This window comes from Acomys minous (assembly GCF_964271855.1).
Source record: "Acomys minous genome assembly, chromosome: 1".
Classification (NCBI taxonomy): domain Eukaryota; kingdom Metazoa; phylum Chordata; class Mammalia; order Rodentia; family Muridae; genus Acomys; species Acomys minous.
The window spans coordinates 82180386-82468743 of NC_140483.1; the positions used below are offsets into that span (position 1 = coordinate 82180386).

General features: G+C 42.8%; 2 protein-coding genes and 1 pseudogene across 3 annotated transcripts; 2 read left to right on the forward strand and 1 right to left on the reverse strand.

Annotated features, from left to right (window-relative positions):
• Window positions 1-14231: 14231 nt before the first annotated feature.
• On the forward strand, window positions 14232-221376 carry PHLPP1 (PH domain and leucine rich repeat protein phosphatase 1). Its single transcript, XM_084787940.1, has 17 exons — window positions 14232-15858; window positions 110218-110414; window positions 116432-116557; window positions 143195-143361; window positions 163549-163695; window positions 164239-164469; window positions 169798-170000; window positions 171265-171325; window positions 173787-173882; window positions 177620-177775; window positions 191147-191347; window positions 195649-195811; window positions 199491-199621; window positions 205867-205971; window positions 214085-214279; window positions 216974-217202; window positions 219284-221376. The coding sequence occupies exons 1-17, from the start codon at window positions 14379-14381 to the stop codon at window positions 220475-220477; spliced, it is 5082 nt and encodes a 1693-aa protein (XP_084644066.1). The 5' UTR covers window positions 14232-14378; the 3' UTR covers window positions 220478-221376.
• On the forward strand, window positions 74734-76989 carry LOC311600906 (nucleophosmin-like; annotated as a pseudogene). The gene is made up of 2 exons: window positions 74734-75598; window positions 75760-76989. The product of its transcript is annotated as a nucleophosmin-like (transcript).
• A 25851-nt stretch (window positions 221377-247227) lies between the features above and the next one.
• On the reverse strand, window positions 247228-247695 carry LOC311607018 (RING-box protein 2-like; the record flags this gene model as incomplete). Its single annotated transcript, XM_084798525.1, has 1 exon — window positions 247228-247695. The coding sequence occupies one exon, from the start codon at window positions 247693-247695 to the stop codon at window positions 247354-247356; it is 342 nt and encodes a 113-aa protein (XP_084654651.1). The 3' UTR covers window positions 247228-247353.
• Between the last annotated feature and the right edge of the window lie 40663 nt (window positions 247696-288358).

Here is a 288358-nt window from a genome sequence, read left to right on the forward strand (position 1 = left end):
TGGATATGTTTATGTATCTACAGGGAATGAAAAAAAAAAGGTCACAACAAGTGGTATAAAAATTAGATTTGACAAAGGAAGACTTCCTGCTAGCTAAGACATGAATGTCTTCACATGAAAAAAGAATCTTATTGGCTACCTGGTACTTAAAAATTAGCCTTATTTTTTTTTTTTTTTCAGAGCAAAAGACCAGGTAACAATGAAGACAAAGCAAGCAGCCCAGGTGATTCAGCCTCACAGACTGCCTCAGTTACAGTTTCTTTAAGAATCTACATCCAGTTCAAATTCAACAGGGCTAGCCCAAATGTTTGATCTCACAAAGACTGGACAGAAAAAAACAGAGGCTGGACAAATAACACAGATACTGGACAAAAAAAACAAAACAAAACAAAACACAGAGCCTGGACAAAGACTGGACAGAAAAAGATACAGCTAGCTTTTCCAGTAAGTTACAAGTGCAGATGGGAAATCAGCATCAAAATGTGAAGGTAAGCTTTCAAAAAAAAAGTAAGAGCCAGACTGTTCTGTTCATCTTGCATCTGTTGGGAGGGTGGGAGCAAGTATAGCACAAGCCATGTTAAGATGCAATACAGAAAAGAGTGGGGGTGGGGTGGGGAGAGGGAGTGACATTCGCCACCAATTATGCTTTTACTCTCAAAGCCAAGTCTTGAATTCGCATCAGCAAAATGAATAAGGTGTCTTCCAGAAAGTTCGCTTTCATCTCAAGATGAAATGTAATATAACATTTAGTAGTTTGAGTGTAGCCTTTGAGTCATCGGCAAGAAAAAGCATCTCAGCATTGTTTGTTTGCCTGTGCTTGCATCTTGTTTGCTGTGTCAGTGGTGCAGGACCTGTGACAGGCAGCTGATCTCTGGAGAAACGCAGCCAACAGGAAGATCCCAGCCAAGCCAGGAACTTTAGTTCAAACACTCATCTTAGACGGACAATGCCACCCATTATGTGGCTAAAGAACAGGGACAGAGCTTTGTACCAGGGCAGGAATGACAATATGACCTAAGATTCACTTTCTTATTAATGCTGGGTTTGTGTTTCTGTCCCATGAAAGACAACTTGTGTATCCACTGAAAATAGGATCATATTTGTGTGGTGTGTTGGGAGAATACACAATCATTCTAAAACCACAAATATTTTTTTTAAAGATGCGAGGCTCGTTAAAGGATGTTAACTTAATTCTTATGTCCCAGCACTCTGTTTAGACAAGTTTGTAACTAGTATCCTAATGATATGGGCCCTCGGCTGACTCCTCCCTCTCATCATTTGACCTTGATTGCCGTCTCAGTCCAATTACCGGGATTTCTTGACGGTTCTTTTAACAGAGTGTCTCTCCTGACACTCCAGATGACACTTGTGAAAAGTCTGTCTCCAAGCCTTCTTCCATGATTTCTCAGTGCCGTTTTTTTTTTCCTGCAGAGCTAATAACCTCCCCACTTGAGTAACTGTAAAATCGTCACAGCCAAGCTTGTGCCCTCCTGCCTGAGTGCTGTTTCCCTGATTGGATCGCATCAATATCTTGCTTCTGTAAATGAAATGTTGTTTTATAGACTGATCCTGCATCTCTTCTCTCTAACCAACTTAAAAAAACGTGTTCCTCCTGATTTTAAAATTATAGGTTTGTAGCTGGTGGCACAAGCTTGTAATCTCAGTACTTAGTAGGGCAGAGGCTGGGGGAATTGAAGCAAATTCAAGGCAGCCTGGGTTACAGTGAGTTGCAGAGAAGCCAGCACTACAGTGAGACCCTGACTCACAGACACAAAAATAGAAAACTTTACATTTTTTTGTGAACACTTCACATCTGCTTTAAATGTGTAAGGGTTGATGCAATCATCAATACACATTAAAATAACCAGTAGAGCGGTCTTAATTCCTAATGCCAGTGGTCTGCTCTCCTGCTTCCTTCTCCCTAAAGTCTTTTTGGTTTTTGAGGTATTTCCTCCACATCACAAAGACCTTCCCTTCACCACTGTGGGCACTCTCCGTCTCCCCACCCAGGCTCTTCGGGGCTCTGTGTCTTCTGAATTAGTGATGTAACAAATTTGGTTAGATCAAATTTCAGCCAATATACCACTAAATCATATATATTTTTATTATTAACTTTCCTTTCTTGTAAACTTTTTTTCTCCTGCAGTTCACAGTTGCGGTGTGTTTTCACATGCTAGTCTCTTTTCTGTACTGCTGAGGAAGGCCCAGGCTCTTCACTGTTTGTCAGCGTGTATTCAGAATGCACAGGTCCCAGGAGTTTTGTCCGTGTGTCTGTGGAGTCTCTCTGTCCTTCTAGGTGCACCTTCTGTTTGAAGATCTCCGCTCTTGACTTGGGGACTCTCTTTCCTATTCTTGAGCTGGAAAGTGCTTCTTGGCTCTTACCTTCCATTTCGTGGCATATCCTTCACTTCTCTGGAAAGTCTTTCTCCAGCAGCCTCCTAGATGCAGAATTCATTCAACAGAAAGGCTGGGGGAGTTGGTGAATCCAAAAAAGTATCTTCAAACTATCAAAAGTCCTTTTGATTTGTCTTTATTTGTTCATTTCTTCTCTAATGAGTGACTAGTGTTCGGAGGAAGTGTCTAATTCTACTACATTGAGGGTCCTTTCCTTTTCTCAGCGGTGTGAAGTCATGGCCGTTGTCTGTGGGGCTTGAAAACTCTGAGTAAATTCTGAGTCCTCAAATTTTGAATAGAACTAATTTTTTTTGCTCCATGGAAGCTTTGTGATTTTCCCCCTGACTTCATTATTTAGAATTTTGTGATGGTATACCTTGATGACATTTACTTTTTTAAAAAAATCTCCTATGCTGGCTACTTTATATTTTAAATTCCCAACAACCTAGAGACACATCATGCCTTTTAATTTGTGAAAATGATCTTTCTTGATTTCTATTTCTGTTATTTGAGATGTCAACCATTTTCTAATTGTTTTCTTTATACTTTTCCCATTTCCTCAAGTTTCAATTTCTAAAAGCTCTCTCCTTCCTTCCTCCCTCTCTCCATCCCTCCCTTCTTCTTTTCTTTCTTCTTTCCATCCATCTGTCCTTCCATTCTTTTCTCTCTCCATTGTTTCATAGCCTCTCCTCCTGAGACATTGGCTGGTAACTTACAAAGCTCTTTCCATGGAGGCTGTCCTCAGATTGTCAGCTGTCTGCCCATGATTAGTGCTGCAGTCAATGTGGCAGAGTCACCCAGGTGGGCTGTTATGGATTTCGTCACAGCAGCTTGTGGGGAACCTCTGAGTCTTTCCTGCAGATTCTGGGTTTGACTGTCCATGTCATGCATTGTGAACACCAGGAATAGACTTTCTCTTGTGGAGGAGGCACCACAGCAGGCTCGGTCTCACATTCTGCCTTTGGCTGTGGATCTGATGTAAGCTTTCGGTTACTGCTCCAGCACCATGCCTACTGACCACCACACTCCTGCCCTGAAGATCATGGACTCACCCCAGAAACTATAAGCAAACCTCCAAATAAATGCTGTCTTTTAGCTGTTGCCTTGGCCATAGTGTCTCTTCACAGCAATACAACAGTGACTAAGACAGAATGACATAGCTATCCATATTTAATGTAAATTTAAATGGTAAGCTTACAGATGAGTATAGAATTGTGAAACTATCCCACTGTAAAGGCATATATGCCCATCACTTTCAAAACATTCTCTCACCCTGGTTATATATGCATATGGGAATTTAATTTTTGTGATTAAAAATACTAAGCAAAAGACCTACTGTCTTGTGCTGGAGAGGTGGCTCAGGAATCAAGATGGCGTGCTGCTCATGCAGAAGTTCCAAGTTCAATTCCCGGCATTCACTTGGGTGACCGTAACTCTCTCCAGAGGATCTGACCCCTCAGGTCTCCAACAGCACGACACAAAGAGACAGATACATAATCCAAAACCTGGATCTACCATCTTAGAGAATGTGTAGTGTACAACACACTGTTGTTGACCTACTGGTGTTGTGTACCCTCTGAACACTGCCTGCCCTTAATCTCCCCGACCCCAGCCCTGGGAGTGTCCACTGTGTCCTCTGTCCTTGTTTGACTATTTCAGATTCACACAATGGTGTCAATTTGCTTATTTCATTTTATACCTTCTTCTTTAGGACCATCTCTATGCTCTTTTAAATGGCAGGATTTCCTTCTGTTTTTCCCTTCTCCTTTCCTTTATATGTGTGTTGGGTGCATATGTGTGGGTACACGTGTGTGTGTGTGTGTGTGTGTGTGTGTAGTGAACATGAACCTATGTATGTGTGCTTGTGGGAGGCCGTGTTTGACAATGGGCATCTTTCATGGTTCACTGGGGCAGGGTTTCTCCATTGAACTAGATAGTATAGGGATTAGGTGTAGAATGTGTGACCTGAGCTCTGCCAAAGGAAGAAGAAGGGCTGCCATGAAGAAGCAGAAAAGGACCAGGGATGTTAGGCCATATGTGTTACCCCATTTTTTCCAAGAGGAAAACAAGCCCCTTGTATCTTTAAAATGGAACAGCCACTGCAGTGAGGCTCCTGTGGTCCTGTGGAACTGGGGTTTAGGTGTGCTATCTTCTTCTTTGATCACATTTAAAAGGTGTGGTTCCCAGGCTGGAACACAAAGCTTGCCAGAACCTTAAAAAAGTTGTATATATATATATATATATAAAACCCAAAGGGGAGGATAGTGAAGAAAATGTTCCAAGACAAGATGAGGCTGCGGGCTGCGAACAGGACAAGTTCTCAACTCACTCCCATGGAGGGGAGCGGCAGCCGTGCTGTTTTATTTCTAAGAGGAAGTGAAGATGTCCTCAGTACTTGAGTCACCAACCCCAGGCCAGTGGCTAACCTAACAGGAATCTGCTCCTGTGAGGAAGGGAGGCAGAAAGGTTGGAAGAGATCTGTCAGTAAGGGGGGGCAGGAGAGACAGTTCTGCTGGTTCAGGAGCTAGGCTCCTTCACCTGGGCATAGGACTCCCCCTCCATCCCTCAGGACTTATTTTATACATAACAGTTGAAATGAGCCATGGACAGTTTTTTAAAGAAACAAAACAACAGATGGAAACCCTAAATGTGCAATTTCCCAGGCAGTTCGACCTGTATTACCCAAGCATGACCCAGGGAGGAGTTAAAGGACAAAAATTGGAGCTCTAATAGTGGTGTCGCAAGGCTTCTGTCTGAGGTGGTGACTCAGTGGCTAAAAGCACGTGCATGGCAGTGAGCTGAGTTTGATTTCTGGTACCCAAATAAGAAGCTAGGCATGGCCACAAGCTCCTCTAACCTCAGCATTGGAGGGCTGAGACAGGTGGGTCCCAAGAGCTCACTGGCCAGCCAGCCTAGTGAAATGGAGACACGACATCTCAAGGCAATGAGACAGAGACGGAGCATAACATGTGATATCCTGCTCCAGAGGTATCAGATATCCTGCCTCTATATGGGTGTGCACGAACACACAAACCTGAATGTTCACATGCATGAACAAGCATTACACACACACACACACACACACACACACACACACACACTTGCCTTTGTTCCTTTCTAGATGTGTGATCTTAGAAAAAGACACTGGACTTTTCTGAGCTCTCTTCCCAGTAGGGACACCTTGACATTCAGAAGGGTCAAAGAGATTAAGTGAGAAAATATGCCTACTTGTCCTGGCAGGGCTCTGGCATAAAGTGGCTAGATAAATCACAGCATGCCCCCCAAAATTAAAATTCAGACCAACAACAAACACTATTACAAAAACTAAGTGGCCTCCATGTTAAAGATTCACGTTTCTTTTTAATAATGCACGTGTGTGTGTGTGTGTGTGTGCATGTGCGTGTGTGTTCTGTGTGAGGGTTTGCCCATGAGTGTGCAGTTGCCTATAGAGTCCAGAGACATCAGATCCCAGTGGGGCGGGAGCTCTAGGCAGTTGTGAGCCTCCCTGTGTAGGTAGTAAAAACTGAAATTGGTTCTTTGGTGAGAAAAGGATGCATTCTTAATCACCAAGCCAGGCCCCTTGAGCTCCTGTTTGTTGTTGTTTTTGTTTCTTTGTTTGTTTGTCTGGGGTGTTTTTGTATCCTACCCTCGCATGTTATAGGTACATGACATGTTTCCTCATTTTCACTTCCTCATAAACTCATCTAAAACGAGCTCCAGACAGTGCCTTATTTAAATGTGGTTTCAATGATGGGGAGACACAGAGATGGCAAAGCATACTGTACCCTAAGTCTTATTGTTACAAGTAAAAAGGAATAAAAACCTAAAAAAAAAAAAAAAAGAAGCCCAGCTGTGGTGGTGCACACCTTTAATCTCAGCACCTGGAAGGCAGAGGCAGGTGGATGTCTGAGTTGGAGGCCAGCCTGGGCTATAGAGACACTTCCAAAACAGTCAGGACTACACAGAGAAACCCTGGCTCAGAAACAAAAAGCATTAAGCATTCCTGTCTTCTTATTTAAGGTCGACGGTCTGGCATGGAGCTCAGTGGTAGAGCACCACATGCATATGTGGGGTAGTGTGAGGCTCACCAAGCACAAAATACAAAACCAAACACAAACCAAGCAACAAGTTTACATCTGGGATAGCTAATAGCAGTGCTGAAAAGTCTTTTTTGGTAGAGTTTTATGTGAGAGAAGCAGGCTAGGAAAACACAGCTCCCTTAGGACGAAGGAGGAGCTGTGAGCACGCTGATCACCTTTGTTTACACCTTCTGTGATGAAAATGATCGGTCTTACAATGAAAAGGATTTCTAAAGTTCTCTCTAACATTGTGTCATATTCATAATCCATCAGCCATCTTAGATTACTGTTAAAATTATCTGACTCTAGCAACTTAGGGGTACTACTGTGTGACTTTTCCAGGGAAGCCATGAATAAGTGTGTACTTCCAGACAACAGGCCCAAAGTCACACGTACCGTTTAGCACACTGAACCGAGGAGGTTCCTGGTCTTACAGGAACATGAGTGACTCAAAGCAGCTGTATTGCTGCAGAGTGTACACAGCACAGTGATGACTTATGAAAGCCACATCGGAGGTGATGGTATATTTCCTTAGGTTCTTGGATCTTATGAGCTGCCTTCTCTCCAAGAGACAATATTTGAACATGGAAGTTTTATATAACATGGGACAATATAACTTTTAAACACTCAGAAGTAGACAAAACACAGACACTCAAACAGAAAACCATACAGTTAATCTTTTTAAGTATGTTTGTTATGAAAAGACACACATCTGGAAGGATGTAGGACAAGAATGCCCAGCCAAACACACCTAATTAAAACAAAGACTCCAGTACACTGAAGTCAAGACGTGGGTACTGGGGAGGTGCCTGGGCTGCAGGCTCTCTCCACTCTCCGACTACTCCATTTGTGTTACTTCTTTTCCTGACACTTCAGCTCCACTCTCTCCACTGTCAATAAGGATGAGTTTAATTTGCTATAGAGTTGTGTGGTGTCTTGGCTCTATTGCTGTCAACAGACACCGTGATCACATTAACTCTTATAAAGAAAAGCATTTAACTGGTGTTTCCTTACAGTTTCAAAGGTTTAATCCATTGTCATCATGGTGGGGAGAATGACAGCACAAAGGCCCACCTCCAGTGTCACACTTCTTCCAACAAGGACATACCTCTTAGTCCTTTCGAATAGTGCCACTCCCTAAGCATTCACATATATGAACCTGTTGAGGCCATTCTTATTCAAACTACCACATGGGGCAAATACATACACTTCTAGGGGCATGATAGAATCTTATCCTAATAAACCCATTGTAAGTTGAAAATGTGTTTAATCACTTCATTGCCCGTGTGTCTTTGGGAGCACAGACTATTGTAGAGCAGGGGTTTTCAGCCTTCCTAATGCTGTGACCCACATGTTGTTGTGGTCCCTAACCATAAAATAGTTTCTGTTGCTACTTTGTAATTCTAATTTGGCTACAGTTATGAGTTGTGTTGTAAATAGTTTTGGAGATAGAGGTTTATAAAAGGGGTGTCGACCACAGGTGAGAACCTCTGCTGTACAATGTTGGCTGTGGACTGTGGAGGTCATACGACTGGGAGGTGTGGTTTGTTGCCTCTGCCAACATCTCAGGATGTATGGTACATGAATCACTAGGGGGAGGGGAAAGACCCAAATCCAAGATCAAAGGCACAGTTTTTCCTGAAGATGCACACAGCTGTTCCACCACCACACACCCCTACCATCTCCTCACAAGAGCAGAGGATTTCGCCTTTGTGAGCTTGCTGGACTATGAATGAGATCCCCACTCATCCAGGGTCACCAAACTGGTGAATGCCCTGGAGTTGGGGATCAAAAGCCGGGGGAACTCCTGCCTTGGTTCTTACTCATGACAGATCCATGAACACCCAGCAGTTGTCTTAAATGTCAAACAAATCTGCTGTTACTCTCAGTGCATGAAAAATCTTTTAAATGGCAAGAATCAGTATTAGCATTCTCTTTTGTTTCAAATTAATAGCATCTAAATGTGAAGGTCTCTGCTTTGTGACTCACAGAAACACTTGCCAATATTCCAAATTAGATAATTTTGCTTTTAAAGGCAGAACCAGAGATTTATCGTTTGTGGTATAAGGCATTTTAGAGACACTCCTCGGTTCAACTCTGTTTACATCTTAAGGCAGTAACTGAACCAGCCATCATGAGGTCAGATGTCTCCTCAAGGTCATACTTTACCACTGTAGAACTGAACATATGGTTCCCAACCTTGAACCTCAAATATTGCTTCAGTTTAAAACTACAGCTTGTGGGCTGGAGAGATGGCTCGGAGGTTAAGAGCACTGACTGCTATTCCAGAGGTCTTGAGTTCAATTCCCAGCAGCCCACGTGGTGGCTCACATCCATCTGTAACGTGATCTAATGCAGACAGAGCACTGTATACATAATAATACATAAATAAATCTTAAAACCTCAGCTTGTGTAGGATATGGGCAATGTCAGTTTTGTTGTTTTCACCGTCAATCTGTTGCCTTATTAATATGGTCACTAGGCACAGATCCCTGCATGATTCTCCTGGCGCCTCATTTTCCAACAGAGATGTGGCGAGGTCACATGATATAGCACTGGTGCAGTGGCCACGGTCCATAACAAGGTGATACTTATGACAACAGAGTGCTGGAATCTTTTTTTTGAAGCCACATTCTTGTTTTACTGTAACTGTCTGTTCCTAGCTATAAAAGGCAGTCTGAGATTTGGTAATGAACTATTGTAATACCAAAGGGGGGAGTTACTTATGATGTTAGCTAAATTTGATTTTAAAGGAGCCCCTTTGTGCTGAGATTTGCCTCTCTTTTGTGTTTGTTTTCCAAAGAGCTCTTTTAAACGTGGCGTGTTTGGATCTATTTGAAATATCTGGAGGATAACAGTGGGACCTTGTTTACCATTATATACCCAATTCCTTATATCACACCTGGCTTGTGACAGAGAAACAGTATTTAAATGAACAGTAAGCATAGTAATCCTAGCTTAGTTATGGAGGATGCCTGCATTCTCAAAGTCAGAGGGTTGGGAAGGTGGCTCAGCCGGAAAAGGCACCTGCTTCCAAGCCTAATGATCTGAGTTCAATCCCCTAAACCATATGGTAGGGGAGAGCCAACTCCTTCCTACAAGTTGTGCCAGGTGCATGCCCACCTACCCTCACTCACTGCTGAGACTGAGCTAACTGGGATGAGGGGGTTGAAGAAACCACAGAGGTACATACAAAAAGCTGGGCTGAGGTGGGCTGTGTGCTTTGATGAAGATACATCACTTGGCACATTTATTTTCCACATCAAGTGTAGGAGGGAGATTGATTGTATACAGTTGAAGGAGAAGGGGGCAGCAACTCTTGGTAGGAGGCTTCAATAGGGCAGCAGTCTCAGGCTGTAAACACCTGGGAGGAGGAAGCTGTGGCCCTCCACAGAAGGACTGGGGATGGCTTGGCCATTCCCCATGGATCTAGGTATTGGTCCTGGATGGCCACACTCATGCCAGCAACACACATCCACTTAGAACTTCATCTGCTACCACAACGCAAACACTAAATCTGCATAATAAAATATTAAAGTTTTTATTCAGATTGATGTTCCTGAGGAGCGGCCCATCAGTGTTTCTCCCTAATTCACGTCTACACAGAACTTCAGGAGTCAGGGTCTTTGTAGGATAATGTAGCTGGGATGAAGTGAGAAAGGATTAGGGTGGGCCCTAACACAGTGACTACTGTCCTTCAAGACTCCATGTGTCTTGAGTGAGTCATGGGGAAGGCTTCAAGATGACAGATGCAGAAGGGAGAAGTGGAAATGATGGGGCTACAATGCTGACAACCACCAGAAACTAAAGAGAGCAAGCAAGAATCTCACTGTCTGCGCCTTGACTTTGGACTTGTAATCTGCAGATTCCAGAAGGGATGCATTTTGTCATCTAGAGCACTCAGCTCAAGGGACTTTATCCTTAACAGGAAGGAGGCTAAGGTACTAGGTGTGGTAGGAGGCAGAAGGAAGAGGGTAAGATTTACAGGACTAATGGCATCTCATCTAATCTGTGCCCTGTGTATGGAAAAAAGAACACCTGGCTGCTTCAGAGTAGAACTGAAGACTCTGAGGAGTTATTATCTAGAGAACTTTTCCTATTGCAGTCTCCAACAAACCAGGAAATGCTTTCGTATGCTGTAGAAAGGACATCGGCGTCACTCCCCACTCAAAAACAATAGATTAATTATGGGGTTAAAAAGATTCACTAAAACCTGAAAAGCTATCAAACCATATCTGTAAAATGGACTATGAAGTGTGACCTGCAATCTCAGATCCTAACAGAATTCACACTGGAGTTTATGAGGGAGGGTATGACTTCAGAGAGACCAGACGGTCTCCTCCTGCCACTGAGCAGAGAATATATTAATTCAGTTTGGCCACCTGGGGCCCATTTAGTGCACTGGAGCAGTAATTTGCTAAATGGGTCCCTCATAGTAAAAGAGAATGAGTAAACACTAAGCAATTTAGGATGGTAAACCACTAGTAGCTCAAGGGATATACAAATGTGAAGCCATAATTAGATCCCTTGTTCATAATGTACAAACTAAATGCATTACATGGTATATTGTGTCTTTCTGAGTTTATTTCTGGACTCAGCTGAGCCCTGAACAGTTCAGATTGAAGCTATCCCAGCAATCAATTCATGTTTCCATTAAAATTCCAACTGCTTATATTAGAAACAATTTCAAAGATGGTTTCTTTTATCTTAGATCTAAGGCTGTACCCAGGATTAACCTAGAAGCAGAACAGAAAAAGTCACTTATAAATCACACAGCAGAAAGTAATAATATTCTCTCTGCATAGATTTAGCTGTGAAAATACTTTAGCAAGTTGACATCAGGGTTTATGTTTGTCTTCAGGATTATCTTTCAGCATTTTAAGATGTGGTTCTAAGAGGCTGGTGAGATGGTTCAACAGGCAAAGGCACTTAACTATAAGTCTGACAACCTGAGTTCAGTTCCTGGGACCCACATGGTAGATGATTATTGACACCTGTGGTTTGTCCTGGACTTCTGTATGTCCACCAGGGCACAGATGTACATACACTCGCGCGCACACCCATGCACGCGCATACACACACACACACACACACACACACACACACAGACACACACACACACACAGAGACAGAGAATGATAGATAGATAGATAGATAGATAGATAGATAGATAGATGACAAGGGTTTAAAAGAAAGATGCCATCCTTTGTGCATCAGGAGGATCTTGGTTCAAGCCCCAGTACCACAACAAAGTGATTTCTGAGGAGGTGTGGCTAGGCGGGAACACACAGAGGATTGCATTCCCCTGTAATGCTTCAAAGGGAGAGGTGTTGTGTGATGTGCTGGGTTAGTATGATGCATTTCCCACCCCCAACTATTCGAAGCTGCCTGGAAAAGCTTTTATGATTTTTAAATGGAAACTCTTCTCTTGTTCACTGCAATGGTATCGGGTGGGTTGGTGCAGAGGGTCTCCATTCTTACACTTCTTTGCTCTTTACCAATTTGCTATTTTAACTACAGGGCTCTGTTCTACCTGGTGTTACGAGGACAGTCTCCTCTTCCAGAAATTCTCATTTCCTTTCTTTCCTTTCATATCCCTGTTTAGTCACTTCCTGAAGGTTTTGAATCACATGTGGGCCTTCCTTGCCATTCTGCTACTCCCAATGGTGGGATTCCTTCCCACCTTGTTCCTTCTCCTCTTCCTCCCTCATCTCCTTCCCAAGGTCCTCTTCTGTTGTCTCCCCACTTCCCCTCTCAAGACGCTCTCTGCCCCACAAGCCTGCGGACCTAAGCCATGCTCATCCCATTAGCCTTGCCCGGGCGTGTTGGCTTTTTATTGGTCAAACAGGAGTAAGTTTTTAGGCAGCGTTACAAACATTTTTGGGAACGTGAGTCTGCGCATTTGGGCAGCAACCAGACTAACCCAACAATAGATGGTGTTGCTCACTTTCAGCTTAGGTCTGAAAACACCCTCATAGACATACCCAAAGTGTTTCCACGGTGATTGTAAACCCAATCAAGTTGGAGTTAATCAACTGTCTGAGTTAATTCATTTCTATAAAAGCATCTGGTAACAATAACTATAACTTTTTTTTTTTTGAGACAGGGTGTTAACATGTAGACCAGGTTAGCCTCAAACTCACAGAGGTCTCCCATTTTCTGTCTCCTGAGTGCTAGGATTAAGGACACTACCACTAGGGCTTATAACTATATATACATTTTATATTTATATATAGATGTGTTTGCATAATATTACTATAATAAATAATAGTTTTCCCAAATCAAAGGGTAAGGTATAGGATATTATTATTATTGGCTCTTTTGAGATAGTCTCACTATGTAGCCTTGGCTGGCCTGGAGCTTCCGATGAAGAACAAGTTAGTTTTGAACTCATAAAATTCTGCCTGTCTCAGCCTTCCAAGTGCCAGGAAGGACTTAGTCTTTTAAAAACATTTATTATTATGCGTATGAGTGATGTGTTTGAAGTTTATCTAGGCATCATATGGGCGCCCTGCCTTCAAGGTGAGCTATTACATAGGCCCTCCGCAATAGCAGCCCATGCTCTTAGCTTGAGCCATCTCTCTAAGCCTGGAAATAAGACTTTAAAAAAATAATATAGAAAAATTTTTTTTTAGGAATTTCAAAGAATGAAAAATTATTTTTGTCTTGGCTGCTTTCTCTATCCTTCTTCAATGAAACTGTAGATAACCTAAAAACAAGGTTCTTTGACAGGAGTTTCAGTTAGTTCTCTCTCTCTCCTTAGCCAAAGTTTCTTGAAATGAAGCAGGTCCTGGATAGTATGTAATTAAAAGTCTCAAAAGTGAATATCCCGTCTGTCTCCTATCCCACTGTGTCTCCGTTCTAATATTTCTTCCCTTGTCCACTGCTTTCTGTGTCATTACTTTTAAACTTAAAACCGACCGGATACAAGTCCCAAACCAAGTCATTAGCTATTTTTGTCCCAATAGGGGAGAAAGAAGACAGGCTTAATTTGAGTGGTTTTCACGAAGCATGATCAACGTTGTTAGTCTTCATGTGCCTTGAAAAAATAGTCAGAAAGTCCGGGCCAGCGATCCTGTGGCCTGTATATCTGTGTATCACACAAAGACCTTACCTAAAGTTTAGAGTCCCTGAAAGCCCTAACTCTGAATTAGCCTGGAAATTAAAACTCATCTAGCAAGACGGTGAGGAGCAAGTTAATGAAAAACGTTCACGAGGAACGGGTTCAACAGCAGAGGGCACAATATGCCCTGGCTTAGACCAGGAGCAGGCAGTGAGGGTGGGCAGAACCTGACCGTATCTGGGTCTTGTAGTTCGCTATTGGTCTCTCCTGCATGCTCGCCCCTCGGCCGAACTACAACCCCCACAGTGCAACGCGAGCCCCTCTAGCCACCTCTCGCCTGGTCTGCGGAGAAACCTCCTGGGAGACAGCCCCGCCCCCACCCCCGTACGCTCGCGTCACGTTTGTTTACCCTGAGGCCCCGCCCCTAGTCTCCGGCTCTCCCTACTCCGCCCAGGAATGTCGTCATGCTGTGATGCATATTCATGAGCAACTCCGCCCTGCCCGCCTTCCCGCGCTTCATTAATATTCATGACCGAGCTTGGGCAGCAGATCCCGGGAGCAGAGGCTGTCCGGCGGCGGGCGGGGCCTGGCGCTGGGGAGCCGGGGGCCCGCGGGGAGGGCGTGTGGGGGGGCGGTGGCGGCGAAACGGGCGGGCGCGCGGGATGGAACACCGAGACACCGACGGAGTACTCCGGATCGCCACATAATCCCCTGGAACGGCCGTGCCGAACGCCATCGGCGTCTCGCCGCCGCCGCCGTCTCCCACCTTCGCCTCGCCGCCCTCTCCGCCGCTGCCTCCGGAGCTGGGGGGTGGGGGGGCGACGACGCGAAGTCCCGCTACGATGGAGCCGGCCGCCGCAGCCCCTGCACAGCGACTCGCGGACCCCGCGGGTGAGGACCGAGCCCCGGCGGCGGCGGCGGCGGCGGCCGAGGGCGGTCGGAGTCCGGATCGCGCGCTGAGCTCGGCGGCCGCGGGCGGCGGGAACGGCGGCGCGGCGCGAGAGGAGGCCCCCTGCGAGGCGCCGCCGGGGCCGCTGCCCGGCCGCGCGGGAGGCACCGGGCGCAGGCGGCGGCGCGGGGCTCCTCAGCCGGCCGCCCCGGTGCAGGCAGCCGGCGCCGCCGCCAATTCGCTGCTGCTGAGGAGAGGGCGGCTGAAGAGGAATCTGTCGGCCGCCGCCGCCGCCGCCTCGTCGTCCTCGTCGCTGTCCTCGTCGTCCTCGGCCGCTGGCGGCCTCCCGGCCTCCTGCTCGGCCTCGGCGTCGCTGTGCACCCGGAGCCTGGACAGGAAGACGCTGCTCCTGAAGCACCGGCAGATGCTGCAGCTGCAGCCGTCGGACAGGGACTGGGTGAGGCACCAGCTCCAGCGGGGCTGTGTGCACGTCTCTGATCGCCACATGGCCTCGTCCTACCTGCGCCCGGTGCTCTGCACACTGGACACCACGGCCGCCGAGGTGGCTGCACGGCTCCTGCAGCTGGGCCACAAAGGCGGCGGGGTGGTGAAGGTGCTGCGCCCGGGGCCGTCCCCGGCCGCCGCCGCCCCTGCCCCTGCGGCCGGCGATCAGACCCCCGACGCCGAGTTCCGGAGGGACCTGGAGCCACCGCCCTCGGGCAGCAGCACTCCCGGTGTCGTCGGGGCCCCCGCGCGCGCGCCTCCCGCCGACCTGCCGCTGCCCCGGGACGCCTGGATGCGCTGCGCACCCCGGCTCAGCCCCGCGCCCTCGGACTCCAGTCCCGGGGAGCTGTTGGCGGGTGGCCCCGGTTCCCCGCCCCGCGCCCCGCGCCCGGCCTCGGACACCGAGAGCTTCAGCCTGAGCCCCAGCGCCGAAAGCGCGTCAGACCGACTGGACCCGTACAGCAGCGGCGGCGGCGGCTCCTCATCGTCGTCGGAGGAACTAGAGGGCGACCCGGCCTTGGCCTTGACGGGGCCCCCCGGGCCGCCCCACCGCCCTGGCCGACCGGCGCAGCCTAGGCCGCCTTCCCCGAAGACCTCGCCTTCACTGCAGCCGAAAGCTCCGAGGGGCGTCGATGGCCCTGGCGGGATAGCCGCCGAGAGTCCCCGAGAGGAGAAGGCAGTGGCAGCCGCAGCTCCGGGAGGTCCTCTGTCGACCCCGGGGAGGATCCGGGAGACCGCGCAAAAGACGTCTTCGCCGCCCTCCCTGTATGTACAGCTCCATGGAGAGACTACTCGGCGCCTGGAGGCGGACGAGAAGCCATTGCAGATCCAAAATGACTACCTCTTCCAACTGGGATTTGGGGAGCTGTGGAGGGTGCAGGAGGAAGGCATGGACTCAGAGATCGGCTGCCTCATCCGATTCTATGCAGGTAAGGAAGTTGTCTGCACGTTGATGTGTGGCTTCCAGTCTTGGTAGGGACCGCTAAAGGATTCAAGGGGCCTGTCTGATATCGCTGTTTTAGGGATATTGTTCCTAATGTCGGTAGATAGATTGTTCGCATGCCGTCTGTGCAAGCCCTAAACTGAGCATTCTTTAAATCTCCAAGTTTTAGTCGAATGTCCGGGGCTCAGGTTGAAAAGCCAGGTGGACGAGGTGACAGTCACCTGGCAATACAGGAAACAGGTAACACCTGAGAGAGGTACCAGGCCTCTGCTCTGGGGCTTTGAGTTGCTCTCTGGTGGGCAGCTGGGGATTTCAGGTAACTCTCCGACGATTTAAGATGGCTACAGGATAATGACCAACAGCAATCTCTCGGTGATGCCTTCCCTATCTCTACTGCCTACAGTTTTACTACTTACAGGCAGTAAGTGTAGTGTGGGCCCCTGGGAGCTTTGCTCTTGTCAACTGATGCCCTTGTTTGTTCCACTGTCTGCCACGCTTATTAACTCACTAACTCTTCTTAGACATCCGGTAAGTGTGTGTTCCTTGTTTGGAGTGTTGCTTACCCTAGGTACTTTTTAGCTGTGTTATTTCAGTCTCCTCTCCAAGTTTGAATCTTGCATTAAAAAACGAGTTGGCCTGTTTCTGTCGTAGAGCCTGTATTGTCAGAACTGCGGTGGCACTTGAAACAGGCCGGAGTTGTTAATGTCGGTGGTTACTGCCTCTCTGACATGACTTGAACTCTTCTCTAGCGTTTTCAGTATCTGTTCAAGAGCTTGTCCCGGTGTGACCACTGTCCTGCTTCTCCTTTGCCTGGAGGCTTCGGGACTTACATGGGTAGTGGTTATTGTATCTGAGCTTTGTAAGCCACTAGTTAGAAGAGTTCTTAGTGGTCAGAGCTCTTGTTTAGCATAGTTAGCATTGGAGAATGAAAACTTCTGATGTTATATCGTAGGTGTGTATGAAAAGGAATGCTAACAATCCCATGATCCATAGCGGTTCTTCCACAGTCAGTGTTTTTTTTTTTTCCAACATGTGTCTGAGATGCAGTTTAGTTTTGAATGAATTAAGTCTTTAACACCCATATTAAATATGCCAGACAGTGTCCCTGGAGGAAATAAATGTTCCTCTAAGTTTTATTGAAGTTTTTCTGAACTTAAGTGAATATTTTGATTAATATTTGCCTTAAGAAGAAAATTGAATTATAATACAATAGCATTTTCCTGGCGCTAGTATCTTAATGGATAGTGTGCCTTTTAATGTTTTTTTTTCCCCTCACAAAAGTGTAGGAGAAATAACTGTATTTTTTTTTTCCTTTCATGGCTCCTGTAACTTGTGAAATATTTCTTTGCAAAGGCATGAAATAGTAAGCTTGGAAGGGAGAGTATTTTAAGATGAGAATAACAGTCTTTCTTAATCACATAGAGGGCAATGGGTATAAAACAAGGTGTAAGAAATGGATACTATTTGAACATGCTTTTATATATGGAAGGAGCTTTTCTCTCCACTTTGCTCATGACTGGATATGTTGATCAGGATAAATATCTGTGGGGAAGGTTGGGATGTCATAGTTCTGAAATTTAAGTCTTGCATTCTTTTTGGTTGTCTTTTCAGAAATGCTTAAAATATTCTGAGTGGGCCACAAGCAGTTTTTGGTTTATTTGTTTGTTTTTCCTTTCTAACCCATCTCAGTTTAAAAATGATCTGATTTCTAGTTAAATCTTAAATTTCTGGTGTGGTTATTTTTAATCTTTTTGTTTGTTTACGAAAAAGTAGTAATTGTTACCTCCTTCTGAATTTACTGCTGCGTTTCTATGAGCACAACATGTATAGATGCAGGCGTCTGTGTATATGCTCATAAAAGTAACTAATAAAGTGAGCATGCCCTGCACCAATTACCCAGCCTCCTCTTCGGTCTGAAGCCTGGGTAGGCGTGTTCCAGAAGGAAGGGGTCTGACTGTTGCAGAGTGCCTGTTTTGCCACTTGAACAAAGTTGTACTTAATATACTAAGCCACTCTGTACTGATGATGTTTGTCATAGAGCAAAGCTCAGCATCATTGGATGCTATTTCAGTTTTCCCAAGGATCTTTGTTACTAACAGAAGGGCGCGGTGGAAAGGTGATCCCACATATCTGAACGGTGTCAGGACATATGGTAAAGGCTTACCCCAGGCTGAGGAGATTCCTAGAAATTGCTTCTGTGCTCCAGTGGAATATAGGGCAGCCAAAAAGAGGGTGTTGTATTTTGGTTGTTTATGCTTTTGTGTAGGGAGAAGGTAATTCATGTTTTGAATGATCTCCTTTAAGAAGGCACTAGAAAATTGTGTGTTATTGATTTGCTTTGGTAAGTTAAGTGTATTCTTGAATTTATCATTGCATGTCTTTTCTAGTCGAGTTAGGTGGAGTTAAAGATAGCTAGGAGGTTTGAGACCACCTGAAAATATTTTCCTATATTTAAATTGAGCATACTATTACTCTCTGTGTTCTTCCCCTCAGCCACCTTGTTTCTTATTTTCACAAAGCTCTTGTCCAGCAGAGAACTTCATTCTCTTGAAGGTCACTGTTCAGTTAAATTTCAGTATTTATATTCTTTCTCAGATTGTTTAAGGGCCTTTAAAGCTATTTACAGTTCCTTTGAATGGTTAAGTGTTTATTTGGGTAAAGTAAAATCGAAGTCTTTAATGAAGTCGGTTTTGGATGAGAAGTGCTACCTAATTACAGTTACCAAAACCTTAGTTTGAAAATTGTTACTGCACCTATCACAAAAGCATTCTTTGAGTTTTAAAATAGTAAGGAATTCAGTTGGGTTTGTCTAATGTTCATTAAGTCTGCTAATTATGCTAATGTTTACTTTCCCTTAAAAAATCTTAAGTTTTACTTGAAAGAGTAGTTTTAAGTTTAAAAACAAAACAAAACAAAAAAAAACAAAACTCCAGGAATCCAGTTACCTGATCTAAGATAGGAATCCCTAAGCATGAATGAGCTGTTTTGTTTAGGACTCCCTGGGGCATCGATGTCACAGAGCAGTAGTAAAGTCCTATTTAAATTTTTTTTCATCACCTTTTATTTTAGCTCTAGTTGTTTGCTTGGTTCAAACTGTAGCAACAGGAAAGGTTGTTGGAGAACACACAGTGCACCTAGTGGTTCTCGGAAGATGCGTTTCTGTGGGCTTCCTTGGTAGTCAACCTGTTCCTCTTCTCCTGTTTCTGCTCTTCCTCTCTTCTGGAAATGCTCAGTCCTTCCATGATTTCCCACATGGAAGCCAAGACGAGGCTGTTAGCATCGCAGTGTATTGACAGGCAGGTTCTTATTACTGTAATCACAGCAGTACTGAGTAGTGTGGTTTGGACATGTGACTGCAGTGTGTGCTTCAATAGAGCTTTCAAAGTACAAAGAGGTTTCATCTATTTTGTTGTTTTGGTGCTTAACACTTTGTTATGTTCACTTATTTGTTATTTTTTATTTGAAGTATGTGAGATCTTTTAACTATAGTTTGATAAAAACCATACATTGCATTGTTATTGTCTTCAAAAATACAAAAGGGCTTTTACCTAAATGATCTCATTTGTCTTTTCAAGAAGGATTGGGGAGGTGTCCTTGGTGTCAGTCTTCTCAGATTGATGATCTGAGGCGCTGGCAGAGCTGAGGTGAGGGAGCAAAGATCCTCTGTTTTGTAATTCAAGTCACTTTCTATGAATTGGTACTGAATTTCATTTACACTTAAGTTTTCACTAAAAGCTTTGGGAAAACATGCTATGTTTATAATGAGGTGCTACTTATTATGGGCTAGTCCTGTATGGGGTTCCTTGTAAAGTGCAAATGATTGTATTTTTATCACATGGCCTTAAAAAATGTAAAGAACTGCAATTGACAAGTAAAAATAGTACATAAAGCATGATACTCAACGCTGATAAGGTTTACATAGTGATTAATATTTTATCCAAGTATTTGTTTGTTAAATCTCCATTGGGAATTTATCTGAACAGGTAACTTGAGAGTAGGGTTTATATTTCTTCTTGCAAATCAATGAAAATACCCATCAATAAAGAGCGTATCTATTTGAAATTAGAATTACCAATATTTAAACAATAAATTGTGTGTTTTTCACAATTTCTTGTATCATTTCTTAGGTTCTTAGGTTGTGTAAGAGTTACAGAGCAAGCCTTCTCTGGATTTCACTCTAGTATTTTGAAAGTAGTGGTGGCTTTGTACTCATAAAAATGGCTGTTGAGAGAAGAAAGGTGTAAGCCAGTCTGTGTGAAGTCTCCAGTTACAAGTTTTAGCTTTTCCGGGAGCTAAGATTTACCATGAGTGCAGACCTAGCATGTGTGAGGCTCAGAGGTCGGTCTGTGCTACCACCACCAAACCAAGTGGACTGTTAAAATCAGCTGCTTTAAATGGTGGTGTAAGACCTGTTTGTTCTTGTCTTCTTATGAAATTGAATTTCGCTTTGATTTATTAGGAAGGTTACATTTCCTGACGTCATATAGGATCCGTGCCTTGTATAAATCTTGGTATTTTTGCTTAATGTTTGCTACATTGAATTTGTGTAGTTCTGTTCAGCCGCTAGTGGACTGTGTCCTGATTCCTTTGACTGCCGTCCTGTTTGGGTCCCCAGGGATGTGTTAAACACACATGCACACAGAGGCATTTCTCCCATGGCAGGAGATTTCTGATGTGCCACATACTATTAATATCTTCTTTTTCACGTGACTGAGCTCTGCGGACTTTGGGAGAAAAATTTTCCCTGAAAGTTCCCCTAGAGTTAACAGCTCCCTTTTTCCAAAGGCGTCTCATACCTCAACACTGAGATTAATTTAATGAGACATCTGTCAAATGAAGCATCGTACACTTAATGATTTTGTTCTGTGTCACATTTCATGCAGTCCAGTCTGGCTGGACAGGAGAAGGCTTAATTATAAACTCTGAAAGTCCACTCAGTGGGAAATCTGATTCTTTAAAAACACTTGGCATCTGTGAAAATTGAGGAAGCGGTCTTATCAAAATGTTTCAACAGCCTGGGCTGATACGGCTCCCTCCAGACCACCTCTGAAACCCTCTCCATTTCAGTCACACCTGCCGAGAGGACCAGTGGCACTGAGGGCTTGGGTCTGGCCTAGTGTCCTGGACTTCTAAGGCAGAGTCTGTATTTACTGTTGGCTTTCTAAAGACAGGATAATAAACAAACCAAACCAAACACCTGCCCTGGCCATTTTTAGTTTTTTGTTTTTGTTTTTTTTTTAAACAAACTAAGGCCATGTGACTGTTTAAATTTACATGATGCCTCAATTAAGAATTTAGAAAATTCTAGTAAGCCAAAAACTTAAGGATCTGGAAAGCATGGATTTTAATGGTACTTTGATTAAAGAACATTAGGATCTTTGTTTAGCCATGACGTAGCTCTCTCAAGTTGTGTGGTATAGTAATTTTTATCATGCATGATAGTCACCGATTGATGACATTGACATGAAGTATTTTGGTTGTCATGGTTTTCTTGTTGTCATGAGTGATTCTGGAGCAGTTTTTAGTATGTTGGTGGAAATAAACCATAGCTGTCCCACATGATTGTGCTGAAATATTTTCTCCCTGTGTTTTCATATTTGAGGCTTTTTATTCATTATAAAACACTGAATGGTAAAGTCTTGTTGAATGGAGTGTGTATCTATTGGGTGCTACAGTTGAAGTGTTGTGTTAAAAGTGAGAAAATGCTTTGTTTGTATGTAGTATATACTTAGTGTTTGAAAACATAAATATTTTAGCAAAAGGAAAGACATTTCCAGAGTTTTTGGCATATACTTTTCTCTTTCTTTTCTTTTCTTTTTTTTTGCATATACTTTTCTAAATGAAGCCTGACTTAAAATAAATTAGTCTCATTTCTAGTTATATAAATGCATTTAATTGAAGATTGAATATGTTTTGAAATAATTTAGTTGTGAACTATTTCAATAGTAAGTGAAAAAAGTCTATTTAGAAATTTAAAGTACAAATGAATTGGAATGAGTGGTTTTGTTTGTTTGCTTGGTTTTTCTCTTTTTTTCCAAGCAGGAAGAGACTATTTTGTCAGTCTTTCTTGTGACTCACATATGTGGTGGAGAACCCTTGGAGAATGGGTCTTTTCATATCCCTGCCTCAGTTAATAATATGTTGCAGCATTCGGACTGTTCTGTCAAGGACTGGGCATATTTTAAAATGTAGCAACAGTAAGCATGAGCTGTACTGGTTTTCATTACATGTTTAATAATTTTGGGGTTTTATATTCAATGACATTCTGAAACATTGGTCCATATTTTGAGAATTTTATACATCGATTGAGTTTTGAGCATTGCTATGAGAAATGTATCCTATGGGAGAGCGTTCTTTTTTCTTATCCTTGTATGTTGAAGGTGTGGCTAGCTGCATGCAGCCTTATCATTGAAACTACATCTTTTGGTTTTTGTATTTGGCTGATGCTTTGTGTATGTTTTGGAGGACAGGGAGTAAATACAAAGTTTGGGGGATGACAGTCCTCTCTTACTTCATAGTCTGATTGGGAGGAAACGGTACTGTGTTTTGGAGAAACCAGCCTGAGAGTTGGTAAACTCGATATTATTTTGGACATTTATATTTTTCCCTGGTATGTACTACATCCTGAGCCACATGCTCAGCCCTTGTTTTGGTGAGACAGGTGTTATGTAGCCTAGTATGGCTTTGAGCATGAGATCTTTCTGTCCTGACCCTGTTAGGGTCACAGGTGTGAGCTAGCGGATCTACCTGGGTATTCATTTTAACCTATACTGGGCTTTGATTTCCTCATCTGTAAAACGATGAGCTTGGAAGTAGGACAAGTATAAGATCTCTACAGACTCTTATTCTGAGATGCTATTAGAAAGCCTAATTTTTTAGGTGGAATTTGGAAGTTGCAGTTGTCTTGATTCCGGGATTGTTGACTCAAACTGCCAAATCACCTAGAAAGGGCTTACGTCTAATATGTTAAGTGTTGCAACCAAAACAGACTTCTGCTCGGATAGAATAAAGAAGATAAACAGTGCTTTGTTTAGTCTCTTCAGCACTGATACTTCCCAAAGTAAAATCTGGCATGCTAGAGATTAATTGAAGTTAAATTCTTTTCTTAATTGATTCATAAAGTTCCCTTTCACAGTCTGGTTTATATAGCTTGCTGGAATAACATGTAGAGCAACCTCATTGCTCAGAACCTGCTGTTGGAGTTTTTTTTTTTTTTTTAAGGTTTATGTGTATGTATGTGTGTATACGTGTGTGTGTGTGTGTGTGTGTGTGTGTGTGTGTGTGTGTGTGTGTGTGTGTGTTTATGTGTCTCTGTGTGTAGGATCCGTGAAAGCCAAAAGAGGACACCAGGCCCGAACTAGAGTTAATAGGTAGGCTCTGGGAACTGAGTCTGGGTCCTCCGCAAGAGCAGCAAGTGCTCTTACCCACTGAGCCACTCTCTGGTTGGTTAGTTTAAATTGGTGGTGAGCTATGTGCCCATGTTCGAGTACCTAGTGATGGCAGGAGGAGAAGCACTAAAAGGAATGAAAATTCCCACTACCTTTATCAGATTATGGAATTCAGAAAACTGAGATAACTTAGAACGGCTGTGTTTTACTAGATGAGAGAAGTAAACTCGCAGATCAAGTCCGTATCAGAATTCAGAGCGCACCCAGATTTTGATAGGCTCTCCAAGGTCCTTTGCCCCATGTTGTGAACTTGGAAGGAAGTTTACTATTTTTAGTGACTTTTCTTCACTATTTTTCGATATTTATGTTTTAGTTACTCAATGTCAAGGTTTAAAGACTTTTTTTTTTTTTTAACACACTTTATGGTGTGTTTATTACCTGTTTCTTTCTAATCAGTGCCTTTGAGAGGTAACTATCACTGGGACGGACTGTAAGGGGAGAACCTGTAACTGAGAAGCCGACAGCTGGGTCCTCACTTCACAGAGGGAAATTAGATTTCATCCTTGATGCTGCCTACCCTTTGGGAGATTTAGAATAGAGCTCATAATTGGCTGAGAAGAGGCCAAGTTTTAGAATATCAATGCTGGCTTGCTTCAACTTTGAAGTTGAAGTAGTTAGAAGAAGGAAAATGTTGGAAAAGGAAATAATTTAATTTAAAAAACCAGTAGAAAAAAATTACAGTACATTTGAAAAACAAATTTCTCTCCAAGCATATGTGTACTGAAAAATATTTTCTATTAATTGCTTCACATAAATTTACTATTGTATATGGAACATATAAATTGTTTCATATTTTAAAAACCTAAATATTCCATATAATTTAACTTAAAATTAATTGTGCAGTTCATTATTCCCGTACCTATGTTAAGTTGTACTGTAGGACCTGTTGATGTACGTTGTGTAGTGTGAACGGTTGGAAAAACTGTTCATTGGTCTTTATTCTTCTGTTGTATATTTTAAAAATCTGTTTCACAAAATACGTTTTGAGAGGTATCTATTATCATCTTCTATCTATCTATCTGTCTATCTACCTGTCTATCTCATCATCCATCTATCCATCTAATCTGTCTGTCATCTATGGTAGCAAAACATTTTGTGAGCTCTGGAAACAAATTCCCAGGTATTTTTAAGAGGGCATGAGAGAGATTTCCTGTTAATGTACCTATATTTTAATGTAATCATTTATTTAAGTAAACGTTCTAGCTTTCTGTATAGAAGTTCACTTCCTGAGTCGGTTGATTCCCCGAAGATTACTGTTCGTTTTCGGTGTGAGAGCAGAGAGCTTTTTCAAAGTGCAGAAGTCCAAAAGGGTCAAGTTACGGTGCATCTGGAAGATGCAGCATGAATGGCAGGTGCCACAGCTGAGCAGGGATCCCTCTCCATGGTTTCTTAGAAAGACAGAATGGCCGGGTTGTGCTGACATTCAGACTTAAATAACAAAGTACTTCTGTGCATAAATGCTGCTCTATATTCTGCCTTGAATTCATGTACACACGTGCACACACATGTTCCGCACTGTGCTTTTAGGTAGGCGACAGCAGGAGTTGGTGGTGGTTGTATTTGTGGGTGAAATGTATGTGTGGCCGTATTCTTGAGGAAGAAGAAACCTTAACACCTTTCTACCCATATTTCCTTGAATATTTTTCCACATTAGTGGCTCAGTGAGTGCCTGATATGTCACTAAACTGTTGTCTTGATAATTTATGAATCTCTTTGAGAGGTTCATTTAGGGAAGGGTTTTATCTACCAAGTCACTACTGTTTTTGTTATCTATTCACTTCTTAATGATCTTTTCCCTCTGAGTTCCTGGTTCTGTTGTACTTAAGAATGCCTTCCTCATCCCAAGGCTGAAGAACATTGCTATAATTCATCTCTCTGTTGTTTGATTAAGACACGAAGCAGGGAATTTAACTTGTCCCCATTTTTTAAAATTGAGTAACTGTCTTCTTCACATTCATTGAAAACACTTCTCTTTTCCTCAGAGAGTTTTGCTTTTTATTTGATGGGAAATTCAGATTTATGTTATGGAGTATTTTTGGTCCAGTAGCTTTTGAATTTGTTGAAGAAAAAAAAAAAAGAGAGCTCAAAGGCTATTTAGTCAGTTTACTGCTGTTTTTCTTATGCTTTGATATTCTCTATGGACATTACGTTTAAAGACTTTCTGTGCACATGAGTGTTCCTGACTGCATGGAGTGTATGTTCGTGCACTATATATGTGTAGTGCATACAGAGAGTTACAGGTGGTTGTGAGCTCACTAGACCTGTGTGCTGGGAACTCAACCCCAGCTTTGTAAGAGCAATGAGTGTTGCTTTTTCTTATTTCTTTTCTTTTCTTTCTTGGTTTTTGACAGGGTCTCTGTATGTATCCATGGCTGTCCTGGAAGTCCAAGCTAACCTTGACTTTGCAGAGAGTCGCCTGCCTTTGTCTCCCAAGTGCTGGGATCAAAGGTGTGCACCACCACACTGGCCTTGTGGTGAATGCTCTTAAACTACTGGGCCATCTCCCCAGCTTCTACACTGTTATCTAATGGGCTGCATGGCTGTCTGTTCTTCTGTATTCCATATTGACTAGGTGGTTGGTTTGGAGCTGGGTTGCAGCTAGAATGTAAATACTGTTTGGAGATGTATACACACACACACACACACACACACACACACACACACACACACATAGTTTTTAAAATGTATATGTCAAAGTAAAGTTGACATGTTTTTCATAGTATTTATCAAGGCACGTGTGGAGGTCAGAGGACAACTTGCAGAAGTCAAGTTTCTCCTTCTACCATCTGGGGCCCAGGATGGAGCTCTGGAGGGCAGGTGTGGTGGCAAATACCTTTGCTCACTGAGCCAACTTCCTGGCCCCAAAGCCATTTGAAAAAAATCATCCAGGAAAATGGGATAGTGGTGAGGACATCCTAAGGTGGGAGAAATATAGGAGATAGGGAAATAGATGGATCCAGAGGGTCCTAGAAACCTACAAGAAGAACACTATGATGGGAATATCTGGGCCCAGGGGTTCTGCTCAATCTGTGACACCAACCAAGGACAATATGTACAGTCATCATCAAACCCCTACCCAGACCTAGCCAAGGGACAGAGTATTCTCCCCAGTTAAGTGGAGACTGGGGACTGACTTTCACACGAACTCTGGTGCCCCTTATCTGGCCATGTCCCCTTGATGGGGAGGCCCGGAAGAAGGATAGCAGACTACCAAGAAGAAATTTGATAACCTAGCATCATATTCAAGGGAAGGAGGTCCCCGTCAGTCACAGTCATAGGGAAGGGGAATGGAGTGAGAGCAGGAGGGAGGGAGGAATGGGAGGATGCACGGGATGGGATAGCAATTGAGATGTAATATGAATGATTTTATTTTTCAATAAAAAAAAGAAAAACATCATTCAGGTCATATCCCTTCTTCCCTTAATCTAAGTAAAACTTAAAACACAATTCTATGTTTCAAATTTGAACTCTTGGAATAGTAATTTTCTTTTGATTATGCATTAATCTCACTTTCTTATTTAAAGTACAAAATCAGTCCTGTAATCCTTTTTTGGAGAAATCTGAATTGCCCTGACGGCTATTGTGTAATACAAGTGGTTTATCTTTGGAATTTAGAAAAAGGAAGGCTTAGGTGCCCTTTGAAGTCAGTAGGCCTGCCTGCCATTGGGGCTTTGAGGTTCTCTCTGGTTGGCCTGAGAAGCAGGTCCATGCAGAGTGACCATGAACCAATCATAATTACTGTTGCCGCTGTTTGGTACCAGGGGCTGATGTGTGTTAGGCGGTGTCTACGGCACTCTAAGCTATCATCCTTACCCCTGATGCTCAGGTCTGGGAGCTGGCCCGGTAGGCAGTAAAGTGCTCGGTTTGCTAGCAGGACCCAACCTAGATCATGAGAACCCTCAAATACTGGCTGAGGTAGTGTGTCAAGGGGAGACAGGTAGGTCCTTGTGGCTTCCTGTGCCAGGCTAGCTTAATCGGCATGCTGGGCCAATCAGAGACACTGTTTGAAAGGAGTTAGGTGGTGGTCTTGAGGATGACACCTGGGGTTTTCATCAGCCTCCATGTGCATTTGTACCCACACACACACACATACACTCACACACACATACACACATACACTCACACACACACACACCCATACACACTCATACACACACATGCACACACACACACACACACACACACACACACACACACACGCTTGCACGCGCTTGTGTGATTTGATAGAGCTTGTGTGATTTGATCGTAATATGGGATCAAGGTTCTCATGGAAACTGCCGTACATGAACTCTCAGAAATGATGAAGTGTTTTAGTGGGGATGGAGGAAGGGTGAAGCAATGATGTTAAATGTAGAAGATTCAAGTAGAGCGTCTGTCATCTTCGTTAAGCATCCTTTTATAATCTGGTGACCAGTTCTTAATTATCAAGTGTCCACAAGATATAAATTGTGCTGCTACTACTGGGCTTTTGGCCTTAGAAGATTTTACTTGCTAGAGAACTGGGTTTCTTTTCTGAAGGGTTATTTTATCCAAGGTCTTGCTGTGCAGCACAGGCTGACCTTGAACTTGCAGCAGCAATCCTCCAGCCTTAGCCTGCAAAGTGCTGTGATTCCAAATGGACACCACTATACTTGATCACGGGCTTTTAGTTGTACTGCCAAGGTTCCAAATCACCATTGCTGGAGAGTAGGCTTTAGATTTAAATATATTCATCTTAGAAGAGAATCAAACAGACTCATTGCTCTGAGACACGAAATGAAATAAAATTTTAGTTGACAAACTGATTTAAGTTATATGCAGGTGTCTTTGTTTGCTTTCTGTTGCTGTGATAACGACCATGACCAAAGCAGCTTGGGTAGGAAACGGTTTGTTTGACTTTGCAGCGCATAGTTTTTCATGTAGGGAAATCAGGAGTAGAAGCTGAGGCAGCAATATGGAGGCTGGAACTGAAACAGAGGCTAAGGAGGAATGCTGTTTACTGGTACAGAGTGGCACTGCCCACAGTGGGCTGAGCCCTCCGCTATCAGTCATTAGTCAAGAGAATGCCCCACAAACGTGCCCACAGGCCGCTGTCTCTACAGAGGCCTCCCTCTTCCCAGAGGACTCCAGCTTGTGTCAAGTTGACCAAAACAAACAAACAAACAAACAAACAAACAAAAAAACTAAAACCCAAAAAACTAACTTGCACGGGAAATAATATTTCTTTTTTCTCCATACTAACAAAGCAGAGATCACTGCCTCTGTATTGTTGTATGCCGCTGTATAATGTTTAAAAAAATGTATGGTAGTTTATTATTTAGGAAACACTACAGTTTGAGGCCTTATTTCAAGATCTTTATAAATATTAACTAATTTAATCCTTATCATAATCCCATGAGTAGATGGTGTTATCCCTCAGCATTACAGATACACAAACTGAACTACCGTTTGTAGTCTGTCTGGATTTGTATAGAGAGCAATGCAGAGACAAGATTTAGGTACCTGTTTCTGATGCCAGAGTTAACTAGTTCACTAGTAAGTGTCCTCTTTGACCAGACGTAGGTAGAAGACAGTGTGACCCCTAGGGTCAGATGGGGTGCCTTGGTATTGGGAAGCACACACTAGGAATGCTAGTGCTGTGGACTTGAGTTCTAACTGTGTCACCACCTCTACTTCGTTTACCCCCTACTGTGTAAGGTTGCTGTGGACCAACTGGGACATGAATGAAAGTGCCTGGGAACACAGTACTACAGAACATGGCTAGGTTTTCCTTTTTGGTGGGAATAGCATTGGCCGAGAAACTGAAGCCTGTGTTTGACCATGAGCCTCTCCACTTGATGCCTGTAAGAAGTCCTTTAACCCCCCTCAGCCTCCTTTGTCAGAGAGGGAGAAAAGGTGATTGAAAAGTCCACCTGAAAGAACTTCGTGGAAGTTGAGATGCGAGGATATATGGGGAAGTGCTTAGTAAACTGTGAATGTTAGATAAATGTAATGTGCTTCTGTTATTTTTAGCAAGAGTAAATTGCCACAGATGTTAATGAGTGTTAATTAGGCTTATTAAGGAAGAGGAGATAGATTGTTTTTGGCCCTGATGTTCAGTTACGGAGGACCACATTCTTGGTCCTTACTGTTGCTGTCTACGATGTCAAAGGTGCTTTTGATGCGAAGAGACTGATAGGATTTGCCTAAGATGCCTTGAGACACGTGTAGACTTGAGGGCACTTTTTGGAGACCTGGTAACATTTACAACAAAAAGGTGGTACTTTTAAAGGAAGCATGGTTCTCACAGGTTGCTCTAAAAGCAGAAAAAGAGGGAGACTCCTAACTACACAGAGTGCACTAGGGAAAGCTTGAGCCCTTGAAAGCCCAGGAGGAGTAATTGCTGCCTTACTTCTGGGATCTGACTTGTTCAGAGCAACCATAAGGCTTTAGTTCAAGGTCCTGTCGGATCGTTAGGGTTAGTCATTCCAATTTCATCTTTAACAATTGCCAAGCACTCCCCTGGGCACCCAAGCACTTTTATTTGTTTCAACTATTTGGGGCTTGCCTTTGTATCGTAGCTTGCTAGTATCTTGGTTCTGGCAAGCATCTATGAACGTTACCCTTTGCTTAGATGTGTGCGTGAGCATGTTGAGGTTGCCCGGAGCCTGCAGTGGCCCATGTTATGCAGAAAGACAGTCTCTTCTTTTTTAAAGACCTGTCAGGTTTTATTTTTAAGAGGACTTATGAATTTTATGGGAAATCCTATGTTTATCTTTTGAAAGAAGGTATTTTAGTCCCATGTGTTGACCTCATTAATGTAAAATATGAATAATAACAAACTGGTCATGACCTGGTGCTTTAAAAAAAAAGTCTTAGACTGTTGTCTGAAGCTTCTTAGACCATTTTGTATCCTTTAAACCACGTGTTAACGAGAAGGAAGTACAGCTTTTAGGTGTTCACATAAGCAAAACCAACTTACTGGCTTTTTCCCTCCTGGCTATAACACGGCCCACAGGTATGGCATTTAAACTTTTTGTTACATTTATTTGTATATGAATCTATGACTGTATATATGGATGTGTGTGTATGCATACAGATGTATGTATGAGTATATATTTATGTGTGTACAGTCCCTATGTGTATGTATGAAGATCTATGTAATTCTGTGTGTATATATGTGTGTATAGTGTGTATGTGTATATGTATGTATGTATATATGTATGTGTATATCTATATGTGTGTATATGTATGCATGTGTGCATTCCACAGCAGGTAGAGGACAACTTGCTGCTCTCATGGCTAAGCTGAAGCTTTTACTAATCTGGTCTTAGGAGTTACTTTCTCCTTGGCTGGCTCTGTGAAATACTGCCTTATGTATTAATGTGAATGACATCCCTGGAAGAAGTGCTTCGTTGTGCTGTAAGATTCTGACATATATCAAAAAAATATTTTTGATCCTGTCTGACAAAAATAAGTCATGCTTCTAAGTCAAATGAAAATACTTGTAATTCAGACTGTTCAGCATTGAGGCTAATTACCTGCCAATATGCATTTTCCACCACCATTAGCACCGCTTTGCCCTCTGGAAATGTTTACAGACTTTAGCTGACTCATTACCACAGTATCCATAGCTGACAGGCTGATTTCATGGGATGTATTGACGGCCATGCTATCAGCAGTGTGATCATGAGAGTAGTCACCGGCATGTGACCACAAGGCAGAAGCTCAATGAGCCCTTGTTCTCTTGACACAGGAGGACAAACGCGCTGCACGTGTGTATCTTGGAACTGCTTAAGAGGACAAGGTTGTCCTAAAGACACCACACAAAAGGCCATTTCAGAGAGCAGGGACTGTCTTGTATGGTCAGGATGTTTGTGTTCTACCCCGAGTCAGCGTGCAGCTAATAGAGAATGGAAGTTGTTGCTGCTCCTTCCTCCTTCAGAACAGACAAAGCAGAGCGGTTTTGAGGCTTGGTTAAGGAAATGACCAATTAGCCTCGCTGGCATCTACCGCCAGGTAATACTGCCAGACAAAGGCATAAATGGTGTCCATTTATCTTTAAGGGTCTTTATCTTTATCTTATGAAACCTTTTTTTTTTTTAAAAATAGATCAGCATTGTTTGTAGACAATTACTAAGTCAAAACTGGGTGAGCATGATGATCCAAGTGTGATGTTTACTCAGTTATAGTTTGCCAGGCTTTACTGGTGTAGATGGGTGACAGCCTTGGGGACATCCTAGAGGGTTTATACGCTTAGCACTGAAGAAGATCAGAGGGTCCCTCATTGCTTTTGATAGGTCTCATGAAACCCTGCTTGGCCTCAGAACTCTATCCTCCTGCCTCAGCCCCCCTAGTGCTAATGAATTACTGGTCTGTGCCACCCACTCATCACTAGTTCATTTTTTAAAATTCTCACAGAAACCTGAGCTTAGAAAATTCTTAACTGATGATCATCTAGCGTTTCCCTTGCCTGCAAGCTAGGAATGTAAGCACTTTACTCCAGGGCAGCATTTCTGGAGCTTTTGCTGTTTGGGCCAGCGGCTCCTGGGAGCTCCTTAGGGGTGCAGACTCCAGATGTCCCCAGGGATTTTCGTCAGCACTGTAGACTTTGAGGACTACTGCTGAATGGATTGAGAGTGGACAGAGTAGAAGTTGGGGGTGACTTGATTGTGCGAGATTCAGGAGGGACAGTGGGGCACAGAATGGGTCAGTGAGAGGGAGGAAAGGAGACTTAGATGGATCTCCTCCTGGGATTCACCAGCTAATTGACTGGTGGTAGAAATCATAAAATCAGTAAATCTGTGGTCTGGGTGATGGGAGCATTGTGGGTCAATTTATGAAAGCAGTAGGGGTGATGTAGCACTCACTTAGTAGAATGTATGGGCCAGCATTACTGTTGGAGGTTGGCGGCATGAGTGAGAATCTGCCTCTGGCTCTGTTTCACAAACTGCACATCGGAGGACTGACTTTGCTGAGCTATGGGTGAGCTGGCTGCAGCCCTCCCCTAGCTGGCAGCCATAGTTTACACCACTTTCCAAGTCTCAGTGCAGCTTTGTTGTTTTCCGCTGGCGAGTTAAGTGTAGACTCAGGAAGTCGACAGAAACTTTGCTTAGTTATCTTGTAAGAGTCCTTTTCTAAAAGTACAGAATAATTGTGAGTCCTGCATATGGCTAACGGGACACAAGTGAAGAGGTCTAAGAATGATTTTATTAAACTCAGAAAGTTCTGGCAGTCCTTTCCTGTCTAGTGGTGTGGGGACTTGTATAAGATTTACCATCCAACTTCCTCAAAGTAGAGCGCTTTCTGGAAAGACTGGATGTGAAAGGTACAAAAGTGTTGCAGCATGCAATTCTCATCAGAACAGCTCTCACTACTTGCAGGAGACCCTGGAGATTGGGCCTATTGACTATTGACCTTCCCTCACAGAAGGAGAGGGTGGGGAGAGTCCTTGGGTCATCCTTACTCTGGAGTCACTCCCTCTGGCACGCCTCACCTTAGTTGTATATAATTCTGCCACAACTGTACATGGCTTCTGGAGGTGCCAGAGTATACTGACGGTGGAAAGTCAATGGAAGAGAGGTTCCATCTGTTCAGCTGTGAGAAAGTCATCATCTATTCTGGAATGAAACCTTCCGGCTGCTTTGGGGTTGCCCATTTCTCTTTCATGTAATTCTCCATCCATGCCCTGTAGGTAACCCGGTAAACTCGGTGGTCCCCATAGTTGGTGGACTTGTACTGCGTTTTGTCAGCAGGGCCCTGTAAAGAGGAAGCAGATACGTGTCTTTCCTGGGAAAGACTTCCTGAAACAAAAAGTATGAATGATAGCTCAGGGTGGGTCAGGAATGGTAAATATCTTGGTCTGGTGAAGTGTGAGACAATTAGATTAACAGTGGTTAAAAAAAAAATGGGACTGAAAAGGAAGGCTAGGGTCACCTGATGAATAGCCTCATGTGCTAAGCAAGCAAGCAGGCAGGCGGGCAAACAGGTAAGCAAGCAAGTGGGCGGGTGGGCGGCGGGCTGGCAGGCAGGCAGGCAGGCAGGCAAGCAAGCAAAGGCTTAATAAACTAAATTGAAGAGTGCTGTGATTAGATTTGTGTTACAGCATATTAATTGGCAGTCAAGCTGGACAATGAGTCGGAGGAAGTTTCTCGAGGCTGGGAGGCTGCTTAGTGGAGCACTTAGTAAACACTTACTGGACTCATTTACACTAATGCTTTATGTTACCAACAAGAGACGCGACTTGCTGCCTTGCCTTAGGTTCAGCCTAATAGGAAAGAAGAAGATAAGTAACAGTGTGGTGCTTATGTTAAATAGGAACCTAACAACCTCTGCTTGGGTTATGGTAGCTCACAGAGGCTTTGAAGATCTGAAGCAGTAGACCAGGAAGTAAGAGTGTGTGGGAAATAGCGTGGTGTGGGGTGGTGGAAAGGCGTGTCCAACATGTCGGTGTCTGGACTTGCCTTTGCCTCCTATAGAGTTCATGATCAAGAATTGTACCATTTGAGTTACAAACAAAACAAAAGAACAACCACCCTTCCTGTTTTCAGTGAATTTATGATATGTTGGACCACATTCATAGCAGTGGTGGCCTCTGGGTAGTGGATTGAATTTTTTTGGACAGTGGTGAATAGATGAAAAACCGTGGACATAGAGGAATTATATAGAATATAGAATTGTTGGGGTTTAATATTTAGTGAAATGTATAATATATGTTTGTGTGTGAGGGGTGGAAAGTCAGGATTTAAAAAGAATTCATTTCTGCACTAATTTGAATATGTTTTCCATTTTGAAAATTAGAGATATACAGTGTCAAACAGTACTGACAGGGTTTTAGATGCCAGTTTTTCTTCGTGTTCAGTGTGATTGGCTGTGTTCCCATTAATTAACTCTTGAGGATTCTTTAACTGAGGGTGGAGATGAGTTAGAATTTGAATATGTTGAGTCTGGTGTACTGAAGGGCATCAGGTATGCCTGATAAGCTCAGAGGTCATTTATATTAAAGTTGTAGTGAAAGTTTGTGATGGAAATTGGCAATGTAATGTGCTCTAGTTTGCATCTCTGTAGCTCTAATGGAACATTGACCAAAAGAAGCTTGGAAAGGAAAGCGTTTATTTCGTTTACAGCTTATAGTTTGTCCTGAAGGAAGCTGAGGCAGGTACTGAAGTATAGAGTGGAGGAACACTGCTTACTGGCTTGTTCCCAATGGCTTGCACAGACTGCTTCCTTGGATAGCCCAGGATCTCCTGCCCACGGATGGTATTGCTCACAGTGGGCTGGGTCCTCGCACATCAACCATCCATCAAGGCCAAACTGAGGCAGTCAGTTCTTCACTTAAGGCTGCCTCTTGCCAGGTGATTCTAGTTAGGGTCAGGTTGACACAGAGCACCCGGCACAGAGTGTGAGGGTGAACATAGTTCTGAGGAAGCAGCTCTGAGGAACACTTTTATTTTAAAAGGGTTGGTGGGTTATTTTGAGTGAAAACACTTTCAGAAACAAAAGAGTCCATATGCTAGGCAGTTAGTGCCTAATTTTTGGTGTTGTGTCTTTCAGAGTTAGTGATGAGAAGGGACATGAGGAGCCATCGAGGCTTTGTATTGATCTCCTTTCGTTGCCTAGAGTCAAGATTTATCAAACTGTACTCTTCATTGATGGCGAGGTTGAGCACATACAGGACGTACCTCAATGGAAGAGTGGAAGGAAATGACCCTGAAGTGAATACTGTTTCTATTCTGAGGTGAAAGAAAGAGACTGAGGCAAAGGATGATGGAGGAATGGAGAAGAAAAATAAAGCAAGGAAGAAATAATTGGCAGAATTCACTTGGATCCTTGCAGTTAACCTTGAACCATCCAGTTATTTCCCTGAGACTGTAGAGCAGATGAGTGAAGAAAAAGGTCTGGAGAGAGGGCTGGACAATTAGGAACACTTACTGCTCACAGAGGGCCAGGGTGTGGTTCCCAGCACCCATACCGGGTGGCTCACAACTGGCGCTATTCCAGTTTCAGTGGACCATGACACCCTTTTCTGGCTTCTACCATCTATCTCCTCCTTGTACAGGTGGTGTATAAAAACTCAAGCAGGCTTACTTACATACCCACAAATTAAAATAAAATCAATCGTTTTTTAAAAGGAAAAGATTCTTTTCTAAGAGTTCAGAGTTGGGCCTTAGTTGGCGTCAGGCTTTTTAGTGACGTAGACGGGAATGGAGCCTTCATAGTTACTGTAGTATATACCTTTTCTTGAGTCTGTCAGTCAGCTATTAGTCTAACCTTAAATGTTGAGAATTCATGACTGTTTTCTTTTGTTGTTGTTTTTGTTTTTCCAGACAGGGTTTTTCTGTGTAGCCTTGGCTGTCCTGGATTTGCTTTGTAGACCATGCTGGCCTCGAACTCACAGAGATCTGCCTGGCTCTCTGGTGTGCACCACTGTGCCCAGCTTCATGACTGTTTTCAGTTACTGGTGAATTTTCTAAAGGGTGGACTTTCTTGGGCTTCTTTAGAGTGTGTGTGTCACAGTGCACTGGAATGAAGGGTGAGGATAAACAAGAGATTAGGAAAAGATTTCCAGGCATGGTTTGTAGATGTGGCTGGGCTTGCATTGGGCAGGCTGCTTTCATAGTAGTTTATGAGTCTCTTACTCTAAGAGTGTATGAGTGAGAGAGGCGGGGATAGAGAGGAGACAGATAGCGTGGTCAGATACTTTATAGCTCCTAGTCAATAACAAACTGGGATTATGTTCTCTCAATTGTTTCTTTTCTCTCTCTCTTTCTTTCTTTCTTTCGTTCTTTCCGTTTTCTTTTTTTTCTTCTTTTTTTTTTTTATCACTTTTGGATTACTTTTGAGAAAATTTTGGCTTATATTCTCAACTATGACTTGATTATGTTCGTAGATAAGAGCTGTTTGGTGATTTTTGTTTCTTTACATTTTCAGATTAATGAAGTGATTTAGAGTTTAACTCTGTTTATAAAATGAGTGTAAAGCCATGGTGAAGTTTAGCTGTGTGTGTGTGTGTGTGTGTGTGTGTGTGTGTATGTGTGTGTATACACACATATACATGTGCACACACGTATATATGCAAACCAGATGATATAGAAGACATTTACTGTATTCTACCTAATAAATACATTTTTCTAGCTTCAGGAGATGCCCACCTCTTTAGAGAAAGTCTCTCTCACTGGGGCTCCAGTCTGGCCTGGACTGACCAGCAAGCCCCAGGGAGACTGTGTCTGCCTCTCCAATGCTGGGTTCCAAGTGTGTCCCACCATGCTATTTACCTGGGTGTGGGGGATTGGACTCAGGCAGTCATGCTGCGTGATAAGCGCTTTACTGCCCTGGCCCCCACAGCTTTCTAATAGTAAACCTCTTAAGGGCCATGAAAGAAATTTTTGCATGTGACACCATGGTCAGCATGAGCTCCCTGTACCTCATTGCTAAGCACCAAACTTGTGTCCTTAACCTTGTGTGCAAACTTGACTGACTGACCCAGCTCCCTAATCCCAGTGTCCACAAATTTCTAGCTCATTGCTTAACCACTCGGTCACAGCTACAACTGTAGGTTTCTAAAACGGCCATTCAGAACCAGGAGAACTCTTGAGAAAGAAGAGTTCATGATTGTTAATTCTTCACATCAAACGTGGTAGATTGCCAGACAGACCAGCTGAGGAACCCTGACAGGACTGGTGGCATAGCTGCAGTTTTGCTGTTTTATTTACACAGGAACTTTGTATTTACAAGGGCAGCAGTTATTGGCATGAAGTTTTATTTGTGTTCAAAAGTCACTGATCAGCAGTAACAGAAACTTAAAAAAAAAAATTGAGCTACTATCTCCCCCAGCCCCCACTTCCACACTTAGTCAACTCGAACAGTTAATAGAGTGCTTGCCTTCCATTGTGGTATATAAAGTGTTTTGGAGTCTGAGGGAAAACATGAATCCACCAAAGCCCCTGCTTTTTCCAGAAGATAAACCAATTTGAACAAGGACACCTTTTACCACGGGAAAAGCACAAACAGTGTTCTCCCTTTTTCCTTTTTTATGATTTCTTGGACTTGGTGCTTATGAAAAATGTCAGTCTGTAACCAGACAGATAAGGTCCCAGTTCTCAGGACTTCAAAGTAAAGAGTAGCTTTACCAAATATTAAGCCAGATGTGGTGTCACCTTTATGCAATTTACCACTTAGGAAGCGAGGCATGAGGGTTGCTTCAGACTCACACACAGCAAGCCTGTTCTGAAGAGCAGCCAGCGCCTTGTTTCATCGCCCATACTCAAAACAATCACCCAGTTCTTATACAGTCAATTGTAATTGTGGTATGTGCCTCTAAGGGTATAGTATGTTGTGAATCCTTATTGTATATGCTGAGATTTGGATGGTATTTGGAATAAATAATACATGGAAGAAAGTTCCAGATAGAAGAAGAGCAGATGTCAGGGGCTGGAAGCTCAGCGTCTTTAAGGATCTAGAGGAAGGGTTTACCAGGAAGGAATTGGGACTATCTGAGACATTAGAAATCATAGTACAGGGACAACTTCTGCGTGTGTAACATTGTGTTCACAGCTCTACTCCTGCATCTTAGATATGATACAAAACAGGTCAATTTGCATTATTTGTTGTATCTGATGACATAGACCTTAGAGGCACAGTTAGTGTTTTGGAATTGATTTTAATAATGGTAAAAAATCATTTCACTGATTTTTAAAAAATGTTCTTTAAGGATATCCTTTTCAAGGTCAGTTGTGGTCATCATTAATCACCTATAATTCACTTTTTATCATCACAGTAGAGGGATTGGGAGGAAGATAAGCCCAGTGTACTAGCTTTCTTTTCATCTTTTCATCTTGCCCCAGACACCTACTGTTTCTCACCAGCCACACTGGATGCTTCCAAACTACACTAGCAGGCATGATCCAAGAGTAAAAACATGCTTTTTTTTTTTGGTTGTCCTAATCCTTCGAATTATTTCATACTTTTGAAGAAATCAAATTGTCAGGAACAAGAAAGAGGTAAAATTTTTTGTTTTTGTTTTTGTTCCTTAATGTACTTTTTTCAAATTTATTTATTTTAATGTACATTTGGTGTTTGGCATACATATATGTCTGTGTGAGAAGTTTGGATGCACTAGAGTTTGAGTTACCGACCAAACAGTTGTGAGCTGCCAGGTGGGTGCTGGGAATTGAGCCAGGGTCCTCTGGATGAGCACCCAATGCTCTTAACTGCTGAGCCATCTCTCTAGCCCTGAGGTTAAACAGTTTTAAGATTTATTATGGAAAAATTTAAATGTAAAACTTATTAGAAAAGTAAGCCCAACTCATGTGAATCTCTTGGAGGACTTAGGGCAACGTAGAGAACTGGTACCCTTGGGTGGCAAGTGGCACACATTACCTGCCTTATTTGGTGGACACAATTTGAAACCTTTCAAAATTAGTTGTCATTAGTTTCATTGTAAATTTCCCCTAAGAATTTGGATCCCTAAGCTCACATTCCAGTGCCCTGGGCTTGCGCAGTGTCACTCTGGCTGTAGCTGGTGAGTAGGATCCTGTTTCCCAGAATGTGTGCCTCTCTTGCTTGGTTCTGATGGACTGGCTGATGGTTTGTGAACCTTAGAGCAACCAAGGTTATTTTTTTTATGGTGCTTCTCATATGAGTGCATGATAACTTATTCTTGGTGCACATTTCCCTGTAAGATGGTACTTTGCTTTGTTTGAATTGATGTGTATTCAGATAGTAGTGGAAGGCCATCCGATGCTCTGTGCTTTATACATCTGTCATAAGCCTTACTCAGTGTCCTGTGTGGCTTTGTTCTCAGGGCCTCTCCACTTGACGATGGAAATTAGTATTTGTAGTTCTAATGCTTAGCAGAATGGTTCTTTTGTTAAGTACCCCAAATCTCGTTGAATGAGTAGAGAAAGAGCAAGCAAACAAGCTACCAGGAGAGAAATTAAAAGAGACATGGGACATACAACGTTTGAAATTTCAGCGGTTATTAACTCTGATTTTTCCATTGCTTTATCATACTCTGCTATTCTAATGCTATAGTAGAAATAATTTTTGTATAGATGCACAAATATTTAGTTCATAACATAAACAGCCGGCAAATTTGTGGGTAGATTTGTTTATTTTTTATCTTGCCTTGAGAAATTGGAGTTTAAATTCCTTATTTTGCTTTGTAGCCTGTGTTAACTGTGTTAACTGTGGTGTGAACAAGGAAGGACATGGACAGAGTTCACATTTGAACATAGACTGAGAAGTGTGCTTGATAAAATTTGATAGATACATATGTATGCATATACGGAGATGTGTGTGTGTGTGTGTGTGTGTGTGTGTGTGTGTGTGTGTGTGTGAGAGAGAGAGAGAGAGAGAGAGAGAGAGAGAGAGAGAGAGAGAGAGAGAGAGAGAGAGAGATGTATGTCTTTCTAAGCAGTGTATGCTGCAGTGTATGCTGGCTTAGAACTTGCTGTGTAGTCCAGTCTGGCTTCTAACTTGTGTTTTTCCTGTCTCAGCCTCCCTAGTGCTGTGGTCATTGATAACTATGCCCTACCACACCTGCCTTGGTGTTTTTAAACTTAGTATTTGAATATTATTGAAGACAGAAATTACATAAGAGTAGTATTTCTTGAGGAGGCAGTGGCAGGCAGATCTCTGTGAGTACGAGGCCAGCCTGGTCTACAAAGCGAGTCTAGGACATCCAAAGCTACACAGAGAAACCTTGTCTCAAATATTTATTTAAGCTTTAAATTTGAACTTGCTTTTGAGCTTTAAACATTTTTTTAAAAATTTTATTATTTTTTGAGTAGCTGTTAGATCTGCATGTCTTCTGACCTCCTTTAATAAAGAGTGGACCAGGTCAGGTTTTTACATATTGAATTCAGGAGAATATTTACTATGATGATTGAGAATAAGAAACAAAACATGCCACCTACCAGCATCATAGTCTGAGTTTCTATTGCCTAGTAGTAATATATGAAAATGTACTTTGAATGACTCCAGACTATTCATAAACTAACATTTCATAGAGGTGAGAGGCTGTTGTATGCTTGCTATTGTGAACTTTGCAAGTGGTGCTTTTGAAAAGTGTTTCCATTTTAGAGTCCCTGAGTGGCACGCATGCGTGTGAGGAAGTGTAAGCCACTAAGCATGTGATATCTTTATGTAGAGCTGGGGACTATTGCTGGGAGAAGCTATAATGCTGAAAGAAATTAAAGGGTATTTTGAGTAGGATTTTAATAATAGCATTAGTACTCAATAAAATGCTCCATTTTCAAAGCATTTTCAGTATTGAAGTGATAATCATTGGTCCATTAAATCTGTGTGGGATTTCTATTTGAAAGGGAAATTCTTAATGGTATAATTGCCCCCTTTTTGTGATCCTGTTCTTATTGTTTGCAGAGGGTCTCATGTATCCCAGGCAGGCCTTGAACTTAGTGTATAGTGGAAGATGCTCTTGAGCTTCTAATCCTGCCTCCACCATCTGAGTGGTGGGATTACGGGTGTGCACCGTGATGTGCAATGCTGAGGATGAAACTCAGGCCTTCATATATTCTAAGCCAACACTCAGCAATCTGAGCTGTGGTTCTAGCCCCTTGTGACTCTATTTTTAGAAAAACTAGTTGCAAGTAGTGAGTGTTGGTTAATCCTTCTTTCCTACATATCAGTGATGGACTTTCACAAATTGTAGAAAAATTATAGAACTGACTGCTGGATTTCTGAGTTCCCAAGAGGAAGTCAGAATTGCGTGGCTTAGGGATTACCTTATATAATGATTACTAGAGAAAGAGGAAAAGAAAAAAGAAAAAAATTATGGGAGCTTTCCTCAAATGTAAACATGTTTGTGATGGTTATTTTTGGCTGTAAACTTGACATTGTAGATGAACCACAATCTGTGAGAGATTTTTATTTGCTTGGTTTGAAGTGGGTGAATCCATTTCTAGTCAGAACACACATCTTTGATCTGGATCTTGTGGTAGGAAGACACTCTTTAATCCCGGGCGCACCTTCTCCTGGAAGCCTGTAACATGGAAGAAGGAGGCTTTTGCTCTTTGCCTGCATGCCCTCACCTTGTTAGTACATTCGTCCTTTACTGGCATTAGAACTACTTCTTGGGGAGTCCAGCATGTCCCTGAAGATCAGCTGAGACATCCAGCCTTGTGGACTGATAAACTACTGGATTCTTGGGCTTTCTGTCCACTGCCAGCCATTGTTTCATTAGCTGAGCTACAGTGTGTAAGTCATTTCAACAAATCCCCTTTGTGCGTGCGTGCGAGAGTGTGTGTGCGCGCGCGTGTGTGTGTTCTGTTACACTAGAGAACCCTAATGTGTTTCTGCTTTGTTAGTGTTGTGGTTTGAATATGAACATTTCCATGGGATCGTTGTTAGTTTACAAGCAGATCCACTAGCCTGCCTCTAGGTTGCTTAGCAACCGCTGACCTCATCACCTCCCTCCAGGTGTGTGGAAGACTACAAGGACCAACCTGCCACCTTGTGTCTCTCTCTTGCACTCTCACTTCCTCAGTTTCCCCCTCTTTGTCTGTCTTCCTAAGGGGCACCCTCTTTCTCTCTTTGTCTCTGTCTCTCTGTGTCTCTGTATCTCTGTCTTTGTCTTTCTCTACTCTCATGGTCTACTCAGGCCCTAATTCCTCTCTCCTTTCCTCTCCCCAAATCTCTTCATATATCTGTTGCATGCCATCTCATTCTTAATGATAACTATCATCTCTTGAATGTTGGTCTTTACCTGGTAGCAATATTTTGGGAGGTTCTGGAAACTTTTAGGGGATAGAGCCCAGTTGGGAAGTAGGGTCTCTGAGTACATGTCTTTGAAGTTTAGACCTGGTTGGTCCTCAGTCAGACTTCCTCACTGTTTCTTGCCTGTTGTGAGATGACCAGTGTCCTTCACATGCTCCCACTGTCATGGTGTTTCTGCTCTGCTAGAGGCTCAGTGCCGTAGAGATTGCCACTGAAGCTTTGAAATTGAAACTTTGTTCCGTATTTTCTGATAGCAATGGAAACAGGCTTAGTCCTAGCTTTAACTCTGCCATGTACTAAATTGCCATGTGTTTTTCCTTCAGTGATGGCCATAAAATTCATCCCATAACACTCGCTTTCCACCCTTTTTCTTCCGACAAATGGTGTTGCTTGTATCTGTGTATAGATGTGTGTGCCACAGACAGTGAATAGGAGTTTCTTACTGTTGTCATGAGGCTCATGGTTTTTCCACTGTAACTTCCCACTCTTTCTTTCTCTCACCTGCCTCCCACTTGCTCTGCTCCCTTATGTGTTACCGCCCAAGCACAACACACTTGCTGCACAAATATAAACACAACACACAAATTTGTGTGCACAAACACACAAATACAAAGAAAAGGAAAATGCCTTTATAGTCTTGAAAATATGGCACTTGCCATTTACAGTGTTTTAGAAAGTTTTGCTCCATTTCAGCTCGTTTCTAGATTCTTCTAAATTTTTGCCGTTTGTCTTTTTTAGTTTTCTTATGTTTCTAGCTAGTTGCATGACTTAACTGGAAAGATGCTATTCTGTTGTTCTAATTTAGAGGGATTTTAATAAGCTCCTCGCTTCCCTACTGTTTTCTGTAATTCATTAGTATATTTCATTTTTGCTATAACACACACACACACACACACACACACACACACACACACACACAAAGCTGAGTCTTTTAAAGCTTTAAATGTAAAATCAGTCCTTTTTTGAGGGGAAGGCCTTAGTATGAAAAAAAATGAATGAAAGTACAATAATGCAGGCAGACCATTTGTAGAGTTCATTTATAGATTTGTTCACTTTATTATTTTTTTGGCTTATTGTTTTGTTTTTCAGGCAGGGTTTCTTTGTGTAGCCGTGGCTATCCTGGAACTCACTCTGTAGACCAGGCTGGCCTTGAACTCAGAGATCTACCTGCCCCTGCCTCCTGAGTGCTGGGATTAAAGGTGGTGTTACCACTGTCCAATGTTTTATCATCATCATCATCACCATCAGTTTAAAAATTCCACTTGTCTATTTTCTGAGTGTGTGCATACATGTAGACCATGTTAGAGGTCAGTGGACAGCCTGCAGGAGTTGGCTCTGTGGCTTTATCCTTACTGTGGAACCATCTTGCTGGTCTTTGCTCAGGGCCATTTCTCAGATACCCAGAGAGACAGTTGTAGTTAACACAAAATGAAGGTAAGCAAGTAAAAACTGTGTCATCTGTCATTTGGGTTTTGAGTCATGACACTAATGTCAATGATCCAGAGTGAATTGTGGGTTGAGTGTTAAGGAAAGTTGCATATCTGAGAAGTCGGTAGATTTTATATAAGCCTTGTGGGCAGAATTCCTTGTAGCCTGTATTATGATTATTTGTAAAGTGAGTGTGAGGCATGCGCGGTGTTTGTGAGAGTAAGGAGGTAGCTTTGCCCTGCCTGAACAGGCTCTTAAAATAAATTGTGTGTAAGAACTTTTAAGGAATAAAGCTGGAGTGTGTAAAGATCGACTTATACTTCTTCAGATGGGTCGATTACATTATTTTAATCTGTTAACTTGTCTAAGAGTCTTACAGCATCAGCCCGGTGGGAGAAGGGCTAGGATGTAGAGGAGGCTCTGGCCTTGTTAGTTCAGTTCAGCTCCTTGGAAAAGCCTTTCATTTGAATGCTGCCTAATTATACTGTAAAATAAAGGACTGAATCCATTAACTAGCCGGGCCCTTTGTGTAGCTCCTGAATCCCTTCAGTTTCCCGGCTGCATAGAAGCCTTATTCAGAGCCCTCTGGGCCTGCAGTATCTTTCCTGTCTGCGTGCCAGACCCTATTCTTAGCGTTCTCACTTCAGGAAGTTCTCACAGTCATTTGGGGTAGTGTGGGGGAGGGGCAAGATGGGGAAGGCCGGGAGGATCGCTTTTCCCTTTTCTGTTTCCTGCTCTGTCCCTAAAAACAAAACCAAACTCCAGACAAAAAGCAAAGTCGGGAAGATAGCTCTAAAAGAGATTCTCAAGTGACCCAATGGATTGATAACTCCTGGTATATAACAGAAAATGTGTCTCCTTCTGGTCTCTAGTCACAAGCACTTAGAAAAAAAAAGAAAAAAAAAAGGACTAGAGGTCGGACGAGGGTAGCAGGATGTACTTACAGGACTGTTTCCTTTCTTAAGGTGGTATTAGCAGTGAAGGTGGGTGCCCACTAGGACAGGGGCTCAGGCAAGCCTCTTCAAATCCGAACGAGGAGAAAAGAGACTAAAGAATGCCCTTTCCCGTTGTTCCTTGCTCCTTTCACAATTTAAAAACAGTATTATCCTGGGTTTGGTTTAGGGTCTGCTATCTTCCACCAGTGGATGCTGAGCTGTGCTGTGTGAAGTGAGGAGGAGGGAAGGAATGATTTAAGGGTTTTTGCTTGCTTGTTTGTTCTGTTTTGCTTTTTGAGAAGCTGCTGGTAGTATGCACGCAGCCGCAGACAGACTCCCGAGAGCGAATGGATGGTGCATACTCTTGTTCTGAACCGCTAAGATGCAAATGAATGCATCTCAGCTACAGTATTGTAATGCTAGGGTAGTTGATCTAGTTGAGCTTTGCTTTTCCTTCGCTCTCCCCTTTCTCTCTCCCTCCCTTTCCCCTTCCTCTCTCCCTCCTTCCTGAACATCTTGCTAAGTAAAATGATGGATGGAGTGGGGTAGTCAACTTAGTTTTTTCCTTTTCATTTTTCTTTTCTTTTTCTGAGACAGGGTTCCTCTGTGTAGCCATGGCTGCCCTGGAACTTGCCCTGTAGACCAGGCTAGCCTTGAACTCCTGAGTGTTTTGTGGAGCGGGGGTGGTGGGGGATGGGACTTGGGCAAGTTCAAGTGTGATCATACTAACACTAGCTGTGCAGTTAAACAAAATGAGCTCCTTCAATCTGCGAAGTATTTGCTAGAAAGTAATGCCGCTGAATAATTGGATGCAAACGACGGTGACAAACACACTAGAGTACTCTAGTACTCTAGTACACATTTGTACTGTGAGAGATTTAAACTCTGGCATGGTGGTGCATGCCTTTAATCCCCGTACTCTGGAGGCAGAGGCAAGTGGATCACTGTGAGTTCAAGGCCAGCCTGGTCTACAAAGCGAATCCAGGACAGCCAAGGCTACACAGAGAAACCCTGTCTTGAAAAACCAACCAAACAACAAACAAACCCAAAAAAAACCCAACCAAACAAACAAACAAAAAAAAAAGATTTAAACTCTGAACATATAAAAACAGTGATCTAAGGATTATGATTGAAGGACTGGATGCATGAGAAAGCAGTAGGATAGGATTCAGATGGATGGCCAAACATTCACTGGTTCTTTTTGGGAAAAATAGTGCAGAATTTCTGTTTTTCATTTTTGTGGTGATTCAAGATATTGATAGTTATTGATTGAGGTATTTTATTATATTTAAGCCTGTAATTAAGTTTATTTTTTAAAAGTGTGTGTGTGTGTGTGTGTGTGTGTGTGTGTGTGTGTTTTGTTTATATGCTCACATGTTACCTGTGTGCCACAGTACACATGTAGAGGTCAGAGGATGACACTGGTCTCTGTTTTCACCTTGTTTGGGTTAGTTTCTTTGATGTTTCACTGTGTATTCTGGACCAGAAGGAGCACAAGCTTCCAACGACTCGCCTTGTCCTGCTCTGCTGTAGAGTGCTGGCATTAGTTACTTAACATCTTATTTTATGTGTGTATGAGTGTTTTGTCTGCGTGTAGGTATGTGCTCAGTGTGTACCTAGTGTCCACAGAGGTCAGAAAAGAGTGTTGGACCCTGGAACAGCAACTAACTCCAGCTGTCAGTGGCTGCAGTGGAACCTGGGTGCTCCGGAAGAACAGTGGGCTTTTAACCAGTGAGCCACCTCCCTAGCCCTCGTTACTTTCCTATGGCTGTGACAAAACAGCCTGACCAAGACAGCGTATGTAGTCTTGGTGTTAATATGGTGTGATGTTTTCCTTCTAGATCATGTCCTGAGGCAGGAAAGGCTGGGGATAAAGTTTAGCCCCCAAGGACAACACTCGTAGTAGACCTCGTCCATTCAGGTAGCCTAGCACACCCTAAGGCTGCTCTAGGCAGGGAACCGGGTTTTAACACAGAAGCCTATGAGAGATCCTTCACATTCAGCGCGATTCCTATGGCTTCCCGTGGGTGCCCTACCAAGTAGGGGGCCTTCAGCATGCCACTCATTACTGTTTCCTTCCAGCACCGGCATTGCTCGCATGCCCTCACCCAGGCTTCCAACTTGGGGTGACCTTACCTCTCCTAATGTGCATTATGGCTGGTACTGTGCTTGTTGACTTATTTCCTAACAAACTAGACTGATGGCAGTATGGTTTATGGTTTTTTTGTGTTTTGTTTTTTTTTGTCTCAAAGTTTAATTGGAAAACTTGGAGGTTTTAAAGATTTCTTATGGAGAAAGAGTCCACGGAAAGGTCTAATCCTGAAGCTGTTCCTCTTTCTTCAGAGTAACCCTTTTTGGAGGTGGCCTGGCTGTTTTTTTTTTTTTTTTTTTCTGGCTGCCACCTATTACAGATCTCAGTAAAGACTGTGATTAAAGCATTTGCTCCAAGTGATTAGCCCTGTGCCCGCACCGCCTTGTCCTCCACTGCAGCTGTCCTGAGCTGCTGTTCTTCCATCTTGCCTTCTGCAGAGTGCGGAGTGTGCCCGTTGTTCTTTGTCTTAGTCTGGCTCTTGCTTGTGCCTAGGATCCTGCTCAGCTGTTCCTGGTCTGCTGTGGAATGCCTTCAGCCTTGTAGAGCAGGCGTTCTCTGTCACCTGTCTCGTCACTCTGCCTGACTGGGTCGGTGTAAATGCTGAGACGCACTATTGTGTGTCCATCTGTGCACAGGCCTGTGTGTCACTCCGAAAGGTGTGGTGTCAGTGTCACACATGTATTTGGGTGTCACCAGAGACTTTTGGTAAGAGGATGATTGGGTGGCAGTCTGAGCAGTGCTGAGAGGTGCAGTGCTCAGAAAAGGATGATTAAATAGCCCAGAAGTGCTAAAGACCAGGCCTCCTGTCAGATGTGTCAGAGGGTGGGGCTGCTCAGCTGTCAGAGGGTCATGGAAACCATGTTGGCCATTCATTTTGATGTGATGGTAACAATAACATGTGAATGTACCCAATTCTACTTATAAATGAGAAGAAAACATATGGGTTTAAGTCAGTTTTACAATGTGTGGTGAAACACGTTTAAGTTGTTGTGTCTCCTTAAGATACCCTCAGGACCACATAGGTTTCAACAATTGACAGCTTTTGTTTTTGAGTTAGCTATCTAGAAAACAGCAATTTGAGATGAATTATGTGGTCAAATGAATACACACACACACACACACACACACACACATGAGCATATATAGGTGCACACAGACACACTCATTGTAATGTAGAGGTATAAGCCTTTGGTTTTTTCTTACGCACTGTATCACTCTGTAAATGTTCATAAGCAGTTCTGTAAACATATGCAAGCTTATAAGGAGTTCCTCCCATTTTCAGATGTTACTAATTAGAAATCCACACTAGTGCTTATTTCTTAAAAATGAAATGCCTTCTAAAAGACAAAAGTTATGCTAAACCAGCTAGTAACTCTCAAATGATTTTAATGTCTTAGTATGTATAATAAAGGTGTAATTCCTGTGAGTCTTGTAATACTTGTGGAGTAGGAGAGAGCTCTGTATTTGTTACTGCTGAAGAAGCCAATGGAGTGAGCGCTGCCTGGAGCTTAGTTGTGGAAAAGCTTCTGCTCTCACAGAGTTGTAATGGTCCTGCCCACCCCCATGGAGGAGCCTGCCATGTGCCCAGGTGAAGTGACACTGCAGTGTGGGTCATTTAGGATGTTTTGGCAACAAGTAATGGAGCCTGAATCAAGCAAAGTTCAACAATAAGGAGGCTGGATTCAGAAAGTATGGTGCCAGCAGGAACTCAGAGATGTCACTAAGGTTTTGGAATCCTGCAGAACTCTGCAGTCTTGGGGTGGATGTCCCTCTTGTTCCTAAGCTGCTCCAGCAATCACAGAAAAGCACTTCCAGAAAGATGATGGTTAGAGAGGGAGCTGTGCAGGAGGAAACTGCTTTTTTTTTCCCCCTTATGAAATCAGTCCTTGATACACCCAGTTAGGTTTCTTATGTTTCACTGAGAAGAACTTTCTTTTTAAACATTTTATTTTGCTTTATGTATATGAATGCTTTGCTTGTAGGTATGTATGTGCATCCCATGTTGCTTGTTGGATCCCATGTAACTGCGGTTAGGGATGGTTGTGAGCCATCATGTAGTTGCTAGGAATTGAACCTTGGTCATCTGAAACAGCAACAAGTACTCTTAACCGTTGAGCCGTCCCTGTAGCTCCCAGAAGAACTTCCACAGGGCCCTTCTAAACCAGGTACCGTGATTGGCTGAGAAATCAGAGCTGACTTGTTGAAGCTAGGGACAAGGTTGACTGACATTCTCCTGAAGCACATAGCTATACAGGGTAGACGGGGGATGGTCAACGAAAGTGGGTTTTAGTCAAAACAGGAATGTAGCATGAGCTACCAGTAGCACCTGCCGTACTCACTATGTGTGAGAACATATTCTCTTAGGTAGTTGTCTCTGATGGCGAGGAGATACGTAAGAAGGCAATGACAAGGGCAGCTTTAACCTAACCTTCAGACAGCTCAGCAGATGCAGGGAATGAACCATGTCACTTGTGCAGAATCACCATATGTATGATGCTGCAGAGGGTGCTGGATTGAGTATGACAGGAAAGACAAGGCCTGGGTTTCTCGCAAATATATCACTGTCATTTGTTACAAACTACAAAGACTAACTAACGTGCATGCAGCAAAACAGAGATTGGCTGTTGAATCTAGTGCCTCTTGGAATAGTTACCTTCTTATCTTGGGTAAGGTATAACTCAAATACAAGGTTAATTTCTATTTCATTTCTTATAAGAGAAGTATATTAGTAATGCTACACTGACTTCTTTTGCTGTGTTTCTTGTTTTTCCTTTGCAGTTTTGATTTCTCTTTACCTCTTTAATAGAGGCCAGACTGATGATGTGTGGTCTACCCATCTGTATTGGGTGACCCTGTTTTCCCTTTGTGGTACCCAGGAGGAGCGCTGCTTCCTAACACTGGCAATGGAGTCTATTTACGGTTTTTCTTCTTCCGGAATTCTTTAGCACAACCACCCTCTACCCCCATCATTCTCAGCTGGCAGGGAAATCTGAATTTCGTTGGTGTGCTGGCTTGCCTCAGACTGTATGAACAGGTCAGCAGAAATAAGCCTTCATGTAAAAACCTTGCGTATTGCCCTCCAGGCTCCGGGCCCTGAGGTGCTTATTAGCATCTGTGAAGCAAAGCTTTTTAATTTGTCCGTTTGTGATTTGAAAGAAATATGTTCTATTGCTTCTCATTTATGCAAAGTTCTAGGTTAGGGACATTTTTATGTAAATAACTATAGAGTTTTTATGAACGTAAAATGGTCTGTTCTCCAAGGGTTTGAAAAAAAAAATACCAGCAAAAAAGTCATCTTTGGGTTCCAGGGAGGAGTTGTAATTCCCCTTTCAGTCTGTGTGAGAACATATGTCAGAGCAAAGCAGACCATACCCCGGGCATCCAGTCATTAGTAACAGTTCTTAAAAAGGAAGTATACAGTGAAAGAAAGAGCTCCTCGATGACTACTAAAGTGACATTTACAGGATGAGGGGATGGTGGCGAATGTGAGCAAGGTCACTCTGCAGTGTGGGGGTGTTCTTTGTGCTTAGTGCCTGCAGTGTAATATCGTCCTCTTCCTTCCTCCTTTTCACTGCTTCTGCACTTTTTTCCTCATCATCTTTCATCTTTTGGTCTGTTGATGTAGTTTAGAAATGCAATGCCATTTTCTTAAATATATTTACAATGCATTCTACTGAAAGAGCTGTTTTCTTAAATATATTTACTTTTTTTTTTTTTAAATAAGACCTCTTCCCATCTCTTTGAAAATCTCTCTCTCTCTCTCCATTAAAGACAATGAACTGAATGCAGATGTACTTCTCTCCTGGTGACTCTACTGAGGGGAGTGGGTACAGTCAGGTCCTTGCTGATTCCTTTATAATGTCCGTCTGATGTTTGTGAGTCAAAATCAATATTCATATAGAAGTGTTCATTTGTTGTATTTGTGAGTACTTTGTGAGAAATATAGAAAAGTCTTTAACACTGTTTATAGCTGCATTTTTCTTTAAATTTAATTTAATATGTGTTAGTGTTTTGTCTGCATGTACACATATGTACGATATGTGTGCTTGGTGTCTACAGAAAAACGTGTCAGATCCCCTGGAATTAGGGTTATGGGTGGTTGTCAATCACCGTTTGGGCACTGTGAACAAACGCCTCCCTGTGTAAGAGCACAAAATTCTCTTAACCAGTGAGCCATCTCCGTAGCCTCTGAATTTAATTTTTTGAGACTGTTTAATGTATTCCAAGCTTGCCTTGAACCCTGTAAGCCAAGGATGGCCTATAATTTCTAAGGTCCCTGTGTACACATCCTGAGCATCACAGGTGTCTGCTGCCACTCCCTGCTCATCCTAGCCTTGTTTAAAACCAAAAACCAAAAACCAGTACCGCTGAATTTAATTTCAGAAAGTGACACGGAGAGAGTCACGCCCAAGAATATTCTGAGTCTGTGTGAGTGGCCATGCTGCCGACTGACAGAAGAGCAGAGGGAAAAGAGTTGTCTTGAGGCCTCAAGCAAAACATTTGCAAAAGCAGATATTTTGAAACATTAAAACAACTTTGCTCATCTGTAAAGTAAAAAACTGCTTTCCATCTTCGGTCAGCTTTTGCTCTCAGAGATGCTGCTGCGTTGCAGCTACAGTGCTTGGACTTTATTCATAAACATAGTAAACATGAAGTAGGTCAGCACCACAGGAGAGTTAGTGCTGGCCATAGTGGCTGTGTTCTTGGTTGAAACTTTGGTTTAAAGGTTAGCCATGTCAAATATTCATTTTAATTTCAAGATCTTGTTTTGCAATGTAATCCCACAGACATATTTGCTTTACTTTGGCTCTGTTTTGTTGGCTAAAATTAAGAGTTAATAAAAAATGGCTAATTTTATAATATAAAAATTAATCTTATTTAGGCATGGTGATGACGTAGAGGCTCTGTGGCTGGTATGCGAGGAATTCTGCTAAAAGTAGACTTTGCTCATAAAAGCCCTCTTATCCGTCCCTTTCCTCTTCTTTGTGTACCATTTGAGAAGTTAAAAAAACTAAGAATGAAGCATATAGCCAATAGCTAATTTCAACCTAGACCAAATAGGTATGTTGTATTGAGTCATTTAATTTTACACTTTGAGTTGTCTTGCCCCTTTGGGTGCCACACTGACTATTTCTGCTTGAATTAGGAACAGTGGTGGTGCTCTCAGCACACTGAAGTTGGGGGCTCCAAGCGCTGCAGTGTAGTGGGCAGTGCACATATAACACAGTGCAATATTTTATTGTAAGAAGTTTTTAATGTCTAACACTAGTAAGATTAGAAAGAGAAGAGTATGGTAAGCCCTGTCCACATTCAGGCTTGAAATGACACAGCGGCTGCCTCTTTAGTTACTGAGCGGTTTCCTCCTCCCACTCCATGGAACTCCTTGGCTATGTATGACTTCCTGCCTCTGAGTGCATTAACAGTTGCTGACAGTGCTTCAGACCTATCTTGTGTAGGTACCTTTCTCTCTTTCCCAGCTTTCTCACATAATATATTAAGATTACAGTTTCTCCTCCTTCTTGTCCTCCTAGTTCCTCTTCACCTACCCTCCCATCTGGATCCACTCCCTTCCTGTCTCTCATTAGAAGAGAACAGGCTTCTAAGAGCTAATATTCGAATATACAAATAAACTATAATGAGATCAAACAATAGCTATCACATTGAAGTTGGACAGGGGCCAGGCGTGGTGGCGCACGCCTTTAACCCCAGCACTCAGGCGGCAGAGGCAGGCGGGTCACTGTGAGTTTGAGGCCAGCCTGGTCTACAAAGTGAGTCCAAGACAACCAAGGCTACACAGAGAAACCCTGTCTTGAAAAAGAAACAAACAAACAAAACAACAGAAACTCCAAACAAACCCAAACAAACATTGAGGTTGAATAGGACAAACAGAAGGAAAAGGGCCCAAGAACAGGCACAAGAGTCAGAGACCCAATGATTTGCTGCTCAGGAATCCCATAAAAACACTAAACTGAAAGCCATAATATGTAATACATAGAGGACGTGGGGTAGACCTGTGCGGGCCCTGCGTCTGCTGCTTCGGTCTCTGTGAGTCCCTATGAGCCTTGCTCATACTGATTTAGAGGGCCTTGGTGGCAGAGTTCTGTGTAGTGACTGACTCTGGGAAGGGAGGAAACTAAACAGGGGCCCCTAAGGAAGCCCCCGCTGTGAAGGGTCTGAAGGAAAGGGCAGTGGTAGAGGCGCCTCAGGCTTCCTTCCCCCATGAGTCAGGACAGGCTGGGAAGAGGCTGGATCACACTCACGACTTCCAGGGCACCTGACAGAACACTGTGCACATAAAATAAAAATTAAGAAAGATTTAATTATGCTTGTGTGTGTGTGTGTGTGTGTGTGTGTGTGTGTGTGTGTGTGTGTGTGTTGTGCGCGCCTGCCTTGGAGTGTGGGCATGTGCATGTGAATGAAGGTACTTTGGAGGCTGGAGTCCTCTGGAGCTAGTTACAGATGGCTGTGAGGAGCCTGGCATGGCCCTCTGCAGGGCAGAGTCTCACTTTCACAGTGGCTACCTCTCCAGACTCTCTTTACTCACCTTGTGCTATCTCTGGATGTGAATGAGCTCCCAGGTGGCTTGTGGAAGCACAGCAGCCTTGCAGCAGTTTCAACCGTTCAGTGTAACAGCTCGCCTCCTCCATTCTTTGCTCCACATAGGTCTGTGCTTCTGAGATAATTACAGTGTAAAGACCCATAACTGTGCTCTTTGGTTTCTTCTAGAGTTTGAGGAGGACTAGGGTGCCACCTACAAGTGGGAGATCACCACATGCTTTTCCGACAGGTTGTGGCTCTGGACGTCTACTGCCCTTCAGTCTGGTTTGTACATCTCACGTGCAGGAAGTCGTGAGTGTGATCCAGCCTCTTCCCAGCCTGTCCTGACTCATGGGGGAAGGAAGCCTGAGACGCCTCTACCACTGCCCTTTCCTTCAGACCCTTCACAGCGGGGGCTTCCTTAGGGGTCCCTGCTTAGTTCCTCACTTTTCAGAGTCAGTCACTGTACAGAACCCCGCCACTGTTGATTGAGCCCCCACTGCGCGTGCATGGGCTTGCTATGCTGATACTATCACAGTCTAAATATCTGCTCATTTCCCTTCTCCATATTGTTGCCAGGGCTTTCTTTTGTCTCTCCTCCTCCTCCTCCTCCTCCTCCCTTTCCTTTTCCTCCTTTCTCTCCTCCTCCTCGTCTTCTAATTTTTTTTTTTTAAAGGCAGGGTCTCACTATGTATTCTTGATTGGGTTGTAACTCAGTAAGTAGACCAGACTGGCCTTGACCTCAGCATTACCTGCTTTACCTCCTGAGTGCTGGAATTGCCCTCCATCCCAGCCAGCTCTGGCCAGAGTTTTCTTGAAACTCAGCTCTGATAATCTCTTCCCCACTGCATGAAGTGGTGGTTTCCAAGAAAGATGTTTCGTGACATTATTCATGGAAGAGATGAGCACACCCTACTCACCCTAGATAGGACTGATGACAAAGAAAAGATGCCACCAACACTCAGTAAGCCAAGACACTCTGACAGACTTCAACCACTTTTCAACTTAGCTTTTATTTAATAAAAATTCATAATCTTATTCTTCAATTTAAATTTACCATTTTTCTCTAATTGGCTTGAATGTGTGCAGGGAAATAGAGGTGATAAGTATCAAATCTCTTTTAGTTTAACAGCAAGAAGCCCTTATCTCGAAAGTCAAACTTTCTAGCCTTAGCTCTTGGAGTGTAAAAGGAGATTTTTGCCCCCTTTGGGAACAGGGTCCTCTCCTCCTTGAACTTGTAATCTTTCTGTGTCCACTTTCTCAAATGGTACACATTTGGGATTAAAGGATGTCATGCATGTGTATATGTGAATGTAGGTACAACTAAAGAAAAATAGCACATGCCTGGGCATGAGGCATGAGTCTCAGAACTGTAAGTCAAACAAAGGCAAAGCTCACTTTGAATATGAACTTGGCATCAGGCTCTGAAATATACTGTTACAGCATCCTCAAAGATTGTACAAATGAGGAAATACCAGCTCAATAAATTAACTTTCCAAAAGGAATGGCAAAAGTTTAAGTAAGATGCTTATGTTAAATGAGGGAACCAGGCAATCACAGTTCCTCCTGACACTTGACAAGGCACAAAGCTCCCAATCTGCAAGAGTACATTCATTATGTATAAACTAGAAGGAAGAACATTATCTGCATTTTTTGTTGGAGTTTTACCTTTCCTTTATGTATGAAAAGATGGAGCATACAGTTGGCAACAGCCAGTTCCATTTATGAGATTTGGATGGAATGTGATAATGGTTTGGAGCATGACATGTGAGGTGTAGGCTTGAACTCTGAGGTAAAGGACTCACAGGAATGACTGTGGCCACAGAACTTTAGACAGTAGAGATTGAATCCCTTCTCCCCCCACCCCCATATTTGTATTTAATTGCATTTCCGAATAGGTGAGTAGGTAACAGCTGTTTGGGAAAAGACAGAGTGTTCTGTTTTTACATTACAGGAATTGTTTCCCCACCCTGTTTAGTCTACTGGAACACCATAGCAAAAACAATAACAACACCCTTAACCCCATCACTTTAGGGAGTAGTCTGTTCCACTTCTGCTTTTATCCACAAAATGGTCTGGAACAAAAGGTGCTAATATGCAGTGTTTAGCTGGTTGCTTAACCACCTCAGACATTAAGGAGTGGATATGAGGCTTAAGTCGTCTTAGGTTCCTAGGCGAATATGAAAAATCCGGTAAGTGCCTCTATACGTGGGAAAAGGGAGTGTTGCAAGGATCTCTAGTTTGTACATTTGCTTTCATTGATATTCAGATCTATCCATCCATCCATCCATCCATCCATCCATCCATCCATCAGTTTGGTTTTTTGAGACAAGGTTTTTTTGTGTAGCCTTGGCTGTCCTGGACTTTGTAGACCAGGCTGGCCTCGAACTCAGAGATCCACCTGCCTCTGCTTCCCTGAGTGTTGTTCAGTTTTAATTTTTATCTGAGGAACTATCCAAGGAAATGTGAGTTTAAAAGTCTTGAAAGGTACAATGAGGTGAAGAAGCCACAGCCTGAGAAAAATGTTTCAGTGGCTAATGAAGAAAGAAAAACAAAACCCAACTCGTAAAACTCTTTCCCAAACTTTAAGCCCAAGAACAGAGATTAGGTACCTTGAGCATGAAAGGGACCAGCTGTGTGGAGAAGATCTGCAAGCGCCCTGTGAGGCAAGAAGCAAGGCATCAGTTTCCAGTGCCACTGGCCAGGCAGAGAGCAGTATGGCGCAGATGAGCTAATCTGTGTATAAGAGCAGTACTGCAAAACAGTCTGGAACAACTGCATCTTTTGGGGATAAGAAAAAAACGCCACAAAATTCCCTGAGTATCCCAAGTTACTGTCAGCAAAGCTTACCTAGCTCTGACTTCCTTGTCTGCACGGAATCCTGCCTAGTTTGGTTGTGGTTAAACCAAACTAGGTTTCTTTATTCTGCAAACATGCAGCTTGGAAAAAGGCTGCTGAAGGCATGTACGGGTGACGGTATTAGGAAATCATGTGGGTGGGGATGACAGCGAGGTGGTGACCCCACAGAAATTCATACCTGTTTACGTCTTTAGGTATTGCTTTATTATGATTATTTTGTAGACATGCAAATTGGTTTATAGCTATGTTCTGTGGAGTGTTGCGGATGGTAACTTCTCAGTGGTCACTGCTGCTCTCCTCATTGGTCAGACTTGGATAGGAAATACACTTTTGAAAGTGTAATGCATCATTGCATAAACTGAATAAAACTAAGATTCTGATAGATTGAGCTCTTAGAAACAGCTCACATCTAGAAGCTGTTAAGTGTTCATGCAGCATTCTTTGTACAGACTTCAGAAACTGCAAATCGAAACAAAGTTATAGAATCAGAAATACTTATTTTTAGTGGCGCACTGGATATAAATCTTCACTAGACTTTGCAGTATCCTGGAATCAGAAGCCCAGCACTGAGTGCCATCATAAAGAGGATCGCATATTGTCCCTGCTTAATGTCTGGCTGTTTATGTTTTTGAAGTATATCATTGTAGAGGAAACATCATTGACCAAAGTTGAAATTATTTCTGACTTTCAAATGCGTAAAATGACTAAATATGATTGCTGTGATGAAGAAAGTGAATTTGAAACACAAATTTAGATATTTTATTTTTTAAAAATGTATCTTTAAAACATTCATAGAAATATCTGCTATTTTATTTTCTCCAAGCCAAGAAAAATACTCTATGACATTACTTATTTTGGGGGACCAGTATCTTCTTTTTATTTTTAAGCAAGAGGTTACATTTATCGTGTTCATGCCTGTGTGCACGCATGCCATAGCGGAAGTGCAGAGGCCGGAGAACAGTTTGTAGGAGTTCACTGTGCAGGTCATAGGATTGAGCTCTGCTATGAGGCTTGGTGGCAAAGCACCTTTATCCACAGAGCCACCTCACCAGCCCCAAAGGGCTCTTTTAACTTGATCCATATTTTACATGTAATTTATAGGGTAACAAAGGCATAGTTAAAAACAACTGTTAGAAATTTTAATAACATTTTAACTTAGCAAACCCAAATTCTTATTCATAATTTTCTAAGCTTTGAAGAGACTTAGGTAAAAAAAATCAGTTAACATTATTTGCATGCAGATGACTGTTCATTATGTTAATGGTTGAATCTAAGGCTTGTTCATCTTGTTACCATTGGTTTCAGATTTTAAACATGTCTCTACCATTGCTTCACCGTTTTGTAATTGATCAAATGCTACACTTAAATTAATTTTTCAAAATCACAGACAACTCAGTTTTATTATGAAAGTAGTGACATTATCTTTGCTTTGTAATTGCAACAGAGTCCTGTTCCTTGGTTTGTAAAAACAAATTGTCAATTAAATGAGTATTTTTTGTTCCCATGTCATGAATTTCTTTAGTCTTCTGCCTTCAATTTATGCTAATTAGTGATCCATCACTGACCCATATGAAGCAAATTTTGACATACCATCACCCCAATATATGACTGACTGACTGGTCAGGTCTTTTTTTGGCAAAATGGTACATTTCAAGTTGTTGAGAAACTAAGATGATCTTATCAAATGAGAATATTATAGTGTAATTTGTGTACTTAGAAATGTATGGGTCACACCAGCTTTAAATTGACAAAAAATCTAGTCATTTGAAGACTCATAGTTAGATTGACCAGTATCATCATTAAAATCTACAGTATAGTCATTTCCACTTTAGTTGTGACACATTTCTTATTCAGGTTTCTTTGTTATAATGGACAGAAAATGAGAAGAAAATTTAAAAAATTCTCTAGTATGTTCAATGAAATCTAAAAGTTTATATCATGTTTTTAGCCTAAAATTGTCTTCTAATACTTTGAGCAATGTAGCAGAAATCTGCAATATTAGCAGATCACTGTTACATCATTGTTTTAATTTCTTTGTTTTCTTATTATAGTCAATTTTTATTTTATTTTATTTATATATTTATTTTTTTGGTTTTTTGAGACAAGGTTTCTCTGTGTAGCCTTGGCTGCCCTGGACTCACTTTGTAGACCAGGCTGGACTCGAACTCACAGCGATCCACCTGCCTCTGCCTCCCGAGTGCTGGGATTAAAGGCGTGCGCCACCACGCCCAGCTTCATAGTCAATTTTTAAAAGAGCATAATGGGTAATATTTCTTTTTCCTAAGACTGGGCTTCTCTGTGTAGCTTTGGCTGTCCTGGAGTTGCTTTGTAGATCTGGCTAGCCTTGAACTCAGAGAGATCTACCTGCCTCTGTTTCCGTGAGTGTGGGGATTACAGGCGTGCTCTACTGTGCCTAGCTAATGGGTAATAATTTATTGGCTGATTAAATATTTCTTATGGGATTAAAAAATAGCAAAGAATTTTAAGTTATAAGCAAAGTAAGATCGCTAAGATTCCAAATGCTTTGAATATTCACAAAATGCTATAGCGTATCCATTGGGCAGCTGAAAGTGGTGAATGTCTTTCTGTATAAAAATGAGATGCTTTCTTTGTTTTTCAAATCTTTAAGAGGAAAAAGAAACACGACAGATAGTCCCTGCAAATGGGAAATTTTCAGAAAGGAGGGGGCAGTAAAAATACTGAAGTGGAGTTTCATGGACATTGGTAGCACACTGATAACCAGTCAAGAGCATGTACAGTTTGTGACGCCTTTGCCTCCCCTTACGCCTTGTCTGCTGTAGCTGACAAGTCTTTCTTGTAGCCCTATGAGACACCCACTTTTATAGGCATGTGGCTTAGGGAACTGCAAAGGCTTGCTGTTAGGTCAATTTAACTTTGAGGCTTACTCCACTGGTGACGGTTTTTCACCCTGGGAAAGTAATTTAACGTGAGAGCTTTTCACTGGATTGAAAGTTGTGGTCTCTAAATGCGATGATGCATGAGAAAGGTTTTGGCTGAACGTACTTCTTAAGGTAAGTATTGTTTCAGTTGTACTAAATTTCAGAGTTACTTTATAGAATTTGATTATTCAAGGTAACAGCAACTGCACCTTGCTTTTGATTTTTCCATCTAGAAAACCAGCCTTTCTTCATCAAGTGATCAACACTGTGGGATAATTTTATCAAGCTATAAAAGTGAATGTTTATCTCTGCACAAATAAACAAACTAAAATATCAGATCATATGAATAGTAAGATGAAATGCAAACAAACAAAAATATTTTTTCATTGAAACCTAATTAAGAAAAAAAATCTGTCTTGGGGGCTGGGCTCAGTCAATGTTTGCCATGCATGCATGATGATCTCGGCTTGGATCTGCAGGACCCATGCTTAAAAAGATGACAGCAACAGAAGTCAGGTTTGTGCTGGTCCTGTCCTCCTGAGAGACAGGAGGACCTCCTTCCAGCCAGGTCACAGTCAGTGAGCTCCAGGTTCCCTGAGAGTCCCTGTCAAAAAAAACAAGGTGTGATAGAGGATATCTGCCCCATCACAAACATAGAGGATATCTGCCCCTCCCCCCCCCCCACAGACACACACACAGACACACACACACACACACACACACACACACACACACATGTCTATGTATAACACAAATCCATCTTGGTTTTCATTCCTATTTTCAGCCTCCCTTTCTCTTCCTTTTATAGGTAGCCTTTTTAATCCCTGCAGCATCTGAGGTATGGCTCAGAGGTGCAGAGGACCCAGGCTTGGTTCCCAGCAGGCATGTCAGGAAACTCATGTTGCCTGTTCCTCTAGGTCCAAGAAAGCTAGGAGCCTCTCGCCTACAGGGGTGCCTACATTCACATGCACATACTCACACGCTGACAGACATCATATGTATGCATAATTAACAGTAATAAAAATGAATTAAACATATAATCCATTAAATAATCTTCAAAACACCCCTCACTATTGTCACATTTTCCTTTCTAAAACTGATCTAACCCAATTTTCAGCCTTACATGTCTATTAAAACTGTTCCTTAAGGTCACAAAAGACCCTGTAATCTGAGAAGCCGTGGGGCATTTGTTTTCTTTACTTTTTAGCTTGTTGTCATCAAATCTAGCCCTAGCCATGCAGTTAATATTTTGTAAACAATTCTGAAAGCTACATTAATTGTAGACTAATTGTAGATTTGGAAGCCTGGTCTCATATTCATTAGCTCCAACAGAGCTACCGTGTGACGTGCTAGAAGTGACTCTGCTTTGGTATGTACATTTTCTTTTTTTCTTTTTTTTAAGTCTACTAATAGCACCATGATTCAACTAGTTGCCTGTGTTAGCTATAATTCATTAAGGTATGATTTACTATACAATAAACTTTGCCTATTAAATGTATATAATATGTGGTGGTGTCTTGACTAGTCAAGATGTAAAATATACCCATTACTCAAACATTTTCTCATGGTACCTTGTAATTCATTTTTTTTCTACCTTGAGATTTAGGGAACCAGTGAATTGCTTTCAGTCATAGATTACTCTGCATTTTCTATAATTTTATACAAATACCCTATAAAGCACCAGATTTATCTAAGTTTTAATTTCCTGTATGTTTATGTCGGTATAAGTGAGTCAGGTACTTCTAAAGAAACTTTATGATATTCTATTTATGTCTATTGTATTAACTTGTTCTATCTTGTGTTAGCCAGTTTTCTATTGCTGTGATCATACGTGACCAAGGCAGTTTACACAAGAGTTTGTTTGGATTTATGGCCCCAGAGGCATGGTATGCATGATGGCAGAGTCGGGGGAGGGTGGCTGGAGTTGGAAGCTGAGAGCTTACATCTGGAACTGGAAGAAGGAAACAGTGAAGTAAGAATGGCAAGAGGACCCTAACCCTCAAAGCCTGCCCTCAGTGACACAATTCCTCCAGTACACCTGTACCCCCAAACCTACCCACACAGCAACACCAACTGGAGTCTAAAACTTAAAAATTCCAAACCTGTGAGGGACATTCTTAGTCACCCTCCATCATAAATATATTCCCTAGATAGAGAACTGCCTCCTTTTTGAGGACTGGCAAGTCCAAAGCTTTTAGGACACACTGAGAAGATAGAAACTTATTTGTACAAGATTAAATTTATAGTTAGGTGGCAAGGTAAGAAGCTCATATAGGAGCTGATGTAGCCTTGCGTCTACAACCTATAAGGCAGTATGGGAATTTAGGTAGAATTTCTACGTTAGAGTCATAAATGGTCTGAGAAATCTGTTTCTATCCTACTGGCCTAAAACTGGCTGGATCAGGCTTCCCCACGTTATTCAGGAAAGTCTGCTTAAGTCAACAGTTGGAGATGTCGATCCCATGCACATAATATGAGAACAGAAACACCTAGACTAATGTTTGGCCAAAAAGTTAAGCCTCATTGCACAGCCATACTGTATACTTTGTTTTTTTAAAAAAATATTCATTTATTATGTATAGAGTGTTCTGCTTGTATGTACACATGCAGGCCAGAAGAGGGGACCAGATCTCATTGTGGATGGTTGTGAGCCACCATGTGGTTGCTAGGGATTGAACTCAGGACCTCTGCAAGAGCAGTCAGTGCTCTTAACTGCTGAGCCATCTCTCCAGCCCCCCATGAGCTGTGTACTCATTTTTAAAAAGTCCTTAGCGTGTGTGTGTGTGTGTGTGTGTGTGTGTGTGTGTGTGTGTGTGTGGTGTGCTCATGCAGGTGTACCTGTGTACTTGTCCTGCATGTGGAGGACTGTGGGAGTTTTCTATTGGAGCACCTTTCAGACAGTCTTGGCTGTGTTCTCTGCTTTGCTTGTATTCAGTGTGACAGATTTGAGCTTCATCTACAACATATTCAGTGGCTCTTTTTCTTCTGATGGAAGTTAACAATTTCCAGTTCTTCCTGATGTAAATAATACTGTATGAATATTTGTATATGAAACTTACTCTGAATGTATTACTTCTTTTGGGTAAATGCTTAGCAGCATCCCAGTAGCTGCTTGTTTAATTCTGTAAGAGGCTGCCAAGCAAATTCAGTGGTGGGTACCATTTTCCATCCTCATTACCAGTATTTCAAGAGTTCCAGTTATCCATGTCCTCTTTAGAGTGTGGTATCAGTCTTTTAAATTTAGCCATTCTGATGGGTGTCCAAGGCACCTTTCTGCTTACGTTTGCATTTCCTGATGAACAATTTTTGAGTTTCTTTTTTGTTGGTTTTTGGATTTTTTGAGTCATGTTCTTCCTATGTAGCCCAGGGTGGCCTCCATCTTGGGATCTTCCCACTTCAGCTTCCTGAGTGCTGGGATTACTGGTGGAAGCCACCAGACCTGGCTCTTGACTTCATCTCCTCTTACTTGCTACCCTCATCGACTTCATGTATGATGCGTATGTATAGAGATTTTTGCCCATCTTTTCCCCATTGGGTTGTTACTGAGTTTAAGTGAATTTGTGTATTGCAAGTATCTTGTCGTGTTCTTTGGCTTTTTATGCATGTTCTTTAAGTATTATTTATTATTATTGTGTGTGTGAGTGCAGGTGTGCTTGGGACGCAGCACTCACATATTATTGTGTGTGTGGGATCAGTTCTCTCCTTCTCCCTTCATGTGCCTCCCTCCCAGGACCCTCTCTCAACTCACCAGGGTTGTGCTGCCAATGCCTTTACTTGCTGAGAGGTGTTAGCTTATGATTCTCTTTGTATGCTCTGTATTCCGGCATTCCCCAGGTTGCCCAACATGTGCTACAGATTACTCAAGTCATGACAGATTTGTTTCCTCCTGCTAAAGGATTCTTTTAGACTCCAGTTTTTCTTTAAGCCTTCATTGGTTTTGGACATAACATGAAAACATCTTGTTGGTGCCCTATGCTTGGCATTTTCCTTCTCTAACCTATTTTCATAACGTCACGCGTTATTCTAAAACTCAGTCTGTTCATGTTACTACTCCCTTGCTGAAAAGTCCTCATTCCCATTTCCCAAGTAACCATTTCCCAAGAAATAACGTTAGCCCTAGGCAGTGTCCTCTTAATGGAATTTACGTGTTACAGGATACGGTGAGGAGAGAAGGAATCACTTTGTGTTCTTTGTAAAGCAGTAATCCCAAATTTGGAAGACTGAGACATGACTTTTATTAGTTATGACATTTTTATTACTCATATTATTTGTATGGTGCATTTTATATTAATCTTAAGCACCTAGCATACTGTTGTGACACAGTGCCTACTTCTTTTGGGGGAGTGGGTAGGAGGGGGAAGCTTTTAGGGTTAAAACAGATATTAGTACTAGAAATGATTTAGGAGTGTAGTAGAGAGCTTGTAAAATTGTGATGTAGTTTTTTAAAATAGTGTAATCTTTATATTTGTAACCTTTAACTTAAAGAGAATCTACAGGAGAAAATACAGTGGTCACTGTAGTTAGGAAGTAGCGTTTGAATTAGAACTTGAAGATGTCTTGAGAATGGAAAATGTATTTGTCAATTTGAATTTTCTCTGATGCTGTATGCTGTGACAGTTCTGTTAGGGTTTTGCTGCTGATTTGCTTTAAGAAACAGATTACTTAGGAACACAGCCTTAATATTCTATTGCTGTGAAGAGATACCATGACTGCAGCTCTTTTTTTTTTTTTAATAACATTTTAAAATTTCACTTATTTAATTACTTTTTAGCCTGATCCCAGCTCCGTCCCAGTACCACCCTCATGTACTCCTTCCCCCATTTCTGCCTCTCCTTCTCAGAGAAGGGGAGCCCCCCAAGGGGTAGCAACACACCCTGGCACCTCAAGTTGCAATAGGATTAAGTGCATCCTCTCCCACTCAGGCCTGACAGGCAGACCAGCTAGGGGGAGGGATCCAGAGGCAGGCATGAGTCAGAAGGGCCTCTGCTCCCATTGTTAGGGGACTCACATGTTGACCACACTGCATATCAGTACATATGTGTAGGGGGTTTAGGTCTAGTCCAAGCATGTTCCTTGATTGGTGGTTCAGTCTCTGTGAGCCCCCAGCTTGTTTACTCAGTAGGTCTTGTGGTTTCCTTGAAGTGTCCCTTTCCCTCTGTCCTTCCTCCCACTCTTCCACAGAACTCCTCAAGCTCTGCCTATTGTTCGGCTGTTGGCCTATGCATCTGTTTTCATCAGCTGTTGGACGAAGCCTCTCAGAAAACAGTTATGCTAGGATCCAGTCTGCAAGCATGGTAGGATCATTAATAGTGACAGCAGTTGGCTCGCTCTCATGGGTCTCAAGTTGGGCCAGTCATTGATTTGCCATTTCCCCAATCTCTGCTCCATCTTAGTCCCTACATTTGTAGGCAAGACAAATATTGGGTGGACTGGCGTCCCTTTCCCGTCACTGGAAGTTCCCTGTGGCTACAGGAGGTTGCAACTTTAAGCTCCCTAACCCCCATGCTAGGAATCTCAACTAAAGTTACCCTGTAGACATCCGGGAGCCTCCCCTGTCCAAGAGATGCCTCCTACCCCACCCTGATTTCCCTTCTCTCGGTTGGACTGCAGCTCTTATGAAAGAAAGCATTTAATTGAGGTTTGCTTACAGTTTCAGAAGTTGCCGCCTTTGCCGGCAGACATGGTTCTGGAGAAATTGAGAGTTCTGCATCTGGGTACATAGACAACTGCAAGAGAGAGAGCTACTGGGCCTGGCTTGGGCTTTTGAAAACCTCAAAGCCCTCCTCCAATGAAACACTTCCTCTAACAAGGCCACACCTCCTGATCCTTTCAAACAGTGCCACTCCCTGGAGACCAAAAATTCAAATCTATGGACCTATGGGGGCCATTCTTATCCAGACCACCTCAGTTGTGTATTCTTGGAAATGCATGTGTGTTTGTTCAGATTCAGGTTATTCTTTAGGGGCTCTTGGAGGTACCTAATTATCGATGTCATCCTAGTTAGTACAAAGAACAAGCATCCAGAAGACAGGGCAGTGCAGAGTGTGGGTTTTTCACTGACATAATGTCCAGAGCTTGATGGGTTTTGGTTTTGTCAGGTTTAGCACAGCATCTTAGCATTCTGCTCATACTGTGCAGTGGGAATACTTGAAAGAAATGTTCTCATTCCGAGTTACCAGGAAGTTAGTTGTGGCTTGTGCGTCTTTAGTTCAGGGGATGATTGTTGCTGGTGGTAAAAACTCAAAGGGGCGTTAGACTTTGTAATTACCTTGTTGCATTCATGTATAATTAGATCCTGTTGCCTTCTCCTGAAGACCTCCCAGGGTCTCCTGTTGTGCTGAGAATGAGATACAAACACCCCAGCTGGTCACCTGCTTCTGCTCTCATTCAGACTCAGCAGCCATGGTCTCCGGCCGCTAAGCTCACCCCCGCCCGGGCCTTTATACCTCTGCTCTTCTCATCCTCTTCTGCCACTTCTGTTTTTAATCCTCCTTCTTTAGACCTTTGTACCCTTTTCAGATATCAGATCATTGGTAACAGCCCGGAAGAGGCCTTTGTCAGTCTCTGCCCCCCACTGGTCACCTGTTCTGCTGGGCTGCTTTTATTGTTCTCTTAATGTACAAAACGCTCTCTCTGGTCAGTGGTCCTGTGGATAGCCTTTACCTGTCTGCTTGCTTATCCACGCACTGTGGTGCCCCCATGCAAGGTAACACGTGATGGCTGCTCCCTAAGTGTAGGAAGGGATGTCTGTCATCTTCATAATTATTCTCATTGAAATAAAGTGACGTGTCAAAGTCAGCTTGTGATTAAACAGGCACTAATTTATATAGTTGGCGTTTAGATTACTCAGTAATTGACCTCTTTTCATTATGCAGTCCAGAATTCAATTACTGTAGAAACAGATACTTTTGTGTCTGGAGCTGCTGTCCGTATATAAGGTCCTATCTTCCATTTGATTTGTTATGTTGTGATTTCACTTTCCTCCAGCTAGTTAAGACAGATGGCTGAATAGTAATTGCCTTTTAAAGACATTCATATTAATTCCAAGACATTGAAGACTTGCTGAGACATTAAGGTAACTCATGGTGATGCAGATTGAGAGTACTGGCACCAGAGTCCGGAAGCACAGGCTCCCCTTATGACTCTGCTGGTACCAGTTCCACATGGGAAGCTCCTGGCTCTCACTTCTCTACTTCATAGAATAGCAGGGTTGAATAAATTGATTGCAAATATCTGTCTTCTTTTAACAGTGTATAATTACGTAATTCTGGGCATAAGACAGCCATTTTTTTTTTCATGATATGTGGTATCTAAAATAGTTGTCCGGAGAGAATTGAGCTTTGCAATAATGAAAAGTCAAGTTGTTGCATTTAGCTGAACATACAGACACTGAGGAATTGAGGAATGGCTCCTTTGATGATTTCACTTCAGATATCTCTTGGTTTTGGCAGTGGCTGTGGTAAGGATACCATATATATGCAGCTTATGGGAGGTGTTGACTTGGGAATTAAAGTGGTGAGCGAGCGGTAACAGTCACCTTCGGGGTGCTCATTGGACTTGAGCCTTAGTTCAAGGACTCGAGGATTCTCACTGGGTTCTTCGTTGAAACTCATTAGGATATAACATTTGCAGTTGTTGCCTAAAGTGTCACCCCACCCCCCAAGCCAGGGTTTCTCCCTATAACTGCCCTGGCTGTCCTGAAACTCTCCTTGTAGACCAGACTAGCCTCGAACTCACAAAGATCCACCTATCTCTGACTTTCCGAGCCACCACATTTGGCTTCATATCAGTTTGAAACAAAACAAAACAAAACAAAAAACCAAAACCATCACAGATCTAGACCAACATAGCCATTCAAACGAGTGCTTGACCACCCAAAGTCTACATGTCTCAGGGAGACAGTTAGAACACCCTGCAGAAGCCATGGAGCTTCCCTTTGGATTTTATGCTTTCACTGACAGTTACCTTTCTACTCCACAAAAACAAAGCCGAACCAACATCAACAACAAACACTGAATGCCTGCAACAGCTAAAACTAGAAAAACAATTAGATTTACGTTGTCCTTCAGGACTCACATGCCCTGTACCTTCTTCCTTCTACCCTCATCACTGATATACTCTTTCTTTGTTCCCTAGTACATGTGATATTACTCCCATCTCTTTGCCTTTGCATATATACATGCATACATTATAGGTGAGGCTCCACATACGAGGGAAACCATGCATTTTTTTTTTTCTTTTAGACATTGGTGACTTTGCTTAATATTAAATAGTTCATTCACACTCTTACCAATTTAGTGATTTCATTTGTCTTTAGAGCAGAATAGTTTTCAGTATCCATTTATCTCTTGACAGACAACTAGGTGGGTTCCATATCCTTGCTATATTAAATAGGACGACAATAAATATGACAGTGCAAATATCTCTGTGGTGGGGTATGGAGTCCTCTGTGTATGTACCCAGGAGTAAAATAGCTGGGTCGTGTGGTAGTTCTGTTCTTAAGTTTTTGAGCAAGCGCCAAACTGAATTCTATAAGGGCTGCATTGACTTGCATCCCCACCAGCAGTGAATAATGTCTTTATAATTCTTTATAGTCATAAATACATACTTTTTTTGTATTGTTTTTTTTTGTTTGCTTCTGTTTTTCGAAACATGGTTTCTCTGTGTAGCTCTGGTTGGCTTGGAACTTGCTTTGTGTACCCGGCTGGCCTGAAAGTCATAGAGATCTTCCTGCCTCTGTCTCCTAGTTCTGTGATTAAAGCGCATGCCACCAGCTTAGTAACACACCAGCTTTAGGAAGTACTGCAGAATACTGTGTTCCATTCCTTGTTCTGTAGTGCAGTAGGCCTCCTGACCTGGTGGCTTTGTGATGTTTGGATTGATTCCTTCTTACCACATGATACGTGCTTTGCCAACCTCCTTATAGGGTGAGACACGGAATCCTCAGCAACAAGGTGCCAGTAACTTTAAATTATGGGGTTGTGTGACAAACACGCATGTAGCGGTGATAGGCACTTTATGCTTGTCAATTGAGAACCCCAGCTTTAGCACACAAATAGCCTTACTTGGAAGATTGGTTCTATCATTCATTGGTTATTTGCATTTGGGAAAACTAGGAAACTTAAAAAAACAAAACCAAAAACTTATGTTCTTTATAGTCAAAGTAAGCTTGATAATAATAGTTGCCTAATAGAATTTTGTGATGACTTCATTAGCTGTATAACTTCAACGTGGGCCAGAGGCGTGGCTCAGCACTGGCCTCTCTTGCAGAGGATGGGAGTTGGGGTCTAGTCTAGCACGCTCACCAGTGGACACAGAGTCACCTGTAACTCCAGCTTCATGGCATCTGACTCCCTCTTCTGAGGACACCCACACACGTGCACACATGCATACATGAATAAAAATAAATCTCTTTAGAAAGAGAAAAACTCAATGTTAGTTAAAGCGGTTATAACTTCCATGTTGTTTGGGGCAGTGTTCCATTTATTTATGTCTGACTCACTGTACTGGTTGGTTTTTGTCAGCTTGACACAAACTAGAATCATGTGAGAAGAGGGAACCTGAGGATTTGTCGCCGTCAGACTGATCTGTAGGTTGATCTGTGGGGCCTTTTTGGATTAATGATGGATGTGGGGTGATGAAATACTCGAATTGCGTTTGGCCAGTGTTTTATCACAGGAACAGAAGGAAAATGAGGATGTTCACCGAAGCTGCTTTCTGGGCAGCGGGCAGCTAGTGTTTACAGTGTTTGCACAGACTCCGCTCTTCCTTGCTTATTGGGAATGCCCAGCCCGGCTCTGTGTCCTGGGGATTTGCTCCTAGCTCGGCATCAGGCCCTTCTTGCTCTGATGATGTGCTGTGTGTGGTCGGTTCCTGACTGCAGTCTGAACTGCTGCAGTGTGATTTTGAGATCCGCTTCTGGTTTCTCATGAAAACCAGTGTAGCCAGAGATATGTAAATATATGGAAACAGTTTTGTTAGATCCAAGACAAACCTTTCTTATGAATATTCAGCTCAGGTTTCAAACTTGAATGTTCATGAAAACAATCTCATGAAGAAAAAGTGATTTGTTCTTGAAAACCTACAGGCAGAGATCTTAGTTAGCTTGGGATATGCTTGAGAATTGGTCAGTTGTGAGTTCCGATACTTGGATTTTCTGTGAAGCTGAGCTGCACAACAGTGGGGTAAAAGGTGCCAGTTGCTCCTGTCACAGATGCCTGGGCCAGTGTTGGAGGGACAGTGATCTGCCATTGTTAGGACACTCTCTTTCTGTTTCTTTTGTGACCATGGACTTTCTCCGTTGTTTTAAGGCCCCCTTTAATGGTGTATTTTCAGCCACACTTATGATTTCGTGCTTTTCAGACACTGAAGGGTTCGGTTTGTGCCAAACATTTAAACAACATGTTTTCTCTTTCTATTTTCTTCACCAGAACCCATCTGTTCAGACCCTCTTGTCTGTGGTTTTTGTTTACATTTGCAAGGGAAGATATAAGCCCCAGATTATTGATTATCATTTACATTTGGGGTCCCCAAAATTATGAAGGACAAAGGGATGAGATGTGGTTTCACTTGATTGAATTTTGATATTTGAATGTGGTAGAATATTAAAGTTGGCATACAGTGTTGTCATCTGAAACTATTAAAAAGATGTGACTACTTATGAATGCTTGACTGTTGTTGTCCCTTGCTAGCCACAGGTTATTGGAATAAGGCCACATTCCCTTCCCCAAGTAAAATCTGAGGATGGGTAAGCTGCACGCATAAATTTAGATATATGACTTCCATCTTTCCCATTAAATATTTTTTAAAGATAATTTAAAAAAAATAAAAATTTTAAAGATAATTTTATCCTATTCATTGACTGAAGTATCTCTCTCTAAGATGCAGCTGGCTGATACATTTTTCAGGGTTGGAGAAGTAACAAGGAACAATGACTGTATGTTGTTGAAGATGGCATACATAAAGAGCAATGTAGTGATTTTGACAGATAAACATCTGATTTTTTTTCCTCCATTGGTCTAGTCTACTCTTTGATGCTTGTGCTAGAGTTAAATGAATTTGTTATATAAATATATGTGATATATATTTATATTAAATGTAAATATATATGGGGGGTGGACACCCTGGCACTCAATGGGGAAGCAGAAAACAATTTTTGAGAGTTGGTTCTCTCCTTCCACCATGTGTGTCCTGGGGACTCAAGTCCTCCTCGGAGATGAAACTCATGTTGGCAGGCATGGCGGCAAGTGCCTTTACTCACTAAGCCATCTCCACAGCCTGAGCCCTGTAAGATTCCGATTCTCAGGTAATTCTCAGTAATTTTAGTGTAGCTTATGAGAGTGTCTGAGTAGTTTAGTGGCCAACACACACACTGTTCCTGAAGAGAATTAAATGGTACATGTTAATGGTGCTCATGCAGATCTTGCTGAGTTGCGTTCCCCTCTAAAGGTGTCTCATCTGTAGGGACTAGATGTTGATGTTGCTCCGCGGGTCTCTAGGTAAACGCCACATGTAACAACTACTACAGAAAGAGTGGTTATCCTCATCTATGGATAACATCATGAAAAGGAGCACACTTCATGGAAGCTCTGAAGAGAGTTTTTTTTCTTTTATTTCTTCTTAGTTTGTTTGTTTCTTTCTGTCTGTCTTTTCCTTTCCTTTTCCTTTTCTTAATAGATAGGGTGTCTATAGTCCAGGCGGCCCTGGAACTTGCTGTGTAGCCACAGACTGGTTTCAAACTCTTACTGATGTTCCTGCTTAAATGTGAGCTACCACCACCCACCTGTCTTTTCTTCTTCTCTTGGTTTGGCTTTTGAATAGAGTCTTTTTATGCAGACTCTGCCCTGGAACCTGCTGTGTAGACCAAGTTGGCCTCAGATTGAACTCATGGAGGTCTCAGACTGGCCTCCTGCTGGATTCATAGGGACCCTCCTGTCTCTGCCTCCAAGTATTGGGATTATAGGGATAATGCATCTGAGTCATCATTCATCTTGGGCAAAATGACTGACTATAGGCAGTCTACATGATGAAAATAAAAAATAATTTTATTAGAAAATGCATATGCGCACACAATTTTGTTCTAGTGGCTCCTTCAAGGACCTCAAAATAAGGATGCTGATGCAGCACGGAGATAGTCTGCAGGTGAAGAGCAAAGGACAGAGTGGAGCACTGCTCCGAGCTGTGGGCCTCTGTTCACGTTAATATTTCACACAACTGGAAGAGCTTTGATGATGTCATTCTTGGAGCCCACTTTCTTCCTTTAGGCCCTGTGAAGAGGCAGACAGTGGATGAGATAGCTCTATGGCAGTGGTTCTCATCTGGGCTGGTTTTGCTTACAGGCTGGAGATATTTTTTGATTGTCCAAACTATGAAGACTAATTCTGTCTTTTGTTATTGTTGGACAGTGATACATCCTACAGTCCATAAGAAAAAATTGTATGACTCAAAATTTTAGTAGTGCCAAAGGTGACAGACCTAGTATTAAAGCATTATTATCGTCCCAGAGAGGGGTAGGAGGATGCAGAATTTTCTAGTTATTGCCTTAGAATGAAGTTAGCGTACTAGCTATGATGACTCTCCCACACACGTTATGACCTTATTTACAGTCCTTATCTTTGGATGGGAGAGACATTTCAGTCAGGACAGTTTGCTTTATGTGAGTGGTGCAAAATCTACTCCACTCTTGGTTGTGATAAGCGTTGTGACTAATTGCAGCTGGGAGGAGAGGGTTTATTTGGCTCTTACACGTTCTAGCTAGCAATCCATCATCGAGGGAAGCCAGTAGGCCTCAAGGCTGGATCCTGAGGCCTAAACCATGGAGGAAGGTTCCTTATTAGCCGGTGCTGCGGCTCATGCTCAGCCCACCCGCTGAGGGGTGGTGTGCTTCTCAGTGGTCATGGCCCTCCCAAAGCGGTGGTGAACAAGTATGACCTCTAACAGACATGGCCACACTCTGTCCTATTGAGGCAGTTCTTCAATTGAGCATCCTTTTTCTCAGGTGATTCTAAATTGGGTCAAATTGACAGTAAAAACAAAGCTTTACACACTGCTAAAGACAGTTAATTTGTCCATGTGCCAAAGAAATTATCATTGGCTAAACCTGCTTTGGCTTGTAAAATGGCCTCTGGTTCCTTACTGCAGTAGCTGACTTTGTTAACCCAGTACTTTACTGTTCCATTGTTACAAATTGTGCTTTTGTGAGAGGAATTATAACAGAGCACCAACCTACTTTGAATACTTAAATCACAGATATGTTTGGGTCTTGGGTTTTTTTCCCATTGAACATAGACTTTTTTTTCATATTCTATATTCTGATTTGACTTTTCCTGACCTCCAGCTCCTCCCAGCTCCTCCTACCTTAGCATCCACTCAAGTTCACACTCTTCCTTTCTCTTTCTCATTAGAAAACAAGTAAGTGTTTAAAAAAAAAAAAGATAAAATAAAAACAAACCAGAGTAGGGCAAAACAAAGAAGCAGAAAATAGAGCTAAAGAAAAAGTACATGAAACACATAGACTAAGCGACACACAGATTCACACACACAGAAATCCCATAAAAACATATAACTAGGAACCATAACATATAAATAAGCAAAAACAACAAAAAAACCTGTACAGTGTAAAAAATGCCCACACAAAGCAATATGAGGCCAAAACAAAATTTTCCAACATTGAGCTCATTTTGATTTGACATGTGCTGCTGAGCATGAGACCTGCCCTTAAGTGTGGTGTGTGTGTACCTAGTGAGACTGTGTTGGAGAAAACTATTTTTCCTTTGCAAGTAGTTATCGACTGGAGATGGCTTCTATTTTAGGCATGAGGGTATGTCCACTTCCTCTCAGCACTGGGACCACGCTTGGCTTAGTCCTATGCACCCTGCCACAGTTTCTGTGGGTTTATATGTACATCAGTCCTGTGTGTTAAGAAGGCCTGGTTTCTTTGGTGTTTTCCATCCCCACTGTCTATTACCGTCTCTTCACCTCCTCTTCTGCGGAGTTAGGACTCTGTTTTAAATTTAGTGATTGTGGTTTCTTTTTTGACGTAGTTGATGTAATTGAGAAGTTGAAATGTGGTCTTTTTGGGGCAAAATGAGTCATAAGTCAGAATATATAGATATTTATGGAAAAAAGATTAATATAACAAATGTAGAAGAAAGGGGAATAATTTGAAAAACATTATTTGCCACTTTTAAGGCATATAAATTATAGCTCTAAAATTGCGTTGTTGTAAAACATAGAAAACCAGATAATTGGTATGCATTTCTGTTTGACTCTCCATTTTTAAAAGACTCTAATTGATGCATTGTTTATATTGCTCACTAAACACAGTGTTTGGATGGTAGAGAGGGAGCTGAGGGTGCATGTGATAGCAGCTCTGAGATGTTCTGTGCTCCTAAACAATTACAGTGCAGGGCTGCCAATGGTGATGTCACCATCAGCAGAGAAAGGACGCTTGGAGGCTCTCCATAACCGTCATGAGAGGACAGGGGCAGTTTGTGCAAAATTGGAAGCAAGTTAAGATTCCTACTGTGTTCTTCTGTTCTGTTGCTTTAAATGATGTTTACAGCATTTAATTATTTATAGTTTGCAAATTATATTTATCATCAGGAAAAGAGAATACAGAGCACAGAAGAAATTGCTCCCTGTTATAGCAGCTGCACACTGGGGTCTGAAATAGAGAAAATGACTCTGGTTTCTTTCTATACTGTGTCTTCATGCATATAGCTACATGGCATGACAGTGCTAAGACTGACCTGAGTCAACTGAGAAACTTAATACCCTCTATACATTTAATACCCTTTATACTATCTTACTGGGAAAGGAAAATGGCTGTAGTGCCTGTGTAAAACAAAAGAACACAATAAAAAATGGAGTTCACAAAGCTTTCTCACAGTTAGAAAGAGGTAAATTTGAAACTAGATTCTGCCTGCATGGTGCTACAGGTGTGAAATCCCAGCACTGGTGAGACTGAGCAGTCTCTGGGCAGCCTGGTCTCCCTGGTGTGACCCTGCCAAAACGTGGTGAACCAACCCAATTTTCTGAACGTCGGAGGGTCTCTCCAGCTGGCCACAGCCTGTTGCCTCCTATTTTGACACTTTTCTTTTCTTCTTGGATCATTAGCTTTCATACTGGATTTGGAGCCCACATAAGAAAAGATGGTGGGGCCTGGCAGGTCCTTTTTGGCAGGGAGGAAACAGTGTCATCCTTTGGGGTAGCCCACAAAGGAGAAGAGTGGGGCCAAGTGTAGGCCACTAGGTGAGTCAGGCCTTGAACTGGACTGTGTTTGTTTCTTTTGGTTTTATTTTACATTTTCTGTTATAGTCGAGTGCATCAGTGACTATACTAGGGTTTATGAAGTAATAATAAGAGGCAAATATAGTGATGCTTGGGCATGTTATTAGCCTGTTTGTGCCACATCTCATCAATGCCTTTTTGGGGAGAGTGGTACACTGTGCTTTTCTTTGGAGCATCTATTTCTTTTGAGAAAACAGGATCTGGAACTTAAGAATGCTACTTACAAATAGATGCTGAGTTTTCCTGTGTCTCTACTTAAAGACAGTTCATACATAACTGCGATTAATATTAGCTATACTTGTAAATAATTTGAATAAAGGGCCCTGGTACCCCTGCCATTCAGTTGTTTTGTTTTATTTTGGTTTTTTGCTTTCTCTGCTACTCCTTGAAAGCTGACATGTGTCAAATAACTCATGGCATCTGTCTCTGTGCCTTGTCACGTTCATGCTAATCTTCATTCACGTAAAATTTCACCTAACACGAACAAAACTACAACGTTGTTGATTAAGTTAAAAAAAAATACTAGTTAAACACAACTTAAAACAATACTTTTTCAATACGTTCCTTACTATAGACTTTGTATAGAGCCAGGGAGATAAGCTCCTTCCAGCTCTCATTCTGAGTAGCAGTCTCTAGTGTAACATTTAGAGGGTGGGTGGGGGTGGGGACTGTGATTTATTTCTTCAAGAATGACTTTTATCAGCCATTACTCTTTCCTTTCATCCCATGCAAAGCTTTCTTTCTTTCTTTCTTTCTTTCTTTCTTTCTTTCTTTCTTTCTTTCTTTAAGACAGGATCTGACTCTCTGTCCTAGAGAACAGTATCTTCAGTGAGTATTTTGGAGTATAGGGCTTTTTGCTTATTGTTTTTGGCCCATGATGGGATTGAATCCTAAGCCTTTCTCTGATTTTTAATGGCACTAATCTTTTCAGAAGCCACATCTGCTACTGTCCCAACTTTAATCAGACTTTTTGTACCAGACTACAAGTTTTCAATTCTTTTTTGCTTTTTGCACCCAATGCTCATTGTAAACCTAGCTGAAAATAGCCACTTGTGCCCATATCACAAGCTGAATGCTTCAGCAACTTAACATTTCCTCAGCTAGATTAATGTTAGCTTTCAACAGGCCTTCACGGGCATGGTGTGAACAGGTTCGTGACCAGAGCATTATTGCATGTTCAGCTTCTAGGCCAGTCCTCAAAAGCATCCTTGTTCAGATGTGAAGACTTGTTAGCTTGTCCTCCACTACTCGCGTTCTACCCGAGCCACCCACTAAAAGCTCTGCTCTGCAGCAGCCTAGGCTTGGGTAGCCTGCTTCTTCAAGTTCTTCCTGGAAAACCCTCACGGAGTTGGCGTGATTCAATCCTGTGGTGTGTTCTGAGGAGCAGTAGATAGTTTTCTCCATCTGACTTCTGTGCCTCATGGAAGACTCAAGGGACATGCGCCCTCTTAAGCCCCAGAACTACCTTTTTGGCTGTGAACTAAAGGCTGACAAAGATTATCATTTTAAAGTGGAGATGATTAAAATGAGCACCAGGCCGGGTGTGGTGGCACACGCCTGTAATCCCAGCACTCGGGAGGCAGAGGTAGGTGGATCACTGTGTGTTCGAGGCTAGCCTGGTCTACAAGATGAGTCTAGGACAGCCAAGGCTACACAGAGAAACCCTGTCTTGAAAAAAAAAACCCAAAAAATAAATAAAATGAGCACCAGTTATTACTAAGAACAGTCAGTTTAGGGGCAAGGGCAAAAGGAATTTACACATCATAGATATAGAAGCAGTGAACTATGAAGGCAGTCCAATTAAAGTAACACTGGCAACTTTGAAAATGTCTGTACAGCCAACAGTTTCCCTTGGGGGCTTTGAGATGACACCACCTGAGGTCTTGAGGTTGAAGTGTGGCTCAGGGCCTGTGCACATCAGTGGACAGCTAATAGCTATAGAGGAAGATGACAGAGATGAGGATGATGATGACGATTTTCATGAGGAAACTGAAGAAAAAGTTTCCAGTGAAGAAATCTGTAAGAGATACCCCAGCAAAAAATACAACAAAAATCCAAGAAAAATGAAAAAGACTTAAAACCATCAACATCAAGATCAAAGGGTCAAGAGTCCTTTAAAAAAAAACAACAAAAACAAACAAACAAAAAAACAAACCAGGAAAAAAACCTCCTTAAACACCATAAGGACCTACTTCTGTAAAAGAGATTAAGGCAAAAATGTAAGCAAGTATAGAAAAAGTGGTTCTCTCCCCAAAGTGGAAGCCAAGTTCATTAATTACGTGAAGAATTGCTTCCGGATGACTGACCAGGAGGCTATTCAAGATCCTTGGCAGTGGAGGAAGTCTCTTGAAGAAGGTGGTTTAAACAGTTTGAAATACTCCATCTTCATTCCGTAATAGTTGATTTCTGGCTGTCGTTACAGTGCAAAGTGAGCATTTTCCCCACTGTGTTTGATAAATGTTGTCCAGGTTCGGTTGCCAAGAATGTGTTGTCTACTTTGCCGTTTAGTTTTCAAGGATGGAACTCCACCCTTTACTTGGTTTTAAGTATGTATGGAATGTTATGATAGGACATGTAGTGGCGGTGCTCAGATGTGGAGATGGTAGGGAGACCAATACATATGTGAAATAAACTCAGTAGCACCGTTCCTATTTGCTTAGCCTTATCAACGACCCTAGTTCCTGGTACCGGTTTTCTATTTTAGTTCCTTTTCTTGTCATTGTGACCCAGTGCCTGACAGACAGAACCATCTTAAAAGGGACAAAGGGCTTATTTCAGCTCAGAGGTTTAGCATTTTCTTTTTCATGTCAGACAGGGCATGGCAGGCAGCACAGTTCATGCTGTGGTACATGCTGTGGTAGCAAGAAGGCAGAAGGCTAGGAAGAGGCTAGGAACATGATAGCTGCAACATCCCACACTCTTAGCTATGTCCCGTCCCCCGTCCCCCCCCCCCCCCCCAGTCCCCAGAACATCTCAAAGCACAGTGCTGTTAACTGGGGACTAAACCGGTAATTCTTTGCCTCCATGAGTTGGTAGAGAGCTTCTGGTTCAGAACAGAGTACTCTGGAAGAGCTGTCTTATACTGCCTAGACATCGTATAGTTGGGCACATTTGCATTTTATTTTATTTATTTTTTAAATTTTATTAATTTATTCATATTACATCTCAATTGTTATCCCATCCATTGTATCTTCCCATTCCTCCCTCCCTCCCATTTTCCCCTTACTCCCCTCCCCTATGACTGTGACTGAGGGGGACCTCTTCCCCCTGTATATGCTCATAGGGTATCAAGTCTCTTCTTGGTAGCCTGCTATCCTTCCTCTGAGTGCCACCAGGCCTCCCCATCAGGGGGACATGGTCAAATATGGGGCACCAGAGTTCTTGTGACAGTTGAGTGGAGAGTGGGGTCTGACTTTCACACATTTGCATTTTTCTGGATAAGCCAGGTAATTGGAGTACAAAAAGCCAGAACAGTAATTCAGGAACTGGGACGGATGGCTGGTCAGGGACAGCCAGGGCTACGCAGGGCCTGCAGTGCTGCTCTAGTCCAAAGTAAGGACCAAGGAGCATCTAGGGTCAAATCAGTCCCCCCACGCCCAGTTTACACTGGAATTGTGCTTTCTGTCAAAAGGTCAAGCCTTTTCCTTTTGAATGATATTTATAACAGCATCATTTCAGTCAAGTATAAGTCAAAATATGTAGAGCCAAAGCTTTTTCCTTTATGAAAAAAATTAATTTTGGACCAGAGAGATGGCTCTGGGAGGAAGGACACTTGCTGCCAGGCCAAAGAAGCTGAGTTTGAGCCCCAGAAATCTCACATGGCAGAAGGAGAGAATTGACTCCACAGAAGTTCTGCCGACCTTCATGTGTGTGCGCATGCACAGACACAAGTAATGGTCTTGCTGTGTAGCCGTGGCTAGCCTGGCCCGCCCTTACTGTATAGACCAGACTGGCCTGGAATTCCTTGTCTCCCAAGTGGGATTAAAGACAGGTCACCTACTTGTTCTGTTTTGCATTTTTAGAGACCCGGAAGCTTTCTAAGGGATGGAGTTTGTTTCTGATAATGGATGGAAAGTGTAAGACTGTTATTTTGTTTCAGGAGGAGCTCCTCTTAGCCATTATTTGTTTTGAAATTAGATTGTTCACTTTTTTTTTTTTTAAGTGTAGCTAACCTTATTTCTCTCTGTAGAATATAGGCAAGTAGAAATATCTGGAAAATCTTTTCATGGCCACTGTTATCTTCCTGTCATGTTTGTCTTTAGATACTTTATTCTGTGTACTCATAGACTACTTTAATTTTCAGAAAAATTATATCCATTGCAACCATAGGGTTTTTGAAATTTCACACATTAGCTTTTTACTTAGCTCGTGTGTGTAACTGTATACAGAATTTCTTATATCTTATTCATATATGTAAATGTGATTTTTTTTCCTCCATCATTTTCTGTTACGCTATGTTGTGGGAACCAGTTGTACTAGGCCCCTCTATCTCGGTGGAAGCAGATAATGGAAGAATGGAAAAGCTGGTTTTAACCTGCTGCCGGGGTGGTTTACTTTACTTCCTAGCTCTGCAGATGTTGATACTGTGTCAGGGAAGCCTGCAAAGCTAAATTAAACAATGCCACATCAAGGTCTTCTGTCAAGGCAGCGCGGCAGCCAGAGAGCCGTGCTGTTACCATGTCAAGCGAGCACTGGTGGGAAGTGGGAGAGCACGGCGAATAGTAAAGTAAGAGGGGTCTGCTGTTGTACGATGTTTTCTCTGAAGTTTGAATGAAAAAGATTTGGCCTTTTGTTGTTTTCATGGAAACAAAAAACACAGGTAAGTGGTTCCATATGGTTAGACGGTGGTGTTGTCCTGAGAGAATTGTAGAATCATGTCATCAAAAGATCTAAGATGGCTCTGTGTCCATGTGTAGCTTTATCAATCACGTGACACTAAGTTGGCTTTGAAAGAAAGAAAAAACAATATTTTTGTTTTTGAAGAACCAAAGACATTCTGGATTTTTGAAAATAACGTGATTAGAACTTTCAAGGCTCTTTTAAAAGTTGTGTGGTGGGGTGGGGCCATAGGAGAACACTGCTCTTACTGTGTCCTGACCCTGTGGGTGGGTGCAGCAGGAAAGCCCAACAGCAGGGAGTGAGTGATGGGCGCCCTCTGCTCCCCCTCAGGGTCTTATGCAGCCCTGGGCTGTCCATATTCCAAGTTGTATCTGCAGGTTCCAACGCTTCTGTTTCAGGTTTCTGTTTTGTCTTGCTTTGCTTCTTTATCCTACAAATTCCTGACGTAGTCCTTTAGTTGTGACTAATGAAGGTGGATAGTTTAAAACTGCACTTGAAAGGCCAGTTTCATATCCATCTGTATGTGTAGACATACACATAAATACAAGAAAAATAAGCATGCAAACCTTTGCTACTTTCCATAGCAACAACTAAAGTGGGCTCTGTATGTTATTTATTTATAGTTAAAGTCCTGTTTGAAAGTAGGTGTTTACCACCTAATAAAAAAATTCTCGATGAGGCTGGTGAGTTCATGAGTTAAAGATGATGGCACAGTAGCTGGGAATCACAGGAACTGCAGAGTACATGAAAGAGGGTCACTGCCTTCCACCAACTTTCAGAGCATTTGTAAAGGTAAGACTATAAATATAAAGGTAAATATATATACATATTATTTGTTCGGTGTGATGGCTAATCTTGTCAACTTGATAGGATCTAGGATTCGAGACAAAACTGAGTACTTCTTTAGAGGAGGGAAGACCCACCCTAACTATTGACAAGTGTATTTCCACAAGCTTGGGTCTTGTCTGAATTAAAAGGAGAAAGGAGGCAGAGCTGCAAGATTCTCCTCTTTGCCTCAGTCCTGGCTGCAGATACAATGTGTCCAGGTGCCTTTTCTTCCTGCTGCTGCTGTGACTTTCCTGCCATGGTGTCTGTTTCCTCAAACTGAGAGCCACACAAACTCCTCCTTCCTAGATTGTTTTGTCAGGCATGTTGTCACAAAGATGAGAAAACTAAGGCACTTGGTGTTTGGTTTTGAGAATCTTACCACTTCCAAGAATAGCTTTTAGTCCAAGACACGAGCAGAAGAGGTCTCTGAAGCAGCCCAGAAAGTACCTACAGATTTTCTTTACAGTAGAAGTAGTAGTCATATGGTGGAAGCCAGCCAATCTGGGAACCCTTGTGTTTCTGTGAGCATTTTTATGAATGTAATTTATTATATTCTTATGTACTCTAACAATGATGAGCCAAGGCCGTAAAAAAAAGAGAGAAAAAAAAATCAGTGTTTATTTGCTTTGTGATAAGTTAGGACAAGTTACATGACATTCCCAAGAATTGAAAATAAGACTTATTGCCAAAAAGAATTAAGTCTTGAATATCTATAAAGCTCTGTAATCTGGATCAGTACATGATGCACAGCCTTCAAAAGGCTGTTAGATTACATTAGATAGCCACAAGGATTGGAAATGAATTAGACAAAGGTGTAGATTCTCAGTGAATATATGTGCAAGGACTTCTGGTAGCGGAAGGAGGCTAGAGACAGGAAAAGGAGCTTGGTGGCTATTGCTGTAGCTAAGTAGGACATGGGGAAGCCAAGGTCAAGAACCTGGGCCTGGGTTCCTGAAGAGTGGAAGGACTGCGTGCAAGACTTAGAGGAAAAATTGTGCAAGGGGTGATTAGCTGGCTATCAGTGACAAGCGGGGACTAAGTAAAAGTGATCTAGACTGCAGCATTTGGGCTGGGGGCCTGAGCTTTACTACTGCAGAAGTAGGACACTGTGAATTTTGCAAGAAGGAAAGCTGGCTTTGTTCTAGAGTGCTGAGTTAAGTTGGCAAGAGACCTGCCAGGAGCTTGGATGTACCAGCCTGAAGCTCTGAGTGGTTCTTTTCAGCAGATCCCCAGGCAAGCAAAGACAAGCATGCTTTATTGTTGGCCTGGTAAATGCTTAATAATTATTGCTTGGTTTGTGGTTCTTTTGAATTTTGTGGGATGACTGGATTTGCTGAGAAATAAAACTTTGTTCAGATACCTAGTCTTTCCTTACAAAAAGTAAGGAGATGTGTTCATACACTTTCAGTGGGAGCGGATGTGGAGGCTGGGGGCTAGCCCATGATTATTGTGGCCACATGGTGTCTGGAAATGTTACAACACCTCAGCGTTCTACTTGGTATAGTGCTTATGGGTCTATTTAGTTTTCAAAGTTCAGGTACATTAATAACTACCACAGCCTCATGAAAAGTTCCCACCATGCTTGTTTTGAGGATTTGCATTTCTTCTGCTGAGATGACTTGCTCATGTGTTACTTGAACTGCAAAGGGATATGCAGTTTCCCCCTCTCTGTGTCATAGCCCCTTTTGCTGTGTCTTTGAATGTTTCGCTATTTCCTTGATCTTTAGACAGTTTTTCCAGGTTTGTTTGCTGAGCACTCTAGGATGCTGGGACAGTAAGATGCTACAGCTGCACTTCCTTGAACCAGTTTCTGATAGCAGCAGGGGTCTCAATAGCAGGTCACAGTCTATTGAAATAGCTGCTTACTAGTGGCAGAAACTGTCACTGAAAGCCTAAGAGTCCACAGGTTAGGAGGTAGACCTGATGGGAACAGTGTAGGTGATTTGGAATAGTACCATTTTTGTTTTCTGGCTCTAATAATTACTCTTTAATTATTGAGCATACTACTTATTAATTATTGAGCAAGGCATTTTCACTATCTGAGTAGAGAAATCCTAAGAATACATTTTTTAAAAAAGTTTTCCAGTTGGGATATAGTCAACTTGAATTCCTATAACCAAGGAGATGTTTTTACAAATCTAAGCATATGTTTTTCTAATCAGGAATGTTGACTCACAGACCTTTCAGCTAGCCCTTCCTGGAGCACGCTGCAGAGAAAGCAGCTGGGCTGCAGGGAGTGCACTGCTCTAACTGAGCTTTATTTCTAGAGCTGGAGACGTGCCAGTCTCTCAAAGTGCTCGAGCCTGAAGGCTTCTGGAAAAGTATATCTTCTCAGGCATGACTTACTCATTTCTAATGACTAATTTTTCGTTCTGAAGTAAAACATATTTGTTGTCACATTTGTGCTCTGTGGACATGACTATGAAGCAGTTGGTTTTCTTGCTGATGTCCTTTTAGGGTAAATGAATTTTCAGAAGTTCGAGGTGGCATCAACATTTTCTGGGGAAAATATTATGACTCTGCTACTCTGCTCTTCTCTCCCTACATCATTGCTATTGTTCTTTGCTCTTTTTCTTCCTCTCACCTTGTAATTAATGCGTTTTGATAATTTCTGAAAGTGACTGCTTCTCTGAACACAGTGTGACAGCGCTTAAACTGTTGGTTTGTTCTCAAACTGTCAGGCTGAGTTTGCACTGAAACAAAAATTTAAAACAATTCAATATCAATGAAAAAATTAAAAAACAAAAAAACAAAAAAAAACCAAACCAAACCAACCATGGGGAGTGGTGTGAGTAGGTAGGGCAGAGAGTAAGTTTTATGGAGTTAGTTTTCTGCTTTCATAGTGTGGGTTTAGGGGTTGAAATCAAGTTTTTAGGCTTGGCATCAAGCAACCCATCGAGTCTTCTTGCTGACCCAAAGTATTTTTAAAATTGCTTTCCGTTTTCTCCTTTGCAAGTAGGAGCTATCCCTAGATCTGAAGCTTTGTGGGCAGTGCACAGGGAAGTCACTTGCAGCTAAGAATGTACCATGTCCCGTGGATGGGGAGGCCTGATGGCACTCAGAGGAAGGATAGCAGGTTACCAAGAAGAGACTTGATACCCTATGAGCATATACAGGGGGAGGAGGTCCCCCTCGGTCACAGTCATAAGGGAGGGGAGTAAGGGGAAAATGGGAGGGAGGGAGGAATGGGAGGGTACAAGGGATGGGATAATAATTGAGATGTAATATGAGTAAATTAATAAAATATATTGAAAAAAATTTAGCTCGCAGTAGAGAGTAATGATGAGAGCAGTCTGTTAGAAGTTGTGCACAAGCCTTGCAGTGGCGTGTGCTGTGACAGTGCTCCTCGTCTGCATTTTAAAGCTTAGAGATATCGTGGTCCAGTTCTAACTGAGGGGTGCCCATTGGAAGGTAGGTCCTCACCATCTGCTCATGACTCCATGCTATCTTGCCTATTTGCCAGTTTGAATCAATACATTCTATAGATGGTTGAGCCTCAATGTGGTAGCCAGGAATTGAACTTGGGACCCTTGGAAGAGCAGACGGTGCCCTGAACCTCTAAGCTCTCTCTCCAGCCATGATTCACCCCATTTTAAATGCTCATGACAGAACTTGGTCTAATCAGTATTTGTTGTTGGCCATTCCTGACATGGGAGGGATCAGTCTCCTATAGTGTGCTCTTTATCTTTTCGGTAGCAAGCGTAACCTACATTTGCTTGACTGTAGAGCTTGATATACACTACAGCATAAATTTAATTAGAAGTTGTTGAATGCTCACAGTATATCACAAACTCTGCAGATAAACAATTTCATTCTCTCTACTTCACAGATGAATAATCTGACATCTTTCCTGATGTCAGTCTGACAGACATCAGGATTCAAGCATGAATCTTCTAGCCCTAAGTCTCTTCTCTTAACTGCATGATCGAGCTGCTTTGATTGGACTAGTTAGTTGTTTTTCTGGGCTGGAGTTTATTGACCTAACACCTGAGTCTAATCCTATAGTATCAAATCTACATCATCCAAGTTGGTTTTCTTTATGTCAGTGTACATATGTAGTGACCTTTACTAGAAACTGGGTTAAGTAAATTAAACCATCGTTTTTGTGTTGGTGTAAGTGACTCTAAGATAGTGATGTCTTTAAAAACTCATATAGTTTTATACATACATATTTTGTGTGTGTGTGTGTATGTGTGTGCGCACGCGCACGCGTGCACAAGCACACAGAGACATGTGCAATTTACAACCCAGTGTATTTGATGTGCTTTCCTCTTCCCAGAAGTGCTAAGCCAAGTCTTCATCGGGTGCTTGGAGAATTAGTGTATTAGTCTATGTTTTTGAAGCTTGAGAACTTAAACTATCACATAGTTTTTCTTGAGAGCTTTGAACTGTTTCAGATTTGCATTATCAATTTAATTTTTGTTGTTTAAAATAATTTAGATTATGTTTGTCAATGTATTATTGTAAAAAAGATAAAAGGGGCTGGAGAGATGTCTTAGCTGCTAAGAGTACTTCTTCCAGGGGACTCTGGTTTGCAGTTCCCAGCACCCACATGATGGTTCACTCATTCATAAAATAATAAACCTGAAAACAAATTATAAAAAAAAGAGAAAGGATGGACTTTTGGTAATTTCTCTTATTAAATGTTCAAAGGGGACTGTAGAATTGATGTTTGCAGTACTAGAGAGAAGAGATTTTTAATTACTACCAGTATTTTTACATATAACCAAACTAAAGATTAGGTAGAGAGACAGTAAGGAACTAACTTCTTTCTTAAACAGAGTACAGAGTAATAGATCTTTCTGGGCCTCTAGACACTTCATTATCCACTGGGTTCACCAATTTTGAAATCATCTTTGTGAGAGCTTTAGAACAATAGTTATCATTTTTTTTTTTATTCAAAGGGCTTGCTAGTAGTATGTTATGTGTTGTGAGTAAGTCACTTAGGCATCCTCCTGTAAGCATTTGAATATGAACTGTGCTGGCAAGGTTTTGCAGACTTGACACAGCTGGGGCCATCCGGAAATGATTGAGGAAATAATTTGAGATGCTTCTATCAGATTGGCCTGTGGGCATGACTGTTGAGAATTTTCTTGATTGATGGTTGATGCGGATGGGTACAGTTTTCTGTGCTTTACCATACCTGGGCAGGTGCCCCTAGTGTGTATAAAAAAGCAGGCCAATCAAGCTAGGTGAAGCAAGCCAGTAAGCGTCATTTTTTTTTTTTTTTTTTTTTTTTTTTTTTTTATGGCCTGTGCTTCTATTCCTGCCTCCAGGTTCCTGTCTTAAGTTCCTTCCTTGTTTGGTTTGCTCTGATAATAGACTGTAACCTGTAAGCCAAATAGACCCTATCCTCCCCAAGTTGGTTTTGGTCGTGGTGTCTTATTGCATCACTAGAAAGTAGGCATCTACATTTTCCTTCCTAATTTTGTTTGATAGTCTAAACATTTATTCCCCAGTTATAGATTATTGTTTCATTGTTGTAGTGAAGGTTTCTCATTACTTCTATTGCTAATCTCACCTGCACTGTTCTCTGAAAGTGCTGTTCTCTTCTCCTCTCCTCCCTCCCCTCCCCTTTGGTTTATTGAGACAGTTTTTTTTTCCCCCTCAGTCCTGGCTATCTTGGACTCGCTTTTGTAGACCAGGCTGGCCTCGAACTCACAGCGATCTACCTCCCAGGTGCTGGGAAAAGTACTGTTCTTGAGATACAGCTCTGCTCCATTATTTTTATATTTAAGGTGTGTTAAAGGTTTCTTGATTTGTTTGATGTTGACTCTTCTCATCCTTACTTTAGATTTCCTTCTAAGCTTCCCATATGCTGAACACTTTTCTTACTTTGCTCTCTGAGCTCACACTTTGGTAGATTATAACTTCTGATTGATACGTTGATACATCTAAAATGTACTAGACACAACTGGATTTGTGGAAGTACAGTGTTAAATATAGGATTCTGTTTGTAAAACTTAACACTGTTCAGCCACTGTCATGATACTGTGTACTGGCCACTGTGCTGTAAAGAAACACTGGCTTGTGTGGTATTCGCCACATACTGTGGAAGAACTGTTTACAGTTTTATAGAGGGAGCTAAGAGGGGTGCCTATGGGGAGTAGGGGCACAGGTAGGCCCATCTGCCTTCAGAGTCCATTTTTTAAAGCACTGTTATATTGCTTCCCTAATGAGCTGATAGAGTGAAGAAGGGCTTTGAAGCTAGTTGAGGAGAGGCCAGAATCCTGCAAGCACAGCGTTAGCCTTTGTTCCTTTCCCTGCCAAGGTTTCCAGTGCGCTGTATTTTGTTGTTTTGCCAGATAGTTTGTGAACTTGGCTGAACTTTGAGACAGAAGTATTTGAATATTTGAAGTAGGGAAGAGTTGAAGGTTATTAGAATAGGAAGCGTTCTGCTTTTTCTCCTGGAGCCCAATCAGGTAGGTGCCCTTTAATGACTACCAGAGGCTCTATCCACAGACAAAGACAAAGGGAAGCATTTGTGCATGATTTTTCATTGTGGGAATTTATTAAATACACAAACAAAATACTGTTTTGGTCAGCCATCTGCTGGAAGCTAGAAAGGAACTTATTATGAATTTTTAGTTGTTTCAGAAAACTGTTGTTAAAATCTTGTTTATGCATTGTTAATTGCTTGAGAAGAATAATTATGCTTTTTTGGTCCTTTTTGTAATCCAAGCCCAAATTGCTATTTCTTAGAATTCTGGATTTAGGCAGGCTGTCTATAAATGTTGATCACACAAAGTACAGGTGTCTGATCGTATTGTACAATAACTAGTTTTAGCCTTAACTCATTTGTTTTAGTTAAGTCTTCAGATTCTTACGGTAAAAAATGCATAAATAAAATTTGTACTTCGTGGAAGAGTAGATTAGGTTATCGCTTTTGTCATAGAGGCATTTCATATAATAAAGCATACCATATGTATTATAGTTATTTACTCTATAGCCTCTTATTGACCCAACTTTGGTTGTGCCAGGTTTTGAATGACTTCTTTGTCCATGCACTGTTGAAGGTGTCCAGGATGCATTCACGAATAAAACAAAGTCCTCTCTCCACAAATCTTCATTCTGTTGGTAAGAACAGAATGATAAGGAGTTTATAGAAGGCAGGTTGTAATAAATGAAGTGATGTAGGCTATAAAAGAGAAGGAAGAGCAAGGGGATGCTGACCGTGGTGGGGGCGGCGGGCTGTGGCCTTAGGGTCAGCTGCTCCATGCAGGCCGCTTGGTATTGGTGCAAAGGTTTGAAAGAGATGCTGGGATAAGCCAAGCAGCCGTGACACCTCCTATTTTATCATTGTCCTTCATGTTCTGTGTAGAGCTTGGGTGTTTTGTGTCTCTAGTTATGTGTCATCTCTTCCTATCTCAGCCTTCCCTGTTCAACATGTTCTCATTTAGAGATTTGTATTGCCTCAGATGGAACTTGATTATGGCTCAGGGAAATAGCTGATACATTTGAGTTTATTGTTAAAATATCAGATCACGGTAAGGTGTTAGGCTGACTGCTGGGAAGGTGTGTCCTGCTACTTGTGTCTGCCTTCCTTTAAGTAGTAATTCTCGGTAGATGTGTTAGAAAGGAAAGAATTAAAATCTTAAGCTGAGCTGAAAAATACCTGAAGCCCATTTCTGAGCTGGGAGTAGTGCATACCTGGTTCCCTCCTGATGGTAACGCTCCTACACGTTGATAGGCATCAGTTACTTGGAAGGCTGTGAACACAGATGCCTTGGTCATGGACCCAGACAGTTTGTCCCAATGATGTGCCGTCCCAGTGAGCTGTGAGCTGATGCTGATGTACTGGATCCTGGAGGCCCTTCTTGCCACTTTGCTCAGAAGTTGATAGATTTTCTATATTATTCAGAAAGGAATTTAACTTGCCCAAGGCTTTGAACCCAGTGTTTTATGACTCCATTACCGCTTTCTCCTATTCTGCATATTTCTTAGGTTTGAAAATTAGTAATTCTCCACAGGACTGGCCTGTTTTTGTTAAAGTAGAACTCATTAAATTGCCCAAACAGGAGAGATCCTTTGAAATGACAGCGGGAACATTTTAGAGTTGGGGCTGGAGAGATGCTTCCCTGGGTAAGGGCATCATTGCTATCTAAGCAACAGGACCTCAGTTTGAATCCCCAGCATCTGGTTTTTGTTCGCTTGTTTGTTTTGTTTTGTTTGGTTGGTTTTGTTTTTTGAGACAGAGTTTCTTTGTTTAATATTCCTGCCTGTCCTGAAACTCCCTTTTTAGAACAGGCTGGCCTCAAACTCATAGATATCTGCCTGCCTCTGCCTCCTGAGTGCTAGGATTAAAGGCACGTGTCACCACGCCGGAAACCCTCATACCTTTTTAAAAGGCAGGCATGACCATGAAGCCCTGTAACCCCAGTGTTTGTGTGCACATGTATTTGTGGAGGGTTGCTGGGGCTCTCTGGCTGACAGCCTAGTTACATGTTTCAGTGAGAGACCTTATCTCAAGGAAATAAAGCAGAGGGTCAGATCAGGACACCCAGTGCCATCTTCTGGCTTCCACATGTGCACAGGCGTGAACACGCACACAGCACCTCCCCCTGAGCATCTGCATCACTGAAGGCGTGTGGTCATGAACATGGACACAGCACACAGCACCTCCCTCTGAGCGTCTGCATCACTGTGAAGGCGTGTGGTCATGAACATGCACACAGCACACAGCACCTCCCTCTGAGCGTCTGCATCACTGTGAAGGCGTGTGGTCATGAACATGGACACAGCACACAGCACCTTCCCCTGAGTGTCTGCATCACTGTGAAGGCCTGTGGTCATGAACATGGACACAGCACACAGCACCTCCCTCTGAGCGTCTGCATCACTGTGAAGGCGTGTGGTCATGAACATGCACACAGCACACAGCACCTCCCCCTGAGTGTCTGCATCACTGTGAAGGCCTGTGGTCATGAACATGGATACAGCACACAGCATCTCCCTCTGAGCGTCGACATCACTATGAAGGTGTGTGGTCATGAACATGCACACAGTACACAGCACACAGCACACAGCACCTCCCCCTGAGCGTCTGTGTCACTGTGAAGGCGTGTGGTCATGAACATGCATGCACACAGCACACAGCTCCCCCTGAGCATCTGCATCACTATGAATGCTTGTCATCATGCTTTATCACTGCAGATGAAAATCATATGAAAAAGTGAAATTTTGTGCTGCTCATTTGTTTCTGAAAGATTGCTTCAGTCCCCTCTTTGAATTCTTCATCTGAGATCTCTGCGTGGTGACTGTGTGTAATTAATTCATTGATCAAAGCCAGAAAGGTCCCTGATGAGACCCTGTGGTAAGAAAACAGATGTTCCCAGTTCTCCCAGAGTGTCTACTTGACACCTGTTCAAGACGAATTAATATTTAAAAAAACAAAACAATCCAGAGAATTGCCGTATGTTAGCCAGGCGATGTTCCTCCTGAGCCAAAATGTTTAGATGAATTGTTAACTATCAGAGTCATTATTTGAATTGCATGCCCCCTCCTCCAGCCTTGAAATAGCCCCTGCTGCATCAAATTCCTAGCATTGTGGGAGTTTTTAAGAAGAAAAAGAAAAGCAGCTGGTCTTGGATCATTACCTGTCAGGAGAAGGGAAAAACAAAACAGAGGATGAATAAATGAGCTGCTGTGTGAGCTGGGCAATCAGAGGAGCCTCTGAGTGCCGTGACAACGGTGACGTATGCTGTTTGGTTTCTGATAGTGTCTCTCACTCACCAGTAAGCACGTGTGACTGGGAGACACTCTCCAGGCAGCACAGCCATGTTTCGGAACTCACTATGAAGTTGTTAATTTTAGATTACAGGACAAGTGCCAGTCTTAACTTTTCTACTTCTGGAATAAATGTATAGTACATACAAACTCGGGCCTGTCCCCATGTGCAGTTTAAGTCGTTCACAGTGTGGCCATAAGAAGGGCAGAGATGAGAGTGGGATGTTGCTCTCAGGTGAAAATTGTGTTCTTCCTCAAAGACCCTAAGTGTTTAAAAAATATATATTTGGGGTGTGTGTGTGTGTGTGTGTGTGTGTGTGTGTGTGTGTTGATGTCTGTGTCCTGAGCTAAGAAAACGTGGGGGAGTTGTTTTTCTCCTTCCCCAGTCTAGTCTCAGATTGTCAGGCTTGGCAGCAAGTGCCTTTACCTGCTGAAGCCTCTTGCCCTCTCTTTCTTCTTATTACCTTCCTTTGTCATTCGTTAACACTGTCATTCCTTAACAAAGAAGGCAAGATGTTGGAGAATGAGTGGAGAGTCACAGGCTGTCCTTTATTCTTTTGTTGGATGTGGAGAGAGGCCCAGGGAGAAAAGGAAAGGGTGGGTCATAGTAGTTAGGGAAGGGAGTCTGCGCAGAGAAGAGAAGAGGTCAGCTGCCCTGCAGAGCCCACTGTGAACAGCACGAACAAGGCAGCAGCTGAGGGGCACTGAGGTAGGGCCCCAGAGTCTGCCTGGGGAAAGACATTAGTGACGGCCAGACTCCTTCCATGGAAGGAAGAGGCAAAACAAAAGTGGGGCCCAAACCCACAGGAATTAACCTTCCTCCAAATGGAGTAAGGATTGGAAGTGTACGAAAGTTACAGTATGGTGGCTCTAGGACATTATGTAACTATTACAAGTATGAGACGACAAAATGTGCCTAGATAGTCACTGCATTTCTGATCTCCCAGTTCAGGCTAAGTAGCTTAGGTTAACAAACAAACAAACAAACAAAAACAGTTAAAGACTGAAGTGCAAATTTATTTGGTTTTATTGTACAGCGGTTTATTTAAATGGCATACATATGTTTATTTGCTTGTTTTTCACCCATCTTTTCATTTCATGCCAGCTGCAAGAAGGCACTGTACATGTCCTCTGTAGGAGCCCTGAACTCAGCTGGGTGGACAAACGACAGCTTGCAGTATGCCTTTTAGATACGCTAAGTCCAGTCTTGCAAGGATCAACGAAAATTTGAATTTGAGTTTATAAAAGCTATTCCAAGGCCAGGATACAGCAGATACAGTGTGTGGGAAAGGATGACCACTGTTGGACTAGGAAGACGCTTAGTGAGTGTTAGTTAATATACAGTAGTGAGTGGCAGAATTTTTTTTTTAATTTTTATTTTTAGATCTTAACTTCTTTGACTTGGACTTAGAAATAATCTCAAAATGTTTCATTTTTGGAAGACTGCCATCTATTGGTCTTAACACTTCATATAGTAGACATTTAAATCTAAAGAAATGGTTCACTCATTGGTTGTTTAAATCAGATTACTTTAAAAAGTCAAATCATTCATTACAATATAACATAATAACATTCATTCAAAAAGATATACAGATCTTACCAAGTGATGACAGAGCTCAAGAAATTTTAAACACACACACACACACACACACACACACACACATATACATACACATGTATATATATGATACATATAATATGCTATTATTAGCATCCATTATTCTCCCCTTCCCCATCTCCCCTTCGGGTTACTGACCTTTGTTTCTTCCTCTCTAGAAAATGCTGTCCTGATTCTACCTTATAACTGTCTGTCCTGTAGCTGTGGTAAAACTCTGGCCAAAATGAACTTAAGGAAGGAAGGGTTGGTTTAGCTTACACGGGGCACAGTAGCAGAGTGTGTGGCAGCTGGTCACATTGCCACGTAGTCAGGAATCAGAGAGATCAGCGCTGGTTCTGTTCTCTTTCTCCGTATTTAGTTCAGCCCTTGGCACAGGGCGAACACAATTTGGTGGGGCTTCTCAACTTAGTTAACCTAATACGGAAACTCTCTTAGAGCCTTGCCTAGAGATTGGTCTCCTAGGTAATTCTAAATCCTGTCACGTTGACTGCATTAATATCACAGCCACTATGGCTTAGTTCTCTGTACTTGGAGTTCTGTTTAAATACAAGTATATCATGCATTTTTTGTATGTTTAAGATTGTAGGGCATATATACATATATATTATGTAGAAGCTCAGTGTTGTATAATATATTGTAAAGTTGCATTCTGGTTTATACAACTATGGCTTATGGGTAATTGTGTTGTTTCCAGGTTGTTGTTTTTTCCCCTAGTGACAAATAATGCAGTCATGAACATTACTATGCACCCGTTAGTGCACTTACACACCTATTTTCCTGAGCTAAACCTCCAGGAATGGAATGGTTGAGTCATGTTTGGTCTTCAGTTCAGCCATTCTGGTTGTTGGATAAAGTAAGTTCATTCATTGTGATAGTAATTTGTATTCCCTCTTAACTGAGATGAAACACTTTATATTGACTCTTTAGATCTGTCTGTGTATATGTCTTGGAGTGCAAGTTACTATTTGCCCCCTTCTCTCTTTAAAACAGATTATCATTTGTTTTTCACTTTTTTTTTTTTTTTTTTTTTTTGGCTAGTTGTTTGTAGCCCAGGCTGGCATTGAAATTGTTACGTAGCTAAGCATAACCCCTTGAACTGTAGATCTTGCCTCCCCTCCTGAGTGTTGTGAATGCAGGGGGCACAGCCGTGGTTAGTGGCTCTGTACTGTAGCTTATCCCTCTTCCCTTTCCCTAATTGTATCCTTTTCTCCCTTTTCTTTTCTTTTGTGTATGCATACATGTGAAGGCTTTTGAGACAGTGTCCTTCCTCCACTGTGTGGTGCTGAGGTTGCAGACACACTCTTAGCCTGGCTTTTATGTGTATGCTGAGGATCAGGACTCGGGTCTTCATGGGTGCTTAGCAACCACTTTATCAGCCATGCTTCTGTGTTGGTGTCCAAGAATGATGTAACGTCAATATTTGGCCACCCCAGTCACTGGAGAGCTGGCGTTGCTTTGTTTTGAGTTTGAAATCATAGATCAGTATTTTAAAATGTTCACGAAATTCAAGTTTTACATTTTATAACTGACGTAAAAATGCTGTCTCTTCATAGAGTTAAGCTTTTTTTGTTTCTATTTCACAGTACAAATTGGATGCAAAATGAGTTTTTGTTTTCCTGAGGTCCTCTCTTTATAGATAAAACAAAGACTCAAGACTTTTTTCATCTTTGCATTGATATGTAATGTTCTTATGCAGAACACAAGAAATCATCTTTTAGGTCACTTTCAAGTGTACTTATGTTTACATTAATGAGCAGAGAATCTTTAGATAGCATGTAGGTAAGTCTGTTAGGTAAACCAGTAACTTTTCTTGCCAAGTCTGTGTTTTCCTTCTGGATGGTTGTACAGTAGTCATTCCAGAGAGAGTTTATTTAGCTATTTGGAAGGGAAGAAAATCTGATTTTTTTTTTTTTTTTAGTTTTTTAGTTTTTTTCAGTTTTTACTTTCCATACGTTTTCTTTTCTCCTGTTTTCCCTAATTCTTTTATTAAAGCATATGACTGCAGTAATGGAGCTGATGATTGTTACACTTCAAGTTAGCTTGCTATTTTTCTAAGCAATTTTATTCTTAAAATTGTTTACTGGTCCTAAGGTTTTGAGAAACTTTTTATTCTTCTTACAGATAAGTAGCAGAAAACAAACAAACAAACAAACAAAGGATTCCACAGTGCATTGTTTAAGCACTCAATTTTGTAGTTGGATTCATAAGTGTTGTTTGCAGGTTAAAACAGTTTGACATCCATACTTCACTGTTCATCTAAGCAGAACTTTGTCTTCAGCTCTTAATGTAAGATTATATTCTTCCATTCTTAGGCTTGTAAATGCCATTTTGCTTCCCTGTAAATTTATTTGGGATTATATGAATTGAAGTGTAGTCTATTGTAGATAAGAAAGACTCAAAACCATTTGACGTGACTCAGTTTCTCTGCAGTTCATTAGGCTAACGTGCCGTTTACCCTTCACATTGTCAGCTCTTCTCTGAAACGTCTAGAAAGTTGCTCCTACTGTCTGGTTTAATGCAAGATAATGCATGAGTTGAGTCTTCTTTGTTCACACTAGTTTGTAGATATTATTGCAGTTATTGATAACAAGACAGTTGCATTAGGTTACTGTTGCTGCAACAAATGTCTTGAGAAAATGTTCTGAAAGGCAAAAGAATTGCTTTGGCTTACGGTTTCAGTCGTGTGTCCCCTGGCTCCATTGCTTCTGGGGCTGCAGTGAGAGCCTGGATGGACGTGTGCACAGCACAACAAAGCTGCTTACCTCATGGCAGCCAGTAACAAATGAGGAGAAAAAGGCAGGGCCATGGACAGAAAATACCCTTCAGGGCACAGCACAAGGGACTGACTTCCTCCTGAGGTTTCCTGGCTTCTGGGTGCTGGCAGCTGTCGGTGGTCTTTGGTTTGCACACGGTGCTCTGGGATCTGTACCCCTCATTCTTTCCCCCTTTTGCTCTCTCTTCTTCATTTTCCTTTCCTCCCTCCATGTTTGATAGTGTCTGCCACGCTGATCTGAAACTCAATTAAATACACAGCCCTGCTTCCGTGTCCTCTACCTCTGTTCTTTTCCCCCAGGGCAGACAGATCCACGCTGTATACTGACCCTGGTGAGCCCTGGCCCCACACTCTGCCTGGGTGGGCATCCTCCCTGCTGTTTCTCTCCCCTTATCTTCCTGCTCTAGATGCTGGTCCTTTCCCAGGAATTCATACCCTGTCCTCCGAGAGCCCTGCTGTTCTTGGGTCTCCATCTGTAGGCTTGCTCCCTGCCTGTCCTTGTCTCTGTTCCTGCTCCCAGGCACTTGGTCCTTGCCTGTTTTCCCTCTCCTGTGCTGAGGACTGCCCCCAGGGCCTGGTGCATGCTTGGTGAGTGCTCTTGTCACTAAGCTACCATTCCTCCCCTACCTCCATTTCTCATTTACTCTATCCCTTCTCTTTTTATAAGGACTATAATAATTGGATTAGGACTTGTTTTAATCTAATAAAAACTCTTCTTAATTTCATACATAGGCAGAGACCCTGCTTATATATGAACTCATATTTCACAGATTCTGCATGTTAGGGCCCAAATCTAACTTTCAGGTGCTAATGGTTGTGGATAGCTGCCACAGTGACTCAAAGAGTGGCCAAGTGAGAGGACCTTCTTTTATAGGAAAACATAATGACTATTAGATTTAGGCTGTGTCTGGAAGGAGAACAGGTAAGATTTGTTGTAGATGTGAGGCCGAATGTGGGGTTGACTTTTCTGCTTCAGTGTTTGTAGAGTTGATAATCCTCATGGTTCACTTTCAGTACATTGAAGTAATTTTAGATGTTTACTGGCATTTGTCAGCATATCACAACTACTCGAAGGTTGTGTCAATCACTTTTATTTTTAAATTGAAATTTACTTCATATATTAGCCATTCATTTAAGACATTGTAAAACCTGTTCAATGTTTTACAATAACCATGGAGATCTTCTGTATATTAAGTTGACTTGTAGCTTACCATCTGGTTTAGACTTGATTAGTGAATGCTAATTCTGCCAGGAGTTGTGTGTAGGTGGTAAAATATGTTGAATCTGTAGAATTATGATAGTTTTCAAGATCGTGGTGGTTTTGAAGTTCTTTTCAATTGCTAAGAGCTCCTCTTAAGATAGTTAAATAAACTGTGTTTACCTTAGAGCGCAATAAAGTGCTCACACTGATGGTCTGCTAATAGGCTGTGTGGACTTTGTGCTGTTATTGTCCCCCCAAAACACTGCTCCCCCTCCAAAAATCTCCACAAGATGCTTCGTGTACCTTTATTAGCTTGGATTTCCAGATACAGTGCCCAGAGGCATGATACCTTCATTTCTGGGGCATTTGCCTTTACGATTTCAAAGTCAGAACAATATATTGTGCCTTGCAATCAATCTACTTAGGGCTCTGGGCTCTGTTTGGTGAATTGCATGGTATTAAGTTTTATAAAGATTCTCAACTGCATTGTGATAAAAAAAGTATTACAATACTGGACAAATGTAATACATGCTTAATTTTATTAACTAAAAACATGAAGAAAATTAGACTTAAATCAGAGGTCAGTTGTACACTCAATGGTTATTCTAGAATTATTGTCCAGCCGGAGCCTCAGGATGTCCAACTAGTTAGGATGAGGTCATTCTTCATTCGAATAGGCCCTGAGTCCAAAAACAAGCACCCTTAGAAGAAGGTAGTAAAGAGATGCAAACCGAGGAAGTGGTGATGTAAGCCAGAGGGAAAGACTGGGGTTAGGCGACCACAAGCTGAAGAAAAGCCAAGAACTGTTTGGACCCATCAGAATTCAAAAGCGGGGCATAAGGGAGTTTCTCTCTGAGAGCCTCCAGAACCAAATCCACCAACACCTTGACTTTGGTCTAGAGCTATGTGAGCATAAATCACTTCAGTGTATACAGTTTATGGTAGTTGTGTAGCCCTTGGGCTCCAAGGCTCATTCTCAATGGAAGGTCGACACTTGTTTCCTCCAGGGGGCCCTTTGCTCAGACTCACTCCAGCAACCAGCTAGCTGTACAGATCAAATGGTATGGCATGATAGGAGTTTGTTGTTCTGGTCGTCAGTTCTCTTGACCCAGTCCATAGCTCATCTGTCCAGGCAGGCAGCTCCATTTCAGCTGACACAGGAACCTAGACTTCTGTCTTGTGGCTTACCCATGCCCTAGAGCCCTCTCAGAATCTGCTGGTACGAGTCTTTCTGTCTGGGCAGTGGGTGGAAAGTATGTGGAACACAGCGTGGGCTGTTTCATAGGCAGTTCTGGAAATGGCATGTATGTCCCAACCCACATTTTGTTGGTCAGGACCAGTAGTATGGCGTTAGTTGCATTCCAAGAGAGACGGAAAAATGTAACTACTATGTATGTTCAGGAATTAAAAATTGAATTGTTAAAAATTTAGCCAGTCCCTGACAAAACAACACAGTGTAATTTTTGTACATTCATATAAAAATAAATGTATTTTCTGTGTTCATCATTTTAGAAGTGAGAACTCATAGTCTTTGGTGGTGTTTTTGAGTAACGACATTTTATGATTTGTTGTCCTATAAGAAGGAGAATTTCTCTTTGTAACTGAGATTGAAAAATCTGAGTTCAGAACACACTCCTAGAGTATCATGCTGCTTTTGTAAATCGAGTGAGAATGAGGAGTGGGCTTTAGTTTCTGATTAATGTCTCACGGTGCCTGTAAATTCCTGCTTCTGCAAAGATTTTGTGCTTGCTACTGTGTTTGTAGTCTGAGCTGCCAAATGCTTCTTTCTGTGGTTAGTAAATTTTAGAGACTGAGTGGCTTGCTAATTTCCAGGGATACTAAAAGTGATAGATTGTGTTATTTTTGTGGCAAACAGAAAACTCTCACGTGATTTTTTTCTAGTTTGATTTCTCTTACTTTTTTGAGGTGATTTCATCTTTATGTATTTAAATCCATATTTGTTCATACACGCCTCTAACATACACTAATATAACAGCAAAAATTTTAATGTCTCTAGAAGAGAAACTTGAAATAATTGGGCTGATAATTTTAGACAAATATTTTGTTCAGTTGTACAAACTGAAGATTATTAGAGGGTACAAAAATTTGCTTTGAGACCCTCATTTCCCTGTGCTTTTTCCCTTTCCCAAAATTTCAGCGAAAATTTTATTGTTTAAATAATTTGTTGCTTAGTTGATAATTGGCTGTCTTTGAGCTAAACAGATTATCTGTGTTCATTTGTCTAAAAGGTAACTTACAGAACACTTAGTGTATTCCACATCTTAGATGAGGCTTTGAGCTTGCAAATAGAAAACAATGTACCTGGATTTTGCCCAGGCTGGAATCTAAAAGCTAAGGATTAGAAGGACTCCAAACACAGAGAGGATGGATTTATGAGGCCATAGAAAGAACCCTGTGAAGTTCAGTGACTGTCTGGTTTGTGAATGTATCTCACAAGAAATTAAATCAGCACCTATCTGAAAGGCTATGGCGCTGTGATAGCAGGCTCTCCGAGACCGATGGCAGATGGCTTGCGGCTCTTCACATCTGATGTGCTGTTGGTGGCTGAGTATGTGCTTGCTTTTAATGATTAGTGACCTGGAGACAGCTTTTTCCCTCTTTTTTTTTTCCTTCATGTGATGAAAAAGTATTTTTTAAAGGTGGTTGGGAGCAAAAAGGAAAACAATATAGAGTGCTAGATAAAATTAGAATGTGTGTTAAGTAGAAATAGAAACGTTTTCACTAGAAAAACATAAGGACTTCAACTCCCCCCATTTCTTTTTAGAGTATTTTCTTTTTACAGTTCTTAATTACTTTTCTTACTCAAGTGCAAATACTGGTGTCAACAAAGTCAAACTACTTCCATTATGGTTGTATATGTGAGTTCATTTTAATAATATGGCTTGGAGCTGGCTTTTCCTCTTTTACAGGTCTTGGTCTCTCTCTCTCTCTCTCTCTCTCTCTCTCTCTCTCTCTCTCTCTCTCTCTCTCTCTCTCTCGTGTGTGTGTGTGTGTGTGTGTGTGTGTGTGTGTTCTTAGAATGTCTGGAATGATGATCATTCTTATTGGAAAAACATCCAGAAGTGGAAGTTGTTTGTTTGTTATTAGGTTCACTTTGATTTATAGCTGGTGAGGAGTCTAGAGTAAAGGCCACTAGCACTTCAGAGAAGAAAAGCTCAGCTACCTACAAGGAATAGATCATATATGGCATAGTTTGCAAGTGCTTAAGATATAAAAACTGACAACCTAGGAGAAGTTGGAGGAGATAAAGCAGAATATATAACAGTAGTTCTGTTATGACTGCAAGTATATAGAAGATGCAAATATAAGATTTGGTAACTCAATTTTATAATGGTATAAAACAGAGTATTCTCTTTTACTTTTAAACTTTTGATAATGGAGCATTTACTGATGTGTTTGTGAGACAGGGTCTTACGTAGTTCACACTGACCTTGAACTGTATAGCTGAGGATGACTTTGAATACAGGATTTCATGCCTCCACCTCCCAGTTGCTAGGATCACAGGCATCTGTAACATGCTTGCCTTGTTTTTAATACTATAAATGGAAAAATTAAGTGGTTACTCTGTAACCTTCTTATGTGTAGCTCTGAGAAGTTTGTAGTTCCTTTCATTTCCTATGGAATATCATAGGAATATGGAAGGTTTTATATTGGTTTTTACAGATCCCTAATAAGTTGAGAATCAAATGTTTGGAATGGGTAAGGCTTAGACATTTGATGAAAGTGAGGTCATTACACATTGTATGTGTGTACTCCTTTGTGTGTGCTTGTGCTCAAGCATGTGCACACATAAGTGAAGGGCAGATGACAGTTTTTTTCCATCATGTGGATCCACGGATCCAACTGGGTTGTCAACCTTGCCTCTACTTGCCAAGCCATGCAGCTGGCCCAAGATTAGCTTCTTAAGCCAGGTTCTTTTTGCATCTTCACGCTAAAAGTTTATTATAATTTATTCATATCAGATCCCGAATGTTAACCCCTTGCCTGTAATCTTCTCGTTCCCACCCTCCCTCCCTCTTCTACCCTGTTCCCCTCCCCTAGACCTCTGACAGGAGGGACCTCCTCCCTGACCATATGACCACAGCCTATCACGTCTTATCCGGATAGCCTGCTTCCTCTTACTCTGTGTGCTGCTGCTGGGCATTCCCACCAAGGGGAAGTGGTCAAGTCAAGGGCACCAGAGTTGATGTCAGAGCCAGTTCCCACTTTCCCACAGCCATGGAGAATGAGCTATCCACTGGCCAGATCTGAATAGGGGTCTAGGTTTACTGAGTGCATTGTCCTCGGTTGGTGCAGATCCCCTGGGTCCAGATTCAGCGGCCTTGATGGTCTTGTGTGGTTCCCGAACCCTCTGGGTCCTTCCATTCTCCACCTCCTCAGCCCGCCCCCCCACGCCTCGATTCTTCCATACCAGTCTCAGAGCTCCATCTGGAGTCCAGCAGCAGTTCCCAACATCTGTCCCTATCACCCGCTGGGTGGAGTCTCTTAGAGGACGTCTGTGTTGGGCTAATGGCCACTTACAAGTGAGTATGTACCATCACGTCTTTCTGGATCTGGATTATCTCAGTCAGGGTGATCATTTCTAGTTCCATCTATTTGCTTGCAAATTTCACGATGTCCTTACTTTTAACAGCTGAGTAGTATTCCATTGTATAAATGTACCAGAGTTTCTTTATCCATTCTTCAGCTGAGGGACATCTAAGTTGTTTTCAGATTCTGGCTATTATGAATAGGCTGCTATGAAGATAGTTGAACAGATGTCCTTATTATGTAGTAGAGCATCTTTTGTGTATATGCCCAGGAGTGGTATGGCTGGGTCTTGAGGTAGCAGTATTCCCAATTTTCTGAGAAAGCACCAGACTGATTTCCAAAGTGGTTGTACAAGTTTGTACTCCCACCAGGAATGAAGGAATGTTCCCCTTTCTCCACATCCTTGCCAGCATGTGCTGTCACTTGAGTTTTTTATCTTAGCCATTCTGATGGATGTAAGATGGAATCTCAGAGTTGTTTGGATTTGCATTTCCCTGATGACTAAGGAAGTCGAACATTTCTTTAACTATTTTTTTGGCCATTTAATGTTTCTCTGTTGAGAATTCTCTTTTAAGCTCTGTACCTCATTTTTAAAATTGGATTATTTAGTTTGCTGGTTTTTACTTTTTGAGTTCTTTATATATTTTGGATATTAGCCCTTAAGTCAGTGTTTGCACTTTTGATTCTAGACCATTCATCTCTAATCAACATTGTAGGGAAAATGATAGTTAACAACAACAACAACAACAACAACAACAACAAAATACCTAATCTAGCAGAGGAATTGAAATACAGTTTTTAGGAAGTGGTTTTGCCCTTAAAATGGAAGTGTATTGGTAAGTTTATATTTAGTATATATTATAATATGGGTGATAAAGATCTTTCAGAAGGAGGTAACTGAACATGATGTCTATTTTAGCAGCATATAAAGCTTTTTTTCCCCCAGATTTTAGAATTAGTTATTCCTTAGATCTCTAAAGCCTCACAAGAGGTAGTACTTTGTAGTTTTCTGAAGTCCAAATTTGAATTAAGTCTACCCTCAGGCCTGCTTGTGTCAGCTTTCTTAGCTCCCCAAAGCTTAGCACTGGCTCTGCATTTACAGTATTCCACACTTAACATTCCTGAGCTGTGTAACATTCTTTATGCAGAAGCACCAATGTCAGGATGGTAGGTGATGGAGTCTGCCAGGGTGATGTTTTTGTCAGAAAATAGAAATTATAGGTAACTTAAAATGTTGAGGGGCAGTAGACGTGTGACCTATGGACCTGGACAGGTGTGTTGTCTATCACAACAGAGGTGGCAGCAGCAGGAGTTAGTGCAGGTGCTTTTGTGATGGTGCCAGCCACTGAAAGTAGGGGGCTCAAATAAAAAAGACAACTTAGGAAGATGTTGAACGACTGTTAGCATATTGTGTGAAGGTGTGCATAGCGAAGGTTGAATTGCCATGTATGTGAAGCAACAGATGGTATAGACTCTGCTGACAAGTGAAGACTGATTTGAAAATTTTCAAATGTGTTTTCTTTGTCAGAAATCAAGAGCAGCGTCATTTCAGCCAGTTACCGTGCTGGTTGGTTTTTTTTTTTTCAACACAACACCAGCTAGAGTCACCTGCTTCAGAGAAGGCACCTCACCTAAGGCACTAAGATGGCCTGTGGGCCTATTTGTGGGTTGTTTTCTTCATTAATGATTGATGTGGGACAGCCCAGCCCACTGTGCATAGTGCCACCCTGAGGCAGGGGATCCTGGGTTGTATAAGAAAGAAGTGGAACAAGCCACACAGGAGCATTTCTTCAGTTCCTGCCCCCCAGGGTTCTGCTTTGGCTTCTTTTGATGATAAACTGTGATTGAGAGTATAAGCCAAATAAACCTTTTCCTCCCCAAGTTGAGTTTGGTCACTGTTTTATTATGTCCACAAGGAAACAAACTAGGATTTCTACTTACCTATATAGCTCCTGGAACTGAACAGAAGATCATAAAGTGTGTGTGTGTGCGCGCGTGCGTGCATGTTATTACCCATAATCTCTGAATGCAAAGTTGTAAGAAAACCAGCATCTTAAGAGGCCTTCTTTAAAACACACAGTGCTAGAAGAGACCTGAGCATCGACCATTAAAGCCACCTAAACCACTGTTAATCCTTGGTGCATGGAGGATAGAGGTAACAGGTGCTGGGAACTTACACTTCCCTCCAGCATGGTTGAGGTTAATACAACCCAGTGCTGCAAAGCCTCTGTTGGAGGAGCTATTGACAGCCTCTTGCTGGAACCTGCTGTGTCTCAAACTATAGTCTCAGAGAACTCTCAGGTACCTACACACAATAGCTGAGGCAAAAATTCAAATGTTGGAAGGTATTGCATGCTTACAATCCTAGCACTAAGGGAGGCCGAGGTAGGTGGGTCTCTGTTCAAGGCTAGCCTGGTCTACAAAGTGAGTCCAAGACAGCCAAGAGAGAAACACTGTCTCTCTCTCAGCCCCACCCCCCCAAACCCTCTAAGGAAATGAAACTACAATTGCTGTTTTATTTGCAAGCTTCTGGATGATTTTTGGTATATGCTAAAAAGTGAGTTCTTCCACTAGAACTGGTTTCCATTCAGCACTAACTGCAATCATCTCATAATTTGGAAGTTTATAACTAATTATATATATATATATATATAAAATTTTGCTATAGTTTATTTAAGCCTTTGCTCTGGTAGATTGCTCTCTCCACATTTAAATGGCTTTATCCCTGTGTGTACTGAATCATTAAGGCCACTGGGGGTAGTACACATTTTCTGCCACTACTTAATGAGTCTTGTAAAGCGTATTGTACCCTCTGTTAGTGTTTTCAAGGCTTAAGAGGCTATAGCAGTTTGAGAGCCATGAACAACGCTAATCAGGTTGAGTAGCTATCAGCAAGAAGCAGTTATTACTGGGCAACTGACTTGATATATTTGATCTGATGCATAACGTAACCCTCCCCCAAGCTAGTTAGTGTCTGGTTGTCGGGTTCGTTAGCTAAGAGCACCCAGACTTCAGTCTGTTTCAGAACTGCTACCAGGGCTTGTCATTGTGACGTTAGTTTCTTGGTCAGAGACGAAGTTACCAGATGCAGTTTAGGGCTCAGGTCTCTAGACTCTTACAGCGTCATTGTAGTCTGTTTGCTGGCTCTTGAGATGGCTCTAGACAAGTGATTAAATGTATTCTTTCTATACTGGAAATAGTTAAACTGGATTTAGGGATTTGAGTCAAATAAGAACACACTTTATAGTTTATCAGTGCTTAAGCTCACACGATAGATCAGTTGAAGTGAGAGCATTGTGTGATGTCACTCATCCTAGGGCCATGTTGAATTCTTCCATTAAGTGTACAGTCCTCAGATATTCCTAGGTTTTTGGTTCTGCTTTGACATGAAGCCTCATAACATTTGGAAATTGTTTTGACAGTTTAGTGTGCTATTCTTACTCCCTCTCCCTTTACTATTTCCAAGTTTACTAATTTATACAAAGTTTTAGAAATAGTTTTTAGATTCTTTTAGAGAAATACATGCTATTACATTTGTACTGTGTTCAGTAAACAGAAGTAAGTGAAACAACGTAGTAAGGTTATATATACAAGTCGTCGGTGTCTGCAAGCTCAGTGGCTCAGAATTTCAAACCTTTATTTTTTCATAGTTTTTGACGTGGGACTAGCTTCCTTCCTGACTGTGCTCATGACAAAGCTTGCAGGTTCCCTCCAAAGAATCTTGTCTCTATAAAATCCTACAAAGAGCAAGTGGCATCCAAGCCCTCTGCACTTTATGACTCACTTTTGTAGCTTGCAGGCTGCCACTGTTCCTTCTGTCACCCTTTTTAAGAAGCAAGCCACACGGAGAGGGAATGGAAGAAGGCTCCAGCTTTTGGAGGAAGAATGCAAAAGAATTTGTAAATATACATTTTTTTAAAAATGTGGATGTGTTTGTGTGTCTGTGTGACTCTATGCCACTTTTGTGTAAGGGTCCATGGAGGAGGCCTGCAGAATAGGGTGTCAGGTCCCTTGCAGGTGGTTGTGAGATGCCTGACATGGGTTCTAGTAATGGAACTCGAGTCTTCTGCAAGAGTGGTTCACACTCTCTTGGCGGCGGGGTTCGAGACAGGGTTTCTCTGCATAGCCTTGGGTGTCCTGGATTCACCTTGTAAACTAGTCTGGCCTCCAACTCATAGAGATCTGCCTGCCTCTGCTTCCCCCAGTGCTAAGATTACAGGCATGTGCCACTATGCCTACTGCAGTTCACACTCTTAACCATTGAGCCATCTCTCCAGACGCTGCCTCAGTAGGGAAAGGTACTTGCTGCCAAGTCTGATGACCTTAGTTTGAGTCTTAGGACCCACATGGTAGGAGAGAACTGACTTCTGCAAGTCTCACAAGCACACATGCAGCAAACAAGTAAATAATTAAAGCACAACAACAACAAAGACTCTGGACATGCTTTGCAGAGATATTTCATTGGCAACAAATGTATATCCTGTTGTTTTGCAAGTAGTCTGCAAATATAGGGTTTGGGTGCTAGAGAGGGAAGAGGAGCTCAGGGATTTGTTGAAGGAAAATCTTACTTTGCAGAATGAGTTGCAGATGTATTAAATTTTTTAGACTTATTGCCATAAAACAAAATTTTTGGTGGTGATGCTGAAAGCAGCATTTTGTCTTTGACTACCAGGATTCCAAGATAGTATGTCGGTTGGAGTTGACAGGAGGCCAAGTGATTGCTGATGCATGTCCCTGGCCACATCCTGAGAAATGTTGCTTTAAGCTGTGTAGCTCAGAAAAGAGGTTCTTAATACCCCTGGAATTTTGCATAGGTCTGGCATATGGCGGACCTTTTTTCTTTTCCATTTTTGTTAGACTGGCTGCCGAGAGTTGATTTTCTGTTTGGTGCAAGGCATACTTGGCGTGAGGAAGGCTCAATGCTGTGAGCCGTGAGGGTCTGTTGCTTGCTGCAGCCTTCCTAGTTGACAGGGAATGGATGGGGCTTTGGCCTAGTACCACTTAAGGTTGGATTGCCTAGAAGTTCTGCCAGGTCAGGGCGGGGCCCTGATGTTGTCATGGCCAGGACAGATGACCGGCTCTTCTTCATGGTTTTGGGACCCCGGCCATAGATGATCAGGCTTCTGGAGGCCTTAGGGGCATTCTGCGCAGGAGGCTCCCACACTGTGACCATGAATGGGAGGGAGGTACGCTTCCTGAGAAAGAAGCTCATCCACCAGAGGCCAGGGTCAGCCTTGGGGAAATCTGGGATGGGGTACAGTGTCCCCAGGGCACTGACCACTTCTGCAGGAGCTGTTGCTTGCTGGATGAGGGCCTGCACGCTGTGGAGACCTCAGCGATGTCTCCTCCTCCTGGGCCTTGGCAGAGTCCTGGTCAGGAGTGGCAACACCTGGGGCACCACTAGGCTTTGGAGCCCATTCGCAGGGCTAACTCATGGGAGAGAGAGGAGTGTTCAGTAAGCCATTATGAAGCAGATCCTCTAACGTCATGATAGAATTTCCTGATATATTCCGTAATTTCATGAGATCAATCAAGGGGCCTTAGTCTCCTCATGGAGCAGTGTCTTGGGAGTTGGTATAGATCACCATTAAAGAACAGTACATTTATTTGTATGTATATATGTACATACTTATGTATGTATGTATGTATATATCTACTGTATGTAGATATGCATATATGTACTCTATGTATGTATAGCAGAACTGAGAGGAAAGCTTGTGGGCATTTTCTGTTCTTCTACCATGTGGATCCCAGGGATTGGATTGAGAACCTGAGGCTCAGGAGTGAGCCCCTGTAGCTGCAGCACCATCTTGCTGACTCTAGAGACCCGTTTCTGCTGCGTGCCAAGTGAGTAGGTAGAAGAGAGAGTGTGTGCATATGTTTTTAAACGTCTTTTGTCCCCTCCCTGTTTCAGCTTGAAGTGGTTGCTTTTAGAGCACATCCTCCTGAGTCGTCAGAATGTGTTGGAAGGGGTTGGGGTAACATCTCCACGGCCCAGTCTATACCCATTGACTCAGCTTTAAGTTGGCAGACATCATTGTCTTTGGTGTATCTGTGTTTATTAGAGCACTGGCAATCGGAATAACTTTAAAGTGAACATTTTGTGACTAGCAGTGAGAGTTAAAATAACTCCAATGTCAGGGAATAAGGAAGTCTGACACAAAGGAGGGTGTGCCTGTGTGACTGCCCAGCTGGCTGTTACTACAGTCACCTCCATATTCCCCAGTGTGCAGCTGGTACACAGCCAGTTCTGAGGGTGTGTCTCATCTGGAACACCCAGGAAGAGGGGCAGCTAGAGGACAGAACGCACTGGGGTGGGGGTGGGGGTGGGTTAGACTCAGAGTGAGGTCTTTAGTGTTTTCCAAGACCAAACCTGTGTTGGCCTAGTGCTCCTTGAGAACTCTTGGGAACTTCCCTGACTAGAAAATAAAAGGCCAGTCTTTGTTGCTATGTCCATTCTGTTAAAAGTTCTTTCTGGCCTAAGCCAGTCTGTCTGCTGATTTGCTGTAGGCTTTTTCTAGGAGGTATTTTGGATTTGCAGAATTGAAGGGCTCTCCTTTATGGACCCTGGCTTTTGTTTTGTTTTCCTCTTTTAGGCTCTGGTATAGTTATTTGCAAATCTGAATAAATGTGGTAGGTCCAAGCGTCCTTGAAGCCGCTCTGATGTGGTTAAGTAGGTATCTGCTTCTCTGCATTTACAAAGAGTGTGGGGAGGTTTGCATGTCTTGGGATCAGATCTTTTGTTTGAGAATGCTACTTTCTTTTACAGACAAGGAAACTGGGTTCAGGAATTCAGTTCTGGTGGACTATTTTAGTCCATTTTCATTTTTTCCTTAGACTCTGATTTATTCTCTACTGTCTCCTCTATGAAAGAGAATCTGCCACATGCAGGAGGTCTTAAATTGGACTCACGTGGTAGCTGATATTGGTTGTCAGCTTGACATACGTGGGGAGAGAGAACCAAAGTTGAGGAATTGCCCCATCAGATTGGTCTGGAGTGTGTCTGTGGGATATTCTTTTGGCTCTGTCCACTGTGGGCAGTATTCTGCCTGGGCTGGTGGTTCCAGGCTGTGTAAGAAAGCAGGCTGAACACAGCAGCCAGAGAGCAAGCCAGTCAGCAGCACTCATCCATGGCTTCTGCTTCCTCCTTCCTCCATGTTCTGGCCTTGAGTTCCTGCCTGGCTTCCCTTGGTGGCAGGGCTTTGACCTGTAAGCCAAAATAAACTCCCCCATTGAGCTACTTTTGATCATGGTGTTTATCACAGTAAGAGAAAGAAGACGAGGACATCAGGCACCATCCTTTCTTGGCAGAGTGGGACGGTGACAGTGGTGATTCTGTATGTTGCCTGCTTGCTGTGGGAAGGTTGGTACTTGTGGACAGCAGCACCGTTCCCTCCCTGTGGGGAACTTGAGCAGGATGGTTTTTGGCTAGGCACTGGAGCAAATCGCTGTACCGTCACATTTCGTCCTTGCCCAGGCACCAGAAAATTGAAGGGTGCAGTAGTCATTTTATAAAACATTTGGTATTCTGGAAGAGGAAATAAATGATAGCATGCTAGTTTTATAGGAGAATAACATACTGGCCTTGCTGTGTTTACTGGGTGGGCTCAGCACCCAGAATCCCCTTGAAGTCTGTTTTTTGTGCTGTTGGCTCTTCTTGCTTGATGTTTGATGGGCATTGGGCATCTGTCAACTCTTGACGTCTTTTGTTGCTGTTTCTTTAAAGTCTCTATTTATTGTGTGTATGTGCCATGAAGTGTGAAGGCCAGAGGACAGCTTTCCTGGGACTTAGTTCTCTCCTTCCATCATGGTCGTAGGGCTCAAACTCAGGTCATCGGGCTTGCATCATCAGGTGACAAGCACGTTTACACCATGGGCCACATTGCTGGCCTGTCAGTTGTTTGTTAATTTTTAATAATATAATATCTCTTGAACTTTTTTCCCTCACAGTCCTTAATGACTAGACCTCCAAATATGTCATTTCTCATTTGAGTCCTACTGCAGGACATCTGTCTCCTTTCTTTCTGATCTCCTTATGAAACATCTGACGTTGTTGATATTTCTATAGTTCCATCATTGTCAAGGCAGAGCAAAGCAAGAACTGCTGAAGCCTGCCCCTGCGTCTCCTAAGTTACAGTGCTGCTCTCTTCCTCCTCCTTTGGAAAAGTATCTTTTACTCTCCTGGATCAACTGTTGTCTTTATGAATCCACACATAAACTAGACATGTAGGCAGTCTCGTGCCCAGCTCCATGCCAGTGAGCTGGCCTCTGTTCCAGCGAACCAGGCTTCTTACCCTTCCATTATCAAAGGGCTGTCTACCTTGGTCATCAATTTCATTAGGTACCATAGGTTCATAATTAAGCATTTTCTGTTCTCTTAGTTCCTCTATCTCTTGTCTCTCAGGCCTTTGCATTATTGTAGCTAATTTTTCTTGTTGTATAGCTACTTTTTTCAACCTTTTTTGAGAGGAAAAATATAAAGATTGCAATTGACAGTAGAGGGTGTCTATCCTATTGGTCACAGTTGCAGTGAGTACTGCAATGGCTTTTTAAAGCAACATTTCTATCCCCCCAACTCCTTCCCTTGTTCTTAAGGGATCTGAAATGGAATTTCCCATTTTTTAAAAAATATATTTTACTAATTTATTCATCTCAATTGTTATCCCATCCCTTGTATTCTCCCATTCTTCCCTCCCTCCTATTTTTCCCTTACTCCCTTCCTCTATGATTGTGACTCAGGGGGACCTCTTCCCCCTGTCCATCCTTATAGGGTATCAAGTCTCTTCTTGGTAACCTGCTGTCCTTCCTCTGAGTGCCACCAGGCCTCCCCATCCAGGGGACGTGGTCGAATATGGGGCACCAGAGTTTGTGTGAAAGTCAGACCCCACTCTCCACTCAGTTGTGAAGAATGTCCTGTCCATTGGGAAGATCTGGGTAGGGGTTCGAAGTTTACTGCATGTATTGTTCTTGGCTGGTGCCATAGTTTGAGCAGGACCCCTGGTCCCAGATCTGCCCGTCATAATGTTCTTCTTGTAGGTCCATTTTTAACGCAGGAAAAGTCTGTCTGTATAATTAAAGTTGTCTTCTGGGGTGACTTGCTGTGATTCACTGTCCAAGAGGCTCCTGTGAGGTTCCTTGCTCTGTGCTCAAGGCTCCCACTGCTCCAAGATCTCCTGAGTCTCTCTGGGCATCCAGCTGAACTCAAAGAACTGAATCTTCCTCTGTAAATGGTCCCAGGTGAATTTCTCTGTGGCTTTCTGTTAGATTGCCTCTGCTTCTGCAATGTCTGTGGGCTTTCTTCTTCTTCAATCATGTTGGGTCTTCTTAGCAATGACAGAGCACCATATGTAAAAATATTTAATTTTCCTTCTGCTAACCTATGCCTGTCCTGGAAGCTTCTAGCCTCTGTACAATCTAACCTAGGCCTAGAATGTTTTCAGCCTCTGAGGCTTACTGCTTAATAAGTTCACCTTTAATTCTTCTTTCTGAGCTCTGGAGTGGCTGGTCCAGTGTAGCTGTTTGGACTCAAACTCTTCTCCAAGCTAACTAATTCAATCTGGCTTCTCTCTCAGCCTAAATTGCTCTGCTTGCCCTCATACTAACTCAGCAATCTGCTCTAATCTGTCTTCTCATTTTCTGGCTCATTGTGTCTTCACCTGAGTTCTTTCTCTCTGCAACCCATCTCTCTATTACTGTCCTGGTAAAACTGCCTCTTAAGTACCTTCCCTTTCTGCTCTCTTCTTGTGAGAGTTGGGCATGTCCTATTCTGTCAAATCCCCTCTGATTTAGCACTTTTTCCCACTCAATTAGATATCACTTTCAAACATGGGTCCTTCTATAAACTAACTTTACCTTCATTTGGGATTAAAGGCATGGACCACCATACCTGGACTTAGGATTTTTCTTTACCTTATACTTGCTTCACACCAGGCTGGCCTTGAACTCAGATCTGTTTGCCTCTGTCTCCTGGATTCAAGGCGTGTTTGTATTCCATCCAGATCACACAGACCTAGAAGATCTTTGGATGTGATCTCTTGCCATAACAGCCATGGTCTCAATTAACATTCCTCTACACTCCTTTCTCCACAAATCACAGATGTCGGAGTCCTCAGCCTGCATCTTGTGGTGTGTGTTCCTATCAGAACAATCACTTTTCCCTGTCACTTGTAGTGACTGTGCATTGCATAAGCCTGGAGAGAAACAGCAGCTAATCCCAGTAAGGCTGATTATCTAGTTACATGTGGGATGCTGGATGTTTGTTTGTATCTTGGCCATAACACTTTCTTCTTATCTTACTAATGACTAGCCATCCAGAAAAACCCTGAATCCATATTACTAAATATAAAATAAGTTAAAAAGAAAGATCATAAGGAAAGGGCTAAAAGTCTTTTTTGTGTGTGTTTTAAGAAAAAAGGTTGTGCTTCACTTGATATTAAAATATAAATGGGGAATAATTATGGTTGTTTTTGTTACCAAAGTCCCACAGTGACTACCGCTATATGCTATTTAATTTTAACTTAATCTCCCCATAACTATTATTTCCTAATTAATTTATCTAGCATAGCAGACGGGGAAAGGTTACTTTTAAAGACTAACATGTAACATGTTTGCTTGTGTTTGTTTTAGGAAAACCTCACAGCACTGGGAGTTCCGAGCGGATTCAGCTCTCAGGAATGTACAATGTTCGAAAAGGCAAAATGCAGTTGCCAGTGAACCGGTGGACAAGACGCCAGGTTATCCTGTGTGGGACGTGCCTGATAGTATCATCTGTGAAAGACAGCTTGAGTGGAAAGATGCATGTTCTACCACTAATTGGTGGAAAAGTAAGTGTAAAGCAAGAATGCTGAAGAGTATTCCAGCATTAGTCAGGGCCTGCCAGCCTGACTAATGGATTTCTATAATATAAGGGAAATGGATTTGACTTTCTCAAGTCTCACTTTCTGATGTGTTCCACTGGTAAGCGTCCATGCTCCACTGGATCTGTGAAAATAGCTTTGCCATTGGATCCTAAGAGAAAGTGGAAGAACAAAATGCCATTGTTCTGTTTTAGAGTGCAGATGCTGAATTCATTATAAGTAGGCATCCTTTGTTTTTGTTTTTGTTTTTGAACACAACTAACAGGGGAGGATGCTGTTCCGAAGTCTGATTGTAGGAACAGGCAATATGCTGATGGAGGCTTAGGATCATCTACTGCAGAAGTCTGACTAGGTTTCCACTGTGGTCTGCTTGTGTGTAGTGACTCAGTGGGATTAGTGTCATTAGCTTATTACTATGGCTGGCCATACATTTGAACTAGAAGTGTTACGTATACTTGACAGATATTTCTAACATTATCGATGGCTTTTCTTTGGGTATTTTAACTATTTTATGCCCATTGCTTATGCAGTAGACCAGGTTTTGGGTTTTTTGTTTGTTTATTTTTTGTTTTTGTTATTGTTGTTTTGGTTTGGTGTTGTAGGAGTACTAAATCTCTATTGGTTTATTTCTAAGCAAGTATTAAATTCTCTGTTGAGGGATAGTATCACTATAATTACATGTAAATGTTTGCTGGCTTTTAAATGATGTAATTTATTAAGGGGGGAAGATTTAGATAAGAAATGGTCTTGCTGGAACTGGGACCATGAAACAAGTATTTCCTTTACATTTTTTTTTCTCCTGGATGGAAAAGGAAGTAGAAAGTAGAGAATGCAATTAGAGGAAAAATAAGCCAATTCTTATAAAAAAAAAATAATGAACTTTAAAAAAAAAAGACAAATGCTTGATCTGTTCTAAGAGTCAGCTGAAGGTAAGTCTGGGTCTATGTGGTGACAAGGGGCTCTGATGCCCAGCAATCCTGTAGTTGCTCTGTCCTAGTGAGTGCCCTGTGCTAGTTACTCTCTGATGTGCTGCTGGGATACACTCCTCCTAGCAAGCCTTTTCACATTAGGGTTTTAGCGAGACTGAAGATAGGTTTCGATCTATTCACTCTTCCATTTTGAAACCACTGCTTGTTAACCTTTGTCTGCGCAATAAGGGTTGGTGACTGAAACTATGTATGTTGTCAAGGATGACCCTGAAAGCCTGATATTCCTGCCTGGGATCAAGGTGTGGGATTACATCTGTATGCCATCATACCTAGTTTCAGTTTCATGTGAACCCAGGCTTGACACATGCTAGGAAGTAGTCTACCAAGTAGTCACATCCATAGCCCATTGAGTGCAGCTTATTATTTGGCATTTTTCTTTTCATGGGTTACTGAAAGTTTTGTTGTTAATGTTGCCATCATGAGTGATTGTTTAAATTGCGCACATTTAATATTTGATGCTGTTAGACCTGAAGTCTGTCTCTTTGTGAGGCTGGGTATTTGCATAGGCAAATATAATGTAACATTTTTGAATATCTTTGTGGGGGAATGCACTGTTGGATACTGGGAAATGGGAGTTACCATCTCCACCTTTGAACAGGTTATGACTCCATATCAGGAGATGCAGGATGGATAAGTCATCATCTGCACTCTAGCTGGAAGAGACGGAGAGAGCAAGAGCACGGTGGGAGGTTAGAAAAAGGGCAGCATTCTCTAGAGGAAGAGAGAATTTTGTAATGAAAGAGGTAACAATAATAGACCTTGAAGGGTGAGAAATCTTTTGACATATACAGTGGGAGCAAGATTATTATACTCAGAAAGGAAGAAAAGCACGTGGAATGTTCAGGTAAGGTCAGAAAAATCCAGCTATAATTAGCATTGTCATTCAGAGCCTCCTCCTGTTTCCCAGGCCTGTTATTGGATGGACTGCTACTATTGAGTGAACTGAAAGTTAATAGCTTCCGCTTTTTACAAGTAGATCTTGTCAAACCTGCTTTGCACTGTTTTAAAATAATGGAGCCTGTTGAAAAACTGAGCCTTTAAAACCTGTTGACCCAGTTAGGAGAAAACAATTTACTTTTTGTAACTTGAGCTTTCCTTAATGTTTGACTATTTCTTTTAGTCATTCTGTTTCAATTGGTAAAGGAAAAACGGACTGAACGCATGGTCCCTTTTCCCCTTTCTTTCTCGTTTAATATGTGGAAGAGCTAGAAGTGAATTGTGGGGTAAATTAGTCATAATCTTGTGGTAGTTGTTATCATATAAGTTTTCCACATCAGGAGAACATGATCAGTTTACAATTTTCAAATAACGAGTAACTTCGTTGTTGAAGAAAGTTCTCCTGGGCCAGTGAGTTGTCTCCGTGGGTAGTGTGGGTAGTGTGGGTAGTAGCACTTGCTGCCAAGCCTCATGGCCTGAGTTCGATCCCCTGGGACTCACATGATGGAAGGACAGAACTGATTCTTGCAAGGTGTCCTCTGACCTTCATATGCACCTTGGTCCTCGTGCACATGGACACACACCTATAAGTGTATTTTTATTTTTAAGTTAAATAAAGCTCTCTCAAGATGTTGTTGTTGAAAATGTTTTTTGGATGCCTTTTTATTCATTGTGTAGTCATGCTAAATTTGCTCTTTAGAGTTAAGCAGATTATTAGAAAATATATTTAAGTAAGGCTTTAATACCTAATCAAATAAAGATGAATAATAAATGAAATGTTTACCTTTTCTTCTGGACAATAGAGAGAATTATCAAAGATGACCATACCCACAGGTTTAAATGAGTGAATTTATTAAGTATATAGCAAATGAAAATAAAAGGATAAACATCAGGTATGTCGGCAGATGACAGAATTAGACAGCAAACGTCAGTCAGTAGAGTGCCCAGTGGACATTCTTTTGAGACAGAGATTTTTCTCCTTCGTTATATTTAAGAAGACTTCAATTTTATATAGTTTTCCTTTCTGAATGTTCTAATCTGTAATGTTCCACAATTACCATAATTTTAAAATCATTTTTCTACTGATGAACATTTGGTTTGCTTCCAGGTTTTTGTTGTTACAGTGTTGTTGATAAAATGTTAGAGTGATATGCCTCCTGGTGAATACATTTTTTTGAGGCAGAAGTTGTTTTCAAGTGAATTTCTGCACGCAGGGACATTGGTATTATATAGAAATGATTTTGACATTCAAGAGTGAACAGCGACTTGCCCTGGAGCCTGTCCTGACATTGGGCTTGTCTCACTTTCTGCAGCTCTTTGCTGAGAAGCCCATATTCTGGCTCTCAGGGCTCCATCTTGCTTTCTTCTTAGTACCCATGTTTTCACTGCCATCTTTAACCCTTTACTAAAATATTTTTATTCAATTCAAATGCAGCTTTATAAACTGGCTACTCTTAAATTCTTTTAGCATGGAAGCTATGTATCCTAGTTTGGCCTGAGTCAAGGACCTGGCATGTCTAAGGGAATCCCTCAGACTGAGGAGGGTGACAGACAATGGGAGCTGTGCCCTCTGCCTCTGCTTTCCCAGAACACTGACAGGACGATGATCATCAATTGACAGTGTTTCCTGTGACAAAGGGACAGTAACGGAGACTTCACAGGGGGAACACAAGGGCACCCAGAAGGGAAACAACAAAGATTGAAACACTAGCTTTGAAGATACACCATGGTGACACAACAACCAGGTCTTGATGGCTTCCAGTATTACAAGGCCACTATGAGTTGGTGGAGTTTGCAGTTGATTTCTCCTTTTGTACATTATAGTAAGGACCCTGCCTGATGCTCTGTTCTGCTGTTGTTTACTATTTGTGACCCGTGGCAGAGGAAGGAGTAACAGTCCTGCCATTCACTGTCTTATGTATTTAAAGACTCATTTGTATTTGTGTGTCTGTGTGAGAGCAGGTGAGGAGAGGCTACCCAGATTCCTTTAAATCATTCTCTGCCTGCTCTTCTGAGGCAGGATCTCTCTCTGCATCTCAGCCTCACCTCTTGGCTAGACTGCAAGCCAACAAGCTCTGCTGCCTTCCTGTTCCCACCCATACTGGAGCTGTGGCTGTAGGTATTTGTAAGGAATACCTGGTAGCTTGTTCCCTGCTATCTTTCCAGCCTCGCCTTTGTATATGTAGATCTGAAATAGCGACACATGCCACTCTTGTCGGCAGCTTATATAGCCAGATAAGTTATACTGCGTTTACTTCTGGGAAAGGTCTGGGAAATGCTTGGAAGTGGGTGGCATATTGGAGAATGCCTGTCTGCGCTGCAAAGGATATACTCTTGGCATTAAAAGGGCTAGCAAGGGTTTCCAGAGTAAAGCACCACATGATGCGTGAGACAGGTCCTGAGCAGTGAAGATCTCAGCCCATATGCCTACGGCGACCTCCTGAAAATAAGCTGTTCTTGAGTGTATACACCAGAGACAGTTACTGAGCTCTGGCATGTAAGCAGACTCATACTACAAGATGAGAACCAAGTTGTTTGCCAAGGTGTATGTTTACACACACACTCTAGTGTACATGTCTGATCATCTTTTATTATTAAGTTATAGTATGTGTATGTACATGTAGGTGCACATTGGTGCCATAGTGTATGTATGGACAACTTGGGAGTTGGTTTTCTCCTGTGATGTAGGATCTGGACGTCAAATTCATGTTGTTGGGCTGGGTAGCAGGTGCCTTTACCCATCGAATCCCACATTATTCTTTTTAATTATGTGTTTGTGTGTATAAGGGGCATGTACACATGAGTACAAGTGCCTGTGGAGGCTAGAAGAAGAAATCAGACCCCATAGAGCTTCTGTAAGTTGCCTGGTGTGGGTGCTGGGAACAGAACTCAGGTCCTCGGAAGGAGCACAGTCTCTGCTCACCTCTGAGCCGTCTCTTCAGCTCTATTACCTATTTCGTTGTTACTGTCATTTAGCATAGAGTTCATTCGGTTTTTTGGTTTTTAATTTTCTTGCTAATAAGCAAATTAAATTTTTTCTTTCTTTCTTTCTTTCTTTCTTTCTTTCTTTCTTTCTTTCTTTCTTTTCTTCACCCCCCCCCCCCAAAGCAGAGTTTCTCTGTGTATCCTTGGCTATCCTGGACTCACTTTGTAGTCCAGGCTGGCCTCGAACTTACAGCGATCCGCCTGCCTCTACCTCTTGAGTGCTGGGATTAAAGGTACGTGCCACCACGCCCAGCTCTACTTTCTTTTCTAAACATTAAAATATATTATTTTCCCCTTGTATTTGCTTGATTTCATCCCACAGATTTTTGTCCTGTATTTATTCAGTACTAAGTTTTTAGGGTAAGAAATAAAAACCATGTTTTAAATCTCTGAAATGATTAGGAGGCTGTAGTTGATTATCGTTTCTGGGGCTGGGCCTGTCACCATCATGGACTGATGGGACACTTGCCAGCACACACAGGCTCTGGCAGCACTAACAAAGCTCTCATCTTTTAAACATACACAGAGTTTAAGCTAATTTTCATTAATGATTTCTGAGATGATTGCATTTTAAACAGTGTTCATATCATAATGGCAGTTTAGGAGGCCAGTGCCTTCCCCATTAGGCAGCCAGGGCTGACTATAATAATTTAAGAATTCTTTTGTACGTTCTTTGTGACTTGGCTTACAGTCGGGTCATTTTTGTCAAGAAAACAATAGGAATTTGTGTAATAGGGTGTATTTAATCTTTTCTTCTTTGTGAAGAATTTACTGTGAATGGAAGTTTATTATTTTAACTATAAGAGGAGGAAGCCCAAAGCCTTGTTGTAAAGATACGGATATAAAGAATAAGAAGGAAGAGCATGGGCCGTTATTCAACAAGAAGAAGAGAATTTCACTTAGGGGGTGAGTCCTAATGAGGACAGAAATCCCTTTCTTGACTTCTGGGTGTCTAAAATTGGTTGGTCAGATGTAAGGATGTGGCTGTAAGTAGTAAAAGAAGTGAGTGTGGGGGAGATGCCAATGTAACTGCACTCTGGTTTACTTGTCTTTGTTCTCTTCATCTTTTCATAGGTGGAAGAAGTAAAAAAGCACCAGCACTGTTTAGCATTCAGCTCTTCAGGGCCCCAAAGCCAGACTTACTACATATGCTTTGATACTTTCACGGAGTACTTACGGTGGCTGAGACAAGTCTCCAAGGTAACCAATACTTATGCCTTGCTTTGTGCCATATTTAATTCCAAGACGCAATTTTCTGCATTGTGTTTTTTGCTTTCCGATATACTGATGCCTAGCAACTCTTAGTGGTTAAAAAGCTAAATATGGGTGAAAATGAGCATCCTAAGTAATTTTACTTTAGTATCAATGGCTTTGTCTGCCAGCCCCAAAACAGCATTTAAAAGAAAAAAAATCAGTATGTCTTTTTCTTTCTTTCCTTCCTTTCTTTGAGAATTTTATCTGAGTGTTTTAAATAATCTCCATCCCTCTTTCTCCACTCTCCAGTTTCTTCCGTTTCCCCCATCCATTCTCATGTTCATGACTTCTTTAGTCATTATTGGTGTGGTGTAGCGGTGTGTGGGTGTGTGTGTGCGCGCGCATGCGTGTTCATGTGTGTAATGCAACTGTTGAATCCATTTGCTGTTGCTCATATTTACGTGCCTTTAAGGTTTAAGGCTGACCGCTTGGGACTGGATAACTGTCAGGAAGCTCATCCTTGAAGAAAACTGATTATTTCTCTTTCATCATCATCGATTGTCTGTAGCTCTTCACCTTGTGACTGGCCCATCAAGATAGCCACAGTGGTGCAGTCCTTGCATACACTTTTTGGGATAGCCTGTAGCTATCTAGTTGGACTTCAGGTCCCCTCTTTGGGAGGGAATTCATGCCTGGGTCTGTAAATGTAGACCTAGCAAGCTCCCTGTAGAGAGGCCATGGATTCTAGACAGAACATAACTACAGTCATTTTCCTAACAAACATACTTTGTAAGTGTATTATAAATACTTAACCTTCTACTTACAGATAAATGTACCTCTCAGCCCTCATCACATAGTCTGCTCTTTGCAGTAGATGGAGCCTGTTACGGAGATCTAAGACTGGTCACAAGGCAACGAATAAGAGACTGTGGGTATGCAGACCAAATCCATAAATCTACAGTGCAACTCCTACACTTAGGGATCAGAGAAAGTTGCTGAAGTGAGGGCAGAATTGTAAGGGCCAAAAAACCAGGCTATCTTCTGTGAGATAGTGTCTTCCACTCATGACATGGAAATAGCACTCATAAAATCTCAAAAATATAGTTGCTCGAACAAGACCCACATAATGAAAGTGAGACTTTACAGTTTTTGTATGGGGGATGGAGAGATGACTCACTGGTAAAGAGTCCTTGCTGTGGCTGGAGAGATGGCTCAGTGGTTGAGAGCGCTGTCAATTCTCCCAAAGATCCTGAGTTCAATTCCCAGCAACCACACGGTGGCTCACAACCATCCATAATGAGATCTGGTGCCCTCTTCTGGTGTGCAGGCGTACATACAGGCAGAGTACTGTATACATACTAAATAAATAAATCTTTAAAAAAAAAAAAAAAAGGAGAGAGTACTTGCTGATCTTTCAGGGGACTTGGGTTCAGTCCAGTTCCAGGAGAGCTACCACTCACTTCTGTCGTCTGATGGCAATGCACAGACATGCATGTGGACAGAGCACCACACCTATTTAAACAATAATAAGTGAAATTTTTATGTGTAAAATCTTGGCAAACCTTAGGTTCCATGAGTAGACTGAAATGACCATCTTAATGTTACAGATAAGTGGCAGCAGATGGAGAGCATTTCGTGACCAGCCTGGGGCAGGATACATACAGAAGCGCAGAATACAGTAGCAAGCTTGCAAGCTGTCTTCTGGTTATATGTTCATGTAAACCGTCTAACTCTCATGTCATCTCCCCCGCCGTCCCTTTTGTTCTGCCTTCTTGAGTGATTTCATTCTTTTTATCTTATTCCGGCTATTTTATATTCCCCTAGGCCCTTGTGTATTGTGCATGTATATTTGTCCCATGAAATAATGCATCTGGGTGTTAAACGAGAATAACATTATAAAGAAGATAAGTAAATGCTGATCTTTCAGATCCTTTGTGGGCAGGCGTTTTTGCATCTTACTGTGAAGTGATGGGCTAGATTGCTGCACTAAGTGCTTTGGTTTTGGGTGTGTGTTTTAAATGATGGTCTCTGGGGTGCAGGAACATTACCACAGAATTCACTGTCATGTTTTTAAATTTACAATCCAATTTGTTATCCCAAGTTCAGTATGATTCACACTGCTACATGATGGAGCTGTTTGCTAAGCCAGTGAGTAAGAGAGCAGCTGCAGAAACAGTTAATGGAAAACCAGAGTCTGACATTTCAGAGGCTTTCTGTCCTCATTTGGAGGACAGGCGACTTGCTGCTCTCTGATGAGGCCTGGCTCCTTAGACTCTTTAGCACTGGCAGGTTTTGGTCGTGGTACTTAGAAGGCTTTCCAGACACAAGGCAAATCCAGGTTCTAAGTGCACAGGGATTGGTCTGCAGCTGGAAGTGGGAAAGATGCACTTCCTCTTTCTTTACAGGTAGGGTGACTGTGATGTGAGGGGTACATACACTTGTCTAGTAGCTTTAAAATGCATCCTGTGCTTCAGCTGTTAGGAGACAAGGATGAAGTAATATGCTTTGTATGTAAGTAGCTATATATGTATTCACGATTAAGTGACACTATGGGTTCAAAGTGGTTAGTCAGTTGCCGGATGCCCTCCTTTATTCAGAACAAAATGCCAGCATATTGTCAAAGCCAAGGAACTTCCTCTGTATTGAGATAATGATCTTAAATATAAGCTTTTCCTTTAATTACTCTGACATTATGTTATATTTACAGAAACAGTTTCTGTATGCCCCTTGATCTGTTTCCTGCACGTGTAGTTATGGTGCATTCCTCAGAACCAGGAGAAACACCTTATTGGCATATCACTCTGCAATGTCCTCAAGACTGCATATGTCCTACAGTTGCTTTTCTGTTTGCTTTCTAATCCAAGGCACCACATTTTATTTGGTCATTATGCTTTGTCCCCTCTGCTCTGTGACAGATTTTTAGTCTATTTTCTATGACTGACAGTTTCCAGGAGTACAATCCCTACCAGTGCAGGATTTATCCAGTTAAACAGACAAGAAAGAAATTAATGGGACTGGAGAGATGGGTCAGTGGTTTCATATACCACTGGATTTGGTTCCCTTTACCCACTTGGCAGCTCACCACTCCTTGTAACTCCAATTTCCATGCCCTCTTCTGTCCTCTTTGGGGACCAGGCATGCACGTGATGTACATATATACGTGAAGTCAAAACACCCACACACATAAAATGTAAAATAAATAAAATTAACTAAATTTGAAAATATGTTAAAGAATAAAAATAAAACAAGTTAGCAAGTTCTCATAATGTGTAATACAAGGTGCTAGGACAGAATGGTGGGCAAGGAGGGGAGCTTAAATGAAACTCCGTGGAAGAAGAGTGTGATTGTTTGAAGAGCTGCTGGGCTAAGCCCTCGGGGCAGAAGCCCTTAGCCTATAAAGATGGAGTGTTAAATAAGGAAGGGAAATCACCGTGGGCAGAGCTTTGTGGGATAAAATGATGTAGAGTTTCAATTCTAGTGTGCGTATAATGGCAACTCATTACGGAACATTCTTTTGTAAAGTTACCTGTGCCATAACTGAGTAAGACAGAAGCAAGGAGCCTGGTTAAGCTAGCAGAGGTCAGAGTGACAGTGGCAGTAGTAGAACTGAAGAGACCTGGAGAATGGTCCTTAGGCGTTACCAATGAATTATATAGAGGATGTGAGGAGAAGGAAAAAGGAAAGAACGGTTTTTAGGGCTGAAGATGTAGCTCAGTGGTAGAACATGCACAAGGGCTTGGGTTTAATCTCTAGCAACACACACACACACACACACACACACACACACACACACACACACACACACCAGCAACACACACACACCAGCAACACACGCAAATACACACATGTCTTCTAGACCTTTACTTGAATGTGATCAATTAAAGCCTCAGTTGGAAATTACAGCACTAATTATATTCCCCATAGATTGTTTGAATATCCAACGAGCTTCTATTACAGGAAGAGACAGAAGAGCAAAGTGCAAGAGAGAGATTCATGAGCTGTCTGTTGAGTACAATGTGAAAGTGTTTATTTCTAGTTTGGTGATTGTGAGCATCAAGTGTGAGCTTGGTTAGTGCTCTTTCTTAGTTGTGGTTGACTAAAACGCCATGTCTGCTGTTTGGTGCTATAGCATCTCTAATGAGCCTCTCATTCTAATTGCTCAAAATATGACCGCTTTAGGCACCAGACCCCCATTGGAAGGCAGGGGAGGATGGTGCGGAGGGGGAGACTTGTGACACGAGTGAGAACATGGAGGTAGCAGGACAAGAGAGGATGCTGCTGCGAGTTTCCTTTCCACTAATTCCGACTGCTCTGTAGGAAGTGTTTGATACCCAGTACCACGAGTCGTGCCACACGTGGATTCCTAGCTCCGGGGAGGCAGAGGTCAGAGCATCATGATTTCAAGTCTGGGCAACACAGTGAAGAGACCAGCCTCAGTGGCATGAGACATTGTAAGCAAAAAGCCAAAAAAAAAAAAAAAAAGTGTTTGATATCTATATGCTGAAATGTGATGCCGCTGTGTAGAAGACAGCACCAGGTGCATATGCAGCACTGTTTACACTCATGTTTCCAAAATGTGTGTTTCTAGGAGGGAGGAGGAACTTTGATTTAATCACTCTGATTATTGTTAAGTGACTTAATTAGAAAGGAAGCTTTAATATCCTGCTCCCTGAGTGCCAGGGAGGAACTGTATGTAGTGAAGGTTAGTGATCTGAATGTGTGTATGGCCGTTATTATTATTATTCTCTTACTTCCTGGCTATATGGTTGTACCTGAGATTCAAATACTAAGATTTTATTATCTGAAAAAGGGATCAATAATGATGTGTCCTATGACCTATATGAATTATATGTGCAGTAGACCTACACTGCCATGGAAAGTATGTGTGTCTGTATGGATGCGCATGACTAAACAAATATGGTAATGTTATCACTGTCATTTCTGCAATCACTAAGTGATCAGGCAGCTGTTTGAAGATTTATTTTATTATTTATTTATATTACTTCCAGCAAATAAGAGAACACATGTTGATCTGAGTGAGGTGTAGTCTAATGTTCTCAATCGTGGGGGTTGTTTTGGGAGAGCAACAGATGTTGATCTGAGAAGACCCGAGTGTGGGAATGAGTCAGTGCAAACATTGTGTCTTTCTACAGTTTTCAACACGGCATGCCTTCTTGAGGTACTGTGAGTGGCCAGTAGGATGCGGGTAAGCTGTAGGATACCTGGCCAGTCTGTTCCAGGCCCTAGTTAGCTCTCCAACATTGCAAATACATCATCTCATCTTATTATTTTATTTTTAGAAATTTGGTTAGCAACAAACAAAAAGCAAATGATAGCTAATGAGCTGTTACAGAAGAATGGAGTGAAGAACTCTTTGTTTGGGTAGAATTTTTACATAATGAGGCTCTGACCACTCCTCTGTTTAAGGCACTGTGTTGAGAATAAGCATGATAATCTCTTTAACCCCCAGTCCTGGGGAATGGGGAAGTAGACCGGGGCTGCTCACGAAGGGTGGGGTGGGCGTGTGGGCGTGGCCCCAACCATAGTTCTGGTTATTATCTACGTTCTTTATATGTAGTATAAGGAAACTGTCCAGGCAATTTTTAGTCATACATAAGGTCGCTGTGAAAACCATATTTTTTCCTTTTCTTTATATTGAGATAACATAGGATTCACTTTGAAAAAGATTTATAAGAATAAGGCGCATAAAGAAAAATCTAAATTTTGGATTTTAATGTTCTTTTCCCTACCTTCGTCATAACAGAAAGACACAAATAACCAAATTTCAATGACTTTTAAATCAACACGAACTAGATAAGTAGTTTAAAAAGGAAGTTGTTTATTTTCAGCATGTTCTTTTGGATTTTAGCTTGTGCCGGTTTTCTGTTATATCGCTTCATTTTGAGAAAACTGATAAAAGTTTATTGAAGAATAATTGCAGCACTTAAGATTGCTTGCCGAAGGCAGGAGCTTAGGGTTTTGTGTTGGGCGTGTGCTAGTGAGGAGTCCTTTGGGAAGGTTGTAGCATTGGTTTTGAAGTCATCTCTAAAATATGAATGTGCAGCATGTTTTAAAAATGCAGTAAACAAGTTGGGTGTGGTGGTGCACGCCTTTAATCACCAAGCTCTGGAGGCAGAGGTAGGAGGATCTCTGTGAGTTTGAGGCCAGCCTTGGTCTACAAAATGAGTCCAGGATACCCAGGGCTGTTACGAGGGGAACCCTGTCTCGAAAAAATGAGAAAACAAAGACAAAAACAATTTAGTGAACACCTTGTATGCAGTGTAAAAAAGGGGGTTCTATTTGTTTACTAAACATACAGACGTGTCTGACATGTTTTCAGTGTGGTAGGAGGGCAGCCTCCCTTCAGCTGTACCTGTACCACTGAGGAAATGCTAACCTACTTGTCCACATTTGTAATCACATTTTTAAAGCACGTACTCGTTAGATATGTTGACTGATTCCATGACTTTAAGGTTAGTCTTTCGTATGACTCTGTAACATTAGTTTACAAAGGCTAAAAGTGGAGTTGGGTCACTGGTTTAACATGGTATATATCTGTTTTTAACTTTTGTTTGTTTTGTGTTTTGAGGTGGGTGGGGTGGGATAAGGGTGGTGATGTGGTGTCTGGGGGAGGGGTCTTACCACATAGCCTAGGCTGACCGAATACTTGCTGTGTAGCCAGAGGCTAGTCTTTATATTGTGGCAGTTTTCTTGTCTCTGCCTCTTAAGTGCTTAGAATCGCAGGACTGAGCCACACCAACTTTATGTTTTTAACTTTTAAACAATTGTCAAATATTGTGAAGCAGAGATAATCTTTTTAACATTAACATACCTGTAACCCACCTGCCTTAGCCAATAGTTCGAGACCAAGCTGTTTCAAGTCTCTGCACATCTGCAGTACAGCATAGGGCTCTCGGTATGTGTGCAACTCTACACAGTGAGAAATATCTTACAAATACAGCCACAAACCACTCCTTCCCTCATGTTTAGCAAATGTTTCAGATAATTATTATTTTTTCCTTAAATTCTTAAAAATATTTATCTATGTGTGTGAACTTTTGTTTACATGGATATGTGCGCACCATTTACATTCTTGGGGGGAATCTGCAGAATCCCAAACAGGCATTAGATGCAGCTGGGAACTGAACTCCAGTCCTCTGCAAGAGCAAGAAGTGCAGTTAATCTCTGAACCATCTCTCCAGCCTTGTTTCAGATAACTGTGATTCCTGGTATAAATGAGTTTCAAAGAATAGGCTCTTTTAAGGCAAATTGAATGCTTTCAATTATTGATTAGCTAAAGGAAGTTGGAAATAACTTACCTCTTGGCATTAACATATGGACTTTGAATAATAACATGATTGAATTGAAAGCACTGAAACCTACAGGTAGGATTTTAGCTTGAATAATTCTGACCTCAAGTGTTAAGGATTAGAAATATCTCGGTTTTTTTTTTTCTTCTGACCTTAAAATATTTGCACATACATAATGAGCTGACCTCAGGGAAGAGACGTTGAATTTAACTTTGGAGTTGATTTGCTGTATGTATTGTATATACAGAGCATGAAGACAATGTGGTACAGTATAGTTAGTACCTCTATATTTTGGCTGCTGTCTGTCACTTGAGGTTATGCAGGATGTTTTCCATTTGTCACTCAAAACATTTGGGTTATTTTAGATTATAGAATTTCAGATGGAGAATCCTCAACCTACACTGTTTCTAATAATGCCCCAATCCACCCTGCACCCACCACCCTCCAATTGTTTTCTGAGGGGAAAGGAAAAGATGCATCATGGTCTCTTCTGGGGACCTCAATCCTCAGTGACCTCAAACTTGCCTGGTTTACAGGGTTAAAATACGATTATCAAAGTGGGACCTCATGAAACAGAAAAGTTTCAGTAAGGCAAAGGACACTGTCAACAGAACAAAATAGCAGTCTGCAGATTGGGAAGAGATCTTCACCAACCCTACATCCGACAGAGGGCTAATATCCAAAATACATAAAGAACTCAAGAAATTAAACACCAACAAACCAAATCACCCAACTAAAAATGGGGTACAGAGCTAAACAGAGAATTCTCAACAGAGGAATATCGAATGGCCAAGAAGCACTTAAAGAAATGCTCAACATTCTTAGTAATCAGGGAAATGCAAATCGGAACGACTGAGATTCCATCTTACACCCTTCAGAATGGCTAAGATGAAAAACTCAAGTAACAGCACATCTGGCAAGGATGTGGAGCAGGGAAACGCTCCTCCATTGCTGGTGGGAGTGTAAACTTGTACAACGACTTTGGAAATCAGTCGGCACTTTCTCAGCAAATTGGGACTTGCAGTGGAGGGAGGGGGACACCAACCCATAAACTTCAACCAAGTCAGCCAATGACTGGCCTAACTTGAGTCACATGCCATGAGAGAGAGAGCCCACCCCTGACACTATTAATAAGAGTCTGCTAAGGAGGCTTGTATACCAATCATCTGAGTAGCTTCTGATGAAAACAGATGCAGAGACCTATAGCCAAACATTACATGGAGCTCAGATAATCTAATGGAAGAGAGAGGAAAAAGATTGAAAGAGCCAGAGAGGTCAAGGGCACTGCAAGAAAACATACTAAATCAACTAACCTGGGCCCATAGAGGCTCACAAAGACTGAACCAACAACCAGAGAGCATTCATGGGACGGACATAGGCCCTCTACATATATGTAATAGATGTACAGCTTGGTCCTCATGCGGGACCTTTAACAGCAGGAGCTTGGGCTATCTCTGACTCTGTTGCCTGTCTTTGAATCCCCCTAACTGGACAGCCTTGTCTAGCCTCAACAGAAGAAGATGTGTCCAGTCCTACTTGATGTGCCAAGGTTGCTTTATCCCTGGAAGGTCTCCCCTTCTCTAAGAATGGGAGGGACCATAGGGGGAGGTGAGTGGGGGTGAGGGGGGGGGACTGGGAGGAGAGGAGGGACAGGAAGTTCCATTTGGGATGTAAAATAAGTAAATACATTAATTAATTTTTAAAAATGTGATCACGAGCTCAGGTTTTCATCAGGCCATTTAGTTTGTCTTTGTGTTTTATACTCATGCAGACTGACTTCCTAACAAATAAGTCACTGCTATTACTGTTCCTGCTGGGTAACTCTCCATAAAATGGTAGGTTTTTAAGTCTGAAGGCACTGATTTGAAAAGGAAGTCATTGCTGTGAAGGGCAGGGGCAGATTTCATGCTGAATTAAAGATTACGTGAAATGATGACTAAGTGACACCCTTTAAATAAAAATGAGCGGAATGGTGAGCCATAATTGAACTTTCAGTTTCATATGTGAAAAAAAATGTTCTGAGGTCCCGGTTTAACTCAACGAATATTTAATTGACCACTTGAGTCAAGCCATTGGTGTGTAATAGGATTAAGATGGATTCACGTCATTAGTGGAAGTTGCAAGGGACACTTTAATGTGACTTAGTCATCTGTAATGTGTACTTAATGCAGTCTACAGAGCCTTCTGCTTTTTGTCAGCCTGTCCTGTCTCTGGTGCTTCCGGATGTTACACTGGGTTTCTAATGCTAAGTAAGAAGCTGTGTTAGATACATTCTTCTGAAGAACCCAGGGATTTTCTGGCAACTCACAATTCCCACTTCACACTTGTTCTTCAGCTAATGAAGGATCCTTTGACCAAGTCTGTAGAATCAGAAGTGGAACTAAGGGTCTGCTGATGTGCACATCTGCTTATGTCTTTAAAAACTGCTGTTGTACCAGTTCTGTCGTGATAAGTGAGAAATACTGGAGATTGAATATGAGATGCTGGGGCACGGGAAGGTTATTGAGGGCTGGAGCAAACAAATCTTGCAGGATGTCTTTGTTTTCTATCACTGCGCTACAACACCACGACCAAGGCAGTTTATAAAAGAAAGCGTTCGACATGCATTTTGGACTAGTGGACATTTAAAAGTCTTCACTTACCAGGAGATTGGGATAGATGCGAGGACATCCCACTGAGACTCTAGGTAAGAGAAATACAGGAGATGAGGAAATAGAAGGACCCAGAGGGTCCTAGAAACCTACAAAAAGAACAGCATCATGACGGGTGGATCGGGGCCCAGGGGATTCTGCTCAAACTATTGCACTAACCAAGGACAATACAAGTAGTAAACACCGAACCCCTACTCTGATCTACCCAATGGACAGGACATTCTCCACAGTTATGTGGAGAGCGGGGACTGACTCTGACATGAACTCTGGTGCCCCATATTTGACCACCTCCCCTTAGTAGGGAGACCTGATGGCACTCAAAGAAAAAAATAAGCTGGCTACCATGATGAGACTTGATAGCCTATGACCATATAGTTGGGGAGGAGGTCTCCCTCGGTCTTAGACCTAGAGCAGGGGAATAGGGTGAAAGCAGGAGGGAGGGAGGAATGGGAGGATACAAGTGATGGGATAACAATTGAGTTGTAATCTGAATAAATTAATAAAAGTAAATTTAAAAAAAGAATGAAAGCGTTAACTCTGGCCTGTGGTTTCAGGGATTAGACTCTATGATGGTGGAGCAAAGAGGCAGCTGAGAGCTTACATCTTGATTGCCATGCCTGAGGCAGAGATAGGCACAAACTAGGAATGCTGGGAAGTCTTTTGAAACCTCAAAGCCAGCCCCCAGTGGTTTACCTCTTCCAACACCACTCCCTCCTAATCCTTCTTAAACAGTTAGACCCCCTGGGAACCAACTATTCAAATATATGAGTCTGTGGGGGCCACTGTTCCCACTCACACCACCACATTCCACTCCCTGGTCCTTACTGGCTGGTAACCATATCCTAATGCAAAATGCATTTGATCTAATACAATGTAGAAAGTGTTGGAGGGTGTTTTTTGCACTGTGTATTCAGATTCTGATTTTTGTGCCCTGAGATCTGGTTGCAGTCAGGACTAGGATATTGTCGTGATCATTGATCAATGTTGTGGAAACATTACTCCCCAATTATGTTATTGGTTAATAAAGAAGCTGGACAACCTATAGCTGGGTGAGAGAGAACAGGGAGGTTGGACTTCCATTCCAAGTTAAGGGGTCTCAGGTAGGGACCATGAAGTCAGACAAGAAGAAGGGAGGAGAGAGAGAAAGGATTTAGGATGAGGAGTGGGCTGTGAGGGCTGACCTGATGGAGCAAAAGCAGGCCAGGTGGGACCAATATGGCAAATAACTCTGGGCATGTGGCTGGGAAGCAGCCTCATTGGGGTGGGATGGATTGATTATCTGCCCAGCTCAAGTGCTTTAAAGCTTGTTGGATAAATCTAATAGTTCTCTGTAGCAATTATTTGGGACCAAGAGAGCGTGATTAGAAAAGGCCCCCAAATTATACCACATAGTTCTACAAAAATGTCCAAAGTCTCTTCTGAGGCAGGAGGCTCTTAATTATAACTCCCTGTAAAGGCAAAAGTTAAAAAAAAAAAAAATCAAATTACATACTCCAAAAGACAATGACACAGAATACACAAAACCATTCCAAAAGCAAGGTAAGAGGGCACAATAAGAAACCCTACACCAAAGCAAAATTGAAACCTAGGAAGACAAACTCCAAATAATGTAGCTCCATGCCTGATACCAAAGTTCTTTGATGGTTTCCTCCATCCATCTTTGCTGCCTGCAAGATACTTCTCTCTCTCGGGCTGCTTCTGTTCCTTGCATGTAGCTCGCTTTGGCAGATATCCCACAACTATGGCATCACCATCATTTTGGGATCTCTAACACAATCCAGGCTTCACTTTCACAGCTGCATGCAGTGGATTATTAGAGACACACGTGGTCTCAGAGGTTCTCTTTAACCGCAGCGGAATATTCTACAACCCCTTGCCTCTGGTGTCCTATGACTTTACAGCCAGAACCATTTGGTCAACATGGCCGACTTTGATTGCCTTCTTGGGATGGAGCTGGCCTCTTTGAATACATTTGCAGGAGGTTTCCTTAGTTTTGTTGTCTTTTTAGGAGCAGAAAATTCCTCAGGCCTTCCCCTTTAAAAGTGTGGTATTGATTGATTTGAGGACACCTTTCCCTTACCCTATTTCAGGTCAGGCCTCTCTTTAATGCTTCCCATCCCTGTCGGCACAAGCCGTGCTCCTGCTTTAAAGTCTCTGGTGCTCTTCTTTGCAAACTATACATTTATGTATCTTTTTACCCCCCTTGTTGTTTTCATTATTGAGCTGCGTAAGAACGATTACTAATAACCATGTACAGAGACTACATTAGGCTACCTTAAAATCTCCTCCAAGGAAATTAGTCTGTTCCCTTTCATTTTAGCTTCAGGTAGACTTAGGATGAGGGCAAAGGATGCTTGCCAAAATAGCACAAGAATGGTCTTTAGCCAAGTGGCTGAAGTTGTTCCCCTCTGAAACTTTTTGAGCTAGCCCTCTCGCTATTCATATTGCTCTCAGCACCACTGTGTTCCAAGCACCTATTAGGGTGACCATTAAATCCCTGCTTACAATGTTCAACTGACTTTCTAATCTAAAGTCCCAAAGACAGCATTTTTCAAAAGCACACACACACATACCCTACTCCAAAAACCAACAAAACATCAACATGGTCAGGCCTGTCTGAACAATAGCCTACTTCTTGGTACCAACCTCTGTCTTATTACTTTTCTGTTAGTGATAAAATACCATAACCAAATGAACTTACAAAAGAGAGAGTTTAATCAGACTTATGGTGTCAGGGGGTTAGAGTCCGTGTGGTGGAGCAAAGGAACAGCTGACTGTTCACATTTTATTTCCACTCATGAGGCAAGGAAAGAATAGATAGAGAGACATGCACATACACACAGAGAAAGAGAGACAGAGAAACTGGGAATGGTGTGAATCAAAGCCTACACCCAATGACACACCAACAAAGGCCTCACCTCCTAATCCTTTCTAAATAGTTCTACCCACTGGAGACCAAGTATTCAACGATATGAGCTTATGGCGGGCGTGGGTGCGTGGGCGCGTGGGTGGTGGCATTCTCATTCAAATCACTACACTATAAAAATCAGGAGGAAAATGTATTTCATGTAGAGGTTAATTGTGTAGAAAGGTGACCCTGTATAAAATACGGAGATGGCCATGCCCTGATCTGAGCAGTGTGGAAGAAACATCTAGAAGCTAAAACTCAAGAGTACAAGCTAGACGTGTGTTGGCCTTGCGGTCTTAGAAGGGTACGTGGATGTTAATGCTCAGTGTGCATGCCTGTGTACATTGTTTTTTGCTAGTTCCATTTTACTCTCTTGTAAGAACATAACTATATTTACCAAATACTATAAATATATTTATAGCATGGATTTTAGTATAGAAAAAAAAGTCATATTAGAATTTTCCCTAATTACCAATTAGATGTTAGGCATTTAGAGAACTGAAAAATTCTACTCTGAATTCAGACAGAAAATGGAGTATTTTAGAATGTATAAATTTGTGTTGTTGTAAAACAGAGGACAAGCTCCTTTATAGTTCGGCAGAGCTTGAGGTGTTCCCCTTTCCACATTAATAATGCCTTTGCTTTCCCCTGTGGTGACTATTGTCCCAGAAGAAGGGTTCTCACGTCACTGTAAGATATTTCATCTTAAAACTGCTCACGTTTATTTTCTCCGAAGTTTTAGAATCCAGTTTTTTACAAATAGAGTATCTCATTTGCTTACCTCATAGTAAGAAAAGTGTTTTGATGCAGTGCCTGCTTATGTATTCAGGCTATCACCATTTCAAACCCACCCCTTTCTCTCTACTTTCCCTCTTCCTATCCCATTTTCCGCACGCTTCCTGTGTTCTTTCTCCTGCATGTTGGAATTAGCTCTCTTGATACCCCTGGCTAACAGGGAAGTGGTGGTTTCTGTGTAGCCATGGCTGTCCTGGAACGTACTCTAGAGACCAGGCTGACCCTGAAGTCACAGAGATCCACCTGCCTCTGTCTCCCCAGTGCTGGGATTAAAGGTGTGCACCACCACTGCCTGGCTACATTTATGTTTTAAGGGGAGAATTTAAAGCTACATTTTAAAGTCACAATGTTATTATTTAGTATTGGGAAGGTTGTTTGTAAGGTAGTTGCCAAGAAGTCAATATTAATTTTAGTTCTTCAGTGTAATTGTTCTTGTAATTATCTGGCAATTTCTTTCCAAACATTCTAGCCATATCAAATAGTGCTAAATTCACAGGCTTTGAATGTAATACCTAAAAAATAGACATTATAGACTTATCAGTTCACCACCCCCATTTGTCTGTAACATTGGTTCTCAACCTGTATGTCAACCCTTTGTGTGTGTTGGGGGGCGGTGTCAAATGACCCTTTTACAGAGGCCACATATCATATATGTCCTGCATGTCAAATATTTACATTATGACTCATAACTGTAGCAAAATTACAGTTAATGAAGTAGCTGTGAAAATAGTTCATGGCTGGGTGTCAACCACAACATGAGGAACTATATTAAAGGATCATAGCACTAGGGAGGTTGAGATCCACTGTTCTATATTGTCTCAGTTTTTCTTTTTAACTATTTGTTTTTGTGAATTTCACATCATACACCCCAATCCCACTCATCTCCCCTCCCCTCATATACGCCCTTCACTGCTGCAGCCTTCCCACCAACAAAGGGGAAAAACATCTCATTGTGGAAACTTTTAAGTGTCCCACAGTACACCCTTTTGTCCACACTTTTTTGCTTGAAAATGTTTGTTGTAGTGACTCATTGGTCTGGCACAAGGCCAGTGGCTTCTGCTATTCAATACTGGAACCTCACTGGGACTCCTCTAGAATACCCTGTTGCTGCCCTGTGTTGTGGACATCCTGTAGTTTTGGGTCTGTAGGACCGGCCACGTCATGTACTCCAGCATCCAGCAGTTCATCCATGGGGTAGATGTTGGGCATATGTCAATTGAAAGCCTTGGATCTGGGCCTGAGAGGCATCTGAGCTGGGCAGCCTGTCACCTCTCCTGCTCTCATACCCTCGGGCTGCCTCACCAGCAACCTCCCACTACCAGGGCCAACATTACCCTGCTGCCCAGGTGAGGTGCAGGCCCTGCTCTCCTGAGTGTTGCAGCCGGTGAGGGGCGTTCCCAGTTCTTTCACTGTCATGATCCCGAGGCTAACTCTTTTGACTGTCATAGACGGTGAGGGATGAGGGAGGAGAAGAGGGCATCTCTCTCTCTTCCAAGCCACCTCCCAGCAGACAAGAGGCAGGGCTGGCTCTCTAAAGCTTACGCCCTCAGGACCAACTCATCTGCAATCTCCACATCCAGGGCCAGCTCTACTGTGCTGTCCAGGTGAGTTGCAGGTCTGCTCTCCCGAGTGCTGCAGCAGGTGAGGGGCAGGTGGGACGGGGGAATCTATATCCCTTGTAGCACAGCAGACAAGAGGCAGGACTGCTTCTCTCGTGCTCATGTCCTTGGGCCTCACTCACCACCAACCCCCACATCCAAGGCCAACTTTGCTGTGCTATTCAGGTGAGGGGCAGGGCCAGCTCTCCTGCTCTGATAGGGCCAGCTCTTGTGCCTGCCATAGGTGGCAAGGGGTGAGGGGGCCATCTCTCCTTTGCCATGTCACCACACAGCAGACAAATGATAGGGCCAGCTCTCCCACACTCACTCTCTCTGGGCCAGCTGGCCTACTTTTATGACCCCAGGGCTAGGTCTCCCTCATGCCTCTGGTGATAAGGGGCAAGATGGAGAGGAGGGTATCTTTCCCTCATCTACATCAACACATAGGAGATGAATGATAGTACTAGGTCTCCCACATTCATATCCTTAGGGCCGGCTGACTTGCAACTCCTGCAATGTGAGGCCTCATCTCTGAGCCTGCTGCAGCTGGCTAGGGGCAGGGTGAGCTCTCCAGCTTTCATGCCCCCAGGACCAGCTTCTCCTATGATGTTCAGGTGAGTGGTGGGGCCAGTTTTGTACAGCTCTCAGACATCAACATGCCCCCAGGCGGCATCCCAGACTAGAGACATCTGCCTAGCGTAGGGTGGTAACAGACCCTTGCTGCTGCAGAGCCAGAGACCTCGATGTACTGCTCCCTCCCCTGTGGCAGCACAGGCCAGGATCCCACCATGGTTTTAGGTGGTATCACCACTACTCATATTGGGCTGTTTCTCTCTACTCTCAAGTCTCCAGTTCTGCTTTTCTTCATTGTGTCCACACCCTTCTGTTTCTCTTTCTCTTCCATTTTCCATCACTTAATTGCTCCTCTAAGTGGTGCCTGGGGTCTCTGAGTGTCTAGGGTCATCTCAGGGGTGGTCTCTGTGGCATCATCAGGCAGGGGTCATCTCAGGTATGGTCTGTCCACCCAAGGCCTGCCCAGCACCAGATTGGTGGTCATCTCAGTCTTGCTACATGGTGCCAGTCTGATGATTGTCTCAGACTTGTTCCTTGCCCTTTCTGACTTAGTGGGCGTCTGTGAGCCTGGGCCCTCTGTCTCAGGCTCACTCCCTACTGAGGCCTCCTGGTGTGGGAAGGTGGTTGCCTCAGGTTTGCTTTGTTTAAGAAATGCTAGGCTACTAATCATTCAGATGTTCATAGGTCAGAACACTGAGCATGAATATAGCTTCCCTCCTCCTGCCACCTGCTGAGGCACACAGAAGCCTCACCTGCTATGCCTAGGGACAGGATCGGATTCTTTTAGGGTCTGATGCGTCACTTATTTTCTTAAAAGTGAAACTCAGATCTTGATTCCTATGGTACTGATTCATGTTTTTCTCTCTGGTATAGCAAAGTAATTCTACTTCCTCTTCTAATCGCTAACCTTTAAGTTGTAGAATTACCATGGTCTTTGTGTCCTTTTACAGACTTATATTTTTCCTAGCAGTGCATTTTCAGGAGAAGCATCTCTGGCAATTAATTCCACCTGCTTTCTCTGTCACTTGGCTCTCAGATCCCCTCTGTAGCAACTTCCCTTCTAGTGTTCTCTGGTGTGCCAACAGATGCATTGACACCATGTGAGCATCACAGCTTGTGACAGTTGTTTTCGTAGCTTTGGACACTGAGTACCAAGTAAATTTCTTACTCATTAATGTTGTGAGGCCAACACACACACACACACACACACACATACACACACACACACACACACACACACACACACACACACACACACACACAAATAAAAGTTCTTTAGGCTTTGTGTTTATTTTCCTTCAAGTTGTTAGTAGATTTATTTTGTTAATTACATACTGCAGTTAGTTGAATTCATGTTATAGTGACAATAATGTGCATAGTTCATAATAAAGCCCAACACTTTGCTGTTACTGTCTGCCAGCCTGTTCTACTTATGTTCTAGCAGGCTGGAGAAGTACTGCTTACAAATGAGAGTTAATGTGTGGCTCTCACAACAGTCATGAGGTCTGGCTTCACAATCAGTGTAGTATCTCTTGAGGTGTCGTCATCACTTTGTGGAGAGCAGAAGGGAAGTATGACGTGCTTGCATTGCTGTGTGTAATGCATTTTGCTGTCTCACTCTTTTTATTTGTTTGTACTTTTTTTTTTTTCTCTACAAAAGGGAACCAGAGGCTCTAACACTGAATTACATGGGAACTAAGATTGACTGACAGGATTATGCTACATCGTAGGTTCTGTCAGCAGAATCCAGTTTAGTCAATAGTATATTAAAAGGTGGTTTCCAAGCTGCTGGAGGACACATGAGGTCAGCCCCTCCACACCCCATGTTGACTAGCACACACTGAAGACCATGAGGTGTCCTGTGAATTCCGCAGTGTAGGTTAAAGTGGTGTCAGTGCTACAGGAACTATTGCTTGATTCTTTGAAAATTGGTCAGATAATGTTATATGAAGAACACGTTTAGCCACACATTGACATCTAGACATATTACTGTGCACGTGTGTATATTCCTGCCTGTGTTGTGGTTTGTGTGTATATGTGCACATGCATGAGCACAAGCATACGTGTGCACATATGTATGTATTTTGATGCTGGAGTTTTTGTTTGTTTTTGCTTGATTGTTTGCTTGTTTGGCAGCCCTGATTGCCTGCAAGGCATTACATAGAGGCTGTCCTCAAATACATAGAAATCCACCTGTCTCTGCCTCCTAAGTGCTAGAATTAAAGGCATGTGCCCTTGCGCCTGGCCTTAGTTGTATTAGTTATTAAAGCTGAATCATTTTAATCTGAGGGTTTAGACCAACTTAAATATATATTTATTCTTAAAATTTTATTGCCTTATTTTTTGGTTTGGTTTGTTTTTTGAGACAGGGTTTCTCTGTGTAGCCTTGGCTGTCCTGGATTTGCTATGTAGACAAGGCTGGCCTTGAACTCACAGAGATCCACCTGCCTCTGCCTCCCCAAGTGCTGGGATTACAGGTGTGTGCAACTGTGTCTAACTATTTATCTCCTATTTTATGCTTTTTTATCTTTAGGAATTCCATTGTTTTTAGCCTAGAGCATGGCATTCTGATTATTATTATTATCTTCATTAGTCTAATTAATAATTTTAGGAAATAAGAAATAATGAAATGATTAGAAAAATATCTGTGAACTATATATTCATTACGTAGACCTTGCATATGGAACCCAGAACTTACCTCTTTTCCTTTTTGGTTTTCAGTTTTCTAACTATAAAGCCAGTAGTTTATTTGCAATAGTTGAACCGTAAATAAAAAGTTCAAGTTATGAGATTTATCTTTATAACTAGTGGTTTGTTTCTCCTTGTCTAGATGCTGCTATCTTTGGGAGCAATGTGGCTGTACCTTTTAGACTGTGCTCAGCTAGTAACAGTGTCAGGACATCATTTACACATATTTTGCCAATAAGGAAATGAGGGAGGGACTCTGAGTTCAGATTTGATCTCCACCCAAGCGAGTTTCTGCTTTGCTTTTTATTGTTATTGAAAGCACAATGAGGCTTATGTGCAGGGCCTGGCGTCGGGGGATAACTATGAGGCGTCAACCTTACATTTGGTGATTTTGGAAGGCTGGCCTGTTCAGATGCTCCTGACTCTGGAGGCAGCGGTTCTCGTGTTCAGGTTAGTTAGGCCACACACACTGGGCAGGGGCAGCAGCATTGCCTCTCACTGCATAGCTAGCCACTTGTCAGTGGAGGGAGGCTGTGTCAGTAGCTGGTGGCCTTGGCATGGCACTCTCAGGTCTGTGACCCTTGGTCTGCATGGGCTCTCATTGTGTCCCCTGAAGGAGTGCGCAGTGTTGCCTGGTAGTCCCGTGCTGGGCTTATCAAGGGCAGATGCTGAACGTATGGAGCAGTTCTCTCAGTATGAGGATGCCTCCTTTTCGTCTCCATCCACTCCCTTCCTGTGGCACAGCTAGGGATGCCTGGCAGGATCTCTTCATCTGTTTCTCTACATTGCCTTTTCTAGATTCCTCTAACATGGTGCTTGAACACTTACCTAGGTATTTTGTTCCCTCTCTAGCCTGTAGGCTTATCGTCCCTAAGTCATGTGTTCTTGCTCTTATAGATCCTCTCTAACTTCCTGTCTGTGTCTCTGCATTTTCCTGTGCTCTGGCTTTATATTTCATTGCTGCTAATGATTTAGAATAGAGGTAAATTTACATGCTTTATTTCTTATATGCCCCCAATCATTTAACCTCTTAAGGAGAAAGAATGTTAAAATACTGAAATTCTAAGTGAAATTTGCTGTGTCCTAAATTACTAGCTTAATATGCCTTTATTAGGACACAGTGAGACTGTCTCAGAAAACAAAACAGTAACTGCTGTTAAACAGAATTTATAAAGAGATGATTAGCATCAAGAAATTTAATGTCTGGGCCTAATACATTCTATACAATTTGAGGAAAGAAATGATTCCACGTCAGGAAGCAGCGGGAATTAACAGAAATAGTGCTGGTGATGATGAAGTCGAAGCATGTAAAGGTGTTAGAATGTCTGAAAAGATTAATAAGTTATAATCTGATTCTGCCTTCCCAAAGCATTGGGGGGGTGTGTGTTTGTGTGTGTGTGTGTGTGTGTGTGTGTGTGTGTGTGTGTTTAGAATCATGTCAGCTGAAGATAAGAATCATCCCAAAGCCCAGTGAACTCCCAGAGGCTGTCCTTTTAGCCAAGACGTAACCTCCTAAACCACTGAAGTTTGGACCAGAGCAGTTAATGACTCACGCTAGTTCAGAGAGGCTTTTAGTTTATATGCAGGATTCCTCGTGCTGTTTTAGCTGCTTTTACCAAGGCTGTCAGTCACTCTGTTTAAGTTCGAACATACTATATGCACTTAAAAAGGCTAGATATGACTTCCCCCAAAGTACGGGGGGGGGGGGGTACCACATGTCACATGCATGTTGCTGTGGCCTTTCCTTGCCTAAGGATTATCCACTAGGTGGCTGTCAATATGATGAGAGTAACAGTCACAGCGGTGGCGATGGCAGTTGGAGGCATGGCAGATATATATAGGTTAGGGCTAGGGTAGGGATTCTGGTTTAGAAGTGCAGCTCAGCTAGACTGGGCAGAAAGCGTTCGTGGCCTCAGAGTCCTAAGAGTAGGGAAAGACACAGGTCAATAGTGTGCCAAGCTGAGCAGCATGTTAGAGAATATACGAAAGCCTGTTAAGTAACCTGAAACTTGTTGTTCTTGTTATTCTTTTGAGCCCCGTAGTGTTTAGGAGGAAATATTTTGATGACAAAATACACTTTTACCATTATTTATGGTTATAAGACATTTGCAAAAGATGATGATTTGAGCCGGCGTGGTGGTGCATGCCTTTAATCCCAGCCTCCCAGACAGAGGCAAGTGGATCTCTGTGAGTTCAAGGCCAGTCTGGTCTACAAGGTGAGTTCAGGATAGCCAAGGCTACACAGAGAAACTCTGTCTCAAAAATACAAAACAAAACAAAACAAAAAAGACAATTTGAATAGATGGTTAGAATTTATAATTATACAGTTAATATATATCTTGGGGGTCATTCATTCTGACTCTAATTGGCCTTTATTTAAGAGAGAGAGAGAGAGAGAGTGTGTGTGTGGGTGTGTGCGTGCACACGCATTAATGCAGATGCCAGAGATACCAGATGCCCTAGAGCTTGAGTTACAGGTAGCTATAAGCTACCATATATGGGTGCGGAAACTGAACTTGGCTCCCGTGCAGGAGCTACAAAGGCTTTTAACCACTGAGCCATCTCTCCAGTACTGATCTTAATTGTTTTTTATTGTCAGTACAGATTAGAAATAATCTCCTAGACAATAGTTATCTTGACCTGATATAAAAATCGAATCTATTCACATGTAGAATTTTCTAAGAAACATTATTTGTGTAACTGCCCAAGGTGATGGGCATATAGATTAGGAATAGTAGTTGATTTTACCGATCCTTTCTTGAGTTTAAAAAGTGAGAAAAGTATTATTGATGTTGATCGGGCATGTATTGGGCAATCTACTTTAGAGATGGTGAAACTGATAGACAGACAGATGGGTGAAGTGCCCTGTCCAAAGCCACATACTAGAGACCTCTGGCACACGGTGTTCCTGAGCTCGGGTTTGTAGCTGGTAGTGTGCTGGTGTGACACGTACAGTAGCTTCCGCAGAGGGAGAAGTCGTGACATCCCTGAGGAGTCTCTTCCCTGTGGAGACTTTAGGCACTTTCCACAGAGGGTAGTTTGTTTCACTTTCCAGATTTTGTAACTTCTTTTTGTACTTTCCTACAGAATTCTAAGGTTTGATTCGATGTTCCTCGATTATTCGCTGGGGAATCACTGTTGTTTGGGACAAGTGGGCAAAGCCATGATGTCAAGGAAGGATGGTCCCTCCGACTGTCACCCTTTCCGTGGACTCTGCTTGCTCAGCAGATGGTCTCTGTTTCTCTGGAGGAGCGGCATGGGCTGTTGCTGCTGCTGCCTCACACCTAAGCTTGTGTTTCTTCTAGGGACTGCTGCTCTGTGTTCTAGTTACGCTACCGACTTTCTTGGGAGTTTGCAGAATGTTCCTCCTCCCTGCCTGGCTCCCTGGTGATATTTGACAGAGGTCCAGACCCTGGCCTGGTGGCTGAGGTTAAGAGTACAGGCTCTTGTTCACATCCTGGGCCCAGTATAGTTGAGCCTGCAGCTCAATTTGACCCAGTTTAACCTTGACCTTTAAGGAAGGGGTTGAGTCTGTTGAGTTTGTTGAAAATTGAACTCAATATTATATCATCAGCTCTTATAAGGGCAGTACTTCTTCTTCTTCTTCTTCTTCTTCTTCTTCTTCTTCTTCTTCTTCTTCTTCTTCTTCTTCTTCTTCTTTTTTTTTTCTTTCCCTTCAAGACAGGGTTTTTCTGTATAGTGCTGGCTGTCCTGGACTGTCTTTGTAGACCAGGCTGACCTCAAACTCAGAGTGATGACCAGGCTGGCCTCAAACTCACAGTGATCTGGCTGCCTCTGCCTCCCTGAGTGCTGGGGTTAAAGACATGTGCCACCACGCCCAGCTAGTGCTTCCTTTCTATAAAAATAAGTTACAGCTACTGGGAAAGGAAGCTAGATAATGACGCCTGTTTGCTCTGAGGTGTACCCCGGTGGTTTCTTATTAACAGTCTCCATGCATATAGATCTGTATGAAGCTTTGGAAAGGATCTGAGTTTTACTAGCAGCAGTGTAGGTGGACCACACCTTCGTCGGATGTCCAGCTTTTCTCCTTTGGATGAGATGCACCTTGGCTAGTTTGCATTGATGTACTTATTTCTTTTGGTCCCAGGATGTGGGTCTGGTCAAAGGAGAAGCTTGGGGGAGCTTTGTGGTCTCCTTGGCTGCTCACTGCCCGTGGCTGTTTACACATTGGATTCTTGTTCTTACTGTAGATGTTCCTGTTTCCACTGTGGTTCCCATGAGAGTGTGCTGCCTGACTTTATCCTGTTAATGTGCCTACTTCCTCCTGCTCCCAGCAGTAACAGCTCGTAGTCCTGAATGAGGAGTGGAGCAAGGGAACTTGACGTTTAATCATTTTCTCTTTGTCCAAAGGGAGGCCTCTGTTAAAGTAGAACTTGTTTTCTTCACAGTAACAGTAAGTACACTAGGCAGGCCAGAGACAAGCTGGGAAGGCTGTAGGAGGAGTTGTGAGGTGGGCCCATGACCCTCCTCTGCACAGCATCCCGAGGGTCACAGTGAGCGCTTAGTGTGCTTGTTTCAGTGCCTTTACAAACATGCCTCCAGTAAGTATGTAAGTATGTTCCTGATCATGCTGCACTTCTCAGAGCCGTTTGAAGCTTTCTGCTTTGCTTGCATTAAAAGCCAGAGTTCTTAGGATGGTCTGAAATACCCCATAAGATCTGCCTGTGGCCCCGCCTCTTCGTGGTCTGAACTCAAGTCATTGACTCTCCCTGTGTCAGCGTTGCTGAGAAACACTTCTTGTGGCGGCTTCCTCTTGACTGATACTCTTCTGTGCATTCTTCTGTTGCCTCTTCCTGCTGTGTGGCCTCTGTAGTATGGCTACTCTGTCCAGGGTCACTGATACTAAGAATCCATAATATTCCTTTGTGTGTGCTGGGCATGGACTATACCACTAAGGCCCTATCTTTTTTTTTTTTTTTTTTTTTTTTTTTTGGTCTTTTCTAATTTTTTTGTTTTTCTTTTCTTTTCTTTCTTTTTATTTTATTTTATTTTATTTTTATTTTTGGTCTTTTATAATTTAAGGTAAGATATTGCTAAGTTGCTCACGGTGTCCTTGAACTCTGTATCCTAGACACCCGTAGGTACTGATCTTCCTTCACCACCCCGCCTGATTACCAATTTTTATCATACTTATATATCAGTGAAGGGCAGGAACCCCATCCACATCTCTCACAGTATGAGGATCCACTTGGATAATGCAGGATAAAGATTCTTAATCATATCTTTGAGTACATAAGGTAATAGCTACTATTTTTGGATTTTGGAGGCCCACCATTTGCCCATTACAAGCCTGTGGGTGTTGTTAACCACAGGAGGAAGAGGAAATGCCCCAGCTACACACGCCATAGTACAGCACTAAGTAGAAGGAAAGAAAGCTAATCTTTTTTCACGTCTACCATTTTTTAATCATATTTTTTTGTTTTTGTATTTTTCCTTCAAATTAAATAAATGCACATGTGCAGTGAGACACACAGGAAGAATAGAAAAGGTGAGATTATGTTTTCTTAGCTGCTGTTAAGGTTCAGTTGTAGAGTTCTTACCTAACAAGTGTGGAGCCTACTTCGCGCCCCTCCCCCTCTGGCTTCCATGCACTGGCTGTCCTACTTGTTAAAACAGTCGTAGTTACTTTGTGTCTTCTGTTGTCTCTCTTACAAGGAAGTAAACAGTAAAGATCAACTTAAATCTCCTGTCCTCCATTTCCTATTTTCATTTCCCTTTCCTGTGAACAATCACTATTACAATATGTCCAGGCATTACCGGACATGCCATTATTTATATGCAGTGTGTGGAGTTGCATGTGTGTGTGTATTTAAAATGTTTTCAGGATCATTTTATGTAGAGTAATATAGCTCACTGTTTAATTTTTCCAGTCACTTGAGATTTTGCTGTGGTTTCTGAGGCAGATCCTTTGTCTGCCTTGGCTTCTGACTAGCCATGTCAGCAGCTACTAGACTAGCCTGTAGTGTCAACAGTTGGAACCATTCCTCAGACCTGCAATGCTTATCTTCCTTTGTATCCAGAGGATCTGGATACTCTGCAATTCCCTTTAGGGAGTATCGATTGTTCCAGGGGAAAATAGATAAATAAAGTGGAAAGCACGAAACCACAACCACAGACATCCACTTGTGTGTGAAGTCGAGTTGCAATATCACATCCCCTAGGAAGGCTTTCCTGACCTCAGATTATGCTCTAAGCCTCCCTGCTGCCTATTACTGCAGTAACTGTCGTTAGTTACCTCTCCCCTTTGATGTATCCACAGTCAGGGCTGAGGATGTCTTGTTCTGTTGTTGCTTCTCAGGACATGCGCTGTGATTTACCATTAGGTGCTCAACACGTGATTTTGAATGGACAGCGCTGTGGACTCTGCACGTCTGCCCTATTTCCTACTCACAGTGTCTTGCTTGAATCTCATGAATAGGAATCCTGTGTGTGCTGATGCTTTTGAACTTTTTTTTTTTTAAACATTAAAATCTGTTGTCCCAACCTCCAAGCCCTTAAATCCTTTTGGTTTGCATCAAGAACTTTGTTCTCTTTGGAATTTTCTTTGTTAATGGTGCAAATTCAAAGAAAGCTGAAATTGCTGAAATGCCAATCCAGACTTCTCTAACATTATTTGAGATGGGTCTGTAGAGCCTTGCACACCAGCTGAGATGGGTCTGTTGAGCCTAGCACACCAGCTGAGATGGGTCTGTTGAGCCTTGCACACCAGCTGAGATGGGTCTGTAGAGCCTTGCACACCGGCTAAGATGGGTCTGTAGAGCCTTGCACACCAGCTGAGATGGGTCTGTAGAGCCTTGCACACCAGCTGAGATGGGTCTGTAAGACCCTTGCACAGCAGCTCCCTTCTTCTTTCACATGTGCACTATAATGTGTCTTTACTTTCAGGTGTGATTTTTGCAGACTATGATTCTTGCATATTTACTTCTGAATAGCTTTTTAGCATCAGGGAAATTTGAGTACTAGTGAATATGAAATATGAGCAATTCCATTTTGTACCAATAGCAATAAAAATAAGAGTAGTATTTATTGGTGGTTTTTCTGGGCCATGAAGGTAGGAGTAGATGCTGGGTTTATATCTGCTACATAGACATGAAAACCAAGGCTTAGAGAATCTGTGCGCTGTGGACCCAGAACCACGTTCCCATGACTCTGTTTTGCTTCTTCTGGGTTAGGAAAAAGAAACCTGGAATTTGTTAACAGAAAAGTACATCAGGTTGATCACATATAAAGAGTAAAGCATTTATTTACTTACTTATTTGTATTTTTGCAAAGCTGTTGTAGTCAGTGGCAAACTTAGGCAAAGGCTTAGAACTATGGTATCAGTGTACCTGCCACCAGAGCCAAGGCATTTGAAGAGGACTGAGTCTGTGTACTTCCATTATAAATTGACATAACATTTTAGGAACCCAGCTTACCCTGTGCACTTTGTATCTCCTTCATACATGTTGGTTCATAGCCCTGGAGTCCTGCCTGGCCTGGGTAGGAGCCATTTAACCCAAGGTAGGCATTAAATATCTAGATAATCATTTGGAGAACTATTGTTTTTATGCAAAGCATCTACATGAAGCAAAGTGCAATAAATTTATAATTATCTTACTGAAACTTTGTGGTGACAATTGCAGGCATTATTAGCCATCAAGTAGTGGAATCTGATTAAGTTTTATAAAAGGGTATGAGTATGGAGCCATTGCTCCCTTTTTCCTGATATGTCCTCTTTTAAATCAATATACAGCATCTGTCTTCCTGTCTAGGTCCCGATTGTGTATTTCCTCTAAACTCTTATGTTAGTTTGTTCTAGAAATCTTCTTACTTGATATTTCTGGGAATAAAACCACCTGTACCAGAGACTAGTGACATCACAAAACAAAACCTAATGAGATAACTTGTGCTGTGTGGCGTTCCTCCTGTCACCTTAAGCATGCCCACTGGGCTTTTTACAGGCGTGGGTTCTGTCTTGTGTCAAGTGTATACATACTTCATCTGTTTGTATTACTTTCATGGTGTTACTGGGTTCCCAGAAGGGACCATCTTATTTCTTTCTGTCTGTAGATAATAGTTCACAGGAAAAAGTGAATTAAACTTACTGTGTTTCTCTCCAGGTGGCATCCCAGCGCATAAGCTCAGTAGACCTCTCGTGTTGTAGCCTTGAACATCTGCCTGCCAACCTCTTCTACAGCCAAGACCTTACTCATCTCAATTTAAAACAAAACTTCCTGAGGCAAAACCCCAGCCTCCCAGCTGCCAGAGGACTTGGTGAACTGCAAAGGTGAGCCTGTAGCGGGGGCTGGCATCTGTGGAAGGGCTGGGGGTCCAGGCCAGTGCAGGACCAGCCAAGTTGGGAATGGTTTCTTGACTATTCTGGCAGGTATAGTGCATATGTATTTTCCCTTTCAGATGGCAAGGTAATAATTTGCTTTATAATGAGGGCAGTATCAGCTGTCACTCTGAAATTTTCCCTAAGGCTTCCTGCCTTTAAAATGTGGCTTGTGATTATTCATTGGATAGATTTGCATAAGAGTAGTTCTTTTTAAACAAACTTCAGTCCCTAGATTGTCTGCAAATAGACTGAAAAATTAATGGCTTTTATTTTGCTTCTTCTAATTTCAAGAGTTTGTTCAGAATAAATTACTTGTTTTGAAACTTGTGGGTCAGTTTTTCTCATTAAAAGACTTATCTCAGGTTTAAGTCCACAACCCTGTGATGTCTGGATATCGGAATGCAGAGTTGAGTCATGAGTGTCAGCCAGGAGAGTCTTCCCCATGATAACGTGAAGTATCCGTGAAGCCGACCTGAGACTTTGCCATTTAACCCCCTCTGCAGCATTTACGAAGCTTGATTCTGTGGGAAGGGAAGGCCCTGTGACCTTGCGTGTAGCGACTACACCGGAAGAGGGTGTAGCTGTGTGTTCAGGGAACACTATGGCTTCCTAGGCTCTGATACGGTTAGAGAGAAAGCTATGTTCATCAGTCATGGTAGTTATGTGTCTATGGTTTTTAATACCCAAGGGAAAAAACCAACCATATTTTATTGTAAAAATTACACATGTAATTGCAAAATATGATAGTATTTTAAAGGATTAACTTTTCAAAGTTAGCGCGCCAATTAGTAGGTTCTGTTGCTGCATTTCCATACACTTGTGTCACTTAATTTGCTTTACTTTGCCTCCCTCCCTCTCACTGTACACCCCTAATTTCTAGGAGAGTATTTTAATTGTTCTTTGAAAGAGTTGTGACTATTCTTCTTTGATACCATACCTAAAGTGGCATTACAGTTCATCTATACTAAGCCCATGCGAGGGACGAAGACTATGGGATATTAAGGCAGTTCACATTAGTGGTGATCAGAGGAGGAAGTGAGGTGCTGGAATCACAGAATGACTTATAGAGATTTTCAGCTGTTTATGTAGTGTCTACTTCTTTACGGAGGAAAAAGCATAGAGGTAACTATGGCCAAGCGCACCAAAATGCGACAGATGGAATTGTAAATGCCTGGTTGACATTATTTTCTCTGTTCCTCTATGTAAGTGTCCCATAGTAATTCAAAATCAAAACTGACAGAAGATGGGTTTCTTAACACTTACAAGGAATATTCACTAAAGAGAGCATCCATGAAATGAGTAAATATCCAGGTGGACCAGGGTTCAGCGGAGTCCAGGTCCCGCATTGCCTGCTGTTCCTTTCAGAGACTCCTAATTGTCCAACACACCTAATCTCCCCCTCCGTGCCCCATTTTGTGACTCCTGCTCTCCACAGCCTTCCTGCTCACAGACATGGACACAGGCACGTGCACCCTCACCGCCCTCACTACCCTGCCCTGCCCTGTGAGCTGCACCTGCAGTTGGCATTCTTTCCACAATGAGGACTTTCTGTTGTTTCCCACTACAGCTAACTTGTTTCTTGTCTCTTGTTTTATGCATTTTATCATTTTGTTTTATTTTGTGTTTTAATATAATGTTGTATGTAAAATTAAAAATTCTTCTAAACAAGGTTTATAACAGACAGTACCTTTCAGTGTACTCCTCGACCTAAGCCCTGCTTTTGAGCGAGTCATGTTGTGCCACTGGGATCCGCAGTCCGCTCTGTTCTTCCTAAGTGTTGTGCGTACACTGCCATGCTGGGCGATGCTTGCTGGTGTACTGCTTAAGAAGGTGGGGCCTTGGTCCTTCTGTTGTGTCACACTGTTCCTGCTTCGTGCTGCAGACGCAGCCCTGTCCCCATTCCCTGCTTTATACGTTGGTATCAAGTTTTGATCCACTTGGCATCCACTGTTACCTTTGTTAGCGTGGAACTGTTGCTCCCAGCTAAGGAACTTAAGTTCTGTAATTGCGTTTCCTGAGCTTGCTCTTCCTTTCATTTGCACTCTCCTCTTCTTCCTAGATGATGTAGGCTTCCTGACAGAACTTAGCATCCTTCCTAACCCCTTTTACTGGAGCCAATGTAGGTATTTGCACTTTTTGCCTGCTGCATAGCAGAGAGAGAGAGAGAGAGAGAGAGAGAGAGAGAGAGAGAGAGAGAGAGAGAGAGAGAGAGAGAGAGAGCGCGAGCGCGAGCGCGTGCGCGTGCATGCGTGCATGCCTCTTTTCTCTGGGGTGTGTCAGTCTTACCTGAGAGGAATTCTTTGGCATCTGTCTGAGTGATGCATGCCAAAATGCAGAGAGCTGAGTGGGGAAGAGAAGCAGAATCTCAAAGCTTCATGTGTGGATTTCCATCTAGTCTCCCTGTTTTACAGAATAGCGCGCTTTGCTGAACGTGATATCTTTGAACCAGTGATTCTCTAGTTTACTTTCTTTGGGGAATAAACTCTCTTCCTGGAATTGGGGAGAGAATCGGGCATCTTTGATACTTTTTTATACATGTGTAACAAAAATATAGGACAGGCACAAACAGGCACATGCAGCCTAGTGGGTTCCTACCAAGTACACATGTCGTACAGCTCCTGCCCGTGCTGAGAAGTCGACTGTTAGCCAGCACACAGCAGCTCTCTTTCTGCCCCACCGCCCCACTGTCAACAAAAGATGATCTTTGTCCTGGCATCTGACACCTGACCCAGTCTTACCTGCTTATATACTTGATATAAATGGATCGTACAGTGAGTGCATGTATCTGGTTTCTTTCATATATTATTCTTTGTAAAAAGCAAAACAGTATTCAGTCATCTTGGTGTATTGTCCCAGGCAGTCCAGACTGGGCTACTCAAATGACTGGGTTTAAGATGGAAGGTTATCCTATTTTACATTATAAAAGAGCAGTTTGTTTTCTGTTACTTTAAGGCTGAGCAGGTATAACTAAGAGACTGGGTCTGTGAGGTCTGAGACACTGGTGAGGCTGCTTACAGCCCTTCAGAGAACACACGAGGCTTCAAATGACAGCCTCCTTTAACATCCTAACTACGCAGTACCTGTGTGACAGCTCATTGTTCATGTTTCCAAAGTAATAAGTAAATAGTAAACATATACATGCACATATATTGATACTGTGGATTAAAATTATAATATATAATTACATCATATTTATACTTCAGAAATCACTAATATACATTTTTAAATTATAGTTTAGCAAGTTTGTTATATTAAGAGTTTGCTATATATACATATATAATATATATATAAATTTTAATACAGTATATATTGTACATGTATGATATATATATCTTTTATTCTGATCACTCTTACACACATCCCTGTCAGCACTCTCTTTTTCCTACAGTCCTTTTTGCACATTCCTGTCTTCCTAACTTTTTCTTACATTGAATTTTTTTTTTATTATGTTTGTGAGTTACTGGATTTAACCAGGGCCATCTGCGTCTACAGGTTTGGAGCACTCCACTGAAACCTGGTGGGGTCACCTGTGGGCACACAGCTGAAGAGAGTGATGGCCTTTCCTCAGAATCATCAGTAGCCAAGAGCTGGCAGGAAGGAGTAGGCCTCCTGAGCCCCTCTGTATGGTTGTCTAATGATGGGCCCAATCTTGTGAAGGCCAGCAGAGGCCTCTTTAGCTTCTCTTGGGATAATGATTGCAGTGGCCTAGGTTATACTTTGAAGTCTTAGGTGGGGTGGTGTACATGTCCTGCTTAATACTGAGCACTCAGCCATCACTTATTCTCAGCAGGTAGAGCAGCCATGAGTCTCCTCATTCACCCAGTCACATACATTTTTAATGTTAATAGACTTTGGGATGTGTTGAGATGCCATACTTTCAATTTCCTAATTTTTATTTGTGTATAATAAGAACTTTATGATAGTAAATGTCTAGTGTACAATAAAGTCTACTGCACGTTTTACTGGAAACATGTTTGAGAGGTAATGAAGAGTAATTAATTTTCATATTTTAACTAAGTCTTAAGGAATTAAGGTTTAGGCTAGTATTAACACAAATTCTGCTGGGCACGGTGGCACACTCCCAGCACTCAGAAGGCAGAGGCAGGCGAATCTCTGTGAGTTCAAAGCCAGCCTGGTCTGCAAAGGGAGTCTAGGACAGCCAAGGCTATACAAACAAGCCTTGTTTTGAAACACAAAAAAAATAAAACAAAAGACAAATTCTGATTTCAATATTTTAAGAAGAAATTTTACATGCCATAAAACAGTTAAGTGTCTTTAAAGTACAGTGTGTCTTAAATTTTCATCTAAATGTAAATATTCACTTTAAACAAATATCAGTTTTCAAAGAACATTTAAATCGGTGTTTGCACCAGTATTCTGAATCTGGAAAGTAATACAGGTCACTGTTTCAGAGGGAAGACATTCCTCTTGAGTCTCCACAGTTTGTTTTTCCTTTATTGGCACTGGAACTTTTCAACTTCATGTTCGGCATTTAGAGAGGAAAGCATCAGTAACTTTTGGTGGTTTTAATAGTTTCTTTCCTGATTCTGTGCCACTAATAACTGTCCTGTATTATTTACATCTTCCTTTTTTATTAGTAGACAGTAAGTACTTCACATAGCCAACTACACAAATGAACTAGTAGTCTTAATATAAGTTATTGCTGTTCGCAATAGATAATTAGTTAATTTTTTGTAGTGCCAGTGAACAGGACAAGTTTTTGCTGGTTTTCATTCTCGGGCCTTTAACTTTTAACTTTTCTCCTTTTATGTTAATTTTACTGGTTCTACTGTGGTAGCTAATTGTGTGGGTGACTTGCACTGAACTATATTGATGTTCAGATCTTTTACCAAACTGATGTGCTTAGCTTTTTAATGTTTTCAATAATTTCTTAATTTACCATTTATTGACATTTCATGGGTAGGGTTATTGAAGGGTCTACGGTTTGAATATAAGGAAGTGAAAACATTGTGTGTCTTGCAACAGTCTCTCTCCACCTGCTAACAAGAGAAAAGCGTCATGCTGTTCCATACACACAAGAGTCTCCACAGAAAGATGAAGACCTGGCGGAGAGCAAACCTCAGGCTGATGTACCAGGTTGAGAAAGGGAAGACCAAGAGGAGGAGCCCCAGAAGAGATTATGAGGATGTTGCTCATGCATATCTCACTTGTTTCAGGAAAATTAAAGGGACCAGAGGACATCTTCATTGTCTACTGTTTTTCTTTAGTTCACAATACTATGACGCAGAGGCAGATTTAGGGGTGACATCTTCTGTCATCCTTCATAAAGGGGGGCAAACAGAGTTCCTGATCATGGTACCTGCAGCCTTTGGAAAGCACAGTGTGGAAAGTGCACTCAGACAGTAACTACCAGTAGGTGCTCATTTCTCTTTGCTGTGTCCCTAGTACTTGAAATGTTTATAATTTAAGTTAGATTTCTTTACCTAAGACAATATTAATGTAGTAATCATTCCATTTAATAGATAAGCCTACGTTTTAGTAAATTGTTGACAAACTTATGATCCCACTTAAATGATTTAATTCTATATATGGAAAATTTATTAAATAGAAGTTATTAAAAAGCATTTCATCTGTCTTTTCTTACTCGTTGTTATCACTCGTTGCCATCCATAAGCAAGGGCTGGAGGTCCTCGGTTCAGCTGTTGCACTTTGATGGGATGGAGCAGGGAGGCAGAGCTTGGTTACTTTTATAGGAAGAGTACAAACTTTGGTCTTAAGGTATTTTTTTTGTTGCTTAAGAATTTCACGCATGCATGCAGTGTGCTTTAATCAAATCCACCCCTACTAACTCTCCTCTTGCTCCTCTCCAAACTCCCCACCACTTTGGCTCCTAACTTAAGTAGTCCATCCCCTCTCCTCTTTTTATTGAAAATAGCTTCTTTTCTCATACAAAATATCCTGATTACAGTTTCCCAGTTCCTTCCCACTTCCTCTTCCCAGTTAGATAAATTCCTTTTTCTCTTTCTCATCAGAAAAGAAGTTTCTATCAAACATAACAAAATAAAGTATAATAAGATAAAACAGACTATCATGTTGAAGTTAGACAAGGCAAACAAACAGGAGGAAAAGAGCCCAAAAGAAGGCACGAGAATCAGAGAGCCACTCATTCACACACTCAGAAATCCAATAAAAACACTAAACTGAAAGCCATAATATATAATACATGAATGCATACATACCACGTATACATATATACCATACACACACACACACACACACACACACACACACACACACACACACACACACATTATTAGGATTCTGCTTCAGTCTGCCTACCTGTGATGCTGTGATGTCATTGCCTACCTGCCACGGGGGCGTGGCCCTGCCCAGAGTTATACAAAAGGACGGTCATACCTAGCCTCCCTCTCTCCTCCTCTTCCTCTTCCTCTGCACCTCTCTTCCTCTGTGTCTGTCTCTCTGAGGTACCCCTCCCTCCTTTCCTTATCCCCATGTACGTTTAATAAACCAACTATAATCTAATATCTGGTACTTGGTACCTTATTATCCTGTTATCTCATTCTAATGCATAAAACGTATGTGTACACACACACACACACACACACACACACACACACACACACACACACACACGCTTGCTGCTTCGGTCTCTAAGTTCATATGAACTTTGCTCATTTGGAGAGCCTTGTTCTCCTGGTGCCCTCCATCCGCTCTGGCTCTTACATCTTTCTGCCTCCTCTTCCATGAGGTTTCCTGACCTCTGAGGGGTGGGATGTGCTGGAGACTGAATGAAAAATGAGGACATTATTGTTCCTAGGTATAGTTAAGGAGAAGGCTTATTGTAGATATGAGGTGGAGTACAGCAGAGGCATCTGGAAGGGTACAGACTGAACAGGACCAGCAGGGTGAACCAAGCCATGACTGGGGTTGGGGCAAGAGAGGAGAGAGGGAGTCAAGCAGACCGAGAGAGATCCAGAAGTGAGCCAGGCAAGATCTAAGATGCGGATGGACCAAGAGGCTGCTCTACTGTATAGTAGCTCAGCCACAGCCAAGCGATGGCACCTCCAGGCTTTTCTGTATCTCCCTCTCCTGCATCTGCCTATGTGTCTTGTATGGTCCATTGTCCAGAGGCACAAGAACATGGAATCTATACTTACTCTCCAGACTGTAGCAGTTTGTGTGTTTTGCTTGGGAGAATTGAGGGCATTGGTATTCAGCTATTATCAGAAGATTTAAATTTATTGATGTTAGTTTGTTAATTCTGTATTTAATATCATTAGAAATTTGTACTATAAGTGACTTGAAAGTCACATATGAATTATTAGTAAATTATTTTTCTGTAAATAGCGCTGACACCATGCACACACTAAAGGACAACTGCCTCATCAGGTTTTTAGGCAGCATTGCTTTCCCTCTTGATTTGTTGTTATTGTTTTTGCTGCTGTAGTTCAAGTGTGATTATTTATTCCCTGACAGTTTCACAGAATTCTATAAAATAGTTTGTGAAAGCTGCTTTTAAGCATAGAAATAGTAGTATAACCTTAGCCTTTTCACATTTGATTGCATTTACTTTTTGCTTAGAGACTGAAAATGTAAGTCTCTCTCATAAGGAGGCATTGACCTGATTATCTTTGTCACTTACCTGTTTGTTCTGCTTATCCACTGTGCTCTGCTCAGCTCTGAATTCCTGAAAGGTAGAAATCAGGTTCCCCCAGATGATTGCGGTTGTAAGGTAGACATTAACTACACTGGGAAGGAGCGCGTGAGAGAGTGTGGAGGAGAACTGCCCTTAGTCATGCACCTCTGTCTTACTCATGTGCTACTTCTTTGCAACAGGCTTTTGTGGCAACTTGGAGAGAGAAGTGAAACTGGAAATTCTTCATTTCTCTTTGGTTGAAAATTTGATGAAAAAAACCCCTGCATAATGAGACCACACAGGAAACATGACGTGGAGATTTGTAACTAAGAATTAGTAGTAGGAAAAAGAGAAAATAAGCTTTAAATGGACTGTGTGATTTTTTTTTTTTCCTGAAGTGGGGAGGAGATAAAAACTCCAAACCAAAGCAAAAAACTACCACCAGTCTCTAAAATACTTTACATTTCTCGCCACTCCCTTGTGGATGCCGCCCTGCTGCCTGCACCTCCTCCCAAGCCCAGATCTGACTATGTCCTGTCTGCCCTAGTGCGTTCACTAGGATGTCTTGAAGAGTTTGGCTATTTCCAGTTCTGTGTGCTCATTCCCTCCTCTGATTTATAAACATTCTTTGTACTTGCTTGTTGTATCTCTTGTAATAAGCATTAGCAATTTTCTGAATTGACATCTGTTTGTACATTTCTTGACCATAGGGGCGGAATGAATGTCTCTGCTTCGTTATTTCCTGTTTCCCCTTCATACTTAGCCTAGAGAAGAATGGAGGTAGAAGGCAGACGCAGGAATGGCATGTCTCGGGAAAGCTGTTGGTTTCCCATCACCAGGGATACTAGAGGGAACCATCTATAAAGATGAAGGTTTCCAAAACACTTTGAGCAATTGATGCCATATATAGCACTATTTTAAGGCGATAATGGTCTGTTGAGATCACTTTTGATCAATCACACCATAATGTGATAACTAAAGATCAATTTCATTGACCCTTAGGTGTGCCTCTTAAAGTCGGTGTGGTATAATTAAGTCTGGTATCACCTAAAAAGAGGCAAAAATTACTTTTGTGTGCAGGAATGAGTTAAAGACTTGGGAAACTTAGAAGGCAGGTGTGGATTTGGTTCTGAGTAGATGTGAAAGTTATATTCACTGAAAATGAGAGAGAGGGGAGAAAGTAATGGGAGAGACAGTGAAGTTGCGTGTGCCAGCATGGTGTGACATAACACAGTAAACATTGTGGAGAAACTAATTCTGCCTGCAGCTCAAGTACCTTTCTTTAACAAGCCTCCCATAGCTACATTTTTAGTTCCCATGAGGTGGGAAACAAATGACCCTATCTCCTGCCTTGTTTTGAGGGAGGGATTTTTCACATTCCAGTGGTAGAAAGTTATTAAATTATTTATGTTTACCACACTTTAACATTTTCAGGATTTAAGAAGTGACATGAGGGGGCTGGAGAGGTGGCTCAGAAGTTAAGAGCACTGGCTGCTCTTCCAGACGGCCTGAGTTCAATTCCCAGAAACAGCATGGTGGCTCCTAACTATCTAATATGAGATCTGGTGCCCTCCTCTGGGGGCATTCAGGCAGAACCCTGCATACATAATAAATATTATCTTTTTTAAAAAGTGATACAAGTTTTTGTTTTTATCGGTAATATCTGGAAGGTCATTTCAGTGGTGATAGCATGCTGAGCGAACTGGAGCAAGTGACATGACAGTGCTTTTGCTGCTCATCTGCCATACTTAGAGTGCAGTGCTTAGGACAGTCTAGCCTCGTGGGATGTACTTTTCTATGTGGAGTATAGTTGTAAAGGTTGGGGGGAATCACCGAAGAGAGGGACAGGTGAACTCTGTGAGTTCGAGGCTAGTCTGGTCTACAAAGGGAGTCTAGAACACCCAAGGCAGCACAGAGAAACCCTGTCTCAAAAACTAGAAAAGGAGAGGGAGAGAGGGAAGGAGGAAGAGAGGGAGGAAGTGGGGGTGGGGGCCAGGGGAGAGGGGGAGGGAAGGGGAGGGAGGGGGGAGCGCTCGCAGAGCTCACCCATGTAAGGGAGATGGATGGTAGGCCGTGCAGAGTGCTGCTGAGAGAAGTGAGGATTTTCAGCACAAGGCTTGAGGCTTGCCAGATGATTAAAGAATTTCAGAGAATGTATGGAATGCCCCTCTCCAGTAAGCTGTTAACCCACATTGCAAGTTCTTGCGCAGCTGAGCTTTGCAGATGGAATTTAGATCCTCTTGGGATACTTTCTATTTCATAACCTTCCCATTTTCCTACCCTGAGCCCTGGATCAAAGGAAAGCCTTGAGATGGCTTAGAGCTCTGGGATTGTGCAGTCCTTAGTCTTCCTTTCAGCTTGCTCTGCCTCCTCAGCTCTGGCAGTCATGGCCTGGTTTTTGTTTTGTTTTGTTTTGTTTTCTCAGACAGCTCTTTCTAAAAAGGATCTCAAAGGAAAACTGAAGATTTTTATCATTCAGGCTGTGCTAACCTTGTCCAGCTGACTTCTTGGAGTCATCTAAAATGCTCTTTAACTTTTATCCCACTAACAGATAAATATGTAGGGAATAATAGTGACTTTAAAAGCTTTTGGTAGATTTTTCATTCAGCTATTTTATTCTTCTCAACTCCATTTTCCTGTTTTAACTAAGCTCTTTGCTGTATTCTCCAAGCCTTAGCCTAGCTTTAAGAGTCTAGTACTATACAGTGTTTGTCGGTATTTTCTATTCTGAGTGACAATCAGCTGTTCACTGCCTGTCTCCTGTAAGACAAGGATAACTATGATGTCAGCCAGCAGATGCTCTCTTTTATGGCACTGGGTAATGAATGTCTTTATGACTTGGGTCTTGAGGACATCCTTAGCATCATTACTGATGGCCTGTGAAATGTGTCCCCTCGGTGGCCAGTGTAAGCACACTGCTGGAGCAGAGCACCTCTTTGTCTTCCTTTCTCATCTCAGACACACATTTAACTCCCACCGTGCACACACACTTGTGTTACTTTTCTAAGCTAACGTCCCAGGAGAGTTTGGTTTTTGTCCTAAGTGACTAATTTTGATACTGTTCAGATAGAGCATTCAGTGGGGAGTTTGGATGATGACACTTGCCCAACAGGGAATCCACAGTGGCCTGTGTAGAAGGCAGAACACACCCCCTCTTTCTGGTAGTGTTTGAGTTTATGATGAACAAGAGACAAATAAAACAACTTACAGAAAGGATAGCTTTGCTTGTCCCCTGGGTTTAGCCCTGCTTCCCCACTGTGGGGGGAACGGCAGGAAGGGGAGGTACTGTTTTTGTGATAAATACAGATCATGCATCCTGAGATGCTTTGTTCATTATGTTTGAAGTTCTTCTAGGTAAACAGCAGTGTCTCTGTTGAGATGCTCTGTGGTGAAGCATTAACCAGCCTTTATCACCATAGGCATTCTTTTTCTATGTGAATTTGGCCTGCTTAGCGTTTCCCAAGTACACTCTGCAGTTTACAACCTCTCAGGCAGTGCTTCTCACATTGGTGTTAACTCAGACTTCAGTCAGGCCATCCAGTCCCAGAGCCAGTAGTTTGTATGGTACTATTCTCTTTAAATGTTCTCTTTAGTCACCTTCTGCCTGCCGTGCTCTTCAGTGAGAAGCCAGGTCCTGTTTGAGCAACCACGAAGTTCCCACCCTTTACTTCACATGTGCAACTCTTCCTGCAAACAGTCTGAGTTCCCAGGAAGTTAAAAAAAAAAATCTGCCTCTTACTTCACAATTGTGAGTTCAGATGCATCATCAAGAACTCAATAAACACTCTGCGAATAAAGCCTCGGTGCCTGTCCTTGCTAGCTTTCCTTAGTGAGCTTTGGGTGTTGGGATTTTCTTATTTCACTGTGAGATGTGCTGTCAGGCTGTGTAGGGAGCTCAGGCACTGTCTCTCCTCGACTGCATCTGGGAGTTAGCTACTCTCTTTGCCTGCGCTCCTTTTCTCATTCCTTTGATTTAAAAGGTCCCTGGCTCTCCTTGTGCTTTCTCACACGAGTCAGCTGGGCACTGTGCCAGGCACATGTCACCTCTCTGTGCTGAGAAGTGAAGTGATGACCTGCCTCCTGTCTTGTACAGAAGTGTGCTAACACTGTTACTTGTCTCACCTGTATAGTAGGAGTTGTCATGAAACTTCCAAATGGTGTTGGCAATTAAAATCTTCTACTGCTAGGCAGATCTGTTGATTTAAAAAAGAGAACGAATGTGGTCATGGACACACAGAGTAAAGAAGCGGTCTCCTTGGGAGTTTTAAAGTGTAGCATGACAGCATATTTCTTGATTCTCTTCTTGATGCTTATGTTGCAAGTTTGTAAAAGAATCAGATGACATACTTAGAAATCCACTGAGTGCTTTTTTTTTTTTCACATAATGACTATCTTGCGAGTTTAGGGTGAGTTTTATTATTTAATGTGTTATTCTTAGGGAGGGTATGCGTCATAGCTCCCATGTAGATGTCAGAGGGAAACTATGGAGTAGGTTTTTCCTTCCTCCTTGACATGGACTCCAGGGACCAAATGCAAGTCTCCTTTTACTGTCTAAGCCATTTGCTGGCCCTGGAGTGGATTTCTCTATAAGCAACTCATGGGCTCCTAGGAGCTTGCTCTATGTACCCTTTGCTTTTTTGCCCTTTGAGCTGCATTGTTCACCTTGTGTATAGAGAGTTAACCTAGTGGAAGGTCTTACAGGTAGGATCTAATTAGTAAATGTTCTCGTGTTTGAATAATATTAAAGAAGGACTAAAATATTTATTTGTCTGTTTAGATAATGCTCTAATTCGCCATTATAGTAGTATCACTGTTCTAATTATTCCCAACATTGAGTGTTCTTTTTCTTTCATTTATAATGCCAGAAAAATACTATTTGTGAGCTTCCTGGTCTGGGGAGTGACCCTGGATCTAGCAGGTACAGAGCATGCAGTCCTATGCTATGGTGCCTTCTTCTGTGCCTTGATATCTACAGCAATCCTTTTGCTCAGAGTTTGAGCAGATCATTTTCTAGCAGTAGATTTAAATTTTTAGCCAAATGAAATGTTAATGTTTATTTTTGTTTTCTAGTCATATGAGAAGGTGTTGTGTTTATTTCTGTGGCTCCAAGAGTCATCTATGGTGTTGAGAATTCAGATAGGGCGGTTTCTGTTTATTTTATTAACTCAAATGTGGAGAAGCTGGTTGTGCCACATTTGCATTGGTGTACTTGTAAGCTCCAGAAGAGAGGTGGGTGCTTCCTTGTCTGAGGCTGGTGGACTCCTCAGCTCTTGGAGCAGAAGGGCATATGTAAACCCACGTGGCTCCGCCTCAAGTTGTAAAGGGCTGGCGTATGCCAAGGAATTCAGAAGAGATGAAAGTTCAGTTCCAGGGTAGTTAGCTTTGGGGCGTGAGTACAATATAAGCGCCAGGAGATGAGTCATGCCTAATGAGTGGTAGATGCTCCTAGTGAAGCTGAGGCTGGCCCTGAGAGCCAGGGATTTTTTCATGTCCTCACAAACACAGACCCCCAAAGACCATGGAGGCAGAAGGTATTTCCTGTTACTCCCTCTGTATCCCGGAGCATGAGCCTCTACCATGCAAAGTGCTCTGCTCCTTACCTGTTATACTGTAGGTTGCTTATGGCACATCTAACTTGCTATAGGATAAAGTTCCCAATTAGATAGAGCAGCAAGGTGCCAGGGCTTCCGTGTGCCGAGTACACAGAAGGTAAGTCAAGGATGTTGCTTACCTATTGTTTTTTAAGGTCAAGTGTACTTAAGCACTGTAAAGAGGGCTTTGGTCCCCTCCTAAGGGTTGTCTTTCAGAAGAGAAACCTCACTGTATGCAGTAGATGGTGAAAACCTCAAGGTGGGCTCTCAGAACAGCATCTAAGCATGGTTTGGGAAGACAGAAGAGTACACACTCAGCTTGTTACCCATGTTTTCTCTGTTTCATTTAAGCTGCAACAATGCTTCTCTCCCCTGTTGTATAAATTATTTAATATAAACAGAAAAAAGATTTACATAGTAATTGTAATTAGCAACTAAAAAGAAAACAGACTGCTTCTGCCAGCCTATGACTGCCAGCTGATGCCATGAAAGCAGAAAGATGGCGATTGTGGGGAGGAAGGAAACAGCAGGGAAAGGTGAGTTGAAAAATGGAATATACAGTGTGTATGACAATGCCATAGTTTAGTATATTAACTAAAAATTAGTCATAAATAAATAGTAAATAAAGATAGAAATTATTAAAAGTGTAAATAGCAAAAAAAGTTTTGAGTGGTTTTTATCACTTTGGGATGAAGTAAGAAAACCTTCTTAGTGGGAAAACAAAAGAAACAAAAAACTAGACTCCATAAAGGAAATAATAACAAATTTGAGTCAATAAAACTTAAAAACGAGTGTGTGGCAAAAGGCACACACTCACTAACAGCATCAAAACTACAGGCCAGAATATTTACAGCATATGATATATGCAGTCAACTCAGAGTGCCTCAGATGCGAAGTGGAGACTTTAAAAGTCCAGTAGAAATATGAGCAAAGGATGTGGGTTTGTCGATGAAAGACATTTCGTGAATATCGCTTGTAAAAAGCTCAGCTTGACTGAGCGATATAGATGAAGTTGGCTTGTCATCTTTGATTGGGTTAGGAACAATAGACAGGACTAGAGCACTGGATGTGAGTGACAGAGTTCGCAGAAGTGGAGGAACCTATGTGGCTGATGGAGAGTATGAGTGTGCAGCTTTTGCTTCAAAATATTGTACCATATATTCAAATTTAAATTATACATACTTTTTGTTCCACATGGACTAACACCCCAAGGTGTTTCAGCCTTGACACATCTGCCTGATTTCAGTGCTTTTACGATGTAACTGGAGTCGGGGAGGCAAATGAGGAACTTCATCCACCTGACCAAGAGCGTTGGCTACCAAGAGCGCTGCTTTCATTCTGCTGTCTGGCTCCAGACCCCACCTTGCCCCTGTCATTTAAGGCCCCATTCCTAACACATGTAATCATGTGCTTCGATGTCAGTGAGGCTTTTTTGGTACCTAGTTTGAAAGGGACCTGAAGGGTTGCTTGTAACAAACCATGGTCACTGATCCTGTCTCTGAAAGTTCTGGGGTCTCTCCAGTCCCTGCACTTTCCTGAGCCACTACTGAAAAGCAAAACTGTGCCTTGGAGCTTTGGGGTTAGTCACACAACCTAAACTCCTACAGTGCTGCTGTGTTCTGTTCAGTCTAATACCCTGTGTCATGCAGCATTAGTTAATGATTAAGCTTAGTCTTTATTAGGCTCTGTGTTAACGTTAGTTTGCTTTATTTCCCTCTGTGAGCTCTGTTGTGGGACCAGTGGACGTGGGCTACTTTTCTTCTTCAGAAGTAGACTGCTTGCTTTGGGGAGTAAAATCCGTCTTCATATTTTTGGTAGTTTGGGAACACTTCTTGAATTATTTTCCTATATAAATACATAAGGTATTTGAAATAATATCCCTATACCAATATTGCCGCTCTTGGTAGGAGAAAATGAGTGAAAATGTAGCATTTTTTTCTACAGTACTTTCTTTGACTCATGTCTAAGAATTATGACTGATAGTTTTTAATTATATACTGACAGAATTATATTGAATTCTTTACAGTGGTGTGTTGAAAGGTTATAGAGTAGAGGCTGAATCCAGTTGTCACACAGCTTTCTTGCAGCCATTTTGTCTATGAGCTTGGGAAATAAACCAACTTCAAAGTCAGCTTCTATTTTTTATTTTTCTTAACATAACTACCTGAAATTAGGATGATACCACTTTCTTAGTTTGTGCTGACTGTGTTACTGTAATACCATACAATGAGTAACTGACGAGCCACAGAGAGTTATTGTTTAAGATTTAGTAGAGACTAGAACAGTGTACCAGTAGATTTGGTGTTTGGCGACAGCTTACTCTTTAGATGCATTGTCCCTGCATCCTCGTGTGGTGGGTGTTCTCTTCAATGTTTTTATAAGGACAATAATCCTATTTATGAGGGTGGAGCTTTTCAGTTGGCTAAGTTTCAGCATAAGGATTTAGGGACTTTTAGAGCATAGATGTTTATACCACAACATCCACTTTAATTAACTCTCTTTAGCTTTGTGATTGTATGTGCTGTGAGATACATGTGTGTATGAAACACTGTCTTGATTACTTTTCGGTTTCTATGATAAAACACACGACCAAGGCAATTTATACAAGAAAGTGCTTAATTTGGGGCTCATGGTTTCAGAGAGTTAGAGTCCATGACCATCATGGTGGGGAGCATGGCGGCAGACAGGCAGGCATGATGCTGGAGCAGTAGCTGAGAGCTCAGGTTCTGAGACACAGCCACTAGGTAGAGAGAGAGGGACGCTGGGAATGGTGGGAATCTTTTGAAACCTCAAAGCCTATTCCTGCTTCCTGTAGCAGTGCTACATCTCCTAATCATCCCCAAACAGTTTTGCCCGCTGGGAGTCAGTGTCCAAATAAATGAGCCTGTGAGGGCCATCCTCATTCAGATCAAAACACACACACACACACACACACACACACACACACACACACACACACACACTGACTCACTAATTTTTTCTTGAATTTTTAGCCTTTAAACCATCTATCTTCCCCTATTATATGATAATTGTTACAATCATTATTTAAAATATTGTTTACTAATTTAAACTCTGTACCACTTTGATTCTCTTCTGCTGCTGCTATATTGAGCAGTTATAATATGATTATCTGTAGCCTGGATGAGTGTAATCAAACTGAAATACTAGCTTAAAATAAGGTTTTTAAAAAGTTTTTAGCCAAATGTCCATGTTTAACTTTTTTTCTTACAAATCAGCCAGTTCTATTTTAGAATTGGTTTTGTATATGCATTATTTATCTGGCATTTTGTGCTGCACTGGCTGTCCTGGAATCACTCTGTAGACCAGCCTGGCCTCAAACTCACAGAGATCCACCTGCCTCTGCCTCCTGAATGCTGAGATTAAAGGCATGCGCCACCACCGCCCGGCTGATTTATTTTACTTTTATTTATGTGTGTGCATCTGTGTGTATGTGCTGGGATAGAAGGAAGAGGGTGTGTGGAGTCCTAGAGCGAAGAGGCTACCATCTGCCTGGGGTGGGTGTTGGACTACCAAGCTGTGGTCCTCTGCAAGAGAATTGCTCTTAACCACCAAGACATCCTCCAGCCTCTTGAGCTGAACATTTTGTACTGTGTTTTCTTATAGGGCGTTGTGATTTCTACTCCTGCTCTACAGTACTGTGCTGGTACCTTGTAAAAGGATAAAAAGCTAGCCGGGCATTTTGATCTCTGTCCCCCATAACTTGCTCATTGTCTCCACTTACGCATTACCATTTAAGTACCAGGGAGATATGCATTGACTGTGGACAGCAGTTGTGATTCTGCAGTGCTGCGATGTGTTTTCTGCATATGCAGAAAACTAACTCCAGGAAGTCTAATGGAGAGTTGCTGAGACAGAAGAGTTTTATTTTTGGTGCATTATGAATAGGACCCTGACTTTTGGAAATAATCTTTACTCTCACTGTGCTCCCCCACCTCTTGGAAGAGTTTTGGGGGTTGGCTGTTCAGGGACGAGCCAGGGTATGGGAAATGTGGCTAGAAGGGACTTGTGAGAGTATTTGTCCATCAGAGTCAGCTCCTGCAATTCGCAGCTGTAGAGTAAGATTGTAAGTGGAGGCCCGCATCCCATATATTTCAGTGCTCATACAGGTTAGGAAAATGTGCAATGCATTCTTTCTTTCATGTCAAGTATACAGTGTCCTGTAAGTGTAGATGTAGATTCCATGCCCTGGGCCCTAGTACTGTGTACAGCAGCAACCAACACTCCATCTCAAGTCTGGTTCCTTTTCTTACCTTCCGTACATGTGACCCTGCAGCCCAGATACTCAGGCTCTGTGTACTGTGAACCTGCTGCTCCTGTAGGACAGAGGAGAGGACCAGGGAAGAGGCCCTCACAGGCTCTGCACACATGGGTGGGATCATTGGAGTGGGGAATTTGGGGAATCTTGCTCCTTGCTCCTAATATGGAAAAGATCTCTCCACATTAGATTACTCTAAGCTCATTGGTATCTGCATTATGAAAAGCATAAATGAAACAGGTGGAATAATTTTAGTGATATATTTTGTTTAATCCAATATTCCAAAATTATTAGTGGTAGAGAAAGAGAAAGTTAGTTTTCATCCTTTTCTTTGTACAAAGTCTTTGAAATGTATTCCCTAATTAAAAGCCTGAAATTTGAAATACTCATACATCTCAAACTTTCTGAGTATTGCTATGTTGCCCCAAATATTTTTGAATGTGGGATCATAAATGTTCAACCTGTGGTCCACATTGACCAAATGTAAACAACTCCCCAATTATTTTGGGTGAGAATGCATCTTATATGTGGAAACCTCACTTTGGGCTCCCTTTTCTTCAACTCCTTCTTACCTGTCTGCAGCTAGTATCGTAGTGGTAGGTATATGGCCAGGAAGTCCCTCTTCTGTTCTTTACAGGATGCTTGGCCCTCCTATTAAGGACCGTTGTCGTTAACTAAGTCAGTAGTTCTCAGCCTTCCTAAAGTTGTGGCCTCTTAATACACTTCTTCGTGGTGCGGTGACCCCGACTATGAAATCATTTCTTCATCACTGTAATTTTACTACTGAACGATGACTCCGTTCCTAAGACCATCAGAAGTATGTGTTTTCCAGTGGTCACAGGCCACAGGCTCAGAGCTGCTGACCACAGTCCTCTTGTGCTTTACTTTTATAGAGAGCAGTCACTGCCATACACTTGAGTGGGGGATACTTGCTAAAAGCCTTCCCTTTCCTTAAGCATGTCAGCTGTTTTGTTTGTTCTTAGCAGTGATAGAATTCTAGTAAATGAGTTTGCATGTGAGAGTTTTACCTTGCCTCCCTGCGTTACCGACTTCTCCAGGAGACATATCTTGTTTCCCCCTCAATATTTACTGACTGTGCAGTCCTGTTCTCTTTCTGGAAATCTGTATGTTGTGTCATGTGGATAATGTCTAATATGTCGGTTTCCTTCCTGGAAGGTTCTTTTAAGTTTCAGCTTAAGAGTGTGCAAAATTCCAAGCTGAGCCCTGTTCTTAGCAAAGGTGGGAAGCGTCTAGAAAGAGGCCACTATTGTGTTTGAATGTGGCTTCATCTGCCAGGGCAGAGGCGTCTGAGGGAAAGCTGCCGTATTCGACAGGGAGAAGGGATGAAGCAAAGACCAGTTAAATTTGAGTTACAAAGGATGATTTTTTTTAGCCTAAGTATATCCCTTGCAATATTTGGGACATACTTAATGAGGAAAAAAAATTGTCTACAAGCCATATTTGATGGTGTTCTACTGTTTATCTGGCAGCCCTATTCTCCTCTGCCCTCTCAAAACCTGCAAAAACATCAGTAGCCCTCCTTCATGTGAACTCTACTTGCTGATATTTTACTTAATTAGAAATTTAAACATAATTATATATAAAAAGCAGGATAAAGTTTAGCTAACACTGACATTTTTAATGAAAACAGTTTTACATAACACAAATACCCAGATGGATGTCATTATTTTCTGTTTTGTGGGTCTTTTGCTGTCTGCTGAATTCCCAGCGTATTCAGCCAGGTGTGCTTTCACAGGACATGCAGACCGAACCCGTGAGGTACCTGAAGGGAGGCACAAACCGCACGCAGCAGGTGGAACCCTTGTGTTGTAAAGGTAGTGTTCACCTCGCAGGTTAACAAAAGGGTCGTACAAACCTCTTTGGAGCCTCCCCCCCCCCCCGCCCCCCAAGCATCCTTTGCAGACCACGCACTGAGAGTAGCAGAGCCTGTTCTCTTAACTTACATTTAAGAGGTAAGCAGAATAAAGGACAAACAGTCTCTTTGAAGGTCTAATGGATCAAAGTATAACACTGCAAACAACTTAATTCAGTTAAACAATAATCATTTGCCTTGCTTTTAAATTTAAATTACTAATAGATATATATTCATACATCCATCCAGTAAGGTAACATAAGTTATTAAAAATCATGCTAACAGTTTGACTTGCTCAGTAGGTGCATTATCAGTTTTCCATGTTGAATAAAATTTTGCATTTCTTTTGGACTACAGCTTACTATTTTTATCATAAATTTCAGTAAGTAGGTCATGTGATCAAATGTCTGCTCTTGGCCTAGTATTAAGCTGGGGTAGTCTTGGGAAGATTTAATGGATTCTCATCTCATATAGACATGATGTCCAGAGTGTAAATGTTACTACGGGCCATTTTCTTAACTGTTAGTTGTGTAAAGGGGAGTGCAGTTTGAAAAGTGTTCCGGTAGAACTTACTCCTCAGTCAACCTGCTTTTGTAGCAACAAGTCTTGCTGAGTATGTTTACATTTTAGGTAAAGCATTGCCCTTGGATTCAGACTTGCTCTCTGACTTTGTTCCTCCCTAAGCCTCGAAGGTTTCGAGCTCTACCTCAGACCAGGTTGCGGAGCACGGCTATGCCATGCATTTGTGACGTTTGTTTCTTCTTTCTGTCTTATATAGATTTAGCAAATTGAAGAGCCTTAACCTTTCCAACAACCACCTAGGAGCCTTTCCGTCAGCAGTTTGCAGTATCCCAACCCTAGCAGAGCTGAATGTATCTTGCAATGCCCTGCAAGAAGTCCCAGCAGCTGTTGGAGCTATGCAGAAGTGAGTACTTTAAGCCACTGGGGTTATGGAAGTGGCACATCACTCTAATTAATTTGCTGTTTGCCAAGGAAGTGTTGGCCTCAGACCCAGCAGCAAGTCCCGGTGTGGTCTGTATAGAGTAGTTCACTTGTTACAGAGTTTAAAGAAGTTGTTTTGAATGGAAGTTCTTATGAATGAGTGTATCTAAATATAGAAGGGGTTGTCTTTTTATTTTCTGAATTATTGAATTTTTAAGTCTTAGAAATTAATTTTAAGGGGAAAAAAAGAAAAAAGAACCCAGCACATTGGAGCTGCTTAGTACTGCAGTCAGCACATTTCCCCAGGTCTGCCTTTGCAAGTTGAGAAGATTGGTAACAATTCCCATTTTAATAGAAGGTGAAGGTTCTGATGTCTGATCTTTTCTCTCCTTGTCTATTGTTCCCTGCTGCCTTGTCCTTATGCGTTTGCAGCACTACAGTAATATGATCTTCATGAACTTGTATGTTGATAATAAGGTTCAAAAATGTACACTTTTCTGTATAATCATTATGCCTTCTTTGGTAGCTTGCAGACGTTTCTGCTGGATGGGAACTTTCTCCAGTCTCTTCCGGCTGAGTTGGAGAAGATGCACCAGCTCAGTTATCTGAGTCTTTCCTTTAATGAGTTCACTGACATTCCAGAGGTATTGGAGAAGCTGACTGCTGTGGATAAACTCTGTATGGCTGGGAACTGTATGGAGACCCTCAGGCTACAGGCTTTAAGAAGAATGCCTCATATTAAACACGTGGATCTAAGGTAACGTCTTTTGAGAACTACATCACACCTGAGTGACTGGCTTGTATTGTGGGGTGAGAGCAGTCTGGCTAGTGCACTAGTACCCAGAGGGAAGAGATGACCCAGTTGTGAGGCTTGCTCTTCCCTGAAGCTTCCTTAAAAGAAAAGAAGAGAAAAGAAAGAAATTCCACTCTCTTACGTTGATTTTGTAAACTTGAACCCAGTTTGAATTTTCATGATCTGTAGGAGCACTCCAATACAGACTGTTTATAGTAACTGAAATTCATCCAGTACACAGTGGAGATTGTTCTTAGTCTTTCTTATCACTGTCTTACCTGAGGCATTTGATAGTATGAGTCATCTCTTGGTTTTTTGTTTGTTTGTTTTGTTTTGTTTTGTTTTTGCTTTTTCTTCTTTCCTATCTTCCTTAATTTAAAGTAGCCATTCAGGTTGGTTTGATTTCTTCTATACTCATTCCAGTGGCTCTGAGCTTAGCTTTACCATTCGTTAAAAAGATATAAACCTTATAACCGACTATCAGATCCAAATTTAGGTACTCATTCAACTCTGATTCCTTGTAAAAGCAGAGATCACACTAAAACCCAACACGAGCCTTCTGGCACTGTCCTTGCTGCCCATGGATGCTTAGTTGTCATCTTTGGGTAGGTAAGGTTCTAATAGTTTTTAATCACAGAGAAACCTTACACAAGGAGTATCTTTTTTCATTCCCTGTGTTTTGCCTGAATGCATGTATGCACCGTGTACATGGCTGCTGCACACTCATGTCAGAAGCAGGTGTCTAGTCCCCTAGAACTGGACTGACAAACAATTGTGAGTCACCATGTGGGTAGTAGGAATCTAATTCAGGTCCTTAACAAAGGCAAGCGAATCCTTTTACCAACTGAGCCATTGCTATGCGCCCAAGGAGAATGCTTTTTATTTTATTTATTTTTATTTAATTAATTTATTCAGATTACATCTCAGTTGTTATCCCATACCTTGTATCCTCCCGTTCCTCTCTCCCTCCTGCTTTTACCCTTTTCCCCTCTCCTATGTCTGTGACCGAGGGAGACCTCTTCCACCACTATATGGTCAATGCCTATCAAGTCTCATCTTGGTAGCCTGCTTATCCTTTCTCTGAATGCCACCAGGCAAGAATGCTTTTTAAACATTATCTTTTTAAAAGAAAATCAAGAGCCTGCTGTGGATTTGACTTCTTAGGAAACAGTATACAGGGGTGAGTCTTTTAGCTGCTCACCTTAGGACTTTTTCAACCAAGTTGACTCTCCACTAACCAGAAATTAATGTCTCTTTCTAGCCGTTGTAAATCTTGAGTAGTTTATTTTCTGTGCCTATTTCTCATCTACAAATCATAGTTAGTAATAATACCTGCTTCATGGATTTGTGGTGAGAATTAAGTTGAGTTGCTTAGCACTCCCAGCAAGGACTAAGTTCCGTTGTTAAGTGACTGACGTGACTGACGTGACTGACTGCTCAGCTGTCTTGGCATCTTTACCGTTTGTGGATGGACGGTGGGTCTGCCCTTGTTTCACTACCCACTTCCCTCCCTTGCTAACCTAGCTGCTTTCTGAGGATCATTCAGCAAAATGACTGCATTTGCCCCTTTCCTCTCCCTTACGTGGCTTGGCCTGTGGACCATACAGCCTGTCAACAGAACTATTTGGCTTTATTCTCTCCTCAAACTAAACGAAGCGGGTACTGACACTGTGCAGGGCTAGAATTTTTAATTTGGCAAATATAAAACATTGTAGTTTTTCTGAGTTTGAGAACTTTTTAGAATGGGACAGGACTTTGCCTGCTTAAATTTATTTTAAAATGTAATGCTATTTAGCTCTGGATTATTTGAAATATAAATTTCATATTTAGGAATTTAGGCCCTTTCCCTCCCCTCACCCGTGACTCAATGGTACTAGCTTTGTCAGAGCAGCAATGCTGGGCACTGACCTCAGGAAACAAGCATGAGATGGCTTCAGAGTCTTGTGATACATATGACCAAGCAGCCACTTTTCTTATGAATAAGATTGATCGAATGTGTCTAGAGGTAAAAGTTCTTAGAAGGAGCTTTGTGGAGCCCTGGGATTGCTACCTCACATCAGGTAGATACTGCTTACCAGACCAGACATGGACACTTGGTAAACACTTACTTAATGCCCAGGTGACTGCTTCCTTCTGGGTTCCTGTGCTAAAGCGGATGCCAAGCTTTTGATTTGCTTGTACATGTGTCCTGGTGCTTTCAGCTGAAGCTAGCACAATAACTTGTTATATCACTGGATTTTCTCTAGGCAAACAACTGAGATTTTTTGGTCAGTTGGTTTTTCTTTATTGCTGTTGTTATTGTTTTGTTTTTTCAAGACAGGGTATCTGTGTAGTCTTCTGGCTGTCCTGGAACTCGATTTGTAGACCAGGCTGGCCTCGAACTCACAGTGATCTGCCTGCCTGAGTGCTAGGATTACAGGTGTGTACCACCATGCTCAGCCGCAAACAGCTAATTTTACTGTATGTCCTTCCAAAAGAAATGTTATTTCAGACTCAAGACCATCACCTTTTCTTTTATCCTTTCTCCCACAGTGACATTGTTCAATCTAAACCCCTCTTCTGTAGCGCTACTGGCCCCAGCCCCCAACATAGCTGGTCCCAGGTCTCTTTCCTGGCTGGCTCTCTCGCCGAGTCGTACCTTCTCGTAGGTGTGTACTCATCGCTTCACCTTTCTTCTTGATCACCTCGATTTTAACCATTTCTCGAGGTTTCCTTAGCTGTCTTTGTCTTCTTGGGGCCAGTTTCCCTTCAGCTGCCAGCTGGAATTTGTGTGTTGGGCGGTGGTTTGAGACAGGGTTTCTCTGTCCTGGGCTGGCTTTGTAGACCAGGCTGGCCTCCAACTCACAGCAATCCACCCGCCTCTGCCTTCCCAAGAGCTGGGATTCCAGGCATGCATCACTGTGCCTGGCATGCAAGCTGGAAAATTTATCCTTTGTTTCCCTTATTTATATATTCTCTCATACCTACGAAGCACAGGCTTAGGTTTCCTAGCTCTTTTATCTGCTTTCAGCCCACTAACACACACATTCTGTGCAAGGGAGGCTGTCTCACAGCAGTTCCCATGCGTCCTCCAGCACGGGTGGGGAGCCATTTCTTTGCTACTTTCCCTCAAGGAGATAGAAACCCATATTTTAGAAACGTGTAGTGATTTGACATTGATATTGTACTCAAGTACTTTATGACAGACTGATTGTACAGGGAAAAAAGCTGAAGTACGTATTAGGTTTGCATAGCAAGTCACATGTGATAGAAGCTGCTGTAAGCTGTGGTGACTTAGACGTTTAGAAAACAGGTCCCTGTCATGGCCTGTTAGGCAGTGCTCTTGCTTAGCCTTGACCCCAGTGTTAGATTGGTAGGTAAAGTCCTTGATAGACACTGTTAACAGCCATGTTACTGCTCCTTCCACTTAGTCCAGAGCATGCTTGAAAGTCACACTTTGAATCCTGGGGGAGTGAAGAGCCGCTCACAGGAAGGTGCACTGTGGTACTGGACCAAGGGCAGGAACAAAGTGTGAGAAGGCGCTTCCTTTTCAATAGCGTCTGCTTTGTAGGGTCTCGGTATTTTGTGCGCTGTTACAGCACCCGTCACATACCTACAGCTCTCCTATGAAACGGCACAGAGGTCTTGTCACTTTCTTTTCAGTATAAAGCGAGAGGGCATCATCCTGTCCTCGTCATCAGCGTGACCACAGCCCTTCACAGTGTACATAGAACCGGAACACAGATACTTCTTTCATTTTCTTAACTATTTTGAAGAATAAAGAAAGATGTTTTTCCCATTTCACAGATGAGAATTAGGCGACTGTTGCTCAAGATTCCTCACCTGGAGCTAGAAGATAATTCTTCAGGTTGCTCTTCCACACACAGGAATATCCCCTTTCCTTTCCTTCTAGACTTTGTTTTAATTTCTCATTAAAACAAACTTGTGAGTGGGTTGCTGTTTGAAAAGAAAATGATAATGTCTTTATGGGTATTCATGGTGTAATTTGGTAGCGAACACGAAGCATTCTTCAAATTCTTTCAGTCTTGTTGTCTCCAAGATGAGGCTTGTTTTTTAGTCATTGTGCACATCTTGATGGTCTGTTGGACATTTGGAAAGAGGCAAATTTCTGGGGTAAGGCCAAATTTTGAATCTTACAACCCAGAACAAGAAAAGGAACCAAAACCACTACTTTAGGGACATTTGAAGACACCGTGTGCTTGTTGACAAATCCTAGCCTGATGCTGTCACTAGTCCATGTGTTTCAGTCAGAGACTTTATTATTTTTCCCTTAATAGTTCATATGCATAGCATAGCTCTGTTTTGGTTTTTAAAGGGCAGAAACTTACACTCCACATGTCACACCAGTGCCCCTAGTCAAGCACACACACTCAGTGCTTTCTCAGCGGGGGAGAGAGATGATGTTGTTTCTTTCCAGCCTTGGCACCAAGAAGTGACATTTTTACCTACTTTCTCCAGACAGAAACTATATTTGCATTTTTTATATTAGTTTCATATCTTTGTCATATTGGCCCATTGCCGCTTGTCTTTGGCACCTCATCTGCAGCAGCTTCACTCAGTTGACCAACTATTGTCATGGCAAAAGACTCTGCCATCTTTCCATGTTTCAGTGCATTCTAACGTTGGTCCTGTGGTGTCCTTTATTTTATGATTTCTCAGTGACTCCTGGATGCCAGTGCTCAGTGTCCTCTGCACTTTGCTCTTTGAGTAGTATTCCATGATGGAAATAGCTTTGGCTGTCAGGCCTGATCCTAAGAACCAAGCATCCCTGTACCCACCTTACCCTCTCTGATGCTCCCATTCAGTATGTGGCTTGAAGTCATTGTCTTTGAGTTTGTTCTTTATGATTGTCCGGCTGCCTACCCAAGCATCCTGTCCCTTCTTTGGGGAGCCACTGTAGTTGCAGTGTGTCTCAGGTGGTTCTGCGCTCGTTTCCAGTGTTCTTTCCAGTATGGGGGCTATGCTTTCTCAATCTCTTTCTTTTGAAGTAAGTGTGTAAGTGGATATTTGTTCTTCTCTTGAAGCGAATTAGGTAAAGTCAACATACTTGTTCCTCTTCCAGCCTTTAAGTTCTAAATTGTGTTTCAAAGTATATCATCAAGGTTCAGACCTTGTAGAGTTGTAGCTAGTGAGTCTTGCCAGTTAAACAAGGCCAGATGCTCATATTAAAGAAGGCCTGGGCACTGTAGTATGGTGAGACTTGAGTCCTCACTAATGCACACGGTTTGGATTCAGCAGTTTATTCATAGTGTTGTAACGAAGCAGCTTGTGCTTGTACCTTCCCTTCTTAAGGCTGAACACACTCAGGAAGATTGTAGCAGACGAAGTGGACTTTGTGCAGCACGTCACTCAGCTTGACCTGCGAGACAATAAACTTGGTGAACTAGATGCTACGATTTTCAACAACCTAGAAGTTCTACACTGTGAAAGGAATCAGCTGGTGACACTGAACATTTGTGGCTATTTCCTAAAATCACTCTATGCTTCTTCTAATGGTAAGTGACAGCCTACATCCAAGCTGGTCAGTTTACCTGGCACCATCATGTATGCCTTACGGAGTTTATCTTTCCTCACACACTAAAATAGGTGTCAAATCCTTCTAGGATAAAAAGCCTAAAAGAAGAATGTTGGCTTGGTGTTTACTGGGATCAGAAGGGAAGATTTCATTGCTTCTAGCTTATTTTCTATGATAAATTGTTCCCGCTGGTCATTTGTTTCCTGTGCTTAAAATAAGGGGCAAAGTAAACTGTTTCATTGCTACTTGACTAAATACTGGAGGGCAGAAGGAAAATCCATTGTAGGTTCCATTCAAGACCTGCAATTTCATGTCCCACTGACAGCGGGATGACTGGAAGATAAACTCTGTACCCACTCGAATATCATAAAAGCAAAATCTCAGCTATTTAATAAGACCCCTTATTTCAGGGCTTAATTGTTAATTATGGAGTGTATGGCCTGAGTCAGATAGTGAGACTTTTAACACAGTACAATAGTCTATATGGAACTAGGAGAGATCCTTAGGAAGAAAAGGTGTCTGATAGAAGTGGTGCTTTCAGGCATAAGAGAGTGCAGTAGGCAAGATATACTGATGAGAGAAGAGAACCCACACGCCACTAGCGAGGCTGTTGAGATGGACTTCATGTGAGCTAAGGGAATCTGCAGCCAGCGCAACTGGATATGTGACTCATCTCCTGTAAGGAAGGTGCCTGAAATGTTAGAAAGAAGGGAGCTGGTACTGAGTTAATCTACAACTCTCACAGCTAGCTGGGACCAGAGTGCATAACTACACAAGGGTTTTACTTGTGAATTAAGAGATCAAGCCTTTCAGAAACTACCCTGCCCAAGGAACAAGCTCTAGCTACACAAGTGGTGTCCCATTTCATAAGGTTCAGACAACTTTGATTAGTGGCACCCGTTGGTGATACCCAGAGTGTGCTGTTTCAGTCATGAGGGATCAAAACCAAGAAGCCTTTGCTTTTATGAGCAGTATGTGAGCATTCAAAATGCAGTGTTCGTTTGAGTGATCTTTTAGGTACATCTTAGCACACAGAACAGCAAGAAGCCAGGGAAAGGAGTAAGAGCAGAGAGTGAGCGTCCTAGATTGCGTTGGAAGATGTCTCTACTCTCCTACAGTTTTAAAGTTATGCAAGAAGATGTACTGTACTTCCTAGACTAAACAGAGGACAGCACAAGTGCAGTGCTGTTCTACATACAAAGAGTCATGTGGATAGTGATATATTTGTGGTTTTTTCCTCGTAGAACTTGTTCAACTTGATGTGTACCCGGTTCCAAGTCATCTGTCTTACATGGATGTCTCCAGGTAAGGAGAGAGCGTCTCATAGAACTGCTGGCTGATCACAGTTCTTGGGATGATTCTACCCAAGCCGAGGCCTAAGATGTTTTCATAGATTTTGAAGGAAAGGAATAAAAATCTAAATTATTTAAAAATTAAACTTAATCTGAAATTTTATCTAAAATAACAACAACAATAAGGCCTACCTTTTGGATGCCATCTTTTAATTTTATTTTTCTGAACTGGAATTCAAACTCAGGGCCTCATCTGAGCTAAGCAAGCCCCTACACTTGAGGGGGATCCCTCACCTTGGGAACCAATGTGAACCTTAGGTTGGTCCTGAGAGATTAGAGACTTATGGGTGACTTGGAGGTCCAGTAGCCCTTTACATATAGTGACTGGGTCTTGTTTTTTCCCCGTGAAATATGACATTACTTTTTAAAGACTGTTGTTTCTCTACATTTGTTTTTGACACTTTGTATAGACATGTACCTGCCGAAATTTCCAGAAGCTGTTGTTTTAGATTGGCAGACCGTCTCTTACATGCAGCTTTGTTTTTTCAATGGGTCTTATTCAGTGCCCAAAAATACAAAAATAGATTTCCCCCTGATGACATAAAGGCATGATTCTGTCTGTACTTACACAAGTGAAACTTTAGTCATTTTAATGCACTAAAATTTAAACTTAGTTTAAGGAAATATCCAATATTTAAGAACACACAGGGCTCCAGTGCTCTGAAGATGCCAACTCCTAAGCCATGTGGCGGGGTGTTGTGTGTGCTTGTTGGTCATCACCCATTGTCATCCCCGTGGCAGTGTGAGTTACAAGTGCAGAACTTTACCTTGCATCATGAAAGTACACAAACGTAGCCATCTTAATAATAAGCACCCTTTCGGTTTTCAGCTATTTGGAGGATTATCCCTATTGTAACTTTACTATAATTTAGATAGAAAGTTCTTTGAATTGTTTCATTAATTACCTAAAAAGGTTTCTCTAGTTTTATTTATTATTAAAGTCAGACATTATGTAAGTTCTTTGGTTTTTATCCCACCCCTCGTACTAACTGCGGATATAACTTATCAGCTTTAAATGAAACCAGGAGTTTGTATACAAAAACACATAAAAATACCTTGTGCAGATATGTTTCAGAGAGCTGGTTACAGTGAACCTACTTTCATCATAATTGGTAAACGGTGCCCATTGACATCTGTAGGTTAGAACTCTGAACTTGTAACTCCGTGTCCAGACCTTCTGTGGTACGTGTCTGTCTCGTGGGCACTACCTCCTAGAGTGTCGAGAAAGGTCTTCAGTGGGACCTTAGGTTTCTATACTGTGTTATAATTTACAGTTTTAATTTCCATGTGTTATAATTGCTTTTATAAAGGAGTACTTCTCTTCCCTATCTTCTTAACCTGTTTTCAGGGGTTAGCTCTATGAAATGAAACACTTTTCAGAGCACAGCAGTGTGTGCCTGTATAAACTGCAAGAAAATAATGCCTTCTATTTCCATATTATAATAAAATTTTTATAATTTAACTGCTTTTTCCTTCATGCATCAGCCCGCCATTTTACTAAGATGTTTTTCTGCCCTTTTCCCGAGCATGATACTGCCTCAGATTTGTCCATCTGTTCATAATGAATTCATCTTAACAAGCTTGTGTGAGGCCTTTGTTTGCATCCCTTGAATGTAGGTTGGAGAAGGGAGAAATAGCTAGATGCCTGGTGTACCTGGTTGCTTTATATATTTCTGTTTAAAGGTAAAAGGAAGAAACCTAAATATAGTATATTTTTCTAACTGTCAGATTAAGATCACTTACTAAAAATATTATTGATTCAGTTCACTTGTTTCTACTAGCTGCAATTACTGTCAAATGCCCAAGGCAATATTTTCAAATAATTAATTCTAATTTTTAAGTGCATCATTCACTTCCCATTCTTCCCAATAACTGTATTTCCGTGACGCCAAGTAGAATTGGGAATTATGTTAATACCAATGATAAAATGTAAATTTGAAAATAAGACTTTATTAGTTGAGCCTTTGACTTAACTGGATCACTGTGTATTTTTCCCAGTACTAGCCTTCTTTCTAGTGTGTGGTGGTCTCTACAAACTTGCTAACATCTGAGGGGTAGAAAATCTTCTAGATGTTGGAGATGATGCAGGTCGTGTGTCTGCATTAAGTTTTAAAGTTTATTTTCTCTGTAGTTGTTGTGAGCTTAAAAGTACATGTGAGGAACTGAAGGGCTGGTCCAGGAGGAGAGAGTCTTCACTGCTCTCGAGGAGCACCAGTTCACGCCAGCATCCACACAGTGGCTCACTGTTGCCTGCAGCTCCAGCTCTAGGGCATCCTGTGCCCTCTTCTGGCCTCACTGGGCACCTGCCTCAATCTGTACATACACACACAGACACATACAAATTTTTAAAAAGTTAAACTACTTATTTGAGCCAGATTTAATTTTTAAAATAATTTTTATGTTCTTCTCTTTAGAAACTGCCTAGAAAGTGTGCCTGAGTGGGTATGTGAAAGCCGGAAATTAGAAGTTTTGGATATTGGCCATAATCAAATATGTGAACTTCCTGCCCGGTAAGTATTTCAGATCAAATGAGAGGATACAAAACAATAGAGATCCGTAATAATATGCTAATTTTCTGTTTAATCTTGTTAGCATGTTATGAAGCTCAAGAACTTTGTATTTAAGAATACATTCATTAGGCCGGGTGGCACCTGCCTTTAATCCCAGCACTCGGGAGGCAGAGGCAGGTGGATCACTGTGAGTTCGAGGCCAGCCTGGTCTACAAAGCGAGTCCAGGACAGCCAGAGGTACACAGAGAGACCCTGTCTCGAAAAACAAAAAAACAAACAAACAAAAAAAACCCAAATACACACACACATGCACACACACACACTCATTGTTTTTATTTATGTGTTGTCACGGGGTGGAAAGTGGAGTAAACCTGTAGGTTGACATTGCAATTCATACCAGGGAGTAGTGTTTATTGGAAAATTATAAATAAACTGGAAGTAATATTAAGAGACTTAGCAAACAATATAAATGATTTTGCCTCTAAGATCTTAAGTCTTTCAGAATCTCTCTCTCTTTCTGTCTGTCTCCCTTACCCTACATGAATTTTGTTTTCCCTAGGATATAATTTTGGTGGGGTATGAGGCAAGTGGATATTGTTAGATCACTAAACCTTGAAAGAGTAGATTGTCTTTTTCTCTTCGAATTCAAATTAGAAGTAGGAAATCCACAAACGTTACTTTTTCTCCTTTCATACTTACCTTTTTCATAATTTGTGTTTTTCAGTAGTGTTGAAGGGGGGTGCATGTGCATACCATGCACACATGGAGGTCAGAGCACGGCTGGTGCGGACAGTCCTTACTGTCTCCCTTGGAGAAGTCAGGTCCTCATCGCCCACTTTCGCTAAATAGGCCAGCTGGCCCTCTCGCTCTGGAGAGCCTCATTTCCCCCGTGAAAGCACAAGGACTTGTCCCATGAGTGCCACTTCTGGCTTTTATAGCTTCTGGGGATCTGAATGCAGGCTGTCAGGCCTCACAGTGAGAGCTCTGCCCGCTAAGCCACCTCCCCAGTCCGTCATAACCTCCTCTTTAATAACAAGGTTCTTACAGTAGCCATGTGATGATGTCCAGTAGCTGTGTGATGATATAGATGAATCTTTGCCAGTTAAATAACTGACGAACGACCCAGGTAGTTAATAAACAGAAGGAGAAGGCTTCCAACTTTCTGCGTTGACTATAATGCTTACCTCAGTGCTTCCATAAGCTCTGCATGTGATACACGGCATTTGAAGTGTGCCTCTTCTGACCGAGGCACTGATTGCTAATGTTAATTTTTAAGTGGTAATTTAATCTTAATTGGTGGCCAGTTGCTACCAAAATTTCAGTTCAACTATTTCAACATTTTTAGCCAGTCATAGGACAGAGAAAAATGTTTACATAAATATACAATAAAAAATATCAATGCAACTAGGATTGAAGTAGCATTCAGCTAACCTGTATAGGACCTTTACCTCAGGCTTCTTCTAGTTGACTCTTAAAAGTATACCCAGGGCCTGGGGCTGTGGAGGTGGCACACTCAGTAAATGCCTGTCACACAAGAACAAGGACCTGAGTTTGGATCCTCAGTGCCCACATATAAGTGCCAGGCGTAGCTGCGTGTGGCTTTAACCCTGGCACTGGGAAACAAACACAGGCGGGTCCCTATAGCCCAGGAGCTAGCCAGTTTACCCAATGGGTGGGCCGTGGATTCAGTTGGAGGTCCTGACTCAAAAAATAGAGAACGATTGAGTAAGATAACCAGAGCTCACCTTTGTTGTCTTCACACACACACACACACACACACACACACACACACACCCTGTTGTTAACTAGTTCTAATAGAGAACTGTAGTTATAGATAGACAATGGAATATGAAATATTAATAATAACAGCACTAAGAGCATTTTAAACACAGTCAAATGATAAAAATTATTTCATATTACTTTTTAATGTGGCACCTAGACAGTTCACAATTGCATATGTAGCTCTCATTGTGTTAGAATGTTGTTCTGTTAAAGTAAGTCCAAGTTATATTTCAGTCACCCAAACAATTAATTTTTTTTTTTTTGTTCTTCAGCCATCATAATACTTACATTGTCTGGCCTGTTTAAAAATGCTTTCTTCCCCAGGGTATTAGTTTATTGGGCACTTAATTGACCACCATGCAGCAATGATCACCTGAGAGAGACACTAGACACAGACATGCCCAGTGTTTTTAGAACTGGGACACTGAAAAGGAAAATAGCCACATATAGGGAGGAAAATTGTTGGGAAGATTTTACCATTGTCTTTTTTACTATTCCCTCTTGTCTTTAATTCCTATGATCTGTCAGTCTAACAAATAGCACATCAGTGACTAAGTGTGCTTTCACTATAGTACAAAAGGATACTATTTCAGCTGAAGTATTGCCATTTTTCCAAAGCCAATCTTTGATTGGCTCTGCAACAGTATAGGCTCTTTGTGGATCTAAACAAATGCTTATTTAAAGCAAATGCTCATTGTTTTATTGTCATAGATTTTAGTGTTTCTTTTTTTGTATTTTTCCAATGCAGAACAAAACAATACCTATTTCTTTCTCCCTTTCGGTGTCTAGCTGCCGATTTTGCTTGAATCCAGTTGATGCTGTCATGTTCAAGCAAACGTGGTTCATTAGAATTGATTTAATATTTAAACTTTGTTTCTCTAAGGATGGTATATGATGGGTTTAACAAAACAAGTGATTTATTATTGAAAATACATTAAAAGAGAAGTATTATTTTAATGCTTAGGCATTATCCAGAAGGATTGAGCTAAATATAGTTAGCATTTGATATTCATACTGTAGTTAATCCAACCATTGTGTTCTCTGTAGGAGAGAGTGTCTACTTTGGTTTAGGATAAACTCTGCATTCCTAAAACATACAGGCATTGGGGAGAGAAAAAAGGAAGGCTGAATTAAAAGTACAAATGATGTAAAATGTAACATTTTCTTAGCTGTATTTATAAAAGCTTCATGCATTGCGGACTTTGTTTACATCTCTAAATCATCTCTTCAGATTGCTCAGCTGAGCCGGGCATGGTAGCACTCAGCACTCAAGGAGGCAGAAACAGGAGGATTGCTATGAGTTCGAGGCCAGCCTGGTCTGCAAAACAAGTCAAGGACAGCCAAGGCTACACAGAGAAACCCTGTCTCCAGGGAACAACAAAAAAAGATTACTCAGCTGTGTGTATTCTGAATCTGGACATGAAATAATTAACCTTATGGGTGGGAGAAGCATATAGCCTTGTAATGCTCACTTTGTCAATCAAGATTAGACCAAGCTCCTCAGTGTCTCCTACGCAACAAATATAGAAAGTACTGAAATACAAACAGCTCCAAGTTTATATTAAAATAAACCTGCTAAAGTTGGAGAGATATCTCAGCAGTTTGGTGTACTGGCAGCTCTTGCGTAAGACTGAGTTCAAATCCTAGCACCCACATGGTGGCTCATAACCATCTGTAACTCCAGTTCCAGGAGATTGGATGCCCTCTTTGGACCTACACAGACACCAGGGACCTATGTGGTGTGCATACACACACGCAGGGAAAATGCTTGTATACATTAACTAAAATGAATAAATCTAATAAGAAATTAAAAGTCAACCTTTTAGCTTGTACTGAATTAATGTATAATGTGTGGAGTGATAGTTAATTAAAATCTTACTCTTTTTTAATCCTCATCCTAATTTAGCCCTATATAAATAGTTGCCTTCTGCTTTTTCTTGTCTCTTTTCATACAGTTTATTTTGTAATAGTAGTCTCCGGAAGTTGCTGGCAGGACACAACCGTTTGGCAAGGCTCCCTGAAAGGCTAGAGAGAACATTGGTGGAGGTCTTGGACGTACAGCACAACCAGCTTGTTGAACTCCCACCTAACCTCCTCGTGAAGGCTGACAGGTAAAGCATTTGGCTGTCTTCAGTATTTACCTGAGTCTGTACATGGTGCCTGTCACTAAACGTTTTATCACCTGTGATCTGAGATCGTTTGTAGGAACCTCGTTATCTCTCCTAGGTGTATGAATAAATGGTTTAGCTAGCCACGTTTCTGCTCTATGGAGTGGGGAAAGTGGCATTCTGCAGATCTCACTGCTCTTTGTTAAAAAAGGTATTTTGCACCATAGGTGAATACATGTCAAGGGAATGAGATGTGAATTCTTATAACGCTCCTTCGACAGGAGTCTTTTCAGACTGAGTTTAATTATCTGATTGTCATCATTTCGTTTCCTGTTGCCATGGTAAAGTTCCTTGACAAAAGCAACTTACGAGAGAAAGGGTTTATTTGGCTTACAGTTCCCCATTATAATCCCTGTATTGTAGGGAAGTTAAGGCAGCAGGAACTTGAAACAGCTGGTCTTATGACGCGCAGTCAAGAGCTGAGAACAGATATGTTCATGTTAGTGTTCAACTCATTTCCTCTACTCTTATATAGTCCAGGGAATGGTGCCACCCACAGTAGGTGGGTGTACCCAATAACCAAAAACTTAATCTTATTTTTTGAGGTACTAGAAATTGAACCCAGGGTCTCATGTATGCTGGCTTATATACAAACATTTTGCCACTGAGCTATTTCCAGAGATTCCTCTCATATTTAATTAATTTTGAAGTTTTTCCTAAATAACTTGTACCTAAGATTTGAAGAAGTTGGTTTGATGAGGGATTAATTTAAATGTTAAGTGAAATTCTATTTTCTTTTTGAAATTCGGTAAACATTTAAATGGTTCGAGGTGGAGAGAAAAGCCACAGAGTAGGCTAGTTGTAAATCCTGTCAGCTGCTGGGAGGCGGGAGATGAGAACAGGGGCAAGGGAAAGAAGGCCCTGAAGTGTGTAAACACTGGAGAGGGTGACGCAGCGGCTGTCAGGGCGATCACCAGAGTATGGGGCTTTTCAGGAAGCAACTCTGTCACAGAAGACTTGTGTGTGGTTTCGGTTGTGATTGGTTGAAGTTGATGGTTTAGCCCCTGTGCTGGATGCTGTAGGGCGTTGAAAATGATTGACCTTAACTGTTACCTCCAACTTGTTTAAACTCTAATGCACGGTGAGCATAAGAGAAGTTAGCTTTAAGAGAATAGAAAAGACAGAAACTAGGGACAGCCTGGTTTATTGTATGAGGAAGAACGCTTTGTTGTTGTATGACAGAATGAATTTGTTATTTGCGTTTAACAGGTAGCTCCAGGATTACTGAAACCACTTGAATTCCTCTTTCAGTTTGTTCCATAAGTCAGATCTTAACAATAGATATATTTAAAAAGTATTTTTGTGATAATTAATAACTCATTGTTTCCAGCTCTAGGTTGAGTTGTAAAACTGAAAATAGCATGTGTTGATCTGTTCGTCCTATTCGCAGGGAGTGATTTGCTAATCAGAGAAAGGAATTTACTTTCAATTAGGTAACTTTTAGTAAAGTTTTCATTTCTCTCCTGGAGCTTCGGGCCAATCTTATTAGTGTTTTTATGACTTGATCACTGGTTTATAAATTTATATTCACCTTTTAGGTTTGAACTGTTTTTTCAAAAATGTCAGTTCATACTCTATACTTGAATGGAAATGTCACACTATCAATGTAACTGCTTATACACTTATGGCAATTAAGTATAAACTCATAGCTCAAAGTTGTAGATGGATGGGAAATTTGATGGACTATACATTGTTAAGAAATTGACTATGACTTTGCCTCTTGAGAGAGGACAGGATTTGGTTCTATTAGGTAAACTGGTAAATATTCTAGTCCTCATCTTGCGGAACATCTTTTTGCTCTGTGTTGAGAGTTTTTATGGTGGAAACACCAAAGGAGTTTCAGATACTTAGCTGTCACCAGCAGATGGTTGGAGGAAGGCTAGGTAATTCCCCATGGGCTGCTAGAGTGGATGAGTCACAGCCAGGGGTACTGCCATCCTTCTGTTCTTTCTTAGAATCTTGGCAGTAACTGACTTCCTGTCCACCTAGTGTCTTCATGCACACTTGATGGCCAGACAGCGTCTCCCAATGGAATTAGTTCAACTAATAAAGCTGGAACAAAGTCTTTTAAAGGAAAGTTGCGTAGATCCCAGGAGTGGTGGGACCCAGATCTATTTTTATACTTTGCTAGAGTAGACTGAGGGATGCTCAGAGGTGGAAGATGGGGTGCAGACATCTGTGTGCCAACGAGGTTCATGGTATTTCTCTGTGCTCATTAACTAGCTATCCCTAGAGTATTAGTCACACCATAAACCATAAGCTTTGAGTGACTCACACAGAATATGTGTAAATATCAAAGGAACTAAAAGAGAACAGAAAATCAGAAGAGAATAATCAATTGACCATGACAACTGGTGCCTGTTGGCAAAGGCAGATATTTCTGGCATTTTGAGGAGCTGAGTTGCCTACACTTTTTAAGTAAGCTATCTTTGAAGTTCTGATGTTTTGAGAGATGGGGTAGGTTAAAAGTATTTCTAAAAGCATGTCTTCAGAGTGCTCTAGACAGCTTGCAGATTCCTGGCTTTCATCTCAGTTCTACTGACTTAGATGTTAGAAGGAGAGCCAGAATCAGCATGGTTTCACAAGGCCAGCCTCACAGTTACAGGATGCAAGGTCTGCCAAACACTGAAAGCTTAATGTGGCTGCGGAGGTTCAGCTGACAAATACACTAATCCACAGACATTGTCTAGTGGCACTTAGGGTATATACTTCATCTCTCTCTTTTTAAAAATATTTATTTATTTATTTATTTATTTACTATTTATACATGTTCTGCTTACATGTGTGCCTGCCCGCCAGAGGAGGGCACCAGATCTCACTGTAGATGGTTGAGAGCCACCATGTGTTGATGGTTGAGAGCCACCATGTGGTTGCTGGCAATTGAACTCAGGACCTCTGGAAGAACAGACAGTGCTCTTAACCTCTGAGCCATCTCTCCAGCCCCATACTTCATCTCTTATGTTTCTCAAATATTTGTACATGGAGATTCTTAGCATCAAAATCAGCTGGCTAGTATGTCAAACTAGAGATTTAGAACACTACACAGAAAATTTCCAAGGTTTTCCTTGATCCTGGGGAATGAAAGGGTGAATATCAGAGGATAGCTAACATGTGAATTTGAAAGGGGTCATATTTTGATGACTGCTACATAGGGTTAACAAGAGTGGTCCAGAAGGCTTTAACCAAAAGTTCTGGGTGTTCTTAAGAGAAGCTGTGAATGATGATCTGAAAGGATTCACTGCTGACTTTTGTCCCCCACACCCTAGAGCCCTCATAATAGATGAGCTGGAATCATTTGCTCTGGTACTGGTGGTTACAGGGGTCGTCTGTTCTTAAGGAATCACAAGAAGGCATTGGATGGGAGGTGCAACAACTGTGAATTCCACACTCGACAGAACCTTTGTAGTTAGACAGTGTATGCCTGACCCACTTAACCGAGGGCTGAAGATGAGAGGCTGCGCCTCTGAGAGTTCCCTGGGCAGTTACGAAGCACATGTGGTTGTGAGCGCTGACCTGGACACTGCTCCTTTGGCTGCCTTCGAGTGACAGGTTCTCTAATCTTAACTCAAAGGGAGGTAAAACGTAAAGAAAAGGAGAAGTAAGTGTCTCAAATTCTAGTCCACCCGTTTTACTCTCAGGCTGCATATCAAACCCAACCAGAATGAGATACTTGGCAGGAGAGCAGAGGGGAACTGGCAATATGGACCTGTGGCTACCATCGAAAAGCTTAGGCAAAATAAGTGAAATTCAAAGTGTCGGTCACATGGGTTAGTCAGAGGGAAGGGAAGCAGGAGCAGGAATGCAGAGTCTGTGGGCAGAAGGGTGGAAGACACACCATGCTTCTGTTCTCAGTCCAAACAAAATTGCCTAGGATAGCACTTGGTCCCAATGACTTCGCCGCCCAGAGGCAGGCTAGAGAGGCTCAGTGCTTAGGAGGGCTTGCTGCATCTGCCGAGGACCAGGGTTCACTTCCCAGCAGGTTCTGCTTCTCACAGTTGCCTGTAACTCCCAACTCTGGGAGGTCTGATGCCTTCTGGCCTGCACAGGCACTGTACTCAGGTACAGCATGTCTGCACACTTGTACACACAATTGAAAAATCCTTGAAAGACTCTTGTAAATAACCAGATGTCATGAAAATCAACAGGGAAACAATAATCCCGTCCATAGATACAGTGCCTAAGAAAAGGCACTGGCGAGAGACACATGGCCTCCCCTAAGTTGTCATTAAGACAACATTCCAACCAGAATTAAATATACTTGTGAGCACTGAGGGATATAAAAAATTAAAAAATTGGGACGTTAAGAACAAAAATGGGCAAACGTGAAGAGAGGTCATCCAACTCATAAATGGAAGAGAGCAACAATCCTCTTATAAATACGAAGCATATTACTAGTGGATAAAGGGTAATACTTCTAAACAAAAATTTAGAAAAGGGCATTAAAGAAAAGCAGAGAAGTGAAAGTAAAATGAAGAAATAAAAGGGTTAGTGATAAAGTAGGGGACCTGGAAAGCTGGCCCAAAAGGAACAGAATTTGCATATTCGAGCTTGAAGAAAGTAGTGGGAAAGGATAAATTTACAAATATTTAAAGTTCAAGACATTTTTTTTCTGACACATAGAAAGTATATTTGAAGAGAACTACTCTTTAGGTACCTGGAACAGCTCAGTGATCGACTCTGAGATCTAATAGTTAAATTTAGATTCTGACTCATAAATTTTTTAGGTCTGTATTAAAAAGATACAGGGACTTTAAAGGGCACATATTTAGTCATTCTTAAGACTCTCCAAAAGTGTTAATGCAAAGTAATAATGGAGCAACATTTCTTTAAAAAGATTTATTTTATGTAGATGAATGCTCTATCTGCATGTATGCCTGCATGCCAGAAGAGGGCATCAGGTCCCAGTATGGATGGTTATGTGGGTGCTGGGAATTGAACTCAAGACCTCTGGAAGAACAGACAGTGCTCTTAACTATTGAGCCATCTCTCCAGCCCAGGAGCAACGTTTTTAAAAACTGACCAAAGTATGACTTAAGCTTTTTATAAGAATAAACAGAAACTTACATGTGAAAAGTAAAAATGCAATAAAAAAAAGAGAACTTAGAACTTAGGGGTGAATTAGTGTGAATGGAAGAGAAAACCAAATGACTGGCATCTGTTTAAGTCCTTGAAGAACAGTGATAGAAAACGTTGAGCAGAACTGACGTTTAGAATTGTAATCCAAAGAATATGTTTTTGGCAGGAAACTGAAGATCTTACAGTAGAAAGTCCATAAGTTGGACAGTAAATGATCATATAAAAATTCAAACGGACAGCCTGGCGATATGGCTCAGTTGGAAAAGTGCTTGTCATACAACCATGAAGGCTTGTAGATGGACAGCCCCAAGAGGAAAGGCAAGAGTGGTGGCTCATGCCTGTAGCCCAGCTGCAGGGAGGCAAGCAGGAAGATTTTTGTGGCTTGCCAGACAAGTAATTTAGCTGGATTTGTGAACTGTTAGTTCCGTGACAGACCCTGTCTCCAAAGCTAAGGAGGGAAACACCCAGTTCAGTACTGACCTCTTGCTTTCATATGCACATGTGCACCATTTTCAGGGTGGGGGAATAATTTAGTGACGATTTGTAAGTCCTAGGTAACTGTTGGTTAAAAAAACAAACAAACAAAAAAAAAACCCGCTTTCCTTTTTTAAAAAATCATCCTATAGAAGAAAATAATGTGTCTCTGTGTAATATTATAATAGCTGAGTCCAAACACTGTGCACCCATGCAGACACATACACATGCACACATCATGCACATGATTGAATTAAAGTCACCGCAAAAGTGAAAATTACCCATACCCATTAGATGATAGATTAATGAACAAAATGTGTATCTGTTTGTGAATTATGACGCCAAGAGGTTTTAATTAAAATATAGTAACTGTGTATACTTCATTACCCTTACATGCACACACCATGATTCTAAAGTCATTCTTAAATAGGAAACCGTAGGGCACTTTGTTGTCCCTCCATACGCACACCATAGTTCTAGAAGCCACTTTAACTAGGAACCCTGGGTATTTCTGCTAGGCCTGGTAATGGGACTGGGATGCCTACTTATTCCATTGCTACTCAATATTATATTAGATATATTAGCTATGAAATTCTGTAAAAATTAATCACAGGCATGAGAATTAGTAGTAAAGAACTAAGTTCTCTGTTTCCATAAGCCATAATTGCGTACCTGAGGGCCCCAGAGTTGGTAATAAGTAATTCAGTGTTAAACATTTCAGGCGGGTAGAATGGCAGGATGTAGCATTCGTATTGGGGGGCTTCGTGTGTACAGGCAATACCAGTGAGAGAGTGTATATTGATTGCAAACCCCCATTTAAAGTGGCGTCAAGAAAGATTGGGTAACTAGGAATAAATTTAAGAAATATGCTAAACAAGAAACCAATTAGGCCTCAACTCCTTAAGTTGTCAACTTAGAAAGGATAAAGGTGGTTGAACATTTGATACTCAGTTCCCCTTTTTGTAGCCCATGGACATTTTCTGCTACTATTTTGAGCCCTGATAATGGAGGATCATGCCAAGTTCTGCCTTTTGTTAAGAACTGGAGTTGAAACTGTCTGTGCATCTGCATGTGGTGGTGGTGGAACATTCTGCGTTTGATGGTGGCAGATAGACTGTGAAGTGACTTTTACACTGGTGACAGTTATATGTGTGGTTTTGTGAAGTTTTTACACTGATGACATTACATGTGAGTGTGCTCCCTTGTTTTCTGGGGCCAGAGCTGCTTTGACGGCTGTGGCTTAGCTATGAAGTAACTGCATTTTCAAAGAAGCTTCTAGATTTATTAGATGAGGTGATTCCTAGGCATAAATCATGTGTACAGTTGATGTTTGTACGTATAAGTGATTGTTGATGTCATAACAGCATTTTGTAATAGGAACAGAGAAATTTACAAATCTTTATCATCTTTCTTTTTCCTAAAGTAAAAACTAAGAATTATGTACCAAGTCTATGCATATTGCATAGAATAAAAACTCTTTAATTTTCCAAAAGAAAGAAAGGAAGGAAGAAAGAAAAGAAAGAAATATGCTAAAGTTTTATGAAGAAAATATTGGAACACTAAAATTCACAGACGTAAATCAGGATTGATTCTAGCACTAGAGCTGACCAAGCACAAGATGTACCAAAGTATGTCAGAAAACATGCTGTCTCTGGGATGGTTCTAGTAATAAATGCAAAATGAGAGTAATGAATGTTCCAAGTAGAATAAAATAAATGTTTGCAAGTCTTTATTTTTTACAAAGTAAAAAAAAAAAATGAGCAAACAAGTAGGAATCCTCCTTACAGTTTAATTTCAAATTGATAACTATAAGTAAAAGGGGTCATACAGATTTGGATAACATTACTGAAAAAATATTGTTGAAAGCAAAAGATAATGAGCAAGAGCCAACAAGATGGCTCATCTGGTAGAGGTGCTTTGTCACTTAACGATGATGACCTACAGAGTAAATGGAGAGAACCAGTGCCTACAAGTTGTTTTCTGATTCTACATACACAGGAAAGTATGTATATACAATGGATAAATAAATGAACTATAAAGAGAAATATGATAAGAAATGGAGCGTTGACATAGTCTTATCTGATCCTCCTCCAAATTTATTATCTATGGGCGGGGGAAGGGAGAAATAGAAGTTAAAGTGGTTATTATTGGTAATACCAAGTAATCTGAGCTAATGTTGACAGTAGTATGACACTGGCCCTGTGTTCCTCCTAATATGGTATACTAAGGATGGTACAACTTTTGATTTCTGACAAAAATACAGACCTTCATTCTCATGACGATAGACCACTGAGCAACTCCTATGTAATAACCTTCCACGACCTTATCTAGTGATGCATGTAGCAACTCATATATAGTAGCATTCTGCACAACTCTATTCTAGTGATGATAAACAATGAATACAGAGTAACATTCTTGTCTTAATTACTTTTCCGAGATACCATAACCAAGACAACTTAGAAGAAAACACTTACTTGGGGCTACAGGTCAGGGTGAGTCCATGCCCATCATGGTAAACAACATGGCAGCAGGCAGGCAGGCATGGTACTGGAGCAATAGCTGAGAGCTTAGAAGCACAAGGCAGAGAGAAAGAGAGAACTGACTGGAAATGGTGTGGGCTCTGAAACCACCAAGTCTACCCTTAGTGACACACCTCCTCCCAACAAGGCCACATGTCCTAATACTTCCCAAACAGTTTCATAAAATGAGGACCAAGTATTCAAATATATGAGCCTATGGGGTCCACCACAATTGTATGTGACCTTATTCTAGTGAGGATAAACCATGGAGCATCCCATATGGAGTAACATTCTACTAAACAATTATCTAAAGCTCTTAAAAAGTATCAAAGTCATTTAAGACACAGACTGGTGAGAGGAGAATAAGAATACATGGTAAGAGAACACAGAGTGACATGCTGGGCCTTGTGAAGAACACAGGATAATTGATGCAAGTAGGATTCACTCTGAAGGCTCATCTGCCGTACTCTATCAGTGTTAACTAATTTAAGCCGTTAAAATTAATGTTTGTGTTCAACAGCTTGTTAAATATGTATTGTTTTCCTGTGGGTGTATTTAAAGGCTGTATTGTCCAAGTCCCTAGACCTTCCAGATAACATTGATGTGAATTTCTAAGATTGAATGCCCTTCACCCTCATTCCTTACTCTCCTCCTCCATAGTTCTAAATAACAAATATTTGTGGTTGTGTTTTCGAACTGCTTAGTGGGATATAATATGAGTATAGTGAGCTATAACTAACTCTTACAAGTTAGTCAGACCAAGCCTAGTGGCACATACCTATCATCACAGCATGCAGAAGGCTGATGCAGGAGAATATCTAGTTTGAAGCCAGACTGGGGTATACAGTGAAGCTCTATCTCACAAAGTCCACAATGCCATAAATCACTATATATCACAGAGTATGGCTAAGTGCTGTTGCATGAACTTTGAGCAACACATCTGTATTGCATGTGTGTAGACTGGCCATGTAAACCATGTCCTCTAAGTAACCATCATAAAGTGTTGCACAGGCCCTGAGTATATTTGCCTTATCAAAGTAGATGTTGAAAGGTAAATAACAACAAGAAATGTAGGTTGTATTGTGTAACACCTTAAAACATAGGGCACAGAAGTAGAGTTCTACCAAAAAGTAGAGTATTTTGTATCTTAGCCATTGGATTCAAATGGAGAGCAAGGCCTAGAACCATCGTGAAAGTTAATCCAAACATGCACAGTGCCTGACGTCCTGCTGCATTGTAAGTCGATTGTGGCATGAAACTCTGCACTCCTCTTTACGGTGCATGGGACTTCTGAAAATCAAACAAAACAGAGTGGCTTTCTGTCTTGCTGTGGCTTCCCAAGTGCTCTTGGGCTCGAACCATATCTGTGCCTTTTCATCTGTGCCTTTTGCTTCCTGCTAAGGAGAGGTGTTGAGGTCAGAGCTTTTTATTGATTATACAAATCGAGATAGAAGTGCTGTGCCCAGTCTCTTCACATTGTTCCAGCAGGTCCTGCTAGACCCCAGCTGCTTTGCAGAAAGGGTCCTGTGAAAACCTTTTTTGCAGAAGGGTTGTAACATCTGGATTCTACAGAGATGTGTTAGGAGCAATGGTCTGTTGAGGCTGATGAAATTCCTGCCCATGCCACTCACCACTGTTTGACTATTGCCGAGTAATCCGACTTTCTTGGTTTTGGTTCTGTTTTCTGTGAAATAGGAGGGATGTGTAGGATAATGAGAGCACCCAGGGAGATGGCAGATAGGAGCACTCTGCTTCCTATAGAATGAAAGGCAGTTATGTCTTGAAAGGTAGCTTAGCACAGTAAGCAGTCTTTCAGTGGTTGCCACACCGCCATGACTTGAGGAATGTAGCTTGTTGTTCAGGTTGAAGGCAGGGAGAGGGTTACTGCAGCTTGTCTCTACACTGGACAGGTTTGCATATTAAAAGCAGTTATTCCTCCTGGAGGAAGGGAGACTTCTAGACCATTAAATCTATTCAATTTGGCTCCTGCTACAATATTCAAACTGAAGAAAGACTATTTTAAGAGACTGGCTGTTGTATTTAATTTTCCTAAGATTGTGATAAAATAAAAAGCGTGTTAGGTCACATGTTTAGCCAGAGTTAGGCTTTATGTGGCTCAAAACCATCCCTTAGGCTCTAACCCCATAATTACAGCTAACTTAGCTTCATTTCTTAGAGGAGTATGGTACAAAGTTTTTCCTACTCTTAATTTTCTGTGGAGAGTAGAGAGTTCCATAAGTGCTGGCAATTTCAGGCAGCCAACGGGAAATCCTTGGAAATAATTTTCTTCCTCTTGTTCAGATGCTAGGGCTTTAAAAATCTCTTTTGCAGCTTTATAGATGAGCACTGATGTGTCAATGTTTTTAAAACAATATTTTCCTTTTTTTCTGGCCTAAAAGTATGCAAATATTCATGAATTCATTCTCTCTCCAGTCTTTTATGTGTCTTTAACTGCACATTTCCTAGAGAATTGTATTTTAACAGTTGTTAGATAGTTTCCCAGTTGACCCTACTCCATGATATTTTAAGGGCAATAAAAACGTAATTCCTACATTTTAATTTATTCTAATTCTGTACCGAAGAACTGGTTTATTTAAGTCAGCTTGTAGAAATGAAACCTAAAAGACAAAGAGTTCTAGTGAAAAGTGCTTTTCTTCCTCCTTAAGACCAGTTGAAAACTGAGTGATTGACCTTTAATTTTCTGCTCTGTAACACACAGCTACAATTTCCATGATTATATATGGTTTCTACAGACCATTTCAACCCTTACCCACCCCTCCCTTCTCCTTTTCTTTAAATGTCAACAGAATACATGCTTCTTTAATGGAAAATACTTTATTTTGAGGAAGTTGCTTTTCCTCAGATAAGTAGTTCGTGCAGCAGGGTGTGTGTAACTATGGGGTGTGTGTGCAGAATTGGAGTGTAAATTAGTGTATGAGCGCTGAGAGTGGCAGTACTAGGAAGGGCTCCTCATACAAAGCCTTTAAAAATAGTCCAAGATGAAAAAATAACTACCCAACATTCCATATTCTTCCTTTTTAAAATTACCTTTTCTCAACATAGGCTAGAACAGCCCAGCACCCATATGAGCTGTTTAAACCAAGACGAGTTTTTAAATAATATTTTGTTAATTCTTTGATAATTTGATACTGTGTATTTTGAGCATATTCCTCCTTCCCCAACTTTCCCCAGTCAGCTGTTACTTCCCTACCCATCCAACTTCGTGTTTTCATTCTCCAACTCCCCCTCTCTTTAACTCAAGGAGCCCAATTTCTGTTTCTCCAGTACTCTTGAAGGGGCTGCCCGAAAACTAACAATTCGTCTTGAACAGCTGTCAGATGCTAGCAGCTCCTCAGCTAGCAGTGGGGCCTTATGCCCACCTGTGCCCTTTATGCTGGCATTGTATTTCTTTTCTGGCTTGAGTTTGCCAAGGCCTTATAGACTCTGTCACGCCTGTTGTAAGGTCACATGGTCACCTGCCCTATTACATCTGGAAAACCCTGTTTTCTGATAGACATCCACCACTTCGTCTCTTACTGTCTTTCTGTCCCCTCACTCAGGACTCTCCTGAGCCTCAAGGGTTGGGTGTGAATTGGAGGTCCTCCTCATTCAGGACTCTCCTGATCCTGGAGGGTTGGGTGTGAATTGGAGGTCCCCCTCATTCAGGACTCTCCTGAGCCTGGAGAACTGGGTGTGAATTGAATGTCCCCTCCTTCGGGATTCTCCTGAGCCTGGAGAACTGGGTGTGAATTGGATGTCCCTGTAGGGCTGGATTCTTTATTTTCTGCATGTTGACCGAGTGTTAAACCAGAATGTTTCTGCATGAGAATGGTGCATTTCCTCATGGAACATGTTTATGGTAGGCTCATGGAGTTGTCCACAGACTTTGACTGGTGACCCAGTGCACTGGGCACTCCAGCCTTGTTGCTGCACCTGCACAGCCTGATGTCTGAGTTCAGAGCTTTGGCATATTCTGTCCCCACCTTGTCCTTCCTGCCCTTTGGATGATTTGGACCCTAACTGAGGCAAGAATTCTCTCCTTGTCCTCAGCTCTGCATTGTTCTTGAACCTGTGTTTCACAGTAAGTGGAAGGAAGTGACTTACAGGTATAAAGCTGTTGTTTGTATTTTACCACTGTCCACACCATCATCTGATAACCATGGCAGCTGCTCATTTGAGTGTAAATCTTCTGATGTATACTGTAAGTATGAGAAAACGACATAGCAAACTCCCAAGTGTAGGTAGGACCTGGTAACTTTTCTCATTGTAAACACACTTGCATAACCAGCACTTCGTCCCCTGAGATGGATGCCTCAGGCAGCTCCTCCTTGTACTGACTCCCTGTGCACCTGTGGGTTGTAGCCACCATGATGTCTTTTACCACACTGTGGTTCTGTCTGTGTCTGGACTCTATGGTGTTGAACCCATGACGTACTTATATCCAGCTGTGTCCTGCTGCTCTTACTTACCGCTGTTTCTATGAGATTCAGCCATTGACCCAGCAGTTGTAACTCTTTGTTCCTGTTGCTACCAGTAGTCCATTGTTTTGCTGCAGGGTAGATTGCCTCATATAGCTGTGGATATTTGACAGTAAAATGCTGTACAAACATCATACTGAAAAGGGACATGTCACCTCCAGGTTTAGTTGTGTGGTGATCTAACTGAATTGTCTTGAATATAAGAACCTTCTCTTTTTAAAAATAAGCAATTACTGCTTTCTTTCTTTCTTTTTTTAATTAATTTATTTATTATTTTGTATACAGTGCTCTGCCTGCATGTACACTTGCAGGCCAGAAGAGGGCATCCGATCTCATTATAGGTGGTTTTGAGCCACCATATGGTTGCTGGGAATTGAACTCAGGACCTCTGGAAGAACAGTCAGTGTTCTTAACCTCTGAGCCATCTCTCCAGCCCACTGCTTTCTTCCTTATGTCAGATTATTAGCCTTACCTCTTCCATTCTCTACCATCTATAAAAAGCATTTCTTGTGATCTTTGAATTTCAGTAAAAGGCGATTTGTCTTTGCATTTAATTCCAGCTGGATGTTGCGTTCACTTGGCATGCTAGGTAGGCCGGGGATCTAGATGCCTGCTGCATGGAATCCTCTGAAGCCAGGACCTGTGTTTTGTTCCTGTTTTTAAACCCAACTCCCACTCTGTCTGCTCATGCAGGTTCTGGATTTGCTGATGGAGCTGAACTAGAGCTCCAGCTTATTAATGGACTCACCTACATTTTGTCTCCGCAGCCTGAGATTCCTGAACGCATCAGCAAACAAGCTGGAAACCCTGCCCCCAGCCACACTTTCTGAGGAGACGAGCAGCATATTACAGGAGCTCTACTTGACAAACAACAGCCTCACAGATAAGTGTGTGCCCTTGCTAACCGGGCATCCACATCTGAAGATCCTGCACATGGCCTACAACCGGCTTCAGAGCTTCCCAGCAAGGTAACAGAGGGTTGTAAGAGGATGTTCTAACATATATGTGCACAGAGGGAAGATGTCACAGCCGAAGCCTCGGTCCAGGGTGGTGACAAGGATGTCTGTTCTTCCTCCTCCTTTGTAGTTATCTGTTACGCAAGCTGAAGTCAACAAGTATTGCCTTAGAGCAACAGTATTGGCTTTTCTAATATGAATATATCCCGAACCAGTCACTAGAATGTTCTTAACATTTTCAAATGTGTTTTTAGTAGCCTTTTGTTGTTGGTGGTGATGGTGGGTTGTGGTGGGGTTTTTTGTTGTTGTTGTAGTTTGTTTGTTTCTTTGTTTGTTTTTCCTGTTGCTTCTCTTTAGCTAGTCAGTTTTATTTGGAAAGCAAAAATCCAAGCGTACTACTGTGGTGTATAAGAGTTGGAATTTGGGGTGTCTGGAGAGATGCCACCTGTGCTCTTGCAAAGGACCTGGGTTCAGGTTTCCAGCACTCACACGATGGTTCACAACTATCTATAACTGCAGTCCCAGAGGACCCAGCACCCTCTTCTGACCTCTACAGGCACCATGCATGTGGTACATACATATATATGCATGCAAAATGTTCATACACACAAAATAAATATAAATTAATAAATTGTCTTAATAGTAGGGTTGGGAATCAACTCTGATTAAGTAATCTTATTCTGCTGGATATTATATTAATCAGTACTTCTAACAACAAATTTCTCTAGAGTGATAGAGGAAAGCTTTTCTTTATTGAATTTTACTTATTTTATTTTAGGTTTTTGGAGATAAGGATTTTTTGTGTGGCCTTGGCTGTCCTAGAACTAGCTCTGTAGACTAGGCTGGCCTTGAACTCAGAGATCTACTTGTCTTTGCCTCTCAAGTGATGGAATTAAAGGCAAATTTCACTTTTAAACAGGCTTTTGTTCTTAAAAATATTTACATACACACATACACACACACACACACACACACACACACACACATGGGTTGGGGGGAGACTCTAGAAAGATGACTCACAAATACATACACATAAACAAGCAGAAAAGTTTTTAAAATACATCATAGGATTTGATTCAAATTTAGTACTTAATGCAGACTATCCTGTTGAAGAAATTTAGTCATAGCAACTTTTCAGATTATTTTGAACTGTACCTATTGGTTTTTTACATAGGATTTAGTAAAATGATGCATTTTTAGTTTTTAATTTATCTTATGGTATTTTTTTTACCACTTAGTGAATATTACGTACAATTAAATAATTTGTTCTTGTGTGTGTGTGTGTGTGTGTGTGTGTGTGTGTGTGTGTGTGTAAAAATAAGTTGGCATGTAAACCAGGAACCCATAAACACTTGGTTTGAGGGGGTGGCTCATTGGTAAAGTGATTACAGCACAGCATGTGGACCCCAGTTTCAATCCCCAGTGTTCACAGAAAAGTAAGCATGCCAGCGTAGAACTGTAACCCCAGCTCTGGGAAGACAGCCAGGCAGATGCTGGTCCATGGTCAAGTGATATAAGCCCTCAGGACTGTTGTTTCTTTCATAGTGGATGACTAACCAGATGAATATCTCAAAAGTTCCAGTGAGGTAGAAGACATCCAACATGGCCTTCACTCAGTACCACTTACATGTCTAAGGCGCATGCACGCGCACGTGCGCGCACACACACACACACACACACAAACAAACTTGATTGGTGTAGCACAAGGGTAGAAAGCTGATGTTTTACTATGTTCTGCCATGTGGCTCATTACCTCTCCTTCACACCTCAAAAAAGAGGACAATGGGAGAGAGGGAAGAAAGGGAAAAAAGACAAAAATATCATGGTGACCTGTTCAAACAGAGAAACTGCTTGACATGGTAAAGGACGGCTCTAAGAAGGACTGATTTTTTTTTTTTTAATATCTCTGTTTGGGGGAGCAGTGGCATTTTGTCTGACTTTGAAGAACCCCACACACCAAGCTTGCTAGGAGGATTTGATTTACTTCCATTTCACTGACATTTATTGTACAAGTTAGGACTTGGAACACACACCTACACATCAAAGAAACAAACACTAACCTTCTGGTATTCTGCTGGTCAGTGCAGCACAGGCACCAAACCAAAATAGCATTCTCTCTCCTGCCAGGGCTCCCTCCTAGGCTGTTGAAGGAGGAGGGGGATCCACACATGTGTTGACTTTACACGTCGCTTTAGGTTTGGTAATATAGTTTTCATTCCCATTTCCCGCCTCCTCTGATATTGATGGTTAAATTGCTGTCTCTGTGCATTGGTACTTTACAGTGGAATGCAAAGACAATGCTTTGGGAGTGGCCACAGTCACTTCCACACTTAGTAATGTGACTAAAAAGGCTTCTCTTACCGGAATTTGGATGGTATCTAATATTGGACATGGGTGCCAATCATCGCCAGGCTGTCTTAACCCTGGAGACTTTATTAATATGAGAGTTTGTTCCCAACTAGCTCGTATAACTTAAATTAACCTGTTTATACTAAATTACTTTCTGTCATGAGGCTAGTTACCTCTCCTCAGTCCCATGGCACCTGTTTCTTCTTCCACGTTTGGCTGCTGAATCCAGCACTTGATTCTTTCCCAGTATTCCAATCTCTGCCAGGAAGCCCCACCTATCCCCCCACTTCTTGGCTATAGCTGACCAGCTCTTGATTAAACCAATTAGAAGGTGATGGAGATGTTACAAAACACTGAGACAGGTGATGTTACATAAAAATATCAACACCAAAGTTTGGCCTGGTCTCAGCTCTCTGCTGATACAGAACTCAGCATTTGAATGATACAAAGGCAACCTCTACACAGTGCCCAAGAGATTATCCCAACATCAGTGTGTGAAAAGTGATCATTGGCTCTGAGGCTATGCCCCGCTTGCCAGTGCCAGTTGTCATCAGCATTGCTTGCCACCCTCGTCCTATGTTGAGAAATGAAAGCGTTTCCTTCCTTGGGCCCAGTTTCCATATCTTTCTTCATTCTCTTATGCCTCATTACCCACTGATTTCTTCATATTTCTTTTAAAATGTGAAGGACAACGTCATCAAATTAACTATCTCATGCTCTACATTGTTATTTGTAATATAACTATACAGCCTGGTAGGTGTATTTTTATATCAAAAGCCATGATTTCATAAGAAAACTTACTCTTATACCCGAAGCCTGTGTTTATATCAAGCCAAGAAATAGGTAATCTCAACACTTGACATGTAACACAGCAATAGTGTTTTTTGATACATTGTTTAAGTGTGTTGAAATAAGTAGAACCACTAGGAGAAATAGCACCGGGAATGTAAACTCGTGAGGATTCTCACAGTCCTTGGTCACTCATCATGGTGTGAGGAGTGAATGCTGCCACGGTGGCGAAGAACTGGCGCCCTCTACAGTGACAGAGCAAATATGAACTCTTGTTCCCTGCCTGCTTGCTTTAAGTGTTAGCTACATGTTTGAAAAAGAAACACAACCTTTTAAAAAATGCTAAAGTACACTAAAATATGTAACTAAAGTAAGGTGGAGACGATCCATCCACGGAGATGATGAGTAAGACATGAGAGGAGTTTCTTTCGGAGCCATCTTGAATTAAGGCTCTTCTTGAATGAGAAGAGATGAGTTTTTCTGCTGTCAACCTCCCCTGTGCCTCGCCATCACTTTGTAATCGTCTGTGGTGCCAGGCGGGTTGGGGTGCTGGGTCTGAGGACCGAAGCTCACTAACAGGAGCTGCTTTATGCTCCCTGCGACCGCTGGGGTATTCATGCCCAGCATGGAGAATCGTGCTCTCAACCTGAGTTCAGAGCAGGCACAGCAATTCATGTTGGCTTTTGGTCTGTTTAAGTAGGATTTCCACTGGAATTCACACTAAGCTACATAGTAAAAGAAAATTTCAGAGCAAAAGAACCTTGGTTTTTCTTCGTCTCAGTTTAAAAGTTGAATTTATCAGTCGTGTGTGGCGGTGCACGCCTGTAATCCCAGCACTCGGGAAGGTAAAGGCAAGCAGATCGCTGTGAGTTGGAGGCCCACCTGGTCAAAGTGAGTCCAGGACAGCCAAGGCTACACAGAGAAACCCTGTCTTGAAAAACAAAACAAAAGAAGAGAAAAACAAACAAAAAATGTTAAACTTAAGCATTTGTTCTGTATGAGAAAAGGAAGTGATAAAACATTTCGTTACTCAGAAGCAGCAGTGAAAAAAGTTTATAAAAATGACTGTTGTACGTGAATCTTTAAAGTCATAAGTTCCTTTTTTTTCCTCATTGTGTCTGTACTTTTAAATTGTCTTACAGTTAATTGATAATTTCCCCATCCATTTCTTTTAGTAAAATGGCAAAACTAGAGGAACTTGAAGAAATTGATATCAGTGGGAATAAACTGAAAGCCATCCCAACAACGATCATGAATTGCAGGCGCATGCACACAGTGATTGCTCACTCCAATTGCATCGAAGTCTTTCCTGAGGTTATGCAGCTCCCAGAAGTCAAGGTTAGTGGCTTCCCCAACCCCCTCAATACCGCGAGGCCTGTGTGGTGGTGGTGTTCATGCAAGGTGACATGTCAGCGTGAATCTCTACTTCAACCTAATCTCTGCTGAGTTTTTGTGCCTGGCTTAATGTCATGAAACTCTTAGGCATAGAGAATTTCCTCCTGCTGTGGGCTCTCTTGTTTGCTTGCTTGCTTTTTAAACACCCTGCTTAAAATACAAATGGATAAAGTGTGTGAAGTCCAAAGTTTCAATATTACTTCTTAGCGCTGTGGTAAAAGACCCTGACAAAAGGAGCTCACAGGAGAAAGATTGGTTATTAGCTCACACTGCAGAGCTTGGAGCAGCTGGCTGGCTACACTGCACCCACAGTCAGCAGAGAGAGGGATGACTGCATGCTAGGGCGTAGCTCACCTTCCCTGTTGTCTGCAGTTCAGGAGCCTCCGCCTGCACTGGAGGTGAGCCTGTGAGTCTTTCCCTATTGGGAGGTAGAGGCAGGTGGATCGCTGTGAGTTCGAGGCCAGCCTGGTCTACAAAGTGAATCTAGTGTTATATATAAAAATTAAGGCAGATGATAGATAGAAGGTACCAGGCAGCAGATGTTATGTTATACAGAGTTTATTAAATGAGCATGGGGGGGGGGGAGGAAAAGGGGGAAGGGTACCCTAGAGAGAGTGAGAGCCAGGTGGAGGTTTGTCCTTTTATATGGCCCTGGGCAGGGTCACGCCCCCATGGCAGGTAGGTGATGACATCACAGGTAGGCAGACTGAAGCAGAATCCTAACACCCAGGACAGCCAAGGCTAACACAGAGAGACTCTATCTCAAAACACAAACAATAACAACAACAACAAAAATTTGTTTAATCAAGAGAATTCCCACAGTTTTGCCTAGAGGCCCAGCTCACTGATAATTCTAGACTCTCTCAAGTGGACAGTTAAACCTGACCAATGTGACTTAGGTTCTATAGGTGAAAAGGAGAAATAGGAATAGATATTTAAGTCTCAGATTTTGACTGTATCTTACAACATACGGTCTTTCTGAGTAAGAGCTAATCTTATCCTAGCTTTTTCCTTAGATTTCTGGATTCTAAAATCAGTGCACTTATTCTGTCAAGTTCCTTCTTTTTCTGTTGTTTTCTCTATAACATGCTTTGTAACCCCCTTTTAAATTCTTATTTATTTTTATTTGGGGTGTGTGTGTGTGTGTATGTATGTGTGTGTTGTTGTTGTTGTTGTTGTTGTTGTTGTTGTTGTTGTTTCTAAAAATAAAGTGCATTCCGTGTGTACCTGGTTCCTGTGAAAGTCAGAAGAGGACATTGGATCCCTTTGAACTGGAGCTTGTGAACTGCCATGTGGATGCTAAGCACCAGGCTCTGGTCCTGTGCAAGAGCAGCCAAAGCCCTCAGTGTTGAACCATTTCTACAGCCCTGAAACCCCCTTCCGCTTACTTTCTGGTGCTGCTTTTAAATTAGTTTTCTTTAATTCCATTTGTGTATGCTGTAGTATTTCCCATATCTAGCTCTTCCATTACAAATAGAAACAGCAATTACTGATTTTTCAGGAGGCAGGTGGTGGAAGTTTGAGTAATAGCAAGTGTTTTGTTTTGTTAAATGGTTTATTTTGACTTATTTTTAAATTTGTTCACTTTACATCTCAATTGTATCCCCCTCCCTCACTGCCTCTCAGTCTCTCCCTTCCTCTTCAATCCCCCTCTCCCCCCCCCCCCCAGTCCTCAGCAAGGGGGAACCCTCCTCCCCTAACATTTAATCTCAGCCTATCAAGTCTCACCTGGACTGTCTGTATCCTCTTCCTCTGGCCTGACTAGTGGGAAGTAGCATGTGGGCATCAGAGTCCTTGTTATAAGCAGTCCCTAACCCCCATATTATGGGACTCATAAAGAGACTGTGCTGCCTACCTATGGCCTAGGTCCTCACCATGCATGGTCCTTGGTTGGTGCATCATTCTCTCTAGCACCTCCTCCTCTGCCCGGATTTGTTGGCTCCACTGGTCTGTCTTCTCCAGGTGCTTCTATCCCTCACCTCTTCCATAAGACTCCCTGTGCTCCACCCCAATGTTTAGTGTGAGTCTCAGCATCTTCTTGGATCCCCTGCTGGGTGGAGTCTTTCAGAGGACATCTATGTTAGGCTCCCATCCTGTTCTTTCTCTTCAACTACTTCCGGTGTCTATTCTGTTTGCCCTTCTGAATGAGAATTAAGCATCCTCCATAGGTTCTTCTTATACTTTAGCTTCTTTAGGTCTGTGTATTGTAGTGTGGTAATCCTGTATTATGTGGCCAATATCTACTTCTAACTGAGTATATACCATGTGTCTCTTTCTGGGTCTGGGTAACCTCACTCAAGATGATCTTTTCTAGTTTCATCCATTTGCATACAAATTTCAAGATTTGTCAAAGTATTACTTTGACAAGAAGAGGTCAAAGTATTACTGTTCAAAAATGATATGATAGTATACATTAGTGACCCCAAAATTTGTGCCAAGGAACTCCTACAGCTGATAAACACCTGCACCAAAATAACTGGATACAAAATCAAGTCAAATTATTCTGTACCTCATGGCTAATATCAACTTAGAAGTGAGTATATACCATGCATGTCTTTCTGGGTCTGGGTTACCTCACTCAGGATGATCATTGCTAGTTTCATCCGTTTGCCTGCAAATTTCAAGATTTCCTTGTTTTCAATAGCTGAGTAATATTCTATTGTGTAAATGTACCACATTGTCTTTGTCCATTCTTTGGTTGAGAGACATCTGAGTTGTTTCCAGTTTCTGGCTATTACCAATAAAGCTGCTTGCTATATAACATAGTAGAGCAAGTGTCCTTGTGGTATGATGGAGCATCTTTTGGGTATATGCCCAGGAGTGGTATAGCTGGGTCTTAAGGTAGCACTATTCCCAATTTTCTGAGAAAGTGCCAGTTTGATTTTCAAAATGGCTGTAGAAGTTTGCACTCCCACCAGCAGTGGAGGACCTTTCCCCTTTCTCTACATCCTCACCAACATGAGCTGTCACTTGAGTTTTTGATCTGAGCCATTCTGAAGGTTGTAAGATGGAATCTCAGAGTCATTTTGATTTGCATTTCCCTGATGACTAATGATGTAGAACATTTCTTTAAGTGTTTCTCAGCCATTCGAGATTTCTTTGTTGAGAATTTTCTGTTAAGCTCTGAACCCCATTTTTAATTGGGTTATTTGGTTGGTAGGTGTTTAATTTCTGGAGTTCTTTATATATTTTGGATATTAGCCCTTTGTCAAACGTAGGGTTGATGAAGATCTTTTCTATAAATTGCTGTTTGTTTTTAAAGTTCTGTGTCTTCCTATCTTTAGTTTTGCATTGAGAAGGCCTTTGGATTCGTGTTAATGTTAAAATATAACCCTGAAGGCTCAAGCAGGGACAGATATAAGCCATGGGAAAAGAGCCAATCCTTAAGGTTTTTTGCAGCTAATGTGTTATCTTAAATGCAGAGATAAACTTTAATGGAAAAGATTAATGGTGGAGTTAAAGAAAGAGAAAAATGTTTATGTAGCCAAGTCCTTAAATGTGTGTGGCTGAGTGGCAGGCACTGCCTTTTTTTTTTTTTTAAATGACAGTGCTCATCTGCAGAGCACAGGTGTGAACCTGCAGCCTCTCCAAGTCATCTTTCTTTTTTCTATTGTTCCATCAGTGTGTAGATCTGAGCTGTAATGAGCTAAGTGAAATCACGTTACCAGAAAACCTACCACCCAAACTGCAAGAGCTAGACCTGACTGGAAACGCTCGCCTTGCCCTGGACCACAGAAGTCTGGAGCTGCTGAAGTAAGTATTTGTGGCCCGCCTCAAGTGTTCACTAACAGTGGAATTTACAGCTTCATAAACATTTGAAACTGAAAGATTCTTTTGACTTAGTAGCCATATACACAGCAGGAGACAACACAGAAGGAGGGTAGTGTCTATTATGGGAACATAAAATCCCAATCCCAAGTTCCTGGTAATGTGTGTCACTGAAAGATTTTGAGAGAGGTAGATGATGTGAAGGAAGGTGGTAGAACCTAAACTTTGGATTCTTTAAAAAAGAAAAGAAAAGAAAAAGAATAACTGGTAATGCAGAGTAAATAGTTGCAGTTAGACCCAACTAAAGTTTCTTCCTTCTTGAGAAAGCCCATGGTGGGTGTGGATAAAGTGTGGCCAGATGAAGTTTAAGGTAGCCGCAGTAGAAAAGATGCCACTGTGAGTGTTCATCACAGAACTGCAAATATAGCTAATGTAACTAAATAGTCAAAGGGTCTCCACAGGATAGTATTAGACAAAGAAATCGGCACACGTATTATCCCAGTTTTACAAATTAAATATGTGTCACTGTGCATGTAAGTATGCGCACACACCTAAAGCACACCCCAAAGGCTAGGTAACAAATATTCTTCTCTAAGTAGTAGGATTGCGTGACTGCTTTCTGCTTTCCCCTTTGTACTTCTCAGCCCTTGTTTTTATAAATAGCGCTCTTGAACAGCGCGCTCTTTGTTTCTGCCATGTGTTCTTATGCACTGCTGGGTTCTTTTGCTGGAAGTCATCTGCAGTAAGTTAGGAAGACACTGAAAAGATGAGCGTGTTGGTCAATGGCCCACTACTAACCTTTCTTGGTAGCACAAATCAAAGCGTCCTGGTTAGAACCCACCTGATCTAATTAGTGCTCCTCTGCTGGCTTTTCAAATACTTACTGGAAAAACTAACTTGATTTATAGCTGCAGAATGCTGCATAAACAAAGAGTACATAGGACTTCATTTTCCTTCGCTGTTTATGGGGTGCAGCCTGGCTCCCTCAGTCCTCAGGCTTTAGTCTCCTCATCCGGCAGCTGACAGGAGTGGCTGGCATCATCCCTAAGGGATGAGAGCTAAGAGCACTCAAAATATCAACATATATTTCCATCTTCATGAATATTTATGATATGAAAGCTTTATTTTTCAATAATTTGGTCAATGCCAGGCATGATGGCTTATACCTGTAAACCAACACAGAGGAGACTGAGGCAGAGGAGTGCCATGAGTTCAAGGTCAGCTGGGGCTGCGCAGTAATTTATAGGGCCACCTGCGGGACAGAGCGGAAGAACCTGCTTCTAAGTGATCCAAAAGAACTGTATCCCAATTTCTCCTTATATGTATGGATTAGCTATTAAGAGAAGTTGTACCAAATATATTCCAGGTGGATTAAATAGTGAAATGTGTAGAATAAAATAGCTTGAATGTATTCATAAGCTAGAAATTACTTTTTATGTCAGAAAGGATTGAGGAACTGTCAATAAAAGAAATCCGAGCCCAGCACACCTTTAATTCCAGCACTGGGGAGACAGAAGCAGGCGGATCTCTGTGAGTTTGAGGCCAGCCTGGTCTACAAAGCAAGTCCAGGGCAGCCAAGGCTACATGGAGAAACCCTTTCTTTAAAAAACCAAAAACTAAGCCAAAACAAACAAATCATTATATGTAGACACACATACATATGTACATATGTATAATTTTACAGGTATTTGTATTAATTCCTACAACTAAAAGGCAAATGACAACTGGGAAGAAATACTGGAAACCCAGTTTAAAGTCTTGATATTGTTAGTGGGCAGTACTTTTATAAGCCAGTAAAAAAAAAAATATTTCCATTTGGGCTGGAGACATAGCTCCGTAGTTAAGAGCATATGCTGTTCTTGCAGAAGACCAGAGGTTCTGATGCTCTCTTATGGCCTCAGCAGACACCTGCAAACACGTGTTAATGCGTGTTCACATACACAGAATAAAAAATAAAATAAATCCATTTTTTCAAAAAAAAAAAAAAGAAGAAGAAAGAAAGAAAGAAAGAAAAGTTTTCATTCAAATAGAGAATGAACCAAGGGCATTACTATTTAACAAAAGAAGTACAAACATACACAAAAAGAAGAAAGAAAGAAACATTCGAACACTGCAGGTTGCCTGAGAGAGAGCCTTCTTTAAAAGTGGCTTTTAAAACACTGGCCTGCTTAGGTTAGTCTACATACTAAGACTGTTTTTGTATTCATCTTCTCCCTTGTTTCCTTCTTTACCCCCACCCTCTTCCCTTCCCCCCTATTTCCTTCTAGATACATTTCTACCTCACAGTCCCTGAAACTTTGTGGGGTATAAATAACCCGTCCACTCATATACTCATAGGTGTGGGGCCGTGCACTGGAATGTGGACCGCCTGCCATATCCTCAAAGAAAACAGACTCTGTCCCTAGAAGTCCATAAATCCTCAGATAAAGCTTTCGTTTTAAACTCCTTCATTGCTGGTGGGAATGCAAACTAGTACAGCCACTTTGGAAATCTATATGGTGCTATTTCAGAAAAATGGGAATAGGGCTTCCTCAAGACCCAGCTATTCCACTCCTTGGAATATACCCAGAAGATGCTCCAGCACACAGCAAGAAAATTTGCTCAACCATGTTCATAGCAGCCTTATTCATAATAGCCAGAACATGGAAACAGCCTAAGTGTCCCTCAATAGAAGAATGGATAAAGAAACTGTGGTACATATACACTGTGGAATACTATTCAGCTATTAAAAACAAGGAATTCCCGAAATTTGTGGATAAATGGATTGAGCTAGAAATGATCATAATGAGTGAGTTAACCCAGAAGCAGAAAGACTCAAATGGTATATACTCACTTATATCTGCATATTAGCCCAAGGGGCATGTCCCACGAAAGCCTTCACTTACCAGGAAACCGAGACAGAGGGGAGGACATTCTATTGGGACTCTAGATGAGAGAATCATGGGAGAATGGCAAAGTAGAAGAATCCAGAGGGTCCTAGAAGCCTACAAGTAGAACATTATGATAGGCAGATTTGGGCCCAGGGGTCCCGCTCAAACTAAGGCACCAGCCAAGGACAATACAGGCGGTAAACCTTAAACCCCTACTCAGATCTAGCCAATGGACAGAACACTCTCCACAGTTGAGTGGAGAGTGGGATATTACTTTCTCACATACTCTGGTGCCTCACCTTTGACCATGTCCCCTGGAGAGGGAGACCTGGTGGCACTCAGAGGAAGGACAGCAGGTTACCAAGAAGAGACTTGATACCCTATGAGCATATACAGGGGGAGGAAATCCCCCTCAGGAACAGTCATAGGGGAGGGGAATAAGGGGAAAATGAGAGGGAGGGAAGAATGGGAGGATACAAGGGATGGGATAACCATTGAGATGTAACAAGAATAAATTAATAAAGGAGAAAAAAATTTAAAAATATATTTTTTTTTAAAAAAATTAAAAAAATAGAAAAGGAAAAAAAAGCTTTCATTTTAAGAAGCAGTTAGTGTTTATTTTAAGTATGGAGATAATAATTATCAGGATATTTCTAGTTATTTTTGGGATGAATATGAGATAACTTAAAAATATTTGCGACACAATTAGAAAAATATGCTGAACCATCATAGATGATAGATGCTTAATGGTAGACAGGTAGACAGACAGACAGTCAAGTAGATGATAGATATACAGACAGGTAGATAGATAATGGATAAGAGAGCCCACAGTTCTGTTTGCATAAATGAAATCTGTCAATGTCTTTGCATGGGCATATGTTACTGAATAACCTACTCTCTGTGGTGAAGGCGTTGTGCTCTCAGAGTTAAGAAAAATAATCAGTAAGGATGAATCATAACATTGAAAATGTTACCTTCTGGTTAGTATCCCAGAGACTGCGTCTTCTTAGTAACTGGAAGTTTCCACACAGAACCGTGATTGGGGATGACAGACTTGTACAGGAGCTAGAGTGACTACACACAGGATGTCTTCTGTGGCCTGAGCGCCTGGGTTCAGTCCCATGCCAGAAGCAAGATGTCAGAGAGGCCGCATAGCCATGTTTTTAGGAGGATGCTCAGCCACGTAGTTAAGCTAGAGAGGCCATTGTCTCCTTAAAAAGAATTGTTGAATAGGCCAGAGATTAGTATTTTTTCTGTAATGATTGGAAAATGGAATTATTCCTTTGAAAATTGTTTGGTTTGGGGTTTTTTGTTTTGTTTTTTTGAGACAGGGTTTCTCTGTGTTGCCCAGGCTGTCCTGGACTCACTTTGTAGACCAGGCTGGTCTGGAAATCAGAGATCCACCTGCCTCTGCCTCCCAAGTGCTGGGATTACAGCACCACTGCACCTGGCTTTGAAGTTTTTGGTCTATAAAGATCGTCAGTGTCTTCAGAAGTAGAGCATCAGCTGTCCTTAGAATCAGGAGGGTGGCCCAGGTGTGTGACAGTCAAGGAACGTGACAACACTTTACAGAGTTCAGCGCTAACTCCCTTGGAGAGCACATAGCAGCACATTCACTTTTTATTGCCTCCCTTTTATTGATAAGATTGAAACAATTGAAAAGAGCACTTACAGCCTACGGTGAGTTAATTTTATATTAATACCATCTGTTTTCCCAGTGGGAGAGAGTAAATGGCTAGTAATTGAGAGTATATTCTTATGTGTGTGGAGGTGGCGGGTGCACACCCTGATTGCGCACTCAGAGCCCAGAGAAGGCGTTGGGTGACCTGCTATACCACTCTGAGATGGAGTTTCTCACGGAACCTGCAGTTAGGCAGCCAGCCAGCAAGTCTCCTTAATCCTCTCTTCTCTCTTCTCTCTTTCTCCCTCCCTCCTCCTCCTTTCTCCCTCCCCCCCCCTTACCCCCCTAAGCCCAGCACAGGGGTTACAGGTGCTCACAGCCATGCTTTTCAAATGAGTGCTGGGATCCAAACTCAGGTCTTCCTCCTTAAACAGCAACCCCTTCTACCCACTGAGCCACCTCTCCAGCCCTTAGAGCCTTTTGTTTAACCAAATTTATTAATTTCAGAGAAACTGCAATCATGTAATTACAACTAGAGTGAGCACTAGATACATTTTAGCTGGTTCTTTGGAAGACTATTCTGATATTTAAATTTGAGGGGGGTCATGACAAAAAAGAGTTCAGTTTTAGGTTGTCAATAAATGGTACATATTTTTTACTTTTTCTTCCATTTAAATAATTCGAAGAAAGCCCAATAGTAACATGCAATGAGCCAGCTCCCTTTTGCCACATAGGATGCATTAATGCACAGCGCTCCTTCCATGGGTTAGGACGTCCTGCCCAGCGGCACTAGACACTGTCTGATAGGCTGCTTTAAAAGCAGTTAGCGTTTATTCCTTTTTACTTCATGCCTCCACTTTGGTTCTGTTGAACCCTTTAACAGCTGAGGACCTGAATCTCACATCTTAGAACAGCCAGTAAACTAGTAATTTATTAATGTAATTTTACATGTCTGTTGTATGGTATTAACATAAATGTAGATGGTTTATACACGTAAGGAAGAAATTGGACATTCTTGGGTATGGCAAGACCTTAGTAATGTCTGCTGGCTATTTGAATGGATGATGCAGACAACATTGGGTTTGAAGATGAATACTGTCACCCAACCAAATTCTTTTCAAATGTGGGGGCTCATTGAAGCAATAATTATAACAACGTGATACTTGATTTTTATTTCCTTATATTAAGTATGTACGTATTCATGTTCATGTGTGTGCGGGTGCACATGGAAGCCAGAGGTCAACTTCATTCAAGAGCTGACTGCTTTGCTTTTTGAGACAGCGTCTCTCACTGGAGTCTGGGGCTCACCATTAGGCTAGGCTGGCTGGCCCAGGGGTCCTGTCTGCCTCCTTAGTGCTGGGATTACAACACTGTATGCAGATTCTAGGGGTCAAACTCAAGTTCTCAGCTTGCACAGGACAAGTACTTTATCAACTGAGCCGTCTCCCTGTTGTCTTAAGTTGTTCACTCATGTGAGGACTGAGGGAAGAGCAGACATGTAGTGTACAACCTGCCGAGCTCTACTTGCTGCTCTATGGTCACCATGAAAGCTGCTCTCCATGCCCTGTCTGTGCCCTTGTTCTCATTATCAATGTAAAGCACCTGAGGCGTCAGCAGGCTCCTGACGCCGATAAATCTTTCCTTCACAGTAGACACAGCGGAGGTGGTAAGTGGAGGGTGCTTAGCTGTCTCACTTCTTGGGTAGTCCTGATGGTTCCTGCCACCTTTTCCCTCTGCAGTAACATGCGCTGCTTCAAGATTGACCAGCCTGCAGCAGGAGATGCACCTGGAGCCCCGGCAGTGTGGAGTCATGGCTACACTGAAGCCTCGGGAGTGAAAAACAAGTACGTTGTCGTGTGGCACTTTGGACCACAAAATGCCTGTTGTCTGCCTCTTATCTTGGGTTAGAGACCCAGTGACGCATCTTTCCTCCTGTGGAGTGTCGTAGAGCGTATTTCTTCAGAATGCGGCTCACTCCCCAGTGTTTAAACCGCAGATTGAGGACCTGCTTGGCATGCATACTCTGCTTTTGTTAGAGATGTTGCTAGGATACTATGTAGCTGACACATTATATCTGTGTAAGACTCCAGTGTTTGAAAAAGGCCTCAGGATCGACATGTATCTCTCCTCCTTTGAAAAGCCCCTTTATCTTCCTGGGAAACCTGTTTACCAAGAGAGAAGCAGTTGATTGTCTGTGTTCGAGATCTCTTAGGTTGCTGACTGGAATATGCCTGCAGTCTGAACTAGCTTGGCAGCCTTTGGTCTTCATTCCTGGTCATGTCATCTGTCTCTCTTTTTGCTATTAGTAGCTCATCAGGATTTCCTTTTAGAGTGTGTTGATCACTCCTGTCTTAGCTACAAGTGTGGATTTTCCTAAGAATGCAATCAAGTTGATCACTCTATGAGGAGGTGCTGAGGATTAAAAAAGCAAAGAATCATTCTTTCTCTAGCTAAGGGATAAGAATACAAAGTATTGAGAATACTAAATGAACAGAAAGTGGAAAGTGATCCAATCGTAAGCTAATTAAAATCCTGGGTGTAGTTAGAACCAATGAGATAAAACAACAGCATTCCCATCTTGGCCTGTAATCTCCAAACTCAGGAGGCAAGACAGTTGATAAAACCAGCATGGACAGACAGACAGACAGACAGACACAGAGTCAGAGAAAGAGAGGCAGGGAGTCCCTCAGAGCCCTCTCACCACCACACCCTAGACTCATCTAATCAAAAGGTTTTAAAGTATCCAAGGTGATTGTAGTGCAGGGTGGTGAACCACAGACCTCCTGGGTGCCCTTCCTGGAGAGTGACAGACATAAGTCCTTTTCTGGGCATAGGGAAGCCATGGATCCCTTCCTTGTTCCCTGCAGGGCAACTTGGCTTTGTGCCGGCTACTCCAAAAAGGCGGAGCACCTGACTAGCTTCCGCTCTGCCCAGGCTCTGGCTGTCTCTACTCTGCGCTCGCACTTTGTTCTGAGATTGGCATTTTCTTCAGGACACTCAGGATGTCTTCGTGGAGGAGTGACATCTTAGGCTAAAGAAGCTGTCTTTAAAGAAGCTCCAGGATGCAGTTGCTTTCTAAGTCTAAGGCATCTGTTACCTATGTGAGATAAGCAAGCCACAGTCAGGTCTGGTTTTCTTGCATACTGTTTCACCTTACAGCTGAGAAAACTGTGTAAGGAGCAAATGCACTGGCCTGTGAGCTGTCTTGGAGTGAACACACTTGCAGGCCACCAGCTGGACAAAGAAACAGAAGGCGGGCAGAACCCCACAGTCCCAGTGTACCTGCCCTCACTTTGATTGGTTGGTTGGTTGATTGATTGATTGATTGGCTTTTCAAGACAAGTTTTCTCTGTGTAGCCTTGGCTGCCCTGGAACTTACTTTGTACACCAGGCTGGCCTCAAACTCACAGAGATCCTCCTGCCTCTGCATCCCAGGTGCTAGGATTAAAGAAGTGCGCCACCACGCAGCCCCAGCGCTCACTTTATTGCCAAGCTTTGGACTCTGATGTCACTAGGACTAATCACGTGTTTGGAGGCATTGTTTTGTTTGTTTGTTTGTTTTTATGTGTACGTGCGGGGTCATGGGTTACTTTGTCTTTTTTCTTTCTAGATGTTTTGTGTGTATTTTTCCCTTTTAAATGAACTGATCACTTTAGCAAGGAGCTGGCTATTTTCCACATCAAATGCAGGGTCCCTTTGCCTGCAGATCTCCGTGGTGGATCTCTAGTCTTACTCTCCTCCTCTCTGTGTGTAGAGTTGCTTCCTTCTCAGGTTGGCTCACATCCTCTGGAAGAAACCCAAGCAGGGAGTGGCGTGCACCTGGGAAATTTGGGCCCCTTTCAGACTAAAAAAAGGGAAGCTTTAGCAGAAAGAAAAAACAAACAAAACAACGACAAAAACTACTTCATTCTGCCCCGTGGCAAGAAAATAATAGAATGTTAAGATGAGTATAAAATTGAGCTCTATTTTCAAGTTTCAAGCCTTATATTAAAGTCTTTGATCAGTTTTTTATTTATTTTTGTACAGGAGAAAGATGGGGATTTAGTTTCGTTCCTCAGTAGGTGGGCGCAGTGTTTTCCCACCATCGTTTATTGAAGATGGCTGTCTTGTCTCCATTTATTCTTTGAGCATCTTGGTCAGAAATCTTGTGCCCATGGACTATGGCAGCCCACACAGGTGCACAGGGTCAAGCCAGACAGGGTCCCAGCACTGAGAGGACAGGTGGACACAGACTCCCACGCAATTAGTTCTCTCCAATGGGGTCTCACTGGGTTTATTAACCATACTTCAGGGTAGATCCTGTGCCCAGGACTGGTGGGTCAACACAAAATGAACTCGATGGTGGTGTTGTTGTTTTTAAAGGGCACGTTGTAGCCGTAGCTTCATGGGTTTATATCTGGCTCCTCTATTCTGTTTTTTGTGGATGACCTTGGCGTTTACCATAGTTAATCGGGTCCTGTAATTCGAAAGTCAGCGTTGTTCGTTTGTTCAGGGTTACCTTAGCTATTCAGGGCCTTTTGTGTTGGTGTGTGAACTTCAGGATTGCTTATTCCACTTCTGTAAAGAATGTTGGAATGTTGATGGGGGTTACATGAAACTGTAAAATTGCGTTTTGTACCGTAGCCATTTCAGAAGGCAAACTCGGCCAGTCCTCGAGTATGAAAGTCTTTCCATCTCCTGGTACTTACCACTCTTTCAATGGCTTAGATTGTGGTTGTAGAGGTTTTTCACTTTGGGGTAGATTATTACTATGCGATTTATTGTTGTTGTCTGTGTTTGTTTAATATATTGTCTTTAAAGCTACTATGAGCCATTTCCATTATTTTCGCAGCATCTCAGAAGTCTTCTTGGTGTACAGGACAGCTACTGGTTTTGTTTCTTGCTTTGCTAACCCTTGGCAGTACTGAGAGTTTTCCTGTGCGGTGCATATGGTTATATTATCTACAAGTAGAGGGTAGTTTGACACCTTCCTTCCTATCTGCATCTCTTTTGTTTCTTTGTCTTGTCTTATTGCTGTAGCTACATTTGAAGCCCTATGTTGATTTTCAGTAGAAAGAACAGACAACCTGATCTCATTCCTGATTTTACAGGAACTACTTTGAGTTTACCGTCTTTAGTTTGTTTTCTGTTGCTGTGATAAAGTACCATGGCTGAAAACAACTTGGGAAAGAGAGGGTTTGTTACAGCTTACAGTCTGTCATCAAAGTCGGTGAGGACAGGAACACGAGGCAGCGCCAGAAGGTAGGACCTAAAGCTGAGTCGTGAGCTCTTCCTTATCAGATTGCTCTGTGCTTTGCTCCGCCTGCTTTCTTATATAACCTAGGACCTGCTGTCCAGGGTGGCAGAGCCCGCCCACACTTACCATCACCCAAGAACGCGTCCCACAGACTAGCCTGAAGGCCGTTCTGATGGAAGCATTTTCTCATTTGAAGTCCCCTTTATCTAGGTGACCAAAGCTTGTGTCAAATTGATAATAAATAAATTAGACAAATGAACAGACAGACCAGACAACAGATGATAGATAGATAGATAGATAGATAGATAGATAGATAGATAGATAGATAGACAGACAGACAATTTTCTTGTGAATGAGTGTTTTGCCTGCATTTATGTTTGTGAGCTACGTCCATACCTGGTGCCTGTGAGGTCGTTAGAAGTTATCAGGTCTCTGAGGAATCACAGTTCCGAAGGACTGTGAGTCGCCTGTGACTGCTGGGAAGTGAGCTCAGGTCCTATGCCAGAGCAGCAAGTGCTCCCAAGAGGCTGCGCTACCCTCCCAGCACTCTATTTGTGAGAATGGCGCACGTGTGTAAAATGAAGGGGCATCATGGCTGCGCTGCATTCTCCTCTCCAGCCCGCCACGCAGTTCTCACGGTACCTCCCCCAATTTCACATCTATTGTTATGTGTTTGTCTTTATAAGCTACTAAAATCCAGTAGTGCCACGTGACTGTGTTGTGGGGTGGGGGTGGGGCACACCCTGGAGCATGGGAAACTGCCAGTCCCACAGCTCAGAAAAGAGTGATTCTCCCTGCCTGCAATTGTCCACTGCCTGTAGCTCCTCAGCAGGGGATGGGGCCTTGAGACCACCATTTTGGCTGGCACAAGATCAAACCAATTAGGGCCAGGCGAATAGATAGTATTTTTGTTTTTGAATAGGTAGATGTCTTGTCAAAGGCTTTAGCTATGCATGAGAAATTATCATATTTTTTCTACGTTGAGTTTGATGTGATAGACTACTTTGTTTCTAATTTTTATTATTATTGATTATACTTTTAAATAATAATCTCACTATCGAGTCCTGGTATGCCTGAACTTTCTGTGTAAATCAAGCTGACCTTGAACTCAGAGATCTGTTTGCCTTTGTCTCCCATGTGCTAGATTAAAGGGGTGTGCCACCACACCCTGCTCAAATGTCTGGGTTTGTATGTTTGTTTTGATTGTGTGTAAATGTGTCTGTGTGTGGCAGCTGTGTTAACATGAGTGTAGGTACCAAGTCCAGAATCATCAGATCCCCTCCTCCAGTTATAAGACTATTGTAAAGTCTGTTACTTCCCTGATTTCTTTCCCAGTCTGTCCTTTGTGTGTAGAAAGGCTACCGATTTCTGTGTGTTAATTTTATATCCTGGTACATTGCTGAAAGTGTCTCTCATCTGTAGAAGTTGCTGGGTTGATTTTTAAGGGACTTTTATATGTAAAACTGTATCGTCTGCAAATAAAAGTATTTTTGGCTGCTTCTTTCCCTAAAATTTTCATTTCTAGTTTTATTTCAGTTTGGGTTTTCTTTAATGATTCCAGGTCTACTTTCATGTCTTGAAATGTTTTCATTATTTCATTCCACTGTGTATTTTCACAGTCTTCATTGAGTGATTTCTTTTCGTTCTCTGTAAGGTCCTTGAGCATATTCATGATGTTTTGAAGTCCTGTTGTGCTTCATTTCCGGGGCCTGGGGCAGGGTTGCTGGGCTCTGGTGGGAGGGAGCGCGTTGTCTTGGCTGTCCCTGGTCTTGCTGTTTGTGGCTTTGCACTGGTGTCTAGGCATCTGGCAACGGCTGCTGGTCTCTGGTCCTGTCTTGACTGGATGGGTGTTGATTTCTTGGTTTCTGCTGTCCTGCTGGATCTCCGGAAAGTGTTATGGCTGTGTATTCCCTGGTCTGTGGGTGGCAAAGAGGAATAGAGGGGAGCTAGGAAAAAAGGGCTGAGAAAGGCTGTGGGAAAAAGATAGGGGATCCAGTTTACACCGAAAGGTGGGGTTCCCAGGGGGTTGGAGATGTGGTGCGAGGAGGGGCAAGTGGGCTGCAGTGGGACAGTGGGTATGTCCAGAGAGACAGATGTGATCCGGCTGGGAAGTCCCTGGCTCTGAAACAAGAGCTGGAGCGCCCAGGGGGTTGACGTGCAAGGGAAAATGAGTGAGAGGAGCTGAGCTGGGCTCAGGGAGTAGAGGTGATGGAGCCGGAGAGAGGGGAGGAGGCACCTGGAAGCAGGCTGCCACAGGCCTGGAGTGAGACTAGTGAAGGACTGTGAATGACACTACACCTACCTGGGTCTCTGTCAGGTGTGGCCTCTGGGGTCCCAGGTAGCAGGTGCTTCTAGGGATCAGTGGCTACAGGGTGATATGTTGGTGTTTAACTTTAATACTTTTTTACCTATCTGCTTTTTTTTTTTCTTTAATTCTCATTTTTATAGGCAGTGTATATTCATGTCTTGTTTTTGTCCAGTTTGACTTTTCTGTTTTGGAGGATAGTTTTTAGGTCTTTTATTTACATCCAGTGAAAATAAGTTAAAGTTCAAATTTCAATTTATTGACAGGGTTTCTCTGTGAAACAGCCCTGGCTATCCTGGAACTCTTTTTTGTTTTTTCGAGACAGGGTTTCTCTGTGTAGTAACCCTAGCTGTCCTGGAACTCTCTTTGTAGACCAGGCTGGCCTCAAACTCACAGTGATCCACCTGCCTATGCCTACCAAGTGCTGAAAGTGTGCACCACCACACCCTGGTTGTTTTCTTTAAAAAAAAAAAATCTTAGCCATTCTTTTTTTTTTCTTTTGTGATAACTTTTTTATCCCATTTTCCATGTTATCTTCCTTGTGTGTCTGTGTGTGTGTGTGCATCTTTATAGTATAATCTTTTACCTATTGCAGCTTACCTCCAATTCTGTATAACTTTGCAAAGAGTGTTAGAAATATCTCAACTTCTCATGCATCTGCCTTTGTTCTATGTGGCCCAGTGTTTTACTTCCCCATTTGTTATAAAATTCCAAAATATAATGTTAGTGTTTTTAGCTTGTTCTGCTTTCCAATGTGGTGTTTCTCAGTATCAGTACCATGGACATTTTGAGCCAGATATAAGGTGGAAACCATCATGTTTACTGAGGGGTGTGAGCAGCAGCCGGGGCCTCCAGGTGGTAGGTGCCGCACTCCACGGTGGCAAGAAGCCACATCTTCCCCAGTTGATGTTTATGTGTAGAGGTTGGATCTCCTTTTGTCCTGCTCTTTTTGTGCTTTTCACAGTGAAGTCTTCAGGTGAGATGTCCTTTTGTTGTGCGTCTAAAGTGTCATCACCCATAGCTTTTCCAAGCTGCTCCTCACTGCCTGGGATGCTGAGAGATGCTCTGTGGCAGTCATTTCATCTGTAGTTCCCACAGCCAGTGCGCTGCCCCTCCATGCTGGGGCTGCACCGCAGCCTCCCTTTTCCCTTGTGTTTAGCAACTTGATCTCGTTGTTCCTACTTCTCTTACTGGTAGTTGGCTGAGCTTCTCTTATCTATAGGTTTATAGTTTTCACCAAACCTGAAATTGTAGCTATAGAAGTGTGAATTTCTTATGTCTCTCTTTCTCTCTCGTTCTCATAGTTTAAGCGTTTGACATAATCGCACCACTCTCCAGTGCCCTGACTCTCCTTCACACGCTTGCTCCTCTCTCTGTAGCCATTGGCTGTTGTTTTGAGGGGTTTGTTGGCAGGGTCTGAGCGTGTAGTTCAGGCTGGCCTTGAACTTCTGCTTCTCTCAGTCCATCTAGGACTATAGGTCAGTATTGCTGTGCCTGGCTACCTGGCTTTAATTTGGAGGCAGACTCTGCCTTCTTGTGCTCAGTGGCTGCTCCTGACAGTCCAATACCCTGTCTTCTTCCGCCAGCAGCGCTGACTGAATGCTGAGCCTTTTTTTTTTCTTCAAACATTGCCCATTCTTTATCCCATCTTCGTGTTTTATTTGTCACTCTATTTTGATATGAATGTTCTACTTAGTAACTATTTATTGTATGCATAGGTTGTAGGTCATAACCTGATATATTTCTCATTTCTCTTACTCTCTTTTTTTGTTGTTGTCATTAAAAATAAAGTTGGACCTGAAGAGATGGTCCAGCAGTTAAGAGCGCACATATTCCCCTTGTAGATGAGTCAAGCTCAGTTCCCAGTTTGGCTTTTAGCTTCCATGTCAGGACAATCAAGGCTGCCTATAAGTACAGTTTCAGGGGGCTCTGCCTCTGGTCTCACAGGCATGTACACTCATACAGGCAACTATCACCCCCAACACAGAGCGTACACACACATAATTAAAAATGAGTCTTTTTAAAAATAGGGTCTGGAACGATGGTTCAGTTAACAGCACATCCTTTTGCAGAGGATGAGGTTTCACATGCAGCACATGGCAGCTCACAACACCTGTTTCTCCTCCGGACACCACAGGTAACAAGCATACACATACATGCATGCAGGCAAAACATTCACACATGTAAAGTTTAAAAATAAATAATTTTTAAGTTATTTAAAAAAAAAAAACACTAAACTGGAGGAGAAGTCATTCAGTAATCAGTTCCTACAAGCCTTCTGAGCTCTTGTTTTTCAAATCTTCTTGGAGGTGAAGACCAACCAGAGCATCCTCAGAGACAGAGACACAGAGAGTTCCATAGGGCATAAGAAAGAAAAGATGACCGGGCTCATCATACAAGTTGTCTCATCCCGCAGGCTGTGCGTTGCAGCGCTGTCTGTGAATAACTTCCGTGACAACCGGGAGGCGCTCTATGGTGTGTTCGACGGAGACCGGAACGTGGAGGTGCCGTACCTTCTCCAGTGCACCATGAGTGATATTCTGGCTGAAGAGCTTCAGAAAACGAAAAATGAAGAAGAATACATGGTCAATACATTCATAGTCATGCAAAGGTAAGTGGTTTCTTCTACTTTTTGTTTTATTTCTTTATTATGTTCATTTGGAGGCATAGTCTCACTGTGTAGCCCATGCTGGCCTTGAACTTGGAATCCTCCTGCCGCAGCTGCTTGAGGGCTGAGTTTATAGTTTGTCTCCCTATGTCAGGCTTCTTGCTCTTGTTTGCTGCTTCTCTCTTGTTGGAAAGGTTGATCGCAGTGTAGTTTCGGCTGACTGTTGCCACTGTGTGTAGGCAAGCGGTGCTGCTTGGTTGTTAGAAATAGACTGCTTCAGTTTGAGATGCATTGATGTTCCTTCTTAGTGACAGGGATCTCATTTCTCAGACAACTGGGCCTTAATGTTAAGCCTCTGTTGGTTAGCATATTTTCTTCATTTACAACACCCAGCTTCCCCCAGACCACAGGGTACCACAGGTGCCTTAGGTCTCCTCGTGTGCCACATGGACTTTTCCCCGAGACCACAGGGTACCACAGATGCCTTAGGTCTCCTCGTGTGCCGTGTGGACTTCTCCCACAGATCACAGGGTACCACAGACGCCTTAGGTCTCCTCATGTGCCACATAGACTTCTCCCACAGATCACAGGGTACCACAGACGCCTTAGATCTCCTCGTGTGCCGCGTGGACTCCTCCCTCAGACCACAGGGTACCACAGATGCCTTAGGTCTCCTCGTGTGCCACATGGACTTCTCCCCCAGACCACAGGGTACCACAGACACCTTAGGTCTCCTTACGTGTCGTGTGGACTTCTCCCACAGATGACAGGGTACCACAGACACCTTAGGTCTCCTCGCGTGCCGCGTGGACTTCTCTCCGGAATGGATCATTTCTGTCCCCGTTTGCTGAGCAATAGGAAGTGCTCTCACTGGTTTGAAACTGAGCGGGCCAAATTGTAGGCTAGTTTTAAAACATTCTTTACATGTTATCTTCTTCTCACTTATTCCGTGTTAAATAAATGTTGATGCAAGTGTTAGAGACTCCTAGGCTGCTGCCTGTCACTTGTACCAGCATCAGAAGGTCAGTGCAAGAACTGTGGCATACGGCTTGAACTCTTAGGGACAAGTGTTGTAAGAAGTCCTTCATTCAAAGCTTTTCATTCTTCTGTCACCCTGGTGGCTTTATAGATTGTAAAGGAATTGCCTCGCTGTTCTTTAGGATCTATGGTACATATCCACTGCTGTGAAGGTCCTAGCAGCATTAATGATGCTGTTTCCCTCTCCTTCCTCTTCCCCATCAGTAACCTGACAGAGAGGATAGCTTTGCCGTCAGCATAGGTAGTGTTTGTGGTGGAGTGCTGTCCCTAGAAGCCTCCGCAGGTGTGTCTGCCTCATGCAAAGCCGAGGCAGGCAGGTTCTGGCTTTCGCTTTCACTGTGTCCCTGCCTGCCAGATCCCTAGTGGGCACAGACAGCAACTGAGCACAGTGGTAAAGTTAACAAATAGGCATTGTTCTAACTCCCTTACATGCCCTGATGTTTTTCTCCAGCATTGCTGCTCGTCATATCTTGTTTGGGAAACCAAAGTACACAGAGGTGAAGTAAAGTACCCCAGGGCCTCCTAAGCTGTACAGGCTCAGCATCCTGAGACCCCCAGTTCCCCCTTTTCCCATTTCAGGTACCACCTTATCCCAGAAGACAGTAAATGTGTCACACATGGACGCACACGCACATGCCTTCCACTCTGCTTACAAACTTCTGTTCACGAGCCTTTGTGCGTTTGAAAGTATTGCTGCCCTAGAAGCATGCACCAGTCAGATTTAGTCATGGAATCCTTATACCTGCAGGATCTTCTTTGTGACTTTTGTCTATTAGTTAACAAGGTCTAGGACCAGGAAGCGTTTCAGTCCTAAGAGCAACTGCCTGTTCTGTGTGTCTGGTTGTCATGGGGGTAACTCAGGGGCCCTGGTTCCCACTGCTTGGATTCTGACAGTGCTTTGGGATCTCCCCTGTCCTCAGCAGGCAAGAGAGGCCATCCGTTTGCTTGCTTTTCTTTCTGTTTTTTTTTTAACCATTAAAGCTCATTACAGGAGTCTTGGAGGAATGACCGTTGGTGGACCTGTGATCAGAGAGAGAGAGCTTTGCTCTTTAAGCGGTCCATATTTGTAGGTGCTTCAAATACTCAGTTAGTCCCTGGTTGATGGACAATGGAGGATAAAGCAGAGACACGTGGCGTCTGATACCCAAATGCGGTCCTGTAGGTTTCATAGAATACATAGTGTTGATCAAGACAGTCTTGGCCGCACAGGGCAAGAGCAGCAGCGAGCGTCCTTCGGCAGGATAGTGGTTAGGGTCAGTCTGTGGTGCCTGCATGGGTGTCCTGTGTCCGTGCCTGTTGTGATTGATGTGGGATAGAGAGGATTTGGAGAGGTAGCTGGGGAGGGAAGTAGCACTTTGTTGATGGTTTAGAATGTTGTGCTGGGGCCTTATAACTGACCCAGGGCAGCAGGGTGGACACAGCAGGCCAGGACAGCTATATGGCTCTTAACCAAAAGGTGATCTTTCCCCTCACAGAGGAGCTGGTGCCTCTCTGTGTGAATGTGTGTGGTGTCAGCTTCCAGGGACCTTTCTCTTCTTCGAAGCTGAGTGGCTCGGTTGGGTAGGGCTGAGTCCAATCCCTGTTGCACTGGTGCCGTCCTCCTTGTGAATGAACAATGTGGTAAAGGAGTTGAGTATTCACTCTTCTCTTCGGCTTCAGGAAACTGGGAACTGCTGGGCAGAAGCTTGGTGGTGCTGCCGTCCTCTGCCACATCAAGCATGACCCTGTGGACCTGGGAGGATCCTTCACCTTGACCTCGGCTAATGTTGGCAAGTGCCAAACGGTTCTCTGTCGAAATGGGAAGCCACTGCCTCTGTCCAGGTCATACATCATGAGCTGTGAAGAGGAGCGGAAGAGGATCAGGCAGCACAAAGCCATCATCACTGAGGTGAGGAGAGGCGGTCCTCGGCCAGCAGGGCAGCGGCGCCCCCTGGTGGACACTGCAGGAAGTGTTGGGTGTTAGTTTAGAATTACAATTCCAAATCCATCATATTACAAAGTAAATTCCTTGGTGCTGTCTGAAGGTTACTATAAAATAGTAAGGCCTTCATCAGTTGCCATGGAGGCAGGACTGCTTCATGGGTACTGTGCCAGTGGATCTGCAGAGCCAACTCACTGACTGGGACTGGGCTCCTGAAACCACTCTGCTGGGTTTATATCTCAACTCAACCACTTGTAGGATATGACCTGGTAAGCCTTTATTTTCTCCTGTGTAAAGTTGGAGTCACAGACACCCATCTTACTTTACAGGGGTGCTCTGACCCATAAACTATGGTGTCTGTCTCAGAATATAACTATTTTCTGTTTTGCCAGTTAAGTGATACTGTTCTCAGAGGGCAGGAGGCAAAGTGCAAGGCCTGGAGATATATTTGACCATCAAAACTGGGGTACTGTTGCCACATAGAGAATAGAATCTAGGCATATGGCTAAGCAGCCTACAGTGTGGGCATAGTCCCACAACAAGGAGTGGCCTGGTCACAAATGACAATAGCATTGCTGTTCAAAACAAAACAAAACATCAAAAACCCTAGCTTAACAGTGTAGCGTGGTCACTGTCAGCGAACTCCCATGATTCAGCAGCATGTTGGTCTCCTACTCTTAGCCTGGAAATCCCCGTAGAAACACATCTACTCACAAGGATGGATCCTCCTCTTAGTGGCAAAACGTATGGAGCAATGCATAGCTTCGGGTGTGGGCTGAAAGCTAGTGTCCAGAAGAGAAGAGAGCTTGTGCTGAGCACCCCAGAAAGACACCCGTATGCCACGTGACTCTGGAAGTGCTCCCACATATAAACTTAGTTCCCTGTCTGTTCCAGCCACTGAGGATTAAAGTGGAGGATGAACGCAGGTTAGGGCATAGGCTGCACAGTGCTTACGGAGTATAGCGAGCTGAATGGCAGCATGGGAAGAGCAAGACATCTGCTGCCCGAGCCACAGTTTGTAGGTCAGCTGTGCCCTCCCTTGTCACTTTTGTCTGCTCTGCTGCATCTTCAACAAAGAAAGGCTTTTACTTCACCCCTTCTGCACCCTGAAGAGGCCTTCAGAGCACAAGCTGGGAGAAACCTGAAGGGCGGCTAGGGCAGCCAGCGGCTTCTTGCTGGAGTAGATTTTATTACTAGAATCAAGGGAGCTTAAAATTGCTTGAAAGCCTGCTTCACTCATCTCAGTTCCTGCCACCTGCCCTTGGGCATGGCTGGCGAGGTCACGTGAGTGGGAACGGCACCCAGGGACAAGCAGACACTCCCAAAGCCCAGGTGTGGTGGAGCGCAGGGGTCACTCTCTCACAGAAGCAGTTGCTCATGCCCAGATGCACCAACATTGCATTTGTCGTTGAGGAATCTCCTATGGGAAGTAGGAGCGAGAGGACAGGTGTGGCTGAAAACCAGAGAGCACAGCAGCGACATGGAGCTAAGATTTCAAAGTACTCATTTTTTACCTGGAAAATGGCCTGAATGGGGCAGAATGAGCCACCTAAGAGAGGGCAGACCCCAGAAGTCAGGTTCAAGAAAAGGCACTCCTGTAAGCGTTGCCTCTCCAAACATACGAGCATTGTGTCCCAGCTACAAACATCTGTGGGATCACACAGGACCCCCTAACCTTTCTCCATGCCAACTGTGCTGTGGACAGAGTGCTGAGGTTGAACCATCCCTGCCCAGGTGTTTCTCTGCCTGGGACGGCTTACCTCTTTAGAATATAGTGCGCACACATGACATGTAAGGCTAGGCATCAGCTGTCATAAAGAGATAGGTCTTACCCCCTAGTCTAAGTGTGCTCCCTGTTAAAGGAATGACTAAAATACTTCCTTTTAGCCCTGCTGCTCCTTACGAGCCCACGTCTGCACGTCAGCCATTCCATATAGGGTGTGTGAGCCTCCTCCCTGGGATGCCCAGTACTTCCCTGTGGCCCAGAGGGGGGCTGCTCAGTAGCCATGTGTGCTCTGTGCTCATTGTTTCTTTGGAAATTCTTCTAGGATGGCAAGGTCAATGGCGTGACAGAGTCCACACGCATCCTGGGCTACACCTTCCTCCACCCCAGCGTGGTGCCTCGTCCCCATGTACAGTCAGTGCTTCTGACTCCACAGGATGAGTTTTTCATCCTGGGCAGCAAAGGGCTATGGGACAGCCTATCCATTGAAGAGGCTGTGGAGGCTGTGCGCAATGTGCCAGATGCTCTGGCCGCTGCCAAGAAGCTGTGCACCCTGGCCCAGAGCTATGGCTGCCATGACAGCATCAGTGCTGTGGTGGTGCAGCTCAGTGTCACTGAAGACAGCTTCTGCTGCTGTGAGCTCAGTGCTGGAGGGAGCATGCCACCACCCAGCCCTGGAATCTTCCCATCCTCCGTCAACATGGTGATCAGGGACCGGCCCTCGGATGGGCTGGGTGTGCCATCCTCCAGCAGCGGCATGGCCTCTGAGATCAGCAGTGAACTGTCCACCTCTGAGATGAGTAGCGAGGTGGGCTCCACCGCCTCTGATGAGCCTCCATCTGGAGTCCTGAATGAGAACAGCCCCGCCTACCCCAACGAGCAGCGCTGCATGCTCCACCCCGTCTGCCTGTCCAACTCCTTCCAACGCCAGCTGTCCAGTGCCACTTTCTCCAGCGCGTTCTCTGACAACGGCCTAGACAGTGACGATGAAGAGCCCATTGAGGGCGTCTTCAGTAATGGCAGCCGGGTGGAGGTAGAAGTGGACATCCACTGCGGCCGGGCCAAGGAGAAGGAGAGACAGCAGCACCTGCTTCAGGTGCCCGCTGAGGCCAGTGATGAGGGCATTGTCATCAGTGCCAATGAGGATGAGTCAAGTCTGTCCAAGAAGGTGGATTTCTCTGCTGTAGGGACCATTGGGCGACGCAGGGCTAATGGCTCCGTAGCTCCCCAAGAGAGGAGCCACAATGTGATAGAGGTTGCTGCGGATGCACCTCTCCGAAAGCCAGGGGGCTATTTTGCAGCCCCAGCTCAGCCAGATCCGGACGACCAGTTTATCATACCCCCAGAGTTGGAAGAGGAGGTCAAAGAAATCATGAAACATCACCAGGAACAGCAGCAGCAGCAGCAGCAGCAGCAGCTGCCACCACCCCAGCCACAGCCTCAGCCTCAACCACAGCCACAGCCACAACGGCAGTTCCAGATGGACCAGCTGCCAGACTGTTACGATACACCACTATGACCCAATCTGACTACTGTTTTAAACAATAAACCAAGCAGAAAGACTGCGAGTCTCCCAGGCTCACATTAAAGCAGGGGTGTTAATTCACGCTCTTCTCCCAGACACTGCCCCCCCATCTCTGCCGCTCATCTGTAGCTTCTCTTTGTATTGGTTACTTTTAATAATTACCACTTTTCTTCTAGTGACACTTTACCAATATGATTTAAATTTGTTAACTTCTTTCCCTAACATATCAAATGTGTAAAGACAAAGAACAAAAGGTTTAATATATTACAGAGAAAACAGTTAATGATAATGTAATATTTTTAAAAATGGCTTTTTGTTGTTTTGTTTGTTTGGAAGGCAGGGCAAGTTGTCATTGCTAAATGATTTAATAATATTGTAATTGTGTATTTCTTTTGTGGGGAAAGGCTTTTTTTTTTTTTTTTTTTTGTCTTGAAAATGATAGACATTTGTAGAATATGGAGACTAACTCCTAGGAGTTGCTTTACTCTTGTCAGGTGACTTAGGTCACTGGGATTCACTAATTTTCTCTGAGAGAACAGTTGATTGAGAAATTTATATTGTAAATAGCTCAGTGTTACATAGTGAAGCTTCGAGTGTTGTAGTCTCAGCATAAGGACACAGCCTAAATAACCCACTCCTCGCCCTTCTGAACCCCCGCCCCCATCTCCACCTAACTCATCTTCAGTGGGGGCCATTTGCTCGGTGTGCTCCTGTGCAGATACGTACGTGGTCCTGCTCTTGGGAGCCCGGAGCCTTTTACAGACACGTTTTAACTGTGTTCCTTACTGCTGCCACAATCAGCATGACTGTACAGAGCCCTTAGGCCCTCCTCACAGCAGAGTGCACAAATGGACATTGTCAGAATTTTTGTTACAATAAATATGAAAGTTACACATACTGGGTCCATCTGCTTTTTGTCTCAGCAGTCAGGCGTGTCTTACAGAGAGTCACGCTGGCTCAAGACTGGAAGGAACAGGTGGAGAGCTGAGATGAGCTAACACTTTGGCTTGGAGCTGGGTTTCCCAAATGTGGCAGAGGCCCTCTGCTGTGGACCGGAAGTAGAGTCATCCCAGGGGCGCTGATCCTGCCCCGCTCAGTAGCCCTCCCTCCCTTACTGTGCAGCACACCATACGGGTCATGGGTCAGGGAAGCACACGAATTCCTAGTTTTCTCCAGAGCCATATTTCCTGTCGAGCCTGGATGACATTCTAATTCCTCTGTACTCAAATCCCCACATGGGCAGAGTTCACCTGTCACCTTCGTGGGAGAGGCCTAGACCACAGTGGCTCTTGCAGAGAAGTCAGAACCTGTATACGGTAGACTCTTGATGGCTTTGGCAGCAGCCACCCACCAGGACCAGCAGAGGTGGGAGAAAGCCACAAGCTAGAGCTGCCATGTTTGTGCCTGCCCAGGCCAGCCGTGCTTCTCTCCATCCTGTCACGGAGACATTTCATACACAGTGCGTGTAAGGAACTGTGGAGCCAGGCAGTGGTGGCGCACGCCTTGAATCCCAGCACTCGGGAGGCAGAGGCAGGTGGATCGCTGTGAGTTCGAGGCTAGCCTAGTCTACAAAGCGAGTCCAAGGCAGCCAAGGCTACACAGAGAAACCCTGTCTACAAAAAACAAAACAAAACAAAAACCGGAACTGTGGAGACAGAAGTTCCCTGTGGGGACATGGGGTACATAATACAACGAGAGAGCAACTTTCTTAGTTACATCCATGTTAAGGGGCTAATGGGGTGCAGGCATAACGCTAAATCTCCGTGCTCTGTGGAGGAGCCTTCCCAGTTATTTCCTAAGGAGACTGTATTACCTTCTGTTCACCAAGATACCTTCTAATAGTGTGTGTAAAGCTGCTTATAAAACTGAACTGGGTTTTCAGCAGTAAAGTACCGAATACATGAAGGCCCCCCGCCGAAGCCACGACGTCTGTGCATGGAGTAGTGAGGAGAAAGGGTTTCCCAGGGTGGAGGGGACAGGTGTCGTCTCTGCTTCCTGAGAGAAAAGCTGGACCACTGGGGAAAGATGTGAACGGGACGAGGAAGCGTTAACCCCACAGACGCTCAAAAGGTTCTTGCACCTTCTCAGTCAGCCACCTGCTGCCAGATACAGGCATCCAGGCACTCTGCAGGCCAGTCTCTGGGACCAGAGACTAACCTAGTGTGGCGGGCTTTCTTCTGGTCGATTTTGTTGTAGCGCCACCTACTGGTTAGTGTAGCTTTGGAAGCGAAACATGGACTCCTTTCGGCCAGAAAAAACTATCGCTAATTAAGTGTGGCAGAGATGCCGATTTAAATCCTAGTGTCTGTTGTACCTTGAGTCAGTTTCTGCTTTGTAAGGTGGTATCATCGGTGACCACTTCATTCCTATGATGGGCCAGTTCCCCCTGGAAAATTACAGTACAGAAATAACATGTAGCAAGAATTATAATTCTATTCAGCATTTGTCTAACCCCGCCTTCCCTAGGATTAGGAAAAAAAACAAAAAACTAGAAAGCTGCTCTTAGATCTGTGCTGTCACTGCTGGCCCTAACCAAGGGAGAAAGAGAAGCAGCCCTGTTTGGGTATGTTGACTCTCAATGAGTACTCAGCAAAGGGTCTTTTGCTGCAAAGCAGATGAATCTCTGTAAAGTGAGGGTTGCATTGTCTGTAGCTGCCTCCCCAATAACAGGTCAGTAACTCAGTATAAAACTTTACATGTGAGAGTCATCGCTAGTCCAGCATAGAACTGGACCGATCAGAAAATCGGGATAAACTGGTGGGGGAAAGGACCTCGTATTTCTTGTCATTGAATACTTCTTTCCTCTCTACAACCCTGTCCAAATGACTCTGGGCAAACTGCTTTCATCATTGTCATTGATGTGGCCTCAGCTGACATTGATCGGAATGTTGGATATGTGTTTGCAAATGCAAAAAGCTCTAAAGGGATAGTTTCTGTTTTTTTCTTTTCCTACCTCCTCACCCCACCTGCTGTATCAGTTGGAACAAAGTTCATCACCCTTAGCCCTGCTCAGTTAAGGGAAGGGAAGAGCCCTGCCTTGCCAGTGAGCCTCCATGGAAAGCTGCCCCCCTCCACCCTTCCACCCCCCCCCACCACTCCACCCCCACTGCCCCGTCTGATTTGCATGGTCACTCACTCATCCTTGATCAAATATCCATGGCTAGCTCAAAACCAGCACAGGACCTGGGGTGCCTGGCTGAGGTATGATTCTGACTGCTCATCTTGAGAGGCCTTGAGGGTCTAAGCCAGCCCTAGATTGACTCTAGCCACAGTGGTGTCCCCTCAGAATGGCCCCATTGCCTTCTAGAAGATACTGAACCCATTAGGAAGAAATGGGCAAATGGCCCTCAAGCCACCTTCCCTGTTTTGGACCATTTCCTGCCCTGAATTTACCCATAAATAAGGGCTGTATTTCTTGGCTCTTGGTTCGTTTTGTTCCAAGAACACAATGTTCTCCCCTGTGTGAAGGGAGAGGCACAGGATGTTTGGAGAACGTCCTCCCCTCTTCTGCTTACAACTGGAATCACTCTAGTCACTCTTAGGGTTTAGGGACAGGGAAGTGCTGCTGGCTTCGCACTAAAATCCTGCACTTTCTAGTCTTCTGTCTTGTTCCAGTGAACTTGGACGTTGCTCTAATGGCCGGTCCTGTCTGTTGAAAGGACATTAAAATGGCAATTGGGATTTTTTTTCAATGTTGTATGCCCAGTCCTTGAACTCACCCATTCTCATGTCCAACCCTTTAAGAAGACTACCTCCCCAGGAATGGAAGTGCCAGAGCCAGCTCCATGTTAAAGCTGCCTGGAAGCCAGGGCTAAGCCAAGCAATATCCTTTATTTGCCTCCTGGTCTACCATACTTTTGATGGCTATGTGCAGTGTCTCGGCAGGCTAGAAGTATCTCGTTTAAGATGAACTGTGCCTCCCAGGAGCTGTGGCGTGCACTGGGATGGCCACCTTTCACAGGTAAGCACATGCATTCCTTTCCTTTGTAATGCTGCCTGCATATAATCATCACGGCTGAGCTCTGTAGGTTGAGGTTCTGTGGAAGTCTCTGGCCACCAGGGCCAGCAGAAAATTGATGTACCCTAGGGCCAAGAAGGGAATCCTGCTCAGCACGACTTCGTCGGCACTGCTTCCAACTTCTAGCATCTGACCCTGAGCTGTTTGTTGCCAACATATTTAAGCACAGTATAGTTTGGAGGAAAAAAAAAGTTTCCTGGTGTAATATAATCCCCTAAACAAAAGGAGACGCAGTCTCATTGAAACAACTCAAAGTGCTACTTCTTCCAAGAGGATGGGTTCTAGAGACAAGCTGTGTCTTAAGTGCCGAGGGAAGGATCCGGCATGGCCGCAGCCATACAGATAGTGTGGAGTTATTTTGGCTGATAGCTTTCCCTGGTCATGCTTGTGGGGACAGGTCTGGCCTGACCCTTCTGATTACTCATGTCACCAGGCTACTGAGCACTCAGCCGTCTCCATCCCCAGCCTTGCGGGTGGAAAACAGGTTATAACATACCTTGAAAGGACAGCCCTGTATGCTTACCATTCCTTGTTTCTCTGGAGCTATTTGAGCACCGGGACCTTTGTGCTCACAAGAGAAGTCCATCTTGGTATTCTTCAGATTACACTGTGTAGGGGTTGTCCTGTCCTTTCTGGCTTCCCTTCCACATAACTAGGGACACAATGGAATGTAGGGGAAGGAAAGAAAGCAGTGTAAGTGGCTGGCCTGCTGGTGTGGGCCAGAGAACTGTCTTCTGCCTCTCTAGTCTGAGCATGTAGGACGTGGTATTAGGCATTCATTGGGTTCCTGTTTGAGGCAGAATCCAAGCTGTATGTTCTGTGTAGTGGTGGTGTTCAGTGAACACTTTCTTAGCTTATATAACCAAACCCATACAGATTTTGCCTTACACATTTGACAGTGCGTGAACCCTTATGAGTGGAAAACAGTTGAGCTTGATGTGTCTAGACCTACATGGCTCTTGATTTCTGTACAATGCCCGCTCAACATGGTTAAAAGATACTTTTTACAAAACTGGCAGTACAGCTAAATTTTCAAAAACTTCAAAGTGTGTGTGTATGTGTGTATTTTTGTTTGTGTATATGTTTCATTCTACTGTTTGTGTCTGTGTGTCTTTTTGTTTCATACTGCTGGTGTATGTTTGCATGTGTGTGTGTGTGTGTGTGTGTCCATGTATCTGTGTGTTTTATCCTGCTGCTGGTGTGTGTGTGTGTTTGTCTATGTGAGTATCTGTGTGTTTTATCCTGCTGCTGGTGTGTGTGTGTGTGTGTGTGTGTGTGTGTGTGTGTGTGTGTTTGTGTGTGTGTGTCTTCCTGGTGTGTGTGTTTGTGTATCTTTTTGTTTCATAGTACTGGGGTGTGTTTGCATGTGTGTGTCCCTGTGTATCTGTGTATATGTGTTTTGTCCTGTTGCTGCTGCTGCTGTGTGTGTGTGTGAGTGTGTGTGCATGTGCGCGTGTGCATGTGTGTTTCATCCTGCTGTGTGTGTGTGTCTGTGTATCTTTTTGCTTCATTTGCTGGGGTGTAGGAGTGGTGTTTAATCCTGATAGGGTGTGGGGAGTTGTTTTGCCCTTCTGGAGGTCTAAGGAGAGAGGCGTCTCACCTTCCTCAGAAACTGAGCACCTCCCTACTTCCATAGGACACCCCCTCTGACAGCAGTGGGTAGGTGGAGTGCCTGAGATGGGCCCCCAAGGGCAAGTACTGGAACACATTTAATGATGGTAATCTGGAGAGACATGCATATCCAAAGGACACTTGGAGTGAAAACACATGGACAGAGAAGAACTTGGACTTGACCCAGACAGAGATTGCAAGCTGCCCAAAGCTCAGCCCACAGCAGGATCATTGCAAATGCTTCTGTGGGAAGTTCCTGCCCTGGTGACCACACTGTTGTGTGAGGGTTAAGCCTGACTCCTACATCCCGGGAAGGAAAAGGGACTGCTGCCCAGATGGCCTCCCTCCTGCGTGAAGAGCCCATAATGTCTGTCAGCTGCACAGAACAGAGGGCAGACATAATGCCTGGACTCAGGGCTCACAAGGGTCTGCGGTCTTAGAATACGAGAAGTGGAACTGCTGGTGCCGCCCCGCACGCAAACACCAGTGAGCCACCCGCAGCTCTTCCCAAATAGGTGGGTTCTGATTCTGCTTACCTCTCCAGACCAGGCCCTTGGAGGCCGTCGATGCAGCAGGCTCTACTGCTACCCTCTAGCATGCCTGCCGCCGCCCCCCCCCGCCCCCCCCCTCCCTCTTCTGGCATGACCTCGAGACTCTCCACTTACCCAGAATCTCCTCAGCCTTGATGTCCCTCATGCTGTACACTAAGGCAGGCCCCAGTGACAGTGGCTCCCGCGTTGTTCACCCCATGGTTGTGTGCAGCCTCGGGGTTCCAGAAGCTCGTCCTGCAGGTCTGTGGTCTCCAGCACTTGTGCCTCCACTTGAGGTGCCTGGTACAAAGACCCAGCCCAGAGTCCCCAGTGTGTCTTGACAGGTGCTCAGCCACCTTTATACACGGCGTAGACTCCCCTCCCATTCTGCACAATTCCAAACCTCTGTGGGCCTCCGCCCTCACTCAGCTTCTCTAAGGAAGCTTAAAAGAGACAGCTGTGTTGACTTCTCTCCTTTTCCTTTCTGGACGTTCTTTGCCCTCCTGCCTAAGCTGTGAGAATTCCTCCCCAGTGGAGATGTCAACACCCCATAAGGTTCTAATGACAGAGGTAAGTGTAAGTCTACCAAAGGTCAGCCATTGAGTTTATTGGGCTTGGCTACAGGGTATGGGTGAGAGGCCGTGTCAGGAACATGGGTGACTGCAAAGAAGCTGCACTGCAAAATCTTCACCCAGCATGAATGGTGCTTTCCCGTAGCCACACAGATGATGACTCCCTTTACTCAACTGTCCCCAGCCTGTATACTCTAGGACACACACAATTAGCACAGAATTACAAACAAATGGCTGGAATCTGGGTTAGGGGTTCAGTGACCCTCCTTGTTTCTTCCTCTGAGGGAGTGTGCGGGTAGGCACAGGTGCAGCTGAGCTGGTGACACTGGTAGCTGTTTTGCTTGGAGAACCGAATTCCTCAACATACCTGCAGCTCCTCAGAGTCTTGGGACCTCGTGCTCTGTTTTGCCTGCTTCCCTGAGCCTTCCTGTCACCTCCCCCCATTTGAGCTGGGCGGACTCTGGTCCTTCCCTCCTCCAGCTCCTCCCGGGCAGGTTCCATCTCTGTCCTTGACCTCACTTTCAGGTCCTTACTGGACCTGAGGTCATCCTACAGTCCCTAGCACCTACTGTTGACTTTCAGCAGCTGACAGCCTGGCCACCATCACCGTTCTCTTTTGTACAGTTTCGGTGCCTTCCCTCCTGAGCTAAAGGATGGGATGCACAAGAGCCCCGCCTTAGCCTCTCCTGCCCACTCTCCCTTGGAGCTCATAGTCCCTAGGGGTGAGGCGGATGCAGTCAATCTTGTCCTGTCCTTCCTATCAGCCTTTAGTATCACACACCCAATCAGGTCCCCCTCCCTTCACAACAGCTTGACCCCTGGGGAACAGCTGATTCATCCAACCTCCTTTTCATCACCAAGCCCTGTCAACTAGACTACCAAACACCCTCATGAGTCCCTGTTGTGGAACTCGGTCCTCTGAGCCTGACAATGCCATTGACATCTTGGAATCAGGCTGTGATTGCCTACCAAAGACTCACAGGACTGAGGGAGGGGTGTTAATATTCCTGAGTAGAAGGGGAAGTGATTAAACCTTCCCCATAGATTCTAGCCACCCCCTCTCATGTCCTACCATCCAGTGTAATCCTGCTCAGGCCTAAAGGAGATACAAGGTTGACTACACTTGAGGACTCCAGTAATAAATACAGCTCATGCTAGGATAGGGCTTTTCAGTGATGTAGCTGACCGCCATACTCTTGCAGGTAGTCACATAAACTCATTGGCTCAACAAGCCAGACTTGAGTGCCATTGTTTCTTTGGTTTGCCATTGGTGCCTCACCTGGGTCAATAGGCATTTGTTCAGGTCCCCCCTAGAAAAGTAATGCCCGAGTCCTTTTTTTTCCCCATTCCGCCCTTTGCTGCAGGTTTGAATGCCATTGGTTTCACGCCTTTTCACTCCAGTTGTGCTCTCTGCCCAGGCCCATCCTATCTTCCTTCAGCACAACCTAAAGTACTTGAGTTCTCTCACACTCCCCTCTTCTTTCTCTGCCTTGCACATAAGGCAAGCGCTCTGCCACTGACCTACAATCCTCAGCCCTTTTATTGTATTTGTTTGATTGTTTTCAAAATTTGAGCCAGGATCTCACCAAGCTATTGTATAAAATATAAAAATATCTAATAATGCTTATTATTAATAGCCTATAATTATTATAGCAGTATTATCTAACCCTCTATCATAATCAGTAAAAGACACAGACGCCTGTTGTATTTTAGAATAAACCTTATTTTACCTTAAACTACGTGTCATTATCTCCCAGCCCCATCCCATGCCATCTGCTTTAATCATTTCTGTCCACGCTAATTCCCATCCATAATCCCAATGTACTTGCTTATGCTATTCATTGGGCCACTTCTTTCCATGAGGAACTTCAGAGCTCCTCCTTTCCTATGCCATGGCGACTCTGCTCCTTGTGTTTTTTCTAGTACCTCTCTCCTACCCAAGATCCTTTTCTCTGTCTGCCTTGTGGTCCCCAGCCCCAGGCCTGTGAACCTCAATATCTCTCCCCCCCCCCTCTCTCTCCTTCCCTCTCTCTCTCTCCCTCCCTCCCTCCCTCCCTCCCTCCCTCCTTCTCTCCCTCCCTCCCCCCCTTTCTGTCTCCTACCAAATCCCAAGCTTCACCAACTAGATCTTGGGGGCCAGTAATTAGCATCAGAATACATAGAACCAGACCAACCCCCAACAGCAAATTACCCAGGTGGTCCTAGAGTCTATGATACTTTCACCTCACCCGCCCGAGTGCCACTAGGCCTCTTTCCGTGTGCAAGCACAGATGCATAGCACAAAAGACTCTGTTAATTGGACTCTGAGTACTTTCCTGGCAATAACTACCCATAGCCCAGGGGCACACACTCCCCATGGTATGCCAATGACTTTCTCAAGCGTACTCCCCATATCCCTACTCCCAGCTGGTCCCCAGCTCTAAACAGAGCCCATGTGGATCTAGTTTGATTCTCACTTTCCATTTTGTGGTACTAGGACTATATATAGCTTGCACCAACAAAGCCGCCATCACCTTCTTTAAACACCATCTGCATGGTGAGCTGCTCTGTCTGTCAGGTCTCCAGGTATGGATAGCTACTGGACGTGGTAAACTCACCCTGGCTGAAGAAGAACTGTTTTTCTCTCCCAAACTGTCCTTCCAATGACAAATGTCACCAATAGTCACCCACTAAAGCTCTCCTCACATCCCAGATACAAGCCCTCAATTATCCAGCTCTCACCCCTCCACATAGCAACTCATATTAAGCAGTATCACAAGCCGTCCTCCTGCTCCATCTGCACTGCATGCTGGTCCGACCTGCCATGGTGTCCCATTTAGACTTCTGTAAAAGGCCCCTTTGTGGTAGCCACCCCACGAATTTTCCACCAGACTCATCATTTTAAAATATGAAGAAAAAAAAAGTGTCAGCTCTTGAGGAGTCTCCAGTAGCCAACCATCTTTTTAGAACAAACCCTGAACTCCTCTGGGACTTACTTTCCTAGTTGCCTGTGACCCACCAAGCTCTGTTCAGGCAGGCTCTTCCACTGTCCCTCTCTCACACCCCCGCCCCCAGAATCTCCTGAGCCCACACTACCTGAACTTTAGTCCAGGTTGTTCGGCTAAGGCCCTTGCTCAGGGCAGCGGGTACTATTTTATACCCTTCCTCACTAGCTACCAGTAACATCCTCTCTGTGACAAACATGTCTTTAGATAATGCCAAATATATCCCCTGGGGTATAGTCACCCTTGGTTAGCAGCCACTGGTCTATCCTTATAGCTTTCCTTCCTGTTGAACAAGCTAAGCTGCTTTCCATCTGGGCCCCTGTTTGCACTCCTCTCACAAGATGATGCTCTCAGTGCAGCTCCTGTCTGACACCCTCCCAATTGAGACTTTGGAAATTCTCCAAAGGGCACACTGCACTGTGACTTCCCTCTTAAAGGTAGCCCTGACACACTGGAGTGCACTTTAGTTTCTGCAGTGTTTTCCCCACCATCCAAAATGGTATTGATTTGTCCACTCTCTGTCTCTCCTGTCAGGTTGTAAGTGTTGTCTAGCTCTTGGTGACCTGAAGCATCCCCAAGACAAAAACAAAAACAAAAAAACCATGGTGATAAATAGCAAATGTCAAAGGGACACTCAGGTAGCTTCCTGTCAGGGGGAGGGGGTAGCTGATAACTCAGTTGGTGAGATCCCAGCACTCTGTGAGACAGAGACTGGTGGATAACGTAAAATACTGTGAGTGGCCCCAAGGGATGACACTGGAGCTTGAGTGCTGGTCTCCACATGAACACATCACATGCATGTACGTGCACACATCCATTATCATACTGCATGCATATCTCCCATGTACACTTGTACACACACACACACACACACACACACACACACACACACACACACACACACACACCTTCCTCTTCCTCTCCTTTGCTAAAGTTTTTGGAAGGTCAGGTAGTGGGATACAGGAGCATCTCAAAGTGCTTGGAATCATCCCAGGACCTGAGTGCATGTGTACAGCTTTATGAGGTTTCTGTGATGAGGCATTGGTAAGATTGTCTACAGAAGAGAGTATGATGGAGTACCATGGCAGCCATCTTAATGGGTGTGTGCACAGCCCATGATAGTCACCCAACAGTGAAATAATCTAAGGACATGTTTCTCAGAGTGAAGGACGTCATTCAGCCATATTTGAGAAAGTCCTGGGAGAATTGGGGGTGTTTGGCTGGTAGACTCCATTGTCTCAGACCCTGGAGTTTTGCTTGGTTGGTTGGTTCGGTTCAGTTTGGTTTGGTTTGGTTGAGAAATGGTTTCTCTGTGAAGCCGTAGCTGAACTAAATGCAATGGCTCCAGGTAAGTGATCACATCAGGCTGGTTGAGCAGATCCCACAGGCTGGGTAAAGGGGTCTACCTGAAAGTTCAGTGAACCGAGAGTAGGTGATCTGGTCTCGGAGAGTTGATTGACTCAACTGCAGTTGTCCCACATGGCAGAAGGCTAATCCAGAAAGGGGAAGGTGCCCTGGACCCAGTGTGTGGAAGCTGGGAATCCACCCTTGAGGTCATGGCCTGCTCCGCCAGGTCCCTGCTCCCAGGTCTCATGTGACAGCTCTGGCCTCCAGGGCAACAAGCCCTTGACTGTTCTTTTGCTCTCTGACCTCCTATGGCTGCCAGAGCGGTGAACCATTTCAATCCTTGACTCTTCCACACTTGTTCTTGGCAGCCTCCCCGGAAATAAAATGCTTTGCAAGATTAGTATTCACCACAAAGAATGTGTTTTTCCACCTTTTTTGTAAACTCATTTTTTAAATCTCAATGGATTTGGCTTGTGGTAACCACAATGTGTTACAATTAAATATTAGAATCGGAAGCTGAGGGGGGGGAAGGTGGCACTGACAGAATAGATGTCAAATATTGATGCTCACAGCAGAAAAAGTGAACTGCCGTATTATTTCCTAAAGACACGCAGCTGCGAACAACAACAAAAGCACCTGTCCTCTCACATAGCCAAGCATCCAGGTCACTCACGGCTTTGCCCCAGAGGTTTGGAGGGGATTCAAGCAAGAGTCTGTGGTCCTCACTGCACGGGGTGGGATGTCCAGTGTCTGTCCTCATGAGAATCAGTCATTTTTATGACTCTGGTGAGCTAATGTTGAGTCACCAACTCATCTACCTGGATACAGCTTCCGGACAATGCTGAGGAAAGAAATTGGGAAAGTCATTGGAAAATTACTGCATGAAGTCAAGATTCCATATATTTTACCAAAAGCGTATGCTTACTAAATTAATTTCCTTCTTCCTCACTCATTCTTCCCTCCCCCTCTCTTCTTTTACCCCTCCCTCCCTTCCTTCCTCCTGCTTGGATAAAACTCGGTAAGAGCTTTGAAATCTCAGTGACAGATGCTAGATCTTAAAACCTACAAGAATGGCGCAGTGGCCCAGCCAGTACTGTGCCTGCCTTTCTAGCACAAGAAGCTGACCTTGATCACCAGAAACTGTGTGAAAAGACCAAGCCCGCAGCTTCTGCGAAGCTGGTTCTTCTAAATGATGAAATCTTACATGTCCTTTTAGCAGCTGATCCCAGCACAAAGTCAACTTCCAATCCAAGAACATAAAGGGGGTTGTTACTGTAGGAGACCGTGGAGCAAGCTGGATGCCCACACACAGGTGGAAGACAGTGGCTTCTGTCTGGTGCCACACTGTTCTCCCTGCCTGGAAGCACCAATGTGCATGTACCTACCAGTAATAGTTATCTGCGAGCGTGTATCTATTTTTATTGAGCACCCTGTAGTATAGCTTGCATTCCATTTTGGGGCAGCCCGTCAGCAGCTTTGGCGGTGTGTGCAGCATATTTCCAGTCTCTCTGGGGCACAAAGCTGTGGGAGGACCAGCACAGGCACATCCCTCCTTGGTCTCCTGGACCCACTGTAACAAAGAAATCCAAGTGTGTAGCATCTGACATAGTCCTGGAGTCTAGCACTCCAAAACAATGTCGGCAGCTGCACCCCTCTGCAGCTCTGGGATAGCTTCCTCAGCTCTCCCAGCTCCTGGTGCCCCTGGCTATCCTCTGATTCATCTGTCTTGGTTACCTCCTTCCATGTGAGTCTGGGATTCTCTTCCTGGATTTTGTCCTCCATCCAAGGATGACAGGCAAGTGGAGTGGTGGGGTCTTGGGTGGGAAGGAGGGAGTTTCCATCCACTCCTGTGACAGAAGTTGGCGAGAGAATTGTGGGACCCGAGTATGAGGTTAGAACACAAAAGGTAGCCCCATGTCTATCAGAAACAAGATGGACTTATGCACTACCTCCATTGCCTCCTTGAGTGTGAGGGCCGCTGAGTCTGGGGGCTGCCAGGCTGAGGAGCTGGAAGGCTGGAGGTGTCTGCAGTGCCTGCACTGATTGAGCTAAGCCTCCATAGCTGAACACAGAGAGGCACATGGGGGCATTTCAATTTCCAGTGGCCAGGTTGCCAGCAGGTAGCACATGGCTTGTTGGGCTGCCCAGGGTTGGAGCGGGTACAGGTCCAGTGTCCTACTTGGCCACATTTTGAAACACTTGCTGGCGGAGCTGACTTAAATTGAGCCCTGGCGGGATGGGCCCTGAATCTCCCTTGTCCCCTTCTGTGAAAATGCCATTGGCCTCAGGGCAGCTGCAAAGACCTGGCTTGGAGCATAGCTTTCTGTTGTCACCGAGCCTATTGGGAAGACTCTGCCACCTCCTCTCCAGAGTTAAAAACCTTAAATGCCACTTCACCAACTCCTGTATAGGGGTTTAGGTGCTATCCTTAACCTTTTTTTAGTTTCCACCCCACCCCCAAATATCTGGGCATCACTGAGAAATAAAATGGGTAGTGAGGACTGTGGCTCCCGCTGGGACTGTATTGTCCACCAGGTGGGTCTGGTCTTGCATGCTGCCTGGACCCATCTGCCTTCCTCAGGAGTGAGGGTAGTAACCTGTATGATATAAAGGTCATGCCAGGTTAAGTCATAGGCCTGGCAAAGGTAGCAGAACTCTTTAACATAGCCAGAAGGGTTGGCAGAGAAGGAGCCTAGCTGCTTTTCAGCCTGGGAGAGGTCCTCTAGAGAAAGAGGAACATGGCCTCCTACAGATCCCTCAGCTCCCACTAATTCCCCTGAGAGGACTGAGGAGAGCAGAGGTGGCTTAAGTGGAGTGTGTGACCACACAGGGGAGAATCCATGCACTGCAGGCCAATGTGAGCAGGGAGACCAGGGTGTTCTGGGGTAGTAGAAGGGGAGCAGCGGGTAAGAGAGGAGGGGCTATTCCTTGGCTTGATTCTTAGAGGAGGGAGGAGGAACAGGTTGGGATTGACCAAGTCACCCAATAAAAGAGCATTTGGGGGTGCTGTAACCATGGCCACAAAGACTTGGGCTGTCAAACACTGCATACAGAGGGAAGGGCAGGAGCACAATTAAAACAAAAACAAAAACAAAACTTGAACAAGGAAGCTCAGTCCATTTACCCTACACTGGCAGAAATCTTCAAGGTCACAGAGGGTGTTAAAATCTAGAGTGCCCTCTGGTGGCCATTTATATTATCCAAAGTATATTGTGGCCATGCCACAAAGCAGAGGCATTTAGGGTGCAAGTTCTGAGAAGATCCCAATCTAGGTAGATTTTGCATCAGACACCCAAGAGGTGTCTGGATATCAACTTTAATCCCAAGAATAGTGAAGTGGCGCCCCAATTTGATATTCTGGGACCAGTCATTTGCTGAAGTTAATCTATGAACAGACGTCTCTGAAACACGAGATTGCCTTGGAACAAAGGCCTGGCTTTATTACAGGTGCACTTGTTCTCACTTGGCCACATCTTCACAGAGCAAGTCCAGGGGGATCTCAGACCCCAAAGAGACACATGGTGCCTCTTGGCAGCAGCTGAGGGACAGGGCACTTACTGAATCCAAATTTGCCTCAGGTGGGGGGAGAGAGGGAGGGAGAAGGAGGGAGAAGGAGAGAGAGGGAGAGAGAGGGAGAGGGGAGAAGTGGTCCCCATGTGGTTGGGAAAGACCAGGGCTATTGGGCTTGAGGATTCAACTTCTCCTGGGTTTCGGCACCAAGATGATGGGTTATCTCTGCTGACGAAATAAGCCAATCCAAGCCAGATTAAAAGTATAAAAGGGGCAGGTTTATTTGGGAACTGAGGCTCCTGAGCAAGTTCAGCAGCCTCAAGGGACAAGGCCAAAGGAAGTGGTACCCAGACTATGGTGGAGGGAGGGAGGGGGTTGAGGATTGCATGCAAAGGAAAATGACGCATCTGCCACCTGTTGGACTTTTGGGGGGGGCAGTTGGAGCAGTCCTCGGGAATGCCAGGAATGTGGAGGCTTTTCTTGGAGGAGGCAGAGTTGGAGAGAGGGAGTGGGATTTACCAGACCATGTGGAGGAGGGGGGTAGCTGGAGATGCCAACCAAACAGATGAATGAAAGCTGGTTTAAGATCTATGTCTAAGTACCTATGTTTTTGCTAACTGTTCAACACCAAGCTGCTAGAAAATTTAGATAAATAAAAACATGTGTTTAATAAATAATGTATGTTTGATAATGAGGATTTATAAATTCCTAAGGTCTACTTGAGTTCACAGTAATATTAATCTTGTTTCTTTGCTCACTTTAAGTTTAGCTGTTTGGATAAACCAAGCCATGCAAAAACCACAATGGTGCACTATAAAATATTCAGTAGAGTTTCCAGTCTCCCTATGGGCTGCATCTATGATAAAAATTTTATTTTTATACTAGAAGAGCTTCAATTAAAAAATTTTAGGACTTAAAACTAACAGGCATAGAATGTAAAGATCTAGTCTTATAAAAGCTACTGACCTATTATAAACTGCTACAGATGATTCAGACATGCAAGTTAATATGACCTTATAATTCTTTAACATGTTCAAACTATATTTGTAGTTGTAATTAATTACCAGAATAAGCTTTATTTGGCCTCTTGTATATTTTTTAAAAGTTAAGCCAAAAGCGAATAACTAAATCACATATATTTAAGAGATTGATGGTTTTCAAACTCTTCAGAGATCTGCTGAATATGGCATTTGAAAATGTTTAATAATAATTTTTTTAAAATCCTATGATAAAAGTGCCAGCTTGTGGCAGCACCCCTTTTCCCTCCCACTTAGAAAGACGATGGGCATAGAAGAGCCTGCATCTGAAGCTTGCTATGGGATTCCCTGCACCTACCCACCCTGGTTCTCTGGTCTTGGGAATTACCAGGACCATGGACCTAAAAGTTTCAAATGTACACCTATGAAAAAAAATAATTCTCCTTAAACTCCTTAACTTTATCTTCTGTGCCTAATTTATATCTGTTCGAGCAACCTGCCAGTTTCAGGTGTTCCCTCGAAATCTTCACTCAGACAGTTTCAAAGCAGCTAGCTCCAGGTGATCCATCCTTACAATGTCCTCCAACTGCTGCCTGCCTGTCCCTGTCTCCAGACAGTCCCACAGAGCCTGGAGAGCAAGTGAAACAGCCTGCTCTTCCAGGACTTGGCCACCATCCCAGCTTTCTTGGGTTCCTAAAGATGCCAATCCCCCTAGACAGCCGGAAGCAGTCCAAAGAGCATGGAAGCCCACTCCTGTCTCACCACCTCCCTTCCTACTTTCTCACTTATTATAGTAAACAAAAGGGTTGCTAGTCACAGCCTGCCTTAGCGACTCAGTGCCAGGAGCCATGACATCACTAGCTGCCAAATGCTACATGCGTATCCTTTAGAAGCTCCCTGCAACCATGGCTTGCTTTCTCTTTCCTGGTTCCTCTGTCTGTCTCTCACTGTCTGTGTGTCTCTGTGTCTCCTCACCACCACCACCACCACCACCACCACCACCACCAATAAATCTCTTGTGTGAGATCTGTTGCTTGGTGTGATCTCTGCAGCATTCCTTGGTTCTAATTAGGAAGGACCGTCCTGAAGCCGGCAATGGGGAGGGTGGGATGGACATCACATAGGGAACATGAGAAAGTGACAGTTCCTGGAGTGGCCACTTGTGAAATTCAGGGATCTCTGGACAGTGCTGAGGGCTGATGAGGCTGCAGCCTGTTTCTGAAGGGTTGCCTTAGTGAGGACTACTTGCATTTGCCTTCAACTGCCAGTCAGTCAGTTGGTGAGCCGAACTTCTAGCAAGCTCTGTGGCCACATCTCTTCAGAGAGATCACCAGTCAGTAGCAGCCTTAAGTGTAGGTTTCCCAGATTTCTCTAAATCTGTATAGGCAGCCACCCTAAGTCCAGGCTGCCCCCTTCCCCTAAAGATCCCTGAGCTTTGCAGGGATCTCTTGCAGTCTAGGTGGAAAAGTGCGGTTGTGGAAGATGAGGGGAGAAAATTGATGCTTGTTTGTTCAACTCTTGTTGAGTAAAGAACTCAAGGCCCTTACTGAATATTACATCAAAACCAGGCCACTAACTATTCACAGCAGAATAACAGGTTCAGGCAGAAGCACTCACATGCCAGTGCCTCCAGAAGCAGCTAGCACCCTCCTCAAGGGCTTCCATCCTTTCCAGCTCCTTCTTCTTCAGGTGTGGTTTTCCTAGGTGCACAAGTCAAATTCCACACCAGCAATGATTCCCACTGACACAACTGCTTGAAGTTAGAGACTGTCATGTGGAGAAGCACCACCAAGTCTACAGTGTCAAACAAGGCTATCAAAGCTTAGAAAGCACATACCTGGGTTATCTTAGCAAATAGACGAGAGAGAGAGAGACAGAGAGAGAGAGAGAGAGAGAGAGAGAGAGAGAACTCTGAAACCTGAACCACTTCATCATAAGTCTTCCAAATCTCGTAGACTACTTGACAATGAAAGACTCTGGGCAACTTAACTGCCGAAGATAAGTGTGATAAGAATTAACTTAAGGTTGGGTGTGGTGGCGCACACCTGTACTCCCAGTATCCAGAGAGGCAGAGGCAGGTGGATCTCTGTGAGTTCAAGGCCAGCCTGGTCTACAAAGCAAGTCCAACACAGCTAAGGCTACTCGGAGAAACTCTATCTCAAAACAAAACAAAAACAAAAATGAACAAAAAGAATTCACTTAAGTTCACAATTTACTAGGCATTTGGATGATACTCAGTTGGCCTGAAGAGTTTCGCAGTTGACCTGCATTCTAATGACTCATTGGCGTTGCATCCCATTTTCTGCCATCTGGTTTCCTGTGTGGTGGCTCTTCTGAGATTTCTTCCTTTGTGGGGCTATGAGGTGAACAAAACAGTGTCCCAGATCCCTGAGGAAACCTCCTTGTGCTGTATAGTACCCATTGGTGCCGGTATCCTGTCCTTCAGCATGTACAGCCAGGGCTGTGGCAAGAGTTCTGTGCTACAGAGCCCTGGGAGCTTAGGAGGAGTGCCACTGTCTGAGCAAAGAGCACCTCAATGTGCCTCTTCATGCACACACTGAACACGTAGTCTTCTATCCTGGGATGGCACCTTACAAATTCTCCCCTTAAGGTAACTCACTCTTAAGGTGGAGTTGATCCTTCCTACTCTTTCCAATGTTCATATATTCTCATGGGCCTACATGTTACATAGACGTGTAGCCAAAATGTTCAAATTCAGAGAGATTACTGATTCTGCCTTAGTTACTGTTATATTGCTGTGAATAGACATCATGACCCAGGCAACTCTTATTTTAAAGAAGAAGGAGGAGGAGGAGAAGGAAGAAGAAAAAAAAAGAAAAAAATTAATTGAGGGCTTGCTTACCATTTTAGAGTGTTAGTCCGCTGTTAGTCCACGATCGTCACGTGGACAAGCATGGTGCGGGAACTGTAGCTAAGAGCTTTATATCCTGATCCCCAGGTAGTAGGCCTAGTGTGGGCTTTTGAAACCTGAAAGTGCACCCCTAATGACAAACCTCCTCTAACAAGGCCACACCTCCTAATCCTTCCCAAACAGTACCAATATCTGGAGACCAAGCATGCAAACATATGAGCCTACAAGAGCCATTTCCACTCAAACCATTACACTGGCCCATAGGTTTAGAGGATGCCAGGCTGTTCAGTCCAAAATCGAACTCCCTACCACCCTGTCCCCGCACAGCCTGAGCATCTACTGAGATGCAGCCTAGTTTCAGTTTTTCCTCTACTGTTAACCATGTGAGTTTCTGGTAGGTACTGTGAAATATTTTGCTGTGGTTCATTTATAAAAATGAAGCTCCACTTGGGAACTGTTTAGTTACCCTGAATTACAGTTTATTCAGAAAAGGCATGACAAATGCTGGATTTTTCCTTTCTGTATGTGTTTCAGAATAGCAAAAGAGATAGCATCCTAGGTTCTACTACTGGAGACCATTGATTTCTCTCTCTCTCTGTGTGTGTGTGTGTGTGTGTGTGTGTGTGTGTGTGTGTGTGTGTGTATGCGTGCACGTGTGCATGCATGTAACTGTTAATTCATGGGTATAGTCTTCTACCTATTCCAAACCTACTTTATTTGAGGTTCTTCAATTCTTATACCTCTCTTCCAACTCACCTACTGATTAGGAGACAAATGAGGTTAATGAGAACAGGAGAAGTAGATCTTTTTGGACTCAGCTGCTGAGAGTGATTCCCCTGGTGTAGTTGGCAGGATTTCAGCAGACCAGCAATTCAACCAAAGTTGCTGGTGGAACCTGGAACAGAAGCCAGAACCTGGAGCCCTGAAATGTTCTCTGGCACAGTCTTTCTAGGAGTGTCTCAAAGTGGAGCAATGAACAGCCAAACTATATATATCTGTACTAAGATGTGTTTCAACTGGCAAAAACCAAGTCCCCACACAAGGTGGTTCGTCTTCTAGTGGATAAACATCACCTGTTCTCTCACAAGTCTGTTCCTCATCCCACACTTGGGATCAAAACAAAAACATGTGTACACCCACTACACATGGGTTTTATTTTTTATATGTTTCAAATCATTGAATTCATTCTTCTTGTAGATGCTCAGATTGGTCTGATTTAGATTGGTGGAAACCTTTAAAGTTTTGGCTCCTGTGGTCAGTTTTGAATTATGTTGCCATTTTCTTGCCTAGAGGGCATTACCAGCCCCTGCCCGCCCCTGGAATGTGCAGAAATACTGCACTTACAAGACAGCAAAGCCTACAACTTCCTTTATACACATCAGGCTCATCGTCCTATTTCCTTATGCTTGACAATTTCATAATATAAAGTATGAAAACACAGAATCTCTTCCAAAATTCTATTTCTACAATTCCATTCTGTAGAAATGAAAACTATAGTAGGGCGTATGGGTAAGAGTGCTTTTCTCTGATGACCTGGGACCAGGAAATTGGATGCTTGTCAATACTTCTGAGGTTTATCTTATAGATACAAGTGTATGCTCTAGTTTATGTATATAGGATACAAATGAGCCTGTAGCTCTGGGATTCAGCCTGGCCTCAAGTTCACTATGTAGCCCAGGCTTCCGTCAAACTCACAGTGGCACTACAGTCGCTGCCTCAAAGGAGGACTATTGCCACGACCATAGAAAACTATTCTTTTTATTTCCAGAAAGATATTTTCCAAATGTGGGATACCATGACATGGTTGTACATACTCATCCCTTTCTCTCACAGCCTACGATGGGTCTACATCAGTGTTGAAGGGGTTTCTCTTTGCTTTCTACAGTGGCATGCATATCACTTCATGTAGCATATGGTCCTGGCTTCATTCTAAGGGTGGACATTTGGGTTGTTTGCTATGTCATGTGTCACCCATGTTACATTACTTTTGGTGTGCCATTTCCTAAGTTTCTCTTTAGAATAGATTTCTTTTTTTTTTATTAATTTATTCTTGTTACATCTCAATGGTTATCCCATCCCATGTATCCTCCCATTCTTCCCTCCCTCCCGTTTTCCCCTTACTCCCCTCCCCTATGACTGTTCCTGAGGGGGATTTCCTCCCCCAGGGGTCCCACTCAAACTAAGGCACCAGCCAAGGACAATACAGGTGGTAAACTTTAAACCTCTACCCAGATCTAGCCAATGGACAGATCATTCTCCACAGTTGAGTGGAGAGTGGGGTATAACTTTCATATGAACTCTGGTGCCTCACATTTGACCATGTCCCCTGGAGGGGGAGACCTGGTGGCACTAAGAGGAAGGATAGCAGGTTACCAAGAAGAGACTTGATACCCTAGAATAGATTTCTTGAGGTGCAGTTACTGACTCAAAGAGTAAGGGAAAGTAAGTCTTAAAGAAGTTACCAAATTCCCTTTCACAAACCACCGTGCTGTTTTGCATTAGTTGTGTCTTTAGAAGTATTTATTTTATGTGACTCTGTGATTGCCATTATATATGTATATGTACCATATGTGTGCCTGGTTCCCAAGAGATCAGAAAAGGACATTGGGACATTGGATCACTTAGAACTGGAATTAAAGGAAGTTGTGAACCAACTGCTGTTGGCGCTGGGAACTGATCCCAGGTCCTGTGCAAGAACAGTAAGTTCTTCTAAGCACCGAGCATCTCTGCAGTCCTGTTCTGCATTCTTACAGCAGCACTCTGTGTCTGTAACCTCAGCATACAATGCTCATTGCACTTATGAACACAACACACATTTCTAATATTGATGATGCCACCTGGTTGGTAAGAACGGCCACCACAGTATAGTGTTATAATTTGTCTCATTATGAGCAGCATTTGTGTCTCATACTTCTTCCTTTTCTTTTGTCAACACCTCACTATCAAAGCCTAGCTGTCCTAGAAGTGACAAAGACCCACCTATCTCTGCCTCCTGAACACCGGGATTAAAAGCATGTGCCACCACACCCAACCTCTTTTTCATCAGACTGTCCACACAGGCCTCTAATTAAGCCTGGAATTTCTCAACATTTAGAAACTGGACCACAATGCAATTCTTAGCTTGTTTAACTATTTCCCCAATTTTATTTGGGCCCCTACTAGGAATTATTCATCCCAAACCAGCCAGAAGAAACCCTAAGAGAATGATGCCCCATTTCCTTTAAGGTTTTTGGTTGCTTTCTTGGGCTATAAAGGGTTATTATCAGTGGGAGTGGTTATAAGTTATCATTGGTCTTATTTAGAAAGAAAATAAGTTTAAACTCAGTGATGCCTCTCTTTTCCTTTATTTTTCATTCTTAGATTTGAAGATAGGGGTTGAAAAGAAAGAAGGGGGAGTATGGAAATATATAGGGAAGACAGAACAGAAAGTAGATTAGTGAATCTACTCCTCAACTTAATGCCTCAATTGTCACTCACAAGGTTATTTTTAATTCACTGGTATAGACTTTTGTATATAGATGCAAAATAAGTTTAATTCTAGATACAGTAGTATAGAAATCAAATGTAAGTTTATTCTTCATACACACACAATACATATATATATTGCTATTCTAATATGAGGTATTGTAGCCATATAACTCAATTATAGTATAAGGTTTACTTCCAATACTTTGAAAGTGTTATTGCAGGCTGTTTAGAATAAATAAGTTATACAAGTTAATTGTTAGCTGATTTATCATGGTTATGTCAATCACTAGTCTACTTTTATCCATGAATGTACATCATAGGTGTGGCAGAGAGATATAATTATATATATATTTATATATATATATATGGTCTTCAAAAACCTCAGAGACATGCAGAATATGACATTTAAAAATGTTTTTATTTTTTAAAAGATTCACTGACAATGAGGCAAGTTTACTCCTGGCAACACCCAGCCTACCTCAAAGAAGATAATGAGCATCACCGGACCTCCTTATGGAGATGACTTCAAATGTGGCAAACAAGCCACTGGCCAAAATGTCCTCATTTCTATCACAGACAGAATTCTGCCTAAAAAAGGCTAAGCTTGGATACAGGCAAAGTCCATGGCCAAACTCTGTCAAGACAGAGTAAACAAGTCCTCAATAGTTACTGCCTCACAAATATGTCTGTCAGATATATTAGGCCAGAAAGCTAAAGATGATGTTCCAACATTATAGAGAGTTTTGGGTGACTTATTCAGGTAGAAAACTGTCTCTGTCATCTTCTGACTTGGAAAGCTACTAACCTTCACTCATGCCATACTCAAGTAATCAAGTTTATTCCTTCTCAAATCTCTGATGGGGTTGAAGACCAGGTAGCTTAGTTTTACAATGAACCTTAGTTTGTGTCTTTTTATTGGAGAGTTGAGACCATTGATGTTGAGATTAATGACCAGTGACTGTTAGGTCCTTTAATTTGTTATTGGTTGCAGTACTGTTTGTATGGTTTTTGTTTTGTTTTGCTAAAGTGAAGTTATCTATTTCCTGTGTTATTCTGGGTGTAATTAGCCTAAAGAGGGTTGGATTTTCCTTCTATTATCTTCTGTAGAGCTAGATTTGTGGATAGGTACTCTTTAAATTTGTTTTTGTCATGGAATATCTTATTTTCCCCATCTATAGTTATTGAAAATTTTGCTGGGTATAGTAGTCTGGACTGGCATCTGTGATCTCTTAGGGTTTGCAAGACCTCTGCCCAGGACCTTCTGGCTTTTATGATCTCTGCTGAAAAGTTGTGTGTAATTCTGATAGGTTTGCCATTATATGTTACTTGCCTTTTTTTCCTTGGTGCTTTTAATATTTTTTCTTTGTTATGTACATTTTGTGTTTTGATTATTATTTGGTGGGAAGATTTTCTTTTTTGGTCTATTCTCTTTGGTGTTCTGTAGGCCTCTTGTATGCTTATATGCATTTCTTTCTTTAAATTGGGAAATTTTTCTTCTGTAATTTTGTTGATCAGGCGGGTGACCTGGGTTCAGATCCAGGAGCTTTCTGTGGATTGGCTGGGTGGGTTGAGGTCAGATCCACTTTTGGGGGACTCTTCTGGGCTTTAAGACTCAGACACAGAAAAAAAAAAGACTCAGACACAGTCATGGTCACCTTGTGGCTGCTCACTGGCTGGCATGTGCCTAGCTAGATTTTGGAGACAGCACCTTCTCCTGTTTGGGCCCAGGTATTCTCTGTGGATTGGCTGGGTGACCTGCGGTCAGATCCACCATGCTCCACACCCTGGGATCTCCCCTGGGCTAGCAGACCCAGACGCTGATGCTCTCCAGATCATAGTTCAGTCTGAGACACAGAGCCCAAGATGTAGAGCACAGATGCAACTGACAGGCAGGTATGAGTCCAGACTGGGGACTGGGCACCTGCCCTCAGGGACCCAGGGACTCCTCCATGGACCAGCTAGATGGTCTGAGGCCAGACCCACCTGTGTTCCACACAGTGTGGACCTCTCTCACCCAGGGCACTCCAGCTCTTATGGTCTGAAGCTCACAGCCTAGCCCTAGGCTCAGTCCTGCCAATCAGACACAGTTTGTGATCGAATCACTGTCTTTTGATTTTTGATGCTGATAATTTTTTAATCAATAGACAATGTTTATGAACAATCTTAAAATCACAGAAAACATGTGCAGGAAGAGTGGAGTCCCCATAAAACCCCTGCCCCGAGTTTTCACTCATCATTAGTGTGGTACATTTATTATTATGTTTTGTTTGTTTGTTTATGTGTGGGTGTGTATGAGCTCATGCAAGCACATATGTCATGTGGAAGTCAGAGGAAACGTTGTAGGAGTCTGTTCCTTCCTTTCACCATATGGATCCCTGGGAAGGAACTAAGGTCAACAGGCTTTGTAACAAGCGTCCTTGTCCAATGTGCCATCTCGCTGTCCTAATGTGAAGGAGCATTGGTTGCCATTGATGAGCCAAAATTGATAAATCATTAGTAACTAAAGTTCATAGTTGATTTTGACTTTAAGCTCATACAGTTCTGTAGCTTTTGACAGGTGCATATTGGCATATATCATCTGTTATAGGTTGTTGAATGGTTTCCTGGTCACCCAGGTCCCCTCTGTTTCACCTCTCCCCTGTCTCTAATTATTCATTTTGGTTATCAACATGACAGAATTTTGAACTGCCTTGGAAATAAGCAACTGAGCATGTCCATGAGGGTGCTTGTAGGGAGGTGACTGATGGGTAGTACCATTGCATGGACAGACTGGGATCCTGGACTGAAAACAAAGAAGAGAGCAAGCAAGCAAAGAGGCAGCAGCATCTCTCTCTGCTTCCTAAGGTTACACATGACCAGCTGCCCGAGCTCCTGCTGCCATGTCTTCCCCACTCCGACAGACTCTCCACTTTAGCTTAGAGTTCTCCCTACCTGTGGATGCTAAGGCACAGCATGCTGAACCTGGCTTCTTACCCTTAACAGTATGAGTTTATTTCCCCTTCATGTCTCCTCGGAGTTGAACAGTTACTGACTTTTCTGCCTCCACAACTTCCACACCATGATGAATTAAACCCTAATACTGTGAGCCAAAAATAAACCCTTTATTCTTTAAACATTTGTTAGATTTATTTATTTTATACAAAGAAATATTTTGCAAGCATGTTTATGATTTGCACCATGTGCATTCCTGGTGCCCCTGGAGGCCAGCAGGAGGCATCCCGTGGAACTGGAGTTAGGATGCTAATGAGCTAGCATGTGGGTGACAGAAACAACACAGGTTCTATGTAAGAACAATAAATGCTCTTAATGCCTGCACCATCTCTGCAGTCCCAACCCTTCTTTAAATTAGAGATCACTCCACATTGGTATAGAAAGGTCTTCCCATCACATGTGTGAACACAGCTTACTCACTCGTTACCCATTGAAGGACATGCTGTTTGTTTCTACGCTCCTGCAGTTATGAATGGAGCCTCTACAAACATCCATGTGAAGGTTTTTGTGTGAACACAAGTCTTTAATTGATTTGAGTAAAAGGCAAGGAGTGTGATTTCTGAATCCCTTGATATAAATGTATTTATATGTGTAAGAAACTGTAAAATTGTCTTCCATGGTGGTTGTGTCCTTTTGCAGTCCTGTTAGCAGAGAGTAAGAGTCCCTTTGCTGCTTCTGCAGGCTGGCGTTGTCATCAGCGTTGGCCTTTAGCCATTCTCATGTGTGCTAGTGGTGGCTTACTGTTTTAATTTTCAAGTGCTGAATTATGTATATTTTGCATAGTTTAATTTTTTTTATCTTAACCCTCTTTTGTGAGATATCTGTTCACATTTGAGCGCGTGTGTGTGTGTGTGTGTGTGTGTGTGTGTGTGTGTGTGTGTAAGGGTCTGGTCTTATAGCCCATGCTGGCCTTGAACTCAGGATCTTCTGCCTCAGCCTTGAGTGCTGAGATTGTAGATATGAGCCTTCATGCTGCTTTTTTTTTAGTTTTCATGATTCTTTGCTGGTTCGTTTTAGGAGATCTGCTTAGCCCTCTCTACACCTTTCTCATCCTTAATGTACGGTCCCTTATCAAATAGGTACTTTCACAAACATTTTGCGCTTGTCTTCGTCTGCAGTCTAGGACCCAGTCCAAGGCGTGGTGCCACCACTGCTAAGGCGGGTCTTCTCACCTCAGTTAGTAACCCCTCACAGGCGGCTCCAGAAGCTTTGCTACTTTGTGATTCCTTCATGTCAATGACCAGCACTAACTATGCATAGATATTTGTAATTTGTTTTTTGTGCAGTGTGTAGATTTAGTGTGTATATCCTTTGGCATGTGCGAATGTTCATTTTCTATAGCCATTTATTGAAAAGGCTCTCTATTATTGAAATTTTCTCTACTAAATTGTTTTTCCTTTTTGCCAAGGATTAATCAGCCTTACCAATACAGGTCTGGGTTCTCTATTCTTTTCATTAAATGATTTGTTACTTAGATTTCATAATAATGACTACTATAGCTTTGCCTTCTGATATTTTTCTTCTTCATCATGGTGTTAGATTTTTTAGGGGGGAGTTAAATGCATTTTATTTGTTACTGTAACGTTCTTTGATTTATTTTTTTATCCAACCAAGCAGAAAACAAAAAAGCTCTTGTGTGAATGCAATGCTCTCACAGCCCTTGTGTGCCGACAGATAAACAATAAAGATCCTTCCGTTTTTAGCATTCTCTCTCTTACTGCTTTTTAAAGCAGTATGCACCACACACACAACCAAGATAGGAAAGGCCATTTTTTAAAAAATAAATTATCTTAATTGTGGAGACTTTCTCAAAACTAAACAGACAAGACACTAGTTAAACCATACCTTGGATGAGCCCCCAAGGACCACACATCATCCTTCCTATGTGAAGAATGAATGAATTCCCGGGAGAGTCTAGTTTTTCTCTTGTAACTTGATGGCAAGATCGTCCAGGGTTGCCAAGCACAGCAGGAGACCCTTCTGCTACTGCTCACTGGCCGACCCTCTGGACCACCCAGTCCTGCTGGCAGAGAGGCTCGCGACTGCTCTGATTCACCCACAGGGACGTGCAGCAGTTGTGGACGGAATTGTTACATTCTCCCCAGACCACAGCACAGTCCTCTTGTTTGTTTTCAGCTTGACATGTAAGACAGGCGTCCGTCACCTGGACCCTGCGCATGGCACAGGCATTTTGTTCAATGTCCCAGCTCCACATGGCTACCTCATTCCACTTATTAAGGGAGAACATATTGTCACCTTCCCACTTGGAGCCTGTGCTCCCAGAGTGCGAGGACAGGAAGCAGGGTTCCTCGCTGTCCTCCATGCTGGCCATAGCGATGGCCGATATTTTTCTTTACATATAAATTGCAGAATTGGTTGGTCAAAATCCACAAAATGGCTTGGATTTTGGTTGGTGTTACTTTTTTTTTATGTTGTAATTATATTTGTGTTCGGAAAACTTAGCAGTGTGCATTTAACCCAGTTTAGTAGCAAATTCTTTAGCCTTTGCCTTTTCCAGCTTGGCAATGTGAGCCACAGATTTAGGACCCAGAATGATGGCTCCCAAGGCCAGTGGATCTCATCGAATCTGTCCTTATAATTGGTCCTAAGAGCTTCCACCAGCTTAGCCAAAGCACCCTTGTCTTCCGAGTTAACCTATGTGAAGGCAACAGTGGTGCAAGTTTTCCTGTGGACCAGCTGCTCCAGCCTGGCCTTTGGCTTGATGATGTAGTAGGCTCCTACATTTTTAAACACAGGGCAGGCAGGAAAACCATCGGCTCAATGGCGCCCAATACGTCATGGGCAATCACTACCAGCTGCGCCTTGTTCTCCACCAAGATGGTGACTGTATTGACTCCTGCTGGAAGGAGAGGTGGTCTCTTAGTTGGGACGTCCCCTTTCCCAGCAGCTTTCTTCTCAGTAGCCTTTGCTTCTTCTCCTGCTTCGTCTCTGGCCTGTGCTTGTGGGCAAGCTTAAGCAACTGGTTAGCCATTTTCTAAGCAACTGGTTAGCCATTTTCTGGTCCAGGGCCTGGGTGAACTGGTTAATGGCAGGAGATACTTTGAGCCACTTATATCGGGGACATTTAACAAAGCGAGTGAGATCACTTTTGGGGCTAGATATCCTGCCCAATGCCAAAGCTGTTGGACCTTTTCTCAAAGGATGGACCACTTTTTTGGTCTCTTATATCTTTATGATGGCAGGGGCTGAGGCCACCTTCTTCCCTTTGGCCTTTTTTTCCCTTGGGCATCTTGCTGAGCTAGAGGAGAGCACTGGTTGGTGTTATATTGACTCTATAGCTAAATGTGGGAAGAGTGAAGAGTCTGTCCATAAACATGGGCTATCCCTCCATTTATGTAAATGTTATCTGATATTTTTTATTTCTGGTTTGTTGTATCCTCTTATAGTTGAGATTTTAGAAAAAGATTTACACATAAGTGTTCGGATTTTGGTGTTAATACAATTAATGTTGTAGTCTTAAGGTCAAATTCCAGTTATCTGCTGCGACTGCAAAGAAAGCAGCTGAGTGTGCGCTAGCCTGTGTCCTGCATCTTTCCTGCTTCCGAGACTTACTGAGGAGTGCTTCAGGTTTCACTGTAATGTCTCACTGTCTTCCACACAGACACGCATGCCGTCTGCACAGAAGGAGAGTTTGACTTCTTGGCTTCCAATCTGGGTACCGTTTTATGCTCATGTCCTATCTTGTTCACACTCTGTGGCTCCCAATATGGTGCTGGTGAGTAGTGAGCTGCCATTGTGCTGCTGACCTTATGGGAAATCTTAGCACGGGTGAGTGGGATTTCAGTTACAGTTATTTTGTAAGTATAAATGTATGAGCTAACCCTATAGAGTTAAGGGAATTTCCCTTGTTATCATTTCTTATTGTCGTTTTATTTTGATATTGAACATCTTTTGTTGTGTTTACTGGCCGCTTGGGTGTATGCTTATATGAAGTTTCTGTTCAAGTTTTTTACCCACTTTCCAGTGGGTTGACTGGCCACAGGACATTTCCTGTACAGGTGACTGAATATATTATACATACTTTCTCTCACTCTATTTTGCTTGCCTTTTTTTTTTTAACTTCTTTTTCTCTCTCTCTTTCTTTCTTTCTTTCTTTCTTTCTTTCTTTCTTTCTTTCTTTCTTTTTCCAGACAGGGTCTCTCTATGTAGCCTTGCCTGTCCTAGACTCACTTTGCAGACCAGGCTGGCCTCGAACTCACAGCGATCCGCCTGCCTCTGCTTCCTGAGTGCTGGGATTAATGGCATGCCCCACCATGCCTTGCTCCTTTTTGACTTCCTAATATGCCCCTTTGATGTGTGAAATATCTTTCAATCAGGTCTCTTTGTCTAGGCTAACGCTTTTGTAGATCTCCCATGTTTTCCTTTGCCCAATTCTCCCTCTCCTCCTTACCCTTTCGTTTTGTTTTGTTTTTGAGATAGCTTTTGACTATGCACCCTAGATCAGGCTGGCCTCGAACTCACAGCAATCCGCCTGCCTCTGCCTCCTGAGTGCTGGGGATTAAAGGCAAGCGCCAGTACCTATTTAGGACTACCTGACTTAGGTGGCACCTCCCACTGTGGGCTGCGACTTCCAACATCCATCCTTACTTAAGAAAATGCACTGTAGACAATTGGATGAGAACGTTTTTCTCAACTGAGGTTCCCAGATAACTCAAGATTGCGACAGGTTAACAAAAGACAGGAATAAGAAAACCAATAAAACAAGCAAACCAATTAAAACTCCCAAGCGGAACAGGATGCCTAGCATCTCTCTAGTTTCTGAAAAGCATACTCCGCCAGCTAACCTGCTCCACAGCCGTGAGTGCTGGCGATCCTGGCTATATACTTCCTGTTCTTACAAATTTGCATTCGACCCTACCTCATGTAAGTGGGACTTCCCTTAGTGACAGTTGGTGAGAAGCAAATATGCAGACAACCTTGGGGCTGGGGTGGGGGTGGGGGTGGAGGATGGGAGGTTGAGGGAGAGAGGGCAGGACAGGTGAAGGGAGAGGAGAGGGACATTCTGCACCCTCAGGTTTCCTACCATAAGTCAAGTGTACGTGGGGAGCAGGTGTTCAGGTCCAACTGGCCAGCCTGCTGGGCCTTTTGGGGTGAGGGCGTGGGCCACCCTCTCCTTCAGGAATGACTGTGGACCCTTTCCTCCTATGTACTTCTAGACCCAGAGTCTAGTTCCTAGCAAAGCACTAGAGAAATGAGCTGCCCATGGCATGCTAGCCAGGCGAAGGCAGGCTCGGATCTCACCAGTAGGCCCTGGAGCAATGGCTCCCAGTGTGTTGATCAATTCTCTCAGAAGGTATTTGCCCCCAAAGAAAATGGCCCTGGGGACTGAGGTTCAGACAGTCTCCCTTTTGCAATCCTATGGGATCCGATTCAGCTTAATTCTTTAAGAAGGTTTTCTGGCTACTTGACAGGGGGAAAAATGTACTCAGAATTAATTTCATTTTTGTCACAGGTTGTGCAGATTCAGGAAAGTCTTTTGTTGTGGGCAACAGTGAAGGAGAGATAAACCTGTTTTTCAGGATCCCAAGTGTGGGATTGGAATGGTCTTGTGAGAGAACAGGTGAGGTTAATCCACTAGAAGAGCAACCACCTCGTGCAGGAGCTTAATTGTTCCCAGCTGAAAAGATCCCGTGAACAGACTCTGGGAGGAGATATATAAATGAGCCCAGAACTGGAGGCGGGGCTTTCTGGAGACTTGGGACAGTTTTGGCTGTTCGTCACTGCACTTCGAGATGCTCCTAGAGAGAACCACTCAAGGGAAGGCTTCGGGGCTCCGGTTCCTGCTGAGGTTCTGGGTTCTGGTTACTCTGGGTCCCAGCAGAAGAAATCCTGCGGATTGTGCCAGAAGAATCGTTCCTCGGAACTGATAGCCTTATGGTTCTGTTATTGTGTCTATTAATCCTCATTTCCTATTGTTTTAGTTAGTCAGGTTATAAGTGACGTATGCTCGGTGACTAAGTTGTTAATAAAATATATTAGTTAAGAAAAGTGAGCCTACACAACAGGAATGAGGAAAGTGGTCTTTGAACTTGGGAATAGGATCTTACAATTTGCCAGACAGCCACTAGGGGGCAGAGGACGATAGGTATTTGGACGGGTGACACCCCACAGCAAAGCAGTTGATTCTGTGCAAAGAAAAACCCAAAGTGGCTTTGCCAAAATAAAAGCAAACATCCAGTAACTGAAGCTAGCTTATATATACACCGATAATGCAGATCAGCAGGTACGACTCTCCTTTGTGTTCTGAGGCAGGTCCCTCCCTGTAGCCTACGCTGGGCTAACCCTTGACCTTCTGCCTCACCCCCACGTGCTGGGATTTGAGAATGTGCACCATCACACCTGGATATAACTTTGTTTTTAACTCTAAACTTAATGAGTCAAATTTTAATTCAAACCTACTATTTTGTACTTCCAGCCACAGGAGTGTGTAAATGCATGTATAGTGTGATCCCTTCCTTTAAAGAATGTGTGGGTGAAATGAGGAAAGCAAGTAGAAAGCAAACAGGACGCATTTGGACTTGACAGCACTTGTTCTTGTTTGCTGTCATATTAGTTTGGGGGACCGTAAATCCTCAGGGTTCTCAAGGAGATTGGCCATAGGCAGAGCCTTGTTGTGGCTTCAGAACATTTGAAATTATTGCTCTGTGATAGATCGTTTCCACTGGATCATTCCTGGCTCGCAGAGTGGAGAGTGACGGTAATGTCATAACCACCCAGCTCCCAGGTGCAGTGGAAAAGCATTGTCATCTACCTTGGCTGGCAGCTCCCAGCTGGCACGGCCTTTTAGTATCTTATCAGAGAAGTGTTTGATGTGTTCATCCTGTGCGTTAGATTAAAGCATCTTTTGGGTAACACAGTCCGCACACTTCCCCAGACCCTATGGGAGACAGATGAAAGATGACAATCAAAACATGGTGTTACCGACCAGTTTCTCCAGGTTCACTATTCCAGACAATGTTTATAAACTCTGAGCTCCACCTGTGGAGCACTAAGGGCTTCAAAGATCAGCCAGTGAAATAACGCTCAGAAGCTTCAGAACAGAGATGGCTGTGAGGCAGCATCCGGCAGAGGGGAAGAGATCAGGGGAACCCACATGGAGGCAGTGACGTTTCAGTTGCCTTGACTACCTCCAGGCATCAGGCAACAATAGAACTAAGATGACTATGCAGTTCTGTGGTCCACGATGTCTCGGATTCCTATAGAAGACAAGTCAGAACAAAACAAGAGCATTCCTACGGAACACAGCTTAAAGTAACATTAGCAAACATTAAAGGGCACATCCCATTGTGAGTCTAAATCAGCATTCACACCCACTTGTGATTTTCAGAGAGTTTTACTCAGAAGAGAAGTCATACATGTTAAAAGTAAAAACCATAAGCAATGTCATCAGTGGGGGGAAATATGACTTGTACTTGAAGAAATACAAAATAGAGCTTCTGGAAATGGAAAATAGGGATATTTGAACTGCTCTGGGGGCATGGGTGAAGCGGTTGTTCAGACACAGCTGAACAAAGAGTTTGTAGGTTGGAAGATAGAACCAAGCAGGAGCCTGTTATACATGGGAGACATAACAGGACCATATACTACTATTAGGATTCAAGTCAGTAGAAGAAATAGTGTCAAGCCCCAGAAAGCTGGTAAATAGGATACTTTTTAGGACTAATTGAATCTGTGGGTCCTCAACTCCAAGCAGCAGAGACTTCTGAAAGAAAAACAATTGTCATACATAGACATACAAACTAACCTGCATCTCCTAGAGCAGATATCTAGATTAGAGAGAGGGGAGAGGGGATTCATGCAGAGAAAAAACAGCTAGGTAGCAGCAGTGTTCTCAGTCTAGTAAAAGTAATCAGAAGATAAAGAACAAAACAACAAAAGAACTCCAGGGTAGGCTTCAGAACCTGGCAAGAGGCTAGTTAGATGGCTCAGCCAGTAAAGGTACATGACCCCAAACCTGACATCAGAGTTAAGTCCCTGGGACCCATATGATGGAGAGAATGACTCCCTGGAGTGGTCCTCTGACATCCACATGTGTGTGCACACTGCACACACATCCTACCCTCAACACACTTTTTTAAAAAAATTAAAATAGAGAGGCAGAGGCAGGCAGATTGCTGTGAGTTCAAGGTCATCCCACTCCACAAAGAGAGTCTAGGATAGCTAAGTCTACACAGAGAAATCCTGTCTGAAAACAAACAAACAAACAAACAAACAACATTCAAGGCCAGCTTAGTCTCCATAGAGATTTCTAGGATACCCAAAACTACAGAGAGACAAAGGAGGAAAAAGTAAAATGAAACCTTTAATCAAAGAAAAATTAAGAGTTTAGTCTTAGCAGCCCCCCCCCCCAAACAAAAACAAAACCATCCCTCTAAATACTTTGAAGAAAACAAAACTAGGCAGAAGTTAAAAGGTATGACTGAGGTAACCTCTGCTGTCTGCATCATTTTTAAACCTCCAATCCTGTCTCATAGGAGGAAGGCCTGGTAGTAGGTTGTTGTTGGACCACATCTAGGCACTTCACTAATTGCCACCCTGCACCTGACTGGCCAGGGGCTTTGTCATTCATCCTCCAGAGACCTCCCTCCCCCTACAACTGTGATCAAAGTGCAAGCTACAGGAGAATTCATCCTTTTCCCCAGAGGACTCCCCACCTTCCCAACCACGTCCCACTGTTGGAGGCAGATACTATCTTTGGGATCCCTCCCTTTGCGTTAGAGACTCCTGGCAAAGTGATTTTAGAGATGAACCCAGAAGATGCTAAGGCTCTGGGGGAAATAATGCCAGGAAGAGAAATCAGCCAAGGTGCAGAAGCTGAGGAGTGCACGGTCCCTGTCCCCAAGGAACTGGAAGCTGTGGTATGTAGACCATCTCCTGTCAATCATGGGTGGAGGCTGCTGCCAGGACTTTCATTTCCTGGCACTCTGACCAGTGGTACAGGTGGCAAAGGAGCTTCAGAGTAACAAAAGAGTCTCAGAGCACGCGCAAGGCACAGCTGTTGGCAACGAAGCCGGTCAGTGCTATGTGGGCAGGTGCTGTCAGTGTCTGCAGGCTCCCTTCAGTTCCTTCCTCAGGAGAGGACCCTTTCACAGATAAAGAAAACACCCAGTGCAAATGGATGGCTGTCTTACGTAGATAAAGGGTGATTTTCTGTTGCTTGTGAGCATTTTCTAACCAAACTGCTAGCCCCAGCTCTGTGACAAATATCAGGAGGGGCAGAGGAGGTGAGGAGTCTCAGTGTTATCATTAAAGTGGTACCTATAAACACCAAGGCGTGCCATCTGGCAGTGCCGATGGCCTGGCAGGCAGTCCAGAAAGTAGCCACACACTGCACACCATGAAGTCGCAGGTGTCGCTAGACACAGCAGGGGAGGGAGCTGAAGGACCAGGAAACACAAGTCCTTAAACTTGTTGCTGATAAAATACAGAAAAGGTGGGCATGCTTTTCTTCCACTGATATTTGCTAAGATTCAAGCACTGTGGGAAAAAAAGAAGTGAGAGAGGGACAGAATTAGAAACACACCTTTGCCATTCCTAAAATGAACTGGCATAAACGCTTTCAGGAATGACAGGAAAAATGTGGGCTAGTTGGCCTCGCATGCTGTAATTTAGCCTGGGTTGAAGCCACAGTGGGTGACCTGTCCCATCCTACAGATAATGAGCCCATTCGTCTTTTTCTTTTGTTCATTTTTATGGTCTACAATTTTACTTCCAGTGTGCGGTTCTTTGGTTCTTTGTTAGGTCCCTAACAGTTTGGACATTCATTATTTGGAGAAAAAAAAAGCCCTAATCCTTGCTTCTCCTCACTTCAGCTCCCTCTCGCTCCGAGGACGGACCTCTGTGAAAGCCTGTTTCTATCTCAGTGGCTGTTAATGAGACCACATAGAAGCTATGGCAGGCGAGCCTCTGTCGTAGGAAGGAGAAGTATGTCAGGAGCCTCTCCATCCCTAAAGAGGCTTACCGATCTCATCACAGTCAAATATCAATTGCTACCTACAACAGCCCATCACTTTGTTACTGGTCAGTTCTTCCATCACGACCCCGCAAGGTAGCCAGGCACCTGTCCCACCTACCCACCAAGCCAGTCTCGCCCAACACACTTTTCTCCCTTCTCTTCTCATGTTTCTTCCTTTTCTTCTTCTCTGCTCCTCTCATATCTCAACCATCCATTCATCCATCATCACAGATGTCTGGAGTTATTGTGTGCCTTGGAGATGCACACTGATCTAAGGATGAAGGCGAAATTCCTTAGCAGCATGTTTAGAACTCTAGAGCCCAGGGATGCTCTTGTCTCTACACTTGTATGGGAGCTGCTTTCCAGAAGGGAGACACTGGAGGACCGAAGGCGAGTTGCTTCTTTTTATTTGGGTGAGAACTATTCTCTAGAGATATCTGCCAGTTTCCCCACATCTCTCCACAGTGGGAAGAGTGAATCATGAACTCTCAAGACTGTTAGTGCGCTTGAGCATAGGCCCAGCACATAAGGGCTTTCCAAGGACCTTTCTCTTGCTCACTAATTCCTCCTTTCTGTAGATTTTCATGGGTGTCATGACCTTCTGCACTTTCCCAGTGGATTAAGGTCTAGCATCCTGGGTGTCGAGGAGAAGTCTGAGGATTGTATACACAGGCATTAAGTGGGCCTAGGTATTTTCTGATCCATCGTCTAAGCCCAGCCTCACCTGATTGCCTGAGTAATCTCCAGAAGTTGTGATAATGAACATAGCCAGTCTCTGTTTCTCCATATAGAATTTTTTGTCTTATCTGTTTTTGCATAAATTGTGTACAGAGGATCTATAAAAGGAGCTTTGAACCCTACTAACAATTCTTTTTTTGTTTGTTTGGTTTTCTTGTTTGTTTTTGTTTGTTTGTTTGTTTTTTGAGACAGGGTTTCTCTGTGTAGCCTTGGCTGTCCTGGGCTCGCTTTGTAGACCAGGCTGGCCTTGAACTCACCTGCCTCTGCCTCCCAATGCTGGGATTAAATTCTTTTGTAAGTTATTTGTTATTTCTTAATGACACAAATGCTGTAATAACTATAGAAAAATTGATTAAAATTAATATAATTAAAACAAGCAAATAAGCATGAAAAGTTTATAGACCCACCACACAGTTTATTGATGATGTGCTTTATTATCTATATTTTAATGTATGTGTACTTGTGTGTCCATGTGTGTGTGCATTCCAAGTGTATGTGGATACACATAGAGGACAGAAGAGGGTGTCACATTCCCTAGAGCTGTAGTTACAGGGACTTGTGTGTTGGGTGATGGTTTTGTGCACTGTGTATTCAAATGCTGATTGCTGTACCTGGAGGTCTGGTTGCAGTCCAACATCGGCACTGTCATTTCTATGAACCATTTCCTGCTTCAATGTTGTATAAAAATGGCTCTCCATCCTCTCTGGTTAATAAAGAGTTGAACAGCCAATTGATGTGCAGGAGAGTTAAGGTGGGATTTGTGATCGCAAGAGGAGGGTCCCAAGTGGAGGAGAGAAAGAGAGGGAGACCATTGCCATGAGGAGGTCACCATCAAGAGGTCACCAGGAGGGAGCCACCATGAGGAAACAGACTAGATGGCAGATAATGGGGCACAGAGTTGGGAAATAGGTAAAGACCAACATAGTCAGGTTAGCATAGATTACAGTCTGTCAGGCTACAGTGCTTAAATCTCATTAATAAATGTAATAGCTCTCTATGTAGTTATTTGGGAGCCAGAGAAGACATCGAAAAGCCAATACTGTTAATTTTATACTTGTGAACTACCTAATGTCTTGAGTTCCTCTCTTCATGATGGGTTGTGATTGGGACATAAAAGTAAAAACAAACTCTTTCCTTCTCAAGTTGTTTTAAAGTATGTGTTTTCTCAAATTACTAGAAACCCCAACTGAGACAGAAATTGGTACCAGGAGTAGGGTATTGATGTGACAGACCTGACCATATTTTTGAGAGGCTTGCGGAAGGGCTTTGGAACTTTGGGTTCCAGAGAGCTGTGATGAAAGCTTGGAAGACAATGCTGAGAACACTGCAGATGGTGGAAGCCTGGCCCAAGAGTTTCAGAAGGAAGACAGAAAGTCCCTCGAAGGCTCTATTAAGATCTTTTCAATATTTTGAGTTAAGGATGTATGGTTCTGGTCAGCTGGAGCTGAAAGAATCAGTCATGCTTAAAAGGAAACCAGAGCCACTGAAGCCAAACCTTTGCTTTGTGGGAATAATTCATACTGGTCAGCTGGAGCTGAGAAATTGGTGGTGATTAAGAAGAGGCAAGTATCCCTGAAGATCTCAAATCTGGGAGTATTTCCTCAGAACAGTCACACAGAAACTGTGGCTCAGAGCTGGTCAAAGCTAGGCCTTGTGCTGCTGGCAGCAGATCTTGGTGATGTATAGGAGGTTTCCAGGTAGAACTGGTTTTGAAGATGTAAAGGGTCCATGGAAAGAAGCTGAAGCCTGGTACTGTGAGGGGCAAGAGGAGGACATGAGTGAAGGTGTAGCCTGTGTTACAGTAGAAGCTCCAGGAAGGGTGATGGAAAGACATGGAGGCTTGGCACTATGTGGTAGAGTTAGAGTCTCTGGAGAGCGTCTTGTAGAAACCGGTACTGTTGGGATGACCACCAAGGGAAACAGCTGCTGTAGAGTGGAACTGGCCTGAGCTTTATGAAACAAGTTGTGTGCCCTGCCAGTGACAGAGTTGGAAAATAGAGCCCTTTGTAGGAGCCCAGAAGATCATGAGAGAGTCCCAGAAGTCTGGCACTGATATTTACACTGTTGGACATCTGTTTTTGCCTTGCTCTGATTATAACTGTGCCCTTGCTCTTTCCCTTTGGAATAAGAAATATGTAACTTATTTTTTTGTTGTTGTTTTACATGAGCCCACAGTTAAGATACTTTGTAGTTTGAGAGAACAGTATATTTTAGAGAGACTAGCTATTTTAGAGTTAGGGTGGGACTTGTGATACCAGAAGGAGGGGAAACTTTGAAAGAGACCATTGGATGTTCTGAAAAGACTGATCTTTTAATGTGTTTGAATTTTTAAGGACTTTGGGACTTTTAAAGTTTAGAATGTTTTATATTTGGATATTAATTTGGTACAACCTAGAGAAATTTGAGAAGAGGGAACATCAATTGAAAAACGCCTCCACGAGATTGGCCTGTGGGACACTGTTTTGATTGGTGATTGATGTGGGAGGGGCCAGCTCACTGTGGGCAGTGGCAGCCCTGGGCAGGTAGTATTGGGTTGTATAAGAACACAGGCTGAGGAAACTATGACATCAGAGAAGTCAGAGCACTTCCTCACAGTCCATGTTTTACTTCCTACCTCCATCCTGAGCATTGCTGACATTTCTTGTGACACAAGAGTACACTTTTCACACCAGTGCTTACATACACTCTACCTCTTTCTCAGCACCCAAATTGGGTGACAGCCACCTTTTTGTCTCTTTTGCCTTCTATTTGCAGACAATGTTGAAATCCACATCCTATTTATTTTATTTTATTTTATTTTTTTTTATTTTTATTTTTTTTTTACTTTTTGACAGGGTTTCTTTGTGTAGCTCTAGTTGTCTTGGAGATAGCTCTGGTTATCAAGATATCCTTGGGCTCAGAGATCTGCCTGCCTCTGCCTCCCTAGTGCTGGGATTAAAGGAGTGTGCAATGACAATTTAGTCAGCAACTCAAACAGCAGTTTTAAAAAATAAAATATTCTAACATAACACAATCTAAAGATATTGTTATCTGATTCTTACATGACAAGGGCTGACAAGAAAATATTAATACTTTATGTTTTATGTATTTTTAAAAAATTAAGCCATGACATTAAGCTGTCAGAATAGAAGACTTTGCATGAAAGCAAAACACTGCAATTCATACTATGTAATCATCTCAAATGGGGGCCAAGGTGTTACAAGCAGTGTTCATTGGTGTAGTGTGAAATGATGCCTATGAAGTGCAAAGTGTGTGTGCTGTGTGTTTAGAATCCAGGCTGCAGAGAAGTCTCTTGAAGCAACACAGGCACGGGCTTCCAAGAACACTTCAGGTTTACTGCACACTGACTTTGAAATAATGCCTGGATATTGTGCATTTAGAAACCTTTTACTCTTGTCATTTCTTTTGGTAGCTTCACATTCAGTTACATCCAGATTCAGTTACCTCATACCACATGGAGGTTACAACCTACAATGTAAGAAGCTGGGGTCTAGAATATTCTAGAGGAGTCAGAGTGCTCTAAGAACTCTGCAGAAGATTTCTAAGTGTTCATCAAACTTGGTGGCCAGCAGCCACCTCCTTCTGAGGTAGCTTTCTAGACCTTCCACGCTAGCTGTGTAAATGTCTCCATAACACTTGATATGTTCTCAGCCACCAAGCACAATGCTACATACTGAGGTTGACTTCTTCCTGTCTTCTCAACCACCCAATGGGGGGCAAGCTACCATTACTATCCCTTAAGATGGAGAAACTGAGGACCTCAGACCACCTACCTAGCAAGTGGCAAACTTGGGAGTTGAATCCCAGCCACCTTGCTCCAGATCTTGGTATGGTCTCAGTTCATTACAGCTCACAATCAAGAAATGGAAACTAGCATTGGAGGGAAGATGAGGAAAGCAGCTAAGGAAGAAACAGTGCAGAAGATTATGTTAGCAACAGAGGCCAACCTGACGGGATCTCCCGTCTTCTCTCCTTCTCTCCCTGTCTTCCTTCCTGCAGTAAAAATGTATGTGACATACACCATATTTGTGCCCAGTAAAGAGTCATTACATTTATCTATCCACCCATGCATGTGTCCATCCACACACCCATGTACCTATCTATCCATCCACCCATCCATCCATTCATCCACTCATCCATCCGTCCATCTGTCCGTCCGTCCATCCATCCATCCATCCATCCATCCATCTGTCTGTCCATCCATCCAACCATCCATCCATCCATCCATTCACCTACTTACCTTCCTATCTATATTTATCTGTGTGTGCTGTGGCTCCAGTGTGGAAGTCAGAGAACAACATTCAGGGGTCCATACTCTGCTCCCATCATATGAATCCTGAGTACTGCACTCATATCAACATGCTCTGTAGCAAGTGCCTTTATCCACGGAGCCATGTGACTGCTCCAAAATATCCTGTTATCTATTCTATCTTCTCTTTACTAATAATGTTTTAAATGTTATTAATTTAGTTGGGGGTGTGCTATGCATGCCACAATGTATATAGAGGCCAGAGAACCACTTGTGGGAGTTGGTACTCTCACTCTAGCAATGTGAGTCCTTGGACTAAATTTTAAGTGATGAATCCAGTTGCTGGCCTCTCCCTGAGTTTCTAAGCTTGTGGTTCAGAAGCATTAAATTCTTTAATATAACTATTGCTATTATCCATTTCTAGAACTCTCCCATCATTCCTAAGAGGAAGTTGGTACCCATCAGGTAACTGTGCCTTGTTACCACTCCAAGCCTTGAGCTTCCTCTCTCTATTTTATAATCCTGAGTTCTCCAAGGTCCTCATGGACCTGGGTTTGTATAGTATTTTTGCCTATGTATGTGGCTTATGTCGTAACATGCTCAAGGCTCCTTTGTGTGTAGCATCCCTCAGGATTCTATTTCTTTTAAAGATTCGATAATATTTCAGTGTCTTATCTCCCACACACTGATGGAATATTTAGCTGTCCACTGACACTGGAGTTTTGGGGTTGTCTACATCTTGGGGTTATTGAGAACAAACAAGTACCTGACTGAGCCCTGCTGTCAGGTTTTTTGGAGTATCATCTTGGAATGGCACGGCTGGGTCATGAGGAACCACCAACTCCCTTTGTCTCTAAACAGGAGATTTGCCCCTCATTCAGGACACTGGGCACAAGCAACCTTCTTCATTTTTCTCCAGGCCAGAGACCATGACTGTCCCAGCATCTCTTCTGAGTATCAGTGTGTCAGTCTTTCCAGGGTCTGGTTTATAGATTCCCTTTACATAGACCCAAAGCCCAGGGGTCCCAAGAGGATGGAGCCTGTGCCATCTGACCCAGCTGCCCTTCTCTCTGGAATCACATTCCACTACTCTTATACCTTTCCACACTATCAGTTCTGTGAGGGTAGTCTCTCTCTCTCCCTCCCTCTCCGTCCGTCCATCCCTCCCTCCCTCCCTCCCTTCATCCATCCCTCTCTCTCTCTCCCTCCCTCCCTCTCCCGCCCCCCTCTCTCTCTTTCTCTCTCTCTCTCCCTCCCTGCCTCTCCCACCTGTCCATTCTTCCTATTATATCTTTATAACATAAAATGTTACCTGGTACATGAAGGGGCTTAAGAAATGCATGGTGGACTAGAGACATGATGCATTTGTTGAACGTACTTGCTGCTCGAGCCCTTAGTTTGAGTCCCAGCACCTATCTCAGTTGACTCACAACTACCCCTTAACCCCAACTCCAAGGAACCTGGCACTCTCTTCTCACTTCTGAGGGCAACCACACACATATACACAGAAATAAAAATAGCAAGTGAATCTTTTATTTGTTTTTATATATTCTTATCTCATATATTACATCCTGACTGAGATTTCCTCTCCCTCCTCTCCTCCCAGTCCCTCCCATCCCATCTCCTTCAGATCCACCCCTCCCAGGGGCATCAACAGAATATGGTATAACAATTTATAATAAAACTAGGCATATCTTTTCATATCAAGGGTGGATGAGGCAACCCAATTGGAAGAAAAGGGACCCACGAGCAGGAAAAAAGTTAGAGACAGCCTCTGCTCTCACTGTTAGGAGTACCACAAGAACACAATGTAACATATCTGCAGAGGACCTAGGTCAAACCCATATAATAGGTCACATCCCTGATTGTCAGTTCAGTCTCTGTGAGCCCCTATGAGCCCTGCTTAGTTGATTCTTGTGGGGTCCCTGACCCCTCTGGCTCCTAGAATCCTTCCTCCTCCTTTTCTGTATGATTTCTGAGCTCCCTAATGTTTGCATGTGGGTTTCTGCCTCTGCTCCCATCACAGCAAGTTCCCCCTCTCGGCTCCCTTCCTCTCCCTCCTCTTCCCTTCTTCTTCCCCTCCCCTCCTCTCCTCCTCTTCTCCGCTCTCCCACTTCCTTTCATAAGTCCTCTGCTGGCCAGGGCTTGGCAGCTGCCCCTGAGCCTCAAGGCTCCTTGAGTGCTTCCAGTTTTGTTCAGATAAGCAGCCTGTTGATGGCTGGCTCATGTGATGCTCACATCTGGAAACAATCCCTAATCTCGGCCCAGGCTTTGTCCAGGCTTGAGACATGTGTATTCAGGTATAGCCACACCCTGCTTATTGATCCAAACACTAGAACCAGGGCAGGCATTGGATGCTGGCAGTAAGTTTGGAAGCAGCTGGGTAAAAGCCCAATGGCTGTCATTCTCGAAATGGTGGAGCTATTAGCCACCAGCACCACTCTGAACTTCTATCCCACTGGATTTTTCAGTTGCCTCAACAGAGTCACAGCTGCAGCCTTGTAGCAGACATCCAGCACACAGCATCCTCACCTCACTGAGTGTCACCAACATCCACCACATCTGGGCTTGGTCTGTGAGTATGGAAAGAGCATCCTAGCCTGGCAGTGTGTCTCTGAGCTTCTTGATTTGTAGCTGAGAGTTATCTGAGAGGGTGAGATATCTTGCCTCACAAAGTGTGCACTTAGGGATTCTACTCTTAAGAAACATTCCCCCCACAATGGTGAGAGCAAAGACTGGTTCAGAGTAGCAGTGCTCGTGCAAAAAAGCAATATCCTGTTTACCGGCCCTCTAGATGGGCAAGCTGCCATAGTGGTTTATGCATAAGGTGACAGTGGCATTTCTGAGAGACTCCTAGTAAACATTTAAAATTTTTTAAATTAATTTATTAAAATTACAACTAAATTGTTATCCCATCACTTGTATCCTCCCATTCCTCCCTCCCTCTCGCATTTACCCTATTCCCCTCCCCCTAGGTATATGACCAAGGGGAACCTCTTCCCCCACTATATGGTCATATCAAGTCTCATCTTGGTAGCCTGCTTATTCTTTCTCTGAGTGTCACCAGGCATCCCCACCAAGAGGAGGTGGTCAAATATGGAGCACCAGAGTTCATGTCAAAGTCAGTCCCCACTCTCCACATAACTGTGGAGAATGTCCTGTCCATTGGCTAGATCAGAGTAAGGGTTCGATGTTTACTATTGTATTGTCCTTGGTTAGTGCAATAGTTTGAGCAGACCGCCCTGGGCCCCAATCCACCCATCGTGATCTTCTTCTTGTAGGTTTCTAGAACCCTCTGGGTCCTTCTATTTCCCCATCTCCTATATTTGTCTTATCTAGAGTCTCAGTAGGATGTCCTCACATCTATCCCAATCTCCTGGTAAGTGAAGACTTTCATGGGACGTGCCTTTTGGGCTAGTGCCCAATTATAAGTGAGTATATACCATGTGAGTCTTTCTGCTTCTGGGTTAACTCACTCAATATGATCATCTCTAGTCCCATCCATTTGTCCACAAATTTCAGGATTTCCTTGTTTTTAATAGCTGAGTAGTATTCCATAGTGTAAATGTACCACAGTTTCTTTATCCATTCTTCAGGTCTAATATCCTAGTAAACATCTTAAGAACTTATATCAGGCAGGTGGACCCCTGCTGACAGTTTTGGGACGGAGCAGATCCTGTGAGCCAGGGTCCTCATTGAAGGGCTTACTGTCCATTCTCTCATCCGTGAATAAATGAAAACTTTTTTGGTGGCTAATTTTTAAAATATAACTAAAAAGAGAGAAAGTCATTTCTCAAGCCAGCATTTGAGACAATCACCATCAACACTTTATTTTTAGACTTCTTTAACAAACCAAATGTTTGTGTCTAGTCCGAGCCTCTGTTTAATATTCTGGCACCTAATTGCCATGTGATTGTTCTCTGACACAGGGGAAGGCTTGACTCCTGGGGTAAAGCCCAATCAGCTCTTCTGAAAGATGCTCAAGAAAGTGGCCTGGTCCTGTCTACCACATGCCATGCAGCAAGATGTTGTCTGCAAGCCTGAAGCCAGACCTTCCTTCACCAGACCAAATGTGTCAGTGCGTCCATATGGACTCCGACTTAGACTGTGATATTTTAGTACAGAAACTGGAAGGACTAAAGAAATTGCCAAACATGTTCTCATATGTTTATATAAATATCTCTCATAACAAAAGACTAATGCCACTCTCCACCCATTACCTCATAGCAGAACTGTAACCTCGAACTCCACGCTTCAGTATGTAAGGATCTCCGTGGTTGCACTAAGCCACTAACACCCCTTAGAGGGATTGAATCTATAGAGACTTCTTTTGGCAGTGCTGGGCATCAAATCCAAGGCCATGGGAAACCTAACACCAAGCTACATCCCAGTCTTATAGAGACATTTGTAGTTGTCAGAGTGTATGCCAGTTGTGAAAAATGACACTTAGAGAGCAAGGGACTAGAAATTAGATATCATCTCGCAGTTCTCAGTGTGGCCTCAAGACTTTATGTTCAGATGGGTCATATGTTCAGGTAAAGTGGGAACAATAGTTCATATGATTCAAGCCTAAAGCCTACGTCCATTTTACCTGCAAATACATGGTTTTAATATATGTTGGATTTTCTAACAGTGTTTCTGAGATTGTTTATACATCTTGAAGTGAAATGTTGGCTGGATCACTTGGAAAGTCTCCTCAACAATGCCAATGCTATGGCAGTATTTGAGTCTCTGTGAATTGCCTTGTACCCAACCATGTTGCAGCCTTTGCGTTTCTGGTGACTACATACGTGTGCACAGACCTACTTAGACTTTTCTTCCTGAATGCCATGTAAAGAAAGCATTTCTGCACTCAGTGGAATATTGTCTTTCTTTTGCTGACTCTCAGTTTATTTTAAAGTATATTCAGTCATCTTGACTGTGTGTTTACAAGCTATAGTTAAGGGCTGAGGATGTAGCCCAAGAGGCAGAGTGACTGTGAAGGTGCAGGAGGCCACAGGTTAATCTCTAGCACTGAATGCACTGTGTGGTACCTCACGCCATGGTCACAGCACTTCTCAGTTGGGGCCATCTTCTGCTCCATAGTAAGTTCGAGGCCAGCCTGGGCTATGTGGGGTCCTGACTCAAACAACCCAACATGACAACAACCCCCATCTCCTGAAAATGGAAAAAAATTTATTTCTCAGCTTTTCATGTCGTTTTTACTTGCTCCCTATTACTCTTCCTAGAAACCTGTGAGTCCCATCCTCAAATCTCTTCCAGCTGGCTTCCCTTGGGCATCTGCAGACAGGGGAGCCTGCGGGAGCTGAGGGGGACTAAAGGAAATACCACCGCCCCCTGTTTCTGGAGGCCTCATGTGTGAACCGCAGCCTGGACACATGCAGTCATGATGAGACCCTTTCCTCCTTCTGCCTCTCAAGTTCTGGTGAGTTCCTAGGAAGTTCTACCTTTCTGTTTGCTTTTCCAGCCTTGCCAAAAGCTGAGCAGCCAGTTCCCTGCATCAGTTCACCTGTGTGTGAAACACAGGGAGGCTTGTTGTCCTGCGTGGACATAGATGGGTAAAATGCTCCCAGATTTGACTTTTTATTTGTTTCCATTACAGTAGGCTATTACATATAGGTTTTAGTTACACACTTGTATAAATATATTACCTCTGAGTTTAATTTTGGAATATTAAATGAAAAATATTAAATATATTTATTAATATAAATATAAATAGCCTTATATGCTTTTGCCTCAGTTAATTATTAATTAACTAATTAATTAATTCACTTTACATCATGATCACAGCTGTCTCCGTCCTCTCCTCCCAGTACCACCCTCACACCCCTTCCCTCATTCCCCCATCCCTTATCCTCAGTGAAGGGGAGACCCCTCCATGGGTACCAACCCACCCTGGCACATCAAGTATCAGCAGGACTAGGCACATCCTCTCCCACTGAGGCCAGACAAAGAAGCCCAGCTATGTGAAAGCAACCAAAGGCAGGCAACAGTCAGAGACAGCTCCTGTTCTAGTTGTTAGGGGACCCACATAAAGAACAAGCTGCACATCTGTTACATATGTGTAGGGGGCCTAGGTCCAGTCTGTGCATGCTCTTTGGTTAGTGGTTCAGTCTCTGTGAGCTCCCACAGGCTGAGGTTAGTTTACTCTGTAGGTTTGCTTGTGGTGGACTTGATCCTTCCGGCTCCTTCAAACTTTCCTCCCATTCTTCCACAAAACTCGAGCTCGGCCCATTGTTTGGCTGTGGGTCTCTGCATCTGTTTCCATTGGCTTTTGAATGAAGCCTCTCAGAAGACAGTTATGCTAGGCTCCTGTCTGCAGGGATAGCAGAGTATCATTAATATTGCAAGGCACTGGCTTTCTGCCATGGGGTGGGTCTTAAGTTGGGCCAGTCATTGGTTAGCTATTCCCCCAATCTCTGGTTCATCTTTATCCCTGTATATCTTGTTGGTGGGGCAAATTTTGGGTCAAGTGTTTGTGGGAGGGCTGGTTTCCCCCACCCCAACTTGAAGTTCTGCCAGGCTAGGAGGTGACCACTTCCTTCTCCGTGCCTCCTGCTGATAGGAGTCTCCCCATATCTTCCCAGGAGCCTACCCTGTCACAGTCTCCAGCTTGTCTCGGAGAGGCACACCTTCATTGGTTTCCCATACCTCTCCCACCCCTCTTACCTCTCACTCCCTGCTCTCCCCACACCTGCTGCCCACTCTCACTCTCCTCCCGACACCCTCTCCCACCCAGTTTCCTCTCTTCATCAACATACTATGTCTATTCTATTTCCCTGCTTAGTGAGATTCAAGTATCTACCCTTGGGCCCTCCTGTTACTTAGCTTCTTTGGGTCTGTAAATTGTAGTATGGTTACCCTGTATTACATGTCTAATATCTACTTATAAGTGAGTGCATACCAAGTGTGTCTTTCTGGGTCTGGGTTACCTCACTCATGATGTCTTTCCTAGTTCCATCCATTCGCCTGAAATTTTCATGGTTTCCTTGTTTTTAATAACTGAGTAGTATTCTTCTGCATAAAAGTGCCACAGTTTTTTTTATCCATTCTTGAGTTGAGGGATAGCTGGGTTGTTTGAGCTGTTGGTGTTCTGTTCAGAAAGTTGTCTCCTCTGCCAATGAGTTCAAAGCTCTTCCCCATTTTATCTTCTATTAGATTTATTGTATCTGATTTTATGTTGAGGTCTTTGATCTACTTGGATTGAGTTTTGTGCAGTGTGATAAATATGGATCAATCTATTTGCATTCTTCTACATGCAGACATCCAGTCAGATCAGCACCATTTGTTGAAGATGCTTTCTTTTTTTTCCATTGTATGGTTTTTGGCTCCTTTGTCAAAAATCAAGTTTCTGTATGTTTATGTGTTTATTTCTGGGTCTTTGGTTGGGTCTATTGATCTACCTGTCTGTTTTTATGCCATGCAATTTTTATTACTATTGCTCTGTAGTACAGCATGAAATCAAGAATGTGAAGGGTGTAGTTTCCCTAATTTCTTTCTTGGCCAGTTTGTCATTTGTATAAAGGAGGGCTACTGATTTTTTCAGTTGGTTTTGTATCCAGCCACTTTGTTGAAGGTGTTTATCATTGGTAGGAGTTCTCTGGTGGAATTTGGGGGGTTCACATATGTATACTATTATATCATCTGTGAATACCCATACTTTGACTTCCTCTTTTCCAATTTGTATCTCCCCAATCTCCTTTAGTTGTCCTATTTCTCTAGTTAGAACTTCAGGTACTATACTGAAGAGATATGGAGAGAATGGGCAGCCTTGTCTTATCCCTGGTTTTGGTGACATTACTTTAAGTTTCTCCCCATTTAATTTGATGTTGGCTATATGCTTGCTGTATATTGTCTTTATAATACTTAGGTATGTGCCTTGTATCCCTGGTCTCTCCAAGACTTTTAACATGAAAGGGTGTTGGATTTTGTCAAATGCTTTTCCAGCATCTAATTAGATGATCATGTGAGTTTTTTCTTTCAGCTTATTTATATGGTGGATTAAATTGATGACTTTTGTATGTTGAACCATCCCTGCATCCTTGGAATGAAGGCTACTTGGTCATGGGGGATAATATTTTTGATGTGTTCTTGGATTCAGTTTGCAAGTGTTTTATTGAGTATTTTTGCATCAGTCCTTATAAAGAAAACTGATCTTTCTTTGATGAGTCTATGTGTAGCTTAGATATCAGGGTGACTGTGGCCTTATAAAATGAGTTAACAGTGTTCCTTCTGTGGAATTGTTTGAAGGATATCAGTATAAGCTCTTCTTTAAAGATCTGGTAGAATTCTGTATTAAAAGCCATCTGGCCCTGGGCTTTTTTTTTTTTTTTTTTTGGTTGGGAGACTTTTGATGACTGCTTCTACTTTCTTATTGGTTATAGGTCTGTTTAAATTGTTTACCTGATTTGGATTTAACATTAGTAAGTGATATCTATCTAGAAAATCAGCCATTAATTTTAGATTTTCCAATTTTATGGAGTATAGATTTTGAATAAGACCTAATGATTCTTTAGATTTCCTCAGTGTCTGTTGTTAGGTCCCTATTTTCATTTTTGATTTTGTTAATTTGGATATCGTCTCTCTTTTGGTTAGTTTGGCTAAGAGTTTGTATATCTTGTTGATTTTTTTCAAAGAACCAGTTCTTGGTTTTGTTGATTCTTTGTTTCTAATTTATTGATTTCAGCTCTGAGTTGCATTATTCCATGTCATCTATTCCTTTTGGGTGTTTTTGCTTCTTTTTGTTCTAGAACTTGCTGATGTGCTTGTAAATTGCTAGTATGAGATCTCTCCAATTTCTTTATGAAGGCACTTTAGTGCTATGAATGTTCCTCTTAGCACTGCTTTCATTGTGTCCCATTAGTTTGGGTATATTATACCTTCATTTTAATTGAATTCTAGAAAGCCTTTACTTTCTTTCTTTATTTCTTACCTAATCCAGTGGTTACCAAGTAGAGAGTTGTTAATTTTTCATGAGTTTGTAGGCTTTCTGTTGTTTCTGTTGGTTTTGAAGTCTAGCTTTAATCCATGGTGGTCTGGTAAGATACAAAGAATTATTTCAATTTTCTTGTATCTGTTGAGGCTTGCTTTATGTCCAACTATATGGTCAATGTTGTAGAAGGTTCTGTGAGGTGCTAAGAAGAAGGTATATTCTTTTGTGTTTGAGTGACGTGTTCTGTAAATATCTGTTAGATCCATTTGGTTCATAACATTGGTTAGTTTCATTATTTTTCTGTTTAGTTTCTGTTTCAATGACCTGTTCATTGGTGAAAGTGGGGTATTGAAGTGTCCCACTATTAATGTATGGAGTTCAATGTGTGATTTAATCTTTAGTGATGTTTCTTTTGAAAATGTGGCTGCCCTTGCATTTGGGGCGTACATGTTCATAATTGAGATGCCATATTGGTGGATTATTCCTCTGATGAGTATAAAGTGTCCTTCCCCACCTCTTTTGATTAATTTTGGTTGAAAGTATATTTTACTAGATATTGGAAGAACTCCAGCTTGCTTCTTGGATTCATTTGCTTAGAAAATGTTTTTCCAGCCCTTTACTCTGAGGTAATATCTGTCTTTGTTGCTGAGGTGTGTTCCTTGTGTGCAGCAGAATAATATATATACTATGCAATATAATATATTGTATGCAGCAAAACAACATATATAATATATATAATGTATTGTGTATTAAATATATTACCTCTCGGTTTAATTTTTGAATGTCAAAGGAAATATGAAATATATTTATTAATATGAAATATAAAGTCTTCTTATATATGCCATTGTATTCCTCTGGTGCTCAGTGGCTCTGCCGATTGAGCATGTCTCCCTCTGCTTATACCATACTAGTTGTACTTGTGTTTGCTGTCCGTCTTCTCTGCTAGAACATAAGTTCCTTTTCAGTATTTGAATATAACTTAATGTATTTCGAGTATTTACATGTAGTAACTTATCAATATATGATGAATCTCTCAGATCTTAGGTTTGACAACACATCCCCCTATAACTTTTCTGACTACCATTAGTCACATGAAATATCCATCCTTATGAGTAGAGAGACCAGATTGGTGGCCAAGAATCAAATGACTAGACAAAAGGAACAGGATGCTCCTAGTAATCAATTAGACATCTGAGCCGTTGTAATATTCCAAACAAAAGTGGTAATAAATTGGTAATGAGATGTAGAAGGGTACACCTACACAAACCAGGTTAAAATGAAAAACCTAAAGTGTGGTCCAGGATTATATGGTACATTGAGTGAATAATTCAAGGCCAATTAGAAAGCTGCTGTTTGAGTTTCATGTGGCAGAACTGGTCAGTACAGCCACTCATGCTTGGGTACACAGTTCCTGGGTCATTGAACTTCATCTCAACATCTCTAAAAACACTGACCTGCTCTGTTTGTAAGTTTGTAAGGTTTTACTTGGTTTTGGTTTCGGTTTTAGTTTGAGACAAGGTCTGGCTGTGTAGCTTTGGCTGTCCTGGAATTCACTATATACACCAGGCTGGCCTTGAGCTCAGATACCTTTCTGCATGTGCCTCTAGGATCAAAGGCATGTAAGCCATGACAAGCAAGCTTCTAAGTTTCTTAAGAAGTTGGAAATTTGTTTTGTATATCTATCTATGGGTAAACATATTCAAATGTTTAGGAAAATTACATTATTATTTGGAGTTAATTGTCCAGGAAAATTTATTAAGCTTAGGTTAACCCAAAATCAACCAAGAGAAAATGATACTTATTTTGAATAGCAGTACAAGATTTATAAGTAAAATATAATTTGTATGTTAAATATATAAGATTATTTTTTGTTTTAAAATTAACTCATATATAAATTATTGTAAGTGGTAGTGTGGGACTGCACAGTGGCGCTGGGCCACAGGGTTCGAAAGATGATGTCTTCAGTGCATTGTGAGGAGGATGATTGTGTTCCAGAGCTACACAGAAATGTTCACGCCTGAGAGTGGCCTGATTGGGAGGAAACACTTAGTGTAATGTATTAGAAATACCTAAGCCAGATCAGCCAAGATGGCTTCGATTGCACATTGTGTCTGATCTGTGGAAGAGCAGTGACTGTACACCCACCAAAGGACCATACTGAGAGCTCCAAAACACAGTGCTGGTGTTTCCCAGAAGAAGGGAATCCTGTCATGTGGATAATCCATGCCCTCCCACCACATGCTCTAGTAAGGTCCCAGGGACCCTGGGCCACCACTGCTGCCTCTGCCACAGCTTTTTGGGTTGCAGCCTGGCACGGTGTGGGCCAAGGAGATGGTGTTCAAGGAGAGGGTGCTGTTTTTTTTATGTGATTCCTTTTTAAAAGTATTTTTATTAATGTATTCATATTATATCTAAATTATTATCCCATCCATTGTATCCTCCCATTCCTCCCTCTCCCATTTTCCCATTACTCCCCTCCTCTATGACTGTGACTGAGGGGGACCTCCTTCCCCTGTATATGCTCATAGGATATCAAGTCTCTTCTTGGTAGCCTGCTATCCTTCCTCTGAGTGCCACCAGGCCTCCCCATCCAGGGCATGTGGTCGTATGGGGCACCAGAGTTTGTGTGAAAGTCCGACCCCATTCTCCACTCAACTGTGGAGAATGTCCTGTCCATTGGCTACATCTGGTTAGGGGTTCGAGGGGGTGCTGTTTCAGTCAAGCCCAAGCGAGGACTGCACAGCCCACTCCACAGGCTTCATGGACTCTCTCATGGGCCGGGGACATGCTCAGTGCTGAGAGCTGGATCGTGCAGAGGTGGATACCAGGAGTAGCACCAAGGTGAGGGCCCATGGTGGATGGAGCACACAATGGAGCCAGAGACTTGGGAGGTGCCAATCAACAGAGCCACAAGTTCCCCTGGACAAGAAGCTGAGCTGGGAAAACATCAATGGTTTCAACTACCAACTCAATGGAGACTTTGAGGGCCCTCCACTTGCCACCTTCCTGATGGCCCGTAAGATCCAGTAACCACAGGAGTAGGAGGCCATGCAGGCTTTGACAGCCAGCAACAATCTGGTGAATTGAACAGGAACAGGAGAGCTGGCCCTGAGGACACAAGAACAGGTGAGCCAACCCTGGGGACATGGGAGCAGGAGAGCTGGCCCTGCCCTGAGGACATCAGAGCAGGAGAGCTGGCCCTGCCATAACAGCTGGTCCAGCCATGATGACATGGGAGTGGGTAAGCCAGCCCTGCCCTGAGGATGCAGGAGCAGGAGAGTCGACCCTGTCTTGAGGACATGGGAGCAGGAGAGTCAACCCTGCCCTGAGGACATGGGAGCGGGTAAGTCAGCCCTGCCCTGAGGACACAGGAGTGGGAGAATGGGCCCTGCCCTGAGGATATGGAAGCAGGAGAGCTGGCTTTGCCATGATAACAGCTGGCCCAGCCATGATGACACAGGAGTGGGTGAGCGGGCCTTGCCCTGATGACATGAGAACAGGAGAGCTGGCCCTGCCCTGAAGACATGGGAGTAGGGGAGCCAGCCCTGCCCCGAGGACACAGGAGTGGGAAAGTGGGCCCTTCTCTAAGGAAATGGGAACAGGAGAGCCAGCCCTGTCATGATAACAGCTGGCCCAGCCATGATGACATGGGAGTGGGTAAGCCAGTCCTGCCCTGAGGACACGAGAGTAGGAGAGCTGGCCCTGCCATGATAACAGCTGGCCCTGCCACAATGACACAGGTATAGGAGAGTGGGCCCTTCCCTAAGCACATGGGAGGGTGTGAGCTGGCCCTGCCCTGAGGACACAGGAGTGGGTGAGCTGGCCCTGTCCTGAGGACATGGGAGCAGGAAAGCTGGCCCTGCCGTGATGACACAGGAGCAGGAGAGCAGGCTCTGAGTCAACCTCACCCAACATCTACCCCATGTATGATCTGTTGGAACAAATGAAGGGGCTAGACCTGCAGATTCAAAGATTAAGAATCTCCTTGATACATGGCAACAATGGGATATCTGACAGCAGTCCCAGGGAGAATCTGGTAATGATAGTGTGGGCCTCAAACCTGACCCATGACTCATAGCAATGAACACTTAGAAGTAAACATATGTGGACAAAAGGCTATACTGTGTGATACACTACAGCTTCTGTGACAAGATTTTTTGTTTGTCTGTTTGTTTTATTTTACTGGGAAGAGGAGAAGGATTTTGGTGCATGACGTGTAAATCATAGACATTCAATAAAAGTAAAAATTAATTAATTAATTAATATAAACTTTTGCTATGGAATTTTAAGTCTCAATTGTAGTAAATAGGAGTATCTATCCAAACCTTAAGCAGCATAAACATTATATGTGTCCCATATAATATTCAGTTATTTTAAGTTTTTGTCTCTCCAAGGATTCTAAAAATATTTCCTAGTATTATCAATTCTCATTTTTGTACATGTTTTGAGATGACATTTATAATTGATAGCACAAATACTTCTACCTCATTGCCATACAGTTGCTCTTACAATCTTCACCTATGTGGATTAACAGGAGCATCATCCTCACCCATGATAGTAAGATGCATGTGGAAGGCCATCGCAGCTTCCCTTACATCTCATTTCTCTTCCACAACACTTACTACAATGTCTGTAGCAATATAGCAGTTAGATACACTGAAGAGCCCTTCCAACTGGAATAACTAAAGAGCAAAGCAAGCTGTAATGTTTAGCTTCTAGAGAGGGAGAGGCAGGTCTCTTAGTGAGCCCCTGGCAAGCAGGACTCTGCTCCAGTGGGAGAGTGCACATGCAGGGGTGTTAGAGTAGCACAAAGTACAATTGAAGTGTTTGAAAAGGATGACAGAATGACACAAAGCTGGATGGGCAGAGAGTGAGGTCATCTGAAAAAATAGGGGTGATGATGATCCTAGCACACTCTCAAAGAACTAATAAAAGTTAAGAAAAATATTTTTACCCAAAAGATGGCTTAGGGGTTAAGGATTTATAGTTCTGGAACAGGACCTGAGTTCAGTTCTCAGCGCCCATGTGGTAACTCCAGTTCCATGGGATCTGATGCTCTTTTCTGACCTCTGTGGGTATCGGGCACACACACGGTACACAGACACACATGCAGACAAAACACACATACATATACTATAACAACTCTATCCAAATTATTTTTAAAGATTTACGAGTTTGGTTTTTTACTATAACGAATTATATTAATAGATTTTCTATTGTGCCATTGTGATTGATATCCTTGGCTGCCAACTTGACTACACCTGGAATTAACTAAAGCTTATGTGGCTGGGTACATTTGTGAGGGAATTTTTATTATTTAAATAATTTGAAACGGGAAGACTCACTTTAAATCTGGATGTTCTGAGGTGGGAAAATCCATCTTTAATCCAGGCCGCCTTCTGAAGCTGATATGAGGACACGAAAGAAGGAAGCTTGCTCTTGCTTTCACTGGCAGGTACACTCCTTCACTGGCATTAGAACAATCTCTTTGAGATTCCTGTGTATACTGATGAGCAATTGACACATCCAGACTTGTGGATGTCCACCTACTGGATTCTTTGACAGCCATTATTGGGCTAGCTGGACCATCCCCACTCTATATAGGGAAATTTATTTTTATAAGTTCTGTTCCTCTAGAGAACCCAGACTGACACAAGCATTGTCACTCCTGGAGTGAAGTTCATTTGCTTGTGACACATTGTCTTATAATGTGTGATTATGCTTTGTTTTCTAAGAAAAAAAATGTAAGTCATATTTTAAAATACTTAGCTGTAAGTGTGGAAATCACCAAACCCAGCAGCAAATGAAAGCAAGAACCTTAGGACTAGCATTTTTGGGGGCATTTTTTGTTAATTCATTCATATTACATTTCAATTGTTATCCCATGCCTTGTATCCTCCCATTCCTCCCTCCCTCCTGCTTTCATCCTATTCCCCTTACCTATGACTGTGACTGAGGGGCACCTCCTCCCCCTGTAAATGATCCTACGGTATCAAGTCTCTTCTTGAGTCTGCTATCCTTCCTCTGAGTGCCATTGGGCCTCCCCATCAAGGGGACGTGGTCAAATATGGGGCACCAGAGTTTATGTGAAAGTCAGGGTCTAGCAAGTTTTAAAACAAGTTTTGTCCTCAAGGTCCTCGCTTGAGCCTCCACTCTCACATGTACACTGGATGTGAGAGACCAGAGCTGAGCCCACATCCTCAATCCAGGGAAACAGGAGACAGTGTTTATAGCTGAGACCTGACCTTCTAAGAATGGGAAATAAGCACAGTGCTTTCAAATTCATAGCAAAGCATGTCTTCTTATAGCTCTGCTGCCAGGTGAAGAAAGAAAAAAAAAGTCTCTGAATTCTGTAAGCAGAACCCAGACCTCACAAAATTTTATTTCACATCATTATTGACATGTTCTAGGAAATTTTCAGTAGTGTCTAGATTGAAGTCTCTGGTTTAGCAGGCCCCACATGAGTGGCCTCTAGAAAATTGATATAGTCCAACCCCAATCTCCACAGGTCTATACAGGCTGTGCAGGATATAGACATCTTAAAACTTAGGAAAAACCACCGTGAGATAAGGAGATAATGAGGCAGGAATAGCAGACATACATCGACCTTTTAAGTGTCTCCATATTTTCCCAGAAAGAATACCTATGCTTTATAGCTAATGTGTTTTTCAAAATGAAAGGAAATTTGAAAATGTGAAGATGGTACAATAAGTGAAAGTGAGGTACCAGAGTACGTGTGAAAGTCATACCCCACTCTCCACTCAACTGTGGAGAATGTCCTGTCCATTGGATAGATCTGGGTAGGGGTTTGAAGTTTACAGCCTGTATTGTCCTTGGCTGGTGCCTTAGTTTGAGAGGGACCATGTCTCCTGGAAGGGGAGACCTGGTGGCACTGAGAGGAAGGACAGCAGGTTACCAAGAAGAGACTTGATAACCTATGAGCATATACAGGGGGAGGGAATCCCCCTCAGGCATAGTCATTGGAGAGGGGAATAAGGGGAAAATGGGAGGGAGGGAAGAATGGGAGGATACAAGGGATGGGATAGCCGTTGAGATGTAACAAGAATAAATTAATAATAAAAATTATTTTGAAAAAAAGAAAGTGAACCCAAACTAGTAGAAAATGAGAATTTATAGCATATATATACATATACATATATATAATCAGTAGACAGGTTGATTAGTAGGTAGAGCCAAAGTGAGTATTTATGAACTAGAAGACGGAACTGAGAGGAATTTAGATGTAGTTAAGACAAATTAGCATGTAAAACTATGAAGCAAAGATGAAAGACATGATACAGAGTAAGAATCCAATGTGTGTGCAACCAGAGTCCAGAAACAGAAAATAATTGGATAGAAAATAAGTTGTATTAAAATTATTGCTATGTTTCTGCAGATTTGAAACATGTGAATCCTAGTTGCATCATTTATGCATTATGACACAGAAGAGGACGTGGTTGAATCTGCCTCTACACTACTACATGTTCAGTCACAAAAGGAAAAGCCAGACAATACTGGAGTCTTCAGTGTGAGGAGTCAACTTGAAACCTAGAAAGTGACAGTAGAAAATTATCTTTTGTAAACCATTGGAGTTAGTAAACAAACTAGTAGTTTTCTTTTTTTAATATAATATTTTATTAATTCTTGAGAACTTGATATTGCATGCAAGTGTTTTGATCGTATTCACTCGTACTTTTCTCAGTAGATCCTCCCAGACACCCCTCTACCTTACCCAAATTGATGTCTGCTTATTACATCTTTGACTTTATAATGACTGAGTTTGATTTTTGCTCCCCACATGCACATACAAGCAGCACTGAGTGGACTCTGTGGTGTCCTGTTTGCCTGCTTGTTTTTTGGATATGTGTGTTTTGCCTGCCTGTCTTTGCATCATGTGCATGCCTGGTACTGCAGAGTCCACAAGACAGTGCCATAGCCCCTGAAACTGAGATTACAGATGGTTGTAAGCCATCATCTGGGTGTTAGAAATCAAACTCTGGTCCTCTCAGAAGCAGCCAGTGCTTAATCACCGAGCCATCTCTCCAGCCTCCTTGGGGAGTATTATAAGAAGAGAAAGCATATGACATCATGAAGGAAAGTGATGGTGGAAATAAAGGAAGAATTTGAGGGGAAATAATGGTGAGTAGTGGAAACACATTTTATACATGTGTGAAACTTTCATTAGATAAAGATATATTTATAGCTTATGAGCGAAGCTGCCAATATTCATTTGTTGGAGAATTTTAGTCTACCTGCTTTGACAAATATATAAAGGATTTCAGTCACAGAGACCATAATATTTAGCCACAATCCATTTCAGTTTGAAATAAAAATGATATCTAACAGACATCATACATCTGAAAACTTCTGTAAAACATCTTAAGTCGGTCAGTGTACTAACACAAAAAATCACAGTAGACGTTGGAAACCATTTGGAACTAAGGAGAAACTCAAAATTATGTCTCAGAATGTGTGAGCTGCAGCTATAGTAGTTCAGAGGGAACAGTTGTAGCCCTGTGTGTTTATATTAAGAAAGAGGACAATTTAAAGCTTAATGTGGTTACACATCTGGCAAAGAATTAGAACAAATAGAGTAAAATCAAAGAAAGGAGTAAATAATAATAGAAAAGGCAGGCATCAATGGAGTAGAAAAATCAACAAAGTCAAACATTATTCTTAGAAAAGAAACCAAAACAAACAGATAGCAATGTTAAGCAATCAACATAAATAAACAAAATAAGACCTTCATAATGGGTTAATTATAGTCACGGATGCTGTAAAGATGAATTGTTGCTTTAAGTGTTGCTGTAAGCAGCAGCTAGGCCTGTCGCAAGTCAGTGACCTTGGAGAGTCCACTCTCTCCTTTCTGTTTGACACACTCTGACCTGGACGACTCTGGAAGCAGTGCTGCTCACGGGTTAGTGCGGAGCTCGTTAACAGACAGAGTCGTCTAAGGGTCTGGGTAGTGAGACAGAAGGTGCCCCCACACACCTTCATTGCAGAGGCTTTCTTTTTAGACGTTTTCTGTGCTACCCTTCTCCTTACTTCATACCAAATTCCCTCATTCCTTCCCACATTCCCACAGACAGTAAAGCTGAAATTCAACAGTCAAGCCCTAAAGAGCCCTTAAAGAAAAGAACAGAAAGAAAAAGAACGCCTAGCACCCTCTGAGTTTACTACAAGACACACTTAAAAGGACTTAAATCCTAAAAGATACCTGCAATTAAACCCCTTTTCTTTTCTGTTTTGTTTGTTTGTTTTGTTTAGATGAAGCAATTTATACTCCATTATGAGAGATGTGCGGATTGGAAACCCCTACATAGACATGATATATGCCAATAAGGACTTAGGGTGATGCACAGTTGCATTTTTGCATCCATTGGCAGTAGCCATTTCAACACTTTTCTCTTTTTAATTATGTAAGTGGGACTTCTATTTGTCTTCACACAATGTTCCAGAAGCTTTTCTTAATTATTGCAACATTATTAGCGGTTGAATAAAAAGTCAGTTTGATGTGCAGTGTGGGAGAAAAAAGTATTACATAAAGCTTTCTAAAGCATGGACTTCTAATTTCCTTTGTGTAAGTCAAGGAGAAATTGATCAAGTCATTTGCTTGAGTGCACAAAAATGATAATTTTTCACTTAAAATGTCTAACAGGAGTAAGAATTACCATCATAAATATTTAAGTCATAAGCTAAAGGGGAAAATGCTTATGCAAAAATATGTACAGGCTGGAAAATATTTGCCACCCTGTAGGGAGCAGAAAAAGCCCCCAGTGGATGAGGACATAAGTGGAAGTGTGGTGTTGACTCGAGCCAGCCCTGGGGTGAGGCCAAGAGGCATGGCAAAGCCTTGCTCTCTTCCAAGTGTGGATGTTGACATGTGTGCAGAAAATGTTCATCACACTCTTTTCCCAGCCACCCCAGGAATATACAGCTCAAACACTGCTGCCCCAAGATCAGCTAAACCCGCCTCTTTGATTCAGCAGTAAAACCTAACCCTAGCCTCCCTACTGCTCTGTATGTAATACATCACCTTTGTTCAGCTGTTTGCAACGGCCTTGCTCCCCTATTCAACTCTGTATGACAGACATGCTGAACTCCCCAGGTGTTGTGGCTTCTCCCACAGAGACCAGACCACTCTGACCACAGCTTTCTGTCTGCTTGTCTTTTTCTTCACTGCTGAGAGAGCATCAGATTCCTTGGAAGTGGAGTTACGGATGGTTGTGAGCCATCACATGAGTGCTGAGAATGGAACCCAAGCCCTCTGCAAAAGCAACAAGTGCTTTAACTTAGGAGGAGGAGGAGGAGGAGGAGGATGATGATGATGATGATGATGATGATGATGATGATAATAATAATAATAATAATAATAATAATAAAGAATAGCAGACACATCTGAGAGAATTCCCCTGCCCCTCCATCCCCACCTGCACCCCAGCTACACCGATGAAAACCAGAGCCACAGAAAAGGTCCTCTTCACACAGGGAGAAGGAATTGGGACCTTTCTTCTTGATCAAGGGAATGGTGTCATGACACTTAAACACTAACATGAGGAAAGCCATGAGCCACCTGTTCTACATGTTGTCTGTCACCTCTCCTTTCTCACCCAATGACAGGAAAAAGGAAACATAGAAGAAAGGGTATCAATCAGTGGAGGGTAGATTCCAGGGCACATTTTCAGGATGTTGACTGAGCAGGATTGGGAGGCCACGCCCGAGGCACATGGAGGGTATGCCTGTTGTTTTTAGGGCATGGAGGACTCCCTTCGACTCCCTGAGTCCCTCTAGAGAAGATAACTCACAAATTGATGTGCCCAGGAACATGACAGCGTCTTGGCAATGTCTTCTGGAACATGTGGCCATTTGCTACTGACAACTGGCAATCTCTGACCACACGGGAGCTATTGGCTTGAATAAGTCCAAAAGAAGAAACTGCCAGGTGGAACAAATGTAGAAAAGAGAATAACCAACCAACAACAGGAACACCAAGCCACCCCAGAACCCAGTGAGGAACAGCAGCAGCAGCAGCAGCAACAGAAAATCCAGTGCAATTTCAAAATAGGGCTGACATGATATAAAATGCCAGTAAGTGGTGACAGGAATGGCTCCCTGAAAATTTTAGTGCCTCTTTATTTATTATTGTGTGTGCCTTAGTGTGCACATAGAGGTGAGAGGAGTTGGGGCTGGAATTGGAGCTCTCCTGCCACTTTTTTGGAATTGAAATGCTCAGATGTCAGTCACTTACACAGTCACTCTTGTTTCTGTCTACCCAGCCTGCTCACTGGACCTTAAATTTTTAAATAAATGCAGAAGCCAAACTGAAAATATTCAATGTGGTGACCAGAGCCTAAGTGTAGACAAATTAATATGAATTATTTAAAAAATAAAGATGTGGGAGGAAAGTGAAAGGAGTCATGGGCGGTGATGGGCACAGGCACAGCATTAGATTTAGCAGGAGTTGCCAGAGGAGGAAACGGAAAAGATAGAAGAAACTACAAGAGAACTCTCTAGAACCAGGACAGAAATCTTCCTGCTGAGACATGAGTTGGGGATCAGCACCATGAGGGAAGAGTGCCCCCTTCAGGTGCTGTGTGGGACCATAGAAAATAAAGGGGTGTGCTAAGAGGGGGGAACAGACAGATTGCGTAGCTGGCGTCTGGCTCCTCCTCACAGGGGCTTCCGCTGGGATAACTGTGTACTAGGTACTGAGAGAAGTGAAATTGGCACACTGCTGAATCCACTCAGATCTGAAGAAGAACAGATTTTCAAACACGCTGGGACTCAAAATCTCTATCTTCCACAGGGTGTGAGTGGAGCTTTTGCAATGCAAAAGTCCAGCAGTTATCCCATGGGAGACGGCTTACTCGTGCAGTGTTTTCCTGGGACTCACAGGGCCCTCGGGCTGGTTCCCTGTGTGGTGAAATAAAAGTAAAGCGAAATGAAAGTAAATATAAACTAATAACCTAGGAGAAAAGAAGCATTAGAGTTGAGGAAAGAGCGGTCCAGCCTCAGGTACAGGTGAGATGTTTTGGAAACACAGGGAGAAACAAGCCAAATAGAAGTAGGGATGCTGTGATGGTTTGAATGAGCTGTCCCCATATTTGACTACTTGGCCCCTAGGTTTTGGAGGTGTGCCTTGCTGGAGGAAGTGTGTCTGGGGGAACAGGCTTTGAGGTTTCAAAGCCTCATGCCATCCCCAGTTAATTCTCTGATTCCTGCTTTGCTCATGTGAGTTCTAGACTGTTCCAGTCACCATGCCCCGTTGGCTGCCACACTTCTTTACCATGATGGTGATGGATCACTCTGGAACCCTAACCCTAATAAAGCCTTCCATCTGTAAGCTGCCTTGCTCATGATGTCCTATTACAGCCATATAAGAGCAACTAACACAATTGGAGATATGGCAGAAAAGGCTCCTTAATTCTCAAGATAAAAGACTTGGCAGACCAACAGACCGTTTGAAACAAAGTAAGCAATTTTTTATTGTCATGGTAATTTAAAATAGTGATCCATCAAAGGTATCAGATGTTATCTCAAAGGGATAAATCAAACACTAGTCACACAAGCATATTAGATGATGACAGCGAGACAATTGCCAGAAGCAACAGCTTTAACAGTTCAAAGTGGCTCTAGCCAGGAGAGCTAGTGTTGGAGAGGGTTGCTGAGACTTGCCACCAGCCTTCTCATACTGTTTGATTTTTTCCAAAAGGTATATATATTTAAATTGTATGTGTATGTGCATGTGTATATGCATGCATGTGTGCATGTGTGTGTGTGTGTGTGTGTGTGTGTGTGTATGCGTGTGTGTATGTATGCATACAGGGCCCATGGAAGCTAGAAGACCCTAATCTTTGGGAACTCTACTTATAAACTGAACTTGGGTCATCTGCAAAGAGCAGTATGTGCTCTTTACTACTGAGCCGTCTCTCTCTCTCCAGTCCCTATTTGATTTTTAACCCTATGTTTGACTTTGACAAAAGAGGACACCTTCCTAGAACTTGGTCCTGACCATGTGACCTCATCATTTAACCTGATTGTTGCCTCATTCATTCATTCACTCACTCACTCATTCACAACTAATCAACAAGTTCCAACTGTTGTCACGTGGAGATTCAGTGATCAGATGCTGAGAATAGCTGCCATCCCAGCCACCCGAGAAAGCGTAGTCCTTCATATCCCCACAGAGCAGTTTTTAATGATTTTATTTTTCTTATATGTTTATAAATGTTTTGCTTGCATGTCTGAATGGCATGCCTTCTACCCATAGAGATCAGAAGAAAGTGTTGGAGACACTGAAACTGGAGTTACCCAGAATCGTAAGCTACTGTGTGGATACGGGAAACCAATATCAGGCCCTCTGCAAGAGCAGCAAGCACACATTGCCACTGAGTTATCTCCTCAGCCCATAAGTTATGTCACTTCCTCTAAACCATGACAATGTTCTAAACATGTACCCCAGGCTGGCCTTGAACTCATAATCCTCATGGCTCCACTTCCCAAGTGCTTGGATTACTGTCACATGCCATCGCATCTCTCACAGGGCATTTTGAACAATGGTGTATTAAGTGACGTACAAATCCTGGTGAAATGGATGGATGAATTGCGCAGCCATAAATCCTATGAATATGAATAGGCCGGTAGATGAATATAGCGAGAATGTTGTGAATCCCCCGGAGAACATTTCTCCTCTAGTCAAATGGAGATAAGTTAGGTAAAGGCAAAAAGTGTAACAATGTGCCACATGGAAACATTCTGTCTCTCTCAGCTTAGCCGTGACATAACTTCTGTGTTTACTCCTTTCTCAATATGACAGAATTCTCATTCCTAAAATAAGAATGATGATAATGTGTCATATTAGTGCTATAAGAGCCGATGAGACAGTGGCTGTGGTGTTGTTCAAGTCTGTGCTACCACGTGCAGGGCTCCTTCCTTAAGACAACTTGTGATGATCTGATTGAGACTGTATTGGAATCCTGGGTTCCCAGTTGATGGAGCTGTTTCAGGAGGATTAGGAGGTGTGGTTTTGTTGGAGGAGGTGAGTCACTGGGGGTAGGCTTTGAGGTTTCAAAAGCCCATGCTGTTCCAGATTGGTCCTCTCTCTGTCTTGTGCTTGCGTATCTCAGCAGCTGGTCCAGCGCCCTGCCTGCCTGCTCACATGGAATGGATTCTAGCCATAGGAAACAGAGTAAATGCCAACTCGAACACTTTCTTTTATAAATTGCCTTGGTTATGGGTTTTATCACATTAACAGACAAGAAACTAAGACACAGCTCAACCCAGCCTGTCCTGTTTGGTTTCAGAGATCTGAATTCAGAATCAGTTGAAAGTGAAATTCTAGACTTGAAAGTGAAAAGAGAAATACTCAAGTATGAAAGAGTTTAAAACACAAAGAGACAAAACCAGCAGCAAACAGCAAAATGCAAGCAACTGCCTATAAAAAGCCAGAGGGCCTAGATGAAGGAGTCATAGGAAGCAAGTTGTTGCAGCCAGAAGCCTCACGCCCCGTTTCACGTGATTGTCCAAAGCAGAGCTGACCCCAAAACGCAGTCGTGGATAAACAGCAGTCTGGAGAGCCCAGGGCTTTGGCTTCAGTGACATCGGATAAAGCCTGTGGAAATGTCATCCAAAGAGCTTTACTCCAAGGCATCATGTGACTCACACTTTAGAGAGTGACAACAAGACAGAGTGGTGCCATGAACACTGTGGCTCTTGGTGCAAAAAGGCTTTAGCCCATGTAATCGTTTCAGCGAGCAGCTTTGAGATGAGGAAAACAGTGCTCTACCTTAATTTCTGTTGCTGTAAAAACACCCTGAGAAAAGCAGCTTAGTGGAGAAGCGTTTATTCAGCTTACAGTCCCAGGTGACCAACAAGTTAGAGAGCAGGTCAGTAGGCATGATGGGACTTAAGTCAAGGCATGGGAGCTGAGATGTGCACCAGGTCGCTGGACCACACAGCAGTGCTGAGATGCCAGCAGAATCACAACAAAAGTTTGATGATGAATTTGAGGGAAAAAAAATCAGAGTGTCAGGATGAACTGTCTCAAAATGAACTGATTACGCCCAAATGGCAAGGCAGGCAGGAGTTTGTTTTAGAATATTCTGCTACTTGTCCTCTGTGTTGGAACTGGATGGGATTGAATCTCTTTCAGAGAAGATTCTATGTTAGCAAAGAAAACACTTCTTAATCCAGAGCTCAGAGAAGACCACAGAAGCCAAGGGGAGCGCGGGACAGGGAAAACTGCTCTTACAAAAACAGTAAAGGGAATCTCACAGGTCACTGCAGGACTGGATCCCAGCAGAGGCCAGTAAAGGTGTGCCCACCTCCATAGCTCCCTTCCCACGCCACAGTCAGACACACAGAGACTGATGTGTTTGCTGTGCTCTGAAGGCTTCGAGTGAGCACTCAGAGCCATCTCACCCCAAGGTCTCTAGTCTCTAGGTGTCAGTCATCTATGTGTCTATGTATCTGTCTGTATCTATCATTTTTATTACCTGTCCATCATCTACCCATCTGCCTGTTTGTATGTTTATTTATAAGATCTATAAACTGCAATATAATGTCACTATACTCATATGTAGTATATGAGATTTTTATTATGTATTTTATTATATCATATTGTGTGTGTGAGATCACTGTACCCTGGTTGCAGATGATACAACGGGAATCTGTAGAGATTCTAAAGGAAACTTTTCTTGGGATATTTAGTTTGAAAAGTAGTCCTCAGAGCCCCATTCTGAGTGGTGTGGTAATGCAGATCCTCTATTCAAACCACTTGCTACAGAAATCCTGTAGTGCTTACTGCCAGGCCCAGGCACTCTGCCAGGCACCATGAGCAATCTAAGATGCCTTTGTTCTGAGTTGCTCAGAGTAGCTAAGCTGGAAAATTCCATCTCGTGACCTCTCTTCTAAGGTGACTTCTGCGTTCTGCCTGAATGTGAAAGACGTGTACTGTCCCGACCACAGGTAGCAACCATATTTCATGTCTCCAAGTGGGGCTCATGGGGCTCCGAGTGGCCACGATGCGATGGGGCCCATGAATTTCCATAATACATTTCTAAGTACCATATTTTCCATCTATAAATAACTTAAAGGTCAATAGAAATGGATTTGGGTTCATCTGTGGACCACTTCAAAGCTACCTTCCCACCAGGGGTGAGGAACCCAAACACATCCAATCCTTTCATCTTCAGCAGATGAGAGCTCAGGGTGAAGTCTGGTAAAGAAGGCCACACTAGGGACCAGGGAGTGGCCCAGGGCGCACCTCTCTGCTGGCTCCCTACAAGGGTTCCAGAGGATTGGCAAAAGGAAATAATCAAACCATTTAAATGACTCCAAGAATATGAATATGCCAGATTAAAACAAAGCAGAACCAGTGTCACAGCAGTCAGTGCTATTCACAGAGAGTGACGATCTCAAGAGGCTCATTAGGAAAAGGGGGCAGGGCCGGTGAGATGGCTTGGTACGTGAGGGAGATTGCCACCAAGCCTAATGTCCTAAATTTTATCCCAGAACTTGCATGGTGGAAGGAGATCTTGCGAGCTGCCTTGTGGGCTCACTCACGTGACCATGCTGTGCAAGCACACACACACACACACAGAATCAAGAAATAAAAAAGTTCTTATTAATGGGGCAAGATGGCTCAGCTGGTAAAAGGACTTGCTGTCAAGCCTGACAATAAACAAATGAATGTATTTTTTTTAAATTGTAAAGAAAAAATTATCTTTATCTTAGTTTAGTGCCTCATGTTTGTAACCCCAGCAGCTGGGAAGCTGAGGCAGGAGGATGGCTATGAGTTCAAGGCCAGCCTGAGATACAGAATAATACCCTGTCTCAAAAAAAAAACATTTACAAATATAAGGTTCATTTATTTTAGAGAAATTTTAACTTGAGTCGGGCATGGTGGGTGAGTCCCAGCACTCGGGAGGCAGAGCCAGGCAGATCTCTGTGAGTTTAAGGCCAGCCTGGCTTAGGATAGGCAAGGCTACACAGAGAAACCCTGTCTCGAAAAACCAAAAACGGAAAAAAAAACTTTTTAAGTATTTAAAACTTTATTTATTTATTTGAGTACTTTCCTTCTACCATATGAGTTCCAGGGACAGAATTCAGGTCATCGACCTCAGCAGCAAATACTTTTTACCTGCTAAGCCATCTTGCCAGGCTGGTGGTGTGTGTGTGTGTGTGTGTGTGTGTGTGTGTGTGTGTGTGTGTGTGTGTGTTTATATGTCAGTATATAAAGGTTATGAGTATAAAGAATTAAATATAAAGCTTTGTGATTTTAAATAACATTTCCTTTTTGTTGACACTGGGACTCACTCTGTACCCATGGAGGGGCTCACACTGTTGTCTTTCTGCCTCTACTTCTGAGTGCAGGGTTACAGGTGAAAGCCACACCACCACAGTGGGACTACAAAGCACCTCCCTTTAAAGGGAGTATTTTGTTCAAGGAGGAAAATTTAAGCCTAGCCATACTTGTCTGCCTCTCGAACCTGGGGATAGGTCACCCACAGACACACAAGAGGTGGGGAACCTCACTAACCAAACAAAGCCCGAGAACTGAACTTCTAGTTTGTTCTTGTGGCTTATAGGACTATTAAAACAAGAAAACCAGACATCTGCCCCCATATTTTTAGTTGACATTTAAAGTTTCCATCCTAAGTTAGAACAGTTGCAAAGGATACGTGTTCCAGAGTGATATGAATATTGACATGAAGATAGCAGACAATATGGTGCTTTTAAAGTACAAACAGTGGAGTGTACACACCACAAATGGAACCCACCACAGTGGCTCACTTCTAACGGGTACGGACCACTCCTACTTAATGCCTGGGGCTTCTCTACCACTCCCCTTTCTTCTAGAACTCGCATTTCCGTTCTATGTCTCCCACAGACTTAGCCCACTGTAATATCCGTATGCTTCAAGATGATCGGGGACCAACCTTTGTGCTTGTCCGCCAGAAAAAGTCTGTAAAATAGGAATTTAGAGCTGTTTAGATGTTCAGTGGCCACAGGGGCTCAGTGTTGACTTTTATTTGGATGGATTTATCACTATAATCATTGTGAGTTCACAGTAGACCCAACAATGTAATATTTCAAATGTTACTGTGTAGTTATTACACATATAAGTGTGTGCTTTTTGGAATTTTATTTAAAAGCCTGCTAGCCCTACTAAAAGAGGAAGCGATGTGATTTATAGAAGATTCAAAACATTTCTTTATTCTATCATTAGAGCCATTAAGTTTCTCAATTTGGGGGAAATTCAACCCAAAAGGCTCTAAGACTTAGCAAATGATGATTAATGACCGTGTTTATTCTCTAACCAGGCCTGTGCTGTTGCCTGCAGCTGAAGAGGTGCCCACAGGCGCCTGCTCTTTGCAGGCTGCTGCTGGTATTTTGAAAGCTACGGAGCCTGGGAGCCTGGCTGGAGCAAGGAAGGTACCAGGCCTTTGAAGGCTATATCTACCCTTTGTTCTGTTTTCTCTATTTTCTGTCTGTCACATGTGAACAAGCCACAAGAGGCCAAAGACCAGTGCTTCTCAACCCTCCTAAAACTGCAACTCTTTAATACAGTTCCTCCTGCTATGGTGACCACAACCACAAAAGTATTTTCGTTGCTACTTTGTAACTATCATTTTGCTACTGTTAAGAACCACAGTGCAAATATCCAGTGTGTGGGATCTGTGACCTCCGTGAAAGAGTTGTTCGCCCTCCAAAGGGGTTGTGATCCACAGATTGAGAACCACTGCCAGAGATGAAACCATCTACCATGCCTTTCCTGTTACAACGATTGACATTCCTTGGAAACGGTGAGCCAGAGGCAAACTTTCCTTCCATGAGGTGTTTGGGTAGTTTTTTGGTCCCAGTAGTGAGTAAGGCCACCATTGTAGTGTGGCATTTCACCAGTGTTACGAGAGGAATTAGGACATTTGAACAGCTCATTTAAGTCTGCTTTTGCCAGCAGAGCTTTCTGATGAATCCCTTTGCTGTTTTAAGGGCTCAATTGATTTATAGCAAATATGTGTCCCATAAACACATGGATCAACCCCATCTTCATGGTGCACCAACCAGCCAAAGTAGACTTAAGCTTTCTGCCAGAGACA

Bases quoted from the DNA above. Each gene is read 5' to 3' on its own strand.
- PHLPP1 (XM_084787940.1), top strand. From the start codon at position 14,379: ATGGAGCCGGCCGCCGCAGCCCCTGCACAGCGACTCGCGGACCCCGCG. The intron at 110,415-116,431 runs GTAAGTGTAAAG...ATCTTTTCATAG, and splicing joins TACCACTAATTGGTGGAAAA to GTGGAAGAAGTAAAAAAGCA. The intron at 116,558-143,194 runs GTAACCAATACT...GTTTCTCTCCAG, and splicing joins GGCTGAGACAAGTCTCCAAG to GTGGCATCCCAGCGCATAAG.